Raw genomic sequence first — 253,215 nt, 5'->3', positions numbered from 1 at the left:
GGAGTCATTCTCTTGCTATACGCCTTACAATAATGAGTGGCGTTACAGTTAAAATCATATAAATAGAGACATATACGATAGAGAGAAATATTCTAATAGATATAATATTTCTGAAGTATTTATATAAAATACAAACTAAGGGAGTGGTCATAAAGTACGTACTGCCCGGGTGTGAAAGATATTAGGATGGTGTATGGAACTATTCGGCTGTCTATATAAAGAAATGATTATAGAAAAACAAAAAATTCTCATTCCATGCACTGATTGCAGATTGCACCAATTTAACTGAACCAATTTAATAACAAATACAGCCAGGTAATGAAATGGTAACTCATAGAATAGAATTCCTAAAAATATATCATCACAGGTTTAGTAAAATGCTGTTTCAGTGATGAAATATAGTCTAAACATCCAATATTGTTTGCTATTTGGTTTCAGGATGGGGTATCAAATGTCTTCATAATATTTAAAAGTTGCAAGTCGCATTCCAGCAACTTTAAATTAATAGAAAACTGGATTTGTATCATGTGATCAGGCGATCGTCTATTTAGTTCCACGAGGTTTCTTGATAAAGTCGAATACCACACTGCAGGCTCGCAACGGAGTATTTGGGTTTGCACGTTTAAGCTAAGTTTCGTATTTTCTTGTTCCCTCACACTCGCGATTTCCTTGATTAAATTTTAATATACAACATTGCCATGGGGTGTCTTTTTACAAAAGTTGCGGCATCATGAATTGAAAAATTGATACAAAATTTGATACATACACATTACCATGACAATTAAACCATGTAGTTTATGTGATGCCCGCCGATTAAATTATACTGACAGATGCAATTTTAATTATTTCTCTAGAACAGCAATCATAATTTTCTCTTCAGTCGACTCTCCAAATATGGATTGTCTACCCAAAGAGTAATTTATTTGTCCTGTGACACACTGAAGATGACAACAGGTCCTTCGATCGGCAGGTCCCAAATGCTCATGATAATTACCACTGACCAATACTTTAAAAAAATATTTCGTACCGCAGATATGCTTCCAGTCGGAATTTAAGTTAAATTTGCAAAAACTTATTATAAATGGATAATATCACTTTAACATATTATGAAAATTGCAATCATGCTCCTAGATACGATTACAAATCATTTCAGAACTCCTAAGAAGAATAAATCTTGCACTTAAGAACAACGTGTTCATTTTTGAAGGGTTTTTTTATAGGGGGGACATTATGCTCCTGGAATACAGTTTGAGGCTACATTTAGAAGTTTCTAAGGAACAAAAATATTTTGTGCTTGCGTTCGCCTTGGAAACAAGGTGGTTTCTAAGCTGTTGCGTTTATAAAAAGTGCATTTCATCAAATTCTTTAAAAAGGGTTTTGAAGCCTTGCCTTTTTTTAACCCAATACCGCTACAAAAAAGAGACCTTTAACTTATCGAGTATAAGCTACTTTGAATTCTCATTAGCAATGTGCGTTTAAAAAAAACGAGAATTGCTAACGTGTTTACGGAGCGGTTTGAAGTGGATTTCTTAAAAGTAGCGTTCTTATGTGTGCGTTGAGTGCAATTTCATTCTGGAGGACGCACCAAGCGTATGCGGAAACACAAAACGGCACACAAGCACAGAATACCTAACAGAAGTAGAACTCCTGTACTTTTTTCGTAAGTGTTATTCGTCATGATTCGTCACTTAGCAAGTGCATTTTTTTGAGGCAGTCACCCCCCTGTCAATACTAAAAATGGCTTGATTTTAGACATTGGCAGAGGGGTGACAGCCTCAAAAAAATGCACTTGCTAAGTGACGAATCATGACGAATCACACTTACGAAAAAAATAGTATAGAGTTCTACTTCTGTTAGGTATTCTGTGACACAAGTGCACACAACCTAGAATAAGCATTGGTGGTGTATGCATAAATAGCAAACGATGATGAAGGCTTGGTATAGAAAAAGACGTAAAAATAGTCTTAAAACCGTGTGGAACTGCATGTCATACTGTTCTCTCCGGCTAGGAAATGATTTCCGTTTGCAGTTCCATTTTTATCTCTCTCAGTTTCATGATCGTCCAGAAGTTGATGCAGATCAGTGGATACGTGGTTGATCATCCCTGCCCCGTAGGCGTCCCCCATCACATTATTCACGGTTTGTATTCGATCGCTGTGTGGTGGAGAGAAATAATACAACGCTTACAAACAATACAAATATAATAGCTAGCTAATTATAAGCATGCACGCGCCTTGACATGCATCCATCCTCTGACATGCCATAACCCCTTCAGAGTTTCTTATAATGATGTCAAACTCGGAAAGTTTGATGTTACACGAAATTTGATTGGCTCCACAACTATCGAGCCAATCAAACTTCGTGTAACATCAGACTTTTGACATCATTATGAAAAAGGTCTATTTCATCAGGTGTAATAATTTCAGTTAGATCAACCAGTAAGATGCCATAACCCCTTCTCCTCAGAGGGGTTATATGTCTGCTGAATCAATTAGTAGAGCTTAATTGAAGAAAATATACTAAAACCTTCCATAACCGTAATTTTCGATGTTCTGCCTGATAAATTTTAATCAGTGATTTTAATAGGTGCATAAAGATTAAAAGCTTTTTGCTATAGATCTATACATGGTGTGGACCAAACGTTCGTTTCAACATTTGGACATGGGAGAGAAAATCATACGAAATGGCATATTTTGATACGGGAGAACAAATTTATTACATGCATTGAGCGACTCATTTCAATTTAAAATGAACCTCGACTGAAATCTGTGTCATCACATGAATACTCATGCAGCTTCACTGAAGGTAAAAAATACTAATTCTTTTTTATTCCGGTTCACTCCAAAGCTCGACAGAACTATAAGCTAGAATATTACTGATATGGTATAATACCATATCAGTAATATTCTTATAGTTTTGTCGAGCTTTGGAGTGAACCGGAATAAAAAAATTGGTATTTTAAAAAGGTTAACGAACATTTTATTATATATTATATGTGCATGTCGAAACAAGCCTAATGATGTTAAAGAGGTTTAAGAGATTAAGAATTAGCAAGATTTTCGCCAAATTTATGCATTCATTCTTCTCAAGACCTCGACCAGCGGGGCGAAGAGTAATAAAAAAGAAGAGTAATAAGAAGAGTAAAGTAAACATTAACTCACACAATCCAATCAATAGCAAAGATGAGGCCAATGAATCTCGTAGGAACCCCAACAGCTTCAAGGCACAAAATGGTGTAGGATAATCCCGCACTTGGAATTCCTGAAGCACCAGCTGATACAAATATTGCGACCAATCTATGATACAGATAAAATATGAGACGTTGTCAATACGATGCACTAGTCTATTCTTAACAATGTAAAACCTTAATCTTTATTCCATCAACATGCAATTCCACAATAAAAAGCTGAGTTTGACAATGTGAATTGCATGCTGAATATATAATATTAGTATAATTTCAGTATTGAAAAATGGCCTTTGAGCATTCTGATTGGCTCCCTCAGCAGTAACTCTGAGGCAATAGTTACTGCTCAGAGCAGTCTGAGCAGTAACTATTGCTTTTCCCCAAAAAAACATGGCTGAAAATACTCAAAATCAAAATTATATTCATAAAATAAACACGTGTATCAGTTGTATTTATAAATAAAACTTTTTCAATACTGAAATTATACTAAAACAATTAGTCGCCTCAGGCTCGGTGATTACAAGCCTATATTCACTTCGCCTTCGGCTCAGTGAATATAGGCTTGTAATCACCTCGCCTTCGGCGACTAATTGTTAAGTATAAAGGTTTAAATGTTTAATTTACTTTTGGCTGTAAACTATAATTTAAAATATAAAGATAAAGAAATATGACGAGCATTTTCATATTTAAGAATGTGTACAAAACATTAGTATATATAATATTGCTATATACGTCATCCAATAGAGTGAACATGCATTGCACACATTGCAAAACCCTATCATCGCACATGCCAATCGTATAAAAAAACCGTGGACGGAGTTTAAAAGGTTGCCGCGTGTAGACGTGTATTAAGGCATTAGGGACCATAAGATGCATCATATCTACGAAGCGGTCGTGAGGTAATACTGTCTTCATTTCCACAGACAGTCTCACAACAGAACTTAAAAATTATAGACTGCTTTTGGTAAACAAATTAGTCAGAGCCGTATGGAAAGCCGTGGCGTATGTAAAACACAAGCCCCGTTTACATGGGACTCAATTCATTGGCACGGCACGGCTAAAATTGGTACCCGTACCCAATTTTATTTGTGTTCAGGCTACCAAAACAAAGGCCGAGCACAGATGAAATTGGTATATATACGGAATCCAGAGTGCGGTGTAAACAAGGTTTTAAATCCATATAATCTTACGCTGTCAAAATGATCTCCCCAAATGTAAGGGACATATTCTCGAGGTTTGCCAAAAATATAACGACAACAGCGAAGTACAAGGCACTCCCATCCATATTGCAGGTTGCACCAATTGGTAAACAAAACTGCGCCACCCTTCGATCGACCTTGTTGTTCTCAGTGACACAACGGATAGTGACTGGTAGGGTAGCTGAACTACATGAAATTAATGAGATGCAAAAATAATATTATATCTAGTTATAGACTTCATTGGCGAAATGACCTTTAATTATACGTGATATACCTTGACGATGTTCCAAATGCAGTGATCATAGCAGGAACTATACCAGACAAATAGGCAAAAGGATTCCTTCTCACAATGAAAAAATACAACGATGGATAAACGATAAAGGCTTGGATAAAACAACCAACAAAATTTACAGCGACGAACAAGCCTACATCTCTGAATGTCTTTAAGATGTCTTCGACCTCAGCTAAACTGCCAGCAATTAGAGATAAAATACCAAGAGGAGACACCCTATATATTAAGAATTATATCAAGTATTATTTATCTGGAAATCTATAGTTACCATGTAGAAGCCATTACTAAATTGAGCGACTTTTATATATCACTGCATGATTTTATTCTGTATAAACACTATCTTTTTAAATCTACTACTGAAAAAAGCTGATCCGGGAACATTGGAACATTAACATACCACATAATCCAAGATACGAGCATCATTACAACATGTAGCCAGGACTTGACGAATTCCAATAATGCACGACCATCTTCACCGAGTTTTCTGAGAATCATACCAAGCAGAATGGAGAAAACTATCAGGCCTAGAAAATTTGTACCATCCTTCTCGATGGTGCCAGAGAATGTGTATTCTTTGTCATTGGTGATGATCGTCACATTCTTGCCATTGTTGGAACCCCATGGAACAACCGTGTTGTCATTAAGGAGATTGGCCACATCTTTTGCCGAAGAAGGGCTGCTTGTGTTTTTTCGAAGAAAGTTGATAGATTTACTAGCGTAATCTGTCTGCGTCTATAAAAGGGACCATGCAATGCAAATAATGTTAATTGCAATTTGATTTATTGATGGAGTAACAATATATAGAAGGTGTTTCTTCACTTACAGATTTCAATGCTGCTTCAACCAAATTTTGTGGAATCAAATTTCTAAAAAAAAAATTGTATAAGACGGTGGTTCTATATGGCTTATAGCTATATGATCTTTAATAACTTGCGGTTTCCTACTGAAACACAGCTGCATTGAAGACCCTGGGTACGACGTTGCTGCAATGGCATAGTGTAGGCTGAGAGCAGTGTTTAATAAAGCAGTAGTGGTAAGTCACATGGTGGTAGTTAAGCTTGATTCAAATTGTATACAATTCGTTGTTTTGCGAAATCTGACATGTAAAACCGTATTACAACAAATTACGACGAATTATGACAAATTAGTTAACATTCACCGAAGGCGTTAAACGAACGTAAATTCAGTCAGGGGCGGATCTAGACCGGTGCATCCGATGCGAATGCATCGGTCAGATTTCTCAAACCTTCTGAAAATATAAAACTTTCAAACTATAGCGAAACTAAATGATAGGTGCGCCTAAATAGTTTTAAATAATATTTAAATCTTTTTCCGAGAAAAAATCGGCGAATAGCCTGCTTTTTAACAACGCCTACTCTTTGGGCAGTATAGCTGCCGCCGCACTGAGCTATATATAATTCCTGGAGGACCGGCTCCCTGCCAAATCGTGTCGCCAAAAACATGGCGGATTTTGAGCTTTGCTGACGCCACATGGTTCCTTTTGCTCATGGTGGTTACCACTGACATACCGCGATACAAGGTGAAAAACTGTGTCCATCTCCCTCCTGGCACAGATTAGCTATATACAGATATGAAACTTCTGTGTTTTTGCTGATTGTTTTGTGTCCCACGCGCAGCCAGTGCTTGATGACTTCCGGCGGCGAGCTTGGCAAGTGTCATGAGCAAATTTAATGAGTAAAACGCCGTTTTTAAGACGAAAAATTGCTTTTTTAAAAAATTCTCGCTACCTATGGCTATTTCTGGAATAAATTCTTAAAGAGTATCGGTAACTACATATTTTATAAACCAAAGGAGTATAATTGGAAATATTCCTTGTTAAAAAAGTGCATTTTAAAGTTTGGTTGAATGGATCGACATATTCTCGAACATACCTCATGGGAATCGCTCGACAAAAAGGTAGTGTACATTTATGATAAGTTACCCAAAAAGAAACGCTTCTATCGCCCTCGCTATAATTGAAGAAAGATTGAAACGACTGCAAATTTATGATATCATTGTAATATGATATCCTAGTGTAAATTATTATCTTCAATTAAGCATGCCTTGTACAGTTCTGCTCCTCCGCTGTGTTTTTCTCCTGTTTTCGCCAAAATCAAATAGATTCAGAAAACAGTTCTTAGCTCAGAAGACCCACTTTATCCATCTTTTCAAAAATTTTAAGTCAAATGGGACATCGCCCTAAAGGTTTTGTTTAAATCAGCATTTGTTTGTCAAAAATTCGATTTTTCTATCGATTTACTCATTAAATTTCAACATGACACTTGCCAAGCAAGTTACGCATGCGCACATCGGGCAAAAAACCGTGTGACTCGATTTGGCTTCAGTTTCATATCTGTATATAGGTAATCTGTGCTCCTGGTTTTTATGAAAATATTTTCAGCTTTCCGTATATATTTTTTGTTTCTCATATAAAATGGATAAAGGTTTCTCTTTTTCCCTGTTCAACAAATGGAAAAAACACGTAGCTTCGTGCTCTGCGTCTGACGTTGTGAATGGCTTAATTCACTTATCGGGGGAATGATTTTTCTCATTCGGCTGTTATTTTATGGCATCCAGGTAAGCCGGTTTTTATAACAATTTCAGTTTTTTGCCTTTGGACTCGAATATAAACTGATTACTAAAGGTTCTGAGCCATATAAATCCATCAAAACTTATGGTACAAACAGCAAATATACTATTTTAGACCTTTGGTACATGTGCAATGTTATATACTCAAACAGTCAAACTTTATCATTTTTCTTGACTAGTGTGGAGAAGGAATTAAATTCCTGGCAATGTCAATCTTTAAGTTTGGTCTATTTTGTTTTCATGATAGCAGTGGCGTCGCTAGGGGGGGAACTGGGGGGGACCCGTCCCCCCCACTTATTCTAAAGACCACTTTTGGAATTTTTCTAAATCTGAAGAGAAAAAGGGGGGGGGTACAATGATTCTAATCTCCAACAGCAGAGTAAATAAAGAAATTTTCGAATTAACATTACTTTTGATCATGTAAAGAATATCATTAGAATAACATAGTCAGCATATAGAAAGAGACATTGCAGATAAAATTGAGTTGGATGCTCTTGTTGATACATTTAGATTAGGCTGATTAGCTAACAACAAAAAGTTCCCCTTGTAAAAACTGTTTGTTTATAACAAAAATCTCCGATCTGTGGCTTTCGGATTGTCATAAAACTTTGCTGAAAATGCGGGAAATAGCGTTTTAGAGACCCTAGAAATAAAAATTTTCTCGGGGGTGAATGCCCCCGAACCCTCCTAGAGGTCTTGCGCTTTGGTGCCTCGTCCCCCCCAGTCTGAGCGACCTGGCGACGCCACTGCATGATAGCAAACAATAATGTAAATAGGTAAACCTTTAACCTTCCCCCCAGTGAGTCTATTAGATTTAAGCATTAACTAACATGATCTAATTGACAAAAGTGCTGAGTGGGTGCTGATACAAAGTAATAAGATTTTTGCTGCAAACAGTGTAAATTTCAACCTTTGATGATGGTGACTGTTAAAACCTAGTTAATATATTATCTTGTTTGCCTTGTCAAATTCAAATCAATTATCATGGCTTATATTAATTGATTTTTTAACTTCTTGCAACTTGTGAATAAATCTTGATCAGATCTCCATTTATATTTTTCAGGATGAAGATGCTATGAAATAAAGCAAGCTAGAGGTGGCTTATTAATTAATGAAATAAAGCAAGCTAGAGATGGCTTATTAATTAATTGTCATGCAATTTGTTGGAACATTGAACTGAGATGTATTTAGCATATTATACACATTCTTATGAATCTGCATTGTTATCCTTAATTACCATGTTATCTGATTTTGTTTTTGGCTGGTATTTTTATAACCATTGTTATATTTATAAAAGAAATAAATATAAACATGCATTGTGTGAGCAGTGTATCTTCAATCTGCAGCCACTTTTATAATTTTCTGTTTATGGTGTCAAACTTCAAGAGGGCTAAATTCAATGGGCTAATCAGGAGTAATTGAGTCTATGGAGGATGAGTATTATTCATTAATAAGACCAGGGGTCCAGGGGTGCAATTAGATAATATTGAAAACTTTTATAGCCCATTGAGGTACAATTAAGCTGATGACCTTACTGAAAAGTATATTATGCAAATATGACTCATGGTTGAAACTATTTCTTGCACTTAGTCAGCTGCAGGGTTCAAAAAAGTCTAATTGATGTCCATAAATATCCAATTGTCCCCAAAATGTCCGACAATAGTGCCAAAAAGTTCAAGTATTTGTTATAGGAATGTAGAAATAATGAAAATATAATGAAAAACACCTGTCACGAACAAAAACGCCTGTACGAAAATCTTCAATTTTGTCCACAATTTTTGACGTTTTAAGATATATTTGTTCTTGCGTTGGCAATAACAGCGTCTACGACTTGTATTCATCTTAAAAAAACGCTTTATATTTCAAAAAAATGCAATTAATGATGTTTTCATGACTTTATATTTCAAAAAAACAAAACAAGTTCTCACGGGAAATTTTTTTTATAAAGGCCAGGGGGGAGAACCTGTTGTTTAGATAATCCAGGGGGGAGAACACCCTTGTAGCGGACTCATAATTGAGCCCGGTCAGTGGTAAATACCATGGCCAAAAGGAACCATGTGGCGTCAGCAGAGCTTCTGCGGTTGCGCAGAAGGGCGAAGTCCGCCATGTTTTTGCGGACAAAAAGATGGCGGCGAAGTTACCGAAAAATGACGAGCCGGTCCTCCAGGAATTATTATATAGCTCAGTGGTGAAGATATGCAAATATCGATGCAAATGTCGATGCAAAATTGCAAATTAAGTGCGATCTTTGCTCTTTGCTTGAACACAATAAGCTGTCCGATATTGAGGCAGTACGGCGTGGTGCTGAAATGAAAGTTTCCACTCTCCTGTCGAAATCGAAGGTTTCGAATCCCTTTAAAATTGGCAAAGTTGAAAGAGATATTGCCAGTGAATTATATTCCGAAGCATATCACCGAAACGTGACAGCGTGGGGAACACCGAGCTCTAAAGTGAGTATTTGTTTACATTACTGTCAGTACTTGGGTAGTTTGGTTATTTTGGTATCCTAGTATTATTGACTATTTATTGCAGTAATGATAATAAATAAAGAATAATATTCTAATTTTGCCAACATTGGCCCAACAATAGCTTTATATTATATAGTATTAAATATTGTCTATTAACTATTAAGCTGTATGTAGTTGTATATATATTATATTGTTGTATATATGATATGATTCATATTCTGATATATGTAGAGGGCAGTCAACAGTGTGGCATATTTTTAGTTCTAGGCACAGCCACAGGCTCGCAGCTGCTCAAATCTAGTTACATTAGATATTACTCAAAAGCATTAAATAAACAAAAATATATACTATAATTAAATATATATTGCTGTTAATTATAACAACTAACACTCTATTTATTATGCTTAGAATGGCAAAGTTATAAATTGTCATTCTCATTTGCATAATATCAATATTAAATTCATATTAATATTTTGCAATAGAATTATATCATGGTAAGAACCCAGAAGGTTGTAGCAATATTGACATTTGACAATAATTGACTTGTCCTTAGTACACGGTGATTATAAATTTATTGTCAAGGACCATACAGTATATAAATGAACATTAGAACAACTTATGTCCTTTAAGTAATATTATTAAACTTATGCCTTTTTAAAACAATATCATAATTACTGTAGAAGGTTTATGTTCAAACTATTATATGTGTTTTTGATCTTGTTAATAATTAAAAAATATTGCTAATTTAAATTGTGCATGTTCCTTAAATGATCTTAATCCTTAGAATTTTATGATGGCGTATAATATATAATGCATTTTTATGCATTTAGGACCAAAGGCAATGGAACTTGTCTATATAGGGCTTGTTCCAAGTTACTTTGTGGCAAAGAGGATCTTTGTTATTTATGGAGAGACCTCACCAGCATTGGAGAGACCTTACTAGCATTGAGCTCTTTAATAAACAGGAGTTTTATGCATTGTTTTAGTAAAAAAATTGTTATTCCAAATGTTGTTGGGTGCTTTTTGAAAGTGAGATGATTGGCAATGTTGCAAGGTTGAAGATTTATTATTTATAACAGTTGAAGTGATTCTGTAATAGGAATTGTGGAATGTAAATTGTTATGGTTTGAAAATTATAATTTTAATATGGTATGAATCTGTTTGTTTGTTTATTTTGCAAAACCTTGGTGCAATGTGGATATGTGTGGAATGCTATGGCCAGAATGAATGCCCGTTATTGCCATTCCGGTCAAGTCCCTTTCGTTTGTTTTTCGTTCAAAACTGTAGTTATGTCTCATCAGGCTCCAAGCATAACTCGTGGTAATGAGTGGAGATTGTGTGAGGTGAACTCGTGATTCGTGGTTGTCGCTGAGATCGGTGGTGATGAAATCCAGATAAGAGCATGCTGTTTGTCCGTGTGTGGTTGACTGTTTGTGCGAAATAACAGTGGTTTTTTTCTTCATTTTATTCTTGTATTTTTTGCAAACTATTCGCTCAAAACGCAGGAAATCGCATTTGCGGGGTCCTAGATTTCAAAATTTCCCGGGGGAGAATGCCGGACCCCCCTATTTATGCGAGACTCAGGACGATGCACCGGTCAGAGAATATGCTCGATCCGCCCCTGAATTCAGTTATGTAAATTTCTAACGTATAAAGTTGAATTCTGATTGGCAGCATTTGTAATATATGTAAATGTTCATATACACCTATCGTTTACACTTTATACTGCAAATTTTGAGGAATTTATTGTGCTTCAATTCGCTAATATTAATTTCGGATCGAACGTAGCTATGTCGCGGTACCTGCATGTACACGCCTAATCTATAGATCATTAGATTTCCTAACTTATCGTGTCGTACATGTCAAGTTGTTCATAATCTTGCAGAGTTTAAAAATATGAAACGTTTCTAGGCAAAGCCACAAGAGTCACAAAGGAATAGCATTAGTTATTTGTGCGACCCGACAACGTAATAAATACTTAATCACGAGATCTAAGACTAAAACTTGAATTTTTAGAAATAAAGTAATCCAAGGTCAACTGTGTTCAGGCAGTTCAGCCTGAAATGCCAACAGAAAAGCCACACTGAGATGGAATGTAGAAAAAAACACCCAATCAACGCTCCATGCGAAGTCGCGGATTCATAAATAAAAAACGAGCAAAATATCCGCGTACCCTACACATTATATCCAACATTTGTCGACTTTTCTCTTAAACTGAACATTACAATAAAGTGCCAATATCACTAGTAATTATATTTTGAAAGGCAGAATTTTGCTGCTTTTCACAGACTTGCTACAGGTATTTCACTAGTCAATTATTGGTATGTTACTTCGCGTTCCTGACAGATAAACTGCGCGATATGGGCAGTGAAGATATGCTTGTGTTAAAAATCTGAAACCAAAACTGAAATCGCTTCATATATATCATAGCTTATAGCTATATCATACTTCTGTTATGTTTATAAAAATATATGATAGCTGCTGAATCACACGTGATGCAGTGCTTGGCGTAGCCAGCCCGACAATTTAGTCATGCTATGCTAATATTTTGGTGATCATTGACTGTGAAAACAATGAATTTCTAAAGAAATGAATAATGATCTAATAACATAAAATTTGCATAGCATGACTAAAGGCTAGTTTCCACTCAGGAAAAATCTCCTTTGGATCGGAACGGACAGGAAAATTTCCTTTGTCGGTGAGTTCTCAGGCGGCGTTTATACACAGGAAACTTTCCTGTCCTGTCCAATCCAAAGGAGAATTTTCCTGAGTGGAAACTAGCCTTAAATCGTCAGGCTGGTTACGCCACTGTCGTGATGATATAGCAAAACGACTGCAGAAGGAAAAATAACACTGCATGGTGTTTAAACGAGACTGACTGATCAAAAGATATATAATCAGCTTTATAAGTTTGCAGTTGGTATTATCAAAACAATTGTACTGATCCAGGTTTTTTCCTGTATGCTCACAAAGGGATTAACTCTATATACAGGAAATATGCGCTTAACTTATAATTTTTTCTATCAGAAGTCTGTCATGTCTTGTATAACAGATATGGTAATGATATATAGTGATACGACTACACGGCATAGAGTTGCATACAGTGCAAATTAAGTCAGTGCAATTAAATCTGGTTTTATTTCTTATAACCTCTTAACCAATTCGATTACGCTTAGAAGTCAACTTCGTTATTTTCTATGACGTACATAAGATGATAAGAAATTAAAAAAGCTTGTGTTTTTTTATACCTACGTTTCATCAGAATAAGAGGATAATGTATATTGTTTTGTATTGCATCCAAATGACCTAATAACAATTGTCGCCAGGATTAAGTATATGCTTCAAAAACAGCATATTGTTATGCAAAACCTACGCCTCATTTATATGTAGATTAGTATCGAAACTAAACACTAGTACCGCCAGAAAACTGACCTCAGCTAGGGCCGTGGGAACGCTTTTAGCCCCGTTTACACTACAGTCAATTTATTGGCTCGGCACGGTACCATGCCTATTACTAGTATTAGTGTTCAGGCTACCATTAAAAAAGGCTAATAGATAAAATGGGCACGGGTACCCATTTTAGCCGTGCCAATAAGTTAAGTATAGTGTAAACGGGGCTTTAGGGTCTAACGGCTACCGAGCATGGTTTATTTATTGAAAAACGACTGTTTCCTGAACATTACATTCAAGCAAAACATTTCAGCTTTCAGGCTCAGCCGGCACTATTGTATAACTCGGCATAGCTTGTTGTAGATGAAAAATCAGGCCCGAACTAAAATTGTTTTGTAATTTTAGGTCAATCCTTCCTTATTGATTAACAAAAGCCCTATCGGTGGAATGAGAAATATTGCATGATGTTTACATGCAGTATAGTCTATCAAAAATACAAAATATATACATACATAATTACGTCTATGACGTGTCTTTGGATTTTTGAGCAGCAATCCGAAAAAAAACTATCTGTGTCAAAATATTGCCATAATTTATATATCGGTGACATTAAATAATGCATTTAACATAAATTTATTTTTAAATTATTTTAGCAACGTTTGACGGTTCTATATTCTCTGCGTTATATGGTCCAAAATCCATGAACCATGCATGTATACGAACTATATCATGCCAACCCGTTTCCTTTACGCCTAAACCAAACGTATATGGTACAAACTTAAGATTGTTATATTACTTATATGTATATATACCTTAAAAGGTCGAGAAAAGAATCCAGGGCAGTGATTTGGCTTGGCTCGCTGTCTTCGTTAGTTTCAGAGTTACTATCTTCGCCAGGTTTTATAGCCTTCACCAGAACAAGACCGAGAACTGTTGCAACTACGGTTGTCGTAAGATAATACAGAAATGTTCTCCTGCCCAGCTTTCCCGCCGAAGCAGTGTCAATTTCTGCCAAGGCCACGACAATACTAGAGACAGTGAGGGGTATTATTATCATTCGCAACATACGGATGAACAGTTCACCGGGAAACTTGATGTACATAACGACTTTTTCAGTCTCTGTTGATTCTTGAACAGCATCGTGTATTAGGATTCCGATCAGGAAACCAAGAAAAACTGACACGACAATCGCAATTAACTGCGCGTTTCCCACCAACGCTTGGCGTATTTTTGAGACTCGCCTAGTGATTTGTGGTGCTTCGAAATTGGCTTCAACATCGACTGCGTCTCGATCTTTACCAACGTCTGGATTCTGAATTACGACCGACATGGTGTCATACAGAATAGTATCTAAGATATTCAGCTCTGTCAGTGGTGCTGCTTCAAGCAATTATGCGTATATACGCACTTGTGGCCACAGTATATGGCATGTCCACTTTGTCTTCCGGTCTCACTCTTTACCTAAGCCGTCCAATTGAATTTGCTATGAAACACCTCAAATTGAAATCTGGACTCTCGTCTGAGAGGTTATGGAAACTGGACATTCTAGACCACGAAACACGCGTGAGATGGTGAAAACACACGACTCGCAGCGATTTGTAGATCATCGGAGTCATTCGCGGCCTACGCCTTACAATGAGTGGCGGTACAGTTAAAATCATATAAATAGGGACATACGATATAGAGAGAAATATTCTAATAGATGGAATATTTCTGAAGTAATTATATAAAATACAAACTAAGGGAGTGGTCATAAAGTACGTACTGCCCGTGTGTGCATGAAGGATATTAGGATGGTGTATCATGTATGAACCTATTCGGCTGTCTATAAAGAAATGATTATAGAAAAACAGAAAATTCTCATTCCACTGATTGCAGAACCAATTTAACTGAACCAATTTAATAACAAATACAGCCAGGTAATGAAATGGTAACTCATAGAATAGAATTATTACTACTTATCATCATCTAAACTATTGCTACTTTTCAAATTTAAAGTATATCATCACAGGTTTAGTAAAATGCTGTTTCATGTGACGAAATATAGTCTAAACATCCAATATTGTTTGCTATTTGGTTTCAGGATGGGGTATCAAATGTTTTCATAATATTTAAAAGTTGCAAGTCGCATTCCAGCAAATTATTAGAAAACTGGATTTGTATCATGTGATCAGGCAATCATCCATTTAGTTCCACGAGGTTTCTTGATAAAGTCGAATACCATGGGTCAGTCAACAACACCGACAACAACTGTGGGTCCTTTAACACCACCGACAACAACAGAAAATCCGTCAACAACACCTTCAAGAACAGAAAATCCGTCCACAACACCAACAACGACTGAAAATCAGTCCCCATGCACCTTCAACAACAGAAAATCCATCAACACCACGGACAACAACAGAGAATCTTCTCACAACACTGACAGAAAACCTGTCAGCAACATCATCAATGATAACGAATAGTTCTTTCACAACAAAGTCATCGACAACCGATTATTCGTTTCAACACAGTTTCAAGCAGCGACAATAGAAGTTCCTAGATCGGGATCGTCATCAAACCGACACGGCCGAGGCAACCAACGCAGCCGTTCACGCCGTTCAAGGCGCTAAGCAGACCAGTTAATATTAACCTAATATTATATAATATATTTTTAGGTTTTATAATTTTTATAGATATCGGAGAATATCCCGTCAATATAGCGGAGAACATCCCATCTATGTGATATATTTTGCAGAACAGTCTTTTAATTCCCGTGTTCTTTGTTAACAATTTGTAATTGACTACTTGTAATCTACATATTTTTAAATAGGAAATATTTAAACACAGGCATATTTTTTAAACTAAGTTTATTTCACCATAGTTTTTTCTGGCAACTATGCTAGAGCATTATTCTTCACGTACAAGCACGCATGTTGCCGAAGTATAAACTTCGGCTGACAGGGTGTAGATAGGCCTGTATTTCAAAAGCTCACTCATACTCAAACTCATTAAGTAGGAGATCTCAATCTTCTCATATCTTTTCCATAGCGGTATTTTCAGTCAAACAACAGCTTGTTTTTTAATGTTTTATCTTAAATCTTCTCACTGATTAAGAAAAAACTTTCTCTCTGATCAGTAATTCTATGTCAGGCTCAGAGAGTGTGAATTTGAGTGAGCTTTTTGAATACAGGGGATAGGGTGGATCAATACTGACAGTTTTTCTTCGCGTATTCTACCTAGTTTCAAAAACATACAAGTCCTTATATAGTTACTTCATTTATATGAATAGTTTCTGCGTTTATAGATCCATCAATTAATGTGCATTATTACTATTACATGTAGTTATAGTCCCTTTTAGTGTATTCTTGTTTGAATAAGTCACACTGTACCTAAAGCTAACACTAAAGCAACCTAGCACTAAAGCAACCTAGCACTAAAGCAACCTAGCACTAAAGCAACCTAGCACTAAAGCTACTGGTTCGTGGCACAGGTCTGTGTGAACCAGGCGTAAAGTCATCTTAAATCGTTCTTGAATTGTTAATCATGGATATTTGAACACAGCAATATTTCAATGCCGCTGTCAGCAAATTTTCTTTTCATCTCTTCCTTGGATTTCAAATCAACTCCTCTACAAGCATCGTCAACAACGATGGTGTTAAAACCCAGATGAGCTGCGTCGATTGCAGAATACGCAACACAGACATCAAAGGCCAAACCGACCATGTACACATCTGTAACGCCTCGTTTCAACAACTTGAGAAATAAGTCGGTTTGATGGCATTTACCATTATCAAAGAAGGCTGAATAACTATCGACATGTGAATGCTGCCCTTTATACACCACGATGTCCTTGTCAACATCTGGTTTCTATACAACGATTATTGTGATCAGACTCTAATGTACAGTCACTTGCGTTACCCATGCTTCTGGGGCCTCACGAAAGATTGTTACAACAAACGAAGCAAGGCGTTGCTTTTATCATACTAACATACTTGCTCAAAAAATACCCTCAATGTACCCTTTTAGTGCATGTTATCCATGATTTCTATAGGGCATGGAGTGGTGATCAAGAGGGCATGGTTTAGGTGGCTAGGAGTGCATATATAGGGAGGGCGGTGAGAAGTGCAACAATAATGTCTCAAACTTACTCTCAGATCTTTATGCAATTCAGCACCCCAGCTATTTTGCACACAATGATCTGGCCACATGACTTGTTTTAATTCAACAGGTCTGATTAAGGACACGACATCAAACAATTTTAGCTCTTCGATTTTTTCCGATGGATGCACCGATTCTGAATGATTTTTTATGTTTGAGAGGTACGAGCAGTGATCTGCAGGATGCCAGTCGTATGTGTACGCTAGAACATCGAATGATCCATCTTGAATTAATTTATTAATGGCGGGGACAACTTCTTCTGCATTCTCTTTAGCAGGACAACAGTCCAGTCTTAGTGAACCACTGATAAAGTCGTTTTGTACGTCTACAATGATCAGTGCCTTCAGTGGCGAGACACACTACAGAATATGAAAAATGCTAAGAACTCCAGGAGCGAGAGCTAAAAAAATAACGGAGTATATCCACACATACTCAAAGACAATTACCGATGTCTCGCAAGTTTCATCATAGGCAGCCCGGTCACTGCGGATTTGTCATGCTATCTTTTGTATAAGATAGTATGACGTAACTGTATTGACCGGGCTGCCTATCATTTTCACTCATATTTTTTAGTTTCTCTGACAAATCTTTCGTCAGCTATTTCTTTACCTTGTTTGACAGGACAGGAAACAAAAACAGAGCACATTTACCAAATAAAGAATGTATCCGGCTGTATTCATTCGGAAAAAAAATTCCCAATGATTTTAGGTTTTGGGGGCAAAAAAAACAAGCTATACATTTTATCCGATGGACAAGCAGAAAAAAATAGCATTTGTCAACAGAACACTGATAAGTTAGGAGCTGTGTTGATCCTGATGACATTCATTAATTGACAGATAAACCATGGTGACAGTCTGCAAGTGTTTTCTGTACCACTGCAACAACCACTTTGACTGCATTGTATTACCATTATCAGGCACACAAGTACTGTTATTATGATCTTACAATTATACCCACAACAATCGTAATGTACAGTGCAATGTACAAGTACTAAAATGGTTTGTACATGATCTGTATAGTGTAAAATGAAATGCAAGATACCTTTCTTGTCCAATATTGGAAGAGAGCAACAAAATTTTTTTCATTTAACTTATTGAAGACCTAAAGAAACAATATCCATTAGACCACAGAGGTGATTAACACACAAAATATATAATATTTAATGCAATACATTGTGGGGCACTTGCAAGACAAATTAACCTTGTGTACACAGATTGAAAACTATGTGAATTGATTCCCAAAATTAAACTAAGTTCCAAACATGTACAGTACATGGCTCTTAAATAGCTCACCTAACTAAGTTTAAATAGACAATTAAAAATATTTTACAAGTAAAAAACTGTAAAACTAGATATATATACAGTTTATCATCACCATACCGCAGATCTGGCAAGTTGATTCAGAACAACTCTCTCTTGCTCTATGGTCAACTGATATTTCACACCTTCATTAGTAAATGCAGTCTTGAGTAATTGGGAAAATAATTCCTCAGGGATCTTTGGGTACTCTTCATAGCTACAGATAACAGAAAAATAGTAGAATAATTGTGCATTATATATATACTTTGTTTATATACTCGGACAATCTCAATCAGAATACTGTGACTAACATTATTTATTGTTAAAAATCTACTGTTGTCAACAAACTCAGTTTAATACATCCTAGGTAGTCCAGAAGCAACCTTGTCCAAAGTATGTGTTTCATAGTGCGGTGGCCAGAGACTTGCATTCACAAGCCTGATATACTATAGTACCCTATGTTAACCTATGAGATAACACAAACCAAATGTAGATAATGTTATTCTCAAAAAATATTTATAGTTTGAAACATATTCTAGAAATAAAGGCATGATAAAGGCATGATAGATAAATATGGATTCAAACAATTTGTGTAGTGTGAAATTGATATGTTTTCCATCCACTAATTGAAAATGTATTCTTTTCAAATCTCACTCTATCTGCTGTATCTTCATATATAATATCATTGGTTGAAAGCCATCAAAAATTATGGTTGCACAGAATTGCGGTTGCACAAAATTATGGTTGCACCTATTTCAAGTTTTTAACATGCACTATTGCAGACTAGCTGTGTGCAGTGTTGCAGGGAAAGCGTGCAGCATTGAAATTAAAAAATATATTGTCTTTAAAACACAACAAGAATATTTATAATCATTATATAGGGCGTATATAAAAGATGACATGTAGCATTAGCAACAGCTTGGTTTAATAAAGGGGTATTGAAATATCTTCGACTGGCTAAAGAAATTGAATATTGAAGAGACAGTTTACGTAGTTGTGGCCTCAGTTTCTACGACCTCAATGCGTGCAGTATTGAAAATTCAATAGGCTTAGGATCGTTATTACGTTTGTACTGCTCGTTGATTTATTAGGTAAAAATTTACCTTGCTGCAAGCGTAGCAAATACTTTTAGCAATTCATTCTCAGTTATACATTCCTCTTTTGCCTCTCTCCAAAAGTCGAAATAACTAGTTATTTCACACAAAGATGTAGAATCTTTATCCATTTCCCTGAAGGAACGGGATTGAATGAAACTTGTCGTTTCTGGCAACAGCCCAAAAGTGAAAATAAAACAATCCAGACATGTAACTACTCGTTGTTTATAAATACGTGCAATCGTGCATACATGCATACATCGTGCATGCGCACATCTGCACAAGAAGAATTTACAGGAGTTGCTTCCACAACGCGGTACTCATTATTCGCTGATTCCGCTAAATCCGCTTTAATATTCAATCACCGGTCAACGGGGTCAGAGCAGCTGTGCTCCAAGCCTTCAACTAGTTGAAAATATCATTTATTGCCATTTAAACTTTTGTTTGCAGAGCACTGAGAACAGTGGATCTTCTACTCCTCGTTGCTGTGGAAAATTGCGCAGGAGAGCGTCTCAACCAACCTCGTACCCAGGGTCTTTACTCGTGGTGGGGAGTAAAGACCCTGGGTACGAGGTTGCGTCTCAACATGAGCGGCTGCTCTGGAACGTTTTGACTGTTGTATCTGAAAGAATCCCCAGGTTGTCCCAGGGCAAAGTTACAGCTGATGAAGTTAGTTGCGCGTGGAGTATTCTGTATTGCTTTGCTGGCGGGGTGTTCTATAGTTAGGGCCGTGTTCCAGCCATCGAAAATTTCATGTTCCTAATGTTAATATCTAGGTTAACCCTAGTCCCCACTGCTTACTTACCAATTTGGAAGGTTAGGTGCAAGCTGTAGTCCGAGGTGGCCCGGGAACGAAGCAAGGTCGCAGGTGGCCTGGGAACTAGCACTGGTACTTGGATTAGGGAAAGATCCATGCCAATGGTATCTTGAACTGCCAACCACACTCGGATAGCTTGCACCCATCACACCAATGTAATTGGTGGTAACTAATGCTGCTTACCTTTCTTGAACAGGGTGGGACGGCGGGTTTTTAAACTTTTTGTTAAGCTTGTTACACTTTGCGTGCCGAGCAACTAATGACCGCAACGCGAGCGAGCACGCAATATAACACGTGGGCTGACGCAGCGCACCTCGACAGGAACACCTAACTTCCGGATCACGCGTGGTTTCCTCGCTATTAACTTTGGTTATTGAATAACCTCATTTAATATCTAGGTTAACCCTAGTCCCCACTGCTTACTTACCAATTTGGAAGGTTAGGTGCAAGCTGTAGTCCGAGGTGGCCCGGAACGAAGCAAGGTCGCAGGTGGCCTGGGAACTAGCACTGGTACTTGGATTAGGGAAAGATCCATGCCAATGGTATCTTGAACTGCCAACCAAGAGATGCTGCAAGCATCACCCATCCAAGTACCTCGCAAGCGAAGCGCGAGCTATGGGCGCCGGCCAGAGGATGGCCCAAATAGATTGACCAAGATAACGCGCTGTTGTTGGATACAAACGACAAACCGTACGAGCTGCGGAAACGCAAGATAGATTTGCGAAAATGATGCGCTGTCGTTGGATACAAACGACAAACTGTGCTATCTGCGGAAACGCAAGATAGGTTTGCGAAAATAATGCGCTGTCGTTGGATACAAACGACACTGTGCTATCTGCGGAAACGCAAGATAGGTTTGCGAAATGATGCGCTGTCGTTGGGTACAAACGACACACGTACTATCTGCGAAAACGCAAGATAGGTTTGCTAAAATAATGCGCTGTCGTTGGATACAAACGACAAACTGTGCTATCTGCGGAAACGCAAGATAGGTTTGCGAAAATGATGCGCTGTCGTTGGATACAAACGACAAACTGTGCTATCGGCGGAAACGCAAGATAGGTTTGCTAAAATAATGCGCTGTCGTTGGATACAAACGACAAACTGTGCTATCTGCGGAAACGCAAGATAGGTTTGCTCAAATAATGCGCTGTCGTGAGATACAAACGACAAACTGTGCTATCTGCGGAAACGCAAGATAGATTTGCTAACATAATGCGCTATCGTTGGAAACGACTCACCGCAGGAACGACAAACGCAGACGCACTCGATATAGGCTCAAAATGATGGTGTTGGCTGGCGATACGACCGAGAAAATATACTAGCCGAATTTATATGGTGTGAGGCGCTGGCGGCCAAAGACAACGTCGGGCACGACAACTACCGACGCATACTAACGGAAAAGACGATCGATTAGACAGGATTTCGTGTGTTTTGTGTTTTGATTTTTTTTTTTTTTTTTTTCATTATTAATACCAAATTATTACTATTTATAACCCAAAGAATACATGAACAACAACTAGTGCAGTGCATATATAAAACTCCGTGTTTATGTCAAAAGGTGTTGACAAGGTGCGTGTTAAACTGCCAAACGGGAAGCTACGCCCTCTAGGGTTGCCGCAGGTGTTCTTATATACAATTGATACGCGTCACTAATCCAGCGGCCAAGTGTTTTGATCAAATGGTCGGGAATGCCAACTGCGGCGGCTGTGGTTGCGGCGCCAATTCGAAAACTATGTCCGGAATAATGTCCGGTTTCGCCGATACGTAACATCGCATCTTTGAGCCAAGTACAAAACTTGTCACGCGATAAAGGTTGTCCGTTTGGAAGGGCGAATAAAGGTCCTGGACTATTGCCCCGAAGATGAAGATAACTCATCAGGGCTTGCACGGCGCAGATTTTTGCTCGGGACGCACCAATACGCACAGCGTGACCCTTACGAAACTGATCCGTTTTGGACACTTTAATATTGATTAATACCACTGTAGGGTTAATGCGCTTATCAACTTGGATGTCGTTCAAGGACAAATTGAGATTAGGATCAAAGCGCGATGAGCGTGTTGTGAATTCGCCGCACCGCAGAAAGCCAAAAAAGCCTGTCAAACAAGCGGCCCAAAATAACGCGTCCATATACTTTGTCTGGTCGATTAGCTGGTGAAGTTTTCGTAAAACCGAAATCGTAATAGGTAAACGTTTTTGAGTCCCAGTCCCTTGTAATCTCTTTATGCCCCGCAGCACTCTTCCAGACGAAAGCAGTTCGTTCTAGGGGTTTTTGAAACCGTGTTCAATGTGCAAAGACCGAACTCCAGAGAGATATACTTTAATTGAACTGGCTTTAAGAACGAGATAAGTGCGCGGCGAACAACATAAGCGTGTGCTCACTGGCTGGGAGAGGTGAACCGCTGTCGTGAATAAGGCGACCAATAGCAAAACTCCAAAAATCTGCGTTGCGAAGCTGAATATGTCCGTCGAGTAGATTTGGCGAGGCCGTGAAATAGCAAGGAGTTGGTGTAATCCGTTAAAGATAGCAGGTCAGCTGTGCTCGCAAACTCGCTGGTACCTCCACTGGGGTGGGATGAGCCGGGCGCGAGGCGAAAGAACTCCTGCAAGTTAAAACGGGAGAGAGAATCAGCAATCGCATTGGTCTTGCCCGGGACATGCGCTGCACAAACTCGAAAGTTAAATTTCGCGGAGACCAGAAAAAGGGCACGAACCAAGTGCATGATGTTGTTATCTTTAGACGTGCCTGACTGTAGTATGTGCACCACGCTCTGGTTATCACACCAGAATTTTATGCGCTTATTGGCCCATGCTGGCCCCCATAAGTGACACGCAACTACAATGGGGTAGAGCTCTTTGTACGCCATGCCCAACGGTTGTTGAGCGGGTAGCCAATGTTGGCAAAACCACGCGCCATTATTGAATACCCCAAAACCCTGTTTTCCCGACGCGTCGCTGGACAGTTCAAAATCGGGCAGGGGAGCCCAATCAGGGAGGTCAAAAAAGTAAAGGCCATTCCAGGATGGTAGAAATTCCGACCACCATTGTAGGTCTAGTTGGCAATCTCGGGGTATGCGAATAGACTTCCAATAACGTTTGGAGTCTCGAAGTAGGTTGATGAGGCGGCGCAAAAATGTTCGGCCCGCCGGGACAACGTAGCAGGCATGATTGAGTTTGCCGATCAGAGATTCTAGCTCTTTGCGCTTGCAATACGTTTTTCCTGCCCACCGCCGAATAAGCGTGAGCAGATCAGACAGCTTGTCCGGAGGCAAGCGCGCTGTCATTTGCAGGGAATCGAGTTCGATTCCTAGGAAGACCAAACACGTCGTAGGACCCTCGATCTTGTCCGGGGCCAGGGGGATGCCCGTGGCATTCGCTGCCCGTTGAATAGCTTGTAACGAGTTAGCACAGATGGGTGACGCCGAGGGGCCTAACGTAAAATAATCGTCCAGGTAGTGCAAGAGATCCCGAACTAGGTAATTAGTAATAAGAATCCACTCAAACAAGTCCGCCAAACTGTTAAAAATGTAAGGGGCAGAGCGAAGCCCGAACGGCAACGCGAGATCAATAAAGTAATGGTCGCGCCATTTCATTCCGCAAAGGTAATAGTCGTCAGGGTGGATCGGAACAATGCGGTATGCGCTTTGAATGTCAACTTTTGCCATCAACGCGCCTTTTCCGGCTTTGACGATTAAACGTATTGCATCGTCAACCTTGCTATAACAAACAGGGAACTCGTTCTTATCAATGCCGTCGTTGACACTGTGCCCAAGAGGGTGGGATAAATCTAGAATAAGGCGCCACGAATTTTCTCTGTTTTTCTTTGGGATAACGCCAAAACGGCTTATTTGGAAATTCGCAAATGGTGGGTTTTCCAGCGGGCCAAGAACTCGACCCGCCTGGATTTCGGTAGTTAAGTATTGATCAATTACTTCGCCGTGTTCAAGTGCAGACGGACAGTTGCTAGTAGCAGATTTAAGTTTTACTAAATTAGAATGAAAACCTACGCGAAACCCCTCGCGCAGACCAGAAATGACATAGTTAACCTTAACTCTATCTGCGTGACCAAGCAATTGCATCTCGAAGTTGCCCACATTGATTGGGGAGTTAGCCAGCGAGTCCCGGGGGTTAGTAAACAGTTTAACTGGGTTTATATTAAAAAATAACGTACGATGCAAGGTGCTATAGTGACCAGTGTCAACGTCTAGATCTGGAGCGATTGCGAGCGTGGTCGGGGGAGGGTCGGCGTCTATCGCGAGGTGCGGGTGGGTCGTGGTCGATGCGGCGATGGAACTGGCCGCAATCTGGGACGTTGCAAACGTGGCGAAATCTACAGCGTGACCGCGGAGAAATGCACGCCCCTTGATTCCACGAGAGGCAGAATTGTGGGCTACTAGGATTCCCACTCGCTTCGCTTCGGGGCCCCAACGGCGTAGACTCGACGTTCGAGCGGCGACTACTGGAAAAACGCGCATTCATCGCTGACGTGTGAAAGTTGTAGAGATCGGTGCGCATGGTACTCCAGTCCCGAAGGTCGTTCACTTCAGCTTCGCGGCGAAAGGCGCGATCGTAATGGAACCAGGCCCGACCGTCGAAACGCTTGGCCGTCCGAATAATCAGAGCCATGTAAGCCAGCAAATCGCGTGCCCGATGGGGGTGAAATGTAGCCATCACCGATGTATAGCTATTGAAGCACTCGACCCACGAAAGAATGTCTAATGGTGGTTTCTTTTCACGGGCCGACTTCGACAATGGCACGATCGACGAGCCCTCGATGGTGAAGCTGGTCGTGTCTGAAACAGGTTCGTCGAGGTTCTCCGGGAGAAGATCGCCCATTTCGACGAATTTGTTCTGGAGAATTTTCGTGACCAGCTTCGGTGGAATTGGCGCACGGCCGGGGCCCAAGCTAAACGCTTTCTCAGGACCGAGGTGGGGAGTCATCGACATGTTAGTGGCATGGAGAGAAGAGAGAATAGGGGGTTCGTTGCCGGAGATACATGCGCTCACTGCTGGCCGGGTTGTGGGCAAGGAAAACTTGGCTCGGGGATAGTACTACCGCTTAAAGCCGTAACAAACGAAGGAGCGTATAACGTACCTTGCTGAGACGAGTTATCTTGGTGTGATGTAGCAATGGAAGTGGACGGGAGCGCATCCCCCAACTGTTCCAAATGCGTCGTAGAGTGCTGGGACGACGTGGACGCAAGGTTAGCCATGGCGTTCTGAAGCCCTGAGAGAAACTCGGGCGACTGAAAAGCAGCGCTCCAGTTGATGTTGGTCCCAGTGGCAGCTGGGGTAGAAGACTCTCCCAAAGACGCATCAGCCGTGTGTGAATCCATTAAGACGAAGTTTCGAGACTTGCGATATAACTTTTTAAACTTTTTGTTAAGCTTGTTACACTTTGCGTGCCGAGCAACTAATGACCGCAACGCGAGCGAGCACGCAATATAACACGTGGGCTGACGCAGCGCACCTCGACAGGAACACCTAACTTCCGGATCACGCGTGGTTTCCTCGCTATTAACTTTGGTTATTGAATAACCTCATTAATGAGCTAAACTCTTTCTTGTGTGTTCTTTGGATAGGCAATTGTCAACAACGTGTTCTTTGGATAGCCAATTTTAAAGCTAATCGAGTAGATTTTGAATGTATTATTCCTTCCTAGCAATGTAAAAAAGTCCAATAAAACGTCCTTATAACATCAAGACTATAATATCATCATTATTTACAAACTTTATTCATTCTAAAATTAATCGCTATTAGTATTAAATACCCATCATCTTCAACTCGCACATACAAACATCATATATACTTATTCGAAAACTGTTAGACGATGTGATAACACCAACAGTTGAGTCTGTTTGAACAAGTTGAAACAACACTCTACGGCACAAATTAACCTGTATATCCCATACACGTAACCCTGCATGATGTTTGCAGACTTCGAATTGAGTTTGAACTTATGAATTTTTCATAACAACCTTTTTCGAATGATCTGTATACACATTTTAGATAGCTACATATATCCCCCTGTATAAAGTTGTGCATCTACAATGTTTACACAGCTGACGAAGACGGCCATTGGGTTGGGGAGTGATCACTTGGGATGGAATCAGACGGTGCCTGGGTGGATTGTGCTTCCATCATACGACTCTCGATTTCACGCTGAAGTTCATCACATTTTTGTCGTAGCTAAAAGTACGACAAAACAACACCATTTACATCTTAGACCAAGGACCCAGGGTACAAATTTCCAATCTGTAAATGCGTTATGTAACTGTACCTGTTGAGTAAGTTGAAACAGTTCTCTGTTTCTTTGTTCTTCTGATTCCTGAAGAATAAGAAAAAAATGTGTAACGACAAAATATCATATTGTGGCAACACTCTAAGATTACGGCTTTCAATGTAGCTAAGCTTACTTGTGGCTGCATTCTTGGATTCCATCTGATATAATATGACGTCCAAAGCTCCAATCTTCGAAGACTTGCGACAGGAAATAGAACCTATTTGGGAAACAGGGTTGCCAAGTCAATATAATCATATGCTTAGCGCAAATGAATAAGCAAGTATCCGGGGAGGTTGACTGAACTTGACTCAAATCAACCACGTACAAGCCATATTCTATCCATCATCCGCATTAACATTTGTTTCCTTCAGATTGACTTCTAACCCACAGGAGCATGCATTGATAGAGAACTTTAGCTAGCATATATGCGTCGAACATTCGTAAATGGTGGAAGGTAAAATTAATGCACTAATGTATATTTGAATTACTTACATGGTTGTGCAGATATGTCGCAAACAATGGATTCATATAACTTTCCAACTACAACAGAAAAATCATTTAAACAATAATGTATAATTGTAGCACGTGCATGCTAGTTTGGAGCATAGTCATTGGTCCAAATTGATCTGTCATTTGCCTCGATTTTTGGTGTTCAACCAAGAAGACCAGCTTGATAGGCAGTTTTCAGAGGTAAGTGAATATAAAAATTCTGTAGGAATGCCGAAAACGGCGCAAAGGGATATTTACTATATCGTAGTAATATTACTTACATCACTATTAATGTGCGACCATAGGGAAGTTGTTTTAGTTCTTACTTCCTACAAACAAAAATAACAACAGTTTAGGCCTATATTTTATATACGTCGCATTTTGGTCACGTCAAATGCAACTTAAACAACAGATAATTAGATGATAATGAAGCTTAAAGTGACGTAGTGGAAGAGGCTGGAAGAATGGAGGTGTGGTCATGTGGGAGATAATAAACAATTATTGAATGAGGTTGAGCAGGATATGAGGAATTATTAAGGCCGAGGTTTGTGTTATCTGCCGAAGCCGAAGGCTGAGGCGGATAACACAAACCGAGGCCTTGATAATTCCTCATATCCTGCGAGAACCGAATTCAATAATTGTTTTATTATTTTTCTTCCAGCAATTTTTTAATTTCATCTTCCCCAAGGTCAGCGAACCTTTCCTTTGATGAAGCCATTCGTATTTTCCCGCTTTTAGGTTTTGGCACAAGCCGCATAAATTAGCGTGACGTTATACCGTGCAATAATTTTTTTCATATCTGACGAAGTGACGTCAAACGTGCAATAATTTTTTTCATATCCGACGAAGTGACGTCACTGTCCAAATTTGGGCAGCTGCCGAGCGGATATGACGATTTCGCCAACAGCTGCTGGCCAATCAAAACTCTTGACTCATTTTCAATAAATAATAATGTTGAATGAGTTGCGATCATGATCGATGAAGGTGTTCCATTATCATTGAAAGTTTTCATGTCTAAACTGGGAACACATAAACACATCTATCTCAAAAGGTTTGAATCTTGCCCAAAATGATAATCTCAGTGGTGCCCGGAGGACACTGAACTGTATAGTCTGAGACTGGGTGTTGACTGACTTATTTCATGCGCCTCCGGCAATCATCTTAAGGGTCTTTTATATCACTGCAATTTTTACCTCTTTTTCTCTCTGAGAATCCGTATTACATAAGAACGTTCCGAACAAACAGCTAAAAGAAGGAAAATATTTTAACAGATGAAACAACATCTTTCTTAATTTTTTTTTCTCTGCAAAAACCTGGTTTCAAATAATTAAACCTAAGAAATCAAACGAATTCTTGTTGTACATGTACTTTAAAAAGATTGTTTTAAAAAACTAGGATATAATTTACCTATACAAATGATCAAGAATTGTAATGAGGAATTGTTCGTTGAATTCAAACGCACAGGGAAACTGAACGAAAAAACAAAAAATAAGATGAAAGATTTTCTTATACTTATACATTTTCTAGATCATCACCCAGTTATTTCGCAAGGAAGTGCAGAAATACTAGTGACTAGCTTTTTATGGCAAGTACCTGTCTTGTTATTTGCCAAACGCAATCGATAAATTGAACGAATACAGGAGACCTTTGATCATCTGAATAATTCTTGTCTCCATGACCGATGCGCTAAGAGAAACAATATAACTTTCTCAATCGAGTGAGAGTTGTGCAAAGTTCGAACTTGCTCAAATTCTCCAACGTAAACATGCGTGCATGCATTCTTAATGGTTGGCAAAATGCATGCATTCCTAATGGTTGGCAAAATGCATGCATTCCTAATGGTTGGCAAAATGCATGCATTCCTAATGGTTGGCAAAATGCAAGCATTCCTAATGGATTGGCAAAACACATGCATGAGGCACAGTACCTGGGCAAATTTATGTCCAAAACTCAGCCATTCTTTTTCAATTAAAACCTGTCAGATGTGAAACCAATACAAAAAATATTTGACATTTTTATCATAACCCAAAATACTCATCACTCCACCAATATTTGTCACTATTTACACCGTCACTGCCCTAATATGTACTTTCCACAAACTCAGTATTCATCACGATCCCAATATTTCCCACTACCTCGATATTCATCACTGCCCTCCTAATTCCTAACACTTCAATATTATCCAGTACAACGATATTCATCACTACCACAATATTTACCTCGAACCCAACAATCGTTCGGTAATATGGATCCAACAATAACATTGAAAGCGCAGTTAACTAAACGATATAGATTTGGAATGATTTAAAAACGTTATAAACAAGTGACTTATCGAGTATAAGAAGGGTTTGACTAGCTTTTTGCCACATTTTAAACTTCTACGTCATGGACATACAATCGATTATTTTGACTGTATGTATGTGATGTAACTTACAACGAATCTCAGTGTTTCAATCTCTTATACCCAAAGGATTCGAAAATTTAATTGAAAAGACGTTAAGCGATTTCCGCCCCCTCTGTTTCCGCCACCACTGGCAAACACTGTTTAGGAAATACCTGTGCTGTTCTGTCCCACCCGTCACTGCAGTGTACAAGTACCGAGGTTCGACATCTATCAACCGAATCAGCAATTCGCACGGCACCAGCTAAAATCAGCTGAAAGACAACAGGCATTTATAATATTACTATGACTTTGTCGTATGAAGTCGCGATCTCTAACGATCAACTGATTAATTGTGATCTCTAACGATCAACTGATTAATTGTATTATCAGTTGCTTCAAATTTGCATGTGCATTCATCTTCAGAGAAATGGCATTTTTTATAATATTTATCAAAATGAAGTAAAATACGAATGATTTGTGGTTTATTGCGCAATAGATTAATCCGTTGATGTATTGCAAGTTGCACTCATGTTTTATACTGTAGGTTCCAATCTATCGCCGAAAATTGCTAACATTTTTATACAAGTATGCAAATACCGTTCGGGCACAGCAAGGTAAAATCACCTACACGCAATGAACTGCAGGATAAATTTACATACGATGAATGTCGTAAACGAGAAAATGGTTCCCAGGTACCTTAATATGTTCCAGATAGTGTGTAGCTTCGAGGTTAGCAAGCCAGTGAACATCATCAATTGATGGAAAACAAATATCTTTAAGCTTGCGTAAACTGAAAGGAAAAAAAGAAAGAGTTTTACAATATGGACCATAAAAAAATTACGGGATGGATATTTGTCAGAACTCAGTACTAAAACACAGTTGGAGATTGTTTTGAAAAACAAATTGACGTTATGAGTGGCCATAGGGCATTGCAAAAATAATCTAGTGTTACAGTACAGTACAGTACAGTACAGAATAGTAAAGTACAGTACACTACAGTACAGTACGGTGCAGTACAGTACAGGGGAGGGTCAGTAATTCTGTACCTTTCTCTCATAACGTGAATATTTGCAATATCTAAAAAGAACAATTCTATATTTTGATAAAATTCGTCACTTTCATAACCACCGCCCTTCGCCTAAAATAGAAAAACGACAAACCCGACATTTAATTACTGCAGAACACAGAAAACGACTTAGAAAACTAATTCTAACAGCGGAAGAACAAACGGTACAAACCTGATTAGCTACCGCGTTGATTCTTGGTCTTGCATCCATTATAAGCAGTTTGTGACACTGTGGGTTTGCATCCAGAATACTCTGAAATATTTCATATTTTCGACATTAATATAAAGTAACATTAACTTGTCCAGTGCTTGCAACGCTGAAGAGTTTATGCCAGAATATTATCCGGGTTGAGTCAAGAAATGATACGAGTGCTATAAATGAGATATGTAAACGAGGAAAAATGTCTTAAGGCTGGTAGGATTGAACGAGAGGATAAAGGCTGTTGTTATATAGGTGCTGTGTATTTTAAATGTGATTGGTTCAATCGTAGTCACATGACTTTAAATAAATGCAATGTTTCCCGCCAGGGAAACAAGTGAGAAATTGTTGCCCGCATATTGTCATAACAAAGTGTTTTTTGTAATGAAATTGTTGTGTAGGGTAACATGTATGTTTTCGTTCCTATATAACAAAACACTTAATGTACACTACCTCGGGAAATAGTGAGTTTTGTTTTCCCTCGAGCCTCAACATGCAGACACTTGGGAAAACAAAACTCACCATTTCCCTCGGGAGCATACATTTAGTGTATAATATACGATGACTCGAAGGAAAGAATCATGTCCCATTCTCACTGAATGGTTGTATTGATGTCTTGCATATAAAACCACATTAACTGTAACCAAACGAATTCGCTTCACATTATATAGAATTGCTGATACAAGCTACTAGGATTGATAGAGTAGTACAAGACACGTTTATAATACTTTCAATTGCAAAATGATGGCAATAAGAACGACTGTGGTAATTTGTACAAAGCTATAAAATACGTTGGCAAAACATTTTTCGCGGATATTGATATTGTATTTATGTTTAACTAACCTGTAAATATTTCTCATCATCTTTATTTCTCGTGCCTCTCACGCCACACATAGGCTGACTGCATCGTGTGATGGAAGCATTATTAACAGGATGCAGCCATGACAAAACCTACGTCATTACAGCACATGAATGTCACTTTAAGTCAAGAATATGTATCATCATAAACAAATTGTCAAATCGTTCATGTGAAAGATACGGCTCTTCAGAGAAACTAATATTCGATGACAAGAAAGTACGTAAAAACCTACTGGGATTCTTGACCTGCTCCTGAATGTTGCAACTTGCTTTAAATCATCGTCTACCACGTCTTGAGGAACTCCCACCTAGACAATGATAGAATATGAGTTATGAGACCTATTCTTCAGAATATGCGTCAGAAAAATACCCGCTCATTTTTAAGAAGTAGCATATTCTTAAGAAAAAGAAGTTAGTATAAAAAGGGATTCTCGCAAATTATGACAAACGTACTGTATTCCTACATTTTTAAAAAAAAATTATGCCTGTGTTGCAATAGGGTGTTCTGATTCTCGTTCTAATTCTCGAGAAACCTGAAGTTCAGTTTAGGATGTTTCTAAACAGAAACCAGTTTTTTTGACCGCGTTCTTTACGAAAACACCTATATACATATGCAAGGTAAACCGTATCTCTGATTGTAGATATATGGGTTAACAAGTCTTCTACAGTACGTCATCAGTCCAGGTTCAGTCACAATTCAATTCTTTACATCCAACTGAAGTCAAGAGTTATATTTACCGCAGTATGAGTTCAAGTAAAATGGTGAAATATTTATTCCGGGCAGTATTTCAAGCAATAAACATCAATCATTCAGTCATTTTGCAGCGATTCTAGCCTCGTTTTACTGCATGACCTTGCAATCGGTCGACCGGCACAACAATGATAAAGTTGGACTTACCAAGGGTGGGTAAGTATCACAAAGTTCGTAATTCTCGTTAATGTGGGATATTCGCCAACAATCTGTTGGCAAACCCTGTAAAAGAAGCGTGAGTTATGCTGTCGTATATGCATGGTACAGTAATACACTTTAGTTGCTTTTCATCGATCGTAACTAAGGTTGAAATTTATTACTATACTATACTATTTAAATAATTTAATCACCAGTCGATGCAAATCTCGTGAAGCATCGTAAACATCCCAGCCATTGTCCTGAAACTTCTCTTGTAATTTAAAGCAAAAGAATTCCTAAAAATATGCATTCAATAGTTATAACAATGGACACGCATAATAATGCTATAAACTCTCTTCCCCTCCCCCCCCCTAGACGACCCTCCCCCCCCCTAGACGAACATTTTTATCATTGTGAAACACATTTTGCTTGTGTTGGCACATGAAGTTCCAAAAGTTTTACTCCACCTTTATATTCGGGGACGGGAATGCCATTTGCTAAAATGAAAAAAAATAAAGAGGATCTCAATAACAACCATTTCTTGATAATCTCGCATTTTGCCAAGTAAAGAGTTGATGGAATCATGTCTAACCTTGTATATATTTTTTTTGATGCAGCGAAAAGGTTCACTGAGCAGATTCAAAAAATGTTGATTATCTTTGAAACTTACCAGAAGTTTTTCATAAACAATTCTTCGAGAATGATTTTCTTGTTTGTGTGCAAATCGGAGATTTCTCATATCCTAAAAAAAATAATATTCACGGGTCTAAATGACCTATGTGTACACAAAGCTGTTGTTAAAGTGACACTGAATTGTGGCTTCATTATGCATAGCCTGTAGGAGTACAGTAAGCTCAACTCCATAGCATTTCATAATGCATTGTGTTGAGCACAATAATTACCATATTTAGAACTATCTTGTTCAGTACCTTACAAAATATTTCCAAACCATATGCATTTTCTCCCCGGCTTGTAGAACCACCAACCTTCTCGACACGCAGAATCGTCCCAAGAGGGCACTCAACAGTGTACATAGGATCCTGGAAAAAGAAATTGAGATTTGAGAGAGAAAAACAACATTACACTATAACTAAGTACAATATATATACTGTACAAGGAGTAAACAAAGAACAGGCCGTTTACTAGATCACCCAGTCGAATGACATAAAGAGTAAGACGTAGACGTACATATAAAGTTGTAACAATTGTTAAGATGTGGCAACTGATGCAGTTAGATCACTGCTGAGTTAAACCTCTGCCTAAAAGGTCAGGGTCTAAGTTTGTAGTGACTTGCATTATCATGAAACAGGTAGTGTGGGTTTAGATTAACAAGTTACTCATACTAAGAGACTGAGATTTAATCAACCAGAGGGAATTTCATCTTAAGCAGATTTGTTTATACACTTTTCAGCAAAGCTAGTGAAAATGATTACAATTTTTAATACTTCATGTAAAATTGACAAATTGATTGGGTTACTGCAAATGTAAACAAATTCGCTGATTGGTCTAAAAACAAAAAAAAACTAACAACCACCTTGTAGACATGGGGTAATCATACCTCATCTGCTTTAAACACCAACTTGTAGTTTGTCACATAACTAACTCCTCTGGCAGGTCCACTGAAAGGGCAAAGGTAAGTGACGTCTTTTCCTAAAGAAGAATTTGAATATTTTCTGTTGCACTTGATAAAGCCTTGTCATAAACTATAAGCTATGTACAGTACGTTACTGAACTTTTATTTAGGACACTTATAAAAGTTAATTTAAATGAGATAGCAGCAAGGTCGATGATTGAATACCTGCTAGCTGTAACTGTCTAAAATTATATGTCTATTATATATATAATTATAATTATATGAAGAATAAAACAGTGAACATATAAAATTATTCATTCAAATGTGTAATTGTAGTATGAATATATTCAACCCCAAAATTACCTGTGGCCAGGATTTTTTCTCCTTTCCACAAATGAACATCTTTTATTGTCTAAATAATCAAACACAGTATAACTGTTTGTAAGGTTATGTAAAGAATATCTCCATACATATATAAGAAAATGATCAGTGGTAAAAATAACATCCAACATGAAAAAACTAAAATAATGATATTTAATTTGTAACACACCTTAGCATCTGGGGATTCCTGATCACTAACTCCGTTCACAGGGGTGCTTGGTGGACTTTCTGACGTTGGTGATACTTTTCCCCCAGTTGCACCTTGCTCTTCCTCCATTAGTTACACTAAATTGTGAAAATTGAATAAGGAGCAATTAGAAATTCTTTTTAGTAAAGTTGCACAGTGAGCACAATTAATACATGAAGTGAGCGCAGTGCGTAGACAAAAATAAATTGCTCAAAACTATTCACATGCAATAAAGCTTAAACATATCTCTATGAGCAAACTGCATAGTCCAAACCTTTAAAGTGAAAGACTAACTGTATATTGGCATACATTAGCTTGCATGAAAAGCCCCAATGAGTGTTATGTAAGACTGTACGCTGATCAGGCTGTAACCTGTACAATTGTCTATTCACACTTGTAAACAGCAAAATAAACAAAATAGTGTGTAACTGTACAACTGAGGTTTTCCTCCTCAAAGAAGAAACAGGAAATGTAACTTAAAAAGTTTCCAGTTAGTCTGGACAGGGCCATCATGCCCACAAGCCTAGCAGAGGGATATAAGTCAGATGTTTCATATAATTGCAATTTCCATTGTATTATACTAAGCAAGTTAAAGGAAAAATAGAATTGAATACAAGTTGGCACAGCTGTCATTTAACGATACTAAGAAGTATAGGTAAAATCTATCACAATATGAGTAAATTAATTTAGTCTGGGATATAACTACAAATGCTAGCCACTGCCTAGGCAAAATGACGTATAAAAACTATATTATATGAACGGCATTTTGCCTCTCTTCATAGTGAGTCCATGATCAATGAAGTGACTTAAATAAATTTCATACGCCCAATATTTTAAAACAAACCTACTAACCAGCCTTTAATACAGCTCAAATAATAAGCCTAAAAATACCGTATTTTTAAATGGTGGTAAAGAAAGACTTACTAAGAATCGGTTTGCTTTATTTTGCAAATACTCAAATGCAGGATATCGCCGGTAGAATATTTACAATTTGAAGAAATATTTCAAGAATAAACATGGACAGGAAATGACTCCACTCTCCTTCATGGATTACATACGCGATACGTCATACGTTCCATATTATCTTTCCCCCCCCGGTGAACGAGATGATCCGGGGGGGATTACCGCCAATATCACAATCAATTATGAAACACAGTCAGAAGTGTCGAGAATCCAATTTTACTTTGTTGACGAACCAGAAACTGGTATTTTTATCCATGCAGTAACTCAGTTTGGATAACAGTAGTTTTTCTGTAGCCTCCTCCGCAGGCATCTCTTATGTATTTATATTTGGCATTTATATTCGGGGAGCGAGAAAAAAATTTGCTTGAAGCAAATGCCTAATATAAACACACAGCTCCACGGGCTGCGGAGGAAGCTAATTGGCACCATATTGTAGTTCTTATACAGGGTGTCCTAAAAAAACCGAAAACTATTGAAATCACTCATTGTTAAAATTTTAATGCCGTGTTCACGAATTTCAGCCCATGGGGATTTAATGCAACTTATAAAATGCTAAATGCTTTGTGTTGCTAGAGAAAGGGGACATGTCGAAGGTTATGGTCCTTGAGATGCACATTTAAATATTGTTATCCATATTTGTAAATTGTAAATATTGTTAATAAATATCATTTTTGTGAACAAGCAAATTTTACTGCATCATATGCATGCATAAAAATGCTTATGGCAAACATTTACACACCTGTGGGTCCCAACAGAGTGCTTAGGCATTCAAACTCTAACAATTACATTGTTATGCGTGATTTCAAAGGTTTTTGTTTTTTTTGAGACACCCTGTACATAAAGGGGCGTAAACTAATTCTCAGAATGTTCAACACTGCACGCATTGAAATCCTCAGTAAATGGCTTAGTTTCTTGCTGTCATATACATATGAATTGAGAAAACCCAGTCATAATTATAGCTTACTGGCAATTATAACTAGCAAAGGGTTAAATTAATGCACAAATCGTATTCCTCACCAATGAAATTGCGCTATTTGCAGACGAAGTACCGTAATTGATATGGTAATTTCTTCATTTTTTGCCACTTGAATGATTGAATCTTGATCAGTGATATTTGGGCACTCATGTAATTTCATTCGTGTATACTAATACATTAAACGCATCAAGTTATTGAATGGCTGCTTACAAAGCTATTGTCACTGGTGGAGCAAGAGGCATTGGTTATGCACTTACCTCGGCAATAGTAGCTGCAGGAGGAAAGGTAGTAGAACTACACTAACTTATTATGTCTATATTCTAAACCCAACACATAGACATAGTCGGAAAATTTATCACCTCATAGTTATTTCATGATGCTATCTCCACCCACCTTAAAAATGATAAGATTTGCGTATTTTCCTATAACTTCTCTCATCATGAGAATCATATGATCTTAGCGACCCCTTATGGCGTTCAGGTCGCACACTTTAGCAACTAATTTCCAGTGTACAATATACGACCCTGTGTTTAAATGCGCTTAAACACAAACACACACGAATTCGTTATTTTTAACGTTATTTTAAAACATAACGGTTATTCGTTATTTCAAAACATCGAGAGATCGTAAAATCCGTAAAATGACAATCCTATAATTATTGTACGTAACTCCGTGTTTCAGTTCGGTGATTTCTTGATCATAGTGATAGGCAGATTCAAAACACGCAAACAATCTTTTAAAGATGACGATTGATTCACGTCTTCTACCGATGGAATGCCTCTTCACATCGAGGGCCGAGAGGTAATCTTGGGCAACAAAAAAATGAGTTGAAAAAATTCTTGATAAATTTTGAAGCATATATAACAAATTTATTCCGAATAAAAGAACTATTTTAGGGGAGTCTTATGGGGGAAGTTACGTTGTGGTAGTATGACTCCAATGTCATGGAGGTCGTCTTGTTGAAATCATATGACCCACGATGCATGGTTGAAGCATTTTTCTCACAAAATCTAAATGACTAAATTTTAATTCTGATTACTCGTCTCAGGGCACCGAGTTATTGTAGTAATCGAGGAAAAGTTAAAAAATGTGTGAAAGGAAATGCTTTATATAAAACACTTGATATGCATGAGGGTAAAGGATGAAAATATTACAAGTGTGTGTAAGATGTCCTTTTAGAAGTCGACTTTTAGGAGAAGGTCTCCTCACTTTTTGCACGTTTTTTTAATTAAACCTCGTACCTCATTAAGGTACCCATAATTAAACCTTGTATCTCATTAAACTAAGAATTTCAATATCAAACCTAGGTTATATACGACGCATTTTACCTAAATTGGGCGCCTTGCCCATTTCATCCATGCCGGGTGTTTTATATTGGTAGCTTGAGCACTGATGGAATTTGGTATATTAGTGTATATACGCGTACCAATTTTAGCCTTGCCTTGCCAATATATTGACTGTTGTGTTAATGAGGTTTTATTGTTCAAACTGCATTCGACGCGACCAACAAAGCGTGTTATGACTTCCTGTTGCTGACATATCTAATTCCCCAGGGCAGATTATCCCTTCGTTCTGGGGGTTGGTAATGGTCCTGACCATGAACCGCCCATTTCCATCGCACAAGTCAACAATACCGCCTTACATATATACGTACAGGGTGTCCCAAAAAACGAAAACTATTGAAATCACTCATTGTTAAAATTTGAATGCCATGTGCACGAATTTTAACCCGTGGGGATTTAATGCAACTCAGTGAAATGCTAAATGCTTTGTGTTGCTAGAGAAAGAGGACATGTCGAAGGTCATGGTGATTGAGATGCACATTTAAATGTTGTTAATAAATATCATTTTCGCGTACGAGCAAATTTTACTGCGTCATATGCATGCATAAAAATGCAAAAATTTACACACTTGTGGGTCCCAACAGAGTGCTTAGGCATTCAAACACTAACAATTGCATTGTTATAGGTGATTTCAATAGTTTTCGTTTTTTTTGGTACACCCTGTAGTACTGTCCAGAAATGACCTAACAAAAACCGCGGTCAACCTAGGTCAAACCTCGGTCTGATCGCCGTTGAACCGAGGTCAGACCGAGGTCGAACCGCGGGGAGACGGATGTTTAACCTTGGCCTAACTCTGTACTGACAGACTCTTCTTAAGATGTTTAAGATGTTTTCGAGATTATAATTGTGTTGTCGTTCTCAGCTGTTCATAACATTCCGTTCGGAAGCGAACGGCAACCCGGTTTCTATCGGTCGACCGCAACCGAACTGCGACCGAACCGCAACCTAACCGCAGCCGAACCGCAACCGCAGTGCTTTGTACGTATAGGTTCGTTTTTTGGACGTGTTAGCGTCGGAAGGAGCCAAGGCGCAGAAGTCATTAGATGAAAAATATGGCAGGGGAAATGCCGTATTTCTACAATGTGATGTCGCAAAAAAGGACGAACTACGGGGTAATTAATACATGTCATTCCGGTGTCATTCTTACTGTTAACTCATAGTGTATCATTTTCCTTGATGATAGTAATAAAAACAGAATTACCGATTATTATATAAAACTGCTAGTGAGTAGTGAACAAAAAAAGCGGGCTAACTGCCAGCATTACTGATCTTTTTTAGGTGCATTTAACGAAGCAAAATCTCAAATGGATGGCGTGAACGTCGTGTTCAATAATGCTGGGGTAATGAGCATTACTTTTGAAGATGAAAAAATTCGTTATGAAGAAATTATGGCTGTTAATCTGGTTTGTATAGTGAGAAAATATGAGGGTATATATACGTAACGTATAATATAGTATTAGTAAAAAGATCAGTGGTTTTGGAAAAGGAAAGAAATTATTTCTTCGATGAACACTTTGTATAAAGGGATGCATGTCTGTGATTGATAGTTGCATGCTAGCAGTGGGAGGCAGGATCGACAAGGGGGGGGGGCGACAAAGCATGAACGGGGAACCGAAATTGCTGACAAGATTTTCCTTAATTAAACTGCCTGGTTATACATGCACATAATTGCTGTCATTAAGACTCCATGCATGTTACATTTACAGGGTGGTGTCATAAGTGGAAGTATCCTTGGTCTTGAATTGATGGGAAAAGGGTATGGAGGTGATGGTGGTGTTATCATTAACACAGCTTCATTTGCAGGTTTGCTCCGTAGTGAGGTTAAAGTGAGGTTATAATATGAGGTGACAAGAACTGAAGTTGATTAGGAATTACATCGTGTCATTGCCATGCACAAATTTATCTTGCTAATCTCATAATTATTATTTAGATTTTTGTCGATTGAAATTTTTCTTATGCAGGATTTAACTCGTTCTTGTGTTTTCAAAATATCATGCATGGTGTTTAAATCGTGGTACACGATTCTGATTAGCCATGCGCTGGTACTGCTATACTGACTATTCAATCTTGCAAGTAAAAGAGCCTGGCTTGCGAGGTTGACTGACTATTGTGTATGACGTAAATTGGTGAAATATACAGGGTGTCCCAAAAAAAAGCAACCACTTAAATATGCAGAACATTAATACAGCTTTAAAGCGCAATACATAAGCACCTCTGGGAATTGAAAATGGCTCTTAATCCTTCATTTACAATGCTAAAAGTCATTTTAGTTGTTCAACGGTGGAAACGGTGGTTCCATGGTGGAAACGCGAACAATATTAATATTCTTGCATATTTAAGTGGTTGCGTTTTTTTCGGACACCCTGTATATACACCGGCAAAATACGGGAATGATCATCGGATGGCTAGGATTACGGCTCGCTCAGCTGATTTGTAAAAAGTGACAAAATTTCGTTATTTCCTTTTAGTTTTCACCCCGCCTCCGTTTTCCCATCAACCAGTGTACTCGGCTGTAAAAGCAGGTGTCGCTCAATTTACACGATGCCTTGCGCAGGTAAGTTACTCAAAGGCTTACAATTAAACTGCCCTAATTAAATTGTTTTAAAATATAATTTCAACTTTTCGAAAAGAAAGTTTAGTACCTTTTATTCCTTCAAATAATATTACAATGTCAATAGAATGATTTCTGTGGTTACGTTAGAAGTTAGAGAGTCAAATTCACGGTATTGCAAAGACTTGCTAGGCAGAACGACTTGTAGTGGTCTTGCACTTGGAACAGCCACCATTATTGCAGCACAATGCCCAGTCATTGATCCAACAAGCTTGTTTGTTACATCTGGGTCAACAGCCTCACATCAGTCATGTGATGCGAAAATGGGCTCTTTAATCCTTCCAGATGTCGAGATGATCTTCTATCTGACCTCTTCCTCACTTATTCCTAGAGATATTCAATCAGGTTTAGGTCAGGATTCTTTCGTTGCCCTATGCTGATTGATATTTCTTTCTATTGGGCTTTTTTTTCTGTTACATCAGGGGGTGCCCTATCAACCTCGTACTCAGGGTCAGACTTTGGTGCCCTATCTTGTTCGAAGATAAAGTCTCAACCGCAAAGCTCTCTCCACCTTTTAGAAGGTCCCAAGATCGTAAATTTTGTACTAGATGATGTCATGTTTGTCTTGTATCTAGAACTTTCCTAATAGATGAGAAGGCTTTGTGGTGGAGATTTTGATCTTCCAGTAAGATGAGGCACCATGTCAAACAGAAAAGAGCCTGATAGAAAGTGATATTGACCAGCCCAGGGCTATAAACGATTGCTAACGTAAACCTCATTGGACATCTTTGGGAAGAAGTTTGGAAGAGATTAAATAAAAGACCATGCAGACATCTGGAAGAATCAAAGAGGCTATCAGTTTCGCATCACGTGAGGCTGTTAATCCAGATGTAACAAAGAAACTTGTTGGGTCAATGACGGGTCATGAATATGAGTCATGATGGCTGTACCAAGTGCAAGACCACTACAGAATTTTACTAACAAGTGACAATTTACTGGGTTCTTAAAACTTTTGCACAGTACTGTACTATAGTACGTTATTCCTGCATGTATATTTTTAAATCAATAAAGGTATTTAGATGAAAAGTTTAATATACTAACCAATTTTCCGCTTCTTTTCAGACATCTCCAGCGGAACATAATGTCAGGGTGAACTGCGTATGTCCTCACGGTGTTTGGACTGACATGCTAAAACCTAGCATTGAGCATAATCAAAAGAAATTTGCTCAACTTCCTCAGGAGCAGCGTGATAGTATGCAGGCATATTTTGAAGAAGTATCCAAGCTGTTTCTTGAGTAAGTTCATCCTTTTGACTCGTTCATATACTTGCAAATAAGGTCAGAATATTTTCGCGCTTATTTGACACATTCATGCAGCCAAGCTTGCATCAGTTGCATGTATTTGATTCAACAACCATCTTATTGAAACGCAGCGTGTGTGTTTTCTGGCTTCAGACGTATCAGTTAGAATACCCTCTTTTTGATGGTTTAAAGCGTGATCATACGCGTATTTCCCATTTTTTTCAAGACCTACAGATGTCAGTAACGAAGTTATGAAACTGATAAACGATGAGTCAAAGAACGATCAAGTGTTATCTATCGTGAGAAATCCAAACGATCCAGCTCACATAATCACTCAAAACCATCCAACAATGGCTATGCCACAATGAAACATCATCCTTTTAGTGTTTAAATTTAAATTAACTTTTTTTCAGTTTTAATTGATTGCCATTACATGCTATAGATACATGTTATAATTGAATTTTACTATAATTAAATCCAGGGCCGTAACTAGAACGATAATTGGGGGGGTGTTTATTCATATATTCAGTTCTGCCCGACGAATTTCCATTGTGAGCTATTGCACTTACAAAAGAAATCCGTCGGGCAGCACTGAATATATGAATAAACACCCCCCCAATTATCGTTCTAGTTACGGCCCTGATTAAATCTTTTAAGCAATATGTGGCTGTGTTTAGTGTTCATGACATAATAGCTAATAATAATTTTAACCTTCTCAAAGTGAAGATAGCCCGATTGTTATCTTAGCTTGTATACTTGCGTGGTTTTATAATATGCTCCAATATATGCTGCCGAGCTAGGTTACATTGTAGCAAGAAGTTAGAAAAAATTTACTGAACGGTATCGTGCGAGTACCAAAAAATTGCATTTATCTGTGTGATTTATCGTGCTTCCATTAGTGCAGTTCAATGCTTCTGAGAATTCCTTTAAATGAACTCCACAAAATGACAAAACTTGAGTCTCTTTTAAAGTGAATTACTGTATCTCAATCCTGTAAGCAATTCGACTCAGTAAGGCGGCTTGGGTAACTGATAATACAAATTAACACAGAATTTCAAATTTTCCCGCAAGACCATGGGTCAGTAGCATAAGGAACCCTGTTCCCAGCATGGGGTCACTTATCCTGCAAGGTAGGCGTCTAGACCCACCAACTAATAGCAAAGATAAAGCCTTACAGTTTCTTTCTTCTAGACGAATTACACAGATGCTTTTGCGCTTTGCACTTAATTTGCAGTCAAAACTCAAACTTCATATTGTGTTAATTTCTTTGCCTATGTTAATGTATCTCATTAACACCAAGCTTGGTAACAAGATCCTAAAGGAGGTTACGTAGTTACTAATCCGTGCATCCATGTACCCAATCAGCGTAAGAAATGGAAATTCTTTCAATTATGCTAAAGCTTGGCGCTTAGCACTGGTTGCTATTTGATCTTATGTTTTGTGTCGCTTAAACACACATGGAATTTCCATTCCTGTAGATTAATACATTAAACGCATCGAATTTATTGAATGGCTGCTTACAAAGCTATTGTCACTGGTGGAGCAAAAGGCATTGGTTATGCACTTACCTCGGCAATAGTAGCTGCAGGAGGAAAGGTACTGTAGTAGAACTACACTACAAATAGAGATCTTTAGCTTAGCGTTTACCACACACCTTTAATGCAAACGACAGAATTCATTTCAAAACGTCAAAATTTTTGTGTTAGAGTCCAGACTGTCGGTAACGACGCCTTCCAAAAATATGGGTTTGTCAGTTCGGAATGAATTTGTTTATATATGCTTCGGATATCAAGAATTTCGTTCAATTTCTTTAATTTTATGGTGTTTCCTAAATCCTGAAGACCTAAAAGAACAGGTTACGTTAACATCACTTGGTATATACATATTGTACAGGAGTCGCGGCAACTTCATATGATGAGGAAAACATTCCGTAACTCAGATTACTCAGTTAAGCCTTAAGTTAACAATCTCGATTTTCTTCATGGCTTCTAAAATCTCGTCAACTTTAAAAAGTTAAATATTTATTCGTAATTTAATGCCTTTGGCCTGGTAGATATTAAAAATTATCTGTGATTTTTCTGACTTTAATCCACTTAAAAAACTGCAACAATTAGTATTCATGCATGTTCGCTTCTATTCAAAAACAAAAAAATCGTAGGGAATTAGGCTGCGCTTTTTTTATACACCCTGTAGACAGGATTTTTTTCTCAAAGTTCATTCCACCATCAAAAAAATTAAAGATCGATGAATGATGAGTGATGCGAAGTGTATCGTCAGTATCGAGTCTTTCAGTATCAAAATTACTAAAATTCAAACTGAGCTTAATTGCATACATTAAAACAAATGTTTTCATGATTTCATTTTATTGTTCGCTGCATTGAACTTTGAGTTGGCGCATAAATTTAACATTATATCAAAGCACTCCTTGTTCTGGGGTTATCTTAGCCATATACGTCGTTTTAGTTCAATAACACTCACCGCAGTACGAGAAAAAACGCGATAATGCAGGCATGTTAATTATTTGTATAGAAATTGGCACTTCGGCACTGCCGCCCACGTGCCAGTCTTCACTACAGTTCATACTCATTTAGAAGCCTTGCGAACCTAATTGTTGTTCGATATTCAGACAGCACACCTTTAAAAGTATAGAAGCGTTGTGAACCTAAATGTTGTGATTGCCGAGTTTGCGACCATGCAAAAGTGTAGCAAAAGTGCGAATTGCCGTGTTTAAAATTTGCAATAATTTTGCATGCAAGCTAATGCATAAATAAAACTGAAGGCCCTGTTACACGGTGCAATTTTTCTTCAGTGCAACTTGCAAAGCAATTCTACTTCCAAAAGATGTGAATTAGTCAAGAGTCTTCCAGAACTGAGGAAAGTGCATGAAGTGTAATAAACACAAAAGTTTCGTCGTTCCCAAATATACATCTTTGAAAAGTAGAATTGCATTGCAAGTTGCACCGTGAAACAGAACCTTAAGTTTTCATCAATATATTGCTACCTATATATAGGCTCGTTTTCTGGATGTGTTAGCCGCGGAAGGAGTGAAGGCGCAGAAAACATTGGATGAAACATATGGCAGAGGAAATGCCGTATTCGTACAATGTGATGTCACAAAAAAGGACGAACTACGGGGTGAATTGCCGGAATATATTAAAATTAAATTATATTATGTCCATACGCTTAGCCCAGAGTATATCGCTCCCTCACCTAAAATCGAGATCAGACCCCAACTATATGGAAATATCAGACAAATCAAATCAAACGATGTTGTGATTGTTGTCCACTTACTCCACTATATAATTATAATTACTGATCTTTTTTAGCCGCATTTAGCGAAGCAAAATCTCAAATGGATGGCGTGAACGTTGTATTCAATAATGCTGGGGTAATAAGCTTATCACTTGAAGATGAAAAAAGTCGTTATGAAGAAATTATGGCTATCAATTTGGTATGTATATAACGTATAGCTAATATATAGATATATAAAGAAATTTTTTCTTCGACAAACAATTTGTAGCTATATAAAGATGTGTCTGATATTGAAGATTTTCCTTAAGCTAGCTGCTAGTTATATGCACATAATTGCTGTCATTAAGACTCTATGCATGTTACATTTACAGGGTGGTGTCATAAGTGGAAGTATCTTTGGTCTTGAATTGATGGGAAAAGGGTATGGTGGTGACGGTGGTGTTATCATTAACACAGCTTCATTTGCAGGTCTGCCAAAAAACGAGGTTACTGTGAGGTGACCAAAACTGAAGTTGGTTAAGAGTTACATAAAGCACATAAAGTTATTTTACATGCAATAATCAGTTATCTGATTAGCTTCGGCGAAGGAGAACTGAGAAATCTCTCTAATCTCACTGATTTAGATTTTTGTCGAATGAATGTTTTCCTCCTGCGTCATTTGACGCGTTCTCGTGTACACGTTATTTATTCGGTATTTAAATCGTAATTAACTCCAAAATACATTATTCTGATTGGCTAATCTTGTTTCAACTATTTCATTTGACGCCAACTTGTGAAATATAGCTTGAAAATACTGACCCAGCCTCAAGCAAAATAATGAAAACTTTCTATTTGAATTGTATTCATAAATTTCACTTTCGTTGTGAAAATTTTTATCCTAATCCGAACTTTGAATAGAGAAATTAAAAGTTTGCAAATTATTTTCTTATAAAAAAAATTCTGGCTTAAATATACTACAATTTCTGACCGTATATATATAGTCAGATGTTGTTGAATTATACGCCCGCGGTTACAGCTACAGCCAATCAGATTGCAAGAAAGCGATAGGATTCCGCCCGCTGCTGATTTCTACAAATATAATTGATAAAGTTTCTTTTTGCATTTTAGCTTTTATCCCGCCTTTTTTTCCACATCTACCAGTGTACTCAGCTGTAAAGACAGGTGTCGTTCAATTCACACGATGCCTCGCGCAGGTTAGTAGTTACTGAAAGGCAGAAAGTATGTTCGAATATACAGACTGGAATGTTACTTTTGGTTAGTTTGATGCTCGAGCGTTTACTGCGTGGCAAAAATGCTGGGAATTAAAATGAAACAACAGCAGAAAAAACTGTCGTTTTGAGTATTTTAAAAGACGTATCTCACGGGTTTTTTTTACATTCCATGCACGTTCGATGACGCCTGCCATCAATAAAAAGTGATTCGAAATTCAACTCAATCCCTAGGCTAGGCGAGTTATTATTTTAGTAAATGTAACTTTATTTAACTTTATAATCATTATTGTATATAAACCACATTTACTATAGTATATGTTATTCCTTTTCAATCAATTAAAGCTATATATGTATGGATAAAAGGTTAATACAATAACCAGTTTTCCGCTTCTTTTCAGACATCTCTTGCGGAACATAACGTCAGAGTGAACTGCGTATGTCCTCATGGTGTTTGGACTGACATGCTAAAATCTAACATTGAGCATGATCAAAAGAAATTAGCTCAACTTCCTCAGGAGCAGCGTGATAAGATGAACGCATATTTTGAAGAAGTATCCAAGCAGTTTCTTGAGTAAGTTCATCATTTTAATGCATGGTTGCAGCCAACCTCAAGACTACATTTTCGCGTTTATTCGACATAATTCACCAAGGCTAGCTTGTATTCGATTCAACATTCTTCTTTTATTAATGAAACTCGTCGTATAAGTGACCAGAGGTGGAGGAATACTCTGCACTATGTGCTTCCAAGCCCCCAAGACCACTATTGAAAAATTCCAAGTCTCTGATAGTTTGAAGCGTTATTATACACGGTGTTTTTGTTTGTGAAGACCTACAGATGTCAGTAACGAAGTTATGAAACTGATAAAGGATAAGTCAAAGAACGATCAAGTGTTATCTATCGCGAGGAATCCAAACGATCCAGCTCACATAATCGCTCAAAACCATCCAACAATGGCTATGCAGCAATGAAACATCATCATTTTAGGTTTAAATTCAAATTAACTTTTTCAGTATTACTTTATTATTTGCCATATTTGCTAGTCATGTTATAATTAAAATTTATTACAATTAAATCTTTGTTGATGACATTAAAATAATAATAATTATAGCTCTTCTCAAAGTAGAGATTGTCTTCTTGTTATACATGCAGTGGTGTATCAAAAAACACAACCTAACATATAAAAATATTTGGTATACATTTTAATAGCAAAAGATCGTAGGCCCCTGAGAATTATTAACGTTTTTTATACATCCTGGATAGCTAAATATGTCCCTATTTAGTTATCACTTGGTTTCACATAATATGCTCCAAATCTCCAATACATATATATGTTGACGAGGTTACATTGCATGTGGCAAACATTTTACTCAACTGCATCGTGCGAGTACCAAACATCACATTTATCTGTGCACGGGATTTATCATCACGATGTCATTTTAGTTTCTAGGTCAAATTAACTTTATTGTAGTTTTAATTGATGTTTTTCCTACCCAGTAACTTATAAAAACTTTTTCAACAACTTTTGACAACTTTTAACAACATTTGTCCGACCCAGTAACGTTTAACAACTCTTAGGCTTAGGGCAGACTAGTCCCTCCAGCTGATCTGAGATTATGACGTCATAAGGCGTCTCGACAAAACTGAGTTATCATACGCCTGGTGTTATTTGTCCTTATTCTTCTAACTAACAGTATAGAGGGCGAAAAACTTAAATTCTAATTTACAGTTGGGAAAAAATAAGCGTGTTTTCGCTTAAATACAATAAAATTACTTGATATTTCGAATGTAAAAGTCATATGCAATGAAGAAAATGATAATTCAGCTATGTCGAAGATCTGGCTTCTGATTGGTTGATTTTTACACCCAGATCAGCTAGCTAGTCCTCCTCAGCGCGCCTCGCATTCTTGTGACGTCACGCGCTTACATGGCCTGGGTCTAGGCTGGGCAAGGCTAAGGTAGTTTAAAAATGCCATCGATATGTTACAATTAAATTCACAAACCTTCTATGTGGCTGTGTTAATAACATTATAGCTATAATAGTAAATATTTCAACCTCGAAGAAAAGATTGCCTGCTTCTTATTCCAGCTAAATATGTCCTATATTTAGTTACACTTGTTTTCATAATATGCTCTAATATGTTTATGTTGTATTGTAGTATTAAATTCGAAAAAAAATTACTGAACTGTACCGTGTGACTACCAAACATCACATTTATCTGTGGGATTCATCGTGCTTCCAAGAGGACAGTTAAATGCTTCTGAGAATTCTTTCATATTCGCCAGAGTTCCGAGAACACTACAAGATGACAAAATGAATTACACATGCAATTAATTTGACCTGATAAATCCTCTGCATTAATTCGGGATCTCTCAATGAAGCAAGAATTTTTTGTTTTGTAATATGACATTGAGATAGCCAGTTACGAAAATTACCGAAATTTTGTGGGTGCATGAACATCTTCCGTCACAGATATGAACTCCGAAGTACTCGTAGTTTTTGTACACTCTTTCTAAAATTAGAGATTGGGATAAAATTAGCCATCAGCCAGCAAGAAAGTTTAAAACTTATTTATTTTCATTGAGCTATCAGGAAGACTCAAGAAACAAATTCAAATTTAGTTGGTGAATAAAATGGCCCAATATGAAATGCTCAGTAATATAGGCAAAATTGATTGGTCAGTGGAAATACGGTTACAGTAAGTTAGGCCTGTTTCAGATGAGACGTCGAACTTTCATGTGCCGAACCTAAGTTATCAGTTAAAGTCTTTGTTTAAGTTCATTTGTATTCGATTCGGCACATGAAAAGTTCGAGGTCTGAAACGAGCCTAATTAGGAGTTTCCCAAAATTTTTGACGAACTCAACAGAAAAATGAATCAACTGAATATTTTTTGAACGCTTTTATTGCCGCGATTGTAATATGAAATGGAAATTCGTTCAATGTTTCGGTCATTTAAGAAGTTAATGATATTGAATATGGATAATGCTACTTTTATGATATTTCTCTATAGTTGTCTACAGAAACAACCCCAGAAAGCATTATTTGCATGAAAGCATTTTTTTAAAAGTTAATTATATCTTACTTGTGCATAACCAATGAAAAATAATTGTTGACTAGTCTTATCCAACTCTGGTAAGACCTCCTCTTCCCCGTGTTCCTTAATCCAGTCAAGATATGCCTAGAACAAAACAAAACATCATGCAATTAAGAAACCAAATGAGACCGGTGTAAAACATCATCCCGATTTCTAACAAATAACGCAATATTTGGCTTTCATTTGGCGACGCTCAAAGAAAGCCACAAAAGGCAATTCAATGAAATTCGACAACCCTATATATAGACGTGTAATGCCTTTGATAACAAAGTTCACTCATTCCACACTCGCCAAAAAAGCACTGGGTTGCTTAAGACTGTTTCGTTTCTCCCGGATATAGTTACAACGCATATTAACTGTAATTTTTCGTAGCACAAATCAAGAAACGAAGTTCTTTTAGACTTACCCGGTAAGCCATTTTGATTCCACCGCCATCCGCCATGTTTTCACCAAGGGTTTCCTTTCCATCAACCTGGGACAAAAAGTTGAACAGAATTTTTATCATCATACGGCTTTGATTCGGGCATACTTTTGTTGGACCAGACGAGTTTGCAAATAGATATCAGTGGAGTCCAATGGAAGGGAAGTTGTTAATCCTGTTCCTGTGATTAAGTCGGATCTGAGGCAGTGGATTATCTTGGCGTTAATTAGTTAACTCGGAGGTCTCAGCGACTTAACGAATGCTCAACAATGGCGCACCTCACTGCAGTAAAATACTCATGCATTTAAAAGTAAAACTGAAGCAACAAGCTAAAATGATTAAATGAATCATAGATATTAAATTCAAAATTCATCTTACAACCAAAAAATTCGAGCTACCACCAAAATCCACTCCTCCCCTCTCCCTGAAGCTTAACGCCACCACTGTATAATACAATATGCTAGAATATACTGTTCTTTGGCTTATGGGATTTATGCACTACATATATAAACTCGTCGTTTTTTTGCATACAACGTCGGATTGCTGTTTTACAAATGCAACCAGTGATTTTCTTACGTGAAATTTATTGAGCACTTTGTATTTTCCAAACTGTTTAACGAGACATTTTGCCTTTTCCTCAAAACGCTTTATTGACACTTTACTCCAGCCTGTGCCATTTCCAATCAACTCGCCAGCATTGTTAAATTTACGTCCTGAAATGTGAAACAATTACATCATGTGATCTGCATAAAATAGCGATAAAGTTGCATAACTGTCAAATGTCAAGTTACCAAAAAATCGAGCGGAGTATAGAAATTATCGAATAAAAATTATACAGGTCAAGCAAATTCAGTTTAGTTGAAGTAGTTAAGTATAGCTATTTGCTAGCTTACCTGTATCATCAAAACCATGAGTCAATTCGTGGCCTAAAACGTGACCTATAGCTCCATAACTGATTGACCTAAAAATTGATAGAACGCTCGTTAAAAACCGCGAGATGTTTTTAATTGATGCACTAACATCAGATAGCACAATAGTTAATGAGGTATTTCAGCATTCTATCCAGCATTCTTGAAGTATTCGGACAATAATTCGATGTTTAAACTAAGTCATATTTAAGGTTAATAATCTTCAGTAAGTAGATTTACCTTGGGATCACGTCGGAATAAAAGAATGGAGGTTGTAGAATCCCAGCTGGTATAACTAAAATATGGCAGAGGTGAATCTTAGTTTACAACGCTTGTGGTCACCAAGCCCAGTTTGTTCTGTTCATCAGTTATTTCATGCTTCCTGGTAAAAATCTTAGGAGAGGGGGGAGCGTTGCGTGATCCAATTTAGCTAGATTTCTTCCACCCGTGCGGGGTCATATATTTGCAACGCGTATATTGTGCGCATGTAACATTAGGGGAATCTAATGCAAAGCTTTAGATTCTTCGTCTATATGAAACGCTGAATTGTGTTCTTATTCTTGATCCAAGCCACTTACCAACTTCGTTTTTAGTAATGACGTAAAAAGCGTTGACTAAATGTGGAACCGTTATCCAGCTAGGAAAACGAAATGTATATTAACTCAGGTGCATGACAACCTTAGATATAAATAAATATAGTTAAGTCGAGAGAACAGCGAATAATATCGATGGTAATATTTCAAAATTGACCATGACGCCTAGTATACTAAAATATACTTACTGCCTTCTATCTCTTTTCTGCCCAAGTTTTGCGAAGGTTTGCATAAGAGAAAATCTGTCTGTGTTCACAATATTCTCGAACCATCGACTGTCCGTTATTTCAAGCTACGAAATAAAGAAATATTTGATATGCCTATAACGATGGTGGGCGTTATTATTTATTTTATTTTCATTAAATGCAAGTGCATGCAGTAGCGTAGTCAACCTGATGATTTGTCCCGCTACGCTAATGTTTTGTGTTCATTGACTGTGAGGAGTATAAATTTCTAAAGGCATGAATAATTATAATAACTCGAAATTTAGATAGCGGGACAAAATCGTCAGGCTGGCTACGCCAGTGTGCATGTGCACGAGTACGTCGACGCATGATTGCAAAAAGAATATACTGCATCTGCATGTAGCTCACTTTGTGATATCTATCAGCGAACTCCATTTCGTTCCAGAGATAATGGGGATAACCAACTTTTATTGTGGCCGCATCCACCTGAGAAGACAAAACAAATTGACTAGAACGGGACTAGAACCACACGCATCACTCGTGGAATCTGCATGTGTATATTTTTCACCATGCAGCGCTGGCAGCGCATCATCATGCTTGATATATAATTTACCTTTTCCCGAACTGCCTTTTGACTTTTCAAGCTTAACCAATGTTCTTCCTTTGCATTCTCTTTGAAAGCTTGGATAATTTTTGACATCATTTCCTCAACCTAAAACCAAAGATTTTGCTCAATAGTCGAGACAACCAAATGAGAAATACATAAATAAAATCTAAAAAAATTGAAAAGGATTATGGTTGAAGTGTTGAACTATAATTGTCTTACACGGGTTAAAACTTGTCGTTTTGCACGCCAGACAGCCAAGCTGGTTTTATGTAGTACTGCATGGTATTCATCAAACACTTACCTTGGCTTTGCTTTCGGGACTAAAAGCTTTTCGTACAAACAGTGAACCTAACAGTGGTCCAAGAATATTATCCGTGTAACTGAAGCAAATCTTGCGACGGGGCTTTTCCGCCGTGGGACCTTGAATCTTTTCTTTGAACTTGTAATATGTTTTTCTGAAACGTTCGTCCAACAGTGGAACAACTTCCTTCAATGTTCTCCAAACCATGTAATTTGATAAGGTGCTTCAATAAAAATCAGCGTTTCGTGTAATTAGAGTATTGAGAACTTTTCTCTTACGAAGAACCAAAATAGTATAAATATAACCAAAATATATAACCATAGAAATGATACTATACTTTCATTACCTTTTCTTAGTCTTTTTTACGAGATCAACCATCTTTGGTATATAGCTATTGGCAAGGATTACCACAGGTTCGGACTTGTTAATTGTTCTATGTTCGAATAATGACTTAAGATGTGTGTGCCAATCTAACTGCAAAGACATTAAAGAACATTAATAACAAAAACCGGGAGAACCTAACCGTGGCTAGGACGCCATGCAGCCACGCATGCAAGTCTCGGCTAGACTTCTTCTGTGAGGCATATGCCTTGGAATATTCCTGTAGGTAATTAAACATGCACTATTGACTATTGTCATGCCGGAATATACCAACATATAGCCAGGGCCGAAACTACAGGGTGTATAAACTATTGTTATAATTTAAAACTAAGAAATTAAACTATTCGGTTATAATTTAAATGCCTGATCAATTTTCTAAGCCCACGGGTGCGCAAACATGCACAATCGAATAGAATCTAATATGCACGGCACGAATTAATACTGCTCTTTCACAGCGGCGTAAGGTTGTGCTCAGTTTTCACCGTTGGATTTCTATCAAGCACTGTTCTCAAAACGCGTTCTGTACTTTACGCCTGGATATAAGTCTGCACGATAAAAACTCTTTTTGACCATGCATTATTGTGCAGAATTTTGCTTTTAGAAGTTATTCAAATTCCCAGCAGCAGAAAGGCTTTTGTGCTTGTAACAAAGATACTGCATGTAATATATGCACAAAGCTGACAATATTTTACACAACCACATGCAGGCTTAGCACAGTGATGGGGCATTTAAATTATAACAATAGTTTAATTTCTAAAGGTCTTCTTTTTTTACATACACTCTGTAGAACGATCATTGGGGGGGAGGTGTTTATCATATATTCATGCATGCAGTTCTGCCCTACGGATTTCTTTTTTTATCATTACACTCCGCCACGAAAAGGGGTAGAAACTAGAAAAGCTTTCCACTGAGGAAAGGGGTAAAAACGCTTTAAAAATAGTAATTTTACTAAAGGTTGTTGGAAACCATTTTCTTGTACCGCCTCAAATACAGTTCTTTAAATACTTGTTAGACCACAGCTTACAAGCAGATCGAGGCATGATGCAGACTCGTTTAACCCAAGCTATATAGCCCTATACTCACTTGGACAAGTAACGCCATTGATTTAGGGTTAATTTTTTTCATATCAACTTACCCCAGGAACAGCTTTTTCGAGTTTATGGAGCGGAACCTTAACGTATCTTTTTGCTGACTTTGGAACCAATATCTAAACATGAAGCAGATAATACAAAGTAGTGACGAAATATATATGGTTGTCAAAGGAGAGACTACATATATATCCCGGATGTACAGATCCGGGATCGCGGAGCGATTTTTTGTTAAGGGCGCTTGACGAAGCTAACCTCTGTAGAGAGGGCAGACAGCGAGACAGAAATGTTTCAATACATGAATGTTATAACTGCAGGCAGCCTTCTTTTATTTTGAATTTAATATCTACTAAGCTGCAGTCAGGGCTGTCAGGCATGCAGTAAACCTGTCCTAAAATTACCTTGGTTATATGTAGAGCAGAATTATTTTTTTCCGAAAACGCTAAATTCTATTGATGGTGAACTTCCCGTAGCCAATGAGTAGCAAAAGTGCCTCACCTTTGCTAGTTCGGCTTCAAATTTGATGACCTCTTTCATGGTTTCAGCAGATTTGTTTGTTTCAGCTCCAACTAATTGACCGACCTCTGTCATGTACCTCCACAAAAGACGAATATCCTGAAGGACAATACAATCGATCGAGCATGTTAGTTGGAATATAAGGCAAACACTATTTTTTTTTTTATAAGCACTGAAACGTATCATGGGGACATTGCTGTTTACAGACAGTTAAAACAATCAAAATATATTAAATCATGGCATTGTTAAAACTAGTGCTATTGTTCAATATTTACAAGCAATGATTTGGGCCTGTTTTAGACGTCGAACTTTTCACGTGCCGAATCAAAAGCAAATTACTTGGCAAACAGAGTTGCCGCGGCACTTGAAACTTAATATGAAAGGTTCAGCGTCTGGAACAGACCTCATCCAGCTTGACCAATGATGACAATCAATGATATAATTTGAACTTTATACTCACAGTGGCGCTGGTAAAATATATAATTTGAGGTAAATCAAGAGACGCTTGATCAATCTATAACATATATAAAAAAATATATGTATCTTTTGAGATGAATTCAACATATCGGCATAAATTTCGATATATACAGTGGGTGGACAAAAAAAATTGAAAAGTATAAGCCTCAGTTGTTAGCAATTATTTAGGAAAAAATCAATAACAAATCCTGTCCGTTTTTTTATTTTCAATCAGCTTTGTATCTCTGTGACTCAAGACTGTAATTTAAAGCAACAGAATGTTAGAAAAATTACACGATTGTTTTTTATAGTAAAATCCAAGGTTTTGTGCCGAAATTTACTGAATCTAGTTTAATTTTGTTGTACATTTATATAGTGCCCGATATTTAGGTTGATGTATTATTACTATATATAATTCATATAATTCAAATGTGGTTTAAAGGGTGATGAATTGTACGTATATATCGTAGAAATTTAAAGAATAAGTTTTTAAGGAGGTGGGTTTTTTGGTACATTTCCATGACCATACAAACACCGGTAATTCAGAGGGGCTGTTTATTGTGTCATCTGGGGTTGCAAGGCACAATTCCGCACCTGAAGCAAATTCCGTAAATCAACGACATTATTATTAAAATTAAAGTTAATTTTTCAGAAGAATTTGTTTTGAAACAGATCCATATATCTGCTCAAAGACCGCCATCTTGAAATTTTAATAATACAGAAATCAAAGTCTCTCAAACAATATGGCTTACCAATATTACATCTTTCTTGCTCTTATCACGTTTGACAGGGTTCGGAATAACATCCACTACAAAAAAGATTTCTGCTGGCGACGTTTTGTGTAAAAGTCTCAAAGTGTCGTAGAAATCCCACTTCCTCTGGTCCCAAGAACCGTCACTAGCCAGTTCCCAAGAATGCATTTCATTTATAAAGTTCAATGCAGGTTGTACTCCTCTTTGATCGATAGTCTTTGTATCGAGACATGACCGGTAGAAATTCTTGACCTTTTTTATAGTTGGCGAGTCCGTGGGCTCATCTTTTTCCAAGGCGTCCATGAGTATCTTCTCATTGTTCAAACTCAGTTGAGTAATGGCAGAAAATTGAGTTCGTCCCTTAGGAATGGTGTGGTTTTTTATCCACGAGCCACACGAATACTGGAAGAAGTTGTCGCAAGGATTGACCGAGACATTGATTGATCTTAAGATTTCATCCGACACTCGCCTACAATGTTCATGAGTACAAACTTTCGCGTTCTTGTCCCGTATTATTGAGTTTGGCCTTTGGTTTAATGACAGATACGATGGCAGAAACAGCAATAAATAGAAAATAACGCATTTTTCTGACTTTGGTTTCATATTAATAACAAACATTGGACAAACTATCTAATTGTATATATATTAGTAATAAAATTCTGGTACGATACCACTCTTCTTTTCTGCAGCCAGAAAAACAAATTGCTGTCTTTCTTACCGAATATAAAAGGTAAACAAATTCGTTACTACAATATAATCACCGAATAAAAAACGACGTTTTGTGAAAAGAAATGAACGAGTGAACAGGTACCAAATTATGAACAAAAACATCATGAATAATTTAGCCAAAGATCTCGCAGTAGATAAAATATGATATATATATATATTAATATATATAATATATATATATATATATATATTATATTATATATATATATATTATATATTATAATTGTATATATGTAATAATATATATATTATTATATATATATATTTATTATATATATTATATATTATATATAATATATATAATATATAATTATATTTATTATATATATATATATAATTATTAATATATATATATATATATAAAATCAGAACTGAACTGTGTGTGAACTGTACGAAAATCAGAACTGAACTGTTAGTGAACTATACAAAAATCAGAACTGAACTGTGTTGAACTGTACGAAAATCAGAACTGAACTGTGTGAACTGTACAAAAATCAGAACTCAACTGTGTTTGAGCTGTACGAAAATAAGAGCTGAACTGTGTGAACTGTACGAAAATCAGAACTGAACTGTGTCATTTTAGAGCATTTTGAGACACTTTTTGAAAGGTTGAAAAAGTGGTCAAAATTGACCAAAATGGTAAGGCTTACCCCTTACCATTTTAGTCAATTTTGACCACTTTCTGAACTTTTCAAAAACTGTTTTAAGATGCTGAAAATGGCTTCCTAAGATTAATATCGTTCATTTTAAGCACATTTAGTTGGTTTTTGGAACAATCCAAAAGCGGTCAAAATGGTAAGACTGAATTGTGTGAACTGTACGAAAATCAGAACTGAACTGTGTGTGAACTGTACGAAAATCAGAACTGAACTGTTAGTGAACTGTACGAAAATCAGAACTGAACTGTGTGAACTGTACGAAAATCAGAACTGAACTCTTAGTGAACTATACGAAAATAAGAGCTGAACTGTGCGAACTGTACGAAAATCAGAACTGAACTGTGTGTGAACTGTACGAAAATCAGAACTGAACTGTTAGTGAACTGTACGAAAATCAGAACTGAACTGTGTGTGAACTGTACGAAAATCAGAACTGAACTGTTAGTGAACTGTACGAAAATCAGAACTGAACTGTGTGTGAACTGTACGAAAATCAGAACTGAACTCTTAGTGAACTATACGAAAATAAGAGCTGAACTGTGCGAACTGTACGAAAATCAGAACTGAACTGTGTGTGAACTGTACGAAAATCAGAACTGAACTGTGTGAACTGTACGAAAATCAGAACTGAACAGTGAGTGAACTATACAAAAATCAGAACTGAACTGTATGTGAACTGTACGAAAATCAGAACTGAACTGTGAGTGAACTATACAAAAATCAGAACTGAACTGTGTGTGAACTGTACGAAAATCAGAACTGAACTGTTAGTGAACTATACAAAAATCAGAACTGAACTGTGTTGAACTGTACGAAAATCAGAACTGAACTGTGTGTGAACTGTACGAAAATCAGAACTGAACTGTGTGTGAACTGTACGAAAATCAGAACTGAACTGTGTGTGAACTGTACGAAAATCAGAACTGAACTGTTAGTGAACTATACAAAAATCAGAACTGAACTGTGTTGAACTGTACGAAAATCAGAACTGAACTGTGTGAACTGTACAAAAATCAGAACTCAACTGTGTTTGAGCTGTACGAAAATAAGAGCTGAACTGTGTGAACTGTACGAAAATCAGAACTGAACTGTGTGAGCTGTACGAAAATCAGAACTGAACAGTGAGTGAACTGTACGAAAATCAGAACTAATCTAATTATGACGTCACTTCCGGGGGGCGGCGCTTATTTCTCTACTTCCTTACGCTTTGACTTTCAACTTCCGATTTTTTGTGGGCGTGGTCAGACACCCCACTTAATCTACTTTTTTCCTCCAGATTCAAATTTTGATTAAATTTTTCTCGAGATTCATTTTCGGTTTCACTTTTTTCTCTAGATTCATTTTAAGATTCGAATTTTTTCTTGAGATTCATTTTCGATTCAGTTTTTTTCTCCAATTCAGATTTGGAATTACTTTTTCCTGAGATTCATTTTTGGAAGGATTCGCTTTTTTCTCGAGATTCATTTTTGTATTCACTTTTTTTCTCCACATTCAGATTCGGAATCATTTTTTTTCACGAGATTCATTCTTGGAGGGATTCACTTTTTTCTCGAGATTCATTTTTTGATTCACTTTTTTTCTCCACATTCAGATTCGGAAAAAAAATTTTGCCGAGATTCATTCTTGGAGAAAAAAACTGAATCGAAGATGAATCTCAAGAAAAAATTCGAATCTTAAAATGAATCTGGAGAAAAAAGTGAAACCGAAAATGAATCTCGAGAAAAATTTAGTCAAAATTTGAATCTGGAGAAAAAAAATTTAATCCAAAAATGAATCTCGAGATAAAAGTGAATCCCAATTTGAATCTGGAGAAAAAAAGTGAATACAAAAATGAATCTCGAGAAAAAAGCGAATCCTTCCAAAAATGAATCTCGAGAAAAAATTCGAATTTGAAAATGAATCTGGAGAAAAAAGTGAAACCGAAAATGAATTTTAAGAAAAAATTGAATCCCAATTTGAATCTGGAGAAAAATCTCGAGAAAAAAATGAATCCTTCCAAGAATGAATCTCAGGAAAAAAATTTTTCCGAATCTGAATGTGGAGAAAAAAAGTGAATCCAAAAATGAATCTTGAGAAAAAAGTGAATCCTTTTGAGAATGAATCTCGATAAAAAAGTAATTCCGAATCTGAATTGGAGAAAAAAACTGAATCCAAAATGAATCTCGAGAAAAAATTCGAATCTGAAAATGAATCTGGATAAAAAAGTGAAACCAAAAATGAATCTCGAGAAAAAAGTGAATCCTTCCGAGCATGAATCTGGATAAAAAAGTAATTCCGAATCTGAATGTGGAGAAAAAAACTGAATCCAAAATGAATCTCGAGAAAAAATTCGAATCTGAAAATGAATCTGGAGAAAAAAGTGAAACCGAAAATGAATCTCGAGAAAAAATTGAATCCTTCCGAGAATGAATCTCGGGAAAAACGTGATTCCGAATCCGAATGTGGAGAAAAAAAGTGAATCCAAAAATGAATCTCGAGAAAAAAGTGAATCCTTCCGAGCATGAATCTGGATAAAAAAGTAATTCCGAATCTAAATGTGGAGAAAAAAACTGAATCCAAAATGAATCTCGAGAAAAAAGTGAATCCTTCCGAGAATGAATCTCGAGAAAAAAGTGATTCTGAATCTGAATGTGGAGAAAAAAGTAAAACTGAAAATGAATCTCGAGAAAAAATTGAATCCCAATTTGAATCTGGAGAAAAAAAGTGAATCCAAAAATGAATCTCGAGAAAAAAGTGAATCCTTCTGAGAATGAATCTCGAGAAAAAAGTGATTCCGAATCTGAATGTGGAGAAAAAAACTGAATCCAAAATGAATCTCGAAAAAAAATTCGAATCTGAAAATGAATCTGGAGAAAAAAGTGAAACCGAAAATGAATCTCGAGAAAAAATTGAATCCTTCCGAGAATGAATCTCGGGAAAAAAGTGATTCCGAATCCGAATGTGGAGAAAAAAAGTGAATCCAAAAATGAATCTCGAGAAAAAAGTGAATCCTTCCGAGCATGAATCTGGATAAAAAAGTAATTCCGAATCTAAATGTGGAGAAAAAAACTGAATCCAAAATGAATCTCGAGAAAAAGTGAATCCTTCCGAGAATGAATCTCGAGAAAAAAGTGATTCCGAATCTGAATGTGGAGAAAATAACTGAATCCAAAATGAATCTCGAGAAAAATTTCCTATCCCAATTTGAATCTAGAGAAAAAAGTGAATCCAAAAATGAATCTCGAGAAAAAAGTGAATCCTTCCGAGAATGAATCTCGAGAAAAAAGTGATTCTGAATCTGAATGTGGAGAAAAAAACTCAATCCAAAATGAATCTCGAGAAAAAAGTGAATCCCAATTTGAATCTGAAGAAAAAAAGTAATTACAAAAATGAATCTCGAGAAAAAAGTGAATCCCTCCAAGAATGAATCTCGTGAAAAAAATGATTCCGAATCTAAATGTGGAGAAAAAAAGTGAATCCAAAAATGAATCTCGAGAAAAAAGTGAATCCTTCCGAGAATGAATCTTGATAAAAAAGTGAATCCTTCTGAGAATGAATCTCGAGAAAAAAGTGATTCCGAATCTGAATTTGGAGAAAATAACTGAAAATGAATCTCGAGAAAAAATTCCAATCCCAATTTGAATCTGGAGAAAAAAAGTGAATCCAAAAATGAATCTAAAGTGAATCCTTCCAAGAATGAATCTCAGGAAAAAAGTGATTCTGAATCTGAATGTGGAGAAAAAAACTGAAAAGCGTAAAAAAGTAGCGAAATAAGCCCCGTTTACTGGAAGTGACGTCATAATTAGATTCAGTGGGCGTGTCTGACCACGCCCACCAAAAATCGGAAGTTGAAAGTCAAAGCGTAAGGAAGTAGCGAAATAAACCCTGACTACCGGAAGTGACGTCATAATTAGATTCAGTGGGCGTGTCTAACCAAGCCCACAAAAAATCGGAAGGTGAAAGTCAAAGCGTAAGGAAGTAGCGAAATAAGCTCCGCCCACCAAAAGTGAAGTCATAATTAGATTAAGTGGGCGTGTCTGACTATGCCCAAAAAAACCAATATTTTTAATTATATTATATAATATAATGTTTAATATAATTATTATAAAATATTAATGTATATATAATATATAATATATTAATATATCACATTAATATATATATAATTATATATATATATTATTATATATATTAATTATATATAATTATAATATTATATATATATATATAATATATATATATATATATATATATATATATATATATATATATATTAATATTAAATATATAATATATATAATAAATATATATTATATATATATATATATAATTATATATAATATATATATATAATAAATATATAATAAATTATAATATATAATATATATATAATATATATTTTATATATTATAATTATATATATATATATATATATTATATAATATAATATTATATATTTTTATTTATATTATATATATATTATATATATAAAATATATATATATATAAAATGAATATATAATTAAAAAATTATTAAAAATAATACAATATATTAATATTGCAAATATATAATATATTAATAATATTCTATTATATTATATATTATATAATATATAATTATTAATTAAGGAGTTATTAATTTATTAATTTTATATATAGTGCTGACCTTTTGAATTATTTTAATAAAGAATAAAAATAGCGTGCAGTTTATACGGTGACCACGTACCATGCAGTCCTTATAAATGCATGATGTTTATGAGACATGAATCCTCCCAGCATGCAGCTTTTTGGAAGAATGATTTCTTTAATAGAGCTCATTAACATTAGACTCTGCAAATGAAAAGTTCACCGTCTAATTGGTTTAAACTAGCCTCAAGAATATACGGAACAATGTACCTCTTTGGACTAGAACATGTTGTTAATCAAGGCGAACGTGGAAATCGGATTTTCCTTCTTATTCTTGGGTTCATGTGACGTCATAATTCCAACGGGGGGTCAACTCGAAAACGAGACAGCAATCAGAGTGAGTTAATTGTTCATTGTATGTGTTGCGCTTCGTAGAACATATGTGCAATTTCGTATCATTTGCTCACTTCTGTGCAGCATATAAGCGTCCAGACAATTGAAGTTGACCCCCGCTCAATCATCAAACTATGAAAACGTTTAGTGAAACGGCCCACCAATTAATGTATTCAAAATATCTACGGTGATCGAGATGGCTTAGCTGCAACGGACACCGATAGCCTGTATATGGCTGCAAGACTACGACTTTGGTGAGAAGGCAGCAGAAATGCATGTAATCAATAGACAACCTAGTAAATTTTACCCACTATGTGTACTATAGATTTGCGCAACTAAATCGCAATGTAGTACATTCGTGACCTGGTACCAAAGAAACCTGTCGAATGGCTGTACCGTGACATATCTAAAACCTACATCAACCATGTCGAGGAGGGAGTAAATTGCGAGGATGTATCGTACTGCTAAACAGAGAAAAACTCACAAAACTCCGTCCAGTAGAATACAAGGTTTAATTACATTTTAATATTTACAGCAGCGTTATAAGTGCTAAATTTACAGAACCCGGGATAAATATTACAAACTTTATTCTCCAAATGCATTGAATACTATATCCATAGACATAGCGTGGTTATGCAGTAGACGCATGATGTGGTGGAATATTTGCGCCGCGGACGATCCTTGTCTACAAATATAGTGTTGTTCAAAACATATTTTATATGACCATATGTATGTACTTATCAAAAACTGTGCTTTTACCATCCGAGAAAGGAAAAGATGCCTACTGAATACGCGGTTTTACATCGAGGTAAGTTTAGATGCTGAAAAGCCGTGCGCATCACCCTTGCTTGACACAACATACCTGCTGTAACTAATTCTGGGAAACTGAAAGGTGATATTCAGGCAAGCCATTCAACTTATTCAAAAGCCTCGTAGTTGTTTTTTCCTCGGGCCAGGAAAACAGTTCAAAGTCCTTTATCCAAAAAGGAATGCTGGCCATTTCGCCCAAGCGAAAACGAATTGGAATGAATCGATCGGTGCGAAAGATAGTTTCATTCAGTTCACACCTGATTTGGGCAATCTCTCTTTTCACCATTTTCTCTTCTTCGGTAAGGTTTTCATTCAGAACATCGTCCTCCCTCATCTCACAAAGTCTTATATACAACGGCGAAAGGATGACGAATACTTTATCTGAGGTCCTTATCATATGTTCGCGAAACCTGAACGACATAAGTTCTCGTCTTAAGCATTTATTTTCAGCACTCAACAAGTCCTCTTCATCTGTCAACATTTGAACATTAAACCCATTCTCATCCAGCCACTTAACGAACTTCTTTAATTCTTTCACAAAATTATCACCTTCCGGGTAGTGAGAAATGTAATAGGTATCTACACAGTACATAAAGAGTAGAATTGCTTTTCTACAAAACGATTATGTCGAATGTTTATAACTTAAAAAGTATTTGTGATTGCTCTTTGCTAAAAAGAGAGTGCATTACGGCAAAATTTACAAGTAAACGAACGCTTAATGAATTCATGCATGGAATTAGTGAAATACTAGCGCCACAGTACCTGGTTTATTGGGTGGAGGATCATTATTGCCACCAAATGTTTTCACTAAAATAATTATGAGAACAACTGCCATACCAACACCGATTACGGACCCGACAATCAGTTTCGAACTGTATTCATCGTTACGTGTTGATGCGGCGTTGTTAGTTCCGTTCACGGTAACGTTTCTCGTAGAGGTGGTGTCATTCCTCGTACCGGCAGCGGTGGTATACATTGTACTGGCTGTACTTGAGGTGTGGTTGGTAGTTCGCCCTGTAATGTACACAATTATTAGCAGAAATCATCTGGTCATAATTCAGCCCCCCCCCGTCCACACGATTCCGGAAGAATTTGAAAAAAAAGAACATTCTTATGGTTACGCGTATCGTTCACACGTATCCGGCGTTTTCGGCAACTGAAAACGAAAGAATCTGAAAACACGAATTTGAAAACGAAGGCTGAGCGGATACGTGTGGATGGCTTTGCCGGATAAATTTGAAAACGATGACGTCACGTATCAAATCGTTTCCATGTTAATGAGGCTTGTTTCAAGTCTGGTGGTTTATGCTCAACTTTATATTGCTATATTAGCCTCAAATAAGTCTTATTTAGGTTATTTTCATGGTGAGTGAAATCTTCGCCAATCCTCAGTTTAACATTTGCAGAAGTAGTTTACGCGTAAAGTTCTAATTCTTGTTTTTTTGCTTTGGATTTGGTAGGTTTTTGTTTTAAATTCGACATACAAACTGTGACACGCGGGTGAAGTACATGATGGTGCATTGCAGGATCAAATAACTCTAGCGTTTTCGGATCGTTTTTGTGTTTACGTTTGGACGCGGATAAATATTTCAACGGAGAAATATTTTTGCATTTTCAAATTCTTCAGGCATCGTGTAGACAGTGCCTCAATAGTTATGCGCTTTCAAATTAGGCATACAAAATTTATACACAATTCTGCGGTGGTGCTTGTGATTATGTTCATACTGATGTAAAACAACTACGACACTAACCGTGTTCGACATACTGGAAAGAATTAGACGACCCAAAACTTGGTTTGGTGGGTAGGGTCAGTGGTCGCAGAAGATAGTCAAGTGAGGGGCTAATATTCATATGTTAGTGTACGTTATATAGTATTAATACAGTGATTTTTAGTGCGATTTTCTTCTTTTAGTTGATATGAACGAGTTGTTATTTGCGAATGCTCTAATGAATACGTGCTCTTACTTGAACATCCGTAACTAATACACTCGTTTCAGACGTTCACACCTAAGAAAAGAAGAAAATTGCAGCAAAAATAGCCAGTGTAAACCGCCCATTATGCTGAAGGCGAATATACGAATGTTCACCCCCGTCCCAAGGATCTTCCGCGGGCACTGCACTTTACCAACCTTTGTAATCCGGTGTAAAGCTTGTCATTTCACAAGTGGTATCCATGCTCGGCATTGGAAAGGTCTAAAACATGTATGAATAAATTAATATTTATCATGCACTTTTCATTATAAATTTTCCTTTTATTGCCACTTCCCTGCCTTTTTCTTACAAGCATGCAGGCCTTAATGAACTTATTAATAAGATATTAAAATGGGGCTTCAAGCACTAAATTTCATGTGATATAAAATAACTTTAATCGTTGTAAAAGCTGCATTCTGATGCATAAATATGCGTGAGAGTTTTTCATGCATAAATAATTGGATGATACTTTTCTACCAGTCTTTGCTAAAACAGTTAGGGCTTCGTTTTTCGCCCTCATTGATTATTATCTTATAGAAGGTGTAAATCTTGATTATTGACGTATAGTTATAATTTTAAATGTCTTTATGGACAGAACGCCTTTTGAACAGTCATGAGTCGTTGCAAAAAGTTTGGGATGTTTCATAGCTTTAATCCTCCCACTCCCCAGTTCCACATATATTCCTCCCAGTTTAACTCTCTTTAAGAAATGTTTTTAATGATTTAAGTGACGTAAGTGAAGAAATTATTTATGAAATGTTTTATTCTTGTACTAACACAGACATTCAAGATATTGTCGTATTTCCAGTTCGACTCAGACGGCCAAATATCAAGCTCTAACGTCTATACAAGAAAAAAGCATGTACTGATATAAGATATTTTGCTTTTAATGATGAAGCTGTTAACTTAATTTTCAGGTGCATTCTTAGGTCGATAATTGATAAGAAGACATAAGTACATCAACCTCGTACCCTATCCCGCATATTAATGAAATCGCGAACCAAGGAACGTTTAAGAGGCCTAGGGGCTAGGCTGCTTCGTATCCATGCATGATGCATCAGCATCAGGAAAAGCATCAGAGGCAGAGAAAACATTTGAAGGAGCTTGATTTGTGATAGATTAAATATGTAAATCAAGCCAAGGCTTTGAGCAAAGAGCCATGATAAAGGCTCTGTGATAAAGGTCTCTCATAACCAATCACCAAACACTGCTTCTGTATCTTATAGACATCTGCAGTGCGTGAAAAACTAATTAAGGCAACAAAATATCAGACCAAGAGACAAGAGTCAAGGCTAGATTTAGAACCATATGGATTTTCATAGTGCAAACACAGGACACTTTACCCGGCCTCAAATATACCCTTATAATAAATCTTATACACCTGCCCAGTAGCATTGTTATTAGCCTATCCTTAACAAATTGGCACAGTGTTTTAGTTAGTATAGTAACATAAGATTTTGTGCCAAGCCTGTATATAGCAATGCAGACATCCTGGTGGGGAACATTATAAAAATTTCCAAGTTTTATGGAGACTTTATACCTTTCTAAGTTCACTGCAAAGTTGGCAAACTCATGTACAGATGAAAATTTAATGCAATAATTAGAGGGGGGTGGGGGTACATGTATATGTTAGTTCTGCTCAACAGAACTAATGTACCAGTAAGTATATACGGTATGTTTTCCAACAAAATCCACCAAGCAGAACAATGTATATGAATATTCACCCCCCAAATGGCATAAGTACTTTGAAATTAGTAAGTAAATTAGTTTGTAGGTACACCACGAACATATTTAATACTGCAAAGCTTTCAGTCTGTTAACCCAGACCTTCATCAGTGCAATAAACAATTAATAATCGCACTGATGAAAGCTTTGCAGTATTAAATACTTACGTAATGTACCTACAAACTAATTTACTTATTGATGTCACCATGCAAGCTTACAAGAATATTATTACTTTTAAATTGTTTTAGATAGATAGATAGACATAGTTGTTAAAATTGTTTGGTACAGGAATTTTGTTGATTACAGATAAATACCTTATTACTAACACATTTACATTTATGATTTATTTGTTGTCCTTTCCAACAAACCACGAATGCAGTGACAGGTACATTTTTCTTAACTGTAAAATATTGAAATATTACATGATGACCCAATATGTTTTATATTGCCAAGATTTGTTTTATGTGACACATAATGTGCACAAATTTGCCTAGTATATAGTAATGATTTTTGGAGGTGGGTGGGGACTCAGAACTTCAGATCTTCCAGAATTTCATATTGTCAACTCTACCTGTTGGGGGATTCCATTTTAGCCTTGCAAAATGCTTATGATTGTTGATGAGAAATTTTACATCCATTTCACTTTTATTCAACACTGCATACCCATTTTTATTGTAGTCACGTTGGCACTCTTCTTGAATGAGTTAGATAGTAGATAGTACAGTCAAACAGTATTTATTTATGGAACTTTGTAATGCCCTCCACACTGCAGAATGGCTTGGAAATAGCCCATGATTCTACTAATGTCAATGAAATTAATACAAACACTGGTATATTTTGTGCTCTATTTAAAATGTCCAGAATCTTAAGATTTGTTTCTGATTAAGATTTGAAATCGGAATAAATAATGCATAATGTGTAAATTACAATTAAAGCATTAGCAAGAATTTGATTGAGAAATGTGGTCAAAATTTAGGCAACTAACGCAGTAATTGTCATGCAAATTGTACTGGTACACAGATTTCATTCTCTCATCTCTGCTGCATTCATAAAAATTACAGTAAAAACTAAAAATCAAAAGAATGTCACAACAGACATTATTCTAACAAATTTATAGAGACTCCGAGAGAGATATACAGTCAATATATTCATACAAATACATTAATAACCATTTGCAAAATTTAGAAACCTCACTTAAACATAGCATGGAAGAGCATGTAGTGTATTACCATTATTCCTTCTAAACCTTGTTTTGATGTTCGTTCTCTTATTATTGCCCTAAAAACAATACATGTTCATTTAGTAGCAGTTGCAGCAAGTTCCCTTTTGACAATGGGAAGGGGGTATGCAGTCATAATCGTGCAATAAAGGGATTACACATGACATAACGTCATTCTGATAATTAATTGACCCGAAATAAAACTGATTAATTCCATTGTTTATTTCCGAGAATAACAAATTTTTCCGGACTATAAAGTGGCAATTTACTGTAAATATCTATCCTGGAATCTCCAAAACTACAGCATAGACCGTAGCATGGTTTTTAGGTGATCGTGAGACTGACTGTTTGGTATTAAAAAGTCGTATCAAGATTTTTAGTGATTTCAATAGCAGTAAATAGTCGTAATAACAAAAGTACTGTGTTACTATAACGTCTGACACATTCAAACATATTGTGATTGATTAGGTTACAATTCCGTACACACAAAATACGAAACGAAACAATCACGCAGCCGGACGATCAAACCAGCAATTATTTCATTAACACAACAAAGAACATCGAATAATGATTTGCTTGACTTGGCCTAACTAACCTTTGAATCTGCGAACGGGCCATCCGTAGACCAAAACACAGCAAGCCAAATAACGATGAAACTCGAATAATCAGCCATGTATAATAATTTACGTTTCCTAAACAGAACAAAATATTTATTCCATTGTAGCCAAAACTTCCTGCCTCCAATCTGCCCACGTAAATTTTGAAATATGATGTTGTTTCATCATTTTGTTTCAACAGCGATTTGAATAAATGAATTTTGATTTTTGAATCGTATTTCACAGGAATGATTGGAAATATGATTGGATCTGGAGTTTCTGATTATCTGGGATTATCTGAGATTACGTAATCCGAATTGAAATTTGAAGGACGTGTTTGATAGTACCACGTGCTCATACCCAGGAGCTTAAAGGCCAAACCACAGTAGCCAAACCTGCTTACTGGTATTCAACCATAGGCAGGCCAGCACACAATGTTGGTCGTAAGGTTACGGTACAGTTGTTACTTCATTTTTAATGCAATATCTTTAAAACTGTAGTTTAGGGACTTTAGGCGGACATTCTTTATGGAGTATGGAATCTTTGCATTCGAGAATATGATAATTAAAGCATTCATCGGGCGGTGGCAATTTCAATTTGCCCAACCAATTGCGATCGTTTAGGCTATATTGCGTGATTTAAGCCTGTTTTCACCTGTTATTCGCGCAACGCAAAGCGAAAACCATAATCCGGCAACGTAACTAATCCCCAGCGAAAAAAACCTGTTGCGGAAAAAATGTCGGATTGCTGGGCAGGCCTAGTCGAGAACGAACCTTAGTTCAACCTTGTACCTCGAATTAGATTAAACTCCTCGATCAGGATCCCACTAGTTGTATGACTTCACGTCAGATTTAGCTGCACACCTAGAGGCCACCACTTCGATGATTTAGCAGTCAGTTGAGGATAATAATCGAATGCTTGAAAGGTAGAGAAATTTGCAGTAGCTTCACTTTGTTTACGCGAATGATATTACATATCAAGGAAATAGTAATACAAATATATTTTACAAACAGGTCTGATTATTTTACATAAACATGCAGTTTATAAGCTCCTCCATATTATTTGTAGTCATGGTATTATTTGTAACAAACGCAGAGAAAGGTTGGTCTGTATTCTTCTTCTACAATGTTCGGAATGTCAATGACAATGAATAGATTAGTTGTCGCCATCACGGTTCAAATATTACAGTACCAGCTTTAGCCAGTTCACTGGCTTCAGCTGAATGCATGGGCTACTCTGCTCAAATAAAGTATACACACTACATCTGAGGCCACGTTCCATGATTGCCATATCCAAGGTATATTTAAATTCAATATGGCCACTATTGTAGAGCGAATGTCTGTATAACGTATACTACAGGTGTTTCCTGCCAAAAACATCCGTTGGATCAGTTTTGTCTTGTGAGAAACGATCAGTATAAGAAGGATCATCCCAGTTCGACCACATTTCGTCGTCGAAATCCTTCGACCATGGCAGAGTTTCCTCCTGAGATATCCTTTCAGTTGGGTCTTCAATGTCGTCTTTGTTGGGATCATTATGTTTATCTTTTGAGTTGCTTTGACTATCTTCTGACGTTGCAAAGGGCGTCGTTGGTTTGTTTTTATGCAACATCGCCTTCAATATATTCTCCATTTCAATACGACTGTCATTGTTTCCCTCGACTCCATCTTGTGCTAGACTAAATTTCTCGATGAATTGTCTTGTCATTCTTTCGGGATCTTCTATGATGTAGTCGTCATCATCTTCAGAGCTATCATCAGTCCGAATATTTTCCATCAGTTCTGTATTGATGAACGATTTTGTGTTGACTGTCGGGCCTTGTTTCGAAAGAGCCGTTTGCTTCCGTTTGAAAAACATAGAAACTAGAAAGTCAAGAAACAACAGGTATACGAAATAAACATAGAAACTAGAAAGTCAAGAAGCAACAGGTATACGAAATAAACATAGAAACTAGAAAGTCAAGAAACAACAGGTATACGGAATAAGCATAGAAACTAGAAAGTCAAGAAGCAACAGGTATACGAAATAAACATAGAAACTAGAAAGTCAAGAAACAACAGGTATACGCGGTATATTTAGCAAAAATTGAACGAATCGCAGTCTCATTCAAAAATTTTCCTCCACTCAAGTATAAAACAAATGTGCAATCTGACAGTGAGATGTTTTATGCCTTTTACAAAATTATGAATTGCATTGTGCTGCTGATAAGCCCTGATGCGTCTATCAATCTATTTTCATGTTATATATCCCACCTGTTTTGTTGCAATGTTTCTTGGTGCAGTTCCACATGTTTCCGTTACATTTGCTGAAAAAAAGGTTGAGTATATGAAAGTTTAGTCAGTCTAACGAGATATACATGCAGCCCTACTGTTCTAATTGATAATGTTTTGACTACCATTAATGGACCTCGGGAAAGGTGTCAAAAATAATAATCATCTTCACTGCGCAACGTCAACGGTTTTTTTGTAAAGAAAGATACGGGCGATAAAAAATCACAAATATCAAAAAGTAAAACTGCTATGTTGTAAACCTACCATAATGTGCACATATCTCTCAAGAGCATAAAATCGCCTTGGAAATATTGGTGATTATCATAGACACATACTGTAAAACAAAAACATAACATTTCATAGGTTGGGGTCAAATGAAGTCTACGTATATACTATTGCCAGACTTTCTGGCAATTTGTAAAGATGTGTACGCGGCTTTTGCAGGTGCAGGATACAAAAACTAATCTGTTGTTTTGTCTTGATAATATTTATTTATGATGATATCATTTACTCTTTGTGCCAAAACTAGATTTCGCGATGGGTATATACCAACTTGAATTCATATTATTAAATATTAAAACAGCCATATATACATACGAAACTCGTGATGATGCGACTCAATGGAACACAACTGATAAATCGCTTAGTTTATGGGACTTAGGGTTCTTTATACTGCATGTTCTAAAGGTCTTGCATCAGGACAAACGTTTATTGCAATTGCAGATTATAGGCCGCTTTTTACCTGAATGAAAAGCTTCAGGGCAGACTGGACAGCATCTTCCTTGCAAGTGGACAGGATTCTTGCATTTTGGTACGGAACATTTCGATTCGTAACACATTTGCTGTCCATTTTCATCGCAAAAACAACTCACGCAGTCATTCATATTCCAGCCTTCCCCAGGCAGGTGCCGTTTACCGGTGTCTATATCTTTGCACTCAACATTTCTTTCTTTCTTCGTTGGTTGAACAACTGAAACGAAAAAGGAATAAAGATTAGTATGACAAATTTACATCGGGGAGGTTTACTTGATAAGGAACCTGGAAATTCGGCTAAAGTCTTTCTTCTATCTTTTTGTCCATGTTTATGCAAACTTGTGCATTCTTGCAAAAACTTGCGTGTGCATTCGTTCAATAGAATCACCTGGTTTAATCACGCAATCAAACTTATGAAAAACTCATAAAACTAAAAAAATATCATTTCAAATGCTGGAACACGGTATATAGCCGAGATTCCAGACTTATGAAGCAATAACTATACCATTTTATAAAACGTCACATTTGCTGAATTGGTCCTTTCATACCTTGCTCATCACCCTCAGGACACACAGAGCAGCACGCTCCATCTTTCCTAATTGGATCGGAACACATCGTTTTACTACAAACTGAGGCCATGCACGATATTTCACCCTCGAAACAAACGCATTTCGTGCAATTATCTTTATTCCAACTTTCTCCTGATTGAAACCATAGTTTTGTTTCCGTATCTCTGCATCTCGTGTCTTCACCGTCAATAAAGATTTCTAAACGTTTATTTAATTGAATACTTCACAATTCGCGATTAACAGTACGAGTGATAAACTGCGAAAAAATTTCATTTCACCGAACTGAGACAGTGAAATAATCTCGGGTCTCGGATCATTGACAACATACCGTCGTCTACTTCAGGTTTACAAATTGGACAACATCTTCCTTCGACATGCACGGGATTTAAACACGTTATGGGGCAGGTTGCCGCAATACAGAGACCACGACCGCTGACACACGAGCACGATGTACAGGCGTCCACATGCCACTTCTCACCATCACGATAAGACATGCCTGACTTCATATCATGGCACATGTCCAACAGAACGTTAGACACATCATTTTCACCTATAATTTAAAACAACAAGAAAGTTTCATTTTTGCTGTGGTATAATGATTCAGAATTTCTAACACCTGACTCTCACTAAACCTCAAAAACACAATGAAAAACGCAAGCAAACGCAAAGCACAGAAGGTAAGACTTAAAATTTTAGGGTTTTTTCTCTAGATCATTTTAGGGGACCTTTTTAAATTAATGTACAATAATGGTACCCCACTTTTAATCATTTTACACCGAACCAAATAAACAGTACATATATTCATTTTTATATTGTTTGAAGATTCACATGCATAAGACCACTTATAGTCAGTACTCTTAATTCTTCGGCGATGTCTTGTATTATCCATCTATAATATGCACAACATCAGAATTCCTAGTATATTTCACCTTTAGTACCTCGTATAGTCAAGGCCTCAACTTGATAATGAAAGAGGGAAATGCATATTCATATAATTCGTGCTCGCATACGGCATGACTCATTATACTGCCTATTTCTGAACGTACCCGGTTTCCTGGAGCTGACATATACTGGAGAAGGTTGCATAATAGTTGGTGATGGCCAGGCAGTAGGATGCGAGTCTGAAAATGAAGAGAAAGTATAGTACCCTCATATTTCGATGATGTGAATCAAGTAGAAAGTAGAACTGTAGATGCTGACTGTGATGTTTCGTACCTGACTGACAGACGGCTTGGCATATTTCTATGGATAAAAAGTTATTAAAGTTTCCACCACATCCTCCATAGTTAAACTCAACACAGTTTCTGGTAGTTGCATTATAGTACCAACGAACCATTGTTTCCGAAGTGCACCGCCTCTCGTCAGGAAATGCGAAACATACACGTCTCATTAAACCGCCTGTTCAACAAAAGGAAGGGATACATAAGACTTAAAACAAATACTATACCAAACTTTACATTGAAGTTCCTGATGCCTTTATCTCTAAGTACTGCAAACAATATACTATGTTACACCATAGACAATCCAGAAGACATGTCTTCTGGATTGTCTATGGTTACACAGCAGGAATTGGAAGAGGTCCCCTGACCCCACTTCTGGAATAATTGGCTTTATAATCAAATAAAGCCAGGATTTGAACTGTCAAGTGCACATCCATGCATACTACCAAAACATAAATTTCCTATTCTCAAAACACATGACTTAGGGGTCTTTTCCATTCTTTAATTGTTTAGGCTACCAATAAACCCTCCGCTGTTGTCACACACCCCTGGAACGAAGAATTATAGCTATACATGCACACACCGTTTTGTTGCTGTTTATTCCTAAGTTGGGTTGTTGGCACATAAGTGGAATGAATAGCGGAGGTAGTTGTCTTCATTTTAGTGAAAAGTTGTGTTTCTTTGTACTCTGAAAACATAAAATTATAATATGAAGGACATGCAGAATTCACAATCAACTAAAATATAATGATGAGAGCATCACAATACTTCCGTTTATAACAACTGCCTAAAATGGACAAAAAATGCTGCACTTCTTGATGTTTTGACTTAACGGACTTCATTTCCTTAGGAAATGTCGATCGAGAGTCCGAGCGTTCTTGTCTATATTTTAGTCAGTTTTATATAACATTTAATGAGAAGTTGTTACAAAACGCTGCCACGCTTCATCTTGGTTATATTTCAATTTAAAGAAAGTAATTTAGTTTTTCCCAATGGCAACATTTGTTAACAGGGAGTCAGGGACGTAAAAACTATAGAAAAGACGTCTGTCAGCAACATACCTGATTCTGAAGGCATTCTTCTCTCCCCAATTCCGTCTTCGCTCAAGTATTCCTCGTGTTTTTTAAAAATCCTGTTCATTGAAAGGTTCACTTCCAGAAATGGCAAATCTGTTTTTGGTTTTGTCGCTGAAACGATAAGATTCTGCGTCATGCAATTCCTCGTTTGAAAAGATATTTGTGAAATAATTGGTTAAACATGGAGAGTAATAACCGTGAGGTATGTCCAAACCACCCACTTAATTCCGTCATTGCATAAAAAAAACTAACAATATGTCCGACATTGAATGTTTCCAACTACAGAGAAGAATCAAACAAAAACTAATCTCAAGAAACTATGAACTTTGAATTCTTAAGACGTTTCTGTTTGGCGCCAACCAGAAGGACGTCTCATTTGAGTCAAGCATTGTGATTCAATTATATGTTGGACAGATTCCCTATAAGAGTTTGTCTTTCATCAATCTATTCTATACGCTGTGCACAATTGCGTTACCTTTATTCCGCTTGCATATACCAACACGCAATGAATCATGGAAATTGTCCGAACGGGGAAGTCGACAGGAAAAACCTCTAGGACAGGGTAGCACTTGAATTTTACCATCTTGCGACGTCAGACAAGTCAGATCGTCAGACTGAGTTGGCAAATTGTTTAAAAAGCAACTTGGTTGAATATCACACTTCCACAATCCATGATGACAGACGCTGCATTATAATAAAAATGTTAAAGGAAGTATGTCCGTAACTGCCAAATACGCTTTGTTGCATGTCTGCGTGGAGAACAATGGGATTTACGCATATTTCATGGACTTTAGCTTACGGTGTGTTCTTGCGAGTCAGACTGGTCCTGATATTCGAATCGTACAAATAAATTAAAGTTTCAGGAATTGGGAACACGCTGTACAATTTACGTTTTCATAAACTGAAGCCGAGACAGCTGGTGGAAATTAGTCAATGTAATACAATGAACGTGCATTGAGTTTATAAACTGGAATCTTAGTCTTTGTTCCATAAAACACGTGCACTTTTATGAGGCCGTATTCTAAAAGCTTACTCGCACTCGAATAAGAGATGATTTTCAATTATGTTTTACCTGAAATTTTTCCATTGATCAAGAAAGAACTATCTCATGTATTAACAGCCATGGCACAATTAAATTTTCTATGCCACGCTGAATAAGTGAGAGTGAGTGCATGAGCTTTTTGAATACAGGCCCTTGATCATGTTAAATGAGAAACGTCACACGCCAGCATAACAAGCATTCCATAAGGCTGCGGTACCTGTACCAGTTTATATGAAACGCAATTCGATATTATAATTACTGCTAAAAATAGTAAAGGACTTTGATACGTTGCCAGAAGGCTATCTTAAGGAATTTCTCTCAGCATGATCTGCTTTAACATTTATGTCCCTCAGTGCCAGTGGTAAAATGGTAAACATGCACGCATACATGTAGTGATGGAGTATGTTGACAACACCCTTATTATTTCTCAAAATGACCTTGCGACCCTTCTCGTCTTATAAAGTTAGTTTGATAATCAATTATGCTAAGCGTAAACAACTTAATAAGCAATCAAGCTTATCTCGTAATTTGTCAAAAACGCGCAGCTGTAGCTTTTTATCAACTGGACAGAGACTAATCTTGGCATCAACAAAAGGTAGATACTTACCAAGTTTCACACGGTTTAGCATCTGGCCTCGAGTCCCCAAATTTGAATTCCTTGCCTTTGTGGGTGCACTCTAGAACGTTCGAAATGCAAACAAGCAATTAACTCTATCCACAGGAACTGTAATAAATCCAATTAAGGCAATTCACAGTAGTAAAATTTTGCGAAGTACATTAATTAAACCGTCATCGGAAATTACGTTTGCAGTGAGAAAGTTTTTCCTAATCGTCGGAAGAAACGCAAAGCATTATCAAATCGATAGGGAGCAGGAGAGAGGAAGATATTTCTACGTTCCCGAGCAAATCATAGACTTGCACAAATCAAATAATCAATTAGTTCTGCAATACATCATCAGTTCGATAAGGTCTCAGCCATCTTAGGATGCATGTTTTAATTAAGGATTCTAAGAATAGTATAGCTAGCTTACAATTCACAAAGCTAACCAAACTTAATGCATATACTGTCTTGTTACAATCACCACAATTAGAATTCTGTATTCTAGCTAATGGAATTAAAACAGCGATGAACTCACAACAGAGATTTTTCAATCTGAAATTCGTCCGAGATTCGTGGCATATTGCGAATGATATTAGGAATTCTTCATAAGAATTACACTGTTATATAAACTGGTAAACCAAGCAATGCTGGTCGCATAACTGTATATGCATTTTAGTATTGCACTGATCTAAATTTTCAATTATAATTGCATGCAAACCAGTCTAATTTATCTATCTGGTATTTTACATCGATCTTTATTCGATTGTGATTAGATGGAAACCATGGTATTTTATAATAAATGCAATGATAAATCTCTTCTTATTAAGTGTATAGCGTACGTTTTGCGTGTGAAACTGCTCAGTCGTGAGAATTTATAGCTTTTTTATTTATGTTGACTGGCAACAAGTGTACAATCTATATGGGCATTTCAAGCTTTTTAAGAGCCTCTGTTATAAAAAATTGATGATCCTGGACAGACACGAGCGATTATTAATCCTGGGAAAGAGGATTTATACGATTGATAATATTTAAACCCGACCAAAAGCAGTTGCGAAAGATGCATCCACGCCTTAATTTATATATACATCCTTTCCCACGGGATCCAAGACGCCCTTTCCTCTGCTTCTATGTCCATTTATGGCCGTGTATACCATTTTGAGGCGTATTTTCCCTTTTTTTGATCGCATCCTGTCCTTGACTTAATCTGCCTGGTACTGCCTGATCTTGCATGGTTATAGGGGATGATAACCATGCATGGCTAACATCATATAAAATAATTTCACTTTTTCAACTGTCTAAATAATTTATATACACAAGAAAACTTCTCGACATTTCTACTTAAGTGCATGTCTTGTCATAATATAGCTAAGGGTGATGCTAAACCGACCGCAAATTAAGGCACTCAAGTAGAAACGTCGAGTTTTCTTTTATTTTTAGGCCGCCGATAAACCTATTAAGTAGAAAACTCTCAAGGAAACTGCCACATTTAGAGTGTTTGTCTTTAGATCGTATACACTATAGATGGTTACACTCATACATCTAATATATACTTGATCAATGATCAATTGTTTCAGATTTATTAAGGAAAACGAGTATAGCTTATTTATTTATTTATTTAAAAACTTCGCCTTTTACAAAACTATATACATACACAGTAACAAAAGGACATACTAGGCAGGGTATCCGCAACAGCAAAAGCCAATTACAGCTGTTGCTGTCCTTGGATAAAATTTTTCAATACTTGCGCATTTGTATATAACAGCTGATAAAATATTTGATATTAATAATGTATATAAGCAGTCTAAATGTCTAATTAATTTGACGTGGTATCAGTCAGTATATACAGCCATGCATGCTGTATATGTCAATTGTTTACAAACTGTCATTCGCTTTTAACCTAATGGCCTCGTTTTCGTGCCAAGTATTGACTGTTTTGTTTCTTTCAAGTTTACTGTGTTGAAAATTAGTTTGCCATTGAGGCTAAGATTAGCAAAAAGCGATATTATCTTTCTCTGTTCTTGACATGTTAAAACAATTTAACATGAGAATAAAGAAAAGGAAATGATGCATACATGCATGCATGGTAAAAGAAAATAATCAGTACACCTCATGAATGATCGCGGGTGCATAGCTAAGAATCTCTAGGAATTAGGAATGGATTAACTCAACTCTTTACTAAACTTATACTGAGCTCTGTTGTTATTATTAAACACTCAAACCTGTTTATTAGACATTCGTCGTGTTGACAAATACTGCATGAGACTACATGTGTAGAATCTGTTTGTTTAACCTCCACAGGTCACCATGTACTTCACTTACGATATCAACATTGCCTGCATGCATTGTTGGATACCATAGTAAAATGTTTAAAATCTTTGCCTAAAAAAACTACGCGTAAATTACGCGTAAGTGTCATCGGCAACTACGTATAATCCGAAATTAAGAACTCGTTTTTGAGATACATCTTCCTCTTCCTGAACAATTTTTTAATGAGTGTTTTGTTCTCAGGTCAAGACATACTTAGTTATATATCAATCCATTAAGGAGAAAACTGGATTACCACCTATCTATATTTAACGAATATCGACTGTATACATAATTATGATATGAGATTCAGCGATAACTATAAAACAATTCAGAAAGTAGCGGATAATTTATTTAGATCGAATCATGGATATATTAAAACTGGTTTGTGGAAATTAATATGTCGACGGGGAGGGAAAGGTCGATCAGAAAAACACCTGGCCCCATGCAGTTGTATAAACGACTAGTTAACAGAATTCTGAGTTAACTAGGATTTGACTATGAAAAATGTAGTTAAAGAGTTCTGGCCCCTGTAGTTCGCGGTTATATGCAGAACTTATACCGTGTGTGCGAGTAAAATCTCTCAACACGGCTTTGGTTTCACGTAGTTGCTGTACAGGTGTCCCCCACCCCCCCTTTAGCCGTCCTGTTTATGGGACCATTCTTCATCGATCAGTTTAACTTAGAGCATTTCATTTGGTGATTTGGGTGGGAATCAGATTCCATGCAATGTTTCCACGCTTAACCAACATGCAGGAGTCAGACAATGATAAGAAATTGCAAAGCCAATTTAACAAATATCGTGAACATGGGTCCTAGCATCTAGGTTCTATACCCGCACGACCTCATTATACAGGGAATGCTACAATCGGGCGTGGGTCTCCGCGCGACATATCTGGTTTCCGATTGGGAGTTCATCTTGTCAATGACAAGTTCTGGTTACAGAGGAGCCAAGGCCCAAGGCTTTATGACTTACATATAGCTTTATATTTTATGAATTCTTACTAAACTTACTTTTGCATTTTCCATTTACCAATCCAATTTCCATTTCAGTAAAACACTCTTCCCTTCGAAGCTTGCATTTGTTTCGGTACTGCCTGCCATTAAGTAATCCACATACCGGATGCTTTGCCTTTCCACATCCTCGCGGGCAGACGCAGACAGGTTCACCACGTTTATTGGTCTTACAATTTTGACGAAAACCGCATGTGATGTTTTGACAGGCATCTAGTAAAAACAAAGTAAGTAATCTAATGAAGGTTTGTTGTCAGCTAGTGGTCAGAGCAAAGAACGCCTATTTATATGGATCACAGATACTCATAGTTATTTATAACAGGCTAAATTATAATAAGTCATGCTAATATGTTTTAACTGTTGCAGTTGACAACACAATACACTATGTCTCTCTGTGTTTTATCAAGGCAGGGATTACTGCTTCTTAAGAAGAGATGACCGAATGTGACCTGCAGACAACTCTTGCCTTGACTAAGATGCTGCAAAAAAACGGATGCGAGGTCTAGCCAGGAAATTCGAATAGGTCTCATGCGTATATAGATGTCGGTAAATTTGGCAGAGTGTATTAAGTCTAATTCAAGATAGAGATTTAGAAAATGATTTAGAAAAAATGTTAATAGCCTATGGCATTTCTTACGTATTAGAGATATACTTCATCTGTATATACATAAAGTTGTATAAATTATTTGAAAGGTTTCCCAATTTGAGAATCTGTGCCTTGCTTTATTATGACAACTATATACTGACGACTCCGATTTCTAAATCATATCGCTCTGAGAAAATCCACAATATTTTTAACCTTTCGTTTTTTTATGTTTGAACTAGTTCCAGGATTTCGTAAACTGAGTTATATAATTATACATCACATCCTTGACCCACCGCAGCATTTTTATTACGGGATTTTAGACTTTATACATTTCTGCGAAAATTAAAGTACATGCTGTGCGCTGACCTCCAGCTCCTCGGAGTTTCCAAGTAAACAGATTATAAACAGATTAACAATTTTTATGTATTAAACAAATTTATAGCCTATTGAATTTTTCGGAGCAAGGTTTTAGCAGCATGCTCATTACCCGATCAAAGAGCCTCGGTTATATAGCATATGCATGCAATCATATAGCTTAGCTTTTGGAGTGGAAATTCCTGTTATTCCAAGATCTATAGATCTTACTTATAAACTTATATTCTAAAAATACTATAATGTTCAAGTTCCGAAACACAATCCAATTATGATAAAACATCAAAGTTCTGTTTTCTCATTCTTTCTAATCCTTCTTTTTTGGCCTTTTATGGATGGCTTAGTCTTCTTCTCAGCAACCCTGCGTTATTGTGGTATGACACTAGGATAATCATGCATGTTGGTATTTTTAGAATAATTATAAGTCATTGTAGTCTTCTTAGTGATAAACCAACACGCATCGTCAGAAAGTGTTCATTCGCGTGGCAAAACAATACCAATATATTAGCGAAATTAACTGCAGCATATTATCAAATAATCTCTTCACTTGGCTTAGATTAAAAAAAACACATCAGTTAAGTTTTAAGACTTAAGTTATTTTCAAAAGTATAAGAGCCGTACTTTTGCAGCGATCGAGGCAGCGATTGCCGATCCAATTGGAATGTCTTATTATCTTTGCTTTGGGCAACACAGATCGAGAGATAAGCGGGTAAACGTAATTTTATGTGCGTAGAAGGAAAGGTTTATAAATCAACATATTGGAAAACAGTAAATTTGGGAGTGTTGAGTTGATTAAGACATTAAAGTTATGTCATTTTAGCCATTGGAAAAATATAATTTTCTACGTTTCGACTAAACTATAAAGTCATCATAGTCATCATAGTCATCTGATGATGAACATAGTTTAGTCGAAACGTAGAAAATTATATATTTTCAAAATGTTTACTCTTTACGGAGTTTCCATTGTCTTTATCAGTATTTTATTGAAACACTTATGCAGTGGTTCCCGTAATTGTTAGTCATTGGCTTAATGGAAGTTCAGATTTTACTTCCGTTTGACTTTGAGAGACACATGCATGAACCAATCAAATGCGAGAAAATCTATTAGATCAGCCAATCAACTGAGCGCAAAAGGTCAAATTATGAGTTGATGGTCTGCCGATCCTTCGCTTTATAATATCTCTATAATAAACCATAATATGAATTGGCAATGATTATAATTTATAAAATATAAGCTCCGAAAACATACTATATTGCATTCATGGCAGTTTAACTGTTTCGCAAGTTCCGACAGTCACATCAAACTCGCAAATTAAAAAAGAATATATTTGCTTGGGAATATTATTATGGTATATAGCTTAGACAGTAAGGCTTAGTCTTTTTTTGCCTGTTAATTAATGCATAAACTTGTATTTGAACTATTTCATGTCTACACCACAGGATGATTAATGTTATAACAGGAAGGGGTGCTGACAATTAGAGGCATGTGTAATAACAAGATAAGCAATAATTAGCCTGTTTTAAAACTAATATTTAAGCTGTATTTCCTAGTGATAACGCTTCAAGTGAAAATCGTTTAGGGTGGGTAATAAGGAAGTTTAATCTTGACAACTGCCCGTCCGATCTAATGTCCTATATCGGATTTTTGAATGAGGATAAATAGTCGTATCAAGGCAGTTTATGTTAGACCACAGGCTAGCTATTAATAGTGTTTACTTTAATTCGCTGGTCCGTAGCCTTTATGGGCATAAAATTATTCATTAAAGGTTGGCTGATCATTTTTTCATACTCACTATTCAATCAAATACAAAGAATTTAAAACGAATCACGAATTCATTGGACTGAACCGAGAATCAATCTTGCAGCCAGCGATATAAACTTTTTGAACTGATAAGATTACAGAAGTAAAAGAACATTCTGGTGATATTTTCACAACTGAAATTGCTAGATAAAAATGTAATGTAGCTGCTTTGTAGCTGTTACATGACTCCACCCCCTCCCCCAAATACATTATCAGTCTTCGAATCGGACGGAATTTATTCGTGAAATATCACGACATATTGTTATCGGTTATATATAGCGTGGCCATAGCTAACTAACAACTTACAAATTGCAGAGATCGACGGCGATAAACACACACGCATGCAATGGTTGGATTTGAGAGCACAAACCGGATCATGGCCATAGGTATAGACCATATAGTATATGTTTTGATAAAAAATTGAGGCGTGGAGTGTTAACTTATCCCATCATGATCCGATCCTATTATCGAATGCTTGCTGGTTGTACAAAATATGCGATCAAAATTCATATAACAACTGTAGATGTGGTCGATTAAGGTCAGGGACCACCTAGGCACAAAATAACTTACCAGCTTAATCATATACGCGATCAATATAATAGCCTGTTCGTGTGCTATTAAACCATGCTGGAAATAACAGCGAGTGTGTGGCGCAAAATGAATTCAGATTATTAAACCTTTAGAAATTGTCGTAGTTATAAGTGAGCCCATCCCTCTAGGTGATTCGAATTCTCCGGGCTTCAATGTCCACAACGAAAGATTAATATAGCGCCCTGCCTGCCCTCCTGACGAAATTAATCATGCAGTTTCTACAGGGTGTATAAAAAAATGTACCCCCTATTGAAATGAAGCTTCTGTTGGAATTTGAATGCATGATTATATAATGCACTGGTAAATAACATAGTAATTAGGTTAAAGTGTCCAAATTGAGCATCTCGCTTTACATTTTAAGCACCCGTGAGTTTGGCATAATAATAATGCATTCAAATTCGAACAAAAGCTTGATTTTAATAGGGGCCGGGGTATGCGTTTTTTGATACACCCCATATACGGAAATACTTTTAACCGTCAATTTAACCGAATAATATTGTTTCATTAAAGTCGTTTGATGTACGTACATGGCTGTAAGATCTCTGCATAACACGCCATATTTTGATACACTTCAAAAACTTTGCTATTTAGGAAGTGAATTCTATACTGGGTGTGGTGGGAAATTATTCCTAATTGAGAATCAAAGTGTGGCGAGTATCTTGTATCTAGTTATCCTCGCGTATATGCTGTTAACGAGTAACGACTATCACACATTTGTCAAATATTCTAAATAGTGCGTGTATGACTGTAGCTTACATAGAGCATGGGATTAGTTAACACTATAATTCAAGCCTCAGCTCCTTATATTTAGCAGTTTGAAGAGAAGGGCTGGCTGAGTACTATCAAATTCACTAGTTTCAACATGTCATTCAATTCTCTCATCATTTTTAACTGATATACAATATATTCCTCAAGTCAATCCACACTTATTTGCCGGCTATTTCAGATCAACGCTAAGGCAGTCTCGATATTTCACCGTAAATTAAACAAACTATAAGTGCGTAAATGCGTCTATACAGTATATCTTCGTTTCATCATTCACATATCAGCGATTTATTTTGAGGACTGTATTCACAATCGGCTTTGAGCACCGCCGCAATGAGGTGGCACAATCCTGACATGCTTTCCTCGCCACAATTTGCGCGCACCCCCTTAAATCACCAGTTAAATCCAATAATTGATTAATCAACATAGAATTACCTACATGCATGTCTCAATCGACAATAGTTAAAAATAAATGACAACAAATTTGTTTAATTAACGCCATTTGGAAGAGATCAGAGATTTAACGATGATGCGCACAAATTTTGCGCGCTTGTTCCAACAAGATAAGTCGATAACGCGTCTCTGCTCGGTTAATTTTGATCATTGCCATTTAACAGATTTTCACCTCGTTATTGAAGAATTGAGAAAGGAGAAAGCGGAAAATTCTCTTGCTTTCGGTGGATACGACCGAAAAACAGAAAAAAAGCGATTGGAATGACTGTTAAATAATCCGTTTGTGCATGTGTATATATCAATTGCAGGTTAATCGATTGTCGCGAGCCGCAGTTAGAACAGACCACAGTCAAGAAAATTTCTGCTATCTTAACATGATCTTATAGTTCAAAGCAATGTTTTTCGCATGGCCAGCCAAGTCACCACAAAACAATTCGGTCACATTGCTGAATTACATCGCGTGACTTTGTCCAAATTTTCGGTAAAGAAAATACTCTACTAACTGCACGACTTATCGGATTTGTATACATGAAGCGTATACGAATTGCTCTTTTTCACGAGAACGCTAAATTTGGCCATTACTATACATCTCAAGCTTTAATCAACACATCTGTCAAAATCTGATCTTGAAGGACGAAGGTTCGGGATTTTTGGAAGTGCAGATCATTAAGGCAGCACGTTCACTTGGGGGATTACTTCAGTAATTGCAATGTTAAATCTTGTACATTAAAGTACAATACAAGAGCATTAGAAGAATTGTGAAATTCTACTACCATTAAGTTGGCAGTTGAGAGAAATTTATAAGTGCACTCCACTTTGACGAAGGCATGATAAATAATAAACACGAAGTGAACGCTAGAAACATTTTGAGGCATGCATTCTTACCGGGTTCACAAACGCCAATTTTGAAATGGTCTGGTAGAAATCCGTCTTGATTTTCCCGCTGTGTTCGTGTGACGCATTTCAATCCATTGGCGCACTTGCCATGAATGTACCAAAGACCTCCACATCTTTGATTCTCCAATTTCGCACAGACGTCGCAACAACCACACAATCCTTTAACGAAGCCTGCTTTACAATTCAAGGGTTCAACGCAAGTTGTCTCATCGCACGATGTGCACGATAAAGCGGACACTGTTCGCACGAATGCGATAACCACGAGTATTTTACGCCATCCAGCCATGCTGTTAAGAAATCACCGAGTTAAATCAATCAGACTAATGTTTGTTTTTTCAACCCCATGTTATAAACTTTCTGTTTTAGTAAGAAAATATTACCTGTATTGCGTCACAGTAAGGTTCAAACAAGTAGCTAACAGCGCTTTATTTATAATCAGGTTTTTGTTATGAGATAATCGATTATTCAAATATGATATACACTTGGTTGCAAATACAGCCAAATGTCTGCCAAAACAAACCTTGCCATAAATATACGACCTGCGTTTTAAAATGCACAACCGAGGGGAGGAACAATTTTTCGATGTCACTATCGAAAAGGACATTTAGAAAATCAAAATTACGCACGTACTTCAGAGATTGGAAACACCAAAAATATTCAAAGGTCGTGTGTCTCAGAACTAACTTCATCGCATCACAGTAAAATTATGTTCGCGCCAATCATCGGTTGCTCCGCGTATAACCGCTGTAATTTTACGCCGTAGTTTGGTTTGCGTCGAAATGCTCAACATCGCGTACTATTCAATAAACGAAATGCTTCCGGAAGTCTTTTATTTGCATTATGCGTTTTAGGGCAATGAGCGCTAATTGTCATCAATTGTTGTTAGCGCAACGCGAAATTGATATGCAAGCGGGCGCGCTAACTTGAGTTTTATTTTCTCTTGAAGAAGTTGCGTGACTCGGCAAATGACACAGGGATAAAGTTTGTGCAATCGCCTTGACGAAATCTATAATCGCATGAACTGGGCTCATGACGGGTAAAGTTGAATTCCTCAATCTTCGAAAAGTTTCACGATCCATTGTGTAAACACACATGATCATAAATCGAGTTAACTAAGAAGATAAAATAATTTCTTGAAGTAGCTAGGGTATATAGGAAGAGAACTTGTTTACCTTAGCTCTTGAAAACAGGCGATAAGAGTACGAAGCAGATGTGTCGGACTTTCGCACGTTGAGAAGAAATCTTAGAGTTGTCAACTTTGTGGCACTCCTCGAGTTGTATCTTGGCTGGCGTCTCCTGCTGAATACAGACGTAACTAAATTTAGCACGAATATATAAGCACAACATTTGACACTGGGGGTTAAACCTATACACGTCAAAAGCCTGCGGTGTTATATTACGATATGATACAAACACAAATACAGATCTAATTAATAGTTAGTCAAAACAATTTTGAAATACTTTTTGTAAAAAACGTGTTTTTATAACGGTAGTATTGGGGTGTTCGCGTCAAAACAAATTATATATTGATCATATACTATAGACATACTCTTATATAATGGTCAAATTATTTGTGCTTTGTTCAAGCAGATGGCCGATGTGGCTGATGAAATCAATGATAAATCGCTCTTCCATATAGCTGGCGTAATTTTTACTACGCCTTTAATTAATACTAGCCTCTAGAACACACACAAAAAAGTGGTATACACCAGTTCCAGCTCCCTGCGATTGCAATTCTTTATATATTTCACGGTCGCTCCGCTTTTGAGGATGCTTTTGGAATACGACTGGAACTTTTATATTAGCACGGACACAGGAAAAATATATGACTTGCCCGAACATTTTAGCTCAACTGTTCGGCGAAGTCATCGTACGATTGATTTCAAAAAACCATAACGAAGGTTCATTGGTGAAAAATAGATGTGATGGAAGATCTCTTTCTTTGTTTTATATCGAATATAAGTTGGATCAGCTAATTCATGGAAAGTAACTACGTAAAGTAAACTACCACCATTAAAAAAATCTTTTCAAAAAATTATATAGAATCAGCATACCGAAGTATATATCAGTATATAGCTTAACGTTCTCATGCATGGTATTTAAAATGTCTGTTGAATGCCACCCCTTTCATTGTTACAAAAATTATTCTAATTGACTGAATGTAAAGGCTTTGCAGTGAAAAAATTTGATCACTCATCGCGGTTCAGCTATAGTTCTGGATAATATTTTTCCCAAGCCCATGCATGTAACAGGCTTTCCGGCCGGCTCTTAAATTGCTAAAAATTTTGGCACAAACTGATTATATTAAATTTTAATAAAACCTTTTTAGCATGTCGTAACGATATAAGCCAGACCTGTCCATGTTCAAAACCATTTCGGCATGAATGAATTGTCAAAAATGAAGGAGATGAAGAAAGCGCTCACAGGTCTAGGGGTAGTGAATCATCGGGACACTAACTAATCTTAACGAGCACTTGTGAGGTAATTAGGTTAATTAACTGATTAACTACCGCTGTCTCCTTGACTGGTTGCACATATTAGCTAATGAGGCGGCCCACTACAGTTAATGAAGTATTTGCAGGAGCATAACTTGGCAAGCGATGTTTTAACTCGGTTGCAGTAAACATAGTCAGTGTTTCCGTAGCAACTTGAGGAAGGCATTTAACAGGATAATATATAGAAATACAATTGCTTGTAACCAAAAAAGTCGGTAACCTATCACCACAAGACTGTTTTATGAAACTTTTGAGGAATTTGATGAAAAAAATGGAATAAAAAAGTAGGTCACCGACTTCGTTAATAGAGTCTTAATAACTTTCTCATGTTGCTTTGGAAGTCAAGTCTTAAATATTTCTTGCATTTAAATGTCGAGTTCGAAGTAGAAAAAATCAACGAGATAAGGACGAATACGTTTTCGTTTTGAAACGAGACACCGTGGATAGCTTCTTATTCAAAGACGGAGTCACAAACCGCGTCCACCAGTGCCAACCGTTCAAGTATATAAAAAAAACTAATCAGCACGAGCCGCATTAGCAGTGTTGTGTAGAATGTGTGAAACTTTGTCCATTTTTTAAATATTTCCAGCGACTTATTGTAGTACAGGTGGCAAGATTGTCTTTCTGACTACCAATTTATAGAGAAGCCACATTCCCTTTGAGTTAACCTTATGAGAGGGGTGCGCATCAACCTCCCACCCCTTGCCACCCTTTCAACGTTCTTCCCCGATATGGATATGCTAGTGTAGTATTTCCTCATGTTTCCCAACTGTCCAGTAAACGTAGCCTCCCAAATATGCATGCAGAGTCATGTTATAGAGGTTTCAATTTACGTGTTAAATAGTTGTGAAGCCCATGGTTTTAATTAAGGAACTGATGAAATGAAGGCTTATAGCTGTATATGGTGTAGGATGAAAATCGTGCTGCAGCAAAGTAGAACAAACCAAAGCGTTGCACCAGTTTTAAAAAATCTTCGCGCTTCATATGGAAAAGCAGAATGCCCTGATTAAAAAACTCAGCGCGCCGTTCTTGTTGGGTGTTCCCAGGATGGGCGCATGAATAAAATATTTAACATTGCTTTTTAAATCTGTCAAGTCTCTAGATAACACGCGACTTAATCTATCTTAATTATCACATGTGATATGGACTATTCACGTTCACTCGAGATAAAGGTGAGAGATTTTCATCACCGCTTAAAATAGCGCTGGTAAAAACGCCATATCTATCAACAATTCGATAGTTTGAAACTTTCCTCGTTTGGCAAAACGAACGTGTGTTACTGTTTGTAAATTTAGTATGGGAAGAAGTTATTTTTAACAAGCATAACGATTTCTGTAGTATCACTACTGGTCCGCATAGGCAACTCGACTCAAATTCCATACATACACGCGCCTATGTTTATACAATAACGTGTTATTCTAAGGTGCCGGGGCGCCTATAATAACTTAATTATATTTTTCTCAGCATTGACAACTACCTTTGCTTTTCCGGCCATCCTGTCACTTTATAGGAATTCTTCTGTGGCATATATGACGTCATAACCAGTCTGCTGGCGCCATCTTGATTGATTTTACAAATTTTATGTCCGCTTAAAAAGAACAAACTGAATTGAGTTCCTTTTTTCTTGTTTTTTTTGTAACCTCTTAATTATAACATTTACATAAGGCATGAGAACAACCAGTCATGTCGAAATCTGGTAAAGCTATATTTTAAAAGTGTATTTGTAGTCTCGTACATATTGCTGTCTCGTTCTTGTATAGATTGTATATTCCCATATGCCTTCGCGCCCGTTTACACTTGCAACTGTTGCTGCGATTTTCCTCTTTTGATAGATGTAAAAGAGCTAATAACAGTTCTTATTTAACCACCCGTAACAAATTCCTTAAAAACAAACTCTCAAAACAAAATCACGCAAGTGTAAGCGGGCCTTTCGCATCATATACGACGTATCATATATTATATGTATCCAGTAGGCGCGGAACCGGGGGGCACTTTTTTGAAAATACCAAAATGTACCCTCTTTTTTAAGCGAACGTACCCTTCTTCGAGTCATTAAATGTGCTTTATCGTTAACAAAAGAAAAAAGGGCTACAGGAGTACACGATCTCATCATCTCAGACTCAGTAGAAATTTGTATGTGGCAAAACTAGTTTGATTTTTGCATACTGATAGACCAGCTTACGAGCTAGGTAACCGAAGAAGGAAATAAATCACCACATCTTAAAAGAGCAGACCGAAATCAGTATAATTGCAAAGTTTGACCGCAAACTTCCCTTACGGAAAATATAGCCATGCAAAGTAGCTGATTTTGTATACTTTTTTACTACGGAAAAGGTCCATTTAGTGAAATTCACTGTCTTCGCAGATGTATGGGCCGGAGTAAGTGTGATATAGTTCTATATGAGAAAGTGCCCTTTTTATCAGTGCCCCCCCTCCCCCACACTTTCTAAATGGTTACGCGGATTATAAAACATGATGATTAGGAGATTATACTGGATGAAAAAGAAATACGATCATGTTAGGAAAATGCAACTTCATAGTTCGTTCATAGAATTTGGATATTAAAAAGAGTTTAGCGAATTCTTAAAAAAAGTAACTCCCATCGTTTCTGCTATAACCTCTGTTACCGTCACCAGTTCCCTCGCATTTTGTGTTTCCATCTATTTTTATTTGGTCCGTGATTCCTTATCAGAACATCCATTTTTCGAATTACAATTGGGCTGAATTTTTTCAGAACTCTTGGGACTGCATTGCTGACAATTGTCATCAAGTGTCGTCTTATGATAATGCAAAACGGTTTCATTACATGATGTTTTATCGCATGCGATATAGCGATACGACTTTCCCCCATCTTCTTTTAAAATAACTTTTGGTGATTCTTCGTGCTCACTGACGGGCATGCGCAGTAGACCCGCATGGTAACAATTGTAGAGATGCGAGTGCGACTTTTTATGTCGCTCAAATTGCGCTGAATCAGCAAAAGATTTACATTTACACACATCACATTTATGTGCTGCTTTTTCATAATGTAACTGATGTCGTCGCAAACTCACAGAATTTTGGAATTTTTTTTCACATACACCACAAGCATACACCTGTTCGCTGTGAGTTTGTTTATGATATCTAAAAGTACCTGATTGTCGGAATCGTTTCTGACACACGTCGCATTCGAAAGGCATTTCATTCGTGTGTATCCGTTTATGAACTTTGAGGCATCCCTTCTCAGCGAATTTCTTCAAGCAGATGTCGCACTCATGTGGCCTTTCTCCAGTGTGCGATTTTTTATGACGAGAGAGTGCACTCGAGTTTTTAAATGAACTCTGGCAAACATCGCAACCATAAGGTTTTTCATTACTGTGTAATCGCCTGTGAACTGTTAGCGTGCCTGTTTGAGCAAATCCTTTCCCGCAAAAATCACATATATGAGGACGCTCACCATTATGGATTCTCTTATGGATAATAAGGGCACCCTGTTGTTTAAATGACTTCCTACAGACATCACATTGTATTTGTTTTTTATTGGTATCCATTTTTTTCGCTGAAAATCTTGCACTATGTACTTTCAGCTATATATTCGGTGCCTTTTTCTTATTCTTGCATTTACATAGGAGAATGTACACCATCTGTCACATTTGAGGGATTTTGAGCACTAAATAAAGGATAATGCAATTGCATAAAAAATAACTTGTTTTGTTATAACATGTCTACTCATAACAGTTTTTGCCAATGAGGTCAGTTTTAAAATCAGTCATGTTGAAGTCTTCACTACATTTATTCCAAAACATGGCCAGGAAATCTTGTGTAAAAACATGGTTAGTATTGGTTAGTATTGGTTAGTATTGGTTAGTATTGGTTAGTATTGGTTACCATTGTCCATTGAGTAGTTTTACAAAAACACAAAACAATAAACACTTGTTTTATCATTGAATGTATTTTGCCTGCACAATATCTCTAAGAAAGATGCAGGCAGAAATCCCCAAATTTCCAATTTAGAAAATAAATTAAACCGTAGAAACCAGTAGAAATGACTGGCAATCAGGGCCGTAGCTAGACCGCTTGAGTGGGGGGGTTTATATTCATATATTCATGTTTATATACCATAGGAACAATAGCATACAAAAGAAATCATTTGGGCATAAGATATATGAATATGCACCCCCCCCAATTAAGCTTCTAGCTACGGCCCTGCTGGCAATAAAAAACTAACTAGCTTCATTAGGATGGTGAACCTTTGCCTGCTGTGGAAATCAAAGGCATGCAAGAGGTTATTTAAGTTTTAAGGAATTTGTTGACCAAATTATATTTTTGCACAGTGGCGTAGCCAGCATCGATAAATTGGGGGGGGGTCCATATTCATATATTCATGTAAACAGCCTGTAAAGACAATTGATTTGAAAAGAAATTAATCCTGCGTATCACGAATATATGAATATGGGCCCCCCCAATTATCGTTCTGGCTACGCCGCTGTTTTTGCATACAACAATACGTTTTCCATTTATGGTAAACCATTTTAAACTGTATCCTTGGGGCCTTATTCAGGTGGAGCCGTGGAGGGTTGCAACAAATGGGGAGAAAGGGCCAAGTCGGGGGCAAACTACTGGAATAACAGCAATATGCCATTAAATGAAAATATATTTCTCACCCTCCCCGATCTAGATGACTATACTATTCTCAGTTCTGTAGTTCTCGGACCCAAAAAATAGTTTTCGCTTACCTACGGTTGCTGCAGCATGAGAAAAGTTCCAATTTTTAAAAATCGAGTGCATTGAATCGATAATCTATTTAACACGAAGTATAAACCAAATATTTCACGGACCATTGATATCTGTGATCTGTGGGCTCAGGCATAGTATTTAGTAGGGCTCAGTCAGGCCATAGACTATCGAAGGGAATGGACTGGAAACGCCAGCGCAAAGCGCTAATGTCAGTGTTGCCTATCCGTGATATGGGTTATCACGAATCAATTGCCGCGTTGCTCAGGAAACGGGCCAAATAAAAACATGAAATTTACATAATTTAAAATTTGTTTATAGCGCGTTTTTTAAAAAATACAGATTTTGTAGAAAAAAATTAGACTTCGTATGCAAAGTTGAGTACTATATAAAGGTTATTATGTTAAAAAAATATGACTTTTATAGTAAATAGTAGCAAAAACTGCAGCCGCTAGCAAGCGATACCTTTTAAAATGGCGCACGTAAGGTCAGTGTTGTAAATTGCAAAACTTTGAAACCCTGTAACTCAAGAACCATCATGTTTTACGATTGTGTAAGGAAATATTACTATTCTTAAACGTCTTGTAAACGAAACGCAAAAAAAGTTGTAGCTATTTACGTTCCTGTTTGACAATAAATCCGATCAAATAATTTTTGGTTGTTTTTGCAAAAATCGCCGATCGACATTGTTATTGTCGATGTCCAGGTGAAAAGTAACTCAATATATTAAAATTTGTTTCATAAAATTCATTTTTATTTATTTATACCGCTTCTTTGATTACTTAACTACAAAATCATCAAAAATAAGTACGTTTGTGGTTCTAAACTTCGTAAAAATAGCCAGCAAAGTGTTGTGATACGGAATTTAGTAATTACGCACGCGACAAAAAACACAATATTATTATCGAAACAAGGGTCACATTTGGAACCCTGTATGTTAAACGCGAGTGTGTTTTCTTCAACAGGATTATGCTAAAACAATTCTTCAGTCATTAAGCTACGAAACTATAGTTAATTCATTGCTGTGCGATTTTCCGTTCAGAAAAAAATGTAATATGATTGTGACCATACGTCTACGAACAGCAATTATAAATCAACTAATTAAAATTATATTTTACAGAATATTAAACATTTTTTAAAAGTTGCCGTAATAACATAATCAAGTATACACATACAACCTTAAATTAAGCCAGTACTTTGCAATTACTTTTGAAGATGCTATACAAGAAAGGATATTCTATAAAAAAAGGTTTTTCAGAAAAAAAATTGAACAAGACCAGGAAAACACTGCCACAGGCACAGTGCTGGATGTACATGTGAAAAAAGAAAACAATGAGCTGGTGAAAAATATAACTCTAAAATTATGCGTTAAAGATTGTGTGTTGTTATAACTGAAATTTCCTTGTTTTTACCGAGTCTATAATCTACCGACACTGAAAGTTATATACTGTAAGAGCTATCACTTCATCTTCAAATTTGGGCTAATGACAATTTTATCAAGCTATAAGTCTAAAACACAGTCTTCTTAGAAATCATATAATGCAGTGTGACGCCATTTGAGTTACATTTGTACATCAAAGAAGGTCCGATATCTTGACATACAAAAAAGCTAACAAAATTTTAGAAAAGAAATTATATATATTGTGATTTTAAATTAACTTTGCAATTCAATGATAAAAAAATTCGCTGCATATGCAATTTAATCATGTTATCAATAGTCATTAAAAAAATTTAATATATTAATTGCTGTAAAATAATTTAAATATTCACAATATTACATCAAATATACATATTACATTCATGTCTACAAAAGCTTTAGGTTGAAACATAGAAAGTTTATTCATGAACTCGTTCTCAGGGCTACAAGAGTGATACCCCTAGTGATGTACCTATATCCATATCAGTGCACAGACAATCAAATAGTCCAATAATTATGTCACTGATTGTAGATACAAAATTCTAGTTGACAGAGTATCATTTGTAATGTATTTTACCAGAAGCAGAGGTTTCTTTGTCAATTGTCACTGTCTAGCTTCTTTACACCATCCTGTACTTTTGTTGAAACTGCCTTGTCTGCAAGAAATGATATGTTAATGTTATTGTTTCCAGTGTATTACTATAATAATTAATATATGCTCTCTGAAAATACTGCAAGATACTGTAATGCCTGTGATGTGGTCATACTGTATATATTTAATCATAGACAAGCAAATAGAATTCTATTTGATTGCCTGTGATTTAATTCAGTAATAAATATGCCTTCAGAACATACAGTTCCATTTAATTTGAGACGAAGTACGCCATAGTATCATAGACATAGTGTGTAGTATTAATTATCAATTATTAAAACAAATTGTAGATTTTTTTCCTGCACACCTGTACAATATAAAAACACATGCATTGTTGATAATATGGCAAAGTTAATAAAATTAAAATAAATACGTTGTAATATAAATTGTAAGAGTGAGTAACTTTAAAACGTACACAGTTTTAATGTGAAAATACTAAAACATATTAGATAATATCAAATCAACAATTTTGTATCTCAATACTTGCAAACAAATAACAATATAAATACCGCTGATAAACAGTTTTTCTTCAATTCCTGAACACTCATCGCTACTATAGTTCCCTTCGCTGTCTTCGCTTCAACTATTGGGTTCAAATTCAGCGGTAAAAATGGTATCCCAGTTGATTTCTTCTTCAGATCCTAAATTTCCCGCACTTGAAGCTTCCGCCATTTTGAATTTGATTTGTGCTCAAATGAGACCGCGAATTTTACAGGCCGCATCACGGATATGCAACGCGAGAAACACTGGCGTTTCCAGTCCATTCCCTTCGATAGTCTATGGTCAGGCTCAGTGGAGCTCCCCCAGTGGGTTATGGAATGTGAGTCACATCCCACGATTTGTAACAATTTTTTGTTCGATTTTGTGTTTGTAATTTAAACAACAATCAAAATCTCGAAATTGCTGACCTTTAGTAATTTTTATTTGTGGCAATCACACGATTGTATATTGGATTTGATCATTGGAATACAGCGAAAAAGTTGACTTGAAAATTAAGCCAAGCGGATTGCCGAAGGCAAGGTGCCAAAGGGCATCGGTTTGAAGCATTTTGTTGTATTTTCTGCTCATGGGAATATTTGACTCATTTTCTTGCTATTTATTAACGACAAAGAAATGAGCTCAAGACGAAAGGCAGGTAAACGACCAACTAAATACAGTGCAATCGAGTCATCTCCACAGCCATCACGCGAAGTCGAGTTTGCCGAGGCATCAACACAGACTGAAGATCAGTACACTGATGAAGATTATTACAGTTGCTGTCTAAAATCAGAACTGAACGGTGATAGCATGTCATATGAATACAAAGCACAAAAGAGACTGATCAACAAATCACCAGATATAAAATCCTCTACAGTCCAACAAATCCAGTATAAAGTGTCGTCTTCAGAAGAACAGATAAACCCACAACTTCAAAAAAATACCAGTGGTACACAAAAACGGGTTAAATGTAATATTTGCAATAAATGGCTTAGTTCTATATCATCCTTCATTCAACATAAAAGTATGCACACAGGCGAAAGGCCTCATCAATGTGAATTTTGCCACAAAACGTTCCGTCAACATGGTAACTTGGCCAGTCACAGAAGAACCCACATCGGTGTCAAACCATATAAATGTGATATTTGTGATAAGAGGTTTGCTAATTCCAGCAATGTTGTTGTTCATAAGAGAACTCACACTGGCGAAAAACCTTTTGAATGTGACATTTGTCATAAAAGGTTTAGTCAGTTTGCACATTTGGTTGGACACAAAAGAACACATACAGGTGAAGCACCATTTCAATGTGATATCTGTCAAAAGAGATTTAATAACCCAAGCAACTTAACTACACATAAAAGAATCCATGGGGGGGATAGACCATATCAGTGTGATATTTGCCACAAGACATTCAAACAGTCTGGTCACCTATCGTCACACAAGAAGAGTCATGTTGAAGAACAACCTCTGGCTTCTGTGAAGGTTACAGAAACTGTTTCTCAAGTTCTTGCTGAACAATGCTCAGGAAATGTCAAACAAGAGGCAAAGTGATGAACTTGAAATTTGAAAAATGTATTAAAATTTAAAAAGTAATATTTAGTCCTTTGGCATATATTTTTTGTATTGGGATTTTGGGAAGAAAAATTATCTGCTTCAGATAGATTACAAAATGTAAAAAGGTGATTGCTGGGAAGAAATATTGTTTGTATATGATGTATGAACTGGAGTTATCAATAAATGTATTAGTTCAATATCTTGTCTGTTTTATATATCCTTGAAAATATTACAAATATACCCGAAATGTGTATGTACATTAAATTTTACATGGTAGAAGTTTATGAATGAAAAATTTGAGGGAACATTTATGGGAAGGTCTCTCATAGGATTTGAACACCAAAATATAGAATGTATGCATCTATTTGTCTGTAAAATTAACACAAATATTTGTTCGTGTAAATCATACACAAAATAGGTTAGTAACGACACATTAATAAAACAATCCAAGAATCTAAAGCATTCATTCTGTAAGGACCTTACCTACTACAAATCAGCAGAGTTTTTAATGTTAACACATGACAGGGTAACAGAGTAGAGCCAAATCGTTACAAATATTCTCGACGTTTTTTTGGCAAACTTCTGGATCGAAAAAGAACCAGGGGAGCAAGTAGCATGATGCTTACTCTTCAAACTAAAACTTAATGATAACATTGTTTAGAAATGCATTCTCCCGCGGACACAAAATTGTTGACTTATGCAAGCTATTGCAGGGCCGTTGCTAGACCACTTAGACTTAGTTGTAAGGGGTGCATATTCATTTATTCGTTTATAATTTTCGTAGGAACAATAGCTTTCAAGAGAAATCAGTCCAACATAAGATGAATATTAACCTTTTAGCCTTAACCCTGTGTCCGTGTAGTTGCCAAGAGTGTGCCCTTTTCTAAAACTCGCCCCCGCCCAACTGAATTGCCTCCGGCGTCCCTGGATCCAAAGGTGTGTATGGAGCGTGATTAGTTTTAGTCGATGCTTACCATTGGCAAGTACTCGCAACGAGCATATTTGAAGATAGGAGATAAGATACTATTATATTGTACAGAGCCAGTAATGGCAGTATGGCACCTCATGCATGTGCTGGTTTGAAAATTTGCCATTTCAAAAAGATGGTGGCCAAACACCTTGCTTCGTAGACGTTATCGCAAAAACTAGATTGAAAAAAAGAAAGGGAAAATTGGGTGTTTCAAAGTAGCTACCATCTTCTGAAATCAAGCTTTTGCTTGAAATTGAATGCTTGGTTGCACCCCATACAATATGGAACATTTCTTGGGCAAGATCTCCTCAAAGTGGCCTCAGGAAAAAAATTTCTTACTTCAAGTTACCGTACTCCCACGCTTTCCTCAAGGCTTGCGAATGGCATGACGTTTGTTCCTTTAGACTTCAGAGTGAAGAAATTGAGCTTCCCAGGTCTAACGAAAAAAGAAAATTTTAAGAGTGGCTAAGTGGTGCGTATTTAAACATTCCTTTTTGGTTCGAAGTTATATAAAACGAATATTGGAATTCGTATAATGCTGAGTTCAAATAGGTATACACAAAAATAAGGCTATGGAGATACCTCGTGCATGTTCTCAAAAGCCATCTTTTGCGCGTTTGGTATAAAAAAAATTCCATATATATAGACGCAGGTGATGGATTAAGATTCCATGCATTAGCTTTACATTGCCATCAGCATGAAGTATTCACGACCATTGACTTGTAGCTGAAGTAGCAAAGTAGTACAAAATTGCAATAGAGAGGCGTGTGGGTGGAATATTTCAACGGAATCTATGTATATACTATATATTTTCGTTAAATTACTTTTTATTCACCTCTGCCTTAATGGAGATGAGTCTGCAACAGGACGTGGCAATTGCTGCATGTAAGCCCGTTGTTATATAGGTACTATTCTGCATTAGGGTTAATATCGCAGGAAGAAAACCGAAATGCCCAGAGAAATCCCCGAACATAGGAGGGGAAATCAACGTACATCAGCATTATAAAGAAACTTTTCACTTTATTTCGTAAAGACATTAAGAAATTCTTCATGCAAACTCTTTCCAGCAGTTTGCTCTTTCCATCCAGATTTATCACTGCACCAAGTTTTGCACTTCCGTGTATTGCTAATTCAAATTTACCCATTCAGTGCAGTCTGGCAATGTGCAAGCATCACCCTCTGGTAATGAAATATTTTGACAGTAAATAAACGTCTAGTCGTTACAGTAATATAATTCAATAAATGACTTCCTCTCGTTGTATTACATAGATCATAAAAGCCAGAAATGAATATAAGCAATTCATTGTTTTATGTTTTGTAACTTCATTACATGAGATGTCCTCTGAATCGAAGTTGATCAGAGAACAAGACAACAGGGTTACCTATCATTTTCTCGCTACTATAATCCATGACTATTCCTATATATTAAAATTAATGTGATCCTCACGGAGATTAAATAAATATATTTACACATGCAGTTATACTTTTCCAGCCTATAACTTTGGTCTTTCATATAAATTCGTTATTTTCTGGACTAATACTGCCACTCCCAATATGTTTGTGGCCATTCCGAATAAAACAATGGCAATATTCTTTGTTATAGTAAATTTGGATAGATTAGGAGCAAGAGATATTGTATGCAATATGGCAGGAAGTGTTATGGATAATGTCGTACTTGTCGTTGCACCAAACAACGCGATAATATACTCCAAATCTGGGACAGTTCCTGCTAAAACAGCTGAAAGGTAAAATATATTTCGCGTTTGCATAGGAAAAATTGTTTTACATTAACGTCACTTTGTGTTTTGAGGTGCATTTTTATGACCCGTCCTGAAAACATGCTTATATTAGAGAACTGCATATGTAGCTATTCTAATATTCATGCAGGCAGAATATTAATAATAATAATAAGACATATATATAAAAAACATAAAAATATATAAAAATATATAATATATAAAAATTTTAAAAAATGTGAACAAATAGTTTGTTTGCCTAACCTTGAAATGACTCTGAATACATTTAAATCAACCCTCACCCTAGCTCGAAATATATAGACCTAAAACTAAAATTTACCCACCTGTAAAAATGACAACAGAAGCTCTTGCCATGTACCTTTTTGCCAAATCATGTTCGCTACCTGTTTTTGCCAATACCCATGATTCGACGAGTGAGAATGGAACGTACGCTTGTATGAAAAAGGCCAGGATTATTGAGGCAGTCATCATTGATCTTACTGTGTCAGAATATCTACATGGAAAACGAGAGGGGAAGGAAAATTAAACATCGCACGTTTTTGCGATTTTTGCCTGATCGCAACTGATATAGCTATACACATGATAAGAATACAGAAAATTGTCACAGTATAAAGAAAAAAAGTGGTATTCTAGTCTCATTGCGGTCCAATCATCGCCCACCTACTTGCAAGCTCGCTATAGAGGGCTTGCATGTAATTAAACTAGCCTAAAAGCATTTTCAGCGCACAGATTTTGAAAGTGAAAAAAGTTGTTTGTACGAACGGTGGCGCTCTGCATGATTTTACGTCGAAGGACAAGGTACATATATGCATGCAGTCATACCTCGTCCTTGATTTACATATATTTCATTTATTGCATGTCTTTTTTCATTCATAATATTTGTATATCGTTAAACTTGCATGTTGATATGTATCTAACCTGTAATTTCAAAATCTTAATTTAATATACGATTCTACTTACGCTGTTTCCCCAAGGTTAAGCGTGATACTGCCCAAGCAATTATCAGTGCAAGACAAATATCCAAAAAAGCCTATTGAAATGTAAACAACCGTCACAAAGACCATACCAAGATTTAAGAGAGATGGAAATCGTTTTACATTCCGTATTTCGTTCTCAAGAGGAAGAATCTAGAATTAGGAGAAAGAAAAACACGTATTATTCATTCTTCATTAACCAATAAACAAAATAAAATTACTAGCATGAGTCTTGTGTGCAATGACAATGTGCGAAGAAAATGCATAAATTATATATAGGTGTGTAAAAAACTGTAATTTTTTTATCGTGTATTGTTTTGCCCTTGCAAAAAATGGTTTGCAAAAGAAAATGAAAAATTTCGGCATTCCATGCCAGATTTAGAACTAGACTGCCTTGAGTTGATCAGATCATTTAACAAGACGTTATCTAGTGTTAGCATATTAATATTGTTAATTTATATTAGATTCTTGCAGATTCTAGTAGTCCGCCATCTTGGCTGCAATAAGTCTTTTATTCAACCGATATATTTTCCACCCAAAATGGCGGCAGGAGAAGAGAACTAGACGTCACGGCAGGCTTCCTCAACAAGGCTAGATTTTGAACTTACCAAACCAATAGATTCATACGTAAAAATTGAAGAAGCAAAGAACAATGGCAAATTTTGCACAGGAGCCACTGCAGGTAAGTGAAGAGGATTGTGAAGAGTTTGAAATACATAAATAAATATGCAAACAAGGCCAGCGATCATGAAGATATTTGATATGAAAGATAACCAAGCAAGGCTGTCAAGATTCTTTATAAAGGAAATTAAAACAAAGACTGGTAGCAGTATCAGTAACCAAAGTCTTGTATCCACAGCGAAATCTGTGTTGTTGGCAAAAATCTGAAAGTGGAATATGTAAGAAATTGGAAGAGTGAAACTTGCAGTTCACGTGGTATTAACCTACGTCACGTGTATATATATGCGGGAGGTCAAATTTGCACGATCGGGAGCGTAGTATCGAGGATTTGTAAGCAGGGAGGCAAGGGAGTATACATACCATTTGCATAATACTCACCTGCTGCAAATTTCGACAAACAAATATCATGTAAGCGCAACAAATTCCAAGTTGAGCTAACATCAAGCATACATTTACGATCAACCTGCAACGTAGTATACAGATCTTAATGAATCGACGCGAATGCGATGCCAAGTCCTTAACTCTGCAGGTATTCTGCTCTGATTCAGTTTTACATTCCGTTTAATTGTACAATGAGATCGTTTTGACTATGTTTTGACGGACAAACCTTCCTAGCCATCCTTTGTTTGGATACCGCGTCATAATACATTCTGCACCCACATCAGCAAAATCCATGCTTGACTTCCCCTTCCTGTAAGATGCATATATAACCAAATTTAAAAATATAATTATATATATACTTTCAATGAGCATTTTTCTTCTACGCTTCTGATGCTAAAAGCACTGATGAGGTGTTATTAACCTATTGTGAATCAGGCGTAAAAAATATTTTCTATGCATGCAAGTATAGCTAAGCTAAGCTGGCCACCTTGGTCCTAATATCTAAGTGGTATTCACCAAAGCTGAATTTTGCCCGAGTTTTTCTTCGAAAACCTTTAAGCAAAAAATGGTGTTCTGTAGCTTTTGGCCGTGAACAGGTTGTAAAGAGATATCAGCTTTTTGATCACTCACACTTTACACCATGTTCGTGAACTGATGACTAAGAGATGTTCGCAATGAACAATAATTACTGCAACAAAAAGCAAACCAATTGGACCAACCTTAAAATTGAATAAAGGAAACTAATTAAATTGTGGTAAATGCTGAAGGTATAGTGTGATAAAGAGGAATGGTGCTCTAGACTACATTCAGAAATCTGGTTATTTTGATTGAACTTCACAACAGAAAACGACGATATTCAGAAAAAGATTATCAAAAAACATTCAGAAAACATTATCTAATTCAAATGTGATAGAGTAACGAAATACGTGCGCAGTAATCATTGCAAACTCAGTCAAACCAGTCTACTTTATTACCACAACTCCAGCATTTCTGAAAGCTGAGGGAAGGTTAAGAACTCCAGTTCCAATCGTTGCCTTCACAATATGCAGCAAGGTTTCGAAATCGCTGCAAAAATATAATATAAAACCTGATTGGTCATTAGGTCATTACTCATTACAAAAGAACTGACAAACCGTAATTAAAATTATAAGTATAAATTATAAGTAATCAGTAGAAAGGCCGATTAATGACGCAAAAACAGTCAATACAAAACGACGAGGAAATATTTCTTAAAGATAGAAGGGGTCACAGCGAAAATGTCAGAGCGACTTTAAGTATTTGAAAAACGCAAATCAAACAGCAGTAACTAGCTATAATACAAAGAACTTCAATTATATCATATATATGCATATAAAATTCATTTAATATACAGACGGACGAATCACAACGGTATGAATACAAGTGAAATACGGATATATGAAATTTATGAAATAACATAGGGCGCTTTCCTTTATACGGAAAAACTGCCAGACCGGTCCTGTTGTATTTCGGTACAGACAGATTACTGATATTTTAGAGCGTTTCACTTTCAAGAAATCTGCATTCAAGTGTATCGTTATTTACATCTCCTGGCACGGGAGATATAGTTTTATCTTTTATCGCTATATTCTTAACGAAATATTAACGAAATGACCGGTCTGACCATGGTCTGCCAGCTTAATGGAAGCGCACATAGTATCGTTATTGTACAGTATTCCTTGCATGTATCACGCTTGCACAAAATTATAAGTCTATAAGAATGCATAAAGCATAACGATCGAGAAAAATGTATATTATACACACAGTCACAGACGAATCACAACGGTATAATTCAGTGATTAGAATACGCGGATATATGAAATTTATGTATATTCTACTAAAACATTGTATGGTTATTCTATTTATTTCGGCATGTGTATGTTATAACTTTTAATATACATACGTCGTTGCATGTTCGTGGTCGCGATATTCAGTTATAGTTACTAGTTTCTTGTCAGTATTTTCCTCGTCAGACTCTTCTGTTGGCAGCAAAGCGTATTCGCCATCGTTATCGATTTTTCCTTTCTCATCAGACATCGTTGTACCCGCGTGCCTACTTTGTTACCGCTTGCGACGACAGCGGAAAATTTTGAATGGTTGACGATGCATATATAATTGTGTATAGTTTGAAAAGGCCAAATATGAATAAACAACAATGTTAACGAGTCATGATCTAATTCATCTTTATATACTTATGCTGAATAAATAAACTACACAAGAAAAGTAATATGATTCATTGAGCAACAGCTTGAGAGAAACGGGAAACCTGATATCACAAATGACATGCAACTATGCAAGGTCACAGAATCAGCATTATATACTAGGCAGTGACGAACAGGGTCGTCGATAGAAAGTATTAATTGGGTCTGGGAGGTGCATATTTATACATTCGTATTATGCCCGACTGATTTCTTTTGTTAGCGACGGCCCTGGTGACGAAGACAGAAAAAGCAAAACTGAACATAATTATGAGCTGACTATCTATAAAATCTATTACTGTTATGCAATGCTGTTGCATGCATTCGTGTTATGTACAATCACAGCTAATAGAACTATTAACTGTGTTACAATATAGCTACATGAATTGTCGTTCATAGCAAACCGCAAACGTCTATTAGTATTACAACAGATATTACGTCAGTTTTGGAACATGGATCAACTCAAGTTAAATGTGATATGAGTATAAATACAAAAGAAACTGATCAATAAACCACCACATAAGAAGCTCTCTACAGTCCTTCATTATGACGGCTCTGCTCGGAACACTCGGAACCCATGAGAGTGATGAGACGCATTATGAAAAGAGCGTTCATTGAGGTGCACAGGAGTCCCACACATTCCACCGCCTCGGAGTTCATATCCAAATAATCCAATCGATGGACGGTTTTGATTGACGTATTAACGGAAAGTTTTTATGTTTTTTCTATGTTATATAGAGTAATATTATTACACTCAGGTAATCAATTTAAGTTGATAAAAAACTACTGTTTGGTTCTATATATTTTTTGCAGTAAGATTTAGGAATAAAAAATGTCTAGATAGATTACCGTATGAAAAGAAACTTGGTCTAGAGTTATTAATCAATGTAGGGTTTGCATTCTTTGCGGCAGCCTTTGTATGACAAAACCAAGTGGATGTCATAATAAGTTCATTTAATGCAGAAACGCAATTTTAGACTGGATAAGTTGTGAATATTTGAACACTTTATTGCTTTTGTAAAAAGTATATAAAATAGATTTTTAAAGAACTAATTTAAATAGTTGTAAAGAAAAATATTACTATATATTTATACGGGCATACTTCTTGCGCGTTCGTAAAGCCCGCGCCATTTTACATGGAAAATAACATTTTTTTGAACTATCTTTAGTGCATGAGTGACTAAATTTACATCAGCGAAAATGTCTTATTCACGACAATTACGACTAAATTGGAAACCAGGCTTTATAGTATTACCCCTATTCTATATACATTGCTAAATTATATTTCCTCGACATTGTCTCAAATTTAACTATATGCACAGGCTATGTGAAAGCATTGCATTAGTATCGAAATATTTTAACTTTTGATGTCTTTTGTTTCAGTAATTGAATAAACGGGGACCAGAAAAACATAAGCAACTCATTGTTATGTTTTTGTTCTTGTTTATGGAAATCTATATAATTATGCAGATGCATTCATCAAATGGCGACGAAAAGTCGCTTCATCGTCACGTGTTTAACATGAGATGTCAATGAATCATGCATATAGTGGATTATAATCATAATCCATGACTATTCCTCTACATCAAGTGTAATCCTGAGATTAAATAAATAAATATTGGTAAATTATACTTTTAATTTTCCCGCTAAGAACTTTGGTTTTTCATACAAATTTATCACTTTTTGGACTAATACCGCCACTCCCAATATGTTCATAGCTATTCCGAATACGACAATGGCAATATTCTTCGTTATAGTAAATTTGGATAGATTGGGAGCAAGAGATATTGTATGCAATATGGCAGGAAGTGTTATGGATAATGTCGTACTTGTCGTTGCACCAAACAACGCGATAATATACTCCAAATCTGGGACAGTTCCTGCTAAAACAGCTGAAAGGTAAAATATATTTCGTGTACATGTTTAACTCGAGGGACAACGTAGGTGTAATAAAATGTATTATATTAAGGTGTGTTTGAAGGTGCAATTTTTATGACCCTTAAATGTCCTTATATTGGGGAACCCGGCATATTTTGATCATTCTGGCCATATATGCATGACCGCTCATTTAGAGATTCGCCAGAGAATTTAAAACTCAGCAATTCAAAAGGCTTATATATTAGATAGTTTAGATAAGAATGCATGTATGCATGCAACATGTTTGTAGTTGCATGTATATGCTCAATGTTTAATACTTTTCAAGGTACTGAAACCTTTTTGGAAAGGACTGCATGTATTACATGCAAACATATATAAATTATCCCGAAATATAAGATTATAGATTAAAATTAAAAACTAAAATTTATTGTACCTGTAAAAAAGACAATAGCGGCTCTTATAGCGCATCTTTTTGCCATTCCAGGTTCGCTGCCCGTTTTCGTAAATACCCATGATTCGACGAGTACGAATGGAACGTATGCTTGTATGAAATAGCTCAAGAACACTGAAGCACTCATCATTGATCTTACTGTGACAGAGTATCTACAACGAAGGGGAAGGAAAATTGAACATCGCACGTTTTTGCGGTTGATGCTTGGACATTGCAATAACATGATAATAGAAAATTTTCCTTATGTATATATACAAAAAACTGGTTGTTGTGTCGTACTGCACACTCTCTATATGAAAAGAAGTATACGAGACAAAAGATAGTTCATATATCACATCATTACTCATTAGTAACATCGATCGAATTATTGGGTGCTATATAGATATGAAAATACAACAGTGGAATATGACTTATGCACAAATTTTAAATGGTTAGTTGTTTACGAATGGTGACAATTGACATGAATATTTCTCAATAATATGTGGTTTTTCAAGAGCCTCCTCTTCCTTGTTATACGTATTTCGCTAAAATCATATTTGATGTTCTACTTACGCTGTTTCCCCAAGGTTAAGTGTGATACTGCCCAAGCAATTATCAGTACAAGACAAATATCCAAAAAAACCCATTGAAATGTAAAGAACCGACACAAAGGCCATACCAAGATTCAACAGAGATGGAAATCGCTTTATATTCCTAATTTCGTTCTCAAGAGGAAGAATCTAGAATGACGAGAAAGAAAATCGGGTTTTGCTCATGTTTTACCAACTAAATAAGTACCATGACCGTCATTTGCAAAGAGTTAGGTGTTCATCAATCAGTGCATACTTTTCTTTATCATGTTAACGCTGGTCACGTGCTTGGTACATGCAGGCTTAAGTAAGGCTAGATTTTGAACTTACCAAACCAATGGACTCATACGTAAAAATTGAAGAAGCAAAGAACAAAGGTAAATTTTTCACAGGAGCCATTGCAGGTAAGTGAAGAGGATTGTGAAGAGTTTGAAATACATAAATAAATATGCAAACAAAGCCAACGATCATGAAGACATTTGATATGAAAGATAACCAAGCAAGGCTGTCAAGATTCTTTATAAAGGAAATCAAAATATAGAATGGTAGCAGTATCAGTAACCAAAGTCTCGTATCCACGGCAAAGTCTGTGTTGTTGGCAAATATCTGAAAGTAGAGTACGTATAAGAAATTAGCATTGAGTGGTTAACTGAAATTCACACTTCACGTGGACATGTATACATATCAGTTTTGTTAACTTACATTATACATGCATATAGAGGAGCTCAAAGTTTGCAGATAGGAATTCAACATATGGAAGATTTTATACCACTACACTACTAGTGCCATATATATATGCACACTACTCACCTGCTGCAAATTTCGACAAACAAATAACATGTAAACACAACAAAAACCAAGTTGAGCTAACATTAAGCATATATTGATGATCAACCTGCAACGTAGTATATATCTTAATAAATCGACGTGAATATGAAGTTCTCCCTGTACAAGTGCTCTATAGTCTTATATTAGAATTCTAGTTTTACTGTTCCGTTTTGTACAGTAAAATTAACTGTATGTTTTTGACGCACCTTCCTAGCCATCCTTTCTTTGGATACCGCGTCATAATACATTCTTCACCTACATCAGCAAAATCCATGCTTGACTTCCCCCTCCTGTAAAATGTAAGATATTATATTGTGTTGGGATGGAAATCTGGGGAAATAAGGCAAATTTCACTTGAAATACGGCAAATGACAAAAATTGTACAAAAACCTAACGAAACGAAACGAATTGACCAGTTAATATAAAGTGCCATTCGTAAGCTAAGCTATATATTTACGTGGCCGAGTTACCTGAAGAGATCCCTTTTCAATCAAGAGCATTTTTTATATATTGGTTAGCCTTTTTTAAACACTTAAGCCCGCTTCCACTTGGCGAATTTATATGAAATATATGAGCAATATAAAGCAATATATGAAATCCGGTGATGCATGCGCGAAAAAGTAGAATCCATTCCTACTTTTCATCAGTTTGAATGCGCGTATATAAATTCGCCTAGTGGAAAACGGGCTTTAGTTTTAGATGCAGGTTAGACCGTTAGAAGATTCCGGTCGTCAAGAAATGTCAAGTGTTCAAGGTTCAAGGTTTGAGCGAAACTGCATGATTATAGTTGCTTCGGGTGGTGGAAGATTTTTTCTCATTATATGTACCGTACAATACAGGATGGCAAGTTAACTGCCAATAAAATGATTAAATCAAAAGTTTACATATAACTATAAGCTTTTAAATATTCCCATATATTCTGACAGAAATACACTTTTAATTTACGACGGATTAGTAGCTGATAAGGACAACTATATTGATTATACTTACACTTTACACCATGTTCGTGAACTGATGACCAAGAGATGCTCGCAATGAACAATGACTATTGCAACAAAAAGCAAACCCAATGGACCAACCTTAAAAATTAAAAAAGTAACTTTTTGAGCATGTAAAATGAGGACAAGTATATATCATCAAGGAATGTTGGCTCGGTTGATCCTGAGTTAGATCACGACTATATATGTATATGTAGTCATGTATTCAAGACGATACTTTCACTTCCACGCATGCTGGGATACTAATAAAAGGAGTAGTGAAAAATTCTACTCTGTAAGGTAGAATACTGGGTAACGGAATACACGTCAACTATAGTCTACTTTATTACCACAACTCCAGCATTTCTGACAGCTGCGGGAAGGTTAAGAATCCCAGATCCCATTGTTGCCTTCACAATATGTAGCAATGTTTCAAAATCGCTGAAAAATGTAATATAAAACCTGATTGGTAATTTGGTCATTACAAACGAGATTGAATGTTGCATAAAGGCCTGCGGGCCTAAACATTTTGGGGTGTGAAGGGCAAACGAAAGAATTTCAAAACATTTAAATAATTTTTCAACAGCTTCCGGCATACCCAATCACGCGTTCATCTCAGTAAACACGATATTTTATCTTTTGATTTTAAAATTCACTCTTTCCTGAAAATCGATATATGTTACAGCCTTATAAACACCATGCAGAATTTCGAAATACGAGCCAACATGGGCGCCTAAGGTGGATTTCCACTTGCAGACAAATAGTTCGCTAGGGAAATATTTAATTTGCATATATTTTCTTTTGAATTGTGAACAATCATGTTGAACGAAGCAGTTGATTTACGCTGTTAAAATTCTAAAGAAAATAAGCAAATATTTCACCAGCAGAATATATCTAACATTTATCAGAATAATCACAAGGTTTTTAGACGGGTAAACGTAATTACGCTATTATATATTTCGCCTGCCACGAATCCTCGAATTCATAATATTAGGAACGAATAAGTCGTCGTATATAGACGTTGAAATTGTCTGTAAAATCCTATCTAAATATCAGACTTTCAGAAACACAATACTAATATATATGGCTAAATAATTTCAGTGGTGAACAACTTTAAGTTGTAAATTTCAGTCGGATAGCTAGTGCTAAAAGAATCTCATTTTGTTATGAATAATCTTAATGTTATACCCCTCGCTCCTTAATACTTGCTCCGTCTTGGACCGGGCTGGTATTAATTGAGAAACAAGGTACTTAACTTACAATGAGAGTCCCCAATTTGGTTGCAACTTAAATTGTCGTTCATATAGCTGCAACATGTACTAAATTAGCAAAAGGCATCCCCAAAAACTCTATATACATATGCAGGAGTGTTACGACGTTTCTCCATGCAGAACGTCGCAATACGTACTCTGCAATGATCGGATTATCCGAACCTTGGATACACGTTTGCGTTAACAAAACCACGTAAATAAGCGTGTTGAGGTATTTATCTTGACACCATGACCTAATAGAAAATTCAATAGCCCAGCCTACGTATGCCATTGCCATGTCTCATTCAAATAATTGAAATGAAATAATAGTTGGAGAAAGATGACGAAGGGTCTTCCAGCATTCAGGCACAAATGAAATATTGTGCTTATCGAAGCTCTTGCCGGCAAAAAATACCGTAGAGTGGAAACGCGGAATTGTTATGGCAATGCATTTAGACAAAAAATTCTTCATGTCAAAGAAAAAAAGTCGTATAGCTCCGGGTTCGGTATATACATATGCTGCACGTCATGCATGTCCGCCAAAGCATAACGAGGAAAAATGTATATTATACACACAGTCACAGACGAATCACAACGGTATATAATTCAGTGATTGAAATACGCGGATATATGAAATTTATGTATATTCTACTAAAACATAGTATGGTTATTCTACATATTTCGGCATGTATATGTTATAACTTTTAATATACATACGTCGTCGCATGTTCGTGGTCGCGATATTCAGTTATAGTTACTAGTTTCTTGTCAGTATTTTCCTCGTCAGACTCTTCTGTGGGTAGCAAAGCGTATTCGCCATTGTTGTCGATTTTTTCTTTCTCATCCGACATCGTTGTACTCGTCCCTACTTAGTTACGGCTTGCATAGGACGACAGTGGAAAATTTTGAAGGGTTGACGATGCACATGCATCACTGCGTTTGGTTTGAAAAAACCAAATATGAATAAATAACAATGTTAATGAAACATGTCTGGTTCGTACACTCAATATGGGTCAGTGAACAGAGGGAAACCTGACACTGATATTGCAAATGACAAGGTCACGACTCACACAATCTGAATTACCCATACTACATGTGTACAGTCGAACCTGTGTTAAGCGGTCACCCTCGGGGATTTCGCAAGTGACCGCTGAATACAGGTTGACCGCTTAATACAGGTCTTGTAGAAAATCACCGCGCGGCTTAAATATAATATTTATTATAACTAAATTTGGAATCAACAGTATTTATATTATGAAATTTTCGGGACTTTGTCACATGACCGCTTAACAAAGGTTAATGCGGTGCCGCTTAATACAGGTTCGACTGTATATATATAGTAACGAGTGCATGTAGAAGAAGAAAAAGCATGCAATATATTATTAAAAATCTGTCTTAAATATACCTTGACCCGGTATAAAATTTTTTTTTGCATCTTGTTTGTTAGTTACGTGCGATGTTACATGCATCGCAGCAGCATTGACGCAACCTCGCAAGCCATGCTTTACTTACATGCAGTACTGATTTTTTCATTGACGCGTTCATGGCAAACATTGAAACAGGGATCATTTGAAGTTTTAACTTTAAAAATAACCTTTAAAAAGGTTATAGCTAAGGCAAGGGCCTTTCTCATGCAGGGGACTCTACGGTATACTGCGAGTCTGCATGTGAAGCCTCGTTCCACATTATATGACGCCAACCTAGCTGCCAACCTAGCTGCCAACTTAGCTGCTGCTATACTCATCGACATGTAACGTCTGGTACCAATTTAGTCGCAATTGTCGTCATTTTCACAAATAAACAAGTCATTTTCACTATGAGAAATAGTCCATGCAGTGATGCAGATGCACATTTGTCTTTTATATCTGTATTCAAATCGTCTTTGTTGACTGCACACATGCACATAAAAAAATTCTATACAGTCGCCTTGACATGTGCCGGTTGAATCAGTTTACTGATAGAATATACATGCATATGGTTTGGAGACTAAATAAAAGTACAATACAACTAACTATGTTAACTATGTTATTGTCCAGGTTTATGCAAAAAATAGTTCCTTTCTCAGTTTCTCGTCACCTGTCTGTTGTATTTTAGCCAAACTTACCAAGCTTCTTGCTAAGCTCCTCATCCTTGACTTGAAAAATATGTTTATTAAAATATTGCTCAAATCTACCTCAACATAGTTAATGAGTTGTATTGTAGTTTTATGTGGTCTCCAAACCGTGTATATTCAATTAACTGTGGTTAAACGTCGCATTTTGGTTGCGTCGAATGCAATTTGACTGCAGATAATGAGATGGTAATGAAGCTTAATGAGGTTTATCATCTCATTACCTATTGTTTGAATTGCATTCGACGCGACCAAAATGCGACGTATAACCTGGGCTTTAACCATTCAGTGCATGGTGTACAGTCTTAAAATGTTAACGAGGGGCGGGATGTACAGGGTGTCTCAAAAAACCCGAAAACTATTGAAATCACCTATAACAATGTAATTGTTAGAGTTTGAATGCCTAAGCACTCTGTTGGGATAATATCACAATAAACACTCGTTGTTCCGCGGTCAGCTGTACCATTTTCTTTCGAAGCAATAACAAGGCTAATTTAAATTTATAATCATATACACAATTTCAAATTTTTCGTATTTAGGATTTTATAAGTTGCATTAAATTCCCACGGGCGTGAGTGATTCCAATAGTTTTCGGTTTTTTTTGAGACACCCTGTATATTTATAATTATGTTATATTCACAAGAAATTCGACGGGGAAAATTTTTAAGCGAAATGCGAAATATTTCGCAGAGAGAGAGACAGTGCCAGTGGAATCAGGCCCTGACACGATAATCTATCGAAGATTTATCGAGACCATTTATTATACAAAATTATATTGAAAGGTGTTAAAACTGTTATTTCCCCCCTTAAATATAACTACTTGCCGTACTTGGACAGTGCTGATTGATTTGTTTTTCTACGATTTTTTAGGATTGCATTCAGTTAAATTTTATTGTAATTACGCTGGATTTCTCTTGCATTAATTAAGGCTGGATTTCCACTTACAGAGAAATAGTTCCCTATGCTTATAGCGAAATATTTGCATGTTTTCTTTAGAATTTTAACAGCATAAATAAATTATTTCAACATGATTGCTCTTAATTCAAAAGAAAATATGTAAATATTTCACTGGCCGGTGACTATAACTTTTTGTTGTTGTTTTTCAATTAAGAAATTTGAAGTAATTATAATTTTTATGAAATTATGTTGATTATTATTTGTAAACATCACCGAGCCTAAGAATTATGTGAAAACTGGCTCCGCCCTTTCAGGCTTCGTGTTTCCACACATTTTTCTGCAATTTTTCTCGTGTTGATAGAGCTGTGTACTCATGCATTCAGTATATCCTATATCCTATTCAGTATCCTATATATCCTATATCCTAGAATCCTAAAATTTTATTTTTTCTTACTATTATGAATACTCGTTGATTCCTGTTTTGTATCATTATTCGTAATCACCACAGAAACTTTTTCATTTGGAACATTTTCGGCAGTCACTGACAACACTGGGGATTTAGCAACAGTTTTTTCGCATTGCCTTTTTCTAACAGTAGGTACTGTTGACAGTCTGAATTTGATAAGATTACTGAGGAATGTCTGCTGTGTTTTCTGCCATATTGAAAAACCTTCTTTTATTTCGCGACATTGTATCATTGTACACGAATCGTTTTTACAATCGCCAGCATGATATTTCAATAATGATGTGACACTTTGGCAGATTGGGCATTTCGGACTTGCTAGTTTATTTTCTGGGCATCTATCAAAGTGCTTCCAAACATTTTTCATTGATTTACATCTTTGCGATGAGCATTTATCGTCTTCACATTTTTTGGAATGATGAAGTACATCCACACACTCATTAATAACCGCCTTCCTTCGGGTCGACTCCATTAATTGCTCCTGGGAAAGCCGACGAAACACCTGAACAAGGAAAGAAGACTATTATTGTAGATATCATCTTGGTATCATCTCGGCAAATTCTAGTTTTGCCGGCATTGGAAGGGTGCCTAATGAAATGTAACGTATATAATTCCTGAATAGAACGTGGAGAAAAAACACTATCCGGTGGATAGCGCTATCCGGCTTTATTACAACTGGCCCCTGTTTTTAAAAAATGAAGGAATGACTTTTACGGTAACGTCCTCTTACGTATTCCTCGCCTATAAACATGCCAAACATACCGGCAAGCTGTCATCATGGACCGCTCCCTAGCTCTTACGTTGTCTTGGAGGAATTGCAATTAATTTCCTTCCTTGAGCAACTGTAGGAACTTAGGTTGGTCGTCTATGTCCAAGTCATCCGGGCAAGGGTCAAGTAATTCCCGTAAGAATTAACTCTCCCTTGGTTTGTCCTGAATCGTGCACGAAACACGTTCATTGGTACATGGACCAGCTGCATGTATATCAAAGGAGATTAAGTCGTTTTGTTATATAGGTGCTGTGTATTTTAAATGTGATTGGTTCATTCGTAGTCACATGACTTTAAATAAATGCATCAGTAAAAAATTGTTGCTCGCATGTTGTCATAACAAAGTAAAGTGTTTTTTTTTAAATTAAATTGTTGTGTAACATGTATGTTTTTGTTCCTATATAACAAAACACTTAATGTACACTACCTCGAAAAACAATGACTTTTGTTTTCCCACGAGTCTCAATGTTTTCCGAGACGAATTCAGACTCTTGGGAAAACAAAACTCACTATTTCCCTCGGCTCGGGAGCATACATTAAGTGTATATATCATATTCGCTGTATAAAATTTCTACGTTTGAGGTTTTTGAGAATTCGTGGCGTGTCAAGTCCATAATGAAATGAAACCTATAGTGTTGACTATTATCATGGCCACATAATTTGTCAGTGGACGGTTGTACAAAACTCCTCAAAAGGCGGATAGCACTTTTACCGATAGTGCCACTTTTAATCGCTGAAAAGTTGCCCGTTGTTCGATATATAACCTGGATTAAACCTTAGTATTCTTAAATTGGGGAACCCTTTTAACAATTGTTAGCTCGCAATCTGTAGTTCTATTCCTTTTCGGGCATTTTAACAATTGTCAATGCCAATGGTTGCATGATCAATGAAATGGTAGTCAATTAAAAAAATCACAATCCGGTGGAAGCGCTACCAGCCTTTTTACAACTGTCCCACTGCCTCGCGTCCTGAAACTTTTCTCGGGTTAATTACAAGTCAAGGTTTCCTATACAGGTTAGTTTTACCAGCAAGCCTTCAATTTTTTATTTTTATTCGTATACCTCTGCCGTATACCGGCGTTTGACATATAACACAGAATAGGAATTCACTTGGTAGACACCGAGTTTACCAACCTTCAGTCCCGGGGGGGGGATTGTTCCCAACGAACTCTAGTTCGAATCGTACGTGACTTGCTTGAGGTACAGAACTTTTTTATGTAAATTTTTTGCATAATGAATAACTAAAGCCAGATTCAGCTGCTATCGAATGTAAGTATATTGATCGAAAGTTGTATTATAAGGAAGTAAATATAATAACTATATTATATTGACACTGTCTTATTGTTTTAAACAATTAATTTCCTATATATTCCTTCGTTCCTTTTTTTGCTAAAAGCTATACTGATATAACGTTTAAGCTATACAGCGTTCAACTCTTTACCCATGAGGTGTCTACTGTTTATATACTCGGTCTTAAGTCTTTTTCAACTGTCAATTTCAGCGGAATTTGAGTAGAAAAAATGCCTATTATTCAGTTACGGTTTGCTTTGACTGAGCCAAATAACAAAGATCGAATTCATCTTCTTTCTCCCAACTTAAATCACTTTCTTCTGAATTCAAAAATTGTCATAACGTATAGCTTGTTCTTCGTTTCAGTTGCATGCTTTAATAAGTGGGTGTTACCAGGAAAGCGTGGGGACTCAAAACAAGTAGATGCTTCAAATTAACGAGGTTGCTATGTTCAAAGCTAGATACGTTTTGTGATAAGATCGACTATCTGAAAAGTATACTGAGTGTGGACCGAAAGTCGAGTAAGTCGACGTTTGAGAGCAAACCTTTTTAGTATATAATAAGTGATATTAAAGAGAGTGGTTATAGTACAGAACTTCGACTGTAAGTGATTTTCAAATCCGAATTATACTAATTTGAGGTCATTTCAACGACTGTGGAGTAAACAGACTTCAGTATAAGTATAAAACGAGAAGTTCACACATTTGTTTCAAACATTTGCACGTGCACGTAAATTTTAAATTTACCACGGGCACTGACAATGCATGTGCCATATGCCCCCGCAAGGGTCAGATTAAAATCATAAATATTTGTTTCAATGTTCAACGTTTATTTCTCAGCGTGTCTCGTTTTGGAATGTCTCGTTTCTAGATTACTTCCTGGAAAGATGTCTACACTACAGTCATATATATGAAATTAGGGAAAGGAAGTCGCAATAACACACCTTCGTCAGCTTACTCAGCTGAAGCAGGAACCAATTTCACATGCATGACATGATGCATGTTCGTCGCTTTATGTCATTGTGATGATATATTAAATTATAGCCTATAGGGCAAATTAAATGTCTATGTCGGATTGCTATCAGTTTCCAGTTTCGGGAAAAATTTTTCGGTATTATTGTCAGTTACAACGATCGCAGATCGCTGTACATGAATTAAATTATTAATCTGTAATCTCACATCGAGGCAAGAGTCACGATTCGAATATGATTGTTTGCCTCCTGCTGATGTTATTATAAAACATCAACATGAATATTAATAAAATAAGGCTGAAATTCATCGACCAAAAAGGCTTACATTGCTAGAGTGATAGGAAGAAACAATTTGGCTAAACCTATGGCTATGGCAACACGAGAGCCTTGTCATCCCTTAGCTATACTACATGATATTTTATTAAAAGTTCAGTCAAGTGTGAGAACAGGTTCGTAGTAAAATAATAACTTTGTAATTTCCTAATAATTAACTAATATTCCGTACAAATTGTTATCCATATTTAATCGCTTACCTTTCGTCTAGGACTCCACGAGTTTTGTCTCGCGAATATGTTCGCTCGTTTCGATGTCGATTCCATTCCGTTTAATATATATATAACTATCATAAAAGTCTGACAGACAAAACAGACAGACTCGAATATAGTCAGGTAAATAAGCCAACTGTTTATACACGACTGAGCTTTATTTGTCAGGCGCATGTATTAAATAAATTAATATAATATGAAGTTATCATACGTCACGACCGGTCACGTACACCACGATTTAGCCTGAACACCGACCTTCGTTGGTTTCACCCGCCTTAAAATTCGCGGGGAGACGCAAAGGCGGAACAAAGACAGGGACAGGCGAAACGAAGGTCTGTGTTCAGACCTTTTATAAAGGCTCTTATTTGAACATCAGTAACTAATTCACTCGTTCACATCTATCAAAAGAAGAAAATTGACATAAAATCTCAGCAAAAATTGCAAATGTAAACGGGCCCGAAGATGAGCGTGTTGAACTTGTTATAAAAACGTTATATTAACTTGCGAATTTGGCTCCTTCAAAGTTAAATAGTCTACGTATTGAAACCACGTGTATATACATGCATACATAGAAAGAGCTTTTTTAATAGCTTTTACGTATTTCATCTGACTCTTCAGTCTCTCGCCTCACAATATACTATACCGCTATGGGTAAAGAATATCTTAATGTGTATGTAGATATACGTAATTTATATACGTAGAATATTATATTTGAAGTTTGGTAAAGTTTGTGTAATTGTGTTTACGTAAGTTACAAAGCAAGTGTCATCCATATCTTCATTGGCATTGAGTAGGCGGAAAAATAGGATAATTTCCTTGGCTCAAAGAAAAAAGACATTATCTTCTATAGTAACCATCGTTCCTGTTTATCTTCGAGGGCAGGGGCGTAGGAAAAGCTGATAAATTTATAGACAATGCAACAGGACACAGACATTAAAAAATCTGGATTCTGAAATCCTTTCAGTGTTTTGTAACACCAGGCAAACACCTAGCACAACCCTAGTTTTGAATTTGATAGACAACCCGAAATGGCGAGAGATCGCCTGATTGTGTTGTTTATTTTTTACTAACATTTTACCATATACTTAAATTTTCGATGTTATATAGTTTCAGTGATAACCTGTAGTAGGCAAGTCAAATAGACAAAACACTTCTCGACGTTTCGACCTGAGGGCCTTCGCCAGGAGAGTTAGTGTCACGTGTTTTGCCCCCATACAAAACATGTGTTCTCCTCTTTTTATTTTCATACTAACTCCCCTGTAGTGGGCATTTGCATTTTTTCAAGATTTTTTTTGGCATCTGAGAAAAAACGTGATCATAAAACGTGATCATATTTAGAACTATAATCCATATTTAGCTGTATTTAGCTACGAGCATGCATGCACTGGAACGTACTAACCCTGGTTTATGAAAATATAAAGATAAAACAAGTTGTCCACACGTTCACGCAGACGCTGTACATAGATTGTATTTACTATTGGTTGGATAAGTAATAATAAAGCTAGGGCGATGGGCAGACGCCGGAACTGTAGGGCACATGCTATTGGTTTAACTAAATGTCGTGTACCTTTGATACTTTTTGTAGACTCACTAGGAAATGTGAAATATTCACACCATTTATGAATAATGTAATGAAAAAAAGGGATAGACTGGTTTATAACCAGGGTGCAGAGTGGCAGTGGTGGTTTTTCTAGGCAATTATGACACCACATTTGGTGAATAAATTTATTTACTACTGGTACCTGGCACTAACTTTTGTAAATCAATAAATTATATCATATTCTTGTTAATAAAAGGTAATATCTTAACAATCAAGAATCCAGACACTGTTTCAATATTGCTGTAAAATTACCAATAAAATATCCCAGGGATTTACAATGAGTGTTCAATGAGGGATTTCTCAATGACACAGGTAAAAACAGTTGTTCGCATTGGATGGAAACAGGAGAAAATAATTATGGACTTTGTAGTTATCAAGCTGCAACTTTTTGTTGAAGCTGTGAGTTCAATATGTTACCAGGTCTAGTAATATTACTTTGCATGACACTATTTGTGCAATGTTATGTTATCAAAATTAAACATTTGACAAATAAATTAATGCAAAGTAAGGTGAGAACTGAAATGCATGGTAACCTAAATCTATTCTACCCTAAGTACAAAATGATAGTTTATTAAAAAACAACACAAGGCACTTTTAAGATTTACTAATTTACAGTAAATAGACCATTCCGGCTTCCATTAATAAATGATTAGGTAACTAGAAGAATTTATTAGTACTGGGTGGTAAAGCTGGATAGAATAACCCGGAAAAGAATAAGAAGCTGAATTAGAATGTTTCTTTGCAAAAAAGAAAAATGTGGTAAAGATGGTAAATAAAGTGGCATGCATAAAACATTACCACTTCTCAAGAAGTAGTGATGCTCTTACCATCTCACTGTATGAATGAATACTCCCAGTTTAAAGGTTAATGGTCCAGTTATCAAATGAAATATCTTTCAATATTATTCTAATTTTTTTTGTCACCTCACTATTAACATTTAAGCCCATGTAAACACCTAAGCAGGCATCGTGTTCAGCCTAATCTTATTAATATTGATGCTTTCCAAAAAAAAATTGTTATAATCTTTACTTATTTTTTTATTTTTTCTCATAATTTCATCAGCAGGCCTTCTTCTTGTTGAAGATTACATAAATGATTTCAGGATTAATGCCTTTGGAGCTAATAAATTAAAAAAATGTATTTGTATGTGATGGCGGTCCTTTACAACAGACTACATAACATCCATCAGGAGGTAATTGGATCCAACAAAATTCTCCTAACTCCTAACTTAGATTTTCATTGGGCAACCTTATTGAATTAGCACAATTTGCTGCGTATCTAAATAATTCAATACACCATGGTAGATAATATAGTATTTCACATTTCAAACATTTGTATCAATACAAGTATGGCAGCAAATTATATACCTTACCCAATCTGAGCAGTAACACATAGCCAACAAAAAAATAGACAGAATGCCACACATTTTGCCGTGCTAATTTCTTTTCCTCCGCCGCATTTGAAGTTTTTGCACTTCCACCAGCACCTGGCATACGATACATGATGAATCTAAGCTTGACTAAGGTAAGATTTCAAAACCTCTTGCCGCTATTTGTATCGAGATTTGTATAACGTGGCTACCACAAGTTCACAACCTTCGGAGAACAAACCACTGAGCTATATTAAAGGAATTATTATATAGCTCAGTGGAACAAACACACTCGCTCGGTGCTTCCATTTGTGAGAAAATATCGTCCTTGCAGAAGTAGCAATGACTACAGAGGAAGCATTTGACGTTGGGAATTGGTAAAACTGGAAAATTTATATGTAATTTTTTAATATGCTTGGTAATTTCTTCTTTAGTTATAAACAACAACTACAAATCTTGAAGTGGTAACAATCAGGTGCGGACTGGCATACCCATGGATGAATACTCCCAATAATGATTCACTGGAAAAACTTAGCTAGCAGGGGGGGGGACACCTTTTGAAGCTGAAAATGAAAATGAGGAGCTAAGGCCCACAAATCTGTGATATGTGGGACGCACCGGGAAATTTTGCTGTATCCCTGTGAGCCAGTCCGCCCCTAATAACTGATGCCACGTCTAACGTCGAATCGACGTTATGTCTGTACCCATCCACCCAGCTTAGATAACGTCGACATAGTGGTACACGTTTACGTCGAGAGACAAACGTTTTTACGTTGACCCTCCTGCCCACCCATAACGTCGATTCGACGAATATGGACACAAAATACTACACAAAATATTTCACTTCTACAAGTTTTCAGTGAAGTTATTATTGTTATCAAGGCCATAATTCAATTCCCCATCTTTAACCGTCGCCCAAATCATTACATCGGTGTTGAAGGATTTTCCAAATTCACCATTTTTGTCAATTGCAATTACACCACCATGACCTTCCACTCGATTGAACATTCTGCTTAACGCTTCCTCCGCAGATATCTATGTGTTTGAAATTCAAATCATGTAAATCAATCAAACTTTCAATGGCAAAGGAATATTGGCAGAATTCTGGCCCGATCAGTTTGGTCAACCGCCTGGTCTTATAGGAAGAAACATGGTTATAAGCAAGAGTTAAGAAAATAATTTTAACCTGAGCACTTCTCTCTCTTTCCATATTATAAACGACCTCTCTTGCCAAAGTCATTTTCATTAACCTCTCCCCATGCCCAGTCGTTGTAGCTGCTCCATATTCATTTGCATAACCACCGCAGCCAATCATTGGTACATCACCGACACGTCCTTTCAATTTTCCTGGTATTCCACCTAAAATTATATGTGTTACAATAATTTTATAATACGAAGAAGTTGTCATATTTTCGCTACTACTTCCTAGGATTCTAACCAATTCCGGCTCAACGATTATACTTCATGTACTACGGCGTTTGCAGACAAAATTAGAACTGAAGCCTGGAGAAAAGCACAAAGAGGACTAGAAAAAGGCACAAAGAAGACTGGAAATTGGGAATTCGTTGGCATCCTTATAGCCGCTCAACGGCTTCCAGAAAATGGCGATACCATAATATGTGTCATCATGCTTTATTATTTTTCATCATCAGTTTGGTATACCTGTTGATGCTGCACATGCGAAATTACCATTAGCATCCAAAGCAACTGCTGAGACTGTATCGTGACCCTCATTATTACTATCGATCATTGGCTTTCCAGCATAATGATACTCTACGAATTTATCAAAGTTGTGGTGCTGTATCACCATGTTTAAACTTGTCGGCGCTTTAAGTTCATTTGGGTCTTCCAAAGTAGGAAAATTTTTGCTCCGAGCAAATTCCAAAGCACCCTCGCCGCTTAATGCGCAGTGAGATGACTCGTCCATGATTTTTCTGGAGAGTGAAACAGGATGGCGAAAATGACTAACAGTTATCACTGCACCTGGAAATAAAGAAGAAGCCTATTGAAGCCATAGGAAATTATTATAATTTATATTATAAATACAATATAGTTAAGACTCATGGACCTAGACCAAGATTCAGCTTGGATATATATATATACAACACAGGATGAGAAACACGAGTTACACCGTTGTTATACCGCTCTGCGCTAGCATTGAGCACTCTATCCGGACGATTATGTATGCGTTAGTTTCTGTCATATATATATGCATGCATGAAAGAACTTATTTCTACCAATTTAAACAATTCATGGTCTAAAATGACTTCATGTATTCGAAATTTCATTATAATTAGGCTTACTGAAAAAGGTTAATTTACACACATTAACCTTAGTAGGCCTATCAATTGCAGACACAACTTATTGGAATGTGGATTAATTATATATACATCCCACAACCAACCCAATGGCATTTAAATGAACGCACCTGCACTCATTTTCTTTCCATCCATTATCATTGCATCACATTCCACTTCCTTCTTCTCGGTCAGAAAGGAGCCATAACCTGCATTAAAATACGGATTGTCCTCCAAATAGCAAACTGCTGCTTCAACAGCGTCAACTGCCGTCCCGTTATCTGTCTGTTGATTAAGATTAACCGAATTGTTTCATGATCGTGTTAGAGCACTCTTTAAGGACCTGCTTACATGAAGCGAGTAATCCCGGCTTGGCGAGGTTAAAACTGCATAATTTATAATGAAAGACTAATCAGGTTAAGCCTTTGATGTGACGCGTTTTTTACCTCGCCTAGCCGGGATAACTCGATCCATGTAAACAGGCCCTTGAGAAACTAAAATCAGTATAAACTTTAACTAAGAACTGGGATGATAAATCGGAGAGGGATTAAAACCAGTGAATACATGTTTTTGAGTTTCTGCTGCTTAAATGAAACTTTTCAACTCTATATTTGGTCATTTTTATGTAAAAATTAATATAAAACACGCGAACCAAGTCAAGTATAATTGCAATCCTTCTTCACGTTTATAAGTAAGGAGTAATATACGAGTTCCATGCACTATAAACTTCTGAACTAAAAGATTTTGAATTTTTGCAGCTTAAACCTTCACTTAACTGTCAACTCCCTCCGGCTAAGATTGAAATACGTATTGTAAAATACCTACTTAAAAAGGCTTCTACGGTAAATACTCTGTTACTCACCACCAAACGAGCATATCCTACTTTTGCAGCTTCCCTTATTCCATCCAGAAACTGTTGCCTAAATACATTTAACCCTCCCAAAGTATACGCTCCTCCCTGAACAATAATTCTCGGAGTTCTGGTTTCTCTTTGCTCACCATTTGCTTGATACAAAAAGAGGCATTCGATATAGTAAATTAGCTACATATACATCGAAATGAGTCATATAATAAATTTTTTCCATGTAAAGCTAGACAGTTAAAAACTAAAAGCTGATCCTGACACGCAAACTGCCCAGTGTACATGCAACGTAGGATTTAGAAACGTGGGAGGATTTTCTAAGCACGCCAAATCTAAAGGTGCGGTAACACGGAGGGACATGTTGCATACAGGAACATGTTACAGGGACATCCGGACATGTTGCAGGGACAAATCCTTTGACGGTTGCCACACGGCCGTGATGTCCTATGGCACCACACGAAAAAAATGGTTCGTGCGACATGTATGTCGCCCTTGTTCCAGGAGCAGGCGCAAATTATGGGAAATTAGCCAAGTGTATTCGAATTGGCTTATTGAAATATTTCTCCCCGTGACATGTTGCACGAGCTGCATGATCACACGATGGGACAAGCTCTGCAAATTAAATTTTGTCCCTGTGACATGTTTGCACAAAATCAAACTGATGGGACAGTCATGTCGCGAGAACAAAAAATGGTTTTTGCGATACCTTTTTTAAATGATACACGCGATGAAATTCAGTTGTCCCCTCAACATGTCCCTGGCTGCAACATGTCCCTCCGTATTACCGCACCCGAAAATTTCCAAGCAGAGTATTACAGCGCCACTCAATAGACGACAAACGTGAAACGTACTTCAGGCGGCGTTTACCTGCGCTTCACCCAGCAATTAAAGCCATGTCATGATGTCAAACTTAAGGTCGTTTCACACTTTCACTCATTTTTTCTACAACCGCACCCTTTTAATTTACCGCGACACAGAAAAAGTATAACAAATCCCAAACTTACAATTTAGGGCTGCTGCTCCCCTAGTCTCTTGCTCAGCCATTAAAGTTGATTCTACAAAGTAATATAATTATAGTTATAATTGTAGTTGTGAATTTAAGGACTACAGTATAACAGTTGTATACAGTTGTAACCGTCAAAGGCGATGCGGACGATAGTAACTATCTGTTTGGACTAAGCTCATGTATACAAAAACATGCTGTACGAAATAAAATAATTACCTTTATATTTTTACAAAGGAGCATAGATCAATTGTCTGGTGCAAGTATGATTACGTCGTACGTAAACAGCGTTATATATACTTATGACTTGTAGCTATATACACTGTTCTGAAAAACAGAGTTCTGCATATGAGCACTTGCATTGAGTCCTGAGACCATTAAATGGCACAACACCAAGAAAATCTTGAAATTTGATATATCCGAACGGCTGCTTCCAGACAATTCTGAGATTCCCCAAATGCTTTGCAACAGTTTATGAATGGGACTAATATATGTTGGATGTCTGAACCCCCAGGTGTAAGCTATGCAAAGGTAAACTACTGTATGAACACAAGGTGCGAATACGCAGTGATGCACATATTGATAATCACATTCAAACGATATTCAAACTATTTCGTGGCTAGAACTAGAAATGAAGCCTCGATCGTGCATTGCTTTTTTTACTATAAAAAACTCAGCCGTCACCCTGGGAACTAAAGCCGTATTTATCAAGACAAATGCCGTGACTTACAACGAAAACTCTAAAAACTAAAAACTGTTGTGTTGTGTTCGTCTTGCATGTGCAAGGTCCCTATAGGCATAGCTATAATACTCACTTTACCACAGTAGTCAAAATTCCTTAAGAAATGCAATCTAAACAATACCCACTGAGGGAACATTACGAACATAGTTAATGACTTCTTCAAAATGAAGTCTGAGCAACTCTATGCTAATATATTTTATTCGAATTACTCGAATGAATTTGAATTTGTTTGAATCTTTTTTCAATTGACAGATTTGTTGGAATAAAAATTTAAAATGGAAAGAAGTGAATTCTCGGTGGTTGGGGGTGCATTAATTAAGAGGCACGTACTGGGGGGGGGGTGCAAATATACCATGCACAGATTATAGGTTAAAAAAGGCCCTGTAATTTCCACTGTGAAGTACAAGTATATAATAAATATTTTGTGTTTAAAATAAGATTATATTGCTTGCAGATTATAATGTCATTGTTGATTAGCACGTTGTGCTAGCCGCTGCATTTCCCAAAATTGTCCAGTTTCTTCTTTTTACCCACTCTTTGGGAAACCCAGTTAGTGAACGCTTGGGCGAGTCTATCGGAAATGTCCCTAGAGCTTAAAATACTGTTGTGCAATTTTTTACTTGGAATTCTTTACTGAGCATATACTTATTGCCCACAAACACACTCACCAGTGATGCACCAAAGTACATATAACCATAAATACGTTAGCAATCACGTGACGTCGCCACTGTTTCGCCCAGATCTTTCTCATAGGAATGTCAAAAAATGATCCTAATTATCCTGTTTTTTAATTACTTGCCAAGGAGGGATGTTGTAGCTCATTAGAAGTACTCGAATACGATGTTTTGGATCTCGAGATTTGCGTTCAATCGACGAATACGGGGCGAATTTAGGAACAACACTTCTAATCTTTGCGCACACTTATTCAGACGCTTAAGAAGATTTCCAAATTCTTGTTCGAAAGTTAAGACTATAACCTTGCTCATGACTCCATGTAAAAGTGATAAGCTGATGGAACGCCAGACGTTTTGAAAACCTGACTGCATTGTTCGATAAAAAACAATTGGGCCTCCGCGTAGGAAATAGCACAAAACAAATACGATCAGAGGTTATAACTCCCGAGCTCTTTCTGAGAACGAGGTATTTTGCAACTAAAGTCTATATATAGATCTACAGTATAAAAAAGATAAATTTTATTTGTTCAACAAATCCACAATAAATAATTTTAGGTCTAACTTACCTAATTAGAAATATGAATACATAGAAAATCATGAAACAAATTTTTTACGATAACGCTAGCCCTGCCTATCGTGGTCTACTAGGCTGCCATAGGAATGAATACATAGAAAATCATGAAACAATTTTTTTACGATAACGCTAGCCCTGCCTATCGTGGTCTACTAGGCTGCCATAGGATTCGGACTAAAGAACGAAGTACATGACGAATTAAATCCTTGAAGTTAAGCTACGATTAGGAATCTTGGTTCGTACTTTTTTGCAAGTTGTCACAAGATTGCTGATCTTAACGGACTTGCTCTAAGTAGTTTCAATCACTCATTGTTAAATCACTAACCCTTGAATCATGCAATTAATGTGATAAAAATACTTTCCACCTCAGTAAAATCTTTTGACATGCTCGCAATTAAAATTATCCCAGTTTCCCAGATAACGGACGTAACAGAATAATTGTGTAAACACACGTTGCTCGATTAAAAGGATAAATTGGAGAGAAAGTAATATGGTAACGAACTCATGAATTGTAAATTTAATTTCTATAGAAATAGACCTTAAAACATTCGAACAGATACATATTGTAATACCCAGGTGATTATCAAAATAGCCATGCACTGATTGGTCGAGCGAGCTCGGATTTCAACCTGGTGGCGAACACTTGAAAGCAGGGGAATCCGACGAAAAAAACTCGAATTAATGTTATTTTATTAGAGGAAAAAATACGTTGTATGATTGTTAACGCCTAAATTTCTGTACATTTGTCAACATATTTGTTCACCGCGTTTTTAAAATATGTGTAATATCCATAGAAATAATAGATCTATTATTTCTATGGTAATATCATAAATAAGTAAAATATCATGAAGCTTTTTACCACTGCACGATATAATATTTAGTTAAGTATATTACGCCATTAGCAGTCGAATTTTAATTATAATCCTTGGCTATATTAATAACAGACATTATTGTCCCAAATATTCCTCCCACTATTCCAAAGACAGCGATAGCAATATTTTTAATATGTGTAAGACGGGAGAGACCAGGACACGACAGGGAGTGGAATATTGGTGGGAATACTAATGCTAAAGCTGAACTGCTCATAGCACCGACGAGGGCAATAAAATTATCCAGCTGTGGTATGACGGAAGCCAGAATTGCTAGGTCAAGAAAAATAGAAATCAAAGTCAGCCCTGAATGATATATTTTAACTGCGCTCTATAGGAAATATTCCAGTTTCTCATCGCTTGAAGGCAGGTGGTCGTCTCCTATGGCTATGGCTATGCACATGCACGATTGGCGCTGGTATACAGACATGCACAGTTTTGGCACACTATGTCTTTTAAGCAATAGCAGATTAATACATGCATGATTAAATACCGGATTGCTTACCAGTAAAGATTACTACGAGAGCTCGAAATATGAAACTTTTGAACAGAGTTTCTCCTTTGAAGACACGTCTTAGAAACCAAGATTCAAAAATATTCAACGGAACGTAAATCTGAATGAAGTAAGTCAAGAATATTCCTAATGTTATCAAACATTTCACAGCAGTCGCAAACCTACAGGAAAATAGAAAAATGTTACTATGTGCAAGCTAATACATAATTTAATTACCTGCTCATATATCTTCTTCCCAACAGACTTTGCGCTTACTTAATTTTGGATAGGTTGAAACATGAATACATGGAACTAGCGAGAAACAGGGGTAGTAACTACAAGATGAATCAACACCCTCTTCCGCAATAAAGTTGCTATTTTCTCAGTGAATTTTAGGTGTCTGACTTAACATGAAGTAGAATTTGAATGTTTGACTTTGAAAGAAAACTACCCACGAAGTTGCTACAACGCTGGAAATTATAGAAATTAGGAAATGTCATACGACGTATGATTGGTTCCGCAAAATAAACGAGCCATTCGAGCATTGTGTAATAGGTCTTCCGCGCTTGACGTCTTATGAAAAACGTCTACTACACATAGCTGAGTGCATGGAGAATTGCGTTATATAGTATAGGTGTAATAATGATCAAGCCAACTTACGCGCTGTCACCGAGGTTTAGCGTGATACTTCCTTTGCAATCATCCGTACACATCATGTAACCAAACAAACCCATGGAAACGTAGAGGAATGTTACAAATAGCATACTCAGGGTGAGAATGTTGGGAAAATCGGATGGTTTCTTCATCTCGTTTTCGAGTGGAAGTACCTGTCGGTTTGGAAGTCGATTTTAGTGTAACAGAGAAGTCGTACCGTATGGATAAGTAGGAATTGTTACAACATTTCCACATTAAAACGCAATCTTTTTGAAGAACAGATCAAGTATGGTTATGATTTGGGACATGGAGGTTCATTACTGGCAAACGCCTGGGCATTTAAGGGAAGCATTCATGAAATTAAAATTCAACAATCTCTTACCAATCCAATTCCTTCATACGAGTACACAGCGACACCAAAGAACAATGGAAACGTCTTGATCCCAGCAAATGCTGGGAGATTTAGTGGATTATTTAAATGCAAAAATAAGAAAACGAATATGCAAATGACTCCTGAGACAATAAAGATATTCGAGATCAAAGACAGCCAGGATAAAGCGTCGAGATTTTTGATGAACGAGAAGGCGATAAAGTACGGTGTAATTATTAAAATCCATATCGTTATAGAAACGTTAAACGAAGAATAATCATCCAGGATCTAAAACAAAAATATGTTTGATTTGATATATAGCTACAGGTAGTAAAAATGCACTGAACGTGTGAATTGACGCTCAAAGTAGGCACCGTAGGGTTTACTACTAACGAGCCAATGGAAAATGCGGGAGTAGTAAGCTATGCAGGAGCAAAGTTTTTTAGACACATTCTAAAAACTTCTTTTAAGCTAAAATAAAAATCCTCACTTGTTCTAAATTTCGTCCAACAAATAGCACATATATGCAGCAAAACCCAAGTTGAGTTATTATCAGAAATGTATTGATAACCATCCTGTAAAAAAAAATAACCATACTACGATTTTAAATATATATATTCATTGTTACGACTGCCATGCATGGAGATCAGGGTATTGTAAATACTAACAGGCAATCGTGCTCCCTAAGACACACTTGATTTGTTGTACGTGTAGCGACATAGAGGTCCGGATATTTAAGACAAGTATTTATTTTTTTGCCACGCTCAATGTCCAGTTAGACGCCCAAGGTTACAAACAAAACTTCAATTTACTAAAAATGTACTAAAATTCACTTTTGTCGTAATGATAATTTAGTCCATATATTCAGCAATATAAAATAGTTGAAAGTTGGTAAATATATTTCAGGAGAACAAAAAAAAGGTTTGCACGAGCATAGAATATAAATTCCGTGGTCATGCAGATATCGAAAAATGCCGCCCATTGCTGGATTGAATGATGCAGAAAAGGCTAGGATTATTTTTGTCAAGACCTGTGTACAGCCTCTACTGCTACATAACCAACCTTCCAATCCATCCTTTCCCTGGGTATCGCGTCCTTACACATTCTTCAGCAACATCTGCAAAGCTCATGCTTGACCTTCCTTTCCTATAAATGTTACGATTATTTTTTGTACATTCAACTGCAAGGCAGTTCCATGCATGCATGAGTTAAAGTGTGTTCTACTTACGCTTTACACCAGCTATGAGAGCTCTGAACGAGGAGATGCATGCAGTGAATAGCAATTATGGCCATAATCACAAGACAAATTGGACCAACCTACCAATGAAAATGGAGCCTGTATTTGAGCAATCGTTGCTTCATATATATTTAAATATTTATTACATGCTGCATTTGCATTCGCTGCATTTGCATTCACTGCATTTCCTCGCGTTTAGAACGTTGCTTTTTTACAATTCTACTATATATTGACACAAATAAAATTTTTGAATTTTGAATCCTCGTTTTTTGTTCATAACTTTGCTATTGTTTTGGCTACTTCAGCCTGATTCATTTTACAGGGTAAGCGAACTAGCCGGTTTAACGGACTAGGGTCCATGCAATCACTCGCCCCCGTAAAATTCTTCATATAGATTATATAGAAAAAGCTTCTTCCTGTGTATTCTATTTTGCATGATTTAGGTATTTACAGTGACTGCAGTAACTGGACCATTTTTGGGTGTTACCAAAGTATCATTAGTTACACTCTTTCTCACAAGAAAATTTCTTCTTATTCTATAATAACAGATTGCAGCCATTCACTGAAATTCTATTACAGAGAAATTGACCTCTTGTGCTCATCATTGAAAGTACACATGGCCATTGTCGGCAACTTTTGTAATCAAATTCAAATTATAGGTCTAATCTTGGATTGAATTGGCAGCAGTGGTAGCGTATACATTGCTTCTTTAAAAGCACAATTGAAGACTACAAGCTCAATAATTCAAATTTAGTTAGAATTTTAAAACAGTGTGTACTTTCCATAGAATTTTTGCTAAAATGTGTTGCCCTGAACTACTTGAATGATAACAATAAAGAATCTAAGTCAGAACAGACATCTTATTAAAAAACTACAATACTGATAATATTTGTTCAAATTATTCTAGGTCACTAGGTGTAACAAAATTTTCTAATGTTTATTCTGAAAATTTGCATTAGGTTTTATCAAGGATAACATACCACAACACCTGCATTCATGACAGCAACAGGAAGGCCAAGTAATCCAGTGCCAATATTAGCTTTAATCAAATGCATAAAAGTTTCAAGATTGCTATAAAATAAACATATGGCCAAATTTATTCTCTCCTGGTGGAGATTATTCAGGGATCAATGTAAGCAATGTAATGATTGGGTGATTACATTTGTCTCCCTGGCTGCTATTGCTTTAACAGCGCTGGTTTTACACAGTGGCAAATGTGGCAAATGCCACGAGCCCCGCGCCTTTTAGGGCCCCGCAATTTACGCTAAAAGTATATATATATATATATATATATATATATATATATATATATATATATATATATAATTATATATATTAATAAATGTGCTATAATCTGGTGTTTGTAAGTTTGTAAGTCTTAAGGGTTAAAACTAACCCTTAAGACTTTAGACATGCTATATGCATAAAATCTGCATGCGCATATAAATCGTCGTCTCAGTGACCCAACATCACCTTATGCGAAATGCGAATAATATATAACATAACACACATATACACACTACACAGTTAAGTCAGTGCTTCTAACTGCATTTTTAGGAACGCTATGTCACTATAGAGAAAGCAAAAATTTGGGTCCCCGCGCGAAGAAAATGACACGGGCCCCGCGGTGTGGAAACGCGGCCCTGTGCTTTAATATGACTTTTATTAAATCCAAAAGCAGCAACTGAATTCATTTTGCAGGTGATAAAAAATAATTTGCAAGTGTACCCCCTTTGCCATATCATGAGGCAGTGTCCCTCTCTCCCCTTCCTCAAAGGTTTCAAGATTTTCTAGGGTATATGCAAACAGATTTCAGAAAAAATCTTGTGTGATATATACAGCACAGCATTGTAGGGGTATCTTCTTGTTGCAATTTTTCGTGCAACTTTTCTTCTTGTACGTGATAGATGTGAACAAGTGAATTAGTTAGCAGCTGTTAAAATAAGAGCTTATCCATCAGAGCATTATTTGCAATGGCTGTGGAACCATTCAGAAAGTGGGGGGGGGGGCACTGACAAAAAGGGCACTTCCTCAATTAGAACTATATCACATTTACCCCCATATATCTGCAACAACAGTGAAATTCACTGAATTACTTCACGTAATTATTGATTACAACTGCAATGTTTTGATAAATACAAATCTCTACATAGTCTGAGTTCATGTACTACAATAACAAACACTTAAAGACTCAAAGAAGGGCATGTTCACTTGAAAAAGGGGGTACATTTTGGTATTTTCAAAAAAAGTGCGGGGGCACCATGCCCCCCGTTCTGCAGCCCATGATCATTTGTAACTAGTCACTTGTTCAAATCTACCAAACAAAGAAAATCACACATAAAATTGCAGGAAAAATTGCAAGTGTAAACAGGTTTTCAATTATGTGTTTACCAGCTAGCCTCACTTTGGTGCAGAGAATATATTGCATTAGCTTTCCTAGAACTCATTAATACATCATTATATTATTATTAACACATTCACTTTCATTTCCATGTTTACAAAATTTCACAAAAACCATATAAACAAGAGAGCAAAATCGATTAATGAACTCATCTTCAGTATACCTCCATAATAGTAATCAAATTTTATCATATATAGATTTAAAATCGAGTACGTACGTGGTAGCATGTTCGTGTTCACGATTTTCTTCGTGCATTTCTGGGAAAATTTCATCAGAAGTTTGATTGCCCTGGATATCACCTCCCGAACATTTATTCAAAAGACGTGAACGTTCATTCTCTATTTCATCAGACATAACTTTACAGGTTTAGTGGTTTATTATACTAGTACGCCGTTTTCCTAATGAGCGCCACGAATTAGTTCAACTGATCAATGTAAAATAAAAATTTTTCAAATCGATCTGCTCGGGCCAGCTCGGGGCTCGGCAGTCGGCATAGCCTTTTATATAAATAAAATGTTTCTAGACGATAATTTATTAATAGCCAGCTGCCAGCCAAAGGTTAAAATATTATACCGGAAGTAATCGCTATTGTTTTGATATTTGCTAAAATAATTGCTAACTTTTTGCTAAAATAATTGGAAATAATTTGAAGTTTCCCAGATATATTAACCAACATTCCAAATTTCTAACAGTAAGAAATTCACCATTTAGAAAATCTAAATCACGAGTTTTCAATATTCTTAAAATTTTAGGGCATGTGCGTTATGTCTGTATTTTATTTATTTCACGCGTAACTTTTGCATGGTCCATATTTAATTTTTCTCTCTATATAATTTAATTTTGATGGCTACACAGTCTCCAAAAGTCTCAACTGTGAAAGTTGGGATGCATGTGCCACAAATGCTTCCCGGTTCCTACGGGCCGGCGCTGAGGATTTTTTTTCCGTAACCAATCGAATGTTTCGTGATATTAAAGAGAGAGAGGCTTGAATTTGTATGGTTATAATGGAATGGATTCGAGTGCAATTTGCACTGGAATGCAAATTGCACGAGAATCTATGCTATTACCTATTAGTTAATAATATACATAAGAAAAATTATGTGTGCTACATAATTATATGATAAATAATTTATTCAATTACAAAGTTTATGCGCACTGCGCAGTCGTTAACATGTCGACTATATAACAGTATTGACTATACTCTTTGTACACAAGAAATAGTAAAGTGTACCCATTCTACATGCAACGAAGAACATGCAGAAGGTAATAATTTTTGCAGAATGTCAAGGTTATTTTAAAAAAAGCATCACGATCCTTACACTAAATTTCACTGCATTTCTTTTGATGTTTCTAACATTTCACAGACCAATGCAATTGGAGGCAATGGAGTATCAACATCACCTGATTCCAATATCATGCAAGTTGTTGGTATTTCTTCTTGAACAACTAATTCTTCAAAAACTGTTATCTCAATCTCTGGTTCTTGAATATGTATTAAATTTTTAACTGCTGGATCTTCATGCCCATCTTGTTCTTGGATGCATTTTTCCTGAATATCTTGTTTTGGGACATCTTGTTTTCCAATAACTGCATGTTCTTGAATATCTTGTTCTCCAATATATTTTTCAGGGATATTTTGTCTACCTTCTTCTGGTTCATGATCATGTTCTTCAACATCTTGTCCTTGAATTCCTTCTTTTTGAATAACTTCATTATCTTGGACAACTTTATGTTCTTGGAGATCATGCTCTGCAATACCATGAAAAGCTTCACTCTCTTGAATATCTTCTTTTGGGATATTTTCATGTTTTTGGTTATCTTGTCCATGGATATCTTGTTTTTGGATATTAGGTTCTTGGGTACTTTTAACTGTTTCTTGAGTATAAATAATTTCTTCTTCAACAACATTTTTCTTATGGGTTCTTAGATGTTTGTTTCGTGTACTCACATGGCCAAATGCCTTATCACAAAGGTGACATTTGTATGGTCGTTTTTGAGTATGCACATTTTGATGAGCAGTCAAGTTACTCGATTGGCTAAATTTTTTGTCACAAAGCTGACATTGATAAGGTTTTTCACCAGTGTGTGTTCTTGCATGGAGCTTTAATGCAGTACTATTTGCAAATGTCCTGTTGCAGACATCACAATCATAACTCTTGCTGTGAGTTTTCAAATGACTTTCCAGTGAATCAGGTTTAATGAAGCTCTTGGTACATACTGTACATACATATTCCTTCTCTTGAGGTTCTACATGGGATTTTCTGTGTCTTGTCCAATGCCCGGGATGTTTAAACACTTTTTTGCAAATATCACATTCATATGTGTTGTCATTATGTGTCAACTTATGTTTGCTTAATGTACTGAAGTGACCAAACCCCTTATTGCAAATCTGGCATTTATACAGTTTCTCTTTGGAATGGACAGTTTTATGAGCAGTCAAGTTACTAATTTGACTAAACCCTTTGCCACAGTGATCACAGTGGTACGGTTTTTCTCCACTGTGTATCCTCTTATGAACCTTTAAAGACGTGCCTCGCGCAAACTTCTTATGACAAATGTCACATTCACAAGTCTTCACTCCAGTGTGACGTAGTTCGTGCTTTGATAAGTCCCTTTTATCCACAAAATATTTCTGACACACATCACAGGAATATGGTTTGACCCCTGAATGGCGTATTTTGTGGCTTTGCATGTTACCGAGTTGACTAAATTTTTTATCACACACGTCACAGGCGTATGGCTTGGAGCCAGTGTGAATACGTTTATGAATGTTCAAGTTAGTAGACTGAGAAAAGCACTTATGGCAAACATCGCAGACATGTGGCTTCTCACCGGTGTGAACCCGAGCGTGTTGTTTTAAGGCAGCCAAACGATCGAACGACTTCTCGCAATCATAGCATTCCCATTTCTTCTCCATTTTGAGGATGTCGACAATCAGTAGGACTTTTAAATACGATTACCAGAACCTGAAATGCACAAAACGATTGCTTGTGGTTTTACATAATTATTCTGGTGAACTGTGCAAAGTTGATAAATAATCAAGTTCAAATTCATAACACCAAGTTATAAAAGTTAAAAGGGAGCCTTCTGGTAGCACTGGTAGCGGTAATGTGTAAATCTAGAAAGCTGATACTTCATGTGACATATCATAATCAAGGTGAAAACTGCATATAATGAGACTGGCTTTGACTTTGATCTGATCACAGTGCGCTTTTTACCTCGTCAGGCTCGTCTAGCCGGGATAACTTGCTTCATATAAACAGGCCCTTACGCAAGCCATGTTGTTTGGTGGTGAATGAGGGTTACTTTAGAATAACCAATGAGAATAACAGAGCTTCAATTCCACATTTGCATTTTGCGCAATGCGTATTCTGTTTCGTTCTCCTATACATAATACATTTTGACATTTTTGCAGTGTTGGTATACGTCACAGTCTACATATTGTTTTATATTACACCACAAATCCATCCAATATATTTTAACAGATCTTAATCGAACAACACGATGGTAGTAAGTCTGAGTAACGATTTGGAACAAGACGCCGTTCTGGCGTTAACTCCGGCGCACGTGCCAGTCTTCAATATAGAGCTTCTGAACATAAACAATACAGTTCGCGTATTGTTTCGCATACATATTCGCATTTAGATGCCTTGCGAACCTAAATGTTCGATCGCAAAATTCAGAAGCACATCGCAGTATAGAAGTTCAATTGTTCAAAAATGTAAATAAACCGCATGATACATTCGCTTCGTCTTACACTTTGCCTTTGGAATTCGCGCTTATAATATTGTATTAAATCTTCGATCCTGTGCAAACTACGCGACGTGTCAACGCGCCCATACACGACCACATCATCTTGTTAAACGGCGAAATAGCAGCGATATTATTAAAATAGGACCGAGTCTACATGTATTAAATATATTCTTACCCCAATTCAATCTAAACTTAATCGAACAGCATAAAAAGAACGGTTTATTTGTTCCTCTTGGAGGAATTGCCATATCATGCGAGCGAAATCGAATCGCGCATTGGAAAATTAGCCAAAGCTGTGCACCACAACTCTTGGGAGATAAGACTGGGACGTAGATAAATACGATCACATACACTATTCAAATACTAGTATATTTCGCGCCATTACAGACTTGCGACGACGAAAAATAATAAAAAAAAAAATAAAAAAAAAAAAAACAAAAACAAAACAAAACCGGGGCGAATTTTCAACTCCGTCGCTGACGCCGGAGTAATAATGAGCTACAGTGGCGGTGCATTGTGGAAGACCAGAGGCATAGGAAGGACACCTACTTTTCTCCGTTTCTACTAATAACCGATAAGAACCGACAACAAGCCCATACAACAAGCTCATCGTCATCAACAACAATGAAATACTTAAAACGTTAATATATGAATAAAATATGTTGGTTGTTGAGGGTTGTTGTCGGCTACTGAATTATTAGCGGACCCACTTCTCTCTGACATTATATAACAATCTTAAATTTGAATCTTTTTGTATATTCAGTATATCAGTTGGCCTAACGCAGGCCGCTATAAGTCAGTATAAACAATTATTTCACTTTTCTAAACACACCTTGTTTCAGTTTGTGATGATATTTTTTATAATATTTTTTGACAATTTTTAAAAAAGTAAAATAAACCACTTCTTCATCAAATTAATAATCAAAACATGTGTCGTCGGATGCGTCGTCCATAATACTAAATACTGGCTATCTTATTAATGTCACAGTTGCTTTATTATCTGATCTAAAATCAATTTTAATACTATACTGCAAGTAAGTGAAGTAAGTAATTCGGCTGCTATGCATATATTACCAGTGATGTAATATCTGATTGACGGGGCTATTAGTCAAACCAGGAACACCGGAACAGCAATAATCCGGAACACAGAACAACAAAATTATAGCTATGGTCTTTTTCTTTCATGCCAATTTTAAAGAATTTTAAAGAATTATTTTTTGTTCCGGATTATTGCTGTTCCGCTGCTCTTGGTTTTACTAATAGCCGATTGACAGGATATCTGATTGCGCTTGATGGAAATGACGTTACTTCTAGTATTATTTTGTCACATAACTGGACATTTGTCTGGTTGAAAATTCTCTCCATAGGGACCCTGCCCTTGTACCTACAAAAAACATTGAGGATTAGGAATATGTGAAATAACCCAGATATTTTTTAAAAACAATTTCTCCAGATGATCTTCTTGCATAGCACTTACCCCGTTACCAACCAGTTCTTGTGGTGGTTGACCATATTTTTGCATCTAAGATAGACATTATTTGTATAAGAGGCCTTACCATTACATTGTTAGAATAATATATAGACGTATATTATAAATAAGAAATATAAAACATTTTCACTGTTCATATACAGTTTTATCAATATGGGGTGGAGATTGGAATAACAACAAATAAATTATTTTCATAATAAAGCATATAGAATGATGAATATTAATAAAATGTTAAAAAAGAGTTACTTAACTCATTTATCAGCCCCTTTTAGTAGAGGTGAGGGAACTATATTACATATTAGGACATGTATGTATCATCCACGATAAAAATAAATAGAAATATTAAATTGACTACCTACCTTTTGCATTAACCCCATTAATTTGTCAAATCTTTTCTTCTTAATTTCAACTGAATCTTTCTCACTTTCTTGATCATATTCAGAACATATCTGACAAACTAATTCATACTGTTTTGAATAATTTTCGTGAACATTACTTGGCAGGGTGCCTTTCTTTTCTTCCAACCAACCAGGGTACTAAAATATTGTAAAATAAAACATTAAATGTTAATATGAAGTGCTAAGTAATTCCAGTGCCCTAGCTGAGAAATAAATTATGAAAAACTTGTATTTAGCTAATATGTAATACCAAATTATTCACATAGAAATAATTATGACAGCCCATTCCCCTTCCTTTGAGTAGACTGTAATAATAGGCATTATTAGCCAAGAATGAAGAAGAAAATTATATATATATGGTTTAGCTACAATAACACCATAAAGTTGTGTTTTAGCACAGTGGAAATTTCCATTTTATTACAATTAATGTTTTGTACCTTTGCTCTCAAGTCATTCAAAGCTGGGTAAAGAACATCTTTTGATAATAAGTTCATCATCATGCCTTGCATCATGGGAAATATTTCTTGATTTAAGTCTGGATCCTGACCATCAACCCCCATGTCTGCCATTGCTTTAAGAAAGTTTTCATCCATACCGGGTGTGCTCTTTAAAAGAGGAAAACATGGCCTGATATATAAATAATCTTTCAATTAATCCACTCTCACTGCATGCATGTAAACATATTGTATTTCAAATTTCAATCTGTCTGAAATGACAATTATGGACAAAATGCTGCATACACTTGTCTTGTTTTAATTCACATATTTTAGACAGCTTTATTCTTAGAAGTTACTTCTTTTTGTATTAATCACTTACTGACATCTCCTTGGCATTTTCTGCTATATTTTTCATTGTTTTTAATAAGTGAGCTTCAAATTCTTCAGCATTTTGTGGTAATGATTCATTTTCATTATTAGGCATATCTATGTAAGAAAAAATGAATTAGAATTTATTAATATTTTCTTGAATATTAATTAATGAAGATTTTGGAAGCAAATGGCAGTTCTTGTTCTGTAGTCATCTCATATTTTGGTCAAAGTTTATCTTGTTTTCAAGGCCATAATGCCTACATATTATTAATTGTTTATTTTAATATATTTTTTTAGTAGAGTAAAGTATCATTACTATTATAGCAAAAGAAACATGGGAGCAAGATATATACCTGGATTTGAAAAAGCTGCATTTTCAGCAAATTCATTCCACTGTTTCAAAAGTTCGTTATCATCACCTAAAATTTCTTTCATTGATTTTTCAAATTCTGCAGCAGTTGCTTCTATGTCACTCTCACCCAAACCCCAGTTGTCAAATGAGGGTTCCTGAGTGTGATTAAGACATGATGCTGAGTCTTTTGTTTTGCTTGGCTCACTTTTGTTTATTGAACTTTTGCAAGATGGCAAATTTTCAAAATCTTCCAGTGCACCTGCAAGGTAACATGGTCAATTTATAAAAAAATTTACTACTCTTATATCGTACTAGTGCAAAATTTTATCTCTATAGGGGCTGATCATATCTGTAATTACAATGCTATACAGCCAAACATATTTATTAATTAAAATATTTTATTTTGTTATGTCGGTAACTGTGAAAAAAATCAAAGCATAATATTCATTATTTTTACACCACTTGTCAAAGTTTGGTGTTCGTAGCATTTCATTCGTCGAGGGTGAATCATGCGAGAGTGACGAAATTTGATGTCGCCGCGCGATCCCCTGCCAAGTGAGATAACATGTTATCCCATGGGAAATAACAACTTTTATCAGGTGCGGCATACCTGGACGTGCAACCTTTAGACTGTTTATCCATTTGAAATTATGTCTTTTATGAATAGATCGATATTCCGATGTTTACCTTGTAGCTTGGTTTTTCTTTAGCAAGTGGTATATAATAAAAAACTTACTTACCAAGAACTTAGAAAACCATATGTACAAAACATAATGTTACCTTCATTCGCAGTAAATAAGTGTATTAATCTACCCCGGACAACAAATTGTGCAATTATGCCCAAGATTTCAATTTTCAAATATGTCTTATGAAATAAAAATTAGGTATCAAATCTAGTGAGCTCATCATCAGTTGCATTGCCAGAGCATAATGACTTGGACTAGCTAGAAGGCTCACTTTTGTGGTGTCATGCATGTCACATTTTATGCATGTTGTCCAGCTTGTCCCCTATTTTCCTAACCAGTTGATGACAATAAGGCTGAGTAAGCTGCTGTACGTACTGGATGTCTAGCTGCTCCAAGTACTTGCTTCTACCCCACCTACACACCTGAAATCTCCATTTGACATACTTTTACAGGCTTTATGATAGAACTAGGATGTGAGATGTCTTAATGCATGTTTTAAAACCTACTATCTAATAATGCGTCCAAATCATCTTCATCATCATCTTTACTTGGTGCGTCTGATGTTTCTCCCTTTGCTGCCATGTGGATTTTGTACGGTCAACCAATGGAATGATCACCCTCCCTGTCGGGTTCACTGAGGTCGGGTTGTGTTGTCAGGCCACTTTGCCACTTGTCAAGCCTTCGGCTTTTAAAATTCATCCTTCAGTTGGCGCATTTATGTATCGTGAATGGCTCGGAAAAGTACATTTGTGCAACGAACGTATAACGAGCTACTACGTACGCATTTGCTATTTTGTTTTATTTTTTATATTTACATAATAATATAATTAAGAAGCCAGAATATACAAATTGCAAGTGTTTCTCATGATACGATACTTTCATCGTTTGCAAGTTTCTGAATTTCTGCCTAATCTACCTTGGAAACGCTGTGTACAAAGATCTTCTAAAATGGTGAGTCTTCAATAGATGTGTTCGTATAACTAGTACCTGGTATTTTCAGTCGAACGTTGCACGATGGTGTGATCGAAAACACCATTCTTCCCGCCAAATACGACCTATTTATATTTATACCCATGTGTCTAAACATGGCGTCCGAAGCAAAGAAACCCCGCAACGAAGTAAGTATTTTTTTGCCATTTTTCATTTGATTTCTTTGAGAGGCAAAAAGATTTGATATTGTTCGTATTTGTTCACATTTTTATACCAAATTTTAAATAGAAGCTCGCGCTTTTATTAATTTATTCATAGTACTTATACCCCAACTGAACATTTTAGTAATTTCAGTACAAAAAATGATTAACGATTACATTAGCGAACTTTGATAAGCCTCTCACTAAACAGGCCAGCTGGTGATATGGCAACGCATAAAGACTCATACCCAAAGTTGTTGTCACACAAATATATAATTTCTTGAGAAATCTAGTCTGTTACTCGTGATAGGGGAAATATTAGAACACTTAATGTGTATAACATGTCAATTTATACTGAAGTAACTGAACATTGGATGCCCCTGAGTAGATGGATGCACAGAGATTGTCATTTCATTACATTCAATTGCATTCAACTTTTGTAATTTAGTCAGCTCGACCTGGAAAACTTGGTGAACCAGAGCAGGAAACATTGTTAAAACCGTTGTTTGAAAATGGATGGAAAATGGTTGATGGACGGGATGCTATACACAAGGAATTCTTATTCAAAAACTTCAACCGTGCATTTGGTTTTATGACAAGGGTGGCACTAGAAGCAGAAAAAATGGATCACCATCCAGAATGGTTTAATGTTTATAACAAGGTCCAGATTACCTACTCAACTCATTCTTGTGGTGGGCTTTCTTTAAATGATATTAAACTTGCTCAATTCACTGATACAGCATCTTCCTCAATGGGAGATGACTAAACTTTTTGCTGACATTGACTTAACTGTTATGTGTTGGAATTAAGTTTCACTTGGAAAAATAGTAAAAAAGAAACATCTGACAATTTAAATATAAAAATTTGCAAATAAATTTGAATTGCGTTGATGTTGAATTCCTGCCCAACAAAGCAAAAATTATGCAAAAATTATGCAAAAAGTGCAAAATGTGCTATTCAATTTATAGAAGGGAGCATGCAAAATTAATGTTCATGTGGGACAGGAGCAATGGGGCATTGACATTGATATAATCTAATGACAAGCAAAGCCTGAGAAATCCATGATTAAACACGATACAGATGTGTGAGAAAGCAGTTTGCAAATATGGACTAATATAATTTTTATTCAGAAGTATAATGGTATAACTACAAATTACAATACAATTTCACTTTGACTGATTTCATGCATTTATCCAGCTAGAATAACTGATAATGAATGATTTTTGATTATAACTTTTTAATAATTCAAAGCAAAGTATTTTCATGAGTTAAAGTGGAATAGTCTCTTCTGAAAATTTGTGATAATCAATTCTATTTTGAACTGAGATTCTCATCGCTTCTCCAACTTTATCTACATCGTTCAGAAGTTGAATGAAACCTTCTGCAACAACATCAACCCTTTTTGAAAGAGAAAGCTTGATAGTAAAATCATTGTACTAAGCAACAGTAATTTGCTATAGTTTGAGCCAGTCCGAATTTACAACTGAATTTAGATTGCCATTGTACGTATGGTTTGCTAAACATACGAGCGTAACGTGCTTGGGGAGGGGGGGGGGTGCAGTGCAGTTCACCACCTAATTACGGGGTACGTCTATTATTTGGGCAAAATATTTTTTATTTTTAGGCACAAACACGAGATAATACCCTATATTCTATAGACATCAGCCGTCATGAGCAAGTTTCCGTTTGCCTTAGTCTTATCGCGATAGAGTAAAAAAAAAGAAGCTTTACGAATCAACCGAAAACGCCCTAAGATCTGATGATGAAAGAATTAAAAATTCGGGTTACAAAGAATATAATTGTTTTAACCCCGCCCCAAATTGAGAAGGGTTCCACGGAGCGGAGGTAAAAAGTCAGTGGTTGGGTCCCACCGTCCACCGACCGAACCGTATAAAACCATAAAACATGTACGCATCACATTCGGGTGGCATGTGGTATTTGAGATTTGTGGCATATGACGCTTCCCGCGCTGATATGTCCCATGAGCAAATCACGATATGTTAAAAACTAACGTACGTCTGTGTTCCTAATTGATCAATGAACTGCTGCACGGTCGGATCTCTTTCCAAAGACTTTCTCAACAGATCAGTATCCACAATAGATGGACAAATGCAGTTTAAGCGAATGCCAGACTCAATAGCGACCTAAAAGCGGTTATTAACCGAATTCGTGTTAATTTTCGTTCAGTATTAAGATTATAGTTATATAAATCCCCATTATTCCTGTCATTAACTATAGTTATAAGTTAACTCCTTTTGTATTCCAGAATTTCTGATAGATTCCCAATCCGGAATCTCCACTAGAGTTAACCCAATCAGGCAGTAATAATAAGAAAGATTAGAATGAAATTATGAAAATATTTCAACGTATTCACCTTCGCATACGTTCGCGTAAATCCAACAACACCATGTTTAGAAGCAATATATGCGCAGTTCGAATTCGGAATGTAACAAAGTCCTTCAAATTAGAAATATAATATCAATTTGAGCCAAGTGAAGGCAAGTCGCAAATGAATTTCGCCGGCGGAAGGTAAAATGTAAAATCTGCTAAAATTGGGACGTGATAGATAAAGAACCTTGTAGAATCGTTTTGTCGTTGAAATTTTAACTACTCCACTGAAAAGATAATAATCGATAACTTTGATGTTAAAGACTTCAGCAAAAGTTAAACTGAACCAGTTAAGTTCAGTGTGTCATGCACTTTCGCGTATACCTCCTGCTGATCCCATATTAACAATACAACCACCACGACCACCATTTTTTTTATCCATGTACTTAACCCCAAGCAAAGTACCTCGAATAACAGCTGCCTGTAAATAAAATATATGAATTCATTTAAGGAAATTTAGGCAATATTACTAGTCGATGACAATGCAGGATTTAAGGGATATATAGAACTGAATCGAACCAGAGATATATACCATCTGAGATAACTCTGACTCCTACCGAGTAAAAACCGCATGCTATTTCGGACAGTCATGTTAAAAAAAATTATCCACGAATATGCCTACACCCACCAAGTTAATGCTGACTAATTTTTCAATATCATCTGTTGGTCCAATGCCAGCATTGTTCACAAGAATGTCTAAATGGCCATTGTCTTTCACAACTTTGGATATGATGGCTTTGAAGAAGAGTGTTGTTTAAACATTATTTCAGTATACTATACAATATATGCTTAAGTCTTCAATATACTTTTTTTAGTTATACCTTCTAAAATCTCATAGTTTGTGACGTTGCATTCTAAAAATATTGCCTTTCCCTGACCAAATTTGTCTTCAAATTCATTTTGAACATTTTTGCCTTCATCAACATCAATATCCAGGAAATAAACCTATATAAGAAGGTGCTACGCTAGGAGCTTAGCTATATTGAATAGACCTAATATTCGAAAAAGAGCAAGAGGCCTTGGAGAAGAAGAGCAAGAAGTTGTGTATATATGGGTTGCGCAAAAACGAGGCTAGTGTGAAATTCTTCCCTCTTCAATTTTCCGGCAAAAATCACCACTATAGGATCGCAATTAATTGCCGTCAAAGATGCTTAGGCCCAGTTTATACGTATATAATGTAGTATGTCGGTCGCGTTGAATGCAATTCAAACAATAGCTAATGAGATGATAATGAGGTTTACCATCATTATGGATTGTTTGAATTGCATTCGACGCGACCAAAATGCGACGTATCAGGAACTAGGCCTTAGAGAGTTTGGTTAACAAGGAATGGAAAAAATCCTAATAATAGGCTATATCATACCTTTGCTTTATTATGTAACAAGGCATCTGTAATTGCTTTTCCTATTCCTCGTGCCCCACCAGTGACAATTGCTACAGAGCCTTCTATCTTCACTTTGGAATTCATCACCGAAACTGAATCTATAGGAAAAAATCCAGAAGAGTATTGATATACCAGTCCTTGATCAACGCCACGCCTGCTGAAGCAAATTGTTGGCAACATTTTTTTCTCGTATATCGGAACGTCAGACCATCCATTTACCAACCATTTTTATTAAAGGAAACTAAATCACCGACTTGTTCATCCTAATTCGTCTGATCATACATCAAGACCCATAGCGGTTATCTGCGAGGTTCGTCTAAACTATTCATTGCACCCGGAACTTGCATGCTTTTCTTGTTCGAATTTGTTAACGCTGCACGGGCGATGGGGCAATAATATTACAAATTAACGGACTGCATGCATGATATAATCATAAGGCTGGGAGGGAACTGTCTTCGCAATTTGGACGAAACGGTTAAACGAAACAGTCTGATCTCATTGGAATGATATATTAAAAGCCTGTTAGAACTAGGTTCCTTGCGGTCATAGTTTTCGTGTGTTTAAGAATCGGAAAGGTGACACACAATTAAACGTAAACGACTTGATCAAACTGTGGATAATTATAGCTTACCTTCCTATTAATATTATACTTTCCTTCTTCAGGCTGAACTATCTTGATTGACGACAGTGGTAAAGCCAGCCAAATTTAAACCGTCTAACCTCTTTTCCAGCAGCACTTGAATGTGCATGGTACAAGATTGATCTTTGAACAATCTACAGACATATGCGACAACAGTAGGAGGTGCTTGTGTTTTGCCGCCATGCACAATTTAATGAAAACGAACGAATACTCGCTTGTTGTTTGGGCTAGACCAGAGGTTTCGTCTATCAAATGTGTAAAGACAAGTGCGAAAATAATTATACGGACACAACAAAAGCAAACGAATATACGGACATAACATAAGCAAACGAAATATATTATATCATGCACAGTAAATTGTCAGTAGCTACTTATGGCTGGGATGATTTTAATTATATATGCAACTCATTATAAGTCATAACTGAATATTACTTTCGTTTTCGTTGAATTAGGCATGCCTAAGACAGTGAACTGGTCTAAGCTAATACAACTAATACAGACAAAGTATTGGAAAAGTATTGAAATGAGTTCTCCATGGCATATACATACATGCATCCGCAGTATTCTAACCGTGACAGTCAGAACGTCCACCACTGAAATTTGAACAGCACATTCACCTCAGAAAGTGCGGGAAAACTTTTGACCTTCCGAATGTTATAGCATAGTATTTGCAATCAAGAAGAAAAAAATAATTATAATCACTGCGAAAAAGGTTCTGCAGAGTAATAATGAATAAAAATTTGTGAAGATTGTAAGGTATTGAAACATAGCTAAGTGTGTTGAACTCTGCGGTTCGTGCAAGCTATTTCCAGGCACCGTTCATGATTCAAAGAATCTGCGGTGTAAAACTTTATAATCCAATCAATAATGACCTCTAGCTATTTCTATCCGCCAACTGTCATTCACTGTCTGTGACTGAGGCAAAGGCCTACAATCGGATTTACAATAGTGAAAAGACGAATACAATATTGGGACTATATAAATTTTATTCGCTATCATGTGTAAACATATGTTTTTCCACACTTGCATGCTTTACATTGGGACTGGTTCCTCTGGAAATTTGTGAAAGTCAATTCCATTTTTCACTGTAATTCTCATAACTTCTCCCACCCTTTCTTCATCGTGCAAAAGTTCCAAAAAACCTTTCGCCACGACATCAACCCTAAGAGGATCGGTTTCGTTTAAATTGTTATTTTGCAAGGTGTTATCAATCGTTTAAGAACTGGGTTTACTGAACATGAAGTTATCTGATTACAATTCTAACATAACTCCAATTTTTTTTAGATGCAGAAGCCAGTAGATTCTCTCTTGTGAAAACTTCCCCGAGAAAGAACGATGCGGTAATATTTATAAAGTAGCAGCACAGAGTAAATTTACTTACGTTTGTACGCCCATTGCCTCCACCGCTTGCTGCATAATTGGATTATCTTTCGTTACTATTCTCAACATGTCTGTGTCCACACATGATGGACAAATGCAATTGATACGAACACCTTTACTAAATGCCTCCTAAAAAATATCAAGAACATTTCTCATCATTGTCTTACAGCATAAAATTATTCTCGCCTGGCATTTGACCATGGCTCGTATAATAAGTAAAGAAAATCAAGCAACCGCATTATCTTTTAGCAAAAATTAGCTTGATGTTGAAAGAATATATATAGATATGTTTTATTGGTTAGAAAATAAAAAGCCACAAATTTGCCATGCATCTCCAGACTCCAGCGAAAACAAAAACATAGAACAACGAGTTTCCTATCCTCCCCTAGCTTCTCTGATTCATGGCTTAAGAAACGAAGCCTATATATATATATATATATATATATATATATATATATATATATATATATATATATATATATATATATATGCTAAAAACTCGCTAAAAACTTTCAGATTTAACTCATGCAAGTGTTGCAACGATTATGTAAAGAATCCAATATAGCGACAGGCATGAATGATACTGGTCATCGCAAGCATGCATAGCTGACATTGTATCACATTGTATCATGTTATGGAGGCTACTTACCTTAGCAAAGCCTTTTGTGAATCCAATGATGCCATGTTTTGCAGCAGTGTACTCGCAATGAGCTGGATAATAAGAAAGACCTAACATCATAGAATAAAAGCGATAAATTATTGCATGAATAAAACGATACGGAAAAATTAATCAAATATAATTGAAATGCTTGAAGCCTTGCATGCATGGTATAGTCAGTGCAATGCTAGTTTTCAAACAAGATTTCAAACCAATTGTAAGAAAAAAACCTATAATAACTATGTAATAACTGCGTATTTTAGGGGTGCCATTCGATCGGTTTACCAGACATAGATCCCATTTGGATAATATTTCCACCACGCCCACCAGTCTTAGTATCCATGTATTTCATAGCAATAATCGTGCCACGTATTACTGATGTCTTTGATTCATGAATAATATAAGAAAAAACACATACTTTTACATATTCACGCATGGCAAGTAACAAAATAATTTTTTCTTCCGTGATATTATTTTATGTTGGATGTCTAACTATTAATTGTGCCTCATCATCTCTGATTTCCTATCCTAACCTAATAACAAATTCTGTGACATCACTGCCACTGGGAAAGAACGTGAAAGTATAAGATTGCAATTGGGCTCAATAATTGGACGGTAAAGTGGGTGATTTCTACACTTCCAAGAGAATGATAATTCCATGCTATACGATCTTCTATGTTATGTATGGTACATTGATGCCACATCTAACTTTGCATCACGCTATGCACCATGGTCGAAGATCGGGTTAACATTTCTCACTCTATACTCACCAAATTGGTATCAATCAATTTTTTGATGTCAGACGTTGGTGGAATTCCAGCATTGTTGCATAGGATGTCGAGGCGGTTTTGTTCCTGAAAAATTCTTTCAACAGCATCTATACATAAAACATAGAGCAATTTTTTAATGTTTCGTCGTCATCGCCTCGCGATTGCTGGATAAATATCTCTTGAAAGTTAATAGAAATTTATAATTACTTTCAAATGCATCTTGACATGTCACATCACATTTTATGCACACAGCCTGTCCTTTTCCGTACTCTTCGTCAAATCTTTTCTGAGCTTTCTTCATTTCCTCCTCGTCTACATCAAATACGTAAACCTTTAACAGAAAATTCTTTGTGAGAAAAAATAAAAATCGTGAAAGATCCGCTTTCTCTAAAAAAATTTACAATCTACCTACTCGTTTCTTAATTTATCTCTTCGTCTTAAACAAAGACACAGGAGGAGTAGACATACGTTTGGATGAAAATTATATTCCTCATATCTTGTCTTCTGTATCAAAATGATTCTTTTTATAATATATCAAAAAGGTATATGATTTTTACCTTTACTTGCTCTTCAAGCAGTGATTCGACAATTGCTTTTCCAATTCCCTTTGCACCACCGGTGATAATCGCAACCAGGCCTTTAAGTTGCATTCTAAACGATATATAGAAGGCAAAAATTCATTCGACATTGTTATCGCGAGTTTGCATGCATGCATAAGATAGCACAGCAATTGTGAATCATCAGCGAAGCAATCGTGAAACCATCCTAAGGTGGACGAGAATTCCTCACAGTATGAAAACAAAGATAAAAAATTTAAGGGGAAAATGCTCTCCCTATAACTCTAAAACTTTCGATGAAGTGATAAAACGTACTTGTTGTCCGTAGTTTATTCTTAAATAGGAATCAAATCATTTGAATATTGAGCGAAACCTTCTGCCGGATCATTTGTGAGAAAATTTTCCTGTTCGTGACAGGTACAGACCAATAACCGCCTCGCTGAATTCTGTTCGTCCCAGCCACGAAAAATGACCTAACACAAAGTCTAATTTAATTTTAGCCCATTTTTGTTGAATAATCGGATCCCCATTTGCCTAAAAACTATAGTCACAATAAGAAAAATAGGTTAAAAACAGCGCCATTTTCTGATAGCGGTTTCCGCAAGGTCGCAGTTTCGCAACAGGGACGGTGCCAGTGTGCCAAGAATTTGAACCTGGGAAGGGTGGGTGGTAGGGTGTCCTAAGAGTTGATTTGCCTCATAGGATTCATCATGGTCGGGTAACGCGCAAGAAAATTTCATTAATTAAACCTGCTAGAACGGCTAGAAAAGCACATCCCGAACTAGAATTCACCAAATATTACTGGGCTTAGGGCAGAGAATATACGATATTTCTTAGAAATCAATTTTGTTTACTGCGAAAAAGTGAGGGGGGAGTCATAATGAAACAACTATCGACACATACAATGGGGAAAGGAACGTCATATTTTTTTGTGAAAAGTTCGGTTAAAATTATTAAAAGTTTTAAATTATGTCGTGCATCACTTCGCCCGGCAAGTATAAGAAATGGTAAAGCAAATTATCTTGGGTATAAAGTGTCCCCTCCCCGCAATAGCACCGTGCCTGCGCAAAAAACAAAAAAAATTATAAATAAGAAGAAACACGATGGCTATACCTGTCGCACACGTAAACATTATCATAGGTAACATCTACGCGTGGTATTTAGCTATAGGCTCTATGGCATGTTTTCCCCAGACGAGAGCTTTTGGCTGAGGTAAAGTCCACAATGGAAGCTTAAACTTATAAGTATTTAAAACTGGGATCACTATAATTTGCAGAGCATCGATACTGCCCTGAATAGCACATTACGGAGCTATGCCTTCGACAACATTTTTGTTGATATTATTTTCCTCGGGAATATAATTTTTTTGTATATATTAAAGTCGAGGACTGATGCTTGATCTGTTATGCTTACGAATGTGCTATGGTAAAAAAAAAACAAGTCTAGCCGTAATCGTCAGTACCATACGCGGTCTTTTACGAAAAAATAGAAACTTCCGCCTAGTCTAGACTATATAAAAGCTACAAGGTTACAGCCGTTGCGAATATTTTTATCGAAGCATTTTAGTAGTTTTTCCAAAAAAAAGAATGTTTTCCGATAACGTTCGCGTCCCAGAAAAATGGACAATTTCCCATAAAAAGATGTTGGCAGAACATGAAGAAGACAAAGAGCTCATCGCTCTGGACAAACTTTTGCTCTGGGTAAAAGAAACAGGTTTAACCACGGAAGCAGCATCAAAATCCGTTTTCGATAACCTTAACGCGTATCGTTATCTCCGATGTTTGTTTCCAATCCTTCCTGAAGATCAGACGGGCAAAAAACTATTCCAACTCAACTTGCACTTCTTGGTTATGGGTTATGTCATTGATGATACGATTGAAAAATACAGCGAAAAAGAAATGCAAGAACTCATCGATGGGTACAACTTTCTACAAAATCAGGTATCAAAAACGCTTCCGAAGTTGCCAAGCATTTCTAAAGTTTGGAAGTTACTCGGTGAAGCGAGAAACAAATTTTCAAGATCGGCAATCGTAACTGTAGTCGACTATGTGAACAGAACTACAATGATTTTACTTGAAGGAGAGATATGCGAGGAAAGTGTGCTGAATTATAGAAATCGTTTGTCGAATGCTATTGCGGTTTATTTTAATGCAATATTGTCTAAAACTAAAACCGGATGTAAGATTTCGGAGAACGAGATGCTGTATAGAAGATGTTTTGATGCGTTGTCCATTGCAGTGTACATGTCTACTGAAGTCTTCAGTAAAACACTCGTGAGGAATCAAATGTTACCTACGAGCGAGTTATACAAATTTTACCTGCTGAGTACCCTTTTTTGTGTCGTTATTAACGATTTGTACTCGTACGAACGAGACAAACTGGACGACACTGATAGTGTTATAAAAGTTTGGTATGCACAAAATGAAGTGACCGATATGAAAGCAGCGACTACGAAAGTCTCTAAAATACTCGACAGAATTATACAACAAATGTACTTGTTCGTAAAAGAAGGAAAGAGTTGTCATCCCGAGTTGTCAGAATGGTTTGAACGCATCGCTGCAATGACAGTTGGTTGGATCTACATCCATAAATATGTCGTATTTCGATATGTTTCCTCGCCATTTCAGATCGCTGTTGTTGAGGTCAAAGACGAAATGATCCCGGACTGGTTGACAGAGAAAGATGCATACGGGGAGACTATTGTTCAAAACTTCTTGGATGGTTTGGAATACCCACATCAAAAAGACGTACTGGACTCATTGTACGGTTGCAACAGATTATAAACGTAATAACGTAAACACAAAAGTATTTGCATGTTCACTTGTGTGGTAAATTTGTTCTATAACCAGTCCTTATATAAGGTTGCGTGATTTTAACCTAAAATCTATTCAGCTATGGATATTTTTCAATGCTTAAGTGGAAGCGCTGTGCAAAAAGGAGTTGACCTCCACTTTAAGGATTGTGTTTTTCTTATTGAACTTTTTCTCCATAGGCAGGGAATACTTTTTAGTAAGAGAATAATTCCAGTATTTACCATTTGGCAATATATGGAAATTCTAACGTTTTCTTAAGAACCAGAAGAAATGTATACAGCACGAAAAGTTCAGCTTGCTCTGAGGAAATTTTCGTCTTCATTTTTCCAATATATACTCGTAGGACCAAGATCTGATCACATCAGCTTTCATGCACCATGTATATTCATTTGAATACTGCTGACCTATAGAATTTTAGTTCTGCAAGACTTTCCTTGATATCATCAAGAGCTCTATATACAGGGAAATGAATAAAAAATTAAACACGGCACAGGCTTTTTTTTAAATCATGCCTTTCTATGTAAAAAATAGCGCTAAATCAATATTCATTAATAATTAAATCAACCGCGGCGCATTATTAAACTGCACATGGATCAATGGCAATGGTAGACTAAATCACAGACTAAATATAGAAGACAATTTTACTTTTATCGTTCACTCTTGTCTTTTCACATTTCTCAGATAATTAAAGCGAGTAAATTAACAGTATGTACCTGTGACTTCCTGCTTTCCTTGGAGCCTGCAAGAATGCTTCGGGATACCAGTGTCTATACAACAACCACAAAATTCCATTACACTTGAAAAATAATAACATCAATCCTTACACTCCAGTTACCAAGTGAATTTCATTCAAATATTTATAATCTCTTATTTTCATTTATAAGACTGAGCTTTGTTAGTAAAGTTCTCCGTTACAGTATTGTAAGTTTTCATGCTTTGACGTTTGACAAAACATGTGATATGATGACAAGAAGGAATCAAATGTATGAAAGACTTTCTCTAAGCCTAACATTTTAGACGTGTGGGAAAAGAAATGGCAAAAGAGCTAAAACCAAGTTTATGAAAGTTTATGAATTTCTACGAAAAACGTATGCAGTAGAACATTTGGTAAACCATCTATTTTCCGATCGTTTAGAAATTCTTCCGTCCTCTAGAAATCCATTTACGGAAACGTGATACACTACTGAGCACAATGAAATGCGTCACTGGCACTGATAAAGAATTTCATACTTGCATAGTTCTTTCACAGTGCTAACATCAATAATCCTGTAATGAAGATGATCCACAAATTTTGGCATATATCTTGTCAAAAACATTTTGTCTACATGGACAGAATTTCCAGCAAGAAGACATCTCTTTGGTGTTGTATGCTCTTTCACAAAATTTAACACCATATCTTCTGCATCTTCCACACTAGTCTTTGACTCCAGAACAGCCTTTGTCAATCCTGACTAAAAGTAAACTTATTAATGCATTTTAAAATGCATACTTAGCATGATAGCAACAACATTAAAACATATAAAACCATCTACTGTACCTCGCCATGGTGTTTTCTGCACCAGTCACCCATGGACTCCAACACAGACTTAGGTTGATGAATAATAATATCAGGCCCCTAAAATATTTACTAATATTTTTCTTTAACAAGTTTTATAAAAGTGTATATTTAGAGAAGCAGATTGCTCCAGATGCCAATTTCACACAACTGGTGATAATCCATGTTATAATTCTTATGGCAACTCAGAAAGGCATATTAATATATAGGAATCCACAGCCCTTATTATTACCTTAAAAGAGTAAGTGTGTCTTGACAAAGCCTCTTAAATTCTAATTTACTGATATTAATATGAATTTTTATTCATTCTAACCAGTGGTTCTTCTCGTGTGAAACTACAGTAACACAACATGCTCATCTCAACATGCAGTATATACATACTCATTTTACTTGGCCAAATCAATAATTACGTACCTCAGCAATGACATTTAGGTTAGTGTCAGTAATTAAACAGGCAATTTCCAGGATTTTGTCTTTCTGATCATCCAGCCCTTGTAGAAAAACATTTGGCATAAGAATTATTATTTATTAAACGTCCAATATAGCAATAACAACATGATAATTACCTAAGTTACTACTGTAATTATGTATTGTTTACATGCATGACTTCATGATGCCCTTCTTTCATTTGTCATGCAAGACAAACTAAATTGACAAGTCTAATTTTACTATTGTACTCAACATATATAGTTATTATGTAATAAAATTATTTCATTTTATCATACCTGTCATCTAGAATAATATAAAGTTGTTGCCAAGATTGCCACCATTATCACATGAAAATAATTATTTTGGTCAATTACTATTCAGGGATGACTGTTAATGTTAATGTAGGGATGGGTCCAGGGTAGTTTGTCAATGGCTCAAGCTAGCTGGGCCATAGGATGAATGTTTATTTCAAAAATTATAAAATGGGACCATAAGCTGCCACCTGAATTGTAAGACACCTCTAAACTTTCAAATACACCAAAATACTTATAATTGGATACATAATACCCCAAATTTGAATTTATAACAAATTTGAGCCCCCTCTTGCAGTCCTCTGGACTAGGACACTGCCCCCGACCCCCCAGTATATCCATCCCAAATACTCTAATGAAATTACTTGTTACAATGTTTCTAAATTGATCATTTTTAACTGAATTATATATGAATCATTTCTCCCAACAGGGTTTACTTTAGAAAATTACTAAATCCTCACAATGGAGTACACATCAGTTTGTACCTCAAGGTCAACCCATACTAGATGATTTTCGGTATCACTGCCCATGTTGTATTGTCTATTTTGTCTAAAATCCGTCCTTTGTTGATATCTTCCTGGTCTGTAGCGGGATAGTATAAAAACACGTTTAAAATAATTTCCTACAAGGACCAATGACATCACCCAGAAACGATCAAATCAAATGTACACCCAGTGAACTGTGCATGTTTCATTTCACTATGTACACCATACTTTTACCAGTTTAAATCTACCATAGGCATCACTACCCCCCCCCCTTATTTCTTAAGATATTTTCAATATTCCGGGGTAATTATTCTTCGGAACGTCTCGCTGTCAATCGTCACCTTTCGTAACATACTAATATATTCATTAATGTAAATTTAAAATTTAAGTAAATATTGCGAACTTTTATAAATATCCTTTGATTGGAAGAGAAAAAAACAATTTGAGAATGTTGTCTATGTCATCAGACACAATAGAATCGTATGGATCACGAGAAATGACACATGTTGAATATGGATACAGTCGATCTTCAACTCCGGATAGTTCGGCATCAAGTAGGCTAGCTGCTCAATTGGAAAGATCAGCATATCGGAGATCGAGAAGTAAAACTAGGCGAAAACAAAATTCTAAACAGGGCGACATCAATTGTGCCTATGTTTCCGGACGAAAAGGACCTCGAAATAAACGTTTGAAACAGCAACAAAGAAGTCAATCTTACGAACAAGATGAGTTCTATATGAGTGCGACTTGGCCAATAAATGGCACTGTACACCCACCAATTAGAAGGTAAACAACATATAATAATATTTTATTAAATAGAGAACAATGCTAATAATATGTCACGCTGTATACTCTTCCCTGTCAACGTTAATACAAAGTACTAAGGTATTAATAATAGTTTTTATTTATATGAGTGTATGTTAGTTTATTCAATTGGGTTTTGTATGTATTGTATATATTACATTCAGGAGTTGTTTGTATTGGATGCAGGGATATTGCTACTGTAGCTAAGGTAAAATGCTTGGCAAGTAATTAAAGTATTGTGGGTGCTAAGCATTAGGGGACAGTGACAGATAGTTTTGTAATAGTTCTATGCAACAACAGTTCTATGTTTCATTAATATTGTCAAAATTATTTATCAAAGTTAAAGTTTGACAATTGTAACACGCTCTTTTGTTTTTATGCTCTTATCTCATGGTTAGCATTAGCTCTGAGTTTTCTTCTTTATATATCTGAACTAATCTTAATCATATTTACTTTATTGGTACTATAGTTTCTATATTGCCCAATATTTTCTGTTCTTGTGTTGTTTTCCTAATAATAATGATCAATTGTAGATAGTCTTGCCTTTGTTTTAAGGTCACTCATGGAATGACTTAGAATTGGAATTAAAAAATAATTTTTGCACACATTCACAAAATTGAAGGAATCCTTGTATTAATTTATTAGGCACTAGCTCAGTAGGTGGTAAGGGAGCACCCTGTAATGTTGAGTTTCAACAATTTATGCACTTACCCACTATATGTGCTCTCCCTAGTACTCACAACCCCTTTATTGATCCATTAAAACTCAGATCTAAAACTCAGATCTGAAGATTTCTCATTCAGTGGTCTAATATAAATGTAGTCCCTTGTTACCAGTTGTCAAAAATAGAGATTTGGATAGCAACAATTATTGTATGTGGAAATCTCCACTTGACTTTTATAATTATGTTTTACTTAAATTGCTGCTGCTTTACAGAATGAGAATAAAAACACAATTTATCGGGCTTATTAGCATGATGCAAAACTAATTTGGCAACAATGCAAGCTAGGTTTCTGGACATTTTTGGGAATCTTTTTTTCATTTTCCATCTTCTAGTCCATTTCAAATATAGTGTCTTACAAAATGAATTCATTAAATATTTGTTGCCCCTGATAATTTCGTAACAATGTTATCAGAGAGAATGCTTGGAGTTTTGTTTTAACTTATTGCTATGAGTACTGTGCATATTTTGGAATCTGACTCAAATTCTGGGATTTTGTCACATGCAAAACAAATTATATTGGGTGGAAATACACATAAAAGGTGTAAAATGAAGAAACTTTTAAATCAATAGTATAACAGGAAATTTTTTGCCCCATTACTCAAGCTTCTCGTCCAATATGCAGCTGACACACTCCATCTTATTGTTTCTCAATCGTGCGTATGGTATTTTCGAAGATATCACACAATATCACACTTAAAGCAGTGGAAAAAAAAGCTAAATTATAGTGCATGAACAAGCTAAAAGCTTTGTCTGTGTAACAGTTGTTACTTTTAATCGAAATGTTTCCTAATTACGTACTTTTTATCCTTATCAGTATCACGTTGAAATGAACACTGATCTTATTTCAAAGGGTGGGCTTAACGTTTTTGCTACATCGCTATTGGCTTATTGCGTAATCTCTCGATTAGGTAACGATTGACGTAAGGTGTGTGAGATTAAATTTTCATTAAAAAAAAAAGAAAATGGATATTAAATAACAGAATTTGTCACGTACGTTTGAAAGATTTAGGATTTACAGTATTGGAAGCTACTCTAACTACTTAGCATCGCTTGATAAATGAAGCAAACTGATGTCTTCTTTCCAACTTTAGTAAAGTTTATAGAAGCCTGAACTCTGAAGTGATAATTTCATTCTACTGAAATGTTATTCACCACTTTGTGTAGAAACCAGTTCGATCAGGTATTTCTCGGGGCTAATCCTCTATCCTGATCACTTCCTCGCGCGCTTTATAGAGTTTAACACCTGCATGCAGTCCGCTGGTTTTATTCGATCAAACTGTGGGTCTTAGAAAGTAATTTAACTATGAAATAGATATACAATCCCGAGTCCCGACCTCGAACTTAACTATGGGACAGCCGCTTTTGTTAGTAAGAAAAATCACAGAATATTAAAAAGTACTGTTATTTAAATAAAAAGCGCGATGAACCATGGGTCAAAATAGTAAACAAGCATGTTTTCAGTAACTTGCATGCAATAGTTTTCTTGATGAGGTTGTAATTAGGAAATCAGTTCTTCATAATGGTGAATGTCAATGTCCTCTCTATGTCTTTGAACTTTTTATATAGTGATAGTACAGTATGGTGTGCTGTGATTTCATATTTTAAACCAGTTTTCTGCTAAATCAGTTTTTTAGTAATTTATTACTCGTTCTTAGCATAATCATCCTGGCATGATTAACCTGGCAGTTTTCTTTTTAATAGATCGCTAAACTTGGATGAAGAACATGAAACAAGTAACAAAACAATGAGAAAACCGATAAGTACAGAACAATATTCCAAAGAACGTTGTTTCGGTGAACACAATAAGGATGATGGACAAGTTTTAACAGCGCAGCCTGTGAGCTCTTCCTATACTGTTAGTTGCGTAACAAATGGTGATGATGGTTACTATCGACATGCAGTGGTTACTCCTTCAAGACTTTCTGAGGCTGCAGGCGAGGGACAGGGAAGACGATCGCGTTTAAACCAACAGAATGGAATAAATAACAAATCGCCTGAAAAAATCAATGGTTTCTTACCAAATAACCGAAAAGTACCACCGCAACCGGAAACCCAAAACGTGTACGAGGGTCAAACTGGCCAGTTCGTTAGTAAAAATAACAGGAATTTTAACGTAAGTAAAGTTAGATTTGAAGAAAGTTGGGAAGATAGTCCTAGTAGGAAATCTGATTATAAAGTCCGCGAGGCTACTGGTATGACTATACCTATTCGCGATGAAACCGCTGGGTATAAAACTCCCAGGGAAATCCCACAAACTAATGGTAGTGGTGACATTGACAACTTCGAGTCAAAAGGGAATGCTAATACTAATTTGGATACTTCAAGTAAGAATACAATCAAAAGTGCGCCAGGTAAAATTCCACTGAATACATCAGGACAAGACAAGCCTGCAATCACACAAGTAAAAGACCATAAACGCGATGTTCCCAGTAGGCTTGATGGTGGAAATAGACTGGATTGTGGTTCCCCGCAAAGTCGTTCCGAGGTCGGTCGAACCGACGAGTCCAGACCTCTGGGACTGCGTCAACTAATAAAAATTCACGAGATTCAGATAGCGGAGGTTGCGAAAAGTGCCGCTTCAATGAAGAAACCATCGTCTGTAGGGAAAGCGCACGAAGGTCGTTTAGTGAAAGTGAAAATCGTTCCCGAAATTGAGACTAAACAATCGCACGCGAAACAAAATGCAGCAAAGGTTACCTTTGCCGGAAATAAGAGCAGCTCAGACAGCCCATCTCCACGGAAAATGCAAAGCGGGGAGGTGAGAAGTAATGTTGTAGAGCCTGCTAACGAGAAAGAAGTTTTAAATGTTAAGAATGAAGCAAGCCTGGTTACAACGAGGGCAGCCGTCAAACCGAAACGACACACTGTTGAATTGAGGACAAAACCGCCTGTTCAGGAAGACCAGAAATGGAAGCGACACACTGCAATTGGTTTAGTAGGTTTCGACCATCAAGAAAATGAAGTCCCTCATGGCGAGTTGGGCGAGCTGTCGCCAAAAGGAAAGAACCAAAAGAAGATGTTTATCAGTGATAGTGATGCAGAGGTCGAGTATTTGAGAAAACAACCTGTTGAACCCGAGAAGCAATTTGTAGACGAAAGGGTTCAAAGATCTAACGTGATGGAACTTAAAACATCTGCTGTTAATAAAGAAATAAATGAATTGTGGAAAGAAGCGGATGAAGGGAAAGATTTGTTGGACAATGAGTCCGAAGTGCCACCAGAACGCCCACCCTTACCAAAAAATTTTTACAGCAGTGTAGAGGAAATTGTGGCAAGACCTCCACCTCCTGTTTATAAAAACGATCTTGAAAATACTCCAACATTGGATTTTAAGCAGTCGAAGGTCGATTATGGACCTAGAATGGATTTTAAACCAAATATTGAATATTCCCCAGCTGCAGATATCAAACCGGTTTATGGTCCTCCTGCAGATATCACACCAACATACGGTGCTACTGCAGATATCAAACCAGCTTATGGTGCTACTGCTGATAACAAACCAACATATGGTGCTACTGCTGATAACAAAACAACATATGGTGCTATTGTAGATATTAAACCAACGTATGGTGCTACTGCTGATAACAAACCATATGGTGCTACTGCTGATATCAAACCATCTTATGGTACTACTGCTGATATCAAACCAAAAACTGGATATGTTCCCAAGGAGATTTTTGCACCAAGTACCGAATTTGTTTCAAAAGTGGATTTTGAGCCAAATGTTGAATACATCAAGGCATCCCCTTTGAGTGAACAAACACGACCACGCCCTATTACATTATCCAGCAGTTTGCCGGCTATACACGTGTCTACTGCGATCGTACAAAGTAACGGCGAAGATGTACTTGAACAAGAACATATTCAAGAAAAGGATCACGTACTTGGTAAGACCAGAACCACTAGGGAAATGTATGAAGAAAGATTGGCTAGAATCAACTTGGTTCCTCTTGTGGTATCCGATCGGCACCAGGAGATGGTGAATTCCCTCTGCAGCAGTTTGGAAAGCTTTGCTTGGGATAATTCGTGTAACATTCATAATCTGAACAAGGGCGAATATTTGGATAAACTTAAAACATACATGAAACAAATGAAAGTTTTAACAAAGCAGAAAGAAGATCTTGAGAAAAATTTTGAACGTGAAAGACGCGACTGGAAGAGAAAATACGAAGAACAGCAGAAGGTTGCAAATGCTTATCAGAAACTAGAAGATCGTTATAGACGTCAGGTTCAGGAATTGCAAGAAGCGTTAAAGTTGTGTAGGTGCACAGACACTGAGACCAGGAAAGCTTTGTTTCTTGGACAGTCAGGGTGAGTCCAATATCTTACCTCTTCACTCTGCAATAATGTGTATCTCGCAAGTTAGGTACTAAGCTTCCGATTTTTTTACTGACCATTTACCCCGATCACCACATCCTTGTTTGTCGTTAAAAATAATGATTCTGTAGGCTATTCATATCAAACGCTTATTAGATTACAAATATATGTTGGTAAGAATATTATCGTATACAAGATCGAATGGATATATATATATAAAGGATCAAAAGAATATTGCATGTATATAGCGGCGACTATATACAATACATAAATCATTGTTAACAATTTGAGTCCACCATTGTACCACGCTATGTGCAGTTATGATCCACCATTGTATCATATAGCTATGTGTAGTTAAGTTTTTTACATTAACATTAATGAGATTTCTCTGTAGGAAACGAACAGACCAATATTTCATGTCAACACAAACACAGTCAATCCTAGACGAGACCGAGGAATGGCTAAAAGCACAGTCCGTTCGGTCTGATGTAACATACAATTCAGAAAATATCAGCACCAGAAGAATACAAAACGCGCACAGTTCCCATGATTCACTGACGGACACTGTAGGTGTGGAATCGAAGTGGACAATGGACTATAAGGATGTTGCTCTTACGACTGGTATTGATCAATATAACGGAACAAGTGTTTAGGGCTTTGATGGGGATTGTAGATAATTATACTATAGCGCAATTTGGTAGCAACGTGTAGAAGTTTTTATGAATGGTGATTTTGAGAAAGTTCGGAATGCACGGGGCAGGACTAATTCTATGAATTAAAATTGAATAGATAAGAAGAATAGTTGTAGATAAAGTTTCCCTGAATTGATCAAAAATTGTTTCTTGTATTCCGATATTCTCAAGTTTAGATATTAAACCAACATGTGAATAATACAACTAAAGTCCCTTGTCTCGAGCAAAACTATAATTTTGGACTCTAACTTTTCTATATTTTAGTGAAAATTTGCTAAGACTAGATAGCCTTATCATGCAAAAAACGGGTTAAAACTATATCTACTGCTGACCTGCATGGGTGCAGTGCATGTGCACTCTATATATTAATTACAATATTTGCTCTAATACTTATAATTTCTTTTATACCCGGCCGACATGCTTTATAGATTTGATTTTCTTTTAAAATGCAACATAAACTTGTCATGCACTTGGCCATTGTGAATTACCATTTATTACCATCAAAAGATATCGTGTGAACAATTATTTTTATCTCACTGCATGGGTATACATTGAATTTTATGCTATATCTAAATATTATATAAAAAAGGAAAAAGTTAATAGCATTGTACTTCCACGAAGCATTTCAAATCTTTCACCTGCACACTATCGATGTCAACGCACAATGTATGTTTGCCAGCTTTAAATGGTATTAGTCTGAATATCACTCTTTCCACCTCGAGAATACCGACATTTCCACTAGAATTTTCGTCAACAAAAACAGTAATTTAGTTGGACTGGTAGCGCTATAGCTGCGGCGGATATTTGAGTGAGTTTATTGAACTGCAAGAGTTGGACAGACCACTTTACACAGTTTATTGAGTTTATTGAATGACAGACCACAAAAAGGCACACATCATGCATGGATGTGTGCAACTAACTTAATATATATTAAGTAAATGCAGGTTAACGGCACTCGAACGTAGTGGCCCAACGAAAAATTATTCTTTGCGTACCTTTGCTGGACCTGAAGCACTGTAAGCCCCTTTCCACTCACACTGTAAACGAGGTTGGTCATGTTAACATTCAGCCTATTGGTGAATGTTATTTCCACACGAGTTAAATGACCAGCTTCTACTGGGTCCAAGAACTAAGCAAACGTTGGAATGGAGGTTAGAAAATCATATATATGCTACAATATACATGCAATAAAAAATGCATATGTGTGCAATATACATGCATGTGCGCTACAAGGGTGAAAAAGCAAAATGAAGATAATTGTTGAGAAGACAAAGAATATACTCTCATAAGTATTACCTTAACAGAAATACATTCGGCATGAAAAAGCTGTATTTTGTAATCCTCCACAAACTGCTTTTTCGTCTCCTGAACTTTTGCAATGGCAACAATTTTCATGAAGTTAAGGTCCGAGAGCTTTTTCACATATTCATCAGCTTTCACTACAAACTCACGTTTTACGCCTTGAAAAAGTAATATTTATTTATTAGGATTGTTCATTCCTACCACTCACAGGTTTTCTGCGTTTGTATGGGCTTCCGCGCTAGAAATGTTTAAAAATAGGTCTATAAAGTATTAGATGTAAACATGTCAACATGAGTCATGAATTGAGAGCTGGTATATATGTGGACAATAATTATTACCAAACATGGCATAATTTACGACCATTTTTATTTTATTATGAAAGGCAATTTTTTTATAGAATTACAGGAAAATCATGTCATGTTTTACGTCTTGGAAAAGTAAAAATTGTTCACTCCTAGCACTCACAGGTTCTCTCAACCATGTAATCTCGATTGGAAATGCAATACGTTCACTATGCAGTTAAACTCTTTTTTATAAATTATTTAAAACCGAAAGTCTCTGAAAAATAATAATACGGCAGGCTAGGAGGGGGGGGGGGGGGGGGGTCAGTCCTTCTTGCGCCCAGTCCCTGTACCTTGCACGTGAGGATGACAGTATTCACAAATAAAAAATAGTTTATCATACATACACTGTCCGACATTGACTTTCAAATCTTCCAGTTTTACTCTCTTAACCAATGCTTTTATTCTGCCTGTATACTCTATCGTACTGATTACGGCCGTCATATTGACTGTTGAGGCTCGTTGTGCAGTATTTCTCACTTGAACTGTGCATGAGATATCTGTGCCATTTTGTATCATTGCCCCTTGGCCTTGGTGCATGACAAGATCTAAATCACAAAAGTCATGCAGAATTTAATTTTGGAATGATAACTTTATGCTTAGCCTGTTCGACTATTTCTACATTTAGATTTGCCTTTTTTAATGGAAGTGACGTCATTGTACTTTTGCCTATTGTAATCTTGGGTAGCAAATTTACCAAGATAGAATGAAATTGAAATTGCAGTACTGCAGCTATTAAAAAGGAACAGGTCGAAGAATAGGCTAATCTCACCCATGCTGTCATAGTGTTTTCGTATAGTGTGCGTACAACTTTAGATATAACCTGAGAATTTCAACATCTGCCTCTCTGACGGGGCTCGATCTTAATTTGTAATTCGTCATTTTCCTCATTACCAATACATACCAATTTCAATATCGTTTTCTTCGCACTTTTTGTTCAAAAGCGCCTTTCTATTTTCCGAACCTTGGGCAAACTTAAAAGCAGTTTGGAAGGCTGTCCTTTCGTCGTCAGAACCTTCGGAATATTTGTAGAGATGAGTGATGTCTTCACGCTTATCTTCTCCCACCATCTTTGTACTGATATATTTCCCAATGTATGTCTTGTTTCTATAACTCGCCTCTATGTATCAGTATACAAAAAACGACATTATTTGGCTATACACGCTCATGAACCGTATGGTGACGGGAGAAAGAAAAATTATCAGTTCAGGAAAACAGACTTACCTTCCAGGGCGATAGCTCCATTCTCATCCTTGCTTGCGATCCATTTCACATAATCAGCATTACATTCAGAAAAAACAAATCCTGTGTCATATGGAACGAATATTTCGCCATCTCTGATGGCCGTCAGTGGAGCAGGTCCCATCTGGAACAATTGAGAACTTAATTCTTGTGGTGTACAATCAACTGCATTCCATCCATCATATTTGGCCAGTAGGTCTTTTCTTCTCGTCCAAATTTCGTTCCAGACATGAAAATTCCTAGTTCAGCAGCAGCACGCAAATATTTTGGCAACAATTAATTTAAATACAGATAGTCATTCAGTCAAGGTTGCCACAGGCAATACTCTAACTGTACAATATTATAATCAAAATAATAGTTTCAGTCAAAATTCAAGCTCAGCACATCGGAAATTTTGTTGGAGCTATGTAGTGTATAATAATATAAATATGTAATTGATCTCGACTTAAAAGTTGGATCATTGAACTAAGCCAAAGATTTCCTCATGCAACAAACCCCATGCCTCTATCTCAAACTCACCAAATGCTATCGTTAGAAATGTCCTCCATTGGTGATCCATCTTCACTTTCAATAACATCTATTGTCATAGATTCATCGGTATCATGAGCACTATCGAAATTTGTTATACATCTTGCAGGTATTCCTAAAGCTCTTAGCGCTGTGGTCATGACACCAGAAAATACCCAACATTGGCCATATTTCACTGGTTGATTAGTTTTGTAATACTCTCTGAATATATCTGAACTGCCAAGCCAGCTTGATGGCGCCTTTCCATCCTTATAGTTTCCAGACCAATTGCCAACCAATAGACCATCATCTTGCTGGCAATTTAGCTAAAATAGAACTTGGAGTGAATCCTTTAATTGCAATTGAATTATGGAGTCTTGTGTGTAATTTTCTACCTAATATCTTCATTCGTATCCTAAGATTCATATAATTTTAATTTAGCAGAACATTTTTTTTTGTTATGCATGACATAAAATTTAACGGCTAGCGTAGGTTTTCAATAAGATTAAGTAAATTATTTCATGCTATTCCACCAACAGGATCCGCATGGAAAGTCGATAGTAGAAGAACATATAGTTCAGGTGTCAGTAATGAGCAAAATCAGCAAATCACGGTACGTGTTGAACATTCACAGTTAAAAAAGAATGGTATGTACAGTTTGATTGGGTAACCGTTAATATAATATTAATAATTTTGTTAATTCAGTGTGATATGCCGTTCTCAAGAAAAGAAGAGGGAGATATTTTCAGAGCCTCGCTATGTGCAGGGGCAAACTAGAACGATAATTGGGGGTTTATTCATACATTCCGTTCTGCTGACGGAATTCTATAAGCTATTGCACCCGTACGGCAGAACTGAATATATGAGTACGCACCCCCAATTATCGTTCTACGTATTGAAATCACCTATTGTTAAAATGAAAATGACCTATTGTTAAATGCCTTGTTCGCGAATATTTGCCCGTGTGTTGGGAGCTAGTGTGAACCAGACCTAAACGAACCCAGCTAAATCTAAGAGAAAGAAAGCATCAAATCCTTCAAATATTTTGTTTAAATTTGTCTACTAATATCTCTTAGAAGAAGCAAAAGAAGGTTAGATAACTTGTTTATCGCACCAATCATGTGATTCACCGATTATAGTGTCATCTCGTCGCCAAAATAACATATTACAGTTCAATTTGTCTGCGAACTTAACAATAGACCAGTAAACAACGTCAAAGTCCAGTAAATCGTCGCCTCGTTTGTACCACGAAACTTAAGCTTTTGCAAAGTAGAAAGAAAAACGCAAAAGAAACTGCAGATCAAATTAGAATGAAAGGAAAGACGATTGCGAGTGAGTACTATTAAACTGGTCACATATAGATCTCTATTATAGTAAACGAGCCGACTTATGTACTAGTTAATAAATGAATTGTGAATTCTGTCTTATGGGTGACTTTGCAGTGTCAACCATGTAATGCGTGTCCTGTGACTTGTGTCTTTCTAAACGCCACATGATGAACCTACTCGAATCACAGATTACTTTTCTACATTAATTGACCGCGTCTCTCTATGTATATAAATCCCTCCAATATGTTTTGCTGGTGTCTCGAAGCGGCTTTTACACGTTGTGGAATTTTAGGTTGCGATACGCGTCGCCTGATGTGCATCCACTTGACCGACCATATATAAGGTTGGACTATTTCTACTTGTGGAGAAAGATCTTTGCATAGATCTTTTGCAAGGGGTAAGTCCTTGGTCACAGATCTTCGAACATGTATAATATTTATGATATACGAAGATACACAGTATTTAAATGTTGTAAATTATAGTCTAAATAACCATAGCGCGCGGCATGCACAAAGCAGTACACTGACTCACGACTGAATAAAGTGTTGCACAAACAGTTGCATGGCGTTATTAGTGATGATGTAGAATCTCAATTGAAACCTACCACGGCAGAGAGTATCCTGGCTAACCACACGACACTGTTTTGGTTTCGATATGACCTCAGAGGCTGTTTTTCAACTCGTTTATCTTTTTCCAAAAGCAGTAAAACACAATCTAGAACGTTTTCGTCAAACTACATAAAAGAAAACTTTGTTCTTTAACTGCAATTAAGAAAATGTGCTAACACTGAATAAGTTTTTATGTCGCTAGTCGATTGTGCCACGATTAGAAACAAAACTTCCACTCGGTGTACCAATTTAAATTACCTGCCCGAATTGCCAATGTGTTCCACTAATTCCGCGCACACCATTACTCGCATTACCACGGAAGATCATACCAACATCGTTTAAAACATATTCCTCTCTCAGCTCTTCTTCCTCAAGATAAACATCGTCGTCTATAAATTGAGAGATTGACTATGTAAATATACGCATCGGATTAGTCCAAAATTGTTTTATTGATCAATTAATGATTGTGATAGGAATTATCATCTAATAATTTTACTTTTCACCAGTGTGCATTTAAAATCCGGCTTTAAAATAAGTGAAAATATAAATTTGAAATATAGCTCTTCAGTTATATTACATGTCTTGCCAACCGTTTCCGGTTTGGATCTGGCAAAGAACACAACATGCATGAACTGTGAAAAAGCAATCCGGAATGGAAAAAATAGTTCGTATGTGCATTATCAAGTAAACGTTTTACAAAGCAATTGCGCAGGAAATTCCTTCAATTTTTGCATTAATTGCGTCATCATGAGACAAACAATTGCAATGTTTTGATAATTTAATTAAGTTATCTTCTATTAACTCTACCTTTGTTCCATGCATTTGCAAGAGCGATGATTTCAAACTCGTTTAAAAATACAAAAGATGATGATGAAGGAAGTAAGACACTGACTTTATATCTAAAATCAAGAAACAGTTACGTCTTCGTGAAACAGTACACATGAAAAAAATATGACCCTTCCCACAAAATTAGCGGTCCCTCTAGATTCCAATTGTAAGCTAATCGCCAGACTTGAAATTGAACTGTGCTTTAAGATTACCTTCCAATGGCTGCAGTCACTGGAATCATAACTTTAACGACAATATTGCATTCTGTATGATCTTTCTCAACAACAACCATTCCCCATGCTTCGTAATTAATGTCATCTGCTATACCAATGGTGGCTACATTCATTTTGTTTGATTTCAAGTATTCACGTTCTACATAAATTTTATACCAAATATCTATGAAACACTAACAGAAATGGTAAAGTTCAAGACAAGCGACAGACTTCCAAAGTGACAAGCCCTTTAAAGATTTTTCGCACCTGAGGTTGTTGGCAATATACCCAAAAAATGCTCAATTTATCTACCTGATATATAGCTATCTGTGACACCACAAAAAACTGTTTCTTATAAAATAAAATTTTTGAGTTTTTCACAAAACCAGCTTGTATATTTTTACTGTATCAGCGCAAGATTGCCAATGCAAGCAACGAACATTATTAAGGCAGGTGTATATATACAAGCGAGTAATTTTAAAACACACTTATAACCATGTGAGTCAAGAACCAGCATTGAGGTTGTTCTTCGTTAATTCCGGCTGTCGAGCAAGAGAACGGGCAAGAAGAACGACGATATAACGATAACGCAAACCAGATAAGCAGCGATGGGGGAATTGGAGTTCTCCCGGAGGTATTGCATGATATGCCCGCCCCTCGGAGGAATAAATTTATCATCAATAAATATTGCTTGGGACTGATTTTAAATTCAGTTTCCAGTTTCCCGGCCTGCGTGGGTAATGCCACGGTAACACATAGATGATGTTTCAGTTGAAAGTGGCAGGTACCTTGAATGCTCCTTTAGATCTCTTGTTATGAATTTTTCTTTGGACTTTGTTTGAAGTTTTCTACGGCCTCAGTTAAACATGCTAGGGCACCCAGAGGGGGGCATAGGGCAACTTGCCCAGCCCCCCAAGTTTGCCACGGGGGAGGACTTTAAGTTTGATATTGGTAAACTGAATGTCAGTCCTAAAAATCAACAGGAAATCGCATTCACGGTACTTAATTTTAAAATTTTCTTTCGAGAATATGTGCCTAAACCCCTATAAAGTAGCTACTTATTTCATCCTCGCAAAAATAAGCCAGGTAACGTCACACAAGCTTCTGACGATGCAGTGAGCAAAATACCCAAAATTACATGAGCTATCTGTGCTATTTCTGTGAATATGATACCACTTACCCAAGCTGAAGCGAAGTTTCACATGCATAATCCCTGAAAAGGTTAATCCTTTAAATTTCATCCCCAGAAAGAACAATTCACCTCGTCGTAAAACCAAAGAACGGTTTATATACTCATCAGTGTGATGGCGCTTGGTGTTTTTTTCGATAAATAGATCACACTCTACTCCAATATCTTTAACATGTTTGTAACCTGGAGGGATGAAAATAAAATGAGTTGCAAAGTTGTAGGTATGCATGCGACGGCTAAATATCGTAGTTTATATTCGTTGTGTTGTCATGCAGGTTTAGGCCGCTTTCGGACTAATCACACTCTTGCAATCTAAGAGCCATATTTTGCCACATCAAATATGGAAAGCTTTCATTCTTGTTTACATTTCTGTACACATTTCAGTACACACTGGTATAATATGTAGTCTTGAAGTACAGGCCCCATGCATACATTGAAAAATGTTTTCATGCTATTTCTATAAACGCTGCAGTCGAAAAGAGTACAGAGAGAGAGAGTAATTAGGTTTCAAGGACTCTTGTATTAAAAAGCCAATATGAGGTTGAGAGTGCATGTGTATATTATATACATTATATATATATATATATATATATATATATATATATATATATATATATATATATATATAATTATATATATATATATATATAGTAGCATACAGCGGACAGTTTACCCTTTGTACCTACTTATTTTCATCACATCTCACAATCGCACATAAAGTCATAACAGTCGCCTGCATCCAGTGAATGTGGATAAAATCATACAACCAATGATAACATACCTGAATGATGGCCGGCGGTTTTCGGACCGCTTGGTTTTTCCTTCTGTGGAGGTCCAAAAATTAATTTGTAACAAAAGTCGAAGAAATGAAGGAAACTGTAACACATGATGCGCCGGGTATAGACAACAACTAACAACAATAACTGCTCAGTTCTGTAATCGTCGCTGCAACGTATAATGTAACTTTACTTCTTTGAGTGTTTCAAAGATTTCAGCTCTCTGCCAGATGCACCGAGTCAGTGGAATGAACTGAGCACTGCATAATTGTGAAAGACGAACAACATCATGATATATATTGATTCTTTGAAATTCGGGGTAAATTTAGATATTATATCGATAACAATCTGTTACAATCATAAATAATAAATGTGTATATAATAAGGCATACATTCCCATGCATACATACGTGCATGACTTCTGTACAAGTGATAATATGGTCGAAATAATATGGTCAATGGTTTACCAAAATTGCAATATAGAGGCGAGAGACTGTTCTATGGGGGATTATCTCTAGTTTTTCGAGAAAGGTAATATTATTATGAGACCGCAAAAACAAGTATATTAATATTGGTTTGAAACCTGCAACAACAGTAACAATAAAATTTGCATGTATAGTTATTATATATCAACACTCGTGTCATACCCGTACGCATGTATAATATATTATTATATATAGCAAGAATATGCCAATTTGTTTTCGATATTTATTTTAGGATCGGAAAAAATAGGGGAAGAATAGGACGTCATGCGTATTTTGTATCACGATTATATCTATACATATATTAGTACCTATACAACTACCTGTTGCGTTATGCTTGGCAATAGATCGCGTTAGGAATTACGATATTGTTCATAGCCAATGGCAATACTGACAAAATACTGAAAACTCAATATTCACAGTAAAGTTATGGTAAACTTTCTTTGAATAAGAGTTTAAAAAGACTGAATGATAAAGGGAGGGGCTTGATATATTACTTCCTCATGACGTAAGAGGTTCCTTATCAACGACCGGGGAGTGCATGGGTTGATGTGGCCGGCGATGAATAACGAGAAAACTGATACAGCCTAGCTCGTGGTTTTCACTGGCTTGCCAAAAACGCATGATTGAAGTACATTGGACTTTAGGTATAGAAAGTGTAAAACACAATCCACGGTACATGAAATATGTTCTCCTTGATCAAGTTAATATGGTTGGTGGCCCTCGAACGTTAGGGCTGTAAATCAACACAGCACTGTATTTAATTTTCAACTTTTATTGACTGTCGTGTATAACGATGCCTGCATGTTATGATTCTTTCACTGCATGAAACTGGCTCTTCCTTTCGCACAAGAGGAAGGTCATGCAGTGTTGACGCATTATTTTTGTTGTCTCCAATTTCTCCATACAGTGGCTCTTTAATCTACCACATGCATGACCCACCCACGACTTCCATTGCGTATTTTTATAGGATATTTGTTCCCCGAGGTGCAACGACTAATGAGTTCCTCCTTCCATACATGAATATGCAAGTCTTTAAGTGTCAATCCCAGATAGTTTACTATGATGTATTATAACGTTATGATTAAAAGAATTGCTGCTTCGTTATTCGCGGCCTTTTTTTCCTAAGGGCCGGTCATATAGTTGAGCCGCTGCCGCTGAATGGGGCCTCAAGGGGTGACAGGGGCGGCTTGTTCGCGTTTAGCGCTGGTTTCAGCTGCGTTGTCTTCTCCTCGGGCGAAATCATTGCCACACAAATCTTCGGTGGCCGCTTCTTGTCTTCTTTCCGCTTTTGAAATGATCAGATATCTAGCGATTCGTCCTCGAAGATTGATGAAATTTTAGAAATTCATACCAACCTTCATCATCGCAGAAAACAAAGCCAATGGATTCTCTCAACTGTTAGCTTCAGCAAATAAATTTAGCGTGTATATAGTTGGATTCACATGCATATACGTAATAGGCCATCCAATATATCAGACCGGGGTTAAAAACATTTATAAATTTATTCATATCAGACCGGAGTGAAAACATTTATAAATTTATTATAGCTAAACGTATCTTATATGCATACACTATAGGAAACATTAAGAGTAATGCTCTCCAGTTTACACATTAGCCTATATGAATCAGAGAGTAAAGGTGCATGTATGCTTTGCGTATAAATAAAACATATTAAAATTCTATTCTACAACAATTAATTAATGAAATATTACTGAAAGAAAAAATTGCGATCTAAATGCGTGCATGCACGCGGTTATGTTTTTTTGGGAGACTGAGGAAGAACATCGAGATCAGCCGCAGCTTTGAAATCTTTTACTTGGGTTGTGTCCACATCAACGAGCAAGGTACGTTTTCCTGCTTTTCGTGGAGTAAAAGAAAATTTTGCTGTTTGTGTTTTGCCGTACTGGACGCTTTTGCTAAAGGTTTAGTAAAAATGTTTATTAGACGTCATGCATTTAATAACTATAATCTATTGTGAATCGGTTAGAGCTAATAAATCGACATACTCTTCAGAACCATCTGAGCTGCTCCTTTTGATGAGTGCGAACCGTTAAAAACAGTATATTTATAAAAAACTGAAACGCCTCATTATCTACTGCCCTTGATGTTTTCAATTCCGTGCAAGAGCAACCACCGGATTTCAGTTTTCGCTTCAAGGTATCAATGATGCAAAGTTTTATTTATATTGTTTTACATTGACGATAGTTTCTGAAACTGATGCATGTTAATTTTCACATTTCCAAACATTACTGTAACCCTGCATTGATTTAAAAGATTATTACACAAGTTACCTGTAGGTTTTTGTATCCAAATACGCTAGCCCTGCGCCTTCAATACTGATTTTAATGTAGGACAATCTTATTGGCAAAGGATTTGTAAACGAGACTTCAACCTCAGCCTCTACTCCAACTTGAAGTGGTGACTTGTCATTAAACTATAATTGAATAAAAGAATTATGTTTTTAGGGCAACATGCGTGCAACGCGACGTATATACTCATTAGGCTATATATGCAAAGCAATGCACTACAAAATGTAGGTCTAGCGCTGAAACCACAATTTTGGGTCGTGAAAGCAAAGTGGAGTATGTTTTATATCTAAACTAGGGTCGCTATAGCAAACAGGTCTGAGAAAACATCAGGATTACATCTACCATCGCTTGCTTAAAGAAGTTACAAACGTCGTTTTAATTCTTCACAAATTGATTGTTTTATCAGGTATTAACTGACCTTGACTTTGATGGAGTCCTGGTTAAACAATTGGAACTTGGTTTCATCGACATAAATCTTCTTCGTTTCCAACACTTTAGCGACCAAGATGAACTTTAGACAATTAAGATCTGTCAAATTACTCACGTATTCATCCGGTTCCAGTCGTATTTCCTTCTCCACGTCTGATGTTGCAAGAAAGATTCATATAATAACTCAGGCAATGCTCTTTACTTTAGACCAAAAATATGCGGTTTCATGCAGCATTAATAACGAGATCTATACTCACCATAGATCCCTCCTACCCGAAAATAGCCAACTTCGTACTCAGGGTAATTTCTATATGATAGTCAAAATATTTTATTGGTAACATACCTTTGCCGCCACCAACTTCCAAATTTTCAAACTTTTGCTTCTTCACAAGCTTCCAAACAGCTCCAGTGTATCTGACTGAACTAATTACGCCTGTTAGACACACGGTTAGGTTTTTCTTAGATTTATTTTTCAGCATTACAAGGCATGTTACAGGCTTGCCAACACGCAGATCATCTTCCTTTGTGCTTAATTCTAAAATAAAGAGTATTAATACATATAATAAACTTAGATTATTGATCAACTATTGTCGTGAGCCGAGTGGTATAGTGTGCCAAGGCTAGACATATACTACGTTTTACTAAATAAAAAAAAAGGCGACTTAAGTCGTTAATTTTGGTTTTATGTGACATTTTACTAAAGAGATAAAAAAAGCACCCAACTTACGATAACAAAAAATAATCGTCTCCAAACTATTCTGCGGATAGTTGACGTGAGAAGTCATGGTTTTAAAAGGCAAGTAAGAACAGAAATGGATAATTATATAGTTATCATTTCAAATTATAACATACCAATATCTAAATCTTTGCCTTCTTCTTCAATATTCAAATGACCAGTCCAATCTTTTGCCCCTTCTCCGAAACTATAAGCTGTTTCAAATGCTTTTCTTTCTTCATTTGTTCCCTCCGGGTGTTTGTAAAGATCAGTAATATCATTTCTTTCAAAACTGCCAACACACTTCGTACTGATAAAATGGCCGACGCTGGCTTTCAATTGTTTGCTCGTTTCTATTAAATCAATCGCAGTTTATTATGATACGCTTTGTGGACGTTTGGTATGATGATTCCAGTACCAGCTAGGTGGACACTTCGGATCAAATTATTAGCACTCTTATATAAAGCTTGACTTGGTGAACTTCTTCATTTGTGTGCATGGCATTTCCGATTTGGTGGTAAAACTGATCGTTGGCTTAGAGCTTGTTTTGCATGTAAGTGTGAACCCCCCAGTAATTGGCCCAGGCTGACGGAGTGGTATAGTTGCAGGAGTGTCAGTTTTTTCTATGGATTAACAGTATAGGTAGAAAAGGAAGAGTGAAGTAGTATTGTGAGGATAAGGCTTGTGATGATCGGTGCAGGGAGAAAGCTGGGGAATACGTGACGTTGAATATAAAAAACGTTTACATACTTTGTATTGTTTGATTACCGTCTTCATCTTCTTTCATTACCCACGTCACCTTATCTGCATTAACTTCCGAAAAAATAAAGCCTGTATCAAAGCCGGCGTACACTTCACCGTCTTTTATTGCTTTCAGTGGGGCAGGACCTGTTTGATAGATTTGGCAACTTTCTTCCTGCGGTGTCGCATCTACTGCTTGCCAACCATCGTATTTATTCCCAGGAAGATCAGCACGTTTGCTCCAGATTTCATTCCAAACATGAAAATTCCTGCACGAAAATAATATAAAAAGTCAATAAGAGACATAGTAATGCAAGCTAACGACAAAGGCGTGCATAAGTCTTTCTCTATATACGAATGTCTCATCAGGTTTTGGTTTTGAACACTGATCTATTTCTTGATAAGACTTTTGGCTTTGATTGTACTCCCCCATTCACTTAATTCATTCTGCTAATTCCCCATTTCACAGCGGATTATCAATTAATTGTGAATAAATGACTCCAGCTATCAGTGGTTCAGTTCAAGGTATTGGTGCATCTGCTTTAGTTCGACTCTGTGATATCTGCCAAATACTTACCAAACGCTGTCATTATTTAGATCTTCTAAAATGTTTCCTTCCTCGTCAACAAATGTGTCAATGGTCATTGTGTTGTCAGTATCATGTGCACTGTCATAGTTGGTAACACTTCTTGCCGGAATACCAATCGCTCTAAGAGCTGTTGTCATAACTCCAGAAAAGACCCAACATTGGCCATATTTCACAGGCTCTTTCTTCTCAAAATACTCTTGAAGTATTTTGACACTTCCATTCCAAAACGTGGGTGATCTACCATCATCGTATTCACCTGACCAGTTGCCAACCAACACACCATTGTCGTCTTGTGAATTAATCTAAACATTTGTAAGTTTTAAGATGTGCAACTAAAATATATTCCTTTTAGTTGGACAATTTTCACTTCGCTAGCGTTGAAGTATCCCAAGGAAAACCTACCATGGCAGAGAGTATTCTTGCAACCCATACTGGACTACGTCTCATGAAGATAGACTTTACAGGCTTCTTTTCAATCCTTCGGTCCTTTTCCAACAGATACAACACGCAATCCAGGATATTTTTCTCGAACTGTAAAAGAAAAAACAAAAGAAAAAGTTTAAACTTAACAAAATAAATTAAAAAGTAGAATGTGGCACGACCGAAAGAAACTTTCTACCCAGTAATAAATGGGAATTAATCATATTTCTCCTTAAGTCACGCAGAAGTGTTTTTCGTTTAAAGCTGCATGCATAAAGTCGCAAATTGTTGTATAACTGCTGAAACAATAGGTAGTGCAAGCAAGATGCCAAGGACAACAAGATTCTTGATTTCCAACCCAAAATTTTGTTTCTACAATATAGTTTTAGGAGCATGCCTACCTGACCAAAATTCCAAGCGGCCGGATTTGGGCCAACTCTAGACGACCAGCCCGCGTAAACTAGACCACAGTCGCTCAGAACATATTCGTTTCTTAATATTTCTTCATCAAGATAAACTTCATCATCTGAGTGAAATGGAAAACCATGTTAACATGCAGTCCACTTCCGTTAAAATAAATTCCCGAATTTGGAATTTTTTTATACCTTTATTCCAAGGGTTGAATAAAACGATAATCTGCCCAGTCTGGTTAAGTGGCTCTTTGGAATGTTTGGGAACAACAACCTGTATTGTATACCTAAATTATAATTGAATATGATCATATTTCAAATTAAAGATTTACCCGGCCCTGTTATCTGATTTACTCATCTATGCGTTTAAAATTGTAACAGGTCCAAGGTTTTTTTGAACAATATACAATAGGAACATTGACAAAAATCTGTTATCAATTCATCAATCGTTTTATTTAACAGTATAACTACAACTTTCCCAACTAACCTTCCAACAGCAGCACCAACTGGAATAGTTATTTGCAAACGTCGAGCGAGCCCCTTCTCTTTTACGACATTCGTTTCCCATTTGCAAGTATTTTTTCCTTTAAGTGAAAAATGTACATGACATACGACACGTTAGCATCTATCATTAAAACATGGATAATGGCAATGATAAACCCATGAACAATGAAGGTCTCTTTCGTCAGGCTCCCAAGTTTACCAGAAACCCGAAAAGTTCTTTTCAGAAAAAGTTGGGGTGTACTTATTCACATTGTATCCTAGCTGAGAACTTAAATGCGCGAAAACACGATAAAAATAACTGAAGACGCGAAGTTATTGTATCGTTTATAGACTGGGGGAAAAAACCCTTTCCGCTACGGCACTGCGCCATTTTTTTCATATATTCAAGTCCGGTCATGCACGTATAACAATATTATACTATATCAACACCTTAAAATGATCACTAGTACGACTAATAAAACCGGGCTGATAAATCAGTCAAAGCTGTACAGCGAAGAAACGTTTTAAGGCATATCGGTATAGGTGTTCACTAGATTAACTGAAGCCAATTTATTGGCTCAAGAACTGACCAATATTAAATCGGAGAAACGATTCTTGAATATCATTCAAATCAGCATTATGGAACGTTAGATCCAAGTCAAACTTTTCACCACGGCGCAGGACTAAAACGTCGTTTTCGTATTCATCGGTATGATGTTGTGTTGTGTTTTCCTTTCGATTATAGTTGAAATCCACGGTAACGCCGTCCATACCTGATAACGATGTAACATACAGAGTTACTTTTTAATATGAGAAAAGCGGATGACTTTCATCAGGGTGCCCGGGATATCACACATGCAATTAATCTGGCGAAGCTCATTGGCTAATTAAATTTATTTATATGGCAAGCGTCACTTCCGGTGAAATGAAGCTCAGTGATTGGCTGAGAAGAATTTTCAGCGGTTCATTACTTTTCCGTAATGGTTGTTTTTGTTTTCATCAAATGCGTACCAGGCTAATAATACGAATTCATTCATTTCTTGTTTGTTTCAAGTGCAAATACATGACTTATGCCATTTAATAACCTTTAATTAACCTTGCTTGCTCGGCCTTTACCGAGAAATATTGGACCTCGATCTTTTTGCACAAACCTTGCTCGGTCTGTTCAAAAAGACCTCGGTCCGATATTTCTCGGAAGACCTCGTGCTCGTTTTGAAAGGAAGTTAATAATAGAACAAAGCTGCCGTAAGACGGATGGGGAGATTAGAAAACTTAGAGAATGTCATGCACTAGCGGACGCGGTGCTTTATGCCTGGTCACAACATGCTGGAAGAAATTAGCAAATTAATTATTAAATATTGATCATCATCCGTTCGAACTGTAGAGCAATTGCACATTCAATCATACAGTGTTTGCTTTGTAGAATGTAACTTAGCATATACTAGAAAGGAAATTTGGGGTGATTATTATAACTGTTGTATTGATATATAGTTATATAAAATTTACCAGACACAGCTTGGGCAAACTGCATGTGCATTGCAAATTCTACTATCTAAACCTAAACTCGTGCGCTAATATTATACAAACTCCGCACGTAAGTATTAGTTATGACTACAGTGTTCTAAAAGATTTCCGTGAAATGTTTCAATATAGCTACTTAGTCTTTATGAAAACAATTGGAGATTTTGTCCTATGGAAAGTTTCCCTGGGCCGGCATTTGATCACTCTACCTGACTTTTGACAAAATAAAGGTTGAAAGCACGGTTGTCATATGACTAATATAGTAATTCTTAGTTGTTTTCCGGTGCAATTCTAACACGAATTAGCCATGCAGTAAAGTGCTCAAGACTTGAAATTAAGAGCATATAGAAATTGTGCCAATATATACGGTATCGAAGTCCACTTGTTAAAATTATTTAAATTATGGTGCTTTAATCGTATAATTTATAGTCTTATATATAGACAATGTGCATAAAAGCATATCCATAAAATAATATGAACTATTGAGTCAAGCGTTTGCCGACCACATGCATGCAGCATTCATGCATTGTCTGGAGATTATCATCGTATGCATCCGTCAATCTTTGCAACACCATAAATCTGTGCTTGTTCTATCAAGTATTTGCAAATTTCAAGTGGCTAAATCTATAAACATAGCCAAAATCGCAGCTATATTGAGACGCCTGTTTGAACGTCTTTTATATTGCACATTGATATCCTCTTGCTGGATATATATGGAAGTCGGAATAGATGCAAAGGGTTAGATTGGATAAGAGCTTCAAGACAAGAGGCCTCGTTTGGTATATTCGTTTACGTATAAATTTTATGAATTTGTTTCGTTTTCAATCGAACACCATTACACTATGATGCGTACACTTAACTTACCCGCTTTTTTCTTTGATGGCGTAGCAGACGTTCCGGTCTTCGCCTTGGAAGACAAGTTTCTCTTTCGACCTGACATTATGGACCCTAATATATTTTCTATAAGCGTTAACACTTCGCAATTTAACACTTCGAGGATCAGTATCACCTTCGGATGGAGCCGTTGAAATTACAAGTTAAGGAAGGCCACCTGCTGACAATATACTGACGCTTTGAATTTAACTTGCTACAAATTATATATGCACTTATTCATGTTCTGATTAATTATGTATTTCTTGCAACAGTTCAATTCACCAAGGCCCAACTTTTACACTTTAATCTCCTAAACTCTGTCCACTTATTAGAATTCTTTTATTAGCATTTAAAAACAGCGACATGCATCTACGAACGCTTCAAGTACGCAACGCTAAACATAGACGCGAAACTCAAAACAGTCAACATTGTCATAAATGTCGGTACTGAAGGTAAACATAACTGTAGAGGTGTGAGAGAACAGGGAACTGGTGGAACATCTTCTGAGGCAGGTTCTTCCTGGTAAATTTCATCTTTTGATATTTTCTTCATCGCATAAAGTACTTCACGTGCAGCACGTTCACCTGATTCCACGGCACCATCCATGTATCCTTGGAAAAACGCACAGAGAACAGATAGGAAGATGGCACAATTTTATACTGTACTGCACAAGTAATACCGTATAACTTGATTTACTAGGGTAACGTGACATTACATATACTAATGTGATATAGTGAAAGACCATAATGTACCTGCCCATGTTGTTGCTGTTTCTGTGCCTGCAAAATAGCAATTGCCTTCAGCACTTCTCCATGCCTCGCCATAACTTGTCAAGACTCCACAGGGTAGAACACTGACATAGCAGCCACCAGAATACTTCTCAGCTGGCCAGTTTTTATCAATATAGTAGCGAGGTGTTTTGGCTTTGTTAGTGTTGAATGCTTTGGCATATTGTTCACACACAGCTTGTTTTCGTTCTTCGCCACTTTTCTTGCACCAGAACCGAGCTTGTTCGCCTACAATAAATCTAAACAGAAGGATCGAGTATTATCAGTGTCAAATAATTTCCATTTCAATGTACGTCTTTTATTTGTAGTGATTTTCTTATATTGTAGATTCTGGTAAATGCCAAATATACATCTCTTAGAAGTAGAATTACATTGCTTGTTGCAAAGAAAAATTGCACCGTTTAACACGACCATTACACGTTAATTTATGGGTAAAATGGAAAATAGGGGATATACAGGGTGTATAAAAAAGTACCCACTGTTTGAAATGAAGCTTTTGTTGGAATTTGAAATTTGAATGCATGGTTAACGCACTGGTGTGTAAATAGCATGGTAATCAGGATGATGCATTCAAATTGAGCGTCTCGCTTTCGATTTTACGCATCCGTTGGTTTAAGCTTGGCAACACTTAATATTCATATTGTTATTAAGCACAATGGTAGTACTTCTAATTGTGTAGCTCACAAAGTGTGCACACAAGCGTCATATTCGAGCGTTTTCAAAATCATTTTTGTCTATTTTATTGTTTAAACGCCTTGTCCACACGATCCAAGGAAGGATAGGACAAGCCAAAAAGAGTTTCAAAGGGCTGAAAAAGAAAATAAAATCTACGGAAGCGAAGTGAAAGTTGATGTCGACGAGAAACATTTTTGACAGCGTGGTGGTCACAGAGTAAAAGGTAAAGCTAAATAATTTGGATATAAAAACGACGGGATTATTGAAGCGCAAAGGAGTGGGAAAATTTTGTTAGAGTTTAGGAAATGAACTTTACACTTTGATGTTAATTGCTTTTTTTGTTTAGGAGTTCTGGGGTTTGCAGCGCCTACGCTGACGATACAATTTGTCAAATACTTCAATCTCGTTGTTAATTCATATCAACTGCAGATTGACTACGTTTTGGAATATTTCCGATATATACAATCAAATTTTTACATAGCTAAATACCAAATCATTGGTATCTTTCAATGAAAGATGCCCTATACAGCAATTTAAAAAAAATAACGCACGATAACCATAAAAAAGAAACCTACATACCCCATCAAGGCAGGATAAGATCCATCAGGTTTAGAGTCGTCCAGAGTAACATAAACAGGACCAGAGTCAGAATTTGCTATCAAGACACCAGAGAAACCCTGGTCTCGCCACCACGCATCTTCGTAGTATGTAATAGTTTTAATAACTGAGCCCATTGGCATCTTCTGAATCAACTGGTTCTTCAGAGCTGATAGTGGTGGTGAAAACGAAATACTTCGTAACAGCGCGTGTGGTATGGCACTAATGACATATCTTGTTTTATAATATTTGCCATTTAAGCACCTCACAATTGTCTGATCAAACTTCTGTTCAATACTGCACACAGGTGATGATAGGATTACCTAGGAGAAAAACAAATGCTAGATATCGGGCAGCACATGACAGTTGTGAGCTTGTAAAAGCTGTGCAGGACTTGTTTTGGTAGTGGCTTTTATAGGTTTGAGGGTGATCACCATCCTATCTGTTAATGGTGGATATGGGTATGTAAATGTAGGTGAGGTCAATGATGTATGACTTGAAAACTACCAGATTTTATAAGAATGGTAAAATAGCCACTAAAAGTGTCTTGAGGTGGAAGAAAGGTACTGAAGTGCAGTGCATATTGTATAGGGTCATCCAGCTAGACTCATTGAACTGTATTGTAATAAATATGTCACCTTTTATTAGTTGTACCCGATCATATTGCTCCTATAAAACTCCTAGCTATACCGGTATCACACCTTTGCTGTCAGTTGGTGGATGTGTATTAAACTTGAAATTTTTTTTAGCATGAATTAAGTCAATTATTAAATATTAATAGCCTTCAGGCTAAATCAGCAAAAGACAAATGAATTATGCAAAATCCCAGACTGTATGTCCTTGGCCATACAATTTATGAAAACTGTTTTGAAAATTACCTTGTCACCCAAAACGTTTGCCATTTTTTTACTGATCTGTTGGGATCCCCCCATAAACTTCCTCTCCTGTCCAGCATTTTCGACATCAGCAATACGGCACACCCCGCCTGCACTTTTCAAGTACCATAAATAATACAGCAAAGACATATCATAAGGTTCGACCGCCATCGCATCGTGAAAAACCTGATACATCCGTTTTTTCGCATAGTCTGTCCAGCAAGATTTATCAAAGTACTCCTTAGCTGTTATTGTATCCCATTCTTTCGCCCACTCTGCTTGCCAGGGTGAAATTAAAGGCACTTGATCGCACATGCTATCTAACTTACGAATCTGAGCATAGTAATCTAATATTGCAAATATATTCCACGTCGAATAATCTCCATCGAAAGACGACATTTTACCACCGAAGTGTTCCGTATCTTTTCCCTCTGCGTAGACTTTGTATGTTTCGATACCGAAGTGTTTAGCCATACGTAGAATACGGTTCTGCGTCGGGCCTACATACGATCCGCCGAGATCGACATATTTCACTTCATTATTTTCAAGAGTGTGCGTTCTTCCTCCCACTCTATCTCTTGCCTCAAGAACTACAGTTTTCAACTCGTCATGTTGTTGATGTAAAAGATATGCAGCTGATAAACCACTAATACCGGCGCCAACAATGACTACATCAAATATTTCTTCCTCCATTTTTACATGAACTTTGCTCCCAGTCCCCAGTTCACTGGGAAAGATCATTTGAATTGAATTAATTGAATATTTATTTGCAAAATGATTTAATAAAAGCCGTTTAGCTATTTAATTATATCTCCTTGGTTATAAAATAAAAGGTAACTTCCAGAAATATCTTCTGGATCACTAGAAGTCTTAATTTGTGTTTTTTAAACGAATAGCCGTATATTTTACATTTTCACTGTTTCAACGCCTCCCACGCATAAAAAATATTTTGTCTGATAATCAGGGCCGAAGAGAGGGGGGGGGGGAAGGGGGTCATTTTGCCCGGGCCCCAAACCTGAAGGGGGCCCCGACTTAAGAAAGAACCTAAAATTAAAGCACCTTAAAAACCATGGTCGAATTTGTCGTTTTCCGGCGAACTCGACCCTAGTCGAATTAGTCGTTTTCCGGCGAACTCGACCATGGTCGAATACGCCGTTTTCCGGCGAACTCGACCATGGTCGAATTAGTCGTTTTCCGGCGAACTCGACCATGGTCGAATTAGTCGATTTCCGGCGAACTCGACCATGGTCGAATTAGTCGTTTTCCGGCGAACTCGACCATGGTCGATACGCCGTTTTCGGGTAGACTGGATCATGGTCGGATACGCCATTTTCCGACAGACTCGACCATGGTCGAATACGCCATTTTCCGGCCCCAGAGAATAATTTTGTCGTTGTCCCCACAATTTTTCTTGGCCGCCCTGCTGATAATGATTATATTATATCATCTATTCCCTTCAAGATGTTCATTTTCTGACTATATTTTGTCTATTGTCACCTCAATGTTCTCTAAAACTTCAGGCTGGTACAGGTTTTTGAGAAATTTCTATATTTGATTTCGAAAAGCTGATCTACAAAACTACAAGCTATCTCGCCGATAGCTATTATATTACAGTATTGTGAAATTAATTTTTTGATTATTTGATTTCATTAGTACTACTAAAAAGATTGAATCAAACGTCTTAAGAGTATAGCAAGTACACATCTCTGTTTTAAATGTAATTCTTGTATTTCTGAACGCATCACGGGTCTGAGCCACTGGTCTGAACCCTCTCACTATTCAACCACTCCGTTCTTGCATGTAAGCGTTACAGTCAATCCTAGGATTCGCCGAATAAAATCACTAAAGTCACATGGGAGTCGCCCATACCACGTTCAAATTCTAGTCGAGTCGTGTATGGGATGATACATGACGAGGTGCGTATACTGTAGAGCAGGATATAAGCGCCCTGCTGTAGAGCTTATAATATACTGTAGCTACTGTAATATTGCAGAAAAATTAAACTAAAGGTCGGCCATTGATTTAATTTCAATTTCATTGATTTTTTGTTGATTTTGTTGATTTTTTTGGCCAATTCAACACTACACCAATTATGCCCTGCTTCGCAGTCCTTAATTGAAGTCAATAAATAATAAAATATAGAGAGGTAAGTAAGACTATAAAAAACGCGATCGCGACGCTTCAGAGGCGAAGTGACTCGAAAGCGTTGCCTCCTCTCCTTCGTTTAACCTAACCTTCAATTGTCCTCGAGGAAGTCTGAGGTCAGTCCCTCGTAAAAAAATGCTAAATAGTGTTATCCTCTTCTTATATAAAATCCTTTTACTACATTTACGAACGCTTCCAGTACGCAATCCCAAACATAGACGCTAGACTCAAAACAGTCAACATTGTCATAAATGTCGGTACTGAAGGTAAACATAACTGTAGAGGTGTGAGAGAACAGGGAACTGGAGGAACATCTTCTGAGGCAGGTTCTTCTTGGTAGATTTCATCTTTTGATATTTTCTTCATCGCATAAAGTACTTCACGAGCAGCACGTTCACCTGATTCCACCGCACCATCCATGTACCCTTGAAAATACACGGAAAAGAATATAGGCATTAAAAACAGTCAATTTTTCAACAATCCATTTTTCAACTAACACAAGCAAACGGGTTTCAATTTTGTCGACATTTGTTCCAGTACATGATTTTCTTCTTATCACTATCAGGATACCTGCCCATGCTGCTGCTGTCTCTGTTCCTGCAAAATAGCAATTGCCTTCAGCACTTCTCCATGCCTCACCATAACCTGTCAAGACTCCACAGGGTAGAACACTGACATAGCAGCCACCAGAATACTTCTCAGCTGGCCAGTTTTTATCAATATAGTAGCGAGGTGTTTTGGCTTTGTTAGTGTTGAAGGCTTTGGCATATTGTTCACACACAGCTTGTTTTCGTTCTTCGCCACTTTTCTTGCACCAGAACCGAGCTTGTTCACCTACAATAAATCTAAACAGATGAAAGGATGATTACAATTTACAATTCTAGCAGTCATATTTATCTTGCTGCATGGTTACGTTTCTTTATTACACCTAAACGTTCCTTTGATTATTTTTCATTTTACTGATTCCTTTATGTCATAATCATTTTCTGCAAATTTTAATGACCGGAGATATTCAAATATTTCCAGTACAGGGTGTATACGAAAACGCAACCCAGTGGCCTACGATCTTTTGTTTTTGAGAAGTGAATATTCATGCAGTATGAGTATTTAGTGTTACGGTTTTTTATTGCACCCTGGAGAATGTACAAAATCGAATTTCTACACGAGAGATTACAAACATTAATCATTGGCATGTTTTAATCAAACGACGATTGTTTGTAAAGCAGAAATAAGAAAATGTCATAGTAATAATGCGGAAGAAACTTAGTTTATACCCCATTATTGCAGGATAAGATCCATCAGGCTTAGTGTCGTCCTGGGTAGCACAAACCGGACCAGAGTCAGAATTTGCAAACAATATACCAGAGAGACCCTGGTCTCGCCACCACGCATCTTCGTAGTATGTAATAGTCTTGATAACTGAGCCCATCGGCATCTTCTGAATCAACTGGTTCTTCAAAGCTGATAGTGGTGGTGAAAATGAAATACTCCCTAACAGCGCGTGTGGTATGGCACTAATGACATATCTTGTTTTATAATATTTGCCATTTAAGCACCTCACAATTGTTTGATCAAACTTCTGCTCGATACTGCACACAGGTGTTGAAAGGATTACCTAGAGGAACAGATATTTCATTACACTTTCGTTCAATTTAAAATTTAAAAAATGCTAGACATTTGGCAGCGTCATAGCCATGCGCGAGCCCTGTACTACAATACTTCGACATTCATTTAATATTATATGGCATTTAATTTATTCACTTATTTTTGTTTATTTACACTTCTAAATAAATTGGTGCTTTTTAACGAAGAACCCAGATTTGCTGGAGCCCACTAGAACCTTGAAATGTCCACCCAATCTCAATATTTAGCATTTACCGGATATTGCACGTTGTCCATCCCACCTTCTCATGAAAAGGTAATCATAAATCACACCTCTATCCTGGAAACAGAGGCGTAACTAGAACGATAATTGTTGGGGTGAATATTCATATATTCAGTTTTGCCCGACTGATGTCTGTTGTAAGCTATTGCACTTACCAAAGAAATCCGTCGTGTGGAACTGAATATATGAATATTCACCCCACAATTATCGTTCTACAGGGTGTCCCAAAAAAAACGAAAACTATTGAAATCACTCATTGTTAAAATTTGAATGCCGTGTTGACGAATTTCAGCCCGTGGGGATTCAATGCAACTTATATAATGCTAAATGCTTTGTGTTGCTAGAGAAAGGGGACATGTCGAAGGTCATGGTCCTTGAGGTGCACATCTAAATAATGTTATCCATATTTGTAAATTGTAAATATTGTTAATAAATATCATTTTTGCGAACAAGCTAATTTTACTGCATCATATGCAAGCGTAAAAACGAGTATGGTAAACATTTATACACCTGTGGGTCCCAACAGAGTGCTTAGGCTTTCAAACTCTAACAATTGCATTGTTATGGGTGATTTCAATAGTTTTCGTTTTTTTTGGGACACCCTGTAGTTACGCCACTGCGTGGAAAGCTGCCCTAATTCTGTCTGTCAATGTCAGAAATGAAAACACAGAAGTGAAAGAGTGAAGCTTATGCAGGTGCTGAGTTTGATAAACGAGTTTGTCCATTCGCGGTTCAGCTAGACGGATTTCTTTTGAAAGCGCGTATACCGGGTGTATCAAAATATTATTCATATTTCCACAATTGAATCTTATGCAGACCACGCTTACGAATAGGTTCAGACTTTATTTAATTGATTGGAGCCCCGTTTACACTACAGTCAATTTATCGGCACGGCACGGCTAAAATGGGTACCCGTGCCCAATTTCACTAGTGGTCAGGCTACCAAAACAAAGGCCGGGCTTTGATGAAATGGGCACGGGTACCCATTTTAGCCGTGCCGTGCTAATAAATCGAGTATAGTGTAAACGGGGCTTGTATCTATGGCATAAAAAGACTGTATCGGATTAGAGTAAAGGACAGCGGTTATAAACCATCAAAGAAACCGCTGTAACATGAGCTTAAAATCGGAGGAAATATATTATGCAGTAACCACACTTGCAGGGGTTTGAATAAGCAAACGTGCTAAACTATAAAGCTAGGGTGTATTTTGATACACCAAGTAAATGCTCATGCTAAATGAAATTTACGAAGACCATCTATAAAAATAAAATTACCTTGTCGCCTAAAATTTTTGCGATTTCTTCACTAATTCGTTGGGACCCCCCCTTAAACTTTCTTTCCTGAGCGGCATTTTCGACATCAACATTACGGCGGAAGCCGCCTGAACTTTTCAAGTACCATAAGAAATACAGCAAAGACATATCATAAGGTTCGGCTGACATCGAGGCATTGAAAGCCTGATACATCCTTTTTTTCGCATAGTCTGTCCAGCAAGATTTATCAAAGTACTCCTTAGCTGTTATTGTATCCCATTCTTTCGCCCACTCTGCTTGCCAGGGTGAAATTAAAGGCACTTGATCGCACATGCTATCTAACTTACGAATCTGAGCATAGAAATCTAATATTGCAAATATATTCCACGTCGAATAATCTCCATCGAAAGACGACATTTTACCACCGAAGTGTTCCGTATCTTTTCCCTCTGCGTAGACTTTGTATGTTTCGATACCGAAGTGTTTAGCCATACGTAGAATACGGTTCTGCGTCGGGCCTACATACGATCCGCCGAGATCGACATATTTCACTTCATTATTTTCAAGAGTGTGCGTTCTTCCTCCCACTCTATCTCTTGCCTCAAGAACTACAGTTTTCAACTCATCATGTTGTTGATGTAAAAGATATGCAGCTGATAAACCACTAATACCGGCGCCAACAATGACTACATCAAATATTTCTTCCTCCATTTTTACATGAACTTTGCTCCGTCTGGGCCAGATGAGGTGTATTACTTTACGCCGTACTACTACAATTGCATCATGGGATGTTGAAATTTTAAAGACGTAAATGTGAAATTCTGATCTAGAGGCTTCAAACATCAAACATGCGGATTTAAGCCGGTTTTCCACTAGTGATATTCGCGGCGGAGCGACATTTTACTTTCGTCTCAGAGCTCTCAACTGCAACAATCTGGAAGACTGGAACAACATCAAATGCCCAAATATAACGGAAGAAAGTCGCTTCGCGTGAAAGATATTGCTATTGGAAAACCAGCTTTACACATTGTCCGGTGTCTGAGCCGCTCTGCCAGGGGCGCAAGGTCAAGAAAATATCTTAGGGAGTGTCCAAAGCTTTGGGACGGACTTTTGTGGTGTTTTTATTTCATAATATAGTTTGATAGGTAAGTGCGATAGATCGATACTAATGTCCACCCGACGTGTAGTCAAAACTGCAAGGATTTTTGAAATCGAATCCTTCGGAAGCCTAATTTTGCTTTTTTCTACGGAGCTGCCTGTGACGTGGTGACCATAGAAGAAAGCATCACAAATGTCAACTTCGTTCTTAGGGTCTTTCTTTATTCGTGGGGGGCGAGGCAGCTTAGTCCCTTGGCTCTTATACGTTCAGCCAAGTTCCTAGGCCTCATTGCGCAGGTTTTAAAAATCCGTGAAAGTTTAAGTTAAAGAATCCTGGAAACACGCGTAAACTAACCTCAATACAGAAAGTGGGGACAAAAACTCCCCACTTTAGCTAAAGTAAAATATTTTCTTCTTGGCCCCTCAGTTCCCGTCTCGCCGCGTGTACTAAGGAACGTATAAGAGGCCTATATAATGACTAGGCTGTTTGCAGGGACAAAATCAAGGACAATTTTTGAAATCTCTAAATTTTGTGCTAGGCCTCTCAGCGTGGGCTGCCCCTGGATATAATTATACAGCGCGCGCTTACAAGGCCTGGGATTAGGCTACCAACTCTTAAGTACACGCGGCGAGGCGGGAACCGAGAGGCCTGGAACAAAATATTTTGTTTTGGCTAAAGTGGGGTTTGTCCCCACTTTCTATATTGACTATTATTTGAGGATAGTTTACGATCTACGACGAGGTTTATAGCTGACCTTGTTCGACGTCGCCAGTCAAATATTTTGCTTGAAATAACGGGAAATTGGGGAAATACGTTGCAATGTCATTCGCTGTCAATGCTATCGACTATAGAGTAAACTCGAGTCCTTACGTACATATTTATAATTCTAATAAGCTTCAATACGCCAATTTTAATTATTCTTTATGAACTGCATAAAAAAATTTAATGAGAAACCTTTAACAAAAACGTTTCGAAACGCGACTATATATAGAGTTGTCTGTTATGAAATAAGTATAATTATTTATTACTATTTATACTTTCGCAAGGCATGACTGGCAAATACTTGGCGTCCAACAATTTTACGTCGTAACCAAACTGACTCTTAACAAAGTCTTAATGCCAGTCACACTTGCATTATTTTCGTTCAGCTTGAGATGAATCCGGTATTTTCCCGTCACATTTCCACCGCGGTCGACTTCAATTTCACTTTCACTTTCCAACCTTGTCGTAAAAATCGGTCCATCCATAAAAGATTCCATCCTTTGAGCGTTTAACCTCACCAAAAACATAGTATCCTTTAGATCCTTTACTACATCGAAGAACGCTTCCAGTACGCAATCCCAAACATAGACGCTAGCCCCAAAACAGTCAACATTGTCATAAATGTCGGTACTGAGGGTAAACGTAACCGCAAAGGGGTGAGACTAAGAATTGGAGGGACATCTTCAGAGGCAGGTTCTTCTTGGTAGATTTCATCTCTTGATATTTTCCTCATTGCATAAAGTACTTCACGAGCAGCACGTTCACCTGCTTCCACAGCACCCTCCATGGAACCTTAAAAACACACAGGAATGCAGTAGTTACTATTTTTTGCCGACATCTGTATATTTCATCAAATATTTTTGTTTCTCTTGCCACCTTGGTAAAGTGTAGTCTGCCACACAAACATGCATCTATAGAGTCGGCACTGGTTCAACAGCGCATACATGTGTAATGTTATCTATATCTGTAATTAATCCAACGATTTTATGATTGCATCTTCTGGAGGAAGGGACCGGGACCTAATCCCTACCCTGACCCCAACTTTCACTTTTGAGGCCCAAATTCGGCTTGTTGAATATTTAAGCAGAGCTTGCTGTGTTAGTGTCTGATTTTGGCAGTGACAATCTTCATGCGACTGTTGAAGCATAGATCAGAAGAGACATAAGTTAACCCCAAAAATAATTAGTGGTTCAAAACACACACTGTACTGTGAAGGTTTTTGTGATATGCAGAGTTATCAAGGTCGAGGTAAAGTTAGCCAATCAAATTGCTTTTACTACTATAATGTATAATAATTATAATTATATAATGTCTATTCTGTGGTTATACAGTACTGTTCGTTTCACTAAAAGTAGAGAGATTTTTCAAAACAAAAAAATCAAGAGCAATGATATCCTATAATTTTGAAAAGGATCTTGATTTAGTTTGGATTTTTTCAACATTTTTAGGACTAACTCGTATTTAGGAGCCCCATAATGTACCTGCCCATGTTGTTGCTGTTTCTGTGCCTGCAAAATAGCAATTGCCTTCAGCATTTCTCCATGCCTCACCATAACTTGTCAACACTCCACAGGGTAGAACACTGACATAGCAGCCACCAGAATACTTCTCAGCTGGCCAGTTTTTATCAATATAGTAGCGAGGTGTTTTGGCTTTGTTAGTATTGAATGCTTTGGCATATTGTTCACACACAGCTTGTTTTCGTTCTTCGCCACTTTTCTTGCACCAGAACCGAGCTTGTTCGCCTACAATAAAACTAAGTAGAAGGGCGATGATTACAATTCTTGCAGTCGTATTTATTTTGCTGCAATGGCTCATTAAGTTGCCCTAAAATGAGCCTTCTCGGCGATACATGATCGTCCGTTATGACTTCATATCTTGTTAGGGGAAAGGCTATTTTGGCTATGTGAGCACAGGCACCGTGTTTTCGAGCGGTATCACAAACGTTTTCGTCCTCTTTATTTCAGGTAAACATATGTTCGACGTATTAAATCACCTGAACCGTACTGTCTTAAATTTATAGTGTTGTTTGAGACCGTTTTTGCGTGGAACCACAAATGAATACGAAGACAATAGAAAACGTTACCGTGTGCACATAGCCGAAGTTAAATATTTGGGGTTTTTTGAACTCGTTTTTTGTTAAATTTTTAAACTGATAAGCTCCCTTCTGTGGTTATGCAAATGTAGGGAAGGGACCGGAATCTCCGTATCTTTTAAGAAGCGACAGACTACAGTCGTCAGAAATTTGCAAAACTGATTAAGTCAAATAACGCATGATAATTATAATAAAGAAATCTACCCCATTATTGCAGGATAGGATCCATCAGGTTTAGTGTCGTCCTGGGTAACAGAAACCGGACCAGAGTCAGAATTTGCAATCAAGACACCAGAGAGACCCTGGTCTCGCCACCACGCATCTTCGTAGTATGTAATAGTCTTGATAACTGAACCCATCGGCATCTTCTGAATCAACTGGTTCTTCAGAGCTGATAGTGGTGGTGAAAATGAAATACTCCCTAACAGCGCGTGTGGTATAGCACTAATGACATATCTTGTTTTATAATATTTTCCATTTAGGCATCTCACGACTGTTTGGTCACCCTTTTGCTCGATACTGCACACAGGTGACGATAGGACTACCTAAAAATAGTATAAATATTATGTAGACCTCATTAAACAATGGAAAGCTGTAATTTTTTGAGGACAATTTCTGAAAAAAAATCATTTGTAGACGGGCGGAAGACTCGCATAAAATTTCAGGCTAGTAATATATTTTTTTCCATCGCAATTATCACTACCCTGGTTTAATAGACCTTTTGCATAATAGACCAACAAAATTGGCTAGTTCACATGGCTATATTTTCCGTAATACTTGACATTTTGCGGCCAAACTTGGTGATTATACTAATTTCGGTATGCTCTTTTTAGCTGCGGTGATTTATTTCCTTTTTGTTGCCTAGATCGTAAGTTGGTCTATTATGCAAAAGTTCATTAATGAAAGTAATCACCACACAAAGATTACATTAACGACCCAACGTTTCGACACTCCGGTCTAGTGCCTTCATCAGGGGACAGGGGAGATCTGAGGTTGAAAATCAGATCCCTATATACACCCAACATGACGTCATCTATCAATCAGATGTAACAAATAGTTCCGTGGCGTCATCCCTACTCAAAGCGCAAAGACTCGCATTAATATGCCAGGCTTCAAAACAACGCCTTTGTCCACAATGATCGTTAATGGTGATGACTTTGGAATCGTTCCACGCAATATTATGGCTTATTTGACACACATGTTCCACCAAGGCTGATTTTGAACTATCTAAGTTCGAAACAGCCTTTTGATGTCTTTTGAAACGTGTGCCGAACTGACGTTTTTTATCTAGTTATTCTTTCTCGCAATTATACAGTCGCTACGCGATCCTTGGGTTCGGCGAAAATGTGTCACAATGTCTGAATGGGTTTTAAGGCAACTTTGATACCACAATTATTCAGGATCTTCCTGATTGATTCTGCAACTCCTTGAGTGCACGGGACTACTGCAAAGTCCGTTTTTGAGGAATCACCCTCTGCGTAATTGCATTTAGTCGCGACAGGAGCTCTCATTTTAAAAGTTTCGTGGATAATTGTTCCCTCTTATTAACTTTACTGTTATGAACTTATTAACTTTAATATATTTTTTACTATTTAAAAATTCATATTCTAACCTTTGTCCTCAACACACAAAAACAATGGCATTAGGCGAATATTCGTCGCTTTTTATCATCCCTCTGATTACAATTCGTTTTAATCAAAATCTCAAAAACATTTTATTTTATACCTCCATTCTTATTTCAAACCTGTTTGCACCGTCGCGGAAGTGACGATAATGAAAATCAGAACATAGAAGAAGAATTTTACGCACTATAGTAACTTCGGACAAAGGAATCGCATATTCCTAGAAGTGCTAACCAGGCTAGAAATAAATAGACGAAGAATTTGTGGCAGAAGGAGAATAGCGCACTAGTTCTGTGGCATCATTATGGTTTTCTGCGAGGGGTATTTCACGAGGTAAAAACACTGTCACTACCGTGACTGCTGTGACATCGCTTAGTATTGACACGTCGTACATCATTCGCACATGAAATGAAAGAACACATTTACATTCATTTACAAAAGTGAACACAAATCACACCCTTTTATAGCGGAGTAGGTTTCCGCAACGGAAGCAGGAAGCTTCTGCGGAGGAGAAGACAAGCATGCTATACGCTAAGATGAAATCAATCTCTACTCTAGGAATTACCTTATCACCAAGGATTTTTGCCATTTCCTTACTGACAGTTTGGGAACCTCCTTTAAACTTTCTTTCCTTCCCTGCATTTTCGTCGCGATACAAGAAAAAGCCGCCCGAACTTTTCAAGTACCATAAATAATACAGCAAAGACATATCATAAGGTTCGGCAGCCATTGCGAAGTGAAAAACATGATACAACCGTTTTTTCGCATAGTCTGTCCAGCAAGATTTTTCGAAGTACTCCTTAGCTGTTATTGTATCCCATTCTTTCGCCCACTCTGCTTGCCAGGGTGAAATTAAAGGCACTTGATCGCACATGCTATTTAACTTACGAATCTGAGCATAGTAATCTAATATTGCAAATATATTCCACGTCGAATAATCTCCTTCGAAAGAAGACATTCTACCACCGAAATGTTCCGTAACTTTACCCTGTACGTCCACTTCGTATGTTTCGATACCGAGGTGTTCAGCTATCCGTAGAATACGGTTCTGCGTCGGAGCCACATACGATCCGCCGAGATCAACATATTTCACTTCATTATTTTCAAGAGTGTGCGTTCTTCCTCCAACTCTATCTCTTGCCTCCAGAACTACAGTTTTCAACTCGCCATATCGTTGACGTTGATGTAAAAGATATGCAGCTGATAAACCACTGATTCCAGCGCCAACAATAACTACATCGTATACTTCTTCCTCCATTATTGCAAAATCTTTGCGGGTTCCAGTCAGTGCTCAGGGCGCAATATATGCAGCGCGGATCGTTTTACACAGTGAACTCTTGTTTTACATTACTTTAATTACCAGCTTACATGAAGTTTTTCGTTTTGACTCCAATGTTGCAAAATTGGAATAAAAGCTAAAACTTCATGTAAAGCTAATAATAAAAGTAAAACTTTATTCGGGGATTGTCCAGTTTTAATATCTGTAATTTTTAAAGTAAAAAGTCCTTTGTTGAAAAAATTGGATGTCATAACGTCATGGAGGAAGTCGATAATATAATCATTCACACTTTACGACAGATTGGATGGTAATTATTTCAGTATTTATTTAGGAAAGTTCACTTGGTATGGTGTACAAAGCGTATGTAAACCATATATATTTCGGAAATAGGATCACCACCCTAGTTAAAAAATTCAGAGGAAACATTTCCATGCCAATTAGAAAAAATAATAAAGAAAGAAATTAAAACCTTATTGTAAACAAAGCAATGGAGTTTGCATAAGATAATTATCAAAATGATTATGATATACCTTCCCTGGATTTTAGGGAAATCCAGTGCTGAATTCACCATATGGCTAAAGTGGCTTATGCCATAAGCCCTGCACTTTTATGGGCCCAACATGTTTTCTTTGCAGGGCAGAGTGGGTCCTGAAAACATGTGGTAGCAGCACATAGCTCACATCTTACTAGGCCTTTTAAATATATTAAAACTGAAAAGGCCAAGAAATTCCAAGTGGCAAGGCATCTAAATTTGAAAGTAGTTGCCAAACTACCGGCCTGTGTAGATCTGTGTAATGATGCAAACATTGCTACATGATTCTTTTGATAGATTACTGTGAGTAGATGCGAGCATGCAAGCAAATAATTCGGTTTAATAATGATCTATTATTATGAATTAGTAATTGCACTTTTTACATTAGAACTTATTACAGTACCATTTTACCTTCACCTATGTGCTCCATCAATGACCTTTTACCTACTGTAATATTAAGAGCAAGTGGTAAACCTGTCATGTGACAAACCCAACTATAAATAAATAGTGTAGACAACAGTTATGTATTATAATACATGATCATCTCTAATTTTAAGCAATTTGAATGAGTCAATATCAAGTTTGAAGGAATTCACTACTGACAATGTAATTGAGGCCACATCAATGTGTCTACGTGTTATCAATGATGCTAATCAGTTTTCAAGAACCCTCCCGCCCAGTATGTCAGCAAGATTTCGTTTGGGCACAGGTTTAGCTCAAGCCTGTCAGGTATTGAATTTTTGCCAAACTATATTTTTGTATAGTTATTGTTTGAAAATATTAATATTTAAAATTGACACCTCAAAACATAGAAATCTCATAATTTAGTTGTTATTAGTCATGCTGTACTGATATGCAATTATAACCAATGTTAAAATTATGAGATGTTTCTTTGTTACAGCAGATATACATATTTATTATTATTGAATTTTACAGGATCTTGGTTTTAATGGTGTCATTGGGTATCAAACATTTCTGTATCCTACTGAAGGAGACATTAGAACTTTATTTATGTTTTTGGTTGAACGTCTGCCAAAAGAGAGTGCAGAAGCAGCAGATGAACCAATGGGTATGAAGTACTGCTATATTTCTTGTGTCTTGTGCTTACAAATGTACAAAAATATACAATTATAAATGGGTAGGATACAAATTTTACATTTTTTCTATAATGCTACCATCAACAATTTCAGCTACTATACTTCTTCATTCTGTACTATAGTTCATGAAATATGTAGTTAATGTGCACTGAGTTTTTCAACTGTAAGTGTATCTTATTGTAATCTTCATTTCATCAAAGGTGGTGCAATCCTGCTGAATAGAAGAATAGCAAGTGAATTGTCTAAGATTTTAGCTGGAACATGGATACCTCCGTTTTGCAAGCGTAGTGGTATCTGTTGGAGTGGGAAGGATGGTCAGACCTGGCATAGAGTTGTGCGTGACACTAAAAATGCTTATTATCATTACAAATGCTTATCATCAATGAAAAATTCTCATTAGTCATCCCTCTAGTAAGGGTAGTTGAGTATGAGTTTAAACAACTAGACCGCAACAACTGCCTAAATGCATGTGTTAAGAAATGTACCTGGCAATAAGATTGCGGTATTAAAATCGAAAGTATTTCGAGAGAAAGTAATGTGTGAGTAGGAGACTTAAGATAAGATACATAGTAAACTTCAGTTATATAACCCCAGTTCAACATATATAATTATGTGATATTAAAAAGAAAATGTTGGAAATCCGTTCATTGGCTTCATTCTCCTCCGCATGTCATTAGTTCTTTATTCATTTTCTTTACTTGCAGGGTGTGAAAGGTGTTCATCGTTTCCGTTCATCTCCGCTGAAGTACCCGAAAGGACTTGGTGACCTCACACGCAAAATTCCTAAAGGTATTGACAGAACAGTTTCCTGCTTGTCTTATTAGGGTGTGAATATTATAAAGTTACTTATACAGTATTTATGTATGAGTTCAGGCATCAAAACAAATATTTTTCTTGTTTTTTAGATACAAAGCAGTACTATGATTCCTTAGCGATGCCTTTGATTACCTCCCAACCTTCTGCAAAGCAAAACATTTCTGATTCTATTTTGGAGGCAAACTCTCTCAAAGTTTCACGTGATATGGAATGGGAAAATGAGTGGAACCACAGTGGTCTAGCGTCACGTCTCACCCCTGAGGTACAGACTTGATAATGACGATCTTAACTGCTTGTTGCCTTACAGAGTACTTAATTCCGGATTTCTATATGGATAATTATGTGTCCACCGTCTAGATTGCTCAACTAAAAATAATAAGAAAATTGAAGAAGCATTTAGAATCGCGCTTGCTTTTGTGAATGACATGCTTTTTTTTCTGTAAACTACCATATACTGCATAGCAACACATGTTTTAAACAAGAATTACAAGATATTATGTGTTGAATGAAGAAACTTTGGTTGTTTTGACAGAACCTAAATGCAAGATAGAACATGCATAAATACATGTTACTGGGTTTATCAATTGTTTTCATACAAACTGTGAAAACCATACAATTACCCTTTTTAGGAGTACAAAAGACAGAAGCAGGAAAGACTTTTGAAGAAATTAGCAAAAAATATTCAAGCTGAAGTTCAAAAGGCGAACGTTGAAAGTTCTAAATTAAATAAACAAGACTTCAATGATATGATCCGAGAAATCTCTGGTAGGCAATTAACCTACGAACAGCTAACCGCGCATCTCTCATCCCATGATAGACGATTACTGAATATAATACAATCTTGATTCCTCGTATTTAAGGCTGGTAATAAGTAACTATTCATGGATTGTTTACTTGTGTGATCAAGTAGATTCTTTCTTCATTTGCACCATAAGATGAAAATTGTCGCGCATGTTATTATTCCTAATTTTCTGGGGCCGGTTGTATCAAGCCCGTTAGCTTAAACGGTGGATAAGTCAAGTTTAGATAACACTCTTACATCTCTCTTGAATGAGCCAACTTGAATATTATTCACTGAATATGTAGTTGTAACGAGTATCTTTGTATTAAGGTTAGTTCGCTTCTTGAATGAAACGATAGAGACTTGCTTTCTGTTTTAAACTTAACCACCGTTTAAGCTAAACGGGCTTGATACAACCGGCCCCCGAGCTTACAGCTTGTTACATTACCCTGCATGTTGTAATTCCACTTTTCCACTTCCTTGTGTAGCACGAAATGTTAATGCTGGTCAGGAAAATGTGGGCTCAAGATTCACACGGTCCGAGAAGCTTCAGTTTACTCAAGTAAGTGAGGAACAGTGACCATTTGCAACCACTTGTATATTTAACGTATATAATAGTCAGTTACCGCTTACTGTCTCATCGTTTTGGTTGTTTCTTGCAGGACGATGAAAAGGAGTTGGCAGCCGTGGCAGCAATAGCTGAAAATGCCGGATCAAAAATTGACACTGAAGAGGTGAATTTTAAGAAAAGATTTCTTAGCTCTCAATAATCCCATTTTATACGATAGAAGTAAGAAGAATACAAGAGTGTTTTAAAACGACTGCATGTCTCAGCGTCCGGTATAAGCAGAGGTCTTGTGAAAAATAACTTATTGTTATCAAAACTGCTGGAAACTATAGGTATCGCGCTCGTGGATATTCCGTTGCAGTTACTATTCTGTTACGTGGGCCCATAGAAGAAGACAGGATTGTCTTCTGGATTGTCTATGGTGGGCCTCATTATACACAGTTCACAATGCATTTTAAATAAAATACAGGAAATTCAAGCGCGAAGAAAAGAAGAGATTGACACTATGCAAGGCCGTTTAACAGAGCTAACGAGTCGCCTCGAAGGAATGGAGATTGATATGAGAAAGTTTACTGCAACTATTCAACAGGTCTGTGTAAGAAAGACAGCTGAATTTGCTGAGCCTGAGAGATTTTGCACGAACTTGTCTGAAAGAAAATATTTGTTCTAGGCTCACGAACAAACGGAATTACTGCAAAGGAAAAACAAAGAAGAAGAAGATGCTTACAAAGTGAAGAAAAGAACTGCAGATTTACTACCTGATGCTGCGAACAACATCGCCAAACTGGAGGTTCGTAAAAGGCATTTATCGATTGCTATGATTATTGACTGTGCTTCGAAATTTGGTTTGGATTTGGTTTGGAGTCAATATTGTTAAGACTATGCCTTCTTTGACCGTAAACTGACTTTGTAAATGAGTCACTTGATTGTACTTGAATGCCTTAGACGGTCGTTGATAACAGTTCTGCGAGATTGTTGACCCTCGCAAAACAATGGGAAGGACATCGTAAACCATTGATCGAGCAATATCGAGAAGTGAAAGCCTTGAATAGCACCAGACTGGTGAGTTTTAAGGTTTTGTATTTCAGGACATTTTGCATGTGAGAGGTGAATTTAAAGTTAAAATTGTAAAAAAAGGGGGAGGGAAAATGTTCATACTGCATATGGGAATTATATAGAGTAGAATTTTGTGCAAGCGTAGAATTGTTCAGTATACTCAAGTATCCTCCTATGACTCTACTTTTTCACTGATAAGCTGTGTCGGACGTTTCGTTTCCTAAGTACATCATGGTTAAATTTCTAGAGTGAAGCTCAGAAGAAGATCGAACAAATTCGTGATCTCCGTGAGAAAATGAAAGAGACCGTAGAGGAAGTTCGCAATAGGGATGATCTTTTGAAAGACTTGGTAAGAAGTAGTAATTAGAATAAAATTTGTCCATGCATTTGTCAGATTTTTGGACCAGGAACTGGTCCCTAACCGCTGCTAATCTTGTTGTTGTTGTTGTTGTTGTTTTTGTTTTTGTTGTTGTTGTTGTTGTTGTTGTTGTTGTTGTTGTTGTTGTTAGGGGGCGACGCTCTTTAAAAAAACCCTAAGGCTCTAGCATTACTTGTTTGATCGGAATGAAACTTGGTACAATTATTCTAAGCAATATTCCGCATCGATTGACGGAGTTCGAATTTTTACTTTTGACCTTTGAAGCAAGTTACTAGCAATTCTTGATATATTTGCAGCAAATAATATATACATATCATTAATATTCAGCCTATATATAAGTAAACGCAAACGATTAGATATACATTGTCCTCTCCATTGTTATAAATACAATGCAGTTCAGAAATTAAACTCGGTTACGCAGTTCCTGGTCCACTATAGTACGATCGTACTTGTTGGTAAAATATTTTAAAACTAGATATTGCTTGCGTAGATATATCATGCACGCGTGGATTGTAAGTGATTGTTGTCAGTAGAGTTATCAGCGTGCATAATGAAGCCTGTATATCTATGAAATGAATGTGACATTTAAACTCTCTGTGGAAGCATTTTGCAAACTTTGCAATACTTTTCGTACAGGTTACTGAATATCAGAATATGGTTAAAGATGTTAATAGATCTGCTTACACGAAAAGAATCCTGGAAATTATTGAAAATATTAAGAGGCAGAAAAATGATATTGACAAGGTATACATTATTGCATTTATGTTGTAGACTATAGTTGTATTGTAGTACAATAGTTTACGTTATATACATGTTTAAAAAATTATAGTGATTTTAATAGACCTTATGCATAATGACGTATATCAAGCCGTAGCGCATGCAGGGAATTCTGGTTTTAGAAGTCACGGCGAAAAATTCAAACTTCAAAATTTCTCGCCGTGACTACTAAGACCAGAATTCCCTGCAGGTGTCACGGCTTATTATGTGATCATGCATAAGGTTTATTTGCAAATAACATCCGTAAACTCATCATCGAAACTCGTGCAATAACAAAGATACTGAATTTTGATCCATTCATTATCCAACGAATTGCGTCAGTCATGACGTTGGTTTGCAAGAATATTATTCAACAATTTCAACGTTTTATTTCACAACATCTAATAATTATAAAATGCGGTTGAACATGGTATAAATTAAGAATTATCAACCCGAGGTTTATCGTTAGAAGCCGAAGGCTGCGTTTGATAACGCTAAATTCTTACTATACCTAAAGTCCTAAAAGCACCGAAAAAGTTGATAAACTTTACTCGTTAAATATGTAACTAATAAGTAATGTCAGAGACGCAGAGTTTCATTTTCTGCATCATGTAATGCGTATTTGTTTAGGATTTCAACACTAAGATAAAATTTGTAAAGATTCAATTTTTAATTAGGTACTTACATGCACGCACGTATGACAAGCCCTTTAGAGAAAAGCCTTCTTACTTTTGAAGTTCATTTACGTAACCAGAATAACTTAACTGCTGCAAGCCACGTGCGTACAGCACATGTCGATTCCACAACTTCGTCTTACGTATACATTTACTTGGCAATTATGTGTTTGTATGACATGACGATTGACGACATTTTTTGTGACATCGTACTCAAAAGTTCGGCTTCAACTTTTCTTAAAATAAATAAACTTTATAGTGGTTTCTGTTTTGCGATGTAGATATTAGTAGACACTCGAAGTGTTCAAAAAGATATCAATCAACTTTCTGGAAAGCTCAGTCGTACGTTTAAAGTTACAGATGAACTCATTTTTAAGGTAAACGATTGTCGTAATACAATTGCCTAATAGTGATCGGTTATCTCACAATATTTTGCCTTTATACCTCGGTTGTTCCATCCACTATTGTGAATTGCAATTGAAATTAAATACAGGTTTTTAAGAGCAAACAAACATTAAATACAGATTAGGTTGTGGCAATGCATGAGGTTTACAACTTTTTGGTAGCCTCTCAGCAGACTCTCAGAATACTTGTGCCGGGCATGCATTGGAAAACGTTCCACATCTATTCCCCAATGACGTCACGATGAGTTTGCATGCAAGATTAAGCTGAGCTTAGCCACTGATCTATATGTACAGGTCTCTAGTGTTGCCTGTTATATGTAAGAAAGTTGTTTGGGGCAAGGCTGCTCTATAACCTTTAGGATTAGATTACCATATTACTCCCGTGTTTAGAAATCTGAGAATTACCTGGTGTATTTGAATCATTTCTCTGCAGGATGCTAAAAAGGACGAGGCTTGCCGAAAAGCATACCGCTACTTGGCCAGTTTGCACGAGGTAAGTAACATAAACTTGTTGTTCATAAGGCGACACTCGCGTGTCAAATTTAGTTTTCCTTAGAAAATGGTCAACTTGTCATCATCATGAATTAGCTGAAATTTTCGCAGTTGCATCATTTATTTAAGTGGACATTTTATTAGCAAGAATCTTGCTTACTGTATAACATATATTCACCATTTAGAATTGTGAAGAACTTGTGCAATGTGTGGAAGAAACTGGAGTGATTATGAGAGAGATCAGAGACTTAGAAGAACAGGTATATACTTCTTGTTATTTCCAGGAAACCTATTAGGTAGATGCTACAGTTACTGCATGTATTATCATAAATGACAGACACCTTAGAAAAAATCGACAGGCGCCTTAGCGTTTTAATAACTCTAATCTGAATCTATATAATTATTGAAACGCCATGAATAGCTTGATATAGTCTATGGTGTAACAAAATATGCATGCGATTATCACGAACTGCATTAGAAAATTCTTTGCTACTATAATAAACCATGAAAATCATTTTTGAACAACTTGTTTTCAATTTGTAATCCTGTCAAGCTACATTGGTATAGGCTATGGTAGTATACTGCATGTCTATAAGGTTTATTATACCTAATTTTGTTTCAGATTGATATGGAACATGAAAAAGATACGGCATCAAATCTTGAGAAAATTACCAAAGACTATAAGATAATGAAAGACGAAAATACAGTGTTAGTGAAAAAGTTGAAGTCTCAATAGGGACAAATAAATAGTTACTTAATACCTAATAATGTCAATCAGCCGTTAAGATACAAAACGTGATTTGTGGGTAGCTTTACTGTCGGCATGACGACTCTTGCAATATGACGTATTGAGTGTACTTGTCCATCTTTACTCTTTTGTGGTTCAACCGACCGCTAAAAACCCTTAGATTCTTAGGACTTTTCTGGAGTCTAATACAAAATGTTGCAGTTAATTTTTTGTTACCGCCCACAATGGCGGAAGGCCTGGCGTCTCTTGCAAGAGTTCAGTGGATAAAAAAGAAATATAGTTATAATTAATAAAGTTGAAAATAAATGTCAATCGTAGGAAATTAAGGATACAAAGCAAAATTAAAACAACGGTTAAATGTCAATTGCTCTAAAAGTAATATGTCTATGTATGGCGTACGGATTATGTATCGTGCAACATTGCACCCCCCATAAAAATCAATGACCCTTATACGATGGGGGCTAATACGTTTGAGGGGGAATAACTGTGTCGTCCTAAGGCTTGCTGGCTAGGTAAAATTGGTAAAATGCGAATTGTTTGTCCTTGTCATTTATGGTGATTGTAAATTAAGGTTTTGAGTAAATAAAAATTTATGTAGTGTTTATTTAGATGTATATAGTAAGAATCCTAGTCAAAATCGAGGTCAAAATTATTATTACGTTTCTTTCACACACCTTTCCGGTAGAACAACCATAGCCTATATCAGATTTCAAATGTTTGGAATTACTTGTGAAATGCAATATTTATTACTTGCCTCTTATGATATCATTTATCGGCATACCGAGTACAAGTGTAAAAGTTATTTTGAGACGCGAAGCTTCGTATAACATAGGAAAAGGTTTTAAGTGCGTGACTAAGCATTCGCGCTCATAAATTTCGGGTAGGAAACATTTGCATAATATTGATTTTCTGCTCATAAAAATGTCATCGGTGAGAGTAGCGGTGCGGGTACGCCCTTTGAACGGGATAGAAGTATCACAAAATTGTGGCGTTGTGATAAGAGCGGAGAATTCACAAGTGATTGTCAAAAATCCCGAATCCGAACGCGCAAAGACCTTTTCATTCGACGAAGTCGTAAGTATATGTCTAGAAATCAATCTTTATATGAGTCGTTTGTCTACTCCATGTGTTAGTACTTTCATCTATTAAACATACGTCTTGGTTTTTTATAGTTCATTTCCAATGATGATGACCCCTGCCATTCTCAAAATCAGGTTAGCCACATTGTTTATGTGTCATTTCTTTTCTTTAAAATGGTCTTATCGTTATAATTACCGTAGCACGACTAGGTTTATTTCTCAACATATAAAGTGTATATTAATAATAATAAGCTGAATGTTTTCAAACAGTAGGGGATGTTATACAGCATTATATTATGAAATACCGTATTCATTATAAAATATTTGAGCAGAAGAACAGGCAAAGATGCTATGCTGAGGCTGTAAAACTAAAGCTCTAGTAAATTGCCATGCAATGCTGTATGAATTTGAATTTTCAAATTAAAATACTCTAAGTGAGAAAGGAAATACTATGAATACTGATCATCCAACCGTACTTGTAGCATGTGTTCAAATTGACGTATGTAAATGTTTGTGAACTGTCTCTTTAGAGATCTGTTGAAATTATCGATATTGGGGTAAACATGATCATAAAAGGCTCGTGCTTACGTTATGTAGGCAAATATTGCATTTGATATTTTATTGACATGCTAATGTCACAAATCACAATAGTATCAAAGACATATTATCCTGTATTTCTTAACTCAGGAAGGAAAAAATATTCTATTGTATACAGTATATTAAATAGAAGTTTTGTCCTTTTTGGAATTCATTACAGCATTTCTATTAACTGTGATTACAGGAATAGTGTGTTTTCCTCAATCATTCTTGTGACTCATTACAATTTATCTGATTGCCAACAATGAGATTATTCTAATTATATAAACAGGGACTGGAGGGGAGTGGATGGGATGGGTGGCCTATAGCCACCTAATTCTTTCATTTAAAAATAAAGAGTGCATCGAAAAGTGCCAACATTGCCTGATATTTTTATTTTTACATTGAGTTACACCTAGGGACTCTCCTATCATGTGCTCGAGACATGAAGTACCCCTAAAATCTATAAGAAGGGTCCTTCTCCCCGCACAAGAAAACTACAAGAACAGCCAGTTGTGTTTCTAAATTGAATAAGAATATTTAATAAGGTACATCATTTGCAACTGTAACTGAGAATCCTTGGTTATGATCCATTACCCTGAAAACAGACCTTTCCATTTCTCCATACTTTTTACAATGCATGGGGAAGGCATAGGAAAATATACACACCCTAAGAGAATAGAATTCAATGCTTATGGGATAAATGACAATAGTTATATGAAAGGATTTTGAACTAAGATAATGGCATAAAGATAAATCAGAGTATCAGACCAATGGTTCAATCAATCACATTCCTTTTGTTTAAAAGGGCCCTTCTTTAACTCAAAAAAACAAAGGCAAATATAAATTTTGCGTGTCGTACCACTCAATATTTTACAAAATTCGAACAACTAAGAGGTATAGGTATATTAAAAACATGCACTCAGGATCACAAAACCGCCTTGAGCCTGATCCCTTAAGGAAATTTTAGTTAAAATGGTAACATATTTTCTAGCTGCTAGTCTGTTACTCCGCCAATTACTCCGCTAATTACTCCGCCAACAATTTTGTTTTGTGAGCTCTTATAGAAACTAGTTTATAGTTATAAGGAAATTCAGCTCCACGCGCAAAGTTCCGCCCAGTGGAAAACACATCATCAACATCGGTTCCAACGGGAACGAGTTGATTATGATTTCGTGAACAATGTTTTGGAATATCGACTGATTTGGCTTTATGAGATAATGAAAAAAAGCATTACAAGTTATTCAATTTAAATATGCTTTGTTCTAATTTTTCACAAATTTAAAGCCATGCAGATAACGGTATTTTATTTAATTTGACATTTCAAAGTATGATTCGTTTTTCATAAACAGGTCTGTTCTGTACTTGGTGAACACGTTTTATCAGCTGCTTTTGAAGGATACAACAGTTGCGTGTTTACGTATGGACAAATTGGAACAGGAAAGACCTATACAATGTTTGGAGATGAAAATACCCGGGGAATAATACAATATGTGAGTGAGGAACTTTTTGGGAAAGCTTCAACAAGTGACCCAGATACGACTTACAGAGCAGAGATAAGGTACATACGTACGGTACAAATGCCGAGAACGCCACTTATTCTTAATGCAAACTTGTTTCTATTCTGTGTACTTGCTGAGTGTAATTTACATATAAGTAGTCCATAAGGGTGTGGACGCAAATTTTGGAAGGTTAACGTTGAGTTTCTGATCAAACAGATACCCAATTTCTGCATGTATTCTGTAATAAAAAATATATAAAAATATCGCAAAGCAATACATATATGTTATTCACCAGATTGGAGATCCGTATAGGAAATGTTTCCCAAGGTCTCAAAATTCATATTTTAGCGTTGGCTCTGTACATTCAAATTTCGCACGGTCCGTACAGCCTCATACGGACCGCTTGCGTAGCCAATCATATTGCAGGAAACGCTAAAATATGAATTTGAACTGCAAGAAAAAAATAAATATCGGTATTTTCTACACTATACAGCATCTGACAGAATGCTTTATAATTAGCTACATTCTTGCCTCTATCAAAGTTTAGTTAATAACTGAAAGTACTCATTGCCTTTGGAATGTATGAAATATTTAAAGCATGCACTCTCGCTGCAGCTTTGCGAAGAATGATGTGGAAAAAATGTGAATGTCCTTTTTTAGCTTTCTGGAGATTTACAACGAATGTATAAATGACTTGTTAGCCAAGAATAACAGCCAGAATAATGTTATGACAAGAAATAATTCCTTGAAAGGTATTTTGTGTTCATTCTCAGAGTTTACAGCGTGATCTGTCAAATTATTGGGAAAGGTATAAATGCGAATCATGCTGGCGTTTGACTGAATTATCCCAATGCCAATGGAAGATATGTGGTAACACTATACTGTGTCTAACTTTAAATACATCGCAACATCCTTGTAAGGCAGAAAAGATGCAGTAACGCTTTCTTAATCTTTTTCTAAGAATGTTGACACACATCCGGTAAAAACCGTAACCGTAACTTTCCAACGCACAACGAACACGGATGTGCGTATAAACCGCAACGATTTGTAAAGAATTATGAAATTCATTGATTTCATTAATTTTTCAACTATAGTATGTGATGACCCTGATAGAGGAGCGTACGTGGAAAAGTTATCGAAACAAATTGTAACCAATCCAGAAGAAATTATAAAAATGATAGAAAAAGGCTTGAAAAACAGGTAAGAAGGAAAACAGGTTCACTATAAGAATGCAACATCAGTCATGCACTAATATTTCGTAGGAAAACTGGGTTTTGTTTAGGGCTTAAAAGCTACGATCCGTGACGATGGTGGATCGTCGAGTTAGCACAGCGACTTTTCTCTTAGAGTTCACTGCGCTGGTTCTATTGGCCTCGTTTCCATGTTTTTTTCCCAACTTTGCAGGATTGCCTTACAATCATCAGATGGCTTGTCAAGAAGGTCGCATACTGTCTTTATGATGCAATTTACTCAGGTACATCTTATGCAAATTGTAGAACGAATAGTTGGCCATTCATAATACAGATACACCTGTATAGATTTAGCGCTCAAACGGAGGTGTCTATTGTCTAAATAGAAATCCGTTTCACAATATTTATGAAACTAGTTGAAATTATTCTAGTTGAATTAGCTCTGGTATAAATTTGAAACCAAAATAGTCTAATTTTGAAACTATTTCTGCAACCCTTAAAGTCATTTCAAAATCCTTTATTAACCAAATGAATGCAGTTTCTAATTTTCAAACCAGTTTTTAAAGATGCATTTATAATCTTAGGCTAAAATGATAGACGGTGTTCCTTCAGAGAAAGTCAGTACATTGAGCTTTGTTGATCTAGCTGGAACTGACAGACGCCATGCCAAGGTGGGCAATAACTCTAGTAAAACAACATGCTGTACGAATATGTAATATTTAAAATCCTGATGTCTGTTGATCTCCAGTCCTCATATATTTACGTAAAGCACGCAGTGAGTAATTCTGATGAAATCAGGAACAAGCCTAAATTAATCTACGATTAGAAAAAAAGATGTCGGCTGAACGTCGTGCCTGAACGCACGACGGAAAAATATAACATAAAAAACCGCAGCAGACGGATTAAAAATTCCGATTTCTGATTTCTAATATGATACAGATGTGTTTGTTTGCAGTAATTGCAGTATTTCGACGCTTTGTATAGTCGGTTACATTATGAATGTAACCTATGTAAGCTATGTTAGGTATCACTAAAACAAATTTGTCTTATTATGTTGAATTTTGTTTTAGCCATTTTTTACCTGAGTCAGATTTTCAGTTTTAAAAATTTCTTATCGTATCATTGCCCGTCGTTTGCATTTCCGGAATTATAGATTTGATTCAAAGAAACTGTAATGGACAGATTCGAGACAAGATAATTCCAGGGTAGAAAATTTTGTAATTATGCGGGAGAAAAATTTCACGCCCATGTAAAGGACAATAAGTCAAAGAGAATCAGATATTGAAAAGGACTTGAATCATTGATGTTCTCGCTTTAAAATTTCAGTTAGATTAGGAGTTATGACATTATTGTGATAACAGAAACCTCGTGAGTCGTGAGAGAAACGATAGCGATAGCGCAGGAGTATATTCTTGATTCAACAACATTTAGAATATACATTGATAGCTGTTGTCAATATTCCCTATATTCAGAATATAACCATGTAATATTTGGTTTCTACTTGTTTTACCACAGGACGATCGTACAATTACCCCAGATGAAGACAATGAAATAGCAGTTGCTAGATCACTTCAAGTATTTGGTCAGGTCATTTCGTGCTTAGCAAGCAAAAACAAACAACTTGATGAAAATGAACAAGCTGATATCGAGATTCCCTATAAGGAATCGGTGCGTATATACTTTTCATCCATATATTATGTGTCTCACTGATAAAATCAGTCAGGAAATTCAGTATAAACATATGCGAATGTAAATTCAAAATAGATAAACGTCATTGCGATATGTAACACCTGAATTTTGATGAAATAGTCCCTGCTGCAGATTTTTTAATTTGCGGCAGGTTTTTGAATTAGTTAAATACTCCTCATTTTATAATGTGATTTGTGCAACTTTACTTTCTATATTACGAGTATATAGACTTAAATATTGTTTCTATATAATAAGACGATTTATGTAACGAATTAATCAACAACGGTCTCTGGGTAAATCTTGATTTCTTAATCACAAGTTTTCCAAAATGGTATAATTTGTGAGTGTATTACTTGTACAGAAGTAGCTAGAGAGTAGTACTTGTAGTGAACTGAGTCAACTGACGTATTCATGACGCCAACGGTGACAGGAACGGTCGAACAACAGTTTATATAGGCTGTTTGTACGTTGTCTACAACGCAAAACTAAAAATTTCTGTGTGCTCTTGAAACGTTAACTCGGAGAAGTTATTACCACGTAATAACTGTCTTGTAAGCGTCAAGTTTAGCAGAACGAATCTATTACGGCATAGTAAGGGCTTTATTTAATCGTTTAATTGTCGTGAACAAGTCATTTTCACCGATGTGAAATAATTCAAATGGAAATTTGTTTTTATTCTTTGTATTTAAATTGTCATTGTTGTCTTCAACATATCAGTATTCTATCATCAACCACCTCGACATGTTCACGACAAATACGACAATATACGCTTTACTTGCAAGGTTTCTCTATCTCTGAGCTCGTCATAGCAGTAAAGAAATGAGTCATCTATTTCAAATGATCGCAATGTTTTGCTATTTTTTTAGGCTCTAACTCTGTTGTTAAAAGACTGTCTTGGGGGCAATTGTAAAACGGTAATGTTAGCTACAGTCTCACCAGCTGACATCCACTATAACAAGACTATCAGCACATTGCGATATGCTAACCATACCAAGAACATCATGAATAAACCATCCGTCAATGAGGTATTCAAATAATTTCGCAATATCAGACACGAAAGTTTTATCAATGCAAATTGTATGTCCAATGTCTGTACACGTGCACGATCAAAAGTTAATGCCAGTTTAATAATCAATCGAACTTTACTGCCTGCAAAGTTCCAACTTTTTGTCAGCACGGAGAAATCCTTCGTTTTCTTGGCGAATTACAGTATCTGTATTATACATAGTACCTGCATGTATATTGTAGTTGATGTGTACACAGTTAAGGCTTGTTTATATGGAGGGAGTTATCCCGGCTTGGCGAGGTAAAAACTGCATATAACGAAAGACTAATCAGGTTAAACCTGTGATCTGATACCACAGGCCTTTAGTTATGCCCATTGGCAATACCTGAAGGATGCATCGATGCACTATTTTCATCATTAATCATATCGGTTTCAGGAAGCGAATGTGAAATTGATTAAAGAACTTCAGGGTGAAATTGAAGAATTAAGGTCACAAATGCAGAAGGTATATATGTGATGATCCACTAAAGTTTTTTTACCGTGGCCATGCGGTGGTAATGGTCTACTGCTATATCTGCCGTTCTTCTTTCGGCGGAATTTTTGTTGCAAGTTGTTAACGCAATTTTTTAATGTTATAACTTTTTGCGCCAGAAAAGCAATGAAATTGGCTTTCAAAGATGCAATGATATCATTGTCGATATGATTTTTTAACCATACAGGAAGGTGTGAACGTAAAGTCAGAAAAAAAGATGAAAGATAATGAACGACTTATAAAGCGACTCACTGGAATTTGGGAGGAAAAATGGATCAAGGCAAAAGAAATTATCAAGGTAAGATTAGGCGTATTGTCATTTACAGTGAAATTTTAGGGGGAAAATTTACGACTTTAATAGATGACTTGACAGTATATATGATGTTGTTATAAAAATATTTGCATAAATAATGTGTTGCTTTAGGAACAAGCTCTTGAGGTGACTGCGTTGGGACAAGGATTAAAATTTGAAACTGATGAACCACATTTCATAACTTTGGGTGGAGGAAGGTTGAGCGTTGGTGTGACAATGTGTCCTGTCAAACTAGGTAGGAAAACTGGGCCTTAGGCCCATAATTCATCGGCGATTTTCTACGATCTATGTCGGTGATCAATGAAGTAAATAATTTTCTTCGATACACGAAAGATTTTACGCATCACTGACCACCTACAATAGCCATCGCCGATGAGTTACGACATATGAAAACCATGCTTAAAGCCTGGTTCACACTTGTCCAAAGAATCTAGGATTCTCTTTGTCTGAGGTCGCTGGTGCGCAAAATGTTCTGTCTGTCGGAAGGTAATACAATGGATCCCCGATTCTTAGGAGCTATGGTGTGAATCAGGTTTTATGTAAGCCTGGTTCTTATACGCGACACCGGCATTGGAATGAAGAATGAAGCGCTTTGTTACTTCGTATAAATTCTCTTCGTCACCGACCACCAACAATGAATCTCCGACCACCAGCAATAAATCTCCGACTGCCAGTGATTAATGAGTGTCAGGTTTGCCTGGAAGGCCTGCCGAAACCTCTCCATATATTGCTCTCGGAGAGATTAAAACCCTGTACAGGGTGAGTAAAAAAAACCTGACACCTTTGAAATTCAAATTAGCTGCGAACTTATGGCTGGAATATGACAATTCCCATGTACAATCAACAAAAACGATTTGATAAAACTGTTCTTTTGTATTTACAGAGCTTAGAATGCATTTTAACTCCCAATGGGAACAAACTTTATGCTTTAGGTTAATTAATATGATATGCTTCGTATACCTATGAAATATTTTAAGCAACTTCTGCCACATTACAGCCGCTATGCGACTAATTTGAATTTCAAAGGTGTCAGGTTTTTTTTACTCCCCCTGTATTTTGTTAAATAAGCATGCTTCGTTTCTTTCCACGTATGCACTCGTGACTAATGTTAGTTGTGCTGGATGCAAATAAGCTTGAACACTTAAAGTATATGCTGACAGTTGAGAAATTCCGTTGCAATTCGAAGTAAGCCATGTATAAAATGTTATCTCGTATTTCAACAGGTAGAACAGTTATAGGTTTGCCAACCAGCGATTCTAAACCTGACATTGCATTAAATGGCAAAGGCATTGAAAGGTGAGTGAATAATAAGTGAAAGAGAGTGAGACATAATTAATGCGTATCTTGGCTGTGATGGGTCTTGCTAGTGAAAACGTGTTCAAATTGTCTTCACCCGATTAACATGATATGAATTTAGTCGTCAGGTGTTAAAAATACTATAACTGATAACGTTGTGATTGCTGTATCAGTGTAAAACACTGGAGCTTAAACGTAGAACGTCGTGTTACCTCCCTTTCGTAGCAAGAAACTGAACGAGTATTTGAACAAGAGGCATTAAACGATCTTCCTTTGAACAAGTTTGCCCAGACGAACAATTCGTCTGAAGTAAGTGTTCTTAACACTATACACTTCCTGGGCACTATTAATTTCTCCTAGAAATTAAACAACCTCTTCAGTTCTCTAAAACATTTTATAAGACCGGACCTGGTTCATTCCAACGTGTTGCCAGGGTTGATTCATTTCATTTGATTGGTACATTCATTTATGTGGAACTTTGAAAAACTCATTATCATCATCAATACCTACATAATGTATAACACGCTTCGATAGCATCGAACAATGCACAGGGTGTCCGGCAAGAAGAGTCTTTAAAATCAATCAAGCCGTATTGCATTGTTTCTACACTACATTCAAACTTTAGAATTTCGGTGCAACTAATCACGCGCTTCTGGTAATCCACGTACAGTGCATCATAATAAGCACAAAATAGTGGGCAAATCCCAGAAGCGTAATTAGTTGCGCAGCTATTAAAATTTTGATTAACAACATGTGCAATGTACATGGTGAAAATGACATGTTCATGACATTTCCAACTAAATAGAAACCAGGCTTACTAATAGGGGAACCCCTTATGCCACAACTGGACCGAATTTTTCTATAATGAACCAATATATCGTGGGAAATATTTAGACAGTGTATTATATTTTATCCAGCAGTTTAAAATGAGAAATGTCTGTTGATATGTGGCATAGCAACAATTTTATATCGATCCATATTATTTAGAGAACACTGTCTAGTGGAATATGATGGCGAAACAGTAATGTTTTATCCTAAAGGCAATCTGTGTTCCCTTGACGGCGTTTCTATTATCGAGCCAACAAAACTACCTCAAGGTAAGTCATATGAGATGTAAATACCGATCCATGTGTTGCATGAAAATTGCGTGAAAGCCTGGTGTTGCAATATTTTCTTTAAGATTAGAAGAAAATTAAGGCCGGGAAGGGAATACCCAGGATTTATAACTGTTGGAAACATCGCCCAACTATGATTGTCCGACTGTTTGTATCGATTTTAGAATGACCCATCCATTATTTAAACCTAAAATTAGATTTTATTATAGCATTTACGGCTTTTTCATGTATGTCATTAAGCCTCATTAATATTGGTGCAAATTTGGAAAGAAAATCCATAAGTGTTGCGGGTTTACGTGAAAACTATGACTCTTACAATTTACGCATTATTTTTTCCATTTGCCTAATCGTATTGTTATGCCAAATATTTCAGGTTGCATGGTTTGTCTTGGAAAGTCGAACTACTTTCGCTTCAATCATCCCAGAGAAGCGAAGCGAATTCGTGAAAACAATCCAGGAAACAGGTTCTCGGTTATGCCCGACAAATACTATCCCGGTAAGTAACGATCAAGTTAGTTTACAAGACTGAGAAATTGGGTGTTCGTCGTTCGGGGATATCCCACCCCACGAGTAAATTACTTAGGCTGCTGTCCACTTAGGCCTTCTTCGTTAGGCGAACTCGCACGAAAATGTTTTAACAAATTTTTTAACAAATACACATTAAAGGGTGTAGAAAGGTAAATTCTGTTATTTTATTCTATTAGATAATCATCCAGTAAAATTTATAACAGTATTTTCGCGCGAAAATTGGTCCTTCGGACACTTCCATTGGTTTTTCGTTAAACTAACCTACAAATTTCATGTTAAAATCTTGATTAATGTCATCCTTTTTTAAATTTGTCGAATCATAATATTGTCTTACATCTTTCATATATTGTTGCAGAGGTGGATCTCGCCATTGAACAACGTAAAAGAGAGCAGCAGGAAAGAGATCGACTGAAGGAAGAAAATATGCGACTGTTGGAAAGAGAAAAGCAACATAATGAAGTACTCACTCATTTGGAGTACGAGAAAAAACAATTACAAGAAGAAAGCAACAGACTACGTAATCTGGAACGGCTACAGAGGGAGGAAGCAGATAAATTTAAAACACGAATAACTGCCCAAATTCAAGAATTGGAAGAGCAAAGAGACGAGTTGAAAAATGTCAAACGGGAAGAAGATAAACTTCTGATCTTAGAAGGAAAGCACAACGAACATGAGAGTGGTATACCTCAGGTTAACGGACGCTATTTTGAAGATGAAGAAGAAAAGCTAAATAAAATCCAACTGCTGCAGGCGGAAAGAGTGAAATTGTTGGAAAAAGATCTCGAAGATCAAATTGTTAAATTGCATGAAACGAGGGATCTTGAGTTAGCGAAGATAAATGCGGAAAGAGACAGAATTGGTGAGCTAGCAAAACAACAGCAGATTGCTTTAGCGCAAGTCGAAATGGAAAGAATCAGTCTACAAGAGGAGCGCCAAAGAGATATTAAAATGTTAGAAGAAGAGAAAGCAAAACTTGAAGAATTAGAAAAGGAAAGGTTGGAAATTATTGAAAAAGCTTTTCAAGAACGAGAGACCGGAAAACAAGAAATCGAAGCAGAAAAACGACGTTTGGCTGACCTACAAAATAAGTACAATGAGCAGTTGGTTGGTTTGGAACAGTCGATGTTGACAACACAAGAGAAGATGGAAAAAGAACGCCAGCTTGAATTTGAATTTTTCGAGACAGAACAGCTTATGCTTGAGGAACTGGAACTAAAACAACGTGAAGCCGCTGAGCAAATGGAGCGCGAGCGTAAACTTATTGAAGCTCATTACGAGTGCGAACGGCAGGAAGAAAAACGGAAACTAGAAATGGAGAAGTTAAAGTTAGAGGAAGTAAAGAGAGAGCATACTTCCGCGCTACGAAGTGTCGAAGAGGAGAGAAAGAAATTGCAACTTGACAGGCAAAGACAACAAGAACAAATGGTGCGTGATAAAGTCCGTCTTACAAACATTGAAAAGAAATATAAAGAGCTTCTACTCCGAGCCGAAGAAGAAAAACATTCTATGCGAGATCAGCTTGAAAAAGAAAAACAAGAAGAGTTTGAAAAATTTCGTCAGGAAATGCTACGGACTATGTCTTCAGCCTCCTCTCTTGGCCGTCAGTCGCCAACAGGCAGTGTTGCCTCGTCAAAACGTACGAATTCTTCAGAAGAAGTCGGTTCAACTGGTAAGAAATCAACCGAGTCGGATGAACTCGAGGTGGAGCGCGAGAAGTTACGACAGCAGTTTGAACGAGTTCGGGAACAAGAAGAACGCTTGTTGCTGAAGGAACAAGAAATGGTAACTTTGAATGAAAAGGATCTGGAGTATCAGCAGAAGATCAAGGATTTAGAAACTGAACTCGAGGAAGAGCGTAAAAGGAGAGAGGAAAGTGAGAAGGAGTTGGAGGGAAGAGAAGTGGTAGTTATAGGAAACGGAAGACCGCCATCTTCGGTAAATATAATGCCTTATATTGTTGTGTTCCTTAACAATAACTCATGTTTAATGGTTTAGCTTTTTTAAGGTTTATCAAATATGAAAGTTTCAAAGAAGCAGTCTTTAAATAAATAGATTTTAACCTTATATATTTCTTCAGGTTCATGGCGATGGTCGGTTGTCAGTTGTTGACCTTGATTTAGTGCGTCATCTCCTTTCTACTGGTCACGTTCTTGATAACTGCCCAAGTGTGAATGTCACGCCATTATGTTGCCGTGGCTACTTAGAGAAAAAAGGCGGGAAGATCAAGATTTCGTGGAAGAAGAGATGGTTTGTTTTTGATCGTAGGATGAAAGCGTTAGTTTATTACAAAGATCAAAGCAAGAAGGAACCTCGTGCGATTATTTATTTTCAAGCCATTCAAGAAGTGTATGTCGATCATGACGGCGAGACTAAAAGCAACCAGGGAAAATCTTCGTTCTGTGTGAAAACACCTCTAAAGACATACACACTGGCTGCCGATAATGCTCTAGCAATGAGTATCTGGATTGATGTTTTACTAACAGGTCGTGAAGGGACTGCTATGTTAAACAACTAATTTATTGTTTGCTCTTTATACATAAGTACAAATACATATATCCATTGAAACCCTCCCTGCATAAAAGAACTAGTGGGTTAAAAACTGCAAGCCTATGTTTACCAAACAGGAGGATTCTCTCCTCCGTATGTAAGGTACTATTTATATGTAATGAAGTCGGCACGCAGGTACGGCCGGTGTATATTTCTATATCATAGGGATTATAGGGCCTTATTCGAGAAGAGACGCATGTTTTTAGGATCGATATAGTCTTTAATAAAAAGGAACCAGTTGAAAAGGAGTCATCCTGATTTCCAACAAAATATCCAATTTTTAATAAAAAATTCACAGTTCTTTCATGCTGGACATAGCTGTATTGTACATTGTATGTTATGTCACGGTGTTCCCAACACAGACTAATTTGTTAACGCATGTTTATACCAATGTGCGGTAGTCTGTTCCGTCCCGCGCGCCCTCTCAGACCGATCAGTTTGTGCGTGATTTCCATTTACTCTCAAGAAATGATTATTATATTATGGAAAATTACAAGATATAAAAGGCTCAAAGTTAAATCATATATTAGTTGCTGGAATCTAGCTTGTTTGTATGCTTATGCCACCCCAAAACAATGCAGTTTCGCATAGTTATAGTTGCTTAAGTTGATTAGGTGGAAGAGAAAAAGGTGAATGACATTTTTTATATTTGGATTACGACAAAATCCAGAAACTGAACAAGACCAGGCTTAGTTATGTGTATGTATAGTGTGAGTGTAGAACTAAAAGTTTCTAAGCCACAGGCATAAAATGCATGTGCAGTATAAATATAGCTATTATATTATAGCATATAAATTATATTTAGAATATATACAACCTTTTGTACAAATATATTTGTTATGTAAGATTATGGGTGGTGTTAAAAATTAGAAATTCTAATTTAATCAGATTAGTCTCATCCAGTGATGTGTTCCAAGTTTTCTTCCCTTGCATTTAATAGATTCATCTTTTTTTACATGACTTTCAAATCAGTAGTGATATTACAAATCTGTTTCATGTTCTGGAGGATCATATTAGTATTTTGTTACACTTATGCAAAAATGTTGACATCTTAAGAAATCACTGTCTGTTTCACATGTTGAACTTCTCTTGTGCTTATTTATTTTTGTTTAAAAGATGCAATTAGATCAAGAGTAAAAATATGTTGTCCTGAAGGCATAAAAAGATCTATTTGGTGATTGCCAATCAAGTAAATTGATTTTTTATGATATATTATAAATTTTTCCATAATTGCAACAGTCTCTTCCATTACATCACTCCTTTTATAGTCTACCTCTCAACAAGATAAATAAAGCTAATATTTAAAGTACAATTGATTTTATTTAACAAGGAAAGACCATTGTGACCATTATCTTTACAAGGTAGGATTTACAATAAGGTATGCATCGTCTCTCCAACAGTTACCAGAACCAGTATGGTGCTTTTTATCAAACTATTTTTCTAATGGGGCATAATTCAAAAGTTTTTCAATGAGATCAACATGTGACAGCAACATTCTACGACAGCAATATCGCTTTAATCCAAGATGGTCCAGTGCATCCCTTAGATGAGACAAAACTAGTGTTAGTCTAGAATATTACCATTATACAACTAGAATTTAATTCATAAATACTTCAATATACCAGTATACTGCACTCTTACCCCTCAGTGAATTCTGCTTGCAACAAACCTAGATACTTTTCCCATTTATTTCCAATAACCTTGCCACATGTAAAACACCGGATTGGAATAATCATCGTGTCCAAACTTGCACAAAACTTCTCGCCTGCAGGAAATGATCACAAGATTGTTAACTTGTATAATTAAGTTAATAAATTTTGCAGAAACATAGGCTTCCTCGGGAGATGGAAAACACGTGAATGGTCAATGCCCAATGGTGTGTATGTGAAATGTAATCGTGTCACAAGTTAGCTGTAGTATACTCACCAGAACTAATGTTTTGAAAACTTTTTCCTATATTTTCTAGTTTCCAATTCCACCGCGTTTGCTAAGACAGTTTGGTGTTATGACCAAACGATGAATAAATACGTTTTTCCTACATCAAAATGGCGGTCAAACACAGACAATCGAGAAAGTCATCCCCCCCTGTTTTCTCTGAAAGATGAACAGGGGGGTGGTCATTTGTTAAATGCCGTGGACCTGCTGTGAAGGGTTGTGAGTGACGGTGTCATGGCTTGTTTGTATCGTAAACTTCTGCAATGTAGTTCTTTTAAATTTCAAATAAATTCTAGAATATCTCTACCTGCTTGCAGTAAGGTACGTGAGATGCGTATTAAAACTCTTATTATCGTCTGATTGTAGCACACAGTACGTGAACGGTGAATAAGCGAATTTGAGGACAATTTGAGTCCTTGAACGATTAATTTGGATTAATTTAGTTAATAATTATTATTTTTTTATGTGTAGCCAGGTATTATTCTATAATCATCTAATTGTACAATAGAATTTATCATTGTTTATATACATAAATATCGAAGGTTTTGCAATCCATTATTCCACGTTTCCAACGTGCAACTTTCCACGTTTTTGTGCATTACCGCTGACTGATGACTACGCGAAATAAAAGGGGAACTAAGTTATCGACAGGTTATTCCTGGTTGCCTACACCTTTAATGGCTGAGAATATACACTGTTGCCCTGCCCAAAATCGGAGGGATTCTTATCCAGCTCAAATTCATCTCATAGCTACAGTATTAGCAGGCGGGGCGGCCCAATGTAATATGACCAACCCCATTTGACCCTGCCCTAATTTTCTGAAAACACTAGAACACTACAGAACCATTTAGAAAAGTTGGGAGGGCACTAACAAAATAGGGCTGGGACTTGCTCATATAGTTAACTCATACACCAAAACCTACCAAATAGACCTACATACTATACACATGTGTGAAGACTGTGCCAATGAGGTAGTTTCTATTTAGTTTATGTATTAAATAGTTAGTTATGAAATATAGCATTTTTGGGCACTTCTTTGTCTTGGCACTTCTTTGTCATTGGGCACTTCTTTGTCTAATTAAAAAATGCAAAGAGGGGCACTGTGCCCCTCCATTTTGCATCCCTGGTCAGACCTTGCTTTCACCATAATTAACAAATATTTGTATTGTTTGGGGTTATATTTTTTGTAGGTACACTATGCTCATAGTAGATCACATTCAGCATTGTCAAATGATAAGGTAAAGTTGGGATCGATTCAGCTAATAAGTATATATATATATAGAAATGCCACCAAAGGGATTATTGTACAAAACATCTAGGGGTAGAGAAAATACACAGTTAACAATATGTTTCTGATTTTAATGTTTTTAGTTATTTGACAAAATCCTCATTGCAAACCGGGGTGAAATAGCTTGCAGGGTAAGTTTTGCACACATTAAACACTTATGCAAATATCTAAAAAGTAAGGACTTATCACTTATACACTTAATTCTCTTACATTTATTCTTAGCTACTCACAAGAATTTGTTGTTTGTTCATTCTGATCCCAATTTGTTCTATTGAATAATGTTTTTGACTGATTTCTAACATCATCCACATCTGTCACTATGAGTTATACATTCAAATCTGCAAGTTGATGCGGATGCATTTTATTTATAGGTGATCAAGTCATGCAAACGTCTTGGTATTAAATCCGTTGCAATATTTAGTGAAGCTGATCGATATGCAGTAAGTTTTTACCTAATTGGATTCTCATACTTAAAAACTCTGTGTAATAGTAATTGCTTAATTTCAGAGTTATACAATCTTATTTCAGCTTCATACAAAAATGGCAGATGAAAGTGTTTGTGTTGGTCCCCCTCCATCAGGAGAAAGCTACCTTAATATGGAAGCCATCTTAGATGCTATTAAAAGTACAGGGGCACAAGCAGTAAGAATGACTTTATGAATGTAGTAAGAATGACACAACGCTGAGCCCCAAATTGATTCTCCAGTCAATTGAAACCATAATGATGTTAAATCTCCTCTCCTGAAACCATGCAGTATCCTGACTAGGTTCTTTAATTTTTTCATATTCAGCTTTCAAAGCTAAACTTTGACATAATGCTTTTTTAATGTTTTTCAGGTTCATCCAGGTTATGGTTTTTTATCAGAAAATACGAATTTTGTCAAACTATTGGTATGTGTGTATTGGCAAATATCCTAGGACAAAGAAGTCCTTTCAGTCTCTCTTCCTACATAAATATATTGTCATATCACTTTGGTGACTAGAGTATCAGTGTCTGTTTGGCATTATAATGTAACAACCTATATATGTTTTCCAGGAAGATAATGATGTTGTTTTTATCGGTCCTAACTCATATTCCATGCAAGCTATGGGTGATAAGATTGAAAGTAAGATTGTGGCTAAGAAGGCTAATGTCAATATTATTCCAGGCTTTGATGGAGTTGTCAAGGTAGATAGTTTTAATTGAATAATTATCCTTTTAATATTCCCTCCCTGACTCCCTGTCACCAAAATAATTACCTTTTTTAATAACTTTCACCAAAATTTTTTTCCATTATTAGGATGATGAAGAAGCTATAAAACATGCGAGGGAGATAGGTACGTAAATTTTCAGAGTTCATCTCAATTTCAAAGCCTCTGTATTGTGATATAATTTTTACAAGGATTCCACTACTCCAACAGTAAGCTTATATATACATATTTTAGTTCAGACCTCAAGCACAACGTCCTTCCCTCAAGGAAACAACTATTTAGTAACGCTCAGCCCACTCTTTTGTCCAGAGCGCTTCCTAAAGTTTTGGTCTGTAAAAAAGACCTCCGTCTAATACTTCTGTACATGCAGAGTAATAATGTCTGATGGTTGAATCATCAATTTGTAGAAAACATCGCGTGTATTAGTTCTATTGTCTGCATTAGACTAACAAACGAAAGTTCTGCATAAGACTAACACACGTGGTGTTTTCTAAAAATTGTTTTCTAGTCGACGGGTAAATTTGCAGGGAACGAGACTGATTATCAGCCAAATTCCCAAGAAGTGAACACGATTGACATAAAGCGGTAAAGAATAGTGTGTTTGGTGAGGTATATGACTTGTGAGGTATATGCGTTCATAGGTTACCCAGTAATGATCAAGGCCTCTGCTGGCGGCGGTGGTAAAGGTATGAGAATTGCTTGGAATGACCAGGAAGTTAGGTATGATGTGCCTGCAAATTTGCATATTATAATTGCATGTATGAGCATAAGGCTCTTATGAACCATTATGAACATGTATCCCATTCTCTTCAGAGATGGATTTCGTTTATCCTCTCAAGAGGCGAAGTCAAGTTTTGGCGATGATCGTTTGTTGATAGAAAAATTTATCAATAATCCAAGACATATTGAAATTCAAGTATGTACAACTGTCTTTTCACTCTAGGAATTATAGTGATACATCACAAAATTTGTATCTCAACGTATTATTAGACCTCACTAAATACGCTTCTAGTTTCATCACCTTCTAGTTTGACCACCATTATGAAATTATACGTACTTGCGTCGTATTCCGTTAATGAGATTCCAGTGGCATTCCCCTTTACCTGACAGTAAAGCAGACCTAACATAATTGATAGCAATGCATGGTTGCTTGTTTTACGAGTATGGATTTTTTCCTTTTCTTAATTTTTTCCTTTTAATATATTGTATGTTTAAATCTTTCAGGTTGTTGGAGATAAACATGGCAATTGTGTAAGTTACTGTTAGTTATACCCATTTTTCTATCTTCAAAAAGCTTTATATCTAAAACAATAATAATTTATAAAATCTTGATGTAAAATTCTGTCGTTTTTTTAAGCGTTTTTGTTTCTTCTTTGTTATAGATATACCTGAATGAGCGAGAGTGTTCCATTCAACGTAGAAATCAGAAAGTCGTTGAAGAAGCGCCAAGGTATAGCCAGTTCTGTACGCTTGCTCGTAATTCTTCAATAAAAGGCATTATATTTACTACATGCAGCCATGGTCTCGACATCAGTTTAAGTTGTTTCATGGATTTCTGTTTTTTCATTTAGCACTTAAACTTTTTCATTTAGCGGATCAAGTAATTATGCTATCATAATTTTAGGAGTAAAACTCGCTTTGACATGTCGTGACCATGCGAATCCGGTATACTGCAAACTGAGCCTAAATTGAGGAAAATAAAAAAACTGGGTTTGGTCAGCTATAGCCTGACACGTTTTAATCTCTTAGTAGAATATTGATTTAAACTATCAAACTCCAGCCAATCAGTATTGACTAGGCGTCAGAGACACGTTTTACTATAAACACCAAAAGTTTAGGAAATTGAAAGTATGAATAATCGCAAAATGGTATATAGATATTCCGAAACTTGAGCTAAGATAAAAAAGGTTCGAGAAATAAAATTTCTTTGCCACGAATCGATCTCTATGCCTATATCACTATGTATTACTATTTACTTTATAGTGTATTCCTTGATCCAGAGATGAGAAAAGCGATGGGAGAACAAGCTCTGGCTTTAGCAAAGGCAGTTCAATATGATTCAGCTGGGACAGTTGAATGCCTTGTTGATTCAGATAAAAATTTCTACTTCCTTGAAATGAACACGAGATTACAAGTGGAACATCCAGTTACCGAGTTAATCACAGGAGTTGACCTGGTTGAAGAAATGATACGAGTTGCTGCAGGTTTGATTCCGATGTGAAATATAGTTTGTCGTTTCGTCATCAAAAAGAAACATATTTCTCTTTGCAGCGAAATTCAGTAATGCATGCGAATTCCTCGATGTATAATGTACAAACCTCTTGCATTGGCTACACAATAACGTAAATCAATACAGAAAAACTTCAACATATATTGGCGGTTATTTCATGTTGTTGTATTTTCCGACAGGTCATCCCCTTCAATATAAACAATCAGATATCGGTATTAAAGGATGGGCTGTGGAGAGCCGTGTTTATGCAGAGGTACGAAGGTTTAACAAGGTTTTGTAATTAGGAAATACATACTGTATGTATTCTTGTGACACCGACAGGTCTGCACGATTTTTTTCATTTTTCAGGACCCATTCAAGAATTTTGGTCTTCCTTCCATTGGACGACTACATACCTATAAGGAACCAACAAGCATTCCAAACGTAGGTTTTTAAAATCAGTTTACATGAAAGAATAAAGTAATGCATTGCCTACAGTTTCCCTGCCATTAATGAAGAAACCAATTAAATACAATCATTACCAAGTGAAGATTGTTTAATAACAACAGATTTTCCCCCAAGCCATTTGCATCACTGTGTTACTTGTTTGGTACACAGCGCACGAAACAGTGAACATATATTTTTTTAGCGAAGGTGAATTTAGCTACATGCAGTGTATCATGGTGAACATGGTCAGAGTAATAATGTTATATATACCTTGTTAAAAGTCGTAAATGGGTGTTCACTTTAGGTTCGTGTTGACAGCGGTATTATTGAAGGGAGTGAAATCAGCATTTACTACGATTCCTTAATTTCAAAGGTACTGTGGATTAGTATTTTGAACTCAGTTACTGCATCACTTTACGCCAAAGCATTAACAGTTAAACGTCATGATGTACGTAGTAATCTAGGAAAATGTCGAGATTGTTAGATTTACTGTAGCTTTTTCTATATTTTTCAGCTTACGACGTACGGGGCAACACGAGATGAGGCTCTGAGCACCATGACTAAGGCACTTGATTCTTACGTAATTCGAGGTGATTTTTGGTGCGATTTGGCACTATTAAATTAATATTTTCCATATTTGGTGCCCACCAGTATATGGGCATTATTACCCGTATGGCGGGGATTTTACACGCGTAGCTATACAGTAGTCAGTTGTGAAGTAACTTGAATTTTAAATCAAAACGACAAAGATTCCAACTATATATAATCCATTTTAATATGAATCCATAAAATGTAATTTATGTTCCTATGGCTCTAGGTTTAATCAACAATGTGTCTTTGTTGCGAGAGGTGGTTACCCATCCAGACTTCATCACTGGTGATATAACTACAAAGTTTTTTGAGGAACATTACCCGGATGGTTTTAAAGGTAATTTATTGTTTCTGTCCTCTTAGTTTATAAGATTAAATACAGTGTGTGTTAAATACATTGCGGTCTCTTCATATTTTTAAAGGGAAACAACTAAATAACGATGAACGAAATGAACTGGTTGCAGCTGCAAGTTATTTATTCTTACTTCGAGAGACAAGACAAAAACACTTTCTCAATCATGACAGGTGAAGTAATCAATGAACTTCGTATAATGACTGGACCAATGGAATAATCCAGCAGCATTAGAAACTCCTTTCACTTTTCAGGGCTAGCGTGCCAGTGTGGCTAGCATTGAAAACTTGAAAACTAAGGGCAATATGTGTAGTACTATTGCTTTAGTGTAAAGTCAGTTAAGCCTCACCCATGCGACCTTATAGTACTTGCCTATTATAAGGTCCCTCTACGATACCGCATAATTTTTTAGACCGTCGGGGAAATCTGCCAATCTTGATAAGTGGAAATTGTATGTTCTTCTGGATGATCAGAAACATGAGGTGGAAGTAAAGATTCTTGATAAGACTTATCAAGTAAGTGCCCAAATTAGCTACATTGGTCTACCTACAGTTCATAATAAAAAATGGAAATTTCGTTTTATTGCTGCATGAGTTGCAGCAAGGTCAAAGGCAGTGTTAGGAAAACGTATTTTAACTCGTTGTAGAGCACTCTTTTTGTCCACAGTTTCTCTGTACGATACATGTATCTTCAAAGCATTCCGCATGAGCTTATGTGTATTACATAAATATATAAATGCATTTTGTTTAGATTAATATAGACGGTACCGAACTAGAATTTGAATCTTCGTCAAACCTCTCTTCATATCTTATTGAAACAAAGATAAATGGAAAAGAAGTTATTCTACAGGTGTGTTGTATTGTATGCCTAACATATCTTGTATTTTACTCATATATCGTATGAAATTCTCAAACCATGTGGATATGCACAGTATGTAACATTGATTTAACAATGTAATTACCTCATGTACATATACGAAGGTTTCGGAAGGTTGCAAAATTTGCAAAGTATTAACCTTGTTTTGCTAATGTTTCGGAAAAGTGGTGTGCCCAAGGATAGGAAATTTGTGGTATTTCTTCTAAAAATTGTGTTTTCATTCTTGTGGCTCTCGCCGTGCGTGAACGAGTCTGCTTAGTCTACAATTATGACACATTATTATAATATGTAACGGCAGCATACCGTTATTATTTAAACTTTTTTATACATATTTGGGGTTTGGTTCATGAAACTACTGTTCTCTACTGTACTAAACTTTTGTTTATAAAGCAAAAAGTTTAACAAGTTCTTTTACAAGTTCTAAACTTGTACAATTAAGAACTTCTCCATGAAGCTGAGGAAGGTTGCATGACATTTTGTATAAGTTGTTCTTATACACTCATTCGTTGATGGCTAGACTAGAGTTCAGGTTCGGGGCGTGGCTGACATCAGTATTATTTTTAGAGCTTGTCACGAACTGGTCAACATTTGCAGCTACAGCATTATGGCTCCAAGGTACGTTGTTTATTGCTAATGCAGGTCGATTCAAATTGTGCAAACGATATTGCATGGTTAGTTCGGAAAAAAATATACTCACCTTGTTTTGAATAAAATCGACAGTTTTTTTATAAACGTGGGCAATAGCATGTGTAAATATGTTGACGAAATATGAGGTGAGGCTTTCGAACATGTCCGTTTCTATTATAACAACTTGTTAACAACAGGTTTTGCCTGTTTGCGTATAAAAAGCATATCAAAGCTAGCGCTTCCGCAAGTTTTTGTGGCTCAACAACAAACCTGACATACCGCGTGTATAGTATAGCTTCACTTATAAGTAGCCTAAGATTTGCTTACATGCAGGTCTTTGGAAAATTTAAGCTGTGTTTACACTACATACCAACCTAATCTAGGTTTTTGCACTGGCGTGAGGCCTGGCCGTGCCTAGTCTAGACCATCTAGTGTACTCGGCCGATGTCAGACTTAAGCCAGGCCCAAATGCGTTTACACTACGAAAATCTAGGCTAAGTCAGTCTTGTGCTTTAACTGTAAACACGCGTCGAGAAAAAGAAACAGATTTATATAGCATTTCCTGTTATTGACATTACATTCATTTTAGTTTGACGTGACTGTGATGGATGAAGCTCAAAATGAATATTTTCAGCATATGTTAGAGAAACCGAAGGTTAAAGCAGGAATAATTATTTATAACTGGGATTTTAGAGTAAATAACCTGGCAATAACTGGCAGTCACATGTCACAGAAAAGCCAAATAAATTGATAAAATACATTTTTACGGTACAGCTATATTCATTACATTGGTTTTGGGATTTTGATAGGAGGACCTCACGCCATTCTTAGATTCACCAATGCCAGGGACAGTTATATCAGTCTCTTGTGAACCTGAACAAGACGTAAGTTAACTATATTTAATATCAAGACATCAGAATGTTCTTCTATAACAGTAAAGAAAATATTTTGTGTATGATGGAATGAGGGTGTATTATTTAATATGTAGAGAAAATTGAGGAAATACAGAATAAAGCATGTTCAAAGAAAGCGAGTGACAGAAATAATTGGCTTTGATACCAGAGAATTAATTTAAACGTTCTTTTCCTTCTCATTTTTTAATCCATTATCCCAGTCATGTCCATGCTTGCCACTTTCATTAAGGGAATTGAAATGTATACCAAAGCCGAATGTTTGTATTACCTTAATGGGATGAAATCCTTTGTTTCCCCCCATAAAAACCTTTGATACTGTATATAGTGATTGACTTTATTCCATTCATCTGATAGGTTGAAGAAGGCCAGGAGGTTTGTGTAGTCGAAGCAATGAAGATGCAAAACAGTTTGTGCATCCAAAAATCTGGCAAGGTAAAGAAAGTGAATTGCAAACCAGGAGATAAGATTCAGGAGGGTCAACGCTTGATTGAGCTGTACTAAATATGTGTAAGAAATTAGTGAATGATAAAGAAGTCAACCTCGTTTTCGGGATTGTAGCAAAAATACTTTCTTCGATCCAAGCAACTATGCTGAAGATGTGTTGTACAACTCGATCATGAATTCCATGCAAATAATTTGTGAAGATATTCTTACATATGATGTCATAATCTGTCATTATACAGGGTGTATCAGAAAAACGTTTTACACTTGGGAAATGTCTTCTAGACGTACGCTCACGCATCGTTAGAGAAAGCTTTTGGTATTTGTAGGTACTTTGAGCCCTTCAGACACCTCTGGTACAGAGTGTTCAACATTTTAGACTAATATTAACTTTTTAATCTATGCAAATTAGTTACATCTGGAATTAATAAGCTTTAGGTCACCAGAAAATCAGATTTAAAATTAAAATGCAAAAATACCCAATCTTTTAACCTCGCGCGCTCGCTTACGCCTGCACCAAATTGTCTGAAACTTCAATAACTTTCCATCTTTTAGGCCTGTCAAGTTAAACTGCATTTTCAGTTACCTATTTTTGTGCGCGAGTCGTTTTTAAATCGACTGCTAAAAACACGTTTTTTTGCTCGCAAAACACTGTTTTTTAACAAACTTTCTGTACCAGAGGTGTCTGAAGGGCTCAAGCTACCTACACACACCAAAAGTTTCCCTAAAGCCCGTTTTCCACTAGCGATATTTTTCGCGCAAAGCGACATTTTACTTTTGTTTCAGAGCTCTCAACTGCAACCATCTGGAACAAATTGCTCGAATACAAAAGAATAAAGTCGCTTAGCGCGAAAAATATCGCTAGTGGAAAACCGGCTTAACGCTGCGTGCGCTAACGTCTAGAAGACATTTTAAACTTTACACTGTAAACTTTCTTTGGTACACCCTGCATGAATAGGCGCCGTCTGTTGGCATGCATGCATAAAAATAGTTTAACTATAACATTACTCGATCTAACCTAAACTGCATAATCCTGACAAATTCTGAACGTCTTGAGTCTTATTTTAAAGTATATACTATGTCTTGCAATCGCCTTTTCTTGTTGTGCAATTCCTATGTCTTGCAATGGCCAATTTCGTAATTTAATAGATGCAACGCATTATGCAACGCATATTTATTTTTTTATAAATTGTTCGGTATATATAGAGTAAAGTGGTACTGATGTAATCACCCCAAATATTATTAATTACATATGTGTAGTAACATGCGTGCGTGCGAAATAAAAACTATGCATGATTCGGATTGTTTTTGTTGATTTTTGTTTTCTTCGTGATTTTTCTAAAATCGTGCGTAATTTGGATTTCCAGCGATTTATTGCCTTATTTATCAGCGTGTTGCTTAAGTCCACCTTCCAGAGACTTTCGTATGACGTCTACTCGGCAGTGGTCTAATTCAAAGCTATTAGCTATATCGTACATCAATTAGCACACACGGGCAGCGAAGAAAATATGGTGATAATATTGTTCAACATATATCAATACATCTTCTTTCTACTGTAATTATTGAATCATATTTTTGCACCCTGACTATAATTAATCCAAGTCCAAGGTCACGAATAACACTAAGAAGGGTTTTACCTTCGTACACATTTAATTGCCTTGATAAACATCTCGTGAGCTCGGTTTTTCTAAAACTAGAATACATGAGCATTTAATTTATCATGCATGGACAGTTTTAATTCTATCATAGTTAGAAATACACTACAAATAGACCTTGTTCACGTTGAGACTGTTTCGCCTCTCCGTAGTTTCGTGAAAATGGGATGTTTAACATCAGAGGTTCGGTAAGATCTATATAAATTAAATATGATCATTCGTTCCTAGATTCGTCCTGTATACGGACATAGGATCAGAAAAGGTCGATACAAGATACTCAGAGGTCATATACAGGGGGTATACTTGTACTTTGCACTTTAAAGTCCTCCCCTGCACGATTGCAGTCACCGACATTTAAACCTATATCAGAGTCATTTATATCCGTATTCCGACTGTCTGGGGGGTTGTGAACAAACATATGGACCTTATTGAACACGTTAAGTATAGCTACATGTGCAATTTCGACTTCTTTCCCTGAAGTTCCTGTGGAGGAAAAAGTTGAATGTATATTTCCATGTTCATTCCCATACCTGAAAACATTTGCTATATAGCTACATACAATTGACAAACATACATGTTACAAAGTAGTATTTGTCACGTCAATCATCAGAAACGAAAGGGGGAGCCCTGTATATTGATGGCATGTAAAAAACTACAAAGTTAATTCAAATCTTATTCCAGTTAGTTACGCACGTATCTCCGTTCACAGCACAGCTGGACAAAGACTACCATAGAAATGAATGTAGCTAGTTTCGGTTGTAACACGGGTAATTAGGATGATATCTGTAATAATGTAAATCCCATTTGTACAATTCCGTTGTTTCTTTTTTCAGAGTTTCTCAAAAAATAAATAAGAATAAGACTTTCGTATGACGTCTACTCGGCAGTGGTCTAATTTAAAGCTATTAGCTATATCGTAGGTTAATTAGCACACACGGGCAGGGAAGAAATTGTGGTGATAATATTGTTCAACATATATCAATACATCTTCTTTCAACTGTAATTATTGAATCATATTTTTGCACCCTGACTATAATTAAACCAAGTCCAAGGTCACGAATAACGCTAAGAAGAAGGGTTTTACCTTTGTTCACATTTAATAAACATCTCGTGAGCTCGATTTTTCTAAAACTAGAATAAACGAGCATTTAATTTATCATGCATGGACTGTTTTGATTCTACCATGCATACGGAGACCAGAAAAGTAAAAAAAAACTTTGTTCACGTTGAGACTGTTTCGCCTTCCCGTTCCGTAGTTTCATGCAAATGGATGTTAAACATCAGAGGTTCGGTAAAATCTATTCTAAATTTATCTAAACTTAATATGATCATTCGCCTAAATACGGACATAGAATCAGAACAGGTCGATACAAGATATTCATAAGTCATATACAGGGGGTATACTTGTATGATTGCACCGACATTTAAACTTATATCCGAGTCATTTATATCCGTTATTCCGACTGTCTGGGGGGTTGTCAACAAACACATGGACCTTATTGAACCCGTTAAGTATACATGTGCAATTTCGACTTCTTTCCCTAAAGCTCCTGTGGAGGAAAAAGTTGAATGTATATTTCCATGTTCTTTCCCACGTCTGAAAACATTTGCTATATACATACGATTGACAAACATACATGTTGCGAAGTAGTATTCGTCAATCATCAGAAACGAAAGGGGGAGCCCTATATATTAATAGCATTTAAAAAAACTACGAAGTTAATTCAAATCTTATTCCAGTTAGTTACGCACGTATCTTCGTAGTTCGTTCACAGGACAGAGGCTGCCAGGTGCATGTAAAAATAAAGGTAGCTAGTTTCGGTTGTAACACGGAGTAATTAGGATGTTATCTGTAATAATGTAAATCCCATTTGTACAATTCCATTGTTTCTTTTGTCAGAGTTTCTCAAAAATAAGTAAAACTTGGGAAATACAATTCCCCGGAGCAGCCGGGTTGTCTAGAAACTCCTAAAAACAAACAGATTTCATCATTTTTACTCAGAGATCATGATGGCGAATGGCGATTGATTTACATGCGCACTAATCATTCTTAATTCATGAGTTACAAAACAAGAGATAGTTACAAGGCCGGAAAACGAGTACAGCTTATTAATAACTATATGCCTATACGGTACGGTAGGTTCATGATAAAAGTAGTTACTATAACTAGCAGTAGTCACAGATTAGTGATGTGCGTTCGGAATGTGTGTGTTGATTTGGTTAACGATCATTAACAAAAATGTTAACATTATACCGTCACAGGCGTATGTGATTCAAAAGGTTACCCGTAAAATGAGTGATTTAACAACAGTGATGGCTCTTATGCTTTAATTGGCAACAAAATTTCAAAATGGAGCGACCACATAATCTCCAGTTACTATGACGCTTATCAGAACGAGGCAAAACTGACATCGTAAATCTCGATATGACACGGCTAGGAAGCGGTTCTCCTTCGTCGAACGCAATTAGTGATTACGTGCAGGTTTATGATATTTAGCTTAGAAATACTCGATCAGTATGATCAGAAGAGTGGACCTATAGTCTATACTAAACTATAGACTATAGATACTTCACATATCAACTTGTATATGAAGTCTTTGAAATTACTATAATAATAATGATTATTTTTATACTCGTTGGGTATGTTGCCTGATAGGCTTTTTGCCTAAAGTGGTCAAAAACTGGATTACAACACCAAGTATAGAATGAGGAAATTGAGGATGGCAGAGTTTGATTTATCTGATCGTAGAGAATAACAACATCTAATTCAGTAATTATTTGATAGATCTACTTAATGCCATAGTGCTTTATCCTTCCGACACGAGAACGTATGCTTAGTTGGTCACGCGAACATTTGATATCAGACGTTTTTACTTCTGGTAGTTTGAGTTTGATGTGTGACACCATTAATATGCAGATGATATTTTTGCAGCGTTTTTGTAAAATATCTAAGTTAACGATTAAAATAAAGATGTTTTAATGCTGTCTTAGTACACTGCACTACTTGACCTAAAATCCTAAAATCAAAATTAACTGCAAGCATTGGCTAGACATTTTTTAACGACGATCACTAGTGTCTTGCTCAGCAAAATGCTGGATCAAACGACTCTTTTCACCTTCTTTTCACTGTATAACTTGATGCAGTTATTGTGGCAAAACTATTATACTTTGGAATGCCCGCATCGCAAAATATCACTCCAGGCTAAAACCCACCTTTATAATCCGATATGATTTACGAATGCAAGATGGCTCATATATGTATATGCACCCATCATTTCAAAAGTAGTTCTAGGAGAAGTGTTGATGTAAACTTGTTAAAGGAGTGGAATGGAAGTTATCCAAAAAATTATACTGTTGTTCTCAAGCAGAAGACAACAAGTTCATTGTCATGCAGATCGCATATACAATAAAGAGATTAGATACCTCCACTTTTCATCAAGGGATACGTTTGAGTACGCCAAGCGTACAGATATCATCATTTAAGATTTAAGATTCAAAAATGACTTACTCAGTCTGCCTGGTGCTTCAACTGCTTCATGCATGTTGGCGACAATTGCAGTAAAATCTGATGCCAAGCGAGCACGATGACGCTTTGTCAGTCGACGTCAGAGAAGAAAATATCTATAAGTATAAGACAAAGAATATGACATATCATGACTAAATGATCAGGCTGGCTGATTAAATTTAATGGTTGTGAGCCAGTGGTCTAAAGTCTAATCCATTCTGTTTGCAGAGAGAAACGTGTACGCGGCACGTTAACTGCACGTTAACTCAACTGCCGTCGTTGTTTGAGAATTTAAATAAGAAGGGTCGCTCTCTCGCGCATGTCGCATCATGCATGTTGTCTGCCATTGTCGCAGTCAGACATCTTTTTCATGGCAATCATTACCTCGTTGACTGCTCTGCCTCGTGGCCGTGCATTGCGCACGTTTACATGAAGAAATTAACACGTGCACCTCGGAGTAGCGCTTCTATCTACTCCTTTTTTATGCTTATTGCTTTATCTTGGTTTTCTACGTTAATTATGCCAACTATAGAATTAATTTAATTTTAACTATTATATTAGATAGAAAAATTCTCATCGCACAATCACAGCCGATGTTCTCGAACCACTTTGATAGTGAGTGACTGATTTATTCCATTCTCCAGATGTTTTCAGTACGTCAACAGGCGCCACCTGAAAAGGCCTGAATGTTCAAATCTCCTAAGCTGATGAATGATTTAAATATTTGAAATTCTGCTGCCATCAATTCGCATGGAAAGTATTCCTTGGTCAATCATAGCAAATGAACTCAACTAAGGTAGGAAATGTTAAAAGAAGAGGGATGACAACTGACAAGAGAAAACACGCTAAGAATGCTGCGATGGTGCCTTTAAATCTTTAACCGTCTTACTGAGATAGGAAAATATTTACGGCTATGATATGTCCGTTTTCGAAGGCTTTCGAAGGCTCGAAAGTTTCTTGCTCGACGCCAACCATGGTGGCGCATTGTGTGCATACCGTTTCCATAAAATGGAACATTCCAGAATATCTTCAATCAGTGCCAATTAATTTTCGAGGAGCAAATACACGCCACCCAGGCTAGTACTAACAAAATGAAGTTTTGATTTCTGCAGTGGCTAGATACAAAGTGCCGATTGTGTTGCTAGAATTGGTAGAATCGGTATGTCCAAATAGTCCAATCAATATTAAAAATTGCATCATCAATTGCAACCCTTCCCCCCCTGCTCCATAACAAATGCATGAGCATGCATTTTATGTTCTAGTGATGACAGGTGAAGGTAGAAGGTCGTATAGTTAATATGTGCGAAAGGAACGCACAAAGCACTATCATGCTCATACCATAATTGAGATCGAGCGAAGAAATAAGAGATGGCCGTAATAATATTACTCTGTTTAATTCAACACTGATTACATTTTCACACTGCTCAATATGCATGGTAATGATGGTATTTCAATATTTATATGAAATAAGTCGAATAACCTATCCCTATAGGCATTTACAACTACCCAACTCTATTACAGTTTAATTAAGGAATTCAACTCTACGACTATACGTCATTACGAATTAAACGTCGTTTACGTTCTTAAAGAGCATGTGTGTAAGTGTTTGAACAACTGCTTGACTCATTTGATCATTTTTTTCTGAAATGCCATATTATATTCCTCATGTCTGATTAATCCGGTCTTTGTCATCACGTTCTTGGACCTGTCTGGTTTCTTATCTTGGCTCATGGATTAATGGTTTTTCACAATCTTCAAACCTGAAAAACATGAAACATAATAATATAAACCCTCAAAAATGTGATATTTCATAACAGGCATTGTCTACTGGCTCTAAAAACCTCAAGTACCTCGGCGAACAATTCACCTGAGTAGGAATATGAAAGTATATTTAGTTAGTGTCAAGACTTGACCTTTATTAGAAATTTCAGACCATCAAAATAATGCACTATTATAGTGCGAAGAACCGAAGATGATTCAGCTGGAATGTTGCTAAGGATGTCTGACTTTTTTTAGTTCTTCGAAGGCACGTTTATGTCAAAAGCAGGCGGATAACAAGTTGACAAGCTCTTTATCAACCTTTGACCAGTTTTATTCTAGTTTTCTGGGTATAATAACCCACCAACTGGATCATGTATCAGTCATTGTAAGAGTTCTTGGCTCATAAATTACACTAAGAAGAATGTTAATTGTTTTTAATTATCATTGAGTGAATTACTTTGGTAAAGGAAACGGCCACAAGTGGTGATCGTGTATATTTTAACAATATAGAAAAGGAGACAGGACGACTTAAGAGGTTAAAATAACTTTAAAGTAAGCCTATTAAGGATATTTCATATACTCACGCAAGCATGCAACACAAAATGAGTGAATACAATGATACATGCAATAAAAAACTGATAGTTACACACTTTTGCGACTGCCCGTCTAATATACCTAGTTCCTTCTGATCGCGCCAATAGAATTTCAAACAACAATTGTAGGCGAATAGGGGTGTTGTATAGGCTGACTAATAGTTTTTAACAATTAACTGTATACAAAAACTATATAAAAAGATACAATTAACGTACAATTAAAAGAAGAATTGACTACAGGTTATAAGCACTGATTTGCCGTTTATTTGATGTTAGGGTGTATGGTTTCAATTCGGCAGTATATTTTTGAGGTTAATGACACGAAGTGAGGCTTCAAGTATCCATTAAAGGTTTTGTTGACAACCACAAAAATGTATTTCCGACCGTGTCATTCCACGAAAGAGTCGTGTCTTTGTAACCATGACGACATCAATTGTAGTAACCAATTTTGGGTCAGTTAAAAATAATCCTTTGTGTTTCAGTGCCAATTTAGTCCAAACGCGATGAGGGAAAGAAAGACAACTTAAAAAACAGTTTTCCTGTCTAGGACTACCTTATAATACTATCAGTATGCAAAAAATCTAAACGTCAGTTTATATTCAACTTATTTTTTTTCTCATAACATGAAGCTGATTGACATGAAACATGTAGCCTTGTAAGACATGCATCTAGAGCGGAACCGAACAAATGCATTTACTGTGAAATTCTCCGGACATAAACAACATTCCTATAGAAAGTTTCAGCGAGTGATTTCCTAGGTGAATAATTCTTGTTGTGAAATAAAATTATTGTTAACAACAACGTCGCCTATGAAAGAGATCAGTTCATGTCTAACGTGGACTCCATGCAGAATTTCGAGAGAATAAAACCGAACACAACTGAATAAGAAAGTGAATAAAAAACGAAAACGGCTTAATTTCAGTTAACCCGGATTAGACCCAGGTTAATTTGCCTAGTGTAACGGGTCGTCTTCGCTTTAGTAACTGGATTATCATAATATTACACAACCAACTGAAACAAAATATTTGCTTCATATGCTTTCTGCATGTCCGCGATTCTATAAACGACCGAAAAGAATTTTCGTCTCCAGAAACGATTAAGCGGATTTTGAAGCAAATTCCATGAGAACTTAAAGCATGCCATACACGGAAGAAAAATATACCCTGGAGGAGGTCATGATCAGTGTAAATGGCAAATAATAGAACACGTCTTATTAAAACTGGCCGGAAATTCGGTATCAAAAGTATCAAGCGAGTGGGTGGGTTTGTCGACGCTGACCGAAAATCCCAATCCAGTCGTCGCTTAGTTGAGTCTTTAAATTTTAAAATGAGTGAATATCGAAGTTTTCATGCTTTCAATATTAACCAATATCAACCTCGTACCCAGGCCTTGCTTGCGTTACACATATATATGGAGTCTGCGCTACAGACAAGTGTTCACTAACTTTTCCAGCACATTCCACCTTTCAGTTCAATCTCTCCGTTGTTTTTTCTGCACGAACCGGAATTTTTGATTGAAAAATTTTTTTGCTCAAACGTAACTTTGTCAAGTAGATCCGTTAACTTAAATAGCTTTTAAAATTTAAAATGTAGTTCATAGAAAACTGAAAGATGTTTGATCAGAAAATTGCCTTGAGGATAATAGAATATACTTGCCCATTAAACAAAACATTAGATAAGATAACATATCTATATATATAGTTGGTATGCTATAAACTGCTATATGCCAGCACATTTGTAACTTGGTGTCATTGACACAAATAAATTAAATAACCGCGCCATGCATAGCTTCAGCGTACCAAACCATGTTTTTGACGCATTTCCATCGGACAGAGGTAAAGACCCTGGCTTGCAAGGTTGTCAAAGTTCAAGCATGCAGCTAATAACAAACATCGCATGCCACTGTTGAAAGATTTCATAACCTCAAACCGGATTATTTTGTTTGTCAATGTCAAAGTTTATCATGCATCTTTCCTCTAAACTTGTCCAGACAATTTCCAACGGTTAAGCAGCAGACGTTGCCTCTACGAGACCATATACGAGTTATGCAGATCGTAGAATTATTCAGCAATGTTTATAAATATTGTTTGTGAAGTGGCAATTTTGCTTATTCTCGTGTTCTGTGTTATCTGTAAGTATTTTTAACAATTTTTATCTCTGTAAAACGCAATGTTTTGAGTTTAGAACGTTACACGCGAAGGGCATAAACTAGACGATGGTAGAATTGACCCGATACTATTGGCTAAAATGATTCAAAATTTAACATTCAATATCGGTTTTTAATGTTTTTAGACCTAATTAATATGGTGCTTGACTATATTAACATTGGTGGTATAGAACAGGCATGCATGGCCGTCGTGCGCTATATTACGTAACGATAACAACTGCATGCATGTCTGTAGACCAACTATATTGGCTGCCTGTGTGACTACATTGTCTTTCGATTCAAAATCTCGGGAGGTTTGCTGCACGTTTACGGCAAACTATAGACATTATACATCATAAGAGTGTTTAAGGCGGAAGACATGCATGCACTGTAGCCAACCGTGTAGCTCTCAGTCTCGTTGATGAATGGGCAAAGTCTGGTTTACTGCGAAACAGCCTGAGCCCGAGTAGTTTTAATTAGGGTTCGACTTAACCGCGTAGGTGTAGGTTGTTTTACGTTTTTTCATCTTGTGTTACCAGAAGAGCTGCGCACGTACTGAATGCATCATGCATGTATGAGACTATGAGGAGTTTCGGAATAAAATGAGGTGATTAGCAACCATACGGCACGCAGTTGGGAACCGTGACATCAGACAAAAATATCTCCTAAACATATATGTGATATGTCACATGTTCGCAAGCTAGTTAAAGTTTGAAAACAAAGATTTACAAATGCAGGCACATAGTATGATCATATAACAGTAAGGACTAGGCGACACTATAATGCACGAACGCGTGTCCAACTACACTGAGGCATAATTTACTTATTTTCCAGACTTAGAAATGATGTCATATTTAATAATTTTCTGCAACTCTATTATTAATTTATTGCTAACGGTTTGGCGTCGTTCAGGTCTTTTCTTATCGCATACCCGAGTATCAACTTTGCACATGTTTTATAATTGAAAATTAACGATGGTTTTCAAACGATTTCCAATTTTCCATAAGGTAAATTTAGAATGGGGTCAAATACCACGGATTTTCAGACTTGTTGGCGTATACCCCGCAGATAAGCAAGGCGTTTATTTTCTTGATAAATGGTATAGAAATACAGATATGATTGAAAACTGATGAAATGGCTGGCGATGAAAGAGCAACAGTGTTTGCACATTACTTGCTTTTATGTGTACGTTTATAATGCAATGTATGAAAGACATGCCCAGTCCAGCCCAGTCTAGCCCCAGCCCAGCCCAACCCAGCCTGTCTGGTCGTATACGTCAAAGCCGATATGTGAGGTTAAGCCGCTTAGGGTATCCAGATGCGTGACAAGTAGGTTAGACTATTTACAGCTACCTGTTATCAAATGGACTTTTTTATTTCCACGTTACGAATCCCATATATAGCCGTGCGTTATAATCGGGAAGATACGCAGAAAGAGCTGTAATATTGAAAAAACAAACAAAAAAAGCATCTAAAATCAGCCAACAAATGCATTATATTCTGCTACATATTATGAGGACCCAACGGTTATAAAGCATATATTCAGGTAGAAATGAGATTTCCACATCTCAGGTATAAAGGAATCAAAAAATTGTCTCAAAAAAGGCAACGCTCAATATTCATGTTTTTCACCAAAAAAGACACGGCTGACAAGCCATTGTAACCTGGTCCTGGAGGCCTAGAATCTATTGTGCTTAAGAACAATATGAATTTTAGAATATTAAGCTAGTGGTTGCCTTTTTTATACACCCTGATTATCAGATTTCGACGTCCCAGCAAATGCATTCATATTGCATTGACATGAAAATCCCTCGCTGTCTTTAACCGCATCTTACGCCTGCGATGAAGATGCTGGGTAATCTGGATTTTTGTGGTTTTAATTTGTCTGAGAATGTCAATAAAATCTGACGTTGTTTGTTGATGTACACTTACCCAGTCGTTTGTGTACAAATAGCATTACAAATAGTGCGACGTTTGACCAAGGCTATAAATTAGGCCTAGTACGCACACATGTCACTCGTGACAATTTTGACCTCCACGAACCTCTGCAGTGCATGCGTCCTAAAAGATTCCCCCAAGCCTCTGTTATACGTCGCATTTTGGTTGCGTCGAATGCAGTTCAAACACTGATAGATAATGAGATGGTAATGAAGCTTAATAATGAGGTTTATCCGGCATCTCATCTATTGTTTCAATTGCATTCGATGCGACCAAAATGCGACGCCTTAACAACAAAATAATGATTTCATATACTACAGGGTGAGTCAGAAAAAAGTCCCCTCTATTGAAATCAAGCCTTTGTTAGAATCTGATTGCCTTAATATTATGATAAACCCAATTGAAAGCAAGACGCTTTATTTGAATGCCTCAACCTAATAACTATGCTATTTACGCACTACTGCGTTGATCATGCATTCAAATCAACAAAGGCTATATTTCAATAGGGGGGACTTTTTTTTACTCACCCTGTAGAGGGTACTTTTTTTCAGACACACAATAGTCTTGTCGTAAAATTAAGCTGTTGTATAAAAGCTGTTCTGTCATTCGTGTTTTAAAATTAAGAACACCGAATACCATTACATGCACACTATTCCTTTGTTTCCCTTGTCCTGGCCTTTTGTTTTCTTTGGTCTATTAATCACTTCATTTTAACCGTTGCGTTGACAAACTTTCAAAGCCGCTATGTGCACACGACCGTCGTTTTCGAGCGTTTTCAAGAACGCTTTTGTCTATTTTATTGTTTAGACACCCTCTTCACAAGGGTTTTCAGATTCCTGAAAAAAGAGCCAAACATAGTTGTGGTCGGCTCTTTGATTTCTTTGTTTGAAACAAAGAAAAGTTTATTGAGTAATCTGGCAACCCTGCCTTCCACACTATCCAAGGAAAGTATGCTTTTATGTTAAATATGCTTATGTGTTAATATGTTAAATTACCTTCAACTTCTATTGTAAATCGAGGGTGTTTGATACCGTTTTGGTATGAAAACGAATGTGAAAATGCTCGAAAACGTGACCGGTGTGCACATAGCCGCCAAATAGTTAACTTTCACTGTAGCGTGAAAGAAATGTGAAGCTCAGTGTACTTCGGCACTAAGAACGAACGATGATATTAAGGAAAGAGGTATGGACGTAATTGTTTTCCATTTGATTTTATCATTTTTATGTGTGTGTGTAACCATCTTGAGCTTGCACGTGTCGTTGACCATGCTTTGGCTAACGAATCATAGACTACATATTAAATAGCACATGGAAATACATATGTATTTATAGTTTTACAGTTTACACAATTCTTTAACCTCTTCTTAGAGCTTTGCCGTGAAGTTAATACAATTAATCAGTCTTAACGGTTTATGTAATAAGGTTATTCCTGTTTGAACAGAAGCCTCGGTTGAGCCTGAACACAACGCAACGCAACGCAACGCAAAACAACACAATGTTGTTCGGTGACGTGTTTTGCACCTCCAAACATAACCATATCTTTAAGTTTCAAGTTACTATAAGAATAAAAGGTTCTATAAAAAAGAGATGTTGGGAATTGGATGATTGAAACTAGACACACAGGCACAGGTTTTACGTTAAAGGTTTCAAGATGTCCTCATTGTTGTCATATCGTGATATTTCGTAGCCTGCGTGCAGGTCCAGACATGCGGGCTAGGTATTCGTCATGAGGTACTATATTTGTAATTCGTTTTGATTCGGTTTCAATATGTCTGTTTTCGATAACAGCCAATTGTAACGAATAATAACGAACGACTTGTCAGAATATATTTTTTATGGTTTATTAATTAATTAAACACAGCTTCGGATTATTCTATAGATGGAACATTAAATATCAAGTTGATATAAAGTAATTTTCCCAAACAATTGAATTGTGCAAGATATTTATCACATGATCGTCATTAAGGTCTTGATATTGAAGCTTTATCTGAAAAATATTTAAAATAATGCTTTGCTTGGCAATTACAGTTGTTAATTAAATAAAATAGCCTAATTTCTACTGCAGAGCGGAATTTTTCGCTCAAGTTACTTTTCAAATGTGTCAAGCGACAGAAGGAGAGCAGGAGACCACATGGCATATGGCAATTATGAAGCTAAAAAACGAGGGTAAATTTTATTCGATCAAAAACCGCCATAATTGCAATTGCGGGACTTCGAACTTACGAAATTACCTTGAATTGGCAGAATTAAAAAAAGACTTAGACGAACAATTATTCAAATGAGTGGAAAGCGGCCTTTAGTTGGACAAACTGCTGCGAAAAACGCAGTGAACTCTATATACGTGAACTAGAACGATAACGGGTACTAGCCACCGCCAGCCTTGAAGTCAATTGAAAGTCGAATTGCGGGGCCAGTGCCAGTCCATTTTTATTTTCACGGTTGACCACGCATCGTTTTAATTTTTAAAGTTTAAGTGCTACGCCGAATGTTGATAAAGGTCAAAGTTTAACAAACTACATTGTTATTGCCATTGTATCAACTTTTTTTTCACATACTGAATACAGTTTCAAATTGTAATGCATTTAAAAGTTTCGATAAATAATGTACAAATGCTTCTTGCCTGCATGCCGTGGAACCAAGTCTGTGTGAATGTACGTGCAAATTTTGATCTTTTGATCCTAATGATGGGCATATTGACATTTTATTTTCACACATTGTCATCAGTTGTCTGCCATACGTAGTGGAAAACTTACAACAAATATTTATCCATATTAATCTGACACTCTGACACTGTAGAGTTCAGCTGGTGCATGAAGTAGTCGACAGTCCTGAAACCTGTGGACATATATATGATATAGATTATTTGTACTGTCTGGTATCTTTTATGAATCAAATACGCTTGGAATTTGCTCAAGAGCGGGGAGAGATTTTGGCAGTGCTCTTTAGTCACGAAACTTTCAGCATATATACTGAAATACTGAATACTTCGCACAGAACCTTTTCGTAGCTATATACAAAATAAACTCTAAAGCTGTTGAAGAACATTGAAATTCGAGGAATGCCTAAACCGGAAATATAAAAAAGACCCAGAAAAAATGTCTATAATTTGCGGTTTCTTGATCCATTTGAAATGGCTGTTGTTTCATTTTTGTACTTTAATATAATGTGGAAGTCTTGAAACTTTCACAATCAGTACAGATCACACTTATCTTCAATATAGCCTTACTTTGATATACGACGTCAGGGCCCAAGTAATTTATAACTCAGAAAAATGTACATGTTTTCATATAGTGACAACCATTTACTCAGTGACAGATAAAGTTGCAGAGAGCAACTTTATTGTACTAGTACAATACAAGCAACTGATAAGGAGTATGAGCTCCAATTTTACGGAATGGAGTGATTCCTCCAGAGATTTTTAAACCGGAAATATCTAGCATAAAAATGTCGAATAGCAGTATTTTGCAGGCATGCTCAGATTCACGCGTACACAGCGCGGAACAGAACCGACGCTTTCAATGTATAGTAGCTATATATACTATACCATAAATACTATCTTAGAGACTTTACTTAAAAAGAAAAGAGGGGGAGTCAGGGGGTGTAATTACTAAGCCGCAGAGAAAAAAAGAATTATATTAATTAATCTCGAAATTGAACCACAATCGTTTCTATCGTTTCCTGATAAGACAAATATATGAACGTTTAGTTTTTAGGCTTCTCGTTGCGTTATTTACACAGCTGAAAACCGCCCAGTTGATGGGAAACTCTAATTGTTTCATCCTGCTGAAATTTTATTGCAACTTTTTTGGGTCACCCTGACCTTGAAACTTGCTTTAACCTTCTTGGGCTTAGCTAGTAAAGCTTAAGCTTGTGTAATACTGCGCTAGCTGAGGACATGTATTGTGTTTATAAAAAATTTATCCGAATTTATAATATGTAAAAAAGCAATTAGCTACATTACAGTACTGAAATGACAGAAATAAATTTCATTATCACCGCCGTGAAACTGAAAGTATCTCTCAAGTATACAATGAGTATTTGCTCTTTCGGAGTTTCACCTTTTCAATGCATGTCAACCATACCTAGCACTACATGCAGTGTGATGGCATGACTGATAAAGTTTTAACGGCAAGTTTAATCGATTTATAATTGATATTATATTGCCATATTAGAATTATTTTGGGACAAGAAGTTGTCTGGGGACGGCCCTATTCACAATAATTCGTCGGCAAACAGTGCCCCGAAACAATTTCAGTGACCCACCAGGACACCAACAGTTTCTGCGTGTTTACATGGATAAGGCTAGCGGGAATAGCAAATGATTAGCGCCAATGATAATGCGTCTCTGATAAGTCTAATGTTTCCGAAATAAGCATGCACTGCCTCTGCCGCTGTCTTTTGGTATATCCATTTTCCCAACGATATTTACCACTACCAGTGATAGACGCGTGCATATCACGTGGCTACCAGATGGAGTTCATATATCTATTATAGACAGCGAGTGAGCCGCTGTCAGTGCATGACCCAAACCCGTGGTCCATAAAACAAGACGGGAAGTTATTTTGATATTGATTAAATCTTTATGAAACCAAAACAAGCACAATTTGTAATAATCATTTTACGCTTCGATATAAATCGCGGGCAAGTGGCATCATGTAAACAGCCCCTTAATAAATTGGTTTATTAAATAATGATAAAATTCCCGGGATAAGTGTTAACACATGCATAAGTAAAATTAGCCATCGAATTAAGGCCCTGTTACACGGTGTAATTTTTCTTGCAACTTGCAATGCATTTCTACTTATGAGGTATGTTAATTAGTGAAAAATGTTAGATATGTGAAGACATCATCAGTGGAGAGTAACGAAGGCCGTGATTGCCAATTCTACATCCATCAAGAGTAGAACTGCATTACAAGTTGCAAGAAAATTGCATTGTGTAACAGGGTCTTTAGCCTAGCCGAGGCGAGTATATCTGTATGCACTATGGACGCATGCATGCATGTATGTAAAACCGTCGGCAATAAAGCCATGCGGTATTTCCCAGGTACGACTATAATGTTAACCTATGTTATCCCCCTCTCGTACCCAGGTCATTCCTCGTATACTGGGTCTTATTATTATAGATATCAATCATTGCCCTGGGCGCTGGCGTTAAACGGCATGTGAACAGCGTTGCTTTTTTGTCTCGAAATATGGTCGTCGAGCCGTGTGATCGGTGTCTTCCCTGTATATCCTAATAGTATTCTAGACTTAGAAATACCCTGTCGACTGTAACCTCATTGCATTGACTATAGGGTCAGTCAGTCAATGCCATGATTTAATTCCATATATAAACATTCTTATTTTTAATGAAACTCTCAGGTAATGCTCGTGTTAAGACACACTTGACGTATTATAAGGTTTTATTTTGATAAATTCATTATTAAGGACTATAAAAAAACTTAACTATGTATTGCATCATTGTGGTATTTGTAAAATCTCATTGCCTGATGCAATAAAAGTCGGGAAAACTGCGAAGCGCATTCAAACAAAGGAACTTTACAGGCTCAAAAAATAAATATGTATAATCAGGTTTACTGTTCAATTCTAACAAAGATAAAAATACTGAGATGTCCTGTGAAGATAAAGTCAAAGTGAGCGGCTGCATGCGCTACTCTGTGACTGTGGTAATATATCATGATGCAATATACTCAATATATACAGTATAAAGCTGAGTTAGAATCAGCGTTTTTCGTTTATTCCTTGTGTGTACGAGGAATTCCAGACAAGACAGAAAAGTAGATTTTGTTTTGCGCGAAAACAAAATATTTCCAATGCCACCGCTCTCTATGCATAAATCATGTTGTTATCTATTTCCTGATACCGCAACGATATTTCCCAGATCGCTGAGCATCTTGCTCATGCCTAGTATATAAGTGATATTAAATTGGTTCATATTAACTCACTGCTTTAGCTCTCATTAAACAAGCGCTTATCAACCTTATCGCGTTCTAGATGTTAATAAACAAATACTTGGAGTAGAGTGTATTATCGGTTGTTTAATTTTCATAAAAAAAAGAATCATACATTTCTACCGCCTTCGTATGTCCCCTTTCTAAGACAGGAAGAGCTTCATGGCAGGCTTAGCCTGTTGATTCGGAAACCAAAAGAAACTTCATGGCGAAACTTCGCGGTGTGATGATGTTTTACAGGAAGGGTAATTTGATCGGAATTTTGTTTGTTTAGCAGTCATCGTTATACCTGTCATTTCATGCTAGTCGATAGAGGAACATTATTTGGTTTCTTTCACCGTTAGTCATAGCACATTACACAAAAATTGCGCAGAATGGTTACATACCCCCAGCAGTCAATTTATCTGTTATTAAGCATGTATAAATCGTTACAATCAGTGTATGCTATGTTTATTACATTATTTCTTCACTATAACCAATATGTTATCGAGGTGTCTAGAATAATATTGTGTTTCACGAGGTCTTTAGTAGGCGGGTCGCAAACTATGCTAAAATGCTATATTTCACACCGTTCCGTCTTATTATTTACACATTTCTCATCGTGTTGACCAGTGTTATATTCTCGTTACGCTTGTTGTTCATGCATCTGTTGTAAGTTTGAAAACTTTAAATAGAGCGGCATTGTATCTCGATTGGCCCTGTATTGTTCTTGTCATCACAAGGTGGAATATGACTCCTCCGTTGAAGGATATCGGCATTAGATAATAATTGAAATTTTCCCTGATGTGTTGTAATAATAGGAAGTCATTGGTGGGTGTTCATTTTAGTCGATAGCGTCTGTGAGCCTTGAAACATTGTTTTCTTGGCCAGTTCTCCGACGATTTTCGATTTCTAATGGGGACTCTAAAATCAATGCGCTCTTGGCTATTCGTGGTTTCCGTCGCGTATTGTCTATGCTTAACGCGTGAGTATCTAACATTATTTTTCATTGTACGTCAAATTGTGATTTGTGGTATGTAGATATTTTACGAGGGATTCGCTATGTTAGAAGTTGTATGCGCCTTTTTGTATGAAACGTACTTATCTTGTGTGCGTGCGTTTCCTTTTTTTGGTGCGCGATCAATGATTCCATTTAGTCATAGAGTTGATGAGTTCTGCGCGCTGTGTGAGCATTTCAGTGTTCTTTACTTTTGGCATCCAAGTAAATTCTTTGATGTCGCCTCGGAAACGACCCGACATTTGCTCTTAATCATACTTGGCAATCATATTGATCATGACAAGCATTTTCGATTTTGATTTCTGTAATTGACGATAAACTTTGATTCTTACATTTTGATGTTTCTGTTTTTGATATTGATTGAGTTTATACTAGTCTCTGAGAATTGCGCGCAGTGATTGCGTTCAACTCTTAAAAAACGTATATAAAAAAACATGTTCGTTTTCACGATTCCGCGCGTGCAAAATCGATTCATGGGATCACATTCAAATAACATTTTTCCAATATTTTCAGTTCCTCAAATCGACTACATTTCGCCACTCGTTAGACTTTATTTGTGCAAGGTTTCAATTTTGGCAAATATCTGAAGCATGGTCGACTCGTAACGTGATACGCCCGTTTAATCACTGTCATGCTGTTGCCCCTAACTGACATATCTTATGGTGTTTGTTTGCGATAATTTTCTTTCCCGTACATGATTCATATTAAAAGCATGCAGAGGGACGTGTTTAACTTTGGTTTGTAAAGGTTTAGCATGCGATACACTTGCGTTTTACCACCGTTTTTCAAGATGAAATGCGCTTTATGTTTGTTTGCATACTTTTATTCATCATAATTATATAAGAAATAAAATAGCGTTTTTCAATACGAAAGTGCGTATTATAAGACAACGCGAATCGCTTGACGTTTATGGCGCACAATGAAACATGATTAAATTCATTGTCTGGCCTTCCCTTGATTGTGTCAATACAAGGCCTCTTTGTCTAAAACAGGCACTTGGGTATTACTAATTCCTTTAGCGATTAAGTCTTATCCCCAAACCTTATCAGTGTATCGAGTATTTGTTATGATTACTTCGATGTATGAATTCCTTATTGCTTGTTAAAGTATTGCGTGATAAGATAAGAGGATTCTGACATGTAGTCAAACGATTAAAATATCGATAGCGTATAAATGCTTCAAAAATAACCCAGGAGCAGCATGACAGCGTTTCGAATAACTTCATCAAATGTGGTATAACGACTGCTTAAAATAAACAAAAAAAATTCGACGCTTCGACCTACGGGCCTTCGTCAGTCAGACATTCAGAAGATTTAGTTACCACATGTAATATGTAACAGCATCTTAATTAAAGTTGAGTAAGCAAAAATGAGGTACATGTACTTAACGAAAAAAAAAATGGAGCATAGTCATGAAAAATATACCTATCTTTGACTGTGGCGGGTCTTCATGTCGAGAATCGTTTCATCTGACACGTCTTTTGACACGTGTGTTTGCTGACTCGTTTATCGAGGAGCATTGTAAGGATTATTAAAAACAACATGGCTATAAGGAACAAACGAGCTAAAGCCAATTTTATTTATTAGAAATATAGAGTGAAGGATGCGCTGCTTTCTCAGTCATGCATGCATGGAGATTCCCTTTATGAGATATTTAATTGGTATTATATGCGTTTGACATTTGCTGCTTATCTAGTTACCACCAATTAAAAATAGTTATAAAAATCACCAATAAGGGTTCCAAATTCACGTCATATACTTTGAGATTCCTCATTTGAATAATTCTGAGGATTTTCAAAAAAGAGGAAAATTAGCATTATTAGGCGCTAATCAGGTGACATAGATTTTGCCGCCGTGTGATTGCGATTCTTTATTAAAAACGTGCTCTTTTACGATAGGACTAATTAATCACATTTACTTTGCCAATTATAATCCAAATAAAATAAAACATAATTCTGTGCTGGTCCTTATGTCCGTTTGAATCGCTGGATAAAAATGTTCCACACCTTGACACTGCAATTATATCCGCCACACCTGTTGTTCGCTTTTTGAGTTCGCTGTCAGGCATGACAAGTCATTTTGATCATAATATATAGAAACAACATTCGAAAGTGATTGCTTTTAAACATCTGACAAATTTTACACGCCTTATACTAATATGATAAATAGGTTAGTCATTTCAACTTGTCATAGTGGATATATTCATAAGACATTTAACGCTTTAACGCTTATGCAAACTTGATAAAATGCGATTTGCAGAACACATTAAACCCCCATGAAATCCACTGCCACAGAATAGATATGTACTAAAAGCCTGCTTATAAATTTTTATCGGAACGTTCTTGGGAATGTTATGTCTGTGAATGTCACGAAGCTCCATGTCACGCCGCCATATGGTGCCGGAATGACGTCAGCATACGCTTCTAGCATATACATCAAGCATATACCGTATTCTGTGCTATTACTTTAAACAAGATATACATAAGAGGATATGCTAAAAAATCATTGAAATACTCCGAAAAGCGATCTAGTAAATTCGAGATATCTCATTTCTACCCCCCCCCTCCCCCTCTAAGCTCAACGGCACTGCTCTTTCCCTTTAAAAACCCCTGCTATATATACACATGCCACGCGTTAAAATCAAAACTAGTTTAAGTGTGCAAGGTGTTTCTTGTCAGATTTATATGTTATTTCTACCCTATTATCCATACACAACAACGTCTCGAGATTGCTATCAGTATTTTTTTACGTATTTACAAAGTCTTAGTTGTGTTAGTTTAACTCTCCTACAGTCCTAGCTTGGATTAACTTTCATTTTGGATTTGGCAAACAAATTTTCATATTAGTAAAAGATGAGACACCGGAGGTTATTATTTGGGTGGACGTCTTTAATAGACACCATTAACCGTGGATCGAATGAGATACTGACAGGAAATATTTGGTTTCCTATAATGATTATCATGAGTTACTACGAAATTAAGACATAATGTCGTGGTTGTTCATTAAAACGTCGCTGATGTACACATACATGCAAAACAAATCACTGATCCCAGAATAGATTATTTCTAAAACTATCACTTAATGTCTTTAGTGATACCTAAATACAGGCGTATAGGTTAACTGATGTGGTAATTAATTTTTTTTTTTAAACTAATATTCTGTAATTAAATCAGTATGAATAACATAGTTATCGACAGGTGAAATATGGTGAAAAATAACCTCTTTCTGTAAATATGAGAAAGTGTTTCACCAGCATTATTGGATTTACTGCATCAACGGATTCTTGATATGGCTCCATCTGTTTCTACGAAGTTATAGGATTTCAATTTGGCGTTGCCGCAAGGCGTTATTTGCTGGCTATTACGACATTACGTTATTCGATATAATTTCAAAGGATAGGCATTGACACTGTTTTTTTTTCTCGCATACACGCATATAAATAATAAGTAATATTTAAGTATTAATGTAAACACGAGAATGCTCGTATTATACGTATAGAGTATGTGTAGTATTTATATGGGAAAGGCCAAAGAATTTAGCACTATCACTCAATCACTATGCAGAGATTTCTCTTGCATCTGCGCAGTATTAAGGCCCCGTTTACAATATACCGGATTCGCTTGTCACGATATCTTCGTTCGCCTTTAAAGGACAATTAATGGTTAGTAGCAAATGCTTATTAGTTTGATATATTTGGTATATTTACTTTCATCTTTTATTGCAGTAAAATTTTTCACAGCATTTTAAAAGCTACAAAATTTGACCCACTCCGGAAGCAATCCGTAGTGCATGTAAACGCAGCCTGAGTTGTTTCCCAGGCACCACCAGAAACGAGAACTTTATCGATCAATATGAGTATATATCAAATTAATTAATCGCTAATGAGACGCGACCAGAGTGAGCCGTTGAAAGTTTTAATGTTCAAAAAAAGCACAGTCAATCTATTCATGAATACCAAGGTTAAGACCTTGAGTTCCCTTAGAAAGTACAGTATCAACATTGTTTCAAAGATTAATACTCATTTCTGTCGTAATTCTTATAAATATTTCCGCAAATACTCTCCTCCTTAGCTGGAATAAATAAGATTTGATATTCCCCGACGGATGCGTTTTGGCACCGCACTTAAGTAAACAATTTTTACGTTTTGAAATATCAAATTACCTTTTACCCATAGGGATCCAACGTTAACATACAGTTTCCCGAACAAAATCTTCTTTTCCAAATAGGCCCATGTTTATTAAGCAAAAAGTTCGATGGGCTGGTCATTCAAAATGTATTCAGTAACATAGTGCTGGGAATAAAATAGGCACAAAAGGAACTAAGAACTTGCTTTTTTTGGGACACACAACGTGTCGAAAATCAGCCAGTTTTATTTGAAGTCAATATAATTCCATCTTTCAATTTTAAACTGTGGATATGATTGATTGATCGTTTGACGGTGTCACAACCGCATTTTAAATAGCTAATAGGCTCTACAAGTTCAAGTAGCCTTTCATCTTTCACTCATCGTTTTCATGGGGGTATTTCAGCTGAAATCGCAAAATAAATTTCTCTGTACATTGTGTGTGATTATTGTGCTGATTGAATTCGAGCAAACGTCCGCACACAGGCCCGGACGAGACAAAAATTTTGACCTTCATTCTGATTAGAGAGAATAAATATATGAGCGAAGGAAGATGAATGAACGAATGTGTGATCCTGAAATCGGAAAATATCCCGAGATCTCATCCCGAGATATGACAGGGGATATTTACTTCCCCGCACAATTAGTAGGATTCTAGCATCCCTTTCAAAACAACTGCAGATGGGCCCGATTAATGCGGTACAAATTCCAATTGAAATACATTTCATAAGCACCGATTTAGGATTTATTTAGGAAGAAAACTTGAGGTCCAGTTTGTAAGTACTAAGTGACTGTTGGAAGTTCGTATTGTGCTTTTTTATTTCATCGCAAAGCAAAATATCAAAAAACTATGTCTATGCAGCAGAAAAGAGAAAACACTATAAGCCATTCCACCCACCAAGTTTAAGGCGATCAAAAGGATAAAAAATATCAGAATAATAAAAAAAATTAAAGTAAATTAAATGATCCAATTAACTTTAACGTACTTAACCATCCCAGGAACCCCTGCAACATGCATCAATGGCAACATGCATCACATTGAAATATTTCAAATTGCAGTATTTGAGATAAATTTATCACCTCGATTACACCTACGGTATGAACTATGTACATTTTGACGAACTGGTACTGAATTCAGTGAATTGTTTCAATTAGCTTTTCCCTTACATCTAGCCCCTAATAAGCGCCGTTTACTTTCCCAAATCATTTCGGCACCTTATTACAGTTTCATTTGAAATCCAAAGTGTTAATAGATTTTGATATACATACTAGAAGTGAAACAGTTTCATGCTTGTGCCCGGCATAACGCATGATAATCATAATAAGTCAGACACAGCATGGATTTCATATTCAATGGGAAATATGTTTGTATTTTGCAATGAATAATGGCAAAATTGGTCCTCATAAACTGTTCAAACAGCTTGAACACGATATTTTGTTTGTTCGGGAAACAAGGCGCGCGTCTTTGCCAGACTTTGGTTTACTCAGCATGCAATTTAAAATTTAAGAAGGAGACATGAATGACAAGGACTGATGTTACAATTAAATTCACAATAGCAATGCAAAGAAATGACTAAATGAGATCACGCCGTTTTACACGTCGTCCTAAGCCATAGCCTGCTTACGACAGTTATAATTTCAATTGCAACAATTGTCATTATAGGACAGGACGAGTGATATCTAGTTGCGTTCTACTAAAACAGAACTTTTCCTATTATGGTCCCAATTTCCCCCAAATCTAACTGAATTAAATGGTTAAAACTAACAGTTGACTAGAAGGTTTTTTCAATCTTACGAAGCTGTCAGTTTTGCCGTCTTTGATAGACGTTGCCGTTTTCAATCAGTGTTTTCAAGTCCCTAACATTTTAGAGATAACAAAGAAAGAAAACAATCAGGGTCTGCAAGCAGGCATTGATGATAATGACCAAAATGAGTGATATGCTTTTGCCACCTAATTATTTAAGGATATTATATGACTTCCTGTACTCTTCAGACGTGAAAGGCTACATTGATCCCACTGATATAGAAAGCCTGCTTTCTATGTACTCGTGATTGTGGTGAACACGTCAGGGTGGTTGATGTAGTAGAATATTTCATCGTGTGTGCGGTAATACAGAAAAAACAGGAAATAAAGGATACAATAATAAAACACAGGAAATAAAGACAAATTTGGAAACGGAGTATTTTTCATCGCTGAAAATGACTTGCTTTCAGTAGCTTGATTTTCAAGCCGGAATATTTAATTTTAGGCTCAGTAAGATTCTCTTTAAGGCATCCCAATCCCCCTTGTGAAATACAGTTTCCAATAATAGTTTCCAATTTTCAGCCGTAACGTCTCAAGAGAAAAAGAACTGCAAGCCAGGGCGATGTCCTGCGTTTAAAGGAGGAAGGATATGCCCAGAACAATTTGAAATAGATGATGAATGTCATGACGATTTCGAATGCACTGGTAACAAGAAATGTTGCTCTGATGGCTGTCAGTTAAAATGCTTGGCTCCTTCCTCAGGTATTATTTTAACCAGAGTGATTCTCCACTGTTTCGCAAAAGAGTGTGAAAAATACTTTTAACTATGTGTTGTTCTTAAAATAAAATTACTAAACCAATAAGATTACCGTTGCCTGCGTCATAAACGGGAAGGTAGACCAGAAAATATATGGTTTTCGCTTGGCATATGTGTAAAGCCTTTAGTGACCTAGACTTATAGCTATCTGAAAAAAGAACCCAGGGTACGACTGTCCAGCTGATCTGAGATCATGACGTCATAAGGCGTCTCGACAAAACTGAGTTATCATACGCCTGGAGTTATTTGTCCTTATTCTTCTAACTAACAGTATAAAGGGCGAAAATTCTAAATTCTAATTTACAGTTGGAAAAAAAAGCGTGTTTTCGCTTAAATATAATAAACTTACTTGATATTTTCGCGTGTCGAAGTCATATGCAATGAAGGAAATGATAATTCAGTTTTGGCAAAGATCTGGCTTCTGATTGGTTGATTTTTACACCCAGATCAGATGGATCTGATAGAAACTAATATTCTCCATTGTTTGCAGTGGACACTGAGCCCAAGCCAAATGATCTAGAGCAATATTGTAAACCCGGGGAATGTCCGCTCTTTGCAATTCGTGACGACTGCCCCCACTTCTGGGAATTACAAGATGATTGTTACTTTGACTTTCAATGTCCTAAGGATCAAAAGTGCTGCTCTGATGGCTGCGAACTACGTTGTATGGCTATAAAAGGTATTTCCTCGGAAATATTTAATAAATATTATGTATAGCGATTTACACTCAGTAGAAATATAAAAAAATCCTCCCTCAATCAGTAATGAGTGAAATCCTCCTTCTTCACTAATGAAACATTATCGTACGGCGGCAATTTTGTTCACTTTTTTTGGGTGGGGGACAGTGACAGCTTTTAGTCCACCCCAGTGAATGTCTCTTTTCAGTGTCAATATTAGCACAAAACCATGTTCATACTAAAGTAATGATATTCTCTCAACAAACCTCGCTCCGCTTAGGTGAACTCCCCAAACAACTCCCAAATCTTTATATTACCAACCATTTTGTTCATACCTACTAGCCACCCACACTTCCCACTAACGATTACTAAATCAAATAAGATTGAGAATCAAAATTGAGAATCGAAATATAATTTTAGCATTGAGAATCAAAATATAATGTTAAAATTCAAGACATGTTCACTTTCAATACATAATAATTTTTTCGAAAAGAATATCTACCTTCCACAAAATTACGACGAAACTAAGGGCGCTTCTTTTATACGGTAAAAACGACCAGACCGGTCCTGTTGTATTTCAGTATAGACAGATTACTAGTATTTTACAGAGTTTCAAGAACTCTGCATTCAAGTAATATCGTTATTTACACAGGAAACGCAGTTTCACCGCTATATTCTCAACAAAATACTCTATTTCAATTCAAAACGTGAATATTTTGTAATGGTAGGGCCCTAAATGACAATGAATATGTTATTCGTTATTAGTCTATTTCCGGCCAAATTTTCTTTGTAACGTTTGATTGTTTCTGCTTTTTCTTCCAACACGACCGCATTCCGCTTAAAATAAATATCCGTGTTTGCAATGCGTGTGAATGTATTCTCTTTTTTGCAGTGAACGTCACAATTGCTGCTCCTACTACTAAGCCTACGGGTAAGTCTTTTTCTCTTACGTATACAGTTACTAACTATAATTTTACACCAATAATTCGGGATAATACTCAAAGCCACAATGATTGTTCGTTTAAAGCCACAATGATTGTTCGTTTTGATCACCATCGATTCATTTCTATATTTTTAATTTAATCGGATTATAATCTTTCAAAACATCGTTCTCTTTATACACGTCGTATAATGTTTATGCGTTACGCGATTGGCATTGCGAATTTCTATAGTGGCTCTGGTTTTGCTTATACTACTGCATACGCTATACAGGCTGCAATTACTGCTATACAGGCTGCAATGAATTATAAACCGATGAGAAACTATTTAAAAAGTCGTTCACTATATTAAGTAAAGAACTAAAAATCAATATTGGTGTATAAAATTACCATTAGACCACGAACTACAGTGCCATTGCCATCGATAATTGGGGGGGGGGGACATATGTTGTATTTGACCAACTTCTTTTGAAATCGATTGTCTTTACTGTCTGTTAACTGAGGTGAATATATGAATATGTCCCCTCCCAATTATCGTCGTTGGCTACGCCATCGTGTAGTTATCGTAGGTACAAAGTGACTCCTGAAAATAAACTTACAAAATACACTAAAAGAGACGCGAAGTGAAGGCAGGGATGCTAAAACAGGAAGTTCAACTAAAGAATGGGCTAAAAAACGTGCAAGCACCCTATCCACAATCCCAGAATTACAGTCACGCGACTTAAATCCCTTGTCCTTTCGTTTTTCCGGCGTCCTACAGCAAACGACACCCGTCTGAAATATTGCTGTCTTTCTACCAAAGAAACAATGTTTTTACCCTGGTATTTACATTATTCTGGTTTTACAGGTCCAGATCCAACAAAGGATATCTGTAAGTATAACCAGTTGAAATTATTCAGGTGTATATACAGCCACTTAACTACCGATCCGAGATGTTTAACGCAACCTAAATGTAATTTAAACAGTCAAATCCTAGCTTTATAAATAATGGTAAAAGAACGAATTGGAGTGGTTACAGAATCAACCAACCGCGTAACGGAAGGTTGATTTGTTATCAGCAAGTATGATTTTTTAAAATATTTTTTAAAAATACAATTTTTTAAACTTTTGTCAAGACAATGCATGGTGAATTTTCAAAATTTAACTTCCACAATTTTATTTTTTTGTCCACAATACATATGTAAATACTGGGGTTGATTTTCATTGAGGGAAGTTACGTCTCACATGCAAATGGCGCAATTATTACTCTGGTTGTTACTTACTTCCGTTTGTAATACTTCAGTTGTAGGTGTTACTGAAACAACCAAATCAACAGCAGGTATGTAACCCTAATTGCATAAGAAAATGATTTAATTTTAATTGAATAAAGTATGTGGACAAGTGGACAGTTTCTTAGACAGTTCATTAAACTGATTTAACTTGCAATGTTACTATTGTACAGTATTATATAAAGTTATCAGCTCCCAACTGTCGTCTCCCTTGGCAAAACAGCATTTGGCCCCTGTACTGTACAATATCGTAGCGACATAATTCAGTAACACCCCAGCATATAAGTGGAGTGTTTCAAACAAGGTTTTATGCAATGATTATGAACAATATGCAAACCGCCGAAAAATCTTGTTCGCAAGTCGTGAAATAAACTACGGTTTAAAAACACGTAGGCCTGTAGGCCCTGTATACGTCATTCATGACAAATAGCTGAACTCACAAAGGGTTAGGATGCACCAGATATAGAATTTAATGTCTTTATTAAACTTTACTAACGAACTTTACTAACGATGTTTCGTCAAT

General features: G+C 36.5%; 28 protein-coding genes, 1 long non-coding RNA gene and 1 pseudogene across 35 annotated transcripts in view; 9 read left to right on the top strand and 21 right to left on the bottom strand.

Annotated features, from left to right (window-relative positions):
- Window positions 1-1,800: 1,800 nt before the first annotated feature.
- LOC114524936 (excitatory amino acid transporter 1-like) lies at window positions 1,801-14,546 on the bottom strand. The gene is made up of 7 exons (XM_028546171.1): window positions 13,935-14,546; window positions 5,499-5,541; window positions 5,073-5,407; window positions 4,658-4,891; window positions 4,375-4,569; window positions 3,162-3,296; window positions 1,801-2,154 (listed from the first exon to the last, which is right to left on the bottom strand). Exons 1-7 carry the CDS (start codon window positions 14,450-14,452, stop codon window positions 1,965-1,967), a joined length of 1,650 nt encoding a protein of 549 aa, XP_028401972.1. The 5' UTR covers window positions 14,453-14,546; the 3' UTR covers window positions 1,801-1,964.
- A 1,408-nt stretch (window positions 14,547-15,954) lies between these two features.
- LOC114524940 (nicotinamidase-like) lies at window positions 15,955-20,149 on the bottom strand. The gene is made up of 5 exons (XM_028546176.1): window positions 19,664-20,149; window positions 18,642-18,777; window positions 18,304-18,363; window positions 17,253-17,621; window positions 15,955-16,971 (listed from the first exon to the last, which is right to left on the bottom strand). The coding sequence occupies exons 1-5, from the start codon at window positions 19,909-19,911 to the stop codon at window positions 16,642-16,644; spliced, it is 1,143 nt and encodes a 380-aa protein (XP_028401977.1). The 5' UTR covers window positions 19,912-20,149; the 3' UTR covers window positions 15,955-16,641.
- A 5,978-nt stretch (window positions 20,150-26,127) lies between these two features.
- LOC114524895 (myotubularin-related protein 2-like) lies at window positions 26,128-35,836 on the bottom strand. The gene is made up of 25 exons (XM_028546111.1): window positions 35,705-35,836; window positions 34,763-34,878; window positions 34,576-34,624; window positions 34,198-34,289; window positions 33,569-33,679; window positions 33,310-33,381; window positions 33,107-33,136; window positions 32,852-32,935; window positions 32,649-32,723; window positions 31,984-32,058; window positions 31,736-31,843; window positions 30,866-30,946; window positions 30,674-30,765; window positions 30,324-30,417; window positions 29,801-29,899; window positions 29,464-29,523; window positions 29,172-29,219; window positions 28,838-28,930; window positions 28,652-28,713; window positions 28,438-28,489; window positions 27,526-27,573; window positions 27,248-27,295; window positions 26,889-26,972; window positions 26,753-26,800; window positions 26,128-26,661 (listed from the first exon to the last, which is right to left on the bottom strand). The coding sequence occupies exons 2-25, from the start codon at window positions 34,868-34,870 to the stop codon at window positions 26,527-26,529; spliced, it is 1,848 nt and encodes a 615-aa protein (XP_028401912.1). The 5' UTR covers window positions 34,871-34,878; window positions 35,705-35,836; the 3' UTR covers window positions 26,128-26,526.
- Window positions 35,837-36,816: 980 nt separating this feature from the next.
- LOC114524832 (15-hydroxyprostaglandin dehydrogenase [NAD(+)]-like) lies at window positions 36,817-42,382 on the top strand. Its single transcript, XM_028546028.1, has 7 exons — window positions 36,817-37,004; window positions 39,051-39,174; window positions 39,341-39,465; window positions 39,769-39,865; window positions 40,531-40,616; window positions 41,736-41,908; window positions 42,141-42,382. The coding sequence occupies exons 1-7, from the start codon at window positions 36,918-36,920 to the stop codon at window positions 42,280-42,282; spliced, it is 834 nt and encodes a 277-aa protein (XP_028401829.1). The 5' UTR covers window positions 36,817-36,917; the 3' UTR covers window positions 42,283-42,382.
- Window positions 42,383-43,334: 952 nt separating this feature from the next.
- LOC114524833 (15-hydroxyprostaglandin dehydrogenase [NAD(+)]-like) lies at window positions 43,335-47,444 on the top strand. Its single transcript, XM_028546029.1, has 7 exons — window positions 43,335-43,510; window positions 44,926-45,049; window positions 45,241-45,365; window positions 45,538-45,634; window positions 46,274-46,359; window positions 46,776-46,948; window positions 47,205-47,444. The coding sequence occupies exons 1-7, from the start codon at window positions 43,424-43,426 to the stop codon at window positions 47,344-47,346; spliced, it is 834 nt and encodes a 277-aa protein (XP_028401830.1). The 5' UTR covers window positions 43,335-43,423; the 3' UTR covers window positions 47,347-47,444.
- A 990-nt stretch (window positions 47,445-48,434) lies between these two features.
- On the bottom strand, window positions 48,435-56,430 carry LOC114524831 (neprilysin-4-like). The gene is made up of 17 exons (XM_028546026.1): window positions 55,680-56,430; window positions 54,932-54,985; window positions 54,454-54,570; window positions 54,003-54,074; window positions 52,833-52,960; window positions 52,487-52,709; window positions 52,192-52,290; window positions 51,987-52,064; window positions 51,582-51,685; window positions 51,379-51,437; window positions 51,041-51,095; window positions 50,786-50,853; window positions 50,469-50,605; window positions 49,878-49,943; window positions 49,460-49,555; window positions 48,812-48,888; window positions 48,435-48,674 (listed from the first exon to the last, which is right to left on the bottom strand). The coding sequence occupies exons 1-17, from the start codon at window positions 56,295-56,297 to the stop codon at window positions 48,575-48,577; spliced, it is 2,151 nt and encodes a 716-aa protein (XP_028401827.1). The 5' UTR covers window positions 56,298-56,430; the 3' UTR covers window positions 48,435-48,574.
- A 6,099-nt stretch (window positions 56,431-62,529) lies between these two features.
- On the bottom strand, window positions 62,530-65,177 carry LOC114524875. Of its 2 annotated transcripts, XM_028546083.1 has the most exons (4): window positions 65,004-65,177; window positions 63,637-63,888; window positions 62,927-63,453; window positions 62,530-62,749 (listed from the first exon to the last, which is right to left on the bottom strand). In XM_028546083.1, the coding sequence occupies exons 1-3, from the start codon at window positions 65,056-65,058 to the stop codon at window positions 62,936-62,938; spliced, it is 825 nt and encodes a 274-aa protein (XP_028401884.1). In that variant the 5' UTR covers window positions 65,059-65,177; the 3' UTR covers window positions 62,530-62,749; window positions 62,927-62,935. The 2 variants fall into 2 exon arrangements, with proteins under 2 accessions (XP_028401884.1, XP_028401883.1); XM_028546082.1 differs by having other exon boundaries at window positions 62,530-63,453; window positions 65,004-65,176.
- Window positions 65,178-65,510: 333 nt separating this feature from the next.
- On the bottom strand, window positions 65,511-68,596 carry LOC114524942. Its single transcript, XM_028546177.1, has 5 exons — window positions 68,385-68,596; window positions 67,800-67,848; window positions 67,142-67,264; window positions 66,885-66,970; window positions 65,511-65,688 (listed from the first exon to the last, which is right to left on the bottom strand). Exons 1-5 carry the CDS (start codon window positions 68,460-68,462, stop codon window positions 65,569-65,571), a joined length of 456 nt encoding a protein of 151 aa, XP_028401978.1. The 5' UTR covers window positions 68,463-68,596; the 3' UTR covers window positions 65,511-65,568.
- Window positions 68,597-69,334: 738 nt separating this feature from the next.
- Window positions 69,335-89,865, bottom strand: LOC114524844. 2 transcript variants are annotated; one of them, XM_028546041.1, is made up of 16 exons: window positions 88,672-89,865; window positions 85,872-85,998; window positions 84,688-84,986; window positions 79,235-79,447; window positions 75,923-75,992; window positions 74,749-74,957; window positions 74,259-74,384; window positions 73,781-73,885; window positions 73,193-73,375; window positions 73,024-73,098; window positions 72,306-72,527; window positions 71,957-72,175; window positions 71,398-71,625; window positions 70,920-70,989; window positions 70,638-70,690; window positions 69,335-70,247 (listed from the first exon to the last, which is right to left on the bottom strand). In XM_028546041.1, exons 3-16 carry the CDS (start codon window positions 84,983-84,985, stop codon window positions 69,739-69,741), a joined length of 2,580 nt encoding a protein of 859 aa, XP_028401842.1. In that variant the 5' UTR covers window position 84,986; window positions 85,872-85,998; window positions 88,672-89,865; the 3' UTR covers window positions 69,335-69,738. The 2 variants fall into 2 exon arrangements, with proteins under 2 accessions (XP_028401842.1, XP_028401843.1); XM_028546042.1 differs by having other exon boundaries at window positions 85,872-85,995.
- LOC114524973 (zinc finger protein 239-like) lies at window positions 89,861-90,724 on the bottom strand. The gene has a single exon (XM_028546231.1). The coding sequence runs from the start codon at window positions 90,722-90,724 to the stop codon at window positions 89,861-89,863; it is 864 nt and encodes a 287-aa protein (XP_028402032.1).
- Window positions 90,725-94,764: 4,040 nt separating this feature from the next.
- LOC114524850 lies at window positions 94,765-96,201 on the top strand (annotated as a pseudogene).
- A 1,058-nt stretch (window positions 96,202-97,259) lies between these two features.
- On the bottom strand, window positions 97,260-110,053 carry LOC114524846 (proton-coupled amino acid transporter 1-like). Of its 3 annotated transcripts, none has more exons than XM_028546046.1 (10): window positions 109,657-110,049; window positions 101,745-101,835; window positions 101,401-101,489; window positions 100,997-101,080; window positions 100,768-100,852; window positions 100,317-100,592; window positions 99,695-99,861; window positions 99,058-99,227; window positions 97,560-98,715; window positions 97,260-97,413 (listed from the first exon to the last, which is right to left on the bottom strand). In XM_028546046.1, exons 1-9 carry the CDS (start codon window positions 109,788-109,790, stop codon window positions 98,471-98,473), a joined length of 1,341 nt encoding a protein of 446 aa, XP_028401847.1. In that variant the 5' UTR covers window positions 109,791-110,049; the 3' UTR covers window positions 97,260-97,413; window positions 97,560-98,470. The 3 variants fall into 3 exon arrangements, with proteins under 3 accessions (XP_028401847.1, XP_028401846.1, XP_028401845.1); XM_028546045.1 differs by lacking the exon at window positions 109,657-110,049 and adding an exon at window positions 102,692-103,035 and having other exon boundaries at window positions 97,264-97,413; XM_028546044.1 differs by lacking the exons at window positions 97,260-97,413; window positions 97,560-98,715; window positions 99,058-99,227; ... (4 more) ...; window positions 101,401-101,489; window positions 101,745-101,835 and adding exons at window positions 104,004-104,878; window positions 105,298-105,467; window positions 105,868-106,034; ... (3 more) ...; window positions 107,703-107,791; window positions 108,040-108,130 and having other exon boundaries at window positions 109,657-110,053.
- Window positions 110,054-118,622: 8,569 nt separating this feature from the next.
- On the bottom strand, window positions 118,623-119,193 carry LOC114524851. Its single transcript, XR_003687128.1, has 2 exons — window positions 118,955-119,193; window positions 118,623-118,701 (listed from the first exon to the last, which is right to left on the bottom strand). It is a non-coding gene; the product is annotated as an uncharacterized LOC114524851 (long non-coding RNA).
- Window positions 119,194-119,491: 298 nt separating this feature from the next.
- On the bottom strand, window positions 119,492-123,478 carry LOC114524849 (isoaspartyl peptidase/L-asparaginase-like). The gene is made up of 7 exons (XM_028546049.1): window positions 123,333-123,478; window positions 123,115-123,165; window positions 122,111-122,253; window positions 121,380-121,533; window positions 120,614-120,934; window positions 120,138-120,310; window positions 119,492-119,986 (listed from the first exon to the last, which is right to left on the bottom strand). Exons 2-7 carry the CDS (start codon window positions 123,152-123,154, stop codon window positions 119,798-119,800), a joined length of 1,020 nt encoding a protein of 339 aa, XP_028401850.1. The 5' UTR covers window positions 123,155-123,165; window positions 123,333-123,478; the 3' UTR covers window positions 119,492-119,797.
- Window positions 123,479-125,063: 1,585 nt separating this feature from the next.
- LOC114524848 (proton-coupled amino acid transporter 1-like) lies at window positions 125,064-131,669 on the bottom strand. Of its 2 annotated transcripts, none has more exons than XM_028546047.1 (9): window positions 131,345-131,669; window positions 129,707-129,797; window positions 128,718-128,806; window positions 128,552-128,635; window positions 127,980-128,064; window positions 127,502-127,777; window positions 127,126-127,292; window positions 126,478-126,647; window positions 125,064-126,245 (listed from the first exon to the last, which is right to left on the bottom strand). In XM_028546047.1, exons 1-9 carry the CDS (start codon window positions 131,479-131,481, stop codon window positions 126,016-126,018), a joined length of 1,329 nt encoding a protein of 442 aa, XP_028401848.1. In that variant the 5' UTR covers window positions 131,482-131,669; the 3' UTR covers window positions 125,064-126,015. The 2 variants fall into 2 exon arrangements, with proteins under 2 accessions (XP_028401848.1, XP_028401849.1); XM_028546048.1 differs by having other exon boundaries at window positions 129,707-129,765; window positions 131,345-131,422.
- Window positions 131,670-132,311: 642 nt separating this feature from the next.
- On the bottom strand, window positions 132,312-134,171 carry LOC114524845 (zinc finger protein 883-like). Its single transcript, XM_028546043.1, has one exon. It carries the CDS (start codon window positions 134,042-134,044, stop codon window positions 132,455-132,457), a length of 1,590 nt encoding a protein of 529 aa, XP_028401844.1. The 5' UTR covers window positions 134,045-134,171; the 3' UTR covers window positions 132,312-132,454.
- A 1,205-nt stretch (window positions 134,172-135,376) lies between these two features.
- LOC114524776 (peroxisomal biogenesis factor 19-like) lies at window positions 135,377-139,292 on the bottom strand. The gene is made up of 7 exons (XM_028545954.1): window positions 139,121-139,292; window positions 137,930-138,187; window positions 137,584-137,690; window positions 137,205-137,372; window positions 136,729-136,905; window positions 136,358-136,402; window positions 135,377-136,264 (listed from the first exon to the last, which is right to left on the bottom strand). Exons 1-7 carry the CDS (start codon window positions 139,194-139,196, stop codon window positions 136,205-136,207), a joined length of 891 nt encoding a protein of 296 aa, XP_028401755.1. The 5' UTR covers window positions 139,197-139,292; the 3' UTR covers window positions 135,377-136,204.
- Window positions 139,293-139,375: 83 nt separating this feature from the next.
- On the top strand, window positions 139,376-140,939 carry LOC114524778 (probable pterin-4-alpha-carbinolamine dehydratase). 2 transcript variants are annotated; one of them, XM_028545957.1, is made up of 2 exons: window positions 139,376-139,565; window positions 140,193-140,935. In XM_028545957.1, the coding sequence occupies exons 1-2, from the start codon at window positions 139,479-139,481 to the stop codon at window positions 140,508-140,510; spliced, it is 405 nt and encodes a 134-aa protein (XP_028401758.1). In that variant the 5' UTR covers window positions 139,376-139,478; the 3' UTR covers window positions 140,511-140,935. The 2 variants fall into 2 exon arrangements, with proteins under 2 accessions (XP_028401758.1, XP_028401759.1); XM_028545958.1 differs by lacking the exon at window positions 139,376-139,565 and adding an exon at window positions 139,624-139,732 and having other exon boundaries at window positions 140,193-140,939.
- A 73-nt stretch (window positions 140,940-141,012) lies between these two features.
- Window positions 141,013-148,955, bottom strand: LOC114524972. Its single transcript, XM_028546230.1, has 16 exons — window positions 147,837-148,955; window positions 147,522-147,615; window positions 147,172-147,295; window positions 146,965-147,071; window positions 146,480-146,576; window positions 146,186-146,265; window positions 145,538-145,665; window positions 145,193-145,318; window positions 145,029-145,084; window positions 143,496-143,614; window positions 142,954-143,077; window positions 142,761-142,867; window positions 142,457-142,553; window positions 142,119-142,201; window positions 141,761-141,888; window positions 141,013-141,142 (listed from the first exon to the last, which is right to left on the bottom strand). Exons 2-16 carry the CDS (start codon window positions 147,612-147,614, stop codon window positions 141,013-141,015), a joined length of 1,599 nt encoding a protein of 532 aa, XP_028402031.1. The 5' UTR covers window position 147,615; window positions 147,837-148,955.
- Window positions 148,956-150,313: 1,358 nt separating this feature from the next.
- LOC114524777 (oligoribonuclease, mitochondrial-like) lies at window positions 150,314-153,368 on the bottom strand. The gene is made up of 7 exons (XM_028545955.1): window positions 153,115-153,368; window positions 152,615-152,621; window positions 152,304-152,380; window positions 151,872-151,949; window positions 151,565-151,785; window positions 151,048-151,101; window positions 150,314-150,786 (listed from the first exon to the last, which is right to left on the bottom strand). The coding sequence occupies exons 1-7, from the start codon at window positions 153,268-153,270 to the stop codon at window positions 150,720-150,722; spliced, it is 660 nt and encodes a 219-aa protein (XP_028401756.1). The 5' UTR covers window positions 153,271-153,368; the 3' UTR covers window positions 150,314-150,719.
- Window positions 153,369-153,517: 149 nt separating this feature from the next.
- LOC114524870 lies at window positions 153,518-160,093 on the top strand. The gene is made up of 3 exons (XM_028546077.1): window positions 153,518-153,900; window positions 156,344-158,953; window positions 159,354-160,093. The coding sequence occupies exons 1-3, from the start codon at window positions 153,563-153,565 to the stop codon at window positions 159,610-159,612; spliced, it is 3,207 nt and encodes a 1,068-aa protein (XP_028401878.1). The 5' UTR covers window positions 153,518-153,562; the 3' UTR covers window positions 159,613-160,093.
- A 28-nt stretch (window positions 160,094-160,121) lies between these two features.
- Window positions 160,122-168,288, bottom strand: LOC114524871 (protein-glutamine gamma-glutamyltransferase 4-like). Its single transcript, XM_028546078.1, has 13 exons — window positions 167,990-168,288; window positions 167,200-167,391; window positions 166,020-166,179; window positions 165,787-165,878; window positions 165,238-165,368; window positions 164,976-165,104; window positions 163,056-163,369; window positions 162,519-162,775; window positions 162,199-162,414; window positions 161,642-161,842; window positions 160,948-161,111; window positions 160,647-160,780; window positions 160,122-160,389 (listed from the first exon to the last, which is right to left on the bottom strand). Exons 1-13 carry the CDS (start codon window positions 168,093-168,095, stop codon window positions 160,248-160,250), a joined length of 2,238 nt encoding a protein of 745 aa, XP_028401879.1. The 5' UTR covers window positions 168,096-168,288; the 3' UTR covers window positions 160,122-160,247.
- Window positions 168,289-169,992: 1,704 nt separating this feature from the next.
- LOC114524745 (protein-glutamine gamma-glutamyltransferase 4-like) lies at window positions 169,993-177,126 on the bottom strand. The gene is made up of 13 exons (XM_028545915.1): window positions 176,951-177,126; window positions 175,156-175,338; window positions 174,570-174,666; window positions 174,278-174,369; window positions 174,074-174,198; window positions 173,655-173,783; window positions 173,241-173,554; window positions 172,673-172,932; window positions 172,060-172,275; window positions 171,551-171,742; window positions 171,197-171,360; window positions 170,761-170,903; window positions 169,993-170,385 (listed from the first exon to the last, which is right to left on the bottom strand). The coding sequence occupies exons 1-13, from the start codon at window positions 177,024-177,026 to the stop codon at window positions 170,223-170,225; spliced, it is 2,154 nt and encodes a 717-aa protein (XP_028401716.1). The 5' UTR covers window positions 177,027-177,126; the 3' UTR covers window positions 169,993-170,222.
- A 73-nt stretch (window positions 177,127-177,199) lies between these two features.
- Window positions 177,200-180,603, bottom strand: LOC114524749 (amine oxidase [flavin-containing] B-like). The gene is made up of 4 exons (XM_028545918.1): window positions 179,898-180,603; window positions 179,002-179,342; window positions 177,712-177,986; window positions 177,200-177,570 (listed from the first exon to the last, which is right to left on the bottom strand). Exons 1-4 carry the CDS (start codon window positions 180,585-180,587, stop codon window positions 177,329-177,331), a joined length of 1,548 nt encoding a protein of 515 aa, XP_028401719.1. The 5' UTR covers window positions 180,588-180,603; the 3' UTR covers window positions 177,200-177,328.
- Window positions 180,604-181,454: 851 nt separating this feature from the next.
- On the bottom strand, window positions 181,455-186,051 carry LOC114524746 (amine oxidase [flavin-containing] B-like). The gene is made up of 4 exons (XM_028545916.1): window positions 185,199-186,051; window positions 183,314-183,654; window positions 182,610-182,884; window positions 181,455-182,464 (listed from the first exon to the last, which is right to left on the bottom strand). The coding sequence occupies exons 1-4, from the start codon at window positions 186,018-186,020 to the stop codon at window positions 182,223-182,225; spliced, it is 1,680 nt and encodes a 559-aa protein (XP_028401717.1). The 5' UTR covers window positions 186,021-186,051; the 3' UTR covers window positions 181,455-182,222.
- A 1,225-nt stretch (window positions 186,052-187,276) lies between these two features.
- LOC114524747 (amine oxidase [flavin-containing] A-like) lies at window positions 187,277-192,018 on the bottom strand. The gene is made up of 4 exons (XM_028545917.1): window positions 191,321-192,018; window positions 189,338-189,678; window positions 188,520-188,794; window positions 187,277-187,830 (listed from the first exon to the last, which is right to left on the bottom strand). The coding sequence occupies exons 1-4, from the start codon at window positions 192,011-192,013 to the stop codon at window positions 187,586-187,588; spliced, it is 1,554 nt and encodes a 517-aa protein (XP_028401718.1). The 5' UTR covers window positions 192,014-192,018; the 3' UTR covers window positions 187,277-187,585.
- A 192-nt stretch (window positions 192,019-192,210) lies between these two features.
- Window positions 192,211-200,357, top strand: LOC114524938 (coiled-coil domain-containing protein 22 homolog). The gene is made up of 18 exons (XM_028546174.1): window positions 192,211-192,341; window positions 193,124-193,295; window positions 193,503-193,635; window positions 193,864-193,997; window positions 194,368-194,452; window positions 194,569-194,741; window positions 195,109-195,244; window positions 195,749-195,822; window positions 195,923-195,994; window positions 196,298-196,417; window positions 196,499-196,618; window positions 196,774-196,890; window positions 197,132-197,233; window positions 197,900-198,007; window positions 198,975-199,070; window positions 199,531-199,590; window positions 199,775-199,849; window positions 200,212-200,357. Exons 1-18 carry the CDS (start codon window positions 192,292-192,294, stop codon window positions 200,323-200,325), a joined length of 1,941 nt encoding a protein of 646 aa, XP_028401975.1. The 5' UTR covers window positions 192,211-192,291; the 3' UTR covers window positions 200,326-200,357.
- A 752-nt stretch (window positions 200,358-201,109) lies between these two features.
- Window positions 201,110-214,580, top strand: LOC114524712 (kinesin-like protein KIF16B). Its single transcript, XM_028545873.1, has 17 exons — window positions 201,110-201,411; window positions 201,510-201,551; window positions 203,345-203,553; window positions 204,155-204,246; window positions 204,589-204,694; window positions 204,899-204,968; window positions 205,269-205,355; window positions 206,200-206,352; window positions 207,240-207,398; window positions 207,816-207,884; window positions 208,099-208,209; window positions 208,336-208,459; window positions 209,448-209,520; window positions 210,508-210,617; window positions 211,009-211,131; window positions 211,519-213,098; window positions 213,241-214,580. The coding sequence occupies exons 1-17, from the start codon at window positions 201,259-201,261 to the stop codon at window positions 213,676-213,678; spliced, it is 3,699 nt and encodes a 1,232-aa protein (XP_028401674.1). The 5' UTR covers window positions 201,110-201,258; the 3' UTR covers window positions 213,679-214,580.
- Window positions 214,581-215,824: 1,244 nt separating this feature from the next.
- Window positions 215,825-224,922, top strand: LOC114524713 (propionyl-CoA carboxylase alpha chain, mitochondrial-like). Its single transcript, XM_028545874.1, has 25 exons — window positions 215,825-215,966; window positions 216,836-216,883; window positions 217,017-217,064; window positions 217,305-217,373; window positions 217,462-217,575; window positions 217,771-217,824; window positions 217,970-218,101; window positions 218,214-218,250; window positions 218,766-218,844; window positions 218,938-219,040; window positions 219,349-219,375; window positions 219,507-219,574; window positions 220,108-220,328; window positions 220,534-220,607; window positions 220,703-220,777; window positions 221,085-221,153; window positions 221,295-221,370; window positions 221,598-221,708; window positions 221,794-221,896; window positions 222,136-222,238; window positions 222,474-222,572; window positions 223,164-223,214; window positions 223,816-223,881; window positions 224,036-224,110; window positions 224,495-224,922. Exons 1-25 carry the CDS (start codon window positions 215,880-215,882, stop codon window positions 224,639-224,641), a joined length of 2,136 nt encoding a protein of 711 aa, XP_028401675.1. The 5' UTR covers window positions 215,825-215,879; the 3' UTR covers window positions 224,642-224,922.
- A 17,949-nt stretch (window positions 224,923-242,871) lies between these two features.
- The window catches only part of LOC114524971, a 65,579-nt gene continuing 55,235 nt past the window's right edge, over window positions 242,872-253,215 (top strand). The window contains exons 1-6 of the mRNA XM_028546229.1: window positions 242,872-243,093; window positions 249,575-249,754; window positions 250,300-250,488; window positions 251,379-251,417; window positions 252,272-252,295; window positions 252,707-252,742. Coding sequence (XP_028402030.1) covers window positions 243,024-243,093; window positions 249,575-249,754; window positions 250,300-250,488; window positions 251,379-251,417; window positions 252,272-252,295; window positions 252,707-252,742 — 538 coding nt within the window. The 5' untranslated portion in view covers window positions 242,872-243,023. The remainder of the gene's footprint in view (window positions 243,094-249,574; window positions 249,755-250,299; window positions 250,489-251,378; window positions 251,418-252,271; window positions 252,296-252,706; window positions 252,743-253,215) is intronic.

The sequence above is a fragment of the Dendronephthya gigantea genome, unplaced genomic scaffold, assembly GCF_004324835.1.
Source record: "Dendronephthya gigantea isolate DGI-Jeju-01 unplaced genomic scaffold, DenGig_1.0 000032F, whole genome shotgun sequence".
NCBI classification, from domain to species: Eukaryota; Metazoa; Cnidaria; class Anthozoa; order Malacalcyonacea; family Nephtheidae; genus Dendronephthya; species Dendronephthya gigantea.
Note: the sequence above shows the minus strand (reverse complement) of the source record. Positions and strands in the feature narration are given on the sequence as shown.

Excerpts from the sequence above, each read along its gene's own strand:
- LOC114524938 (XM_028546174.1), top strand. The coding sequence starts at position 192,292 with ATGGAGGAAGTCGATAATATAATCATTCACACTTTACGACAGATTGGA. Across the intron at positions 193,636-193,863 it reads AGCAGCAGATGAACCAATGG|GTGGTGCAATCCTGCTGAAT; the intron begins GTATGAAGTACT and ends ATTTCATCAAAG. Across the intron at positions 194,742-195,108 it reads CGTCACGTCTCACCCCTGAG|GAGTACAAAAGACAGAAGCA; the intron begins GTACAGACTTGA and ends TACCCTTTTTAG.
- LOC114524895 (XM_028546111.1), bottom strand. The coding sequence starts at position 34,870 with ATGGAGGAAGAGCAAGGTGCAACTGGGGGAAAAGTATCACCAACGTCA. Across the intron at positions 31,844-31,983 it reads GGAGCAGGTCAAGAATCCCA|GTTTTGTCATGGCTGCATCC; the intron begins GTAGGTTTTTAC and ends GTAATGACGTAG. Across the intron at positions 29,900-30,323 it reads ACTATCTGGAACATATTAAG|CTGATTTTAGCTGGTGCCGT; the intron begins GTACCTGGGAAC and ends GTTGTCTTTCAG.
- LOC114524777 (XM_028545955.1), bottom strand. The coding sequence starts at position 153,270 with ATGTCATTGGTCCTTGTAGGAAATTATTTTAAACGTGTTTTTATACTA. Across the intron at positions 151,950-152,303 it reads ACCTAAATGTCATTGCTGAG|GGGCCTGATATTATTATTCA; the intron begins GTACGTAATTAT and ends TAAATATTTTAG. Across the intron at positions 150,787-151,047 it reads AGGAAAGCAGGAAGTCACAG|AGCTCTTGATGATATCAAGG; the intron begins GTACATACTGTT and ends CCCTGTATATAG.
- LOC114524712 (XM_028545873.1), top strand. The coding sequence starts at position 201,259 with ATGTCATCGGTGAGAGTAGCGGTGCGGGTACGCCCTTTGAACGGGATA. Across the intron at positions 206,353-207,239 it reads AGATTCCCTATAAGGAATCG|GCTCTAACTCTGTTGTTAAA; the intron begins GTGCGTATATAC and ends CTATTTTTTTAG. Across the intron at positions 207,885-208,098 it reads TAAGGTCACAAATGCAGAAG|GAAGGTGTGAACGTAAAGTC; the intron begins GTATATATGTGA and ends TTAACCATACAG.
- LOC114524846 (XM_028546044.1), bottom strand. The coding sequence starts at position 109,790 with ATGTCGGATGAGAAAGAAAAAATCGACAACAATGGCGAATACGCTTTG. Across the intron at positions 106,780-106,918 it reads AAGAAAGGATGGCTAGGAAG|GTTGATCATCAATATATGCT; the intron begins GTGCGTCAAAAA and ends ACTACGTTGCAG. Across the intron at positions 106,035-106,214 it reads CGTATGAGTCCATTGGTTTG|ATTCTTCCTCTTGAGAACGA; the intron begins GTAAGTTCAAAA and ends TCGTCATTCTAG.
- LOC114524778 (XM_028545957.1), top strand. The coding sequence starts at position 139,479 with ATGATACGATACTTTCATCGTTTGCAAGTTTCTGAATTTCTGCCTAAT. Across the intron at positions 139,566-140,192 it reads TACAAAGATCTTCTAAAATG|TCAGCTCGACCTGGAAAACT; the intron begins GTGAGTCTTCAA and ends TTTGTAATTTAG.
- LOC114524746 (XM_028545916.1), bottom strand. The coding sequence starts at position 186,020 with ATGTTTGAAGCCTCTAGATCAGAATTTCACATTTACGTCTTTAAAATT. Across the intron at positions 183,655-185,198 it reads CAAAAATTTTAGGCGACAAG|GTAATCCTTTCAACACCTGT; the intron begins GTAATTTTATTT and ends CTGTTCCTCTAG. Across the intron at positions 182,885-183,313 it reads TCTTATCCTGCAATAATGGG|ATTTATTGTAGGTGAACAAG; the intron begins GTATAAACTAAG and ends TCATCTGTTTAG.
- LOC114524973 (XM_028546231.1), bottom strand. The coding sequence starts at position 90,724 with ATGGATACCAATAAAAAACAAATACAATGTGATGTCTGTAGGAAGTCA.
- LOC114524940 (XM_028546176.1), bottom strand. The coding sequence starts at position 19,911 with ATGCATGTATGCACGATTGCACGTATTTATAAACAACGAGTAGTTACA. Across the intron at positions 18,778-19,663 it reads TTTGCTACGCTTGCAGCAAG|CTATGAAGAGTACCCAAAGA; the intron begins GTAAATTTTTAC and ends TGTTATCTGTAG. Across the intron at positions 17,622-18,303 it reads TCCAATATTGGACAAGAAAG|TGTGTCTCGCCACTGAAGGC; the intron begins GTATCTTGCATT and ends CATATTCTGTAG.
- LOC114524776 (XM_028545954.1), bottom strand. The coding sequence starts at position 139,196 with ATGGCAGCAAAGGGAGAAACATCAGACGCACCAAGTAAAGATGATGAT. Across the intron at positions 137,691-137,929 it reads TGCAGCTTTTTCAAATCCAG|ATATGCCTAATAATGAAAAT; the intron begins GTATATATCTTG and ends TTTCTTACATAG. Across the intron at positions 136,906-137,204 it reads TGAATGACTTGAGAGCAAAG|TACCCTGGTTGGTTGGAAGA; the intron begins GTACAAAACATT and ends ACAATATTTTAG.
- LOC114524831 (XM_028546026.1), bottom strand. The coding sequence starts at position 56,297 with ATGTTTGTTATTAATATGAAACCAAAGTCAGAAAAATGCGTTATTTTC. Across the intron at positions 51,096-51,378 it reads CATTACTAAAAACGAAGTTG|TTATACCAGCTGGGATTCTA; the intron begins GTAAGTGGCTTG and ends GCCATATTTTAG. Across the intron at positions 48,675-48,811 it reads CATGCACCCACAAAATTTCG|TGTTCTCGGAACTCTGGCGA; the intron begins GTAATTTTCGTA and ends GTCATCTTGTAG.
- LOC114524870 (XM_028546077.1), top strand. The coding sequence starts at position 153,563 with ATGTTGTCTATGTCATCAGACACAATAGAATCGTATGGATCACGAGAA. Across the intron at positions 153,901-156,343 it reads GTACACCCACCAATTAGAAG|ATCGCTAAACTTGGATGAAG; the intron begins GTAAACAACATA and ends TCTTTTTAATAG. Across the intron at positions 158,954-159,353 it reads TTGTTTCTTGGACAGTCAGG|GAAACGAACAGACCAATATT; the intron begins GTGAGTCCAATA and ends ATTTCTCTGTAG.
- LOC114524713 (XM_028545874.1), top strand. The coding sequence starts at position 215,880 with ATGGCTTGTTTGTATCGTAAACTTCTGCAATGTAGTTCTTTTAAATTT. Across the intron at positions 217,576-217,770 it reads AAAGTACAGGGGCACAAGCA|GTTCATCCAGGTTATGGTTT; the intron begins GTAAGAATGACT and ends AATGTTTTTCAG. Across the intron at positions 218,251-218,765 it reads AAAACATGCGAGGGAGATAG|GTTACCCAGTAATGATCAAG; the intron begins GTACGTAAATTT and ends ATGCGTTCATAG.
- LOC114524832 (XM_028546028.1), top strand. The coding sequence starts at position 36,918 with ATGGCTGCTTACAAAGCTATTGTCACTGGTGGAGCAAGAGGCATTGGT. Across the intron at positions 39,175-39,340 it reads AAAAAAGGACGAACTACGGG|GTGCATTTAACGAAGCAAAA; the intron begins GTAATTAATACA and ends GATCTTTTTTAG. Across the intron at positions 39,466-39,768 it reads AAATTATGGCTGTTAATCTG|GGTGGTGTCATAAGTGGAAG; the intron begins GTTTGTATAGTG and ends TTACATTTACAG.
- LOC114524745 (XM_028545915.1), bottom strand. The coding sequence starts at position 177,026 with ATGTCAGGTCGAAAGAGAAACTTGTCTTCCAAGGCGAAGACCGGAACG. Across the intron at positions 174,667-175,155 it reads GTTTCTCCGATTTAATATTG|GAAAAAATACTTGCAAATGG; the intron begins GTCAGTTCTTGA and ends TTTCACTTAAAG. Across the intron at positions 174,370-174,569 it reads GTTGGTGCTGCTGTTGGAAG|GTATACAATACAGGTTGTTG; the intron begins GTTAGTTGGGAA and ends ATTATAATTTAG.
- LOC114524972 (XM_028546230.1), bottom strand. The coding sequence starts at position 147,614 with ATGCAACTTAAAGGCCTGGTTGCGATTATCACCGGTGGTGCAAAGGGA. Across the intron at positions 147,296-147,521 it reads TGCTTGAAGAGCAAGTAAAG|GTTTACGTATTTGATGTAGA; the intron begins GTAAAAATCATA and ends TTTCTGTTAAAG. Across the intron at positions 145,319-145,537 it reads GAGGCAATGGGCGTACAAAC|GGTTGATGTCGTGGCGAAAG; the intron begins GTAAGTAAATTT and ends CGATCCTCTTAG.
- LOC114524848 (XM_028546047.1), bottom strand. The coding sequence starts at position 131,481 with ATGTCTGATGAAATAGAGAATGAACGTTCACGTCTTTTGAATAAATGT. Across the intron at positions 127,293-127,501 it reads CGTATGAAGGAATTGGATTG|GTACTTCCACTCGAAAACGA; the intron begins GTAAGAGATTGT and ends CCAAACCGACAG. Across the intron at positions 126,246-126,477 it reads TCTCGTAGTAATCTTTACTG|CAATTCTGGCTTCCGTCATA; the intron begins GTAAGCAATCCG and ends TTCTTGACCTAG.
- LOC114524749 (XM_028545918.1), bottom strand. The coding sequence starts at position 180,587 with ATGGAGGAAGAAATATTTGATGTAGTCATTGTTGGCGCCGGTATTAGT. Across the intron at positions 179,343-179,897 it reads CAAACGTTTTGGGTGACAAG|GTAATCCTATCATCACCTGT; the intron begins GTAATTTTCAAA and ends TTTTTCTCCTAG. Across the intron at positions 177,987-179,001 it reads TCTTATCCTGCCTTGATGGG|ATTTATTGTAGGCGAACAAG; the intron begins GTATGTAGGTTT and ends CCTTCTGTTTAG.
- LOC114524849 (XM_028546049.1), bottom strand. The coding sequence starts at position 123,154 with ATGGCTGAGCAAGAGACTAGGGGAGCAGCAGCCCTAAATT. Across the intron at positions 121,534-122,110 it reads TAGGATATGCTCGTTTGGTG|ACAGATAACGGGACGGCAGT; the intron begins GTGAGTAACAGA and ends CTTAATCAACAG. Across the intron at positions 120,935-121,379 it reads TGGAAAGAAAATGAGTGCAG|GTGCAGTGATAACTGTTAGT; the intron begins GTGCGTTCATTT and ends CTTTATTTCCAG.
- LOC114524871 (XM_028546078.1), bottom strand. The coding sequence starts at position 168,095 with ATGTGTTACAGTTTCCTTCATTTCTTCGACTTTTGTTACAAATTAATT. Across the intron at positions 162,776-163,055 it reads ATTTCTAACGATAGCATTTG|GAATTTTCATGTCTGGAACG; the intron begins GTGAGTTTGAGA and ends CTGCTGAACTAG. Across the intron at positions 160,781-160,947 it reads CCGAATGTATTTCTGTTAAG|TTCTTGGACCCAGTAGAAGC; the intron begins GTAATACTTATG and ends ACGTTTGCTTAG.
- LOC114524875 (XM_028546083.1), bottom strand. The coding sequence starts at position 65,058 with ATGCCGAGCATGGATACCACTTGTGAAATGACAAGCTTTACACCGGAT. Across the intron at positions 63,889-65,003 it reads CTTTACACCGGATTACAAAG|GGCGAACTACCAACCACACC; the intron begins GTTGGTAAAGTG and ends TGTACATTACAG. Across the intron at positions 63,454-63,636 it reads TCCTCCACCCAATAAACCAG|ATACCTATTACATTTCTCAC; the intron begins GTACTGTGGCGC and ends TGTACTGTGTAG.
- LOC114524844 (XM_028546041.1), bottom strand. The coding sequence starts at position 84,985 with ATGGCTGGATGGCGTAAAATACTCGTGGTTATCGCATTCGTGCGAACA. Across the intron at positions 71,626-71,956 it reads TCCTGAGGGTGATGAGCAAG|TTGTTCAACCAACGAAGAAA; the intron begins GTATGAAAGGAC and ends TTTTCGTTTCAG. Across the intron at positions 70,691-70,919 it reads AGAGATATGTGCACATTATG|CAAATGTAACGGAAACATGT; the intron begins GTAGGTTTACAA and ends CCTTTTTTTCAG.
- LOC114524942 (XM_028546177.1), bottom strand. The coding sequence starts at position 68,462 with ATGGCTGATTATTCGAGTTTCATCGTTATTTGGCTTGCTGTGTTTTGG. Across the intron at positions 67,849-68,384 it reads GCCCGTTCGCAGATTCAAAG|GGCAATAATAAGAGAACGAA; the intron begins GTTAGTTAGGCC and ends TATTGTTTTTAG. Across the intron at positions 66,971-67,141 it reads AAAATGGAATCCCCCAACAG|TTAAGAAAAATGTACCTGTC; the intron begins GTAGAGTTGACA and ends AATATTTTACAG.
- LOC114524747 (XM_028545917.1), bottom strand. The coding sequence starts at position 192,013 with ATGGAGGAAGAAGTATACGATGTAGTTATTGTTGGCGCTGGAATCAGT. Across the intron at positions 189,679-191,320 it reads CAAAAATCCTTGGTGATAAG|GTAGTCCTATCGTCACCTGT; the intron begins GTAATTCCTAGA and ends TACTATTTTTAG. Across the intron at positions 188,795-189,337 it reads TCCTATCCTGCAATAATGGG|TTTTATTGTAGGCGAACAAG; the intron begins GTAGATTTCTTT and ends CCTTCTACTTAG.
- LOC114524833 (XM_028546029.1), top strand. The coding sequence starts at position 43,424 with ATGGCTGCTTACAAAGCTATTGTCACTGGTGGAGCAAAAGGCATTGGT. Across the intron at positions 45,366-45,537 it reads AAATTATGGCTATCAATTTG|GGTGGTGTCATAAGTGGAAG; the intron begins GTATGTATATAA and ends TTACATTTACAG. Across the intron at positions 45,635-46,273 it reads TAACACAGCTTCATTTGCAG|CTTTTATCCCGCCTTTTTTT; the intron begins GTCTGCCAAAAA and ends TTTGCATTTTAG.
- LOC114524845 (XM_028546043.1), bottom strand. The coding sequence starts at position 134,044 with ATGGAGAAGAAATGGGAATGCTATGATTGCGAGAAGTCGTTCGATCGT.
- LOC114524936 (XM_028546171.1), bottom strand. The coding sequence starts at position 14,452 with ATGTCGGTCGTAATTCAGAATCCAGACGTTGGTAAAGATCGAGACGCA. Across the intron at positions 5,408-5,498 it reads TTGAAGCAGCATTGAAATCT|ACGCAGACAGATTACGCTAG; the intron begins GTAAGTGAAGAA and ends TCCCTTTTATAG. Across the intron at positions 2,155-3,161 it reads TTTGCTATTGATTGGATTGT|CGATCGAATACAAACCGTGA; the intron begins GTGAGTTAATGT and ends TCCACCACACAG.